Raw genomic sequence first — 231,973 nt, 5'->3', positions numbered from 1 at the left:
CTAAGAAACTTGAGAGTTCTAGTGCAGGATTTCCCAAGGTTAACATGAAGGTTGAGTCAGTAGTAAGGAAAGCAAATGCAATGATAGCATTCATTTTAAGAGGACTAGAAGATAAAAGTAAAAATGTAATACTAAGGCTTTATAAGGCATTTGTCAGACAGCTTTTGGAGTATTGTGAGGTGCTTTGGGTCCCTTATCTCAGAAAGGATTTGCTGACACTGGAGAGAGTCCAAAGGAGGTTTGTGAGAATAATTCCAGAAACAAAAGATTAATGTATGAGTGGCATTTGATGGCTCCGTTCTATACTCACTGGAGTTTAGAAGAATGAAGTTGGATCTTCTTGAAACCTATCGAATATTGAAAGGCCCAGAAAGAGTGGATGTGGAAAGGATGTTTCCAATAGAGGGAGAGTCTAGGAGCAGAGGGCACAGCCTCAGAGTGCGAGGAATTTCTGTAGTCAGTGACTGGCGAATCATTAGGTATATTTAAAGTGCAGTTTGATAGGCTCCCGATGAGTAAGGGTGTCAAACAGTATGGGGAGAAAGCAGGAGAATTGGGTTGAGAGGGATAATAAATCAGCCATGAATGAATGGTAGAGTAAACTCGATGGGCTGAATAGCCTAAATCTGCTCCTATATCTTATCACCCTCCCTGTTCTGATGAAGGTCTAGTATCTGAAATGTTAACTTTATTTCTTTTTCATAAATGCTGCCTGACCCTCTGAATGTTTCCAGCATTTTCAATTTTTATTTCAGATTTCCAGCATCTGCACTTTATTTTGATTTCTCTTTACTTGGAAAATTTGTATGTAACTGAATCGGAATCTGGTTTTATTATCACTGACATAAGGTGTGATTTTTTTTGTAGCACCAGTACAGTGCAAAACATAATTTTTATAAGTTACAAAAATAAAAAAAAACATGCAAAAGACAAATAATGATGTAGTGTTCAATGACTGTTCAGGATTCCCATATCTATGATAACCTGCTTCACAATAAACAACAGCTCTTAATTTTGTGTATTCACATCCAAATCAATTTATAATAAAGATCCCAACACCAACCCCTGCAGCACACCACTAGTCATTGGCCTCCAATTCTGAAAAATATCCTTCAATAACCACACTTTACTTCCTACCTCCAAGCCAATTTTGAATCTATGTAACCAGTTCTCCTTGGCTTCCATAGGACTTATTTCTCCAGACCAGCCTACCATGCAGAATTTTGTTAAAGGCCTTGAAGATGTCTAAATAGACAACATCCACCTCCCCACCTTCGTCTAGCTTTTTGGTTACCTCTTCAATAAACTCTGAAAGGCTTCCCACTCCCCAAGCTGACTCCTCCTAATCAGACTATACAATGCTGGTCGATCCTGTTTCTCAAAATTCCCTCCAGTAACTTCCCCACTACTGATGTCAAGCTGACTGGCCTCTAGCTCCCTGGCTTGGCCTTGTTACCCTTCTTAAACAATCGAACAACATTAGCCACTTTCCATTCTGTGGAACTTCACCATTGACTAATGATGAAGCAAATCTTTCTTCTGCAAGGGCCTTTCACAATTTCTCCTTGAATTATATTTTAAAAGTACATAACTTTAAATGTATCTGAAACATTAGGAACATGTAATGAACTATTAAACAAGAATGTTTAATAACTATATTTGTTTAAATTATAAAATACTTGGGAGTTGCACAAAGATCTCCAGCCTTCCATGGATTCAAAGTACTCAGTAAGTTTGGAGTTGGTGCCCCGACTGCATGCAACTGGGTCATATCTGGAGTTCCTAAATTCTTGTGTTGAGGATGAATGAAGAGCAGAACTAACACTGCGAAGGGAACCATCATTTCAGAATGATACAAGGGGGGAGCGAGGGAGGCATGTTTGCAAAGACATTGTGTAGGAGATTCTCGGAAGTGGTAAGGGAACCTCTGAATATGGATACTGGTGGAAGGAAAACTGGGAAAGGGTGAGAGCTGAATTGTGGGGAAAGGGACATACATGTTCAGAGTCCTTGTTAAGCACTCAGACGAGAGAGAGAGAAAAAAACATCGCCGAATGACAAAACCTTCAGAATAAATGCAATGGAGATACCGAGACTGGGGGAACAGGATAGCCTTCTGTGAAGTAAGGTAGAGGAACTATAGTAAAATGATATAGAAAAGATGATAGTTATAGTCTCGTATCTAAAGATACAGATGAAGTACAAGAACAACAAATAGAACAAGAAACAAGGTCCAGGTGTTCACCTCTTCTGCTGTACATCTGGATTCTGTGTGCTTCGTCATTATAGAGCCTCCATGTATAGTCACTGCTAACATGGGGTTACGAACACTTCTTTTTTAGGCTAGTTCTGGGCTCCTGCCTCATTTCTCTTCCATCTCTTTCAGAAGGGCACATAGCAAAACTTTTATGGGAGAACGGGGCTGATGAACTGACTGGCTTTGCAGGTTAGAAGGAAGTGACATGTGCAGAGAAGCAGGCTGAAGAACTTACAGACATTGAAAGTGTTATTTTTCTGTTCCTCCGATATTGGAAGGAGGAACACAGGATTTTTGATTGTTGATGGAAATCCTCAATCTCCATGTCACTTTATAAAACGTAGATGCACCAGCATCTTGTGCCTTAAGGTGCAGGTCTCCTGACCCCCTTGAGCCATTTAAATAACCATGGTGAAAAATATAAGGATTAAAGTTTGAAATATGTACTAGAGAGGGAGAAAAGAACAGTCAGGTTTAGAAAAGAAATATAGTAAGTATGAATTATCATCTCACCTTCATTTCTTTTAAGTAGGGAACTACTGAAGTTGCGACAGTTAGTAGGCATAGTAAAAAGTCAAAATTTCGTGGGGAAAACTGAATAACCATTTGAATGATGATTATGAATAATGTTCTTAGTGTCTCTGCAACTGGATCTTCAACTTCCTTATCAGGAAAGCACAACCAGTGCGATCTGGTAGTAACACCTTCTTCTTGCTGACAATCAACAAACTCTCAATCGGTGTCAGCAAGACCAAGGAGCTGATTGTGAACTTCAGGGAGGAGAAGTCGGGAGAACAAACACCAGATCTTATTAAGGCGTCTGTGGTGGAAAAGGCGAGCAGCTTCAAGTTCCTGGGTGTTAACAACTTGGGGGCCCAACACATTGATGCAACCGTGCAGAAGGCTTGCTAGCAGCTCTACTTTATTAAGAGTTTGAAGAGATTTGTTCTAAAGATGCTTGCAATTGTCTATAGATGCAAAATGGAGGGCATCACTGCCTCAAATGGAGACTCTAATGCATTGGATCAACAGTCTGCAGAAGGTTGTAGGCTCAACCTGCTCTATCACAAGCACAACCCTCTTCACCATTGAATATACCTTCAAGTGGAGGTGACTCAAAAAGGTGGCATCCATCACTAAAAACTCTCACCATCTGGGAGATAATCTCTTCTCATTGCTTCTGTTGGGGAGAAAGTTCAGGAAATACAGGAGCTGAAGACCCATACTCAGTGTTTTATGAACAGCTTCTTCCTCTCTGCTATCAAATTCCTGAATGGTCCATAAATCTATGAACACTACCTCTTAATTCCTTTCTTTCTTTCTTAAATATAAATATGGATGGAAAAAGCCCTTCTGACCCTTTGAACCGTGCTGTCTGCAAACCATCGATTTAAACCTAGCCTAATCATGGGACAATTTACCATGACTAATTAACCTACTACCTGCTACGTCTTTGGACTGTGGAAAGAAACACAAGTACCCGGACAGAACCCACGCATTCTGCAGGGAGGATGTACAAACTCATTACAGAGGACACTGAAATTGAATTCCGAACTCCAATGCCTCGAGCTGTAATAGCGTTACGCTAACTGCCCCACTGTAGCATCCACTGTTTTGCACTATTTATTTTGTAATTTAACTCATTGTTATGTCTTGCTGATTCTGATCTAGGCTTGTTCCATCTTGCGTGGCTGGTCTTTACATAAATATCCCCATCCATGCCCAAATATTTCTTAGTGTTTATTTACTTATTTAGAGCTACAGCACAGAACAGGCTCTGCCAGCCCCAACAAGCCACACTGCCCAGTAACCCACCTATTTAACCTTAGCATAATCATGGGACAAGTTACAACAACCGATTAACCTACTAGCTAGTACGTCATTGGACTGTGGGAGGAAACCAGAGCACCCAGAGGAAACCCCTGCGTTCCATGGCGAAGATGTACAGATTCCTAGAATTGAATCCCAAGTTGTAATAACACAGTGCTAACCGCTATGCTACTGTGGTGCCCCTAATAAACTGAGATTAAAAGTAAGGTTAGCACTTTGTATTGCAGGACAGGGTGTTTCAGAGGAGAGTTACAAGTTTTGATGCCAAAGCACTGAAAAATGAGCACAAATAGAGACAATGGGGTGACACCAGGGTGCAGTTGGTGCTGCCTCACAGGACAATCAACCCCAGTTCAATCCTGACCTCTGGTACTGTCGATGTGGAGTTTGCACATTCTTTCTTTAACCACGTGAGTTTCCTCTGGATATTCCAGTTTCCTCTTACAGTCCAAAAGCATGCGCTTGGTAAATTAATTGGCCACTGTAAATTACTCCACAGTGTGTAGATCAGTGGTAGAATCTGTAGGGAGAATAAAGTGGATTAAAGTAAAATCAATGTCTTATGGTCTTAATAGACTCAGTGAACCTGCTTTCTACATGGATAGAGGAGGTTTAGAGAGACATGGACCAAACACCAGCAGATGGGACCAGCTTGGCCAGGCATCTTGGTCGAAATGGACTAGTTGGGCTGAAGGGCCTGCTGTTCGACTCTATTTTCAGGCACATTGTGAAGGAAAGAGATGTTAAACGGAGAGATTTATGGGAGGAATTCCTTACTGGAGCTCCTTGGCGGACAGAGACAGTGCTGCCAGCGGTGGAGGGATTAAAGCTAGCAATGCTGGAGAGCCGAGAATTAGATCAGAGCAGCCTGCCCTGAGGCTGGGGCTGGAGTATATCATCAGCGAGGCACGGGGACACAAACACTGGTAGCGTCTGTGAAGTTCTGGCTGAGCTGAAGCAGAAGGAGCACAGCCAGGACGCTGACTGACCTTCCTTGCGAGTGTACTTAGCAGCGCGGCGCAGCGCCGCACCGCGCCGCTTCCTCCCAGCCTCACGTGCGGCCGCCTCACCTCCCAGCGGGGCTTTGTGTCCCTCTGCATTCGCCCTACCCCTGCCTGTCCGCGGCCTCGGGTCATAGCGGTCGCCGGGCGCAGGGTCGGGGCCGCTCACAACTCCTCCTCCACGGCAGGCCTCGGGCTTTCGGCGGGCTTGAGTAGCGGGCGGCTTCCCGGACGCTTGGAGGTGTCGGGATAGGAGCGCAGGTGGGAGGGGGTGTCCGCGGTGAGTACAGGCCGGCCGGAGGATGAGGCCAACGTGGTTCTGGGCAGGGAAAACGTGGGGAGGGGTATGGGAGACGGGAGAGGGGTAGTAGATGGTGGAGGGTGAGAGTGGGAGGCTGGCTGGGGTACCGTGGGGTAAAACCACAGGGAGAATAGGGAGTGAGTAAGTGGAGGGGAGAGTGTGTGGGGAGGGGTGGGGGGGAGTCAATAGTTGAAAGTAGCCGGGGGAATTGGATGCTGAAGAGGAAGTGTGGGAAAGAGAGAGAATGTGTGGGGGGGGGGGGGGTTAGGTAGGTGGTAGGGAAGGGTGAATAGGAAGCCTGAAACTGTTCAGCAAAAGTGGGGGATTATGTGGGAATTGAGGTGAAAGGTGAGAAGGAATTAGAGAGGGAAGATGTGGTGAATAATAGGAAATGAATTGTTGTGAGGGCAGGGAATTGGGAAGTTGGCTGAAGTGAGCCTCTGAGGGATTGTGACAGGAAGAGGCTTGTAGGGATTATAAAGATTAGGGAAGACAAAAGGGAGAGAAAATGAAGTGGTTTAAGAGGGACCATGAGGTTGTGAAAGAGGTGGGTAATGCCTGAGGTGGGGTGAAGCAGAGAGTGGAAATGGGTTAAAGAGCTTATGGTGAAGAGGGAGAGGAGGGTAAAATTAGTGAGGATATGTAAAGCAGAAGGATAGGGAATTGTGTTAGGGAGGAAGTCTGAATGGAGGAAAGGAACAGGGATGTGTGAGGGGAATGGAAAGTGGGCTGTTGGAAGGAAGGAGGAGTGCGAGGGCATCGGTGAGAGTAGGGAGCTCACGGGGAGAAAGTGGAAAGGAATGTGGAAATGGAGAGAGTTTGAAAAGGCAGGAAGGTGAAGTGGTTAATAGGAAGGGTGTGAGAAAGTAAGAGAGATTTTGAGGGGGTGAATATTGAGAGGAGTAATAAGAGAGGGAGTCTTTCAGAGGTGGGGAGAGTGAATGTGGTCAGTGGGAATGACAAGGGTGAGCATTAATGAGGAAAGTATATGAGACAGCCATGGGGGGAATATGAAAGTGAGAGAGAGGAAAGGGTATCGGAGAGGGATATCCTGGATCCATGTTGGCATGACTCTTTCACCTATTTCCTTCCAATAAATGTTCAATGATATTTTAAATATTCTTCACTGTATTATGACATGTCTTTAATCTTTTCAAGTTGAAGCATAAACTTGCCAAATCTGGTTTTCTACAGATAGCACCAATGTTAGTAACATCATATTTTTTATATATTAGTTACACGTGAATCTTTTCCCAGGAAACTGATATTCATATGAGGGGATTGTATACTAGTACATGAACTACCTGGGTGTGCACCTATTCTTAGAGCTCCAAGGGCTGAGCAAGATGTGTATTAGTGCTTTGGCCTCCTGACTTTATGGATGTGATCCTTGTTTGTCTTGGTTCTTGGTTCTTTAAGAAAGTTGACCTATGCTGGATGGTTTCTTTGGTGACTTTGACAATGTGCAGTGATTACCTTTGGAGTGATAAAACTTGATTCCTTTTTATGAAGAATATGTCAATTATATAAAAACAGCGTGGAGTGTGACACACTTCCCAATGGAATTTCTGCTATGTATGCAGCTGAAGCATCTTCCTTATGACTTTTTTGTCCTTGTGTCTAGAATCAGTCCTTAGCTTCCAAATTTCAGAGCTTACAATATAAAAGGGGGTTTGTGATTGTGGTATTGTGAATGCACACTGTCACTGTCTGCCTATTTATAGACAGCTGTGCATAACTTAGTGCCTGAATGTCTGATACAGACTTATGAAGAACATTCATAACACAGTGGATAATTGGAGCCAAGTGTCATAACAACTAATCACCTAGTTGTGGTAGTATGTTGTACACCTGCTGCTGCCATAGACTTGATGTCTTTGGAAACACATATTTATCAACAGACCAAATCTGTGAATGTGTATGCATGTCTGTGTTTTAATATTGTAAACAGGGAGCAGAGATACACGGTTACAAATTTAAGCCCCTTTCCAAAGCCCTTGAACACATTAATTTGATATGGGTCTCTATTGTGGACTGAGATTGGGAAGGGGACAAGGAAAGGGTAAATCATGGTTGGAGAAAGGGAGAGAAGAGGGAGTGGGAAGCACTAGAGAAACATTCTGTAATGATCAATAAACCCAATGTTTGAGATCTCAGACAATGTCTGGGGTCTCAGAGCTGGGTGTGTCTGCACCCGCACCACCTCCCCGTTCCTCACTCTCCTTCTCTGTCACCTGTTCCACACCCCTCCGGCGCTCCACCTTTGCTATTCCCAACATCTGTCGCTCCCACCAGATTTACAAACTCTCTCTCTGCACCACAATGAAAAATACAGTACTGTGCAAAAATCTTAAGCACCAGCAATATGTATGTGCTCAAGACTTTAACACAGTACTGTGGCGTGGTTGGCATCCAGCTGTCTTGAAGTTCAATGGGTGATGATCATCATAGTCACAACCCTGGGTGGAAGGTATGGAGATCCTGAGATGCCCAGTCGGCAAGATCCTCCTCTCGGGCTCACCAGTATAGTTCAAAAGAAAGCTTATGAAGCAATACGTTTGGCATCAGTTTGTCTGCAGAAGCGGCCAGGAGGATGTTCAATGACGTCCAGCCGCCTGAGGGGCTCCCCTCCAGATTTTCTGTCTGGGTTTACTCCTGTAGCCTTCATCTCTCCCGAGGCTGCCCACAAGGCAGTGGGGCTATTTACCCATAGCTGGGGATCTGGTAGACGAGCACCAGGGCGTGTCCACGTACTGGTGCTACGTGTGCAGGGGCCAGACCTCCTCCCCATCCTCTGTAGTTCAGCCTGAGTCCGAAAGGAGTTCAGTTTCCGTTTGTAGCCAGCGAGGATGCACTACATGAGGCTTGCTGTTGGAGAGGCTGTGTACTGGCAGGGAGAGACTTACACACTTGGCTCTCCTTTTTGCGAAACTGCTAGTCAGTGGTGGAAGCTGAAAGTGAGAGCGACAAGCACTAGTCACTACACTACCACACTAGACAAAAGGATACAGCAGGATATAGATCAGATGCAAACATTAACTGCTGTTCTCTCCATAAGTTCTGCCCTGAATTTCCATTTTTTCTTTACACTTGCATTTTCCCTTCTGTTAGGAAAATGTCAGACTCACCACTTCAAAATATCACTTTTGCCTGGCCTTTCATATAAGCTGATAATGTGAAACAGTCAGCAGGTTAGGCAGCATATGTAGAAATAAGAAACACTTAAAGATCAGGTCAAAGTTCTGGATGTCTTTCTGTTAATGGTTCTATGGATCTTCAGCAGGTAGTTCCCAGGTTATGGTAGTGTTCTGTTTCTGAGATCTGTTTGTAACCTGAATGATTGGTAAATTGGAAATGAACAACAGTGTGTGCGGCGTTGGGGGGTATGGTCACAGAAACAGAGTAAGCAGGCATGGGAATAGCTGCTGCCAACTGGTCTCATAGTCCCAGTGAGCAGACATCCCACCTCTCCCGGAAGTTCCGGGAGTCTCCTGCATATTGATAGCGGCTCCCTGATGCCTGCAAATTATATACAATATCCCAGAAATCAATTTTTTGCGAGAGAGAGAGAGAGAGAGAGCGAGAAAGAGCGAGCGCGCGCGCCATTGCAGAGTGTTCCAAAAAAAGAAAATATAAAATGTACGTCACCCAGACTACCCTAAAGTCTACCCCTGCCTAATAGGGGTCAAAAATAATGACAGTGTTGCTCACTACACTGTTTGCAACAGGGACTTTTCTGTTGCCCATGGTGGGTTAAGACTGTAAAAGACATGTTGTGGTGAGTTTAACAGGTGTCATTTGTTCATTAGCATAGCCAACATTATTTAAACTAGCTGGCTGGCTGCTAAGGAGCTACTCTATTGCAGACATCCCACCTCTCCTGTAGTCTCCTGCAAACTGATGGTGCTACCTCCCTGAAATGAGTTTTTGCAGGGTGGGATGTCTGCGGTGAATGAGCACGGGGAGTCCGCTCAGCACCGCCATCTCTGCTCAGCTGGATTGCTGAGGGTCAGGTGGGGGGGAGGCAGGGAGAAATCATAAGGAAATTCCCTGTTCCCACCCGACATAAACAGTCTGCAGCCTCTATCACAGTGGTTTCCAAAATGCTTGTACGGGTGTGTTTTTGTTGAGTGTCCATAACCCAGAGAGGACCTGCAACTATTTAGCGTTTTTTATTGGTGCTACCTTTATGCTGTTTTTCCAGAAATTTCTGTTTGTATTTCAGAATTCCAATGTACTTGATGTCCACTTCCCTGTATTGGCAGGCGTGTTCTTCGGTCTATACTGGCTGAAAATACAGAGATGTTGCAATAAAATTAGGTCAGCAGCTAATTTCACTTGAATAATACCATGCAACAGAAAGCAAAGTATCTTCGAAATGTTTATAATACCGGCATGAGATGCCTCAAAACAATTATCGCTCTGCCGAAAGATCTACAAAAAACGTGTATTTCCTTATCTGCTCCACCTGCTTTCGCTCCATCTCCCTTACTCTTCTCACGCACACCCTCAGCTTCTGCCCCAGTTTCTGTCTCAGCTCTGCATTATGTTGGCAATTAGCATCTCCTGTTTAGGCAAAAGTTAATTACCATTTAATTCAGGAGTGGTTTTCTCAGTGGGTGTTTCAGACTGTTTCTCTGATATCTCCATGATCTTCTTCTACAGCAGAAATTCAGGGGAAATTATAAAATATACAAACATATACTAGATAACTTCTACACTCTTGACCTAAATCTACCCTGTCTTAATAGAAAGGAAGTGAACTTGGGGCCTAGCATCTTGTGAGGAAGGGTGTAAGTGAATGGAGAGACTGGATAAGCTGAGGGCTTTTTTTTTCTTTAAAGCATAGGACGATGCAGGTTGACCTTATAAAGGTATATAACATCTAGAGGGTAATAGATAGGGTGAAAGAACACTGCCTTTTCCCCAGCAATGGGAGTCTAAAACCAGAGGGTATAGATTTAAGGTGAGAAGGGAAAAATTAAAGGGAAATTGAGGGGAAAGATTTTCACACAGAGGGTAATAGAACAAGCTGCCAGAGAAGCTGTAGAGGCAGGTGCAGTTATAATGTTCAAAAGGCATTTAGGCAGGTACATGGAAAGGAAAGGTTTAGAGAGGTATAGGACGGACACAGGCAAATGGGACTAGCTTGTGTAGGTAATCTCGTCGGCATGGATGAGTTGGGCTGTATTACTTGGTTACTCTTGTATTCAGTGAATACTGGAAGTCCTCAAAAAAGACACCACGTGACACTGGGTTCACTTGTCAGCTATGGCAAAACAGTAGCATCCTCACCTCTAAAGTGGCTTCCACTGAAGAGACGGGAGCACAAAATCCAAGCAATGCTCCTTTACGCGAGTAACAGTGCCAGGAAAAATCATTAGGCATATATGCCAGGCCTATATTTCATAACTTGGAGCTTCTGTCAATATTTTGATTGAATAAATGCTGTACCTTTCTGTGCCATCTACCCACCTACATTTTTGATCAGTTTATATTAGAAATCCAGCCTCATTCAGATTATTGGCCTGATATCCACAGCTCCCTAAAGATGGCAACACCAGTAGAGAGGATGGGAAGAAGATGTACAGCATACTTGGCTTCATTGGTCAGGTCATTAAACATAAAAGTCAGGATGTCACATTGCAGCTGTATAAAACTTCCCTTAGGCCACTTTTGGACTATCGTGTGCAATCTGGTCACTGTGTTACAGAAAGGATTTGGACGCTTTGGAAAGGGTGCAGAAGAGATTCAATAAGATATTGTCTGGATTAAAGAGAATTAGCTATAAGGAGAGGTTGGACAAAATTGGATTATTTTGTCAGTAGTGTCAGGGGCTGAGGGAGTGACCTGATAAAAGTTCATTAAATTATGCGAGGCATGGAAAGGGCAGATAGTTTTTTTTTCATCCACTGTGGTAATGTCAAATACTAGTGGGCATAGGGTTAAGGTGCAAGAGGGAGTTTAAAGGTGAATTATGAGGAAAGTTTTTTTTTGGTGTGGAGTGATAGGTGCCTGGATGTGCTGCAAGGGGAGGAGGTGGGAGCGGATGCAATAGCAATGTTTCAGAGCCATTTTGACAGCCATGTGAACAGGTTATGGAAGGATATACACCGTATGCAGGCAAATGAAATTAGTTTATATTACAGTGCTCAGCGCATTATGCTCTAACAGATATTGTGGACTAAAGGGTCTTACTGTGCTGTGTTGTATGTTCTACATTCATGACGTTCTGGTGCAGTGTTTATTCCACAATCAACCTTAGAATAGATTTTCTGGTCCTCTCCTTTATGTTTGTGGAATTTTTGTCTAAATTGATTTTTTATTTCCTATGTTTTATAAAAGAGGCTACACCTTCAAAATAGTATAATATGCTTTTGTAAAGGGCTTAGGAGCTTGGGAAAAGCGCTCTGTCAAAGTAAGTTTGCTTTTTCTTACTTGGCCATCTGAGAGCTGATGATTGTTATTGAAAGAATTACTGATGACCTCCTGTAAACCAATGCTGTTCCTTTGATTGATGAGTGACTTCATTTCTTCTGTGGTTCTTCCTTGGAACTCATATGTTTACAATATACTGCCACTAATAACCTAAAAGACTGAGTTTATCATTGCTGTCCCCAGCTTTCTCTAAAGATGGCAGGTATGAAAAGAAAAATCGAGGATAAAGATCCAGACTATGAAGATATCTCGGTCTGTCATCAGAACAAACGGTGCAAAGAGATTGAACATTCGGGTGAGTATTAGCCAACGTTTCATTTTGTGTGCGCAGAAGAGGAATATCCACGTTTTGATAAATTGGGTGCCTATTTTGAGTTTTTCAGTGGTGTGATTAGTAGTTGATTATTGCTTAGCATTCTTTATAAGTATTATATAGAGAATATATTTAAGACTATAAGATATAGGAGCAGAATTAGGCCATTTGGCCTGTCGAGTCTTGTCTGCCATTTCATCATGGCTGATCCATTCTTCCTCTTGACCTCAGTCTCCTGCCTCTCCCTCCCTATATCCCTTCGTGCCCTGACCAATCAGTAATCTATCAACCTCTGTCTTAAATATATGTAAAGGCCTGGCCTGTGGCAATGAATTTCATGGATTCACCACTCTCTGGCTGAAGAAATTCCTCCTCATTTCCATTCTAAAAGGGCGCCCCTGTATTCTGAGGCTGTGTCCCCTTCTGGTCTTAGACTTTTCCACCATAGGAAATGTCCACATCCACTCTATCAAGGCTTTGCAGCATTCGATGGGTGTCCATTAGGTCATCCCTCATTTTTCTGAATTCTAGTGAATACAGGCCCAGAGGCATCAAATGCTCTTCATATGACAAGCCATTCAATCCTGGAATCATATTTATGAACCTCCTTTGAAACCTCGCCAATTTCAGCACATCCTTTCTAAGATAAGGGGCCCAAAATTGCTCAGAATACTCCCAAGTGAGGCCTCACCAGTGCTTTATAAAGTTTCAACATTACATCCTTGCTTTTATATTCTAGTCTTCCTGAAAGGAATGCTCACATCGCATTTGCCTTCCTCACCATAAACTCAATCCGCAAATTAATCTTTACAGAATCCTGCACAAGGGCTTCCAAGTCCCTTTGCACTTAATATTTTTGTATTTTCTCTCTATTTAGAAAATAGTCAACCCTTTTATTTCTTCTACCCCAGTGCATGACCATATACTTCCCGACACTGTATTCCATCTGCCATTTCTTTGCCCAAAATCCTAATCTGTCTAAATCCTTCTCTGGCCTATCTGCTTCCTCAAAGCTACTTGCCCCGCCATCTATCTTCGTATTGTCTGCAAAATTTGCAAAACAGCCAACAATTCCACCATCTAAGTCATTGATATATATAATATAAAAAGAATCTGTCCTGACACAGACCCCTGTGGAGCTCCACTAGTCACTGGCAGCCAACCAGAAAAGGCTCCCTTTATTCCCACTCTTAGTTTTATGCTAATCAGACACTGCTTTGTCCATGTTAGAATCTTTCCTCCAATACCATGGGCTCATAGCTTGTTAAGCAGCCTCTATCCAGCTTGTTACTTGTTACAATTCTTTGAAGATGTTTGTCAGGCAAGATTTTCCCTTGAGGAAACCATGCTGATTACGGCCTATTTTATCATGTGCCTCCAAGTACCCTGAAACCATGTCCTTAATAATTGACTCCCAACATCTTCCCAATCACTGAGGTCAGACTAATAATGATAAATAATTTTCTTTCTTCTGCCTCTCTCCCTCCTTGAAGAGTGGAGTGACATTTACAATTTTCCAGTTGTCAAGAACCATTACAGAATCCAATGCTTCTTGAAAGATCATTATTAATGCCTCCACCATCTCTTCAGCCACCTCTTTCAGAACCCTGGGGTGTACACTATCTGGTCAATTGACTTATCTACCTTCAGACCTTTCAGTTTCCCAAGAACCTCCTTTTTGTTGTTTACGCGTTTGATGGTTTTGCTGTGTGGGATTTTTCTTTAAACAGGTTCTGTGGTGTTTGTTTTTCTCTTCCTTGTTACTACATTGAAATTACTATATTATTTTGTAACCTGTTCTCTGTGATGTCAGACTGTGGAACCATTAGTTCTTATTTCTGCGTGCTTGTTGTTTTGAAGGAAAATTCAATGATCTGAATTAGGAGCTTACAACACTGAAGGAACTCATTTGGTTGATGGTTTGCTAAAATGATCCAAAACTTAATACATATAGTCAAATTAAAGACTACTTTTGAGGCACTATCCGATTTAATTTTCCTAGATGAGCCCATTTCATCTTACCTAATATTTTGGAGCAAGTTCCAATAGCTTCTGAGCTTTTGTACCAACTTATGGGATCTTGAATCTTTGCTAGAACCTCTATCATTTTCAGAAAGTAGATATTGTAGTTGTTCATTGCTCCAAGAATGATCCAGCTATGGTTCAAGATAAGTTTAACATCTCTACTATTTAATTCTATCCATATACGCAATTCTTCAGGTTTTGAAAGGGTTTGCCACCATAGACACAATTTTCACTACAAGGAAAGATTAGAATTGGAGTTATAAGTATCATTGGATCCTGCTCAGCATTACCTTTACAAAGGGTTGATTTATTGCATCAGTTTTGTCCTGCAGTCAATGCTTACAGGTATGTACCTCTCTCCCATCTGCTCTTTTAAGAATATCTGCTCTGACTGCACTGTGCTGGATACTTGGTATGAACTGTGCCATGTGTTGCTGTTCCAGTAACAATGGAGCAGTGGTCCCATTGCCAATCGGCTCTGTGTGAAGTGAGCCAGGAAGGCAATGCATAGTGGCTCCAACCACAAACAAGAGAACATTTACAGATTTTGTAAATCTGAGCACCACAAATAAAATGCTGGAGGAACTCAGGAGGCCAGGCAGTATCTATGGAAAAAAGTACAGTTGATGTTTCAGGCCAAAACCGTTTGGCAGGACTTTTTTCCCGTAGATATTGCCTGGCCTGCTGAGTTCCTCCAGCATTTTGTGTGTGTTGAATGTATTGCGGCTGCCTGTGACAGTTGACGTTAAGTGGATTTGGATGTCAACTCTGCAGTGTACTTCTTTTATTCCAGTAATTCAGTCAGAGCAGTTGTAACACTTGGATTAGGTAGTGTTCTGGGTTTCGGTAACCCTGATCTAGGCAGGTAGTAGTGCGAGGTAAAACTCAGTTAGATTACTCTCTAGAAATGTCCCTTCCTCCATATCACTGCTGAAAACATGGAAAGGTGGTGTTCAGCAATAGTGGCTCTGCAATCAAATGACCTATGAAGACTGGTGCTATGAATCCTTCTTCCATCTCACACACCTTCCAAATTCAGCAACTCACCATCATCAGGTAGAAGTAAGTGAATGCTGTTGATGTTTAGCCTCAGTGATTTTACATCCTCTGCCTCCAGCTCTACATTTTAGTCTGTCGGTATTCCATTGTGTGCTGGATGCACTACTTCAGTTACAGAGAGGAAATGATTGTTTTACTGAAACTTTGACTGCTCATCTACTCAGTGGTGGTTGGAAGGAGAATGGATCTTTAACTAAATTAATTGACATCTGCACTTAGACGATATTCTACGTTCAGAATTCTTCTAAAAAACGAGTTGATATCATTGAGTTAGTTGTATATCGGCTTTCAGAAGGGATTGGCAGTGAGACAGGCATTAACCTAATACGAGGTGTTGCAATGAACCAAAAGTGCTGACTTTTTGCCTTCTTCAAAATGCAACAAATTAGGTAAACAAGACTACTAAATCCCTCCTACTTCTAAGAAGGACTTGCATTTTTGCAGCACCTTTCATGACCATAACTTGTCTCAATTTGCTTTACAGCATGTTAATTGTCTTTTGCAAATATTGGAAACATGGAAAATACTTTGTCTGCATCACATGAACAGCAGTGTGTTCGGACCAGATATTTAGTGATGTTCAAGGGATGTCTTTTAGACAAACACCAGTTTAAAAACTGCTGTGACATGTGCATCAGAGAGGTGAGGTCAGGTCGTCATTTTAACATTTCAGCAGGAAAAAATACAGTCTGCCCAGAACCCTGCACAATAGTTCAGGTACTGTCTCACTCATATCTTGTCCATCTGTAACATGAAGTTCCAACTCTTGTAGTTAGTACCCTGTCCAATGAAGGCAATTGTGCCAAATACCACCTTCACCACCGTATCTGCCTGTGTTATCACTTTTGAAGAATTAAGTACTTGTATCCTTAGGTTCCATTGTTATAATTTCAAGGCAGTGTTTTTCCCCTATAATATTTAGCAGGTCAAATGTCTTGGTACAGTTTTTGCATTTTTTTTTTCCCTTCAGTGTTGACTAATGGATGTTGGAAGACATTCTGTCGGATAATTTTTCTCTGAAAACTATAGATTGGCTCTCAGCCATGGAGCAAGGTAGAAGCCAATAGGAGAGTTGTTCCTGCTAGACAATTACTTGGAAACCAAAGGAAAACATGCTGACGACAGAAATCGGAAATGAAAAGCAAAAAACCCGAAATAAAAGCAAAGATGTTGGAATCATTCAGTAGGTCAGGCAATATCTGTGCAAAGAGAAACAGAACAGGTTTCTAGTCAAAGACCCCTCAGAACTGGGGAAAAGAGAAGACAAGTTCATTTCAGGAAGTGAGGAAGGAAATGGTTGGTGGTGAACAGCCTCCTTGGAATGCTGGGTGAGAAATGGAAGAAGTGCTTGGTGGCAGAAAGTTGGTGAAATTGGTGGCTATTGCATAGGATGGTTCTGCTAAGTACAGAGGCCTGGTGGAAAGTGAGGAATTCTTTTCTGGCACTATAATGCATGAAGGTACAAGAGGCTGCAGGTGCTGGAACAGGCAATATGCTGGATGAGCTCAGCAGGTCAGGCAGCATCTGTGGAGGTTGAGGGTGGGGGTAAGAAATAAGGAATTGTCAGCATTTTGGGTTCTGATGAATGGTTTCAACCCAAAGCATTAACAGTTCTTTTCTCCCACTGATGCTGCTTGACCCGCTGTTCCATCAGCAGACTTTGTTGCTTTGTAATCCAAGAAGAGGCAACTAAAACAAGTCTAAGAAAGGAAAAGATGAAATGTGAGTAAGACTAGCCAAGAGTATAAAAGAGCAAAAGGAAGGTGAGAGTTGATACTGGACCGCTGGAAAATGATACTGGTGAAATAGTAATGGAGGACAAGGAAATGGCAGATGAGCTTAATGGATACTTTGCATTATCTTTACTGTGGAGGTCATTAGCAGTGTGCAAGAGGCCCGTGAGTGCCATTGCTATTACAAAGGAAAAAGTACTAGGCAAACTCAAAGATCTTAAGGTGGACAAGTCACCTGGACCAGATGGACTACATCCCAGAATCCTGCGAGAGGTTCCTGAAGAGATAACGGATGCATTGGTCATGATCTTTCAGGAATCACTTGATTCTGGCGTGGTCCTGAGGGCTGGAAGATTGCAAATGTCACTCCACTCTTTAAGGAGGGAGGAAGGCCAGTCAGCCTAACCTCAATGGTTGGGAAAATGTTGGAGTCTATTATTAAGGATGAGGTTTTGAGGTACTAGGAGATTAATGATAAAATAAGTCAAAGTCAATATGGTTCCTGTAATGGGAAACCTTGCCTGACAAATCTGTTAGAGTTCTTTGAGGAAGTAACAAGCAGAGTGGACAAAGGATAGGCAGTGGATGTCATGTACTTGGATTTTCAGAAGGCATTTGATCAGGTGCCACGCATGAGGCTGCTGAACAAGATAAAATCCTAGGACATTACAGGAAAGATGCTGTCGTGGATAGCGGAATGGTTACAGGCAGGAGGCAGAGAGTGTGCCTTTTCTGGTTGGTTGCCAGTGACTAGTGATGTGCCTCAGGGGTCAGTATTGGGACCACTACTTTTCACATTGTTGTCAATGATTTAGATAATGGAACGGATGGCTTTGAGGCAAAGTTTGTGGATGATAGGAAAATAGGTGGAGGGGTGGGTAGTGCTGAGGAAGCAATGCAATTGTAGCATTTAGACAAATTGGAAGAATTTCAATATTGGGAATTGATATTCCCAATATTTCAGTATTAGGAATGATATGATAATGAATTTTGGTAAAAGGAATAATAATGCAGAATATTATCTAAATGGGGAGAAGTTTCAAACATCAGAGGTGCAGAGGAACTTAGGAGCCCTTGTGCAAGACTCCCAGAAGGTTACTTTACAGGTTGAGTCTGTGGTAAAGAAGGCAAATGCAATGTTAGCATTTTTTCGAGGAGAATAGAATATAGAAGCAAGGAGATAATACTGAACCTTTATAAGACACTAGTCAGGCCGCACTTGGAGAATTGTCAACAGTTTTGGGCCCCATATCTCAGAAAGGATGTGTTGTGATTGGAAAGAGTCCAGAGGAGGTTCACAAGGATGATTCTGGGAATGAAGGGGTTACCATATGAGGAGCGTTTGGCAGCTTTAAGCCTGTACTCACTGGAGTTTAGAAGAATGCGGGGGATCTCATTGAAACCTACTGAATGTTGAAAGGACCTAATAGGGTGGATGTGGAGAGCTGTTTCCTATGGTGGGAGTTTGCAGCATTGGAGGGCACAGCCTCAAATTTGAGGGCCAACCCTTTAGAACAGAGGTAAGGAAGATTTTTTTTTAGCCAGTGAGTAGTAAGTCTGTGGACCACGGTGGAGGCCAAGTCTGTGGGTATATTTATTGCGGGAGTTGATAGTTTCCTGATCGGACAGGGCGTGAAAGGATATGGCGAGAAGGCTGTATGGGGTTGAGTGCAATCCGGGATCAGCCATGATGGAATAGTGGAGCAGTCTCGATGGGCTGAATGGCTTAATTCTGCTCCTGTATCCTATGGTCTTATGGTAATACATGACCCTGTTTTCTGACTCAAGTTCTTCAAAAGAAATTGCAGGATAAAGTAAATCCAAAATATTACAGATACTGCAAACTTGAAATATAAAGTTGAAAGTATTTAGCAGGTTAGGCAGTATAAGTGGAAAGTGAGAAGGACTTAATGTTTTAGATAAAATACCTTTTGTCAGTTATGGGGGTGAGAGAATGTAAGTTGTGTTAAGTTTGAAGAGAATGTGAGGAAAGAATGGATAGGTCAAAGAGTGAGGCCAGGACTGCAGTGTTCATGAGTTATATAAATCCCAAGTTCATGGGATATTTAGAGGGTGAGGAGCTGTATGTGCATTGTAAATGGTGAGGTGATAATAGGACATTCCCAGGAGGTCAGAATGTGCAAACAGGAAGAAAATCTGTACCAGTGTTCCAGACAGATGACAAGCAGTGTACAATTCTGATATAGACAACACAAAATGAGTAACCTGCCTTTGGAGAAGTCAATATCAAGCTTGGAAGGCTGTGAAGTGTTCAAAACATCAAATTCACCTGGATGCATTGTATACTCATAGGCTTGGTATTGAGTCCTCCAATTTCTGACAAATCACTTTCTCTATTTTGGCCATTGGCCATTCTCCATTTTTGAATCTTATCTACCCTTGTCCATAATTATCTTGAAACTAGTGGGATTATGATCACTAGATCTAAAGTGTCCCCCTACACACATTGCTGGACATGTTCTGCTACTTGCAACACATTGCACTTCTTCATTTATATTATCATACCTGATAAATCCCTTTGGTAAATTGGTTTACTATTGTCACCTTGAAAAACTTTGTTTTGCATACCTTCTATACAGATCATGTCATCACGCCAGTGCCTTGAGATGGTACAATGGAAAACAAACATGATGCAGAATAAAGTGATGTCCTCTACAATTTATACAAGTGACAATTCCTTTGACCTATCCATTCCTTCCCTACCTTTCCTCCAACTGATTTTTCTGTCTTTCCAAGTGCTGACATTGAGTCTGTGACCTGAATTTTTGGCTCTGTTTTTCTTTGCACCGATGCTGCATGTGCTGCTGAGTGTTTCCAGCATTTCCTGATTTTACTGCAGGGAAAAGTAGCTGAGAATGTTCATTACAAAATTAACTATGCCACTAACCACAATAGTTGCTCCAGATTTTTGTTTTTGCTGAAACCCTGTTCAACAAGTTTTGGTTTTGAGTGCCATTGCGTGTGTTTCTAATGATGTACAGGCAGTCCCTGGGTTACGAGCGAGATCCATTCCTAGGTCTGTCTTTAAGTCGAATTTATAGGTAAGCCGGAACAGGTACATACGGTTCTTATTTAGCGTCAGTTAGTCAAATGTTTGTCTTAGTATATAGTATATATTTTACCTTTCTATGCATATAAAACAATTAAGAAACACTTCCAAATACACTAAAACATCTTAAACATAATGCAGTACATAATAGTAATGCGGTAATAATAAAAGTAACTACATATGGTACTGGAGGCTATGACTCCCTGATCCATTGGCTGAAATAGCGATGTGGTGTTGGGGGGGTAAAAATACGACCTTTACATTGGGGTGAAGGTCATCAAAAGTGCTTGGATGTCCGGGTGCGTTGTCAAGCACAAGGAGAATCTTGAAAGGAATTTTCTTGGCCAAGCAATAATGTTCAACAGCAGGGACAAAATGGTTCAAGAATCAATCTTCAAAGATGGCAATTGTAACCCAAGCCTTTGCATTTGCCTTCCAAGTAACGGGAAGAGATGTCTTAACGATACGGCAAAGTGCCCTCGGATTTAGGGAGCGATACACAAGCAAAGGCTTGAGCTTGAAATCCCCAGATGCGTTACCCCCAAGCAATAACATTAGCCTATCCTTCAATGCCTTCTTTCAGGCATTTTTTCCCAAAATAAGCCAGTCTTGTCTACATTAAATATTTGGTCTGACAAATAACCTTCCTCCTCAATAATTTTTTTCAACATTTCAGGAAAATCACTCGTAGCGCTTATATCGGCACTGGCTGCTTCACCTTGCACTTTAATATTATATAAATTTGCCCTCACTTTGAAACAATTGAACCAACCCCTATTCGCAACAAATTCTTCACCACAATCACCTTCACTTGCTGCACGTGCAACCTTTAAATCATTGAAAAGGCTTCGAGTCTTTTCTTGCACTAAAGTAAGGCTAATAGGCATATTACGTTGATTTTGATCATCTAACCAAATTATCAATAGCCTTTCCATTTCAATAATTAAACCATTGCGTCGCTTAGTAATAATGGTAGCTTTATTCGGGGCGGGGCCTTTCACATGCTCCATTATTCTCACTTTATCCTTTAAAATTGTTCCAATCATTGACCTAATGCTTTTCCAGTGACCAATGGCGTTTCACCTCTTTCTGATCGCATTATTATTTCCACTTTATTTTCAATCGTGATCGTTTTCCTTTTCTTTGATGCATCACCAGCACTTGCATCAGATTTACACTTTGGAGACATGGTTACAAGGGTACATAAGAGAAAAATTTAAACCAAATACAAAGTTACACACTCAACACAGTGTTAACGGCAACGTGATCCAAGTTAAAATGACAGACGGCGTGCTCCTTCCTTGAGCCGACGAACAACTGAAGTCGCGCAATGTTTTCAAAATTTTAATATAATAGGCTTTATGGCAGCCCGTAAGTATGAGTTGTCCGTAAGTCGGACGTTCTTCACCCAGGGACTTACTGTATTTCACAGCAGCAGTTTGTATACATTCAAATGAATAGAAAATTGTCTAGCTATAAGTCGGTGTTGGTTGAACTGAGTGCTTCAGGCAGTATTAATGGTGGGAAACAGCTGATGTTTTGGGTCAGGACCCTGCATCGGGATTATGAGGTAGAGGGAAGGAAACTGATATAAAGGTGAACTGGCTTGAGCTCGCAGGTGATACGTGGAGCCAATTGAGAAGGGAGATAACGTGCAGATGGAGCCAGGTAGGTGAGATGGGAGATTGGAGACAGAGACAAGTGATGAAAGGTGATAAATAGAAACAATGCAGCAGATATTGTAATTTGCTATATAAGGAAGGTCATGTGGAAAAAGATGAAGGGGATGTGGGGAGGGGAAAGATAGTCAAATGAATTCAGTTGTGGGAGAGGAAAGGAAAACCAGAAGGTGCAGTGTGTGGATGATAGGTAGATGGAATCAATTGTGGAAATAAAAAGCTTGATAGAAGTTGGATGATGCAATAAGAAAATGATTCAAGACACAAGAGTGAATCAATAACAGAATGGTTTAAAAAGAAAAATATCGTGTTTTGGAATGGCCAAATCGGAGTCCGTACCTTAACTCAATTGAGATGCTGTGGCATGACCCGAAGGGGGCTGTTAATGCAAGGAATCCCAGAAATGTTGATGAACAGAAACAGTTTTGTATGGAGGAATGGTCTGAATTCCTCTTCACTGTTGTGTAAGTCTGATCAGTAGGTACAGGAAACTTTTAGTGGAAATTATTGCTGCTAAAGGAGGTTCTACCAGTTATTAAATACAAGGGTTCACATACTTTTTCCAGCCTGGACTGTGAATGATTAAGCAGTGTATTCAATAAAGACATGAAAAGCACAATTGTTTGTGTGTTATTAGTTTATGCAGATTGTGTTTGTGTATTATTGTGACTTAGATAAAGATCAGACCATATTTTATGAGTAATTAATGCAGAGAACCAGGTAATTGCAAAGGGTTCACAAATTTTCTCTTGCAACTGTATATGTATGTGTGTGTGTGTGTGTGTGTGTGTGTGTGTGTAAAATTGCTGCTTATGAGCAGCTGTACATTAGAAGAGCACACCTGATTATCATCTCTTGTCCTGCCTTCACATACTTTGCAATAGCTATATTGACATATTTTTCAAACACCTGGACATAGGAGTGACACTTGAATTCCCGCTGTCTAATCCAAGAGCATGATAGTTCTTATATCTGTGTACCTTAATGGAATAGTGTTGAAGTTTGTCTTTAGAATACTTTCAGAAATAACATGATGATAGCAATACAGTTTTTCACATCAATAATTCTGCTCATGCATGCAAAGGTCGACAGGTACATAAGTTGAAATTAGAATAACAGGAATTGTTATCAGCTATACCCAATTAGAGGAATAAGTTTGAACTGTAGAACCATAGAACACTACAGCACAGAAACAGGCCTTTTGACCCTTTTTGGCTGTGCTGAACCATTTTTCTACCTACTCCCACTGACCTGCACCTCGACCATATTCCTCCATACACCTCTCATCCATGTACCTGTCCAAGTTTTTCTTAAATGTTAAAAGTGAGCCCACATTTACCACTTCATCTGGCAGCTCATTCCACACTCCCACCACTCTCTGTGTGAAGAAGCCCCCCCCAGTGTTCCCTTTAAACTTTTCCCCTTCACCCTTAACCCATGTCCTCTGGTTTTTTTCTCCCCTAGCCTCAGTAGAAAAAGCCTGCTTGCATTCACTCTATCTATACCCATCATAATTGTATATACCTCTATCAAATCGCCCCTCATTCTTCTCCGCTTCAGGGAATAAAGTCCTAACCTATTCAACCTTTCTCTGTAACTCAGTTTCTCAGGTCCCGGCAATATCCTCGTAAACCTTCTCTGTACTCTCTCAACCTTATTAATATCCTTCCTGTAATTTGGTGACCAAAACTGCACACAATACTCCAGATTTGACCTCACCAATGCCTTGTACAACCTCACCATAACATTCCAGCTCTTATACTCAATACTTTGATTAATAAAGGCCAATGTACCAAAAGCTCTCTTTATGACCCTATCTATCTGTGACACCACTTTTAAGGAATTTTGTATCTGTATTCCCAGATCCCTCTGTTCTACTGCATTCCTCAGTGCCCTACCATTTACCTTGTATGTTCTACCTTGGTTTGTCCTTCCAAAGTGCAATACCTCACACTTGACTGTAGTAAACTCCATCTGCCATTTTTCCAGCTGGTCCAAATCCCTCTGCAAGCTTTGAAAACCTTCCTCACTGTCCACTACACCTCCAGTTTTTGTATCATCAGCAAATTTGCTGATCCAATTTACCACATTATCATCAAGATCATTGATATAGATGACAAACAATGGACCCAGCACTGATCCCTGTGGCACACCACTAGTCACAGGCCTCCACTCAGAGAAGCAATCCTCTACTACTGCTCTCTGGCTTGTTCCATTGAGCCAATGCCTAATCCAATTTACCACCTCTCCATGTATACTTAGCGACTGAATCTTCCTAACTAACCTCCCATGCGGGACCTTGTCAAAGGCCTTACTGAAGTCCATGTAGACAACATCCACTGCCTTCCCTTCATCCACTTTCCTGGTAACTTCCTCAGAAAACTCTAAAAGATTGGTTAAACATGACCTACCATGCACAAAGCCCTGTTGACTCTCCCTAATAAGACCCTGTCTATCCAAATGCTTGTAGATCCTATCTCTTAGTACTCCTTCCAATAATTTACCTGCTACCAACGTCAAACTTACCGGCCTATAATTTCCCAGATCACTTTTAGATCCTTTTTTAAACAACGGAACAACATGAGCTATCCTCCAATCCTCCGGCACCTCACCTGTAGATACCGACATTTTAAACATGTCTGCCAGGGTCCCTGCAATTTCAACACGTCGCCTTCAAGGTCCGAGAGAATACCGTATCAGGTCCTGGGGGTTTATCTACTCTGATTTGCCTCAAGATAGCAAATACTACCTCCTCTTCAATCTGTATAGTTTCCATGACCTCACTACTTTTTTGCCTTATTTCCATAGACTCCATGCCAGTTTCCTTAGTAAATACAGATGCAAAAAAAAAACATTTATTTGATTGGCATGAAACTATTTGCTACATATCTGAATACTTTAATGAAAACTTTAGAGACACAAATTCTAAATAATTATTTCTGAAACTTACAAATGTAAAATAAATAACTAGAGAAGCTTTTATCTGTCGGTGTATTTATTGCAATCTTCAGCATTGAGTTGCATTACTACTTGTTTATTAAATCCACACCAGTGTATACCATGGAGAATTAATAATACAAGGTCTGTGTTCCGAATGGTTATAAAAGATCTCTATGTTGAAAACTACTGAGAAGTTATTGTGATTTCCAGGAGTTTCGTATCTCAAACAGTAACAAGCAAATGAAGAGGAAATCATTTGCTTGTATTGAATGAAGAATCTAGTTCAATGAATCACCTATCAGAGTCTGTGAATTCTTGTTAGGCAAAATTTCAGTGATTCTCACTGAGGTTTAATTAAGTCTTAAATTATTGCCATCATGTTTTTAGTAAATACGGGTACCACATGCTAACTTGCAACTTTTGTGAATATGTTTCTATGCATTCCCGTGTAATTGGGTGATCCCTTCCATTTTCTATGTAGCGCGTGAAGCCACTTTGCAAAAAATTGAAAGTATCATCAAGGAACAGTTTGCTGTGGAAATGAGGAACAAAGAGCATGAGATTGAAATTATTGATCAGGTAAAGGTATATTTTTGATCCAAATTGCTGCTGGAAGTAGGAAACGTGCATAACTTGTCCTTGAGAAATGATGTTTCTTCAATGCTTGAAGGATTCATATCATTTGTAGGTAAGACAATTTTTTAAACAATTGCTTATAATGTAATTGGTTCAATATTTGCTTGTTTATAAAGCGCCTAAGCGAGGCCAGAAGGATGATGGACAAGCTTCGTGCCTGTATTGTGGCCAATTACTATGCATCAGCTGTTCAGTCCAAGGTTACTGAGGTAAGGAGAAAGAACAGGTATTCTGCTTGATTGTATTTTAATTATGTTAGTATTGTCATATGCTTCTGACTTCACTTAGCAGCTGCATGATGACAGCTCCTAGTGGAATTATATAAAAATGGCTCATAATTGATGCAATATTCTGTGCATACAATCAGATAATCATAAACCAAAAATGTCATTGTTTTTAAATTTTGTTTTAGGGCCACTGGGAAAGGCTGGAAGATTATATGCTGGCGGTATTTATTTTGTAAGGCAGAATGTTAACTAATGGATTTGCTTACGTATTTTAAGAAAGGCATTCCAGCAAAGTTTCCATTTTAAGTGAAAATAAACAAAAAAACTAGCTGGAAATCTGAAATAAAAGTTGGAAATGGGCAATGTTTGTAGAGGGAGAAATAGATAATATTTCAAGTCTGGATCAGAAGGGTCTTGCACCAGATAAAGTATTCCAGACCGAAAACATTAAATGTTTCTCCTACTAAAGATGCTGCCTGACCTCCTATTTCTAACATTATCTATTTCTATATTCGCTTTAAGCTGTGGGCTGTAATGCCAGGGGCAAATCATTAGCATGTATGATGTAACATATCCTTTGGATTGTGCTATGAATTCAGTTAGGAGGCGGTAGGGACTGAGGGATCTAATTTCAATTTGTCTTCATATGTGCACTTGAAACTGAACAGCAGACAGTATTATACTTTTTTAAGGATGGCTGAGAAAGTTAAACAAGCTGAATGTACTCTACCTGATATGACAGGTTAAAATATTTAATTAGTAATAAATAAAAAAAAATACATTAGTGTAACATGTACATAGTTCAGAACAGAAACGGGCCCTTTATCTGACCATGGCCATGCCATCATTGAGTACTTAGCTATACTTACCTGATATACTAATATTTGCATATAGTCTAGTATACCTTGGCAATTCAAGTGCTCATCTTTCACTTAAATATTGTGAAAGTTATTTGCTCTTCAAGAAGTGCATTACAGCATGCAATGACCCTCTGAATATAAAAAAAAACTTAGATCCCCTTTAAGCATTTACTCCTCACCTTAGAAATGTGACCTCTGCTTTTAGACATATCTGTTCAAGGAAAAAGGTTTCCTACAATCTCACTAATAATTTTGTGCATCTCTCAGCCTCCCGTGTTCTAAGGAAAATAAACAGTCTGTGTACTTTACTAAAACCTCAGGCTTTGAGTTACAGAGTGACATTTAATTGACCTTTTCCTCTCTTTTGATACTTCCTTTTATCCTGAGCAGTAGAATTTGATCACGTACCTGGGGGTTCCTAGAAAATAAAAGAACACTTTCTCTTTGAAAAGACCCCACAGTCAAGATTGAATCAAAGCCACTTTAACAATTGTACCCAAATTTACTGTGTCACAGAATGTGTTTTCAAAAATTTGTCCAGGGTCTGTATAATTTCAGTTTCTTTAGAGTACAGTGTAAATACTTCCAATGTGTATGTTGTTATTGTGCTGAACTAACCTTTAGATGATCTCTAAATGTAGTACTGTATGTAACTCTTTAAATAACCTTAACTTTGTAGTGTAGCCAGCAAGTTAAGAGTTTGACATTCCAACATTTCTCTACTTTCTGAAGTAACACAAGAAAACAGTGTGTATCCTGATATATTCTCCGGTATATGCTGATAAGAGTTTAATTGTTAGACAGTACTAGCAGTAACAAAGGACAGAACAAAATGCAGGGGATTCCTTTAGAAAGTATTTATTCTGCTCTGTCACAAGAAAACTGCTTGGAGAAAGTACTCAAATTCAGGCACTCCTCTGCTTTCCAAGTGTTAGCTTTTTCTTACAATCCTTAAAATACAGTTTTGGCATGAAATAATCATTTACTTGGCTTTTACTTTCTTTCTCCAAATTTGTGTAGCTTTGACCCTTTGGTTAACTTAATTCTTAATTACACTCAACTTAAGAAATTTGCAACCTCCTGAGGCACTTTTGTTTAATTTGAGTCATACAGTAAAGAAATAGGCCTTAAGAACTTCCTGTCCATGCTGACCATCAAATGTCAACAAGTTTTCCAGATATAAAAAGCAGTACAATTCCTTTTCATTATGTGCTTTGGGTATTTTTGCAATGACCCTGTTTCTTTTGTGACTTGGCAACATGGTATTTTTGGCTAAGCCTTTGGGACAATTCATTCCTGTTGTCACAGAAAGATTGTGTGCAGGGTTTAGTTTTATTCTCTTAATGATATTACCTTGGCTAAAGTGGTCTGTTTATTTTAATCATTTTAGGGTCCAAGATCATATGATCCAACTGTTTTGAACCACCCTGTCATCAAGAAATTTTTAGAATCTCCTTCAAGATCATCCTCTCCAGCCAATCAACGCTCAGAAACTTCATCTGCCAACCAGTCGGAAACTGATTCGGTCACTCACCAAACTGATTCTTTTCTAGACAAAGAGAGTGAACAGGAGCAGCAAACTGCAGCAAATGAAGATATTCATCCCGATGGGTCTGAAAAAAGAGTAGGGAGAAAAAGTGGACAGGTATATTGCCAAGGAGCAAAGCATAGTGATAGTACTTCTATGGTAGTAAAGCATTGCTTATGAATTTTAAGATAACAATGTATTCATAGAAGATGATAAAGCCTCAGATGGTCCTGGTCTGGCAAAATGTGCCAGGTGTCCTCAGTCTTAACCAATGGAAATTGCATGTATTCTCTGTGTGCAAGATTGGCATCCTAATTCAGTAACTTGGCTTGTCCACAGATACACACACATCAAATGGTAATTTGAATGATCAGCTGAGTGGGCATCAGTACCTGGGAGATCATCAGAAAGCTAAAAAGCACAAACTGACAACAAAACAAAAATAAATCTAAATGCATTAAAAAAATTATATCCATATTGCAAAGTTGCAAAAATAATGGGCAGATATTCTCTAGGAAGTATTACTGTTCCTGAAAATAATCCTCCCAAGGGAATATAGAAATACAATACTTATAAAATTGAAACACAGAATATTTGTACAAAAATACAGGGTACTCTTCTGCCACTCTCTACTGTACATAATATTATGCCACTCCAGATTGGATACTGGTCAATATCAATATTTAAATTAAATGTAATGGTTAGTGTTTAATATCCAGATACAGAAGAGGTGTAAGTTAAGACTGATTGCAAGAACTAAGTGTGGAAGTGGCTGAATATTAGTGCCAGACTTAGGTTGCTGGGGAGATGATCCAACTTTGAGTTCTTAAGTTGAGTCAGAAATATCTTCTACTATTCTGTTACTTAAACACAATGAAGTCAAATGTTCTTTACTTTAAGCACATGGCACGCATGTGTTTGCCCACCTTACTGCACTGGGATGCAAAAAGAGTTAATTAGACTGGATATGAAAACTGGCAGATTAATCTCAGGTGAGTTGCTGGACTTTGTCACTAACCAAGTTGGAAGACGATGGGAATTGGATGGTTTTGCTAGAGACCTGCAGTCTTAGTAGGTTGGAAGAGACAGATGAATATGACAAGCCCATGAAGATTAGAGGATAATGTTACATAATGTTTTCTTTTCATTCCTAGGATACTTGTGGAGTCCCAACTCCACAGGAGATAGAACGACGTTGCGCTTACCTCACATCCAGTGATGACCCTTCACGCCTTTATGTAAAGAAGACAATTGTTGTTGGCAATGTTTCGAAGTATGTTGTGGGCTACTTTGGTGGGCTTCTCACCCTTAGGTGCTTAATTGTGCTTTCCTTTTATTGTTTCTTGGCCTTCTCTGCTCAGTTCCTTGGCTAATTTTCTTTTCCTTTATCAGAATCCTTTGGATAATTCTATTTTCTTTCTTAGTCAGACCTGTAACTACTTAGAATTTTGCTCATTTCATCCAAACATTCTGAAGTAAGTTGAGAGGGTTTGTTAGTGGGATCGATGTTACTGCTTTCCTTGGTTGACTCTTTTGAAACACTGCAGGTATATTCCCCCAGACAAGAGAGAAGAAAATGATCCGTCTACCCACAAATGGATGGTGTATGTGCGAGGTTCACGGAAAGAGCCCACGATTGACCATTTTGTGAAGAAGGTCTGGTTTTTCTTACACCCCAGCTACAAGCCGAATGATCTGGTGGAAGTTAGGTGAGGCTTTTTCTCCCATCTCAGGCATCACTTCTGCTAAAAGCTAATCAATCTGGTTGAGTATATTAAATCAGAAAGTCAAGGCAATGGCGCCAGGTGGTTAATCCCAAGCCATGAAATTTGAGTTGCATTCGTAACTTTAATCAAACGTTACCTTCCAGCTGAGGGCCAGCGTGGGTTAGAACCATAGCTTCCTCTACACTTCAACTATCCCTGTAGGTACAGGGTAAAGTGAACTGTCCACTGTCAAATCCAGGTCACGTTCCTTATGGACTCAAAACAGAATGAAGTTCCCTTTGCACTGTATACTGAAATAGACCCAGTTTATTTATGGCATGTATGAAGCAAATTTCCAGATATGTCTCCCCTCTTTTACTACTTGTCTCTTGGACAGCTGTTTTGGCTCTTAAAAAAGGATGTGCAGCATTACGCTGTGGCTCCAGGCTCTCAAAATAGTGGGGGAGTGCATCAAAATTCATCTGGCACTTTAAGCAACACACATAAAAGTTGCTGGTGAACGCAGCAGGCCAGGCACCATCTCTAGGAAGAGGTACAGTCGACGTTTCGGGCCGAGACCCTTCGTCAGGACTAACTGAAAGAAGAGCTAGTAAGAGATTTGAAAGTGGGAGGGGGAGGGGGAGATCCAAAATGATAAGAGAAGACAGGAGGAGGAGGGATGGAGCCAAGAGCTGAACAGTTGATTGGCAAAGGGGATATGAGAGGAACATGGGACAGGAGACCCAGGGAGAAAGAAAAGGGGGAGGGGTAAGACCAGAAGATGGGCAAGGGGTATAGTGAGAGAGACAGAGGGAGAAAAGGGAGAGAGAGAAAAAGAAAGTGTGTATATAAATAAATAAAAAAACAGATGGGGTACAAGGAGGAGGTGGGGCATTAGCGGAAGTTTGAGAAGTCACCGTTCACGCCATCAGGTTGGAGGCTACCCAGACGGAATATAAGGTGTTGTTCCTCCAACCTGAGTGTGGCTTCATCTTTACAGTAGAGGAGGGCGTGGATAGACATATGAGAATGGGAATGGGACGTGGAATTAAAATGTGTGGCCACTGGGAGATCCTGCTTCCTCTGGCGGACAGAGCGTAGGCGTTCAGCGAAACTATCTCCCAGTCTGCGTCGGGTCTCGCCAGTATATAGAAGGCTGCACTTCTGTGCGCTGAAATAGCGGTTTCTGTGTTCTATTACTCTGTAATATTTGATATTTGTGATAAAACACAGCTCTTCATTGCCAGTGAAGCACCCTTGACAGGTGTAGTTTTTGTTTTGTGTGCAAATAATGCATACTATTTATATTAAAACTCCAATAATCCACTGTCCGACGATCTGGCACTTTGCAGTGTTTTTAGTTGTGATTTTTTCCTTATTGAATGATCTTTCTCTTCTAATTTTTATCTTGTACTTAGTGAACCTCCATTCCACCTGACCAGGAGAGGCTGGGGTGAATTCCCTGTACGCATTCAGATCCACTTCAGGGACCTGCGGAACAAAAGAATAGACATAATTCACCATCTGAAGGTAGATGGTTTCTGACTGCCGCTGCTGTTCTTTTGTTTCACTTTTGTTAATTTGTGTTCAGCACACGATCCTGGAGAACTCGAGAGCTAGAAAAGTAGGATTAATATATAGTATGTGTAGTTGATAGTTGGCATAGACAACGTGTGCTGAAATAGTGGTTTCTGTGCTCTATTACTCTGTAATATTTGATATTTGTGATAAAACACAGCTCTTCATTGCCAGTGAAGCACCCTTGACAGGTGTGGTTTTTGTTTTGTGTGCAAATAATGCATACTATTTATATTAAAACTCCAATAATCCACTGTCCGACGATTCAGATTTCCTAATGCTTCGGTATCTGGTTCAGCAGGAGATGGGTTTCCTGTGCACTCCAAAACTCAGCTAGGTCCTGTTCTTCATGTTGTTCCAAAATTCAGTGGGGGCTTGTGTAACCACATTCTTCTGAGGCTCACTGGGGCCCTATTTCCACCCTCACCAACCCTCATTACCATCCCCACTAAGACTTAGTGGGGCATTCTTGAATTTACCAAGTTTACTCATTTATTATAGTACTGAATGATATATCTAAGTAAAAGTAAGTATTTTGGGGTATTTTTAGGTGCAACATCCACTAGTCCAAAAAATTTGTGAATTCTGCCACTACCGTAGCCCCAAAAGTGCCAGATTGTTGGAGTTTTACTAAGCTCTTATAAAGGTCATATAGCCAACATTTTTGGTTATTTACATCCAAGAATAAATTATAGCTAATTCATTGATGTTCTTCAATTTCTGATGTAGGAACATTTTTGCCTTCCTCAACAGAAATGGTAATGCCCCACCTGAAAGACAGCGGTGAAGTGCTCAGGTCCAGGAATTGAATTTGAACCATTACCTTTATTAAAGCCAAGATTTCTATAAATATAACCAACAAGCTGGATCTGTATCACTACAAGTCAAGTTGTCCACAGGATATATCAAGTTATCCAGAGTTATACATATTAGAGGCAAAATGGAGCTTTTACCATATCTCATTTATTTGATTTATGCCTCATCCATTGCAACATTTTAATTTCTAATGCCAACCATCACCTAAATGAGATTGCCAATTGGGATTTATTTTTATTGCATTACGATTACTATTTCAAACTTCTTTTACTGTCTCTCAGTATTGTGGTAATGACTTCTGATATACTTTGCTACTCATTAGATGGAAATTCTATCAACATTGCATCAGTCTATGTTCAAAGTTCAAAGTAAATTGTCACCATATACAACCCTGAAGTTTGTTTTTTTGCGGACATATTCAATAAATCCAATAACCACGATATAATAAATGAAAGACCGCACCAACTGGGCGTACAAGCAGTGTGCAAAGGACAGCAACCCGTGCAATTACAAAAGAAAATAAATAAGAAATAAATATTGAGAACATGAGATGAAAAGTCCTTGAAAGTGAGTCCATAGGTTGTGGGAATATTTCAGTGATGGGGCAATTGAAGTTGAGTGAAGTTATCCCTTTTGATTCAAGAACCTGATAGTTGAGGGGTAATAACTGTTTCTGAATCTGGAGGCATGAGTCCTGAGGCTCCTGTACCACCTTCCTGATGGCAGCAACAAGAAGATAGTTGGCAGTGGGGTTCCTTGATGATGAGTGCTGCTTTCTTGTATCAGCGCTCGGCTTAGATGTGTTCAATGGTGGGGAGGGCTTTATCTGTGATGGACGGGGCCATATCCACCACTTATAGTAGGATTTTCCATTCAAGGACATTGATGTTTCTATATCAGGCTATGATGCAGCCAGTCAATATACTCCCCACCACACATCTATGAAGTTTTGTCAAAGTTTTAGATGTCATGCCAAATCTCTGCAAACTCTCAAGGAAATAGAGGTACTGTCGTGCTTTCTTCCTGATTGCACTTGTGTGCTGGGCCCAGGGCAGGTCCTCTGAAATAATAACGCCGAGGAATTTAAAGTTGCTGACCCTCTCCATCTCTGATCCTCTGAGAAGAGGACTGGCTTACGGACCTCTGATTTCCTCCTCCTCAAGTCAAAGTCAGCTCCTTGGTCTTGCTAACATTGAGTAAGAGGTTATTGTTGTAGCACCTCTCAACCAGATTTTCAATCTCCCTCCTTTATGTTGATTCGTCACCATCTTTGATTCGGCCTACAGCAGTGCTACCATCAGCAAACTTGAATGTGGCATTGGAGCAGTGCCTAGCCGCAGAATCATAAATGTAACACAAGTAGAGCAGGGAGCTAAGCACACGGCCTTGTGGTGCACCTTGTATGTAGATATGAACTGAAATCCCAAGAGTGAAAAATCAGTGCTTAGGCAACTGTCATTCTTGGTTCCTTGATCATGTTTTCAAATTTAAATGTTCATATTGAGTCTGTAGCTCTTTCTGTATTTACTGATCCATGTTTGATATTTTTCTGCAGCTGGATAGAACCTACACGGGCTTGCAGACCCTTGGTGCGGAAACGGTATGCTTCTCTGTTTCTCTTTAACTGACTCATCTGTTTTCCTCTGCATTCTTCTTTCCCTTCCACCAGCTGCACCTTTCAGGTTTGAGAATATCGATTCCATTGAATCTAAATCCATAGGTGATAATGCATGTGATTATTGCTCGGGTATAAACCTGGAATATGAGTATGGGTTAGATCCTGAAGGTGTGGAAATTAGAGTCAAGACCCTGTCTGTATTTTATTGATGGAGATCCTTCTATGGGGGTCTTGAAAGGGATCCTTCTATATTTTCTACCTGGAGGTTTGCAACAATCCCACTTTTTCTATGGTTCACACTTTCTTTTATGTAATGTTAAACTTCTCATTTAACCAAAATATTATTGTGTAAGATAATTAGGTAAAGGTTCTTAGTGACACTCTACTGTTCATTTTAGTATTGCTGTCAATCATGGGAAAATCTTGGACAAATGTCTGCTTTAAAGCTGTGCCTAGTTGTGCCAGCTGATGATTTCATCCAGTAATGCCTCATAGATTTTCTAAATACAGCTTCCTTTAGTCCCATCCCAAATACCATTCTCTCTCCATGGCAGGTATCTGACACTGACCGATTGCAACAATTGGTGTCATGTCAGACTCTGAGCTGAGATTTTATTCATCATTTCCTTGCCAATCAACAAAGTTGCCTATTTCCTCTTCCGTAACTTTACCTTCTCTCAGTTTATCTGCAGCTGTCAGCCTTTATTTTATGTATATCTCTATTCATGATCTTTCCAACGAACTCTTGGCTCTCCTCCCAAGTTCTATCCAAACTTGATGTTCCTGTCATAACTGGCATGAAATCTTGTTCACCACCTCTGTTTACTGATCTATGTTTGTTCCATGCTAAGTACTACTTTGGATTTTGGATTTAAAATTTTCAAATGCTATCAAATTCCCTTCATGGGATTTCTCTCTCCATTTTGCCATGTCTCCTTGCACAGCTTGGAATTAGATAATTCTATGAAGTACCTTAGTGGGTTTCACTTTGTTAGATGGAGTAGGAAATGTTCCCTCAACAGAGGCATCTAAAACTATACGGCATAGGTTTGAAGTTGGGACTAAAAGAGTTATTGGTGGGAGGGGGAAGACTAAGAGTTATGGGGTCCTAAGGAAAACTTTTCTTACCCAGAGGGTGGTTGCACTTTGGAAGCCACCGCCTGATGAAGTGGTGGAGGTAGATTCACATAATCTCATAGTTAAAGAAGTATAGCATCTGTGTTTGAATCACCAATAGATAGGTGGCTACAGAGCAAGTGTTGGTAAATAGAATTGGTATGGAGCATGAACGTGATAAACCAAAGCTGTATAACTCCATAAATATTAATGCAGACTGTCGTGGTTGTATATCTTTGTTGGGATTGTGTTCTGTTCTGATGCTCAAACTAGAAAGATGAATTTTCCTAATGATTGATTTGGCACTGACAGTGCTCTGTGTGCATTTTCTCTGGAACAGGTGGTGGATGTTGAATTGCATCGCGACTCTCTCGGGGAGGACTATCTTTCCACAGCACTGCCTCCTAGTTCCACAGCAACACTGCTTTCTTCATCATCCTCCTCCTCCTCAACCTGCAGTAGGACACCCCGGTCTGTCACACCATCACAGTCTGCATCGTCTTCCACCCCCCCAATGACCTCTTCTGGAGGTGTGCATGGGCCTGTGGCTGTTCTGAATGCTTCTTCAGGAAAAGTGTCACACGATTCATTGGGCGGCACTGCTGAAAAAGGTGAGTTGTCTCTTGTATGACTAATAAACTGCACACATCCTGAAATAAAGCACACAGCCATACAAACAAATTCAAAACGAACCACAATTCTTCTGTTCAGTTATGTATCTTTTCATTGTATCTGCTTCCACAATTTCTTCCGGCAGCTCACTCTACATAATCACCACCCTCTGTGTGAAAAATGTGCCCCTCAGATCTTCGTTAAATTTCTTCCACTCTCACTTTAAACTATGCTCCCTGGTTTTAGATTCCCCATTGTATTGGAGTATTCAATTTATCCTATCTATGCCCTTCATAAATTTATAAACCTTTATGAGGTCACCATTCTGTCTCCTACATTCCAGTCGGAGACTAAACCAAGCCTATCCAAACTCTCCTTACAAATACACTCTTCCGTTCCAGGTAACACCCTGTTGAATTGCTTCTGCACTCTTCCTAAAACTACATGCACTGTATATGATAATGTGGCCTTACCAATGTTTTATATACCTGCACCTTAACATCTCAACTCCAGTGATACGTACTGGAGGAGCAGGATCAGGCCATTCGGCCCATCAAGTCTGCTCTGCCATTCCATCATGGCTGATTTAGAAACATAGAAAATAGGTGCAGGAGTAGGCCATTCAGCCCTTCGAGCCTGCATTGCCATTCATTATGATCATGGCTGATCATCCAACTCAGAACCCTGTACCTGCCTTCTCTCCATACCCCTGATCCCTTTAGCCACAAGGGTCATATCTAATTCCCTCTTAAGTATAGCCAGTGAACTGGCCCCAACTGTTTCCTGTGGCAGAGAATTCAACAGATTCACCACTCTCTATGTGAAGAAGTTTTTCCTAATCTCTGTCCTAAAGGACTTCCGCTTTATCCTCAAACTGTGACTACTCGTTCTGGACTTCCCCAACATCGGGAACAATCTTCCTGCATCTAGCCTGTCCAATCCCTGTAGAATTTTATATATTTCAATAAGATCCCCCCTCAATCTTCTAAATTCCAGAGAGTATAAGCCTAGTCGATCCAGTCTTTCTTCATATGAAAGTTCTACCATCCCAGGAATCAATCTGATGAACCTTCTTTGTACTCCCTCTATGGCAAGTATGTCTTTCCTCAGATTAGGGGACCAAAACTGCACACAATACTCCAGGTGTGGTCTCACCAAGGCCTTGTACAACTGCAGTGGTACCTCCCTGCTCCTGTACTCAAATCCTTTTGCTATGAATGCCAGCATACCATTCGCCTTTTTCACCACCTGCTATACCTCCATGCCCACTTTCAATGACTGGTGTACAATGACACCCAGGTCTCATTGCACCTCCCCTTTTCCTAATCGGCCACCATTCAGATAATAATCTGTTTTCCTGTTCTTGCCACCAAAGTAGATAACCTCACATTTATCCACATTAAATTGCATCTGCCATGAATTTGCCCACTCACCTAACCTATCCAAGTCACCCTGCATCCTCTTAGCATCCTCCTCACAGCTAACACTGCTGCCCAGCTTCGTGTCATCCGCAAACTTGGAGATACTGCACTTAATTCCCTAGTCTAAGTCATTAATATATATTGTAAACAACTGGGGTCCCAGCACTGAGCCTTGCGGTACCCCACTAGTCACTGCCTGCCATTCTGAAAAGGTCCCGTTTATTCCCACTCTTTGCTTCCTGCCTGCCAACCAATTCTCTATCCACATGAATACTATACCCCCAATACCGTGTGCTTTAAGTTTGCACAATAATCTCCTGTGTGGGACCTTGTCAAAAGCCTTTTGAAAATCCATATATATCACATCCACTGGTTCTCCCCTATCCACTCTATTAGTTACATCCTCAGAAAATTCTATGAGATTTTCCTTTCACAAGTAAATGCTGACTTTGTCCGATGAATTCACCGCTTTCCAAATGTGCTTTTATCACATCTTTGATAATTGACTCTAGCGTTTACTCCACCACCGATGTTAGGCCTACCAGTCTGTAATTCCCCGGTTTCTCTCTCCCTCCTTTTTTAAAAAGTGGGGTTACATTAGCCACCTCCAATCCTCAGGAACTAATCCAGAATCTAACGAGTTTTGAAAAATTATTACTAATGCATCCACTATTTCTTGGGCTACTTCCTTAAGCACTCTGGGATGCAGACCATCTGGCCTTGGGGATTTATCTGCCTTTAATCCCTTTACCTAACACCACTTCCCTACTAACATGTATTTCCCTCAGTTCCTCCATCTCACTAGACCCTCGGTCCCCTACTATTTCCGGAAGATTATTTATGTCCTTTTTTAAGTGAAGACAGAACCAAAGTAGTTATTCAATTGGTCTGTCATGTCCTTGTTCCCCATGATCAATTCACTTGTTTCTGACTGTAAGGGACCTACATTTGTCTTAACCAATCTTTTTCTTTTCACATACCTATAATAGCTTTTACAGTCAGTTTTTATGTTCCCTGCCAGCTTTCTCTCATAATCTTTTTTCCCTTTCCTAATTAAGCCCTTTGTCCTCCTCTGCTGAACTCTGAATTTCTCCCAGTCCTCAGTTGTGCTGCTTTTTCTGGCTAGTTTGTAAGTTTCTTCTTTGGAATTGATACTATCCCTAATTTCCCTTGTCAGCCATGGGTGCACTACCTTCCTTGGTTTATTCTTTTGCCAAACCGGGTTGAACAATTGTTGTAGTTCATCCATGCAATCTTTAAGTGATGACATAACCACTGTCAACCTTTAAGTATCATTTGCCAGTCTATCTTAGCTAATTCATGTCTCATACCTTCAAAGTTACCCTTCTTTAAGTTCAGAACCTTTGTTTCTGAATTAACTATGTCACTCTCCATCTTAATGAAGAATTCCACCATATTATGGTCACTCTTACCCAAGGGACCTTGCACGACAAAATTGCTAACTAACCCTTCCTCGTTGCTCAATACCCAGTCTAGAATGGCCTGCTGTCTAGTTGGTTCCTCGACAGGTTGGTTCAGAAAACCATCCCGCATACATTCCAAGAAATCCTCTTCCTCAGCACCCTTACCAATTTGGTTCACCCAATCTATATGTAGATTGAAGTCACCCATTATAACTGCTGTTCCTTTATTGCATGCATTTCTAATTTCCTGTTTAATGCCATCCCCAACCTCACTACTACTGTTAGGTGGCCTGTACACAATTCCCACCAGCATTTTCTGCCCCTTAGTGTTATGCAGCTCTACCCATATCGATTCCACATCCTCCTGGCTAATGTCCTTCCTTTCTATTGTGTTAATCTCCTCTCTAACCAGCAATGCTACCCCACCTTCTTTTCTTTCATGTCTATCCCTCCTGAATATCGAATACCTCTGAATGTTGAGCTCCCATTATTTACTACCCCTCTCACAAGCTCATTCTCCTGCCTTCTCCCCAGAACCTTTGACGCCATTACTAATAAAGAGCCTATCAACCTCCACTTTAAATATACCCAATGACTGGCCTCAATAGCTGTCTAAGGCTACGAATTCCACAGCTTCACCATCCTCCGACAAAAGGGATGTCCTTGTATTCTCAGACTGTGCCCTCTGGTTCTATACGCTCCCGATATAAGAAGCATTCTGTCCAAGCCCACTCTGTTCAGGCCTTTCAATATTTAGTAGGTTTTATTGAGATCCTTCCTCATTCTTCTAAACTCTAGCAAGTACAGTCACAGAGCCATCACGAGCGCCTCACATGTTAACCCTTTCTTTCCCAGGATCACTGTATTGGGCATGCATACAAAATGCTGCCTACCCTACCCATCTTTGTGTCAATTTTCAGGGACCTATTAACTTGTACTGCAAGGACTCACTGTACATCAACACACCTGAGGTCCCTGTATGTGTCCTGTTACTAATTGATGACACAGGGTGCATTACCTCACATTAATTTGGATTAAATTCCATCTGCCACTGATCTATTACCCTCTGCATCCTTTCATAACCTTCCTTACTCCCTACTACTTCACCAGTTTTGTGTCATTAGCAGATTTACCATTCAGTACTGTACACTTACATTCTTGTCCAAATCATTACATATGACAAACAAGTTCCAATACAGCGCAGTACTGGTTACAGACTTCAAGTTAGAAAAATGTTCCTTGACTACTACCCTCTGCCTCCTATTATCAAGCCACCTTTTGTATCCATTTTGACAACATTCTTTTGGTTCATGTGCCCTACCACTTGTGTAAAGCCCTATTAAAGTCCAAATAAACCACATTTACTACTGTCTTGATCAATTTTTTGTTTGTGTCCTCAAAAAACTCAAATTTGTGAGACATGGTTTCCCCTGCACAAAAGAATGTTGTTGCCCATTAAACAGTCCCTCGCTTTCCAAGTTAACATTATCCTGTCCCTTAGGATTTTTTTTCCAGTAGTTTTCCCTACGATTGATGTGAGTCAGAGAGAGATACAAGGAACCAGGCCAAATGAATACATGCCTGTCTACTCTTTAATTTTGTATTAACTCCATTTTCTATTAAAAACATAGAAACATAGAAAACATACAGCACAATACAGGCCCTTCAGCCCACAAAGCTGTGCTGAACATCTCCCTACCTTACAACTACCTAGGCGTTACCACAGCCCTCTATTTTTCTAATAGAGAAAATTTTGCCTGAGGAAATGCCTCTGACTACCCACACGATCAATGCCTCTCATTATCTTGTACACCTCTATCAAGTCACTTCTCATTCCCCTTCGCTCCAAGGAGAAAAGGCCAAGTTCACTCTACCTATTCTCATAAGGCATGCTCCCCAATCCAGGCAACGTCCTTGTAAATCTCCTCTGCACCCTTTCTATGGTTTCCACGTCCTTCCTATAGTGAGGCACAACAGAATTGAGCACAATACTCCAAGTGAGGTCTGACCAGGGTCCTATACAGCTGCAATATTACCTCTCAGCTCTTAATCTCAATCCCATGATTGATGAAGGCCCATGCACCGTATGCCTCCTTAACCACAGAGTCAACCTGTGTAACAGCTTTGAGTGTCCTATGGACTCGGACCCCAAGATCCCTCTGATCCTCCACACTGCCAAGAGCCTTACCATTAATACTACATTCTGCCATCATATTTGACCTACCAAAATGAACCACTTCACGCTTATCTGGGTTGAACTCCGTCTGCCACTTCTCAGCCCAGTTTTGCATGCTATCGATGTCCCGCTGTAACCTCTGACAGCCCTCCACACTATCCACAACACACCCAACCTTTGTGTCATCAGCAAATTTACTAACCCATCGCTCCACTTCCTCATCCAGGTCTTTTATAAAAATCACAAAGAGTAAGGGGTCCCACAACAGATCCCTGAGGCACACTGCTGGTCACCGGCCTCCATGCAGAATATGACCTGTCCACAACCACTCTTTGCCTCCTCTGGGCAAGCCAATTCTGGATCCACAAGGCAATGTCCCCTTGGATCCCGTGCCTCCTTACTTTTTCAATAAGAGTTGCATGGGGTACCTTATCAAATGCCTTGCTGAAATCCACATACACTACATCTACGGCTCTACCTTCATCAATGTGTTTAGTCACATCCTCAAAAAAATTTGGTCAGGCTAGAAAGGCACGGCCTGCCTTTGACAAAGCCATGCTGACTATTCTCCCACTTTCTCATCAACTCCATGTGGAATGCACCACTCACCTACATGCAGGGGTAATTTAGAATGTCTAAGTAACTTACCAACTCTCGTGTCTTTGGATGTGGGGTGGTGGGGGAGGGTTCAGTAAGGAGCACTCAGGAAACTCGTGTGATCGCAGAGAGAGCATGCAAACTCTGCAGAGACAGCACCCCAGGGCAGAATTGATCAGGGTCTGTGACATTGTGAGGTGGTAGCTCTACTAGCCTAACTGAATAAGGGAAATGAAAGACAGTATTCCAATATATTCATCAATGAACTGATAATCAGCATAACCAAGTAAGGAACAAGAAAGATCTGTGATGCACAACAGCTGGGGCTCCCTAAGTGTTGCCCTGATTTTGGCCTGGGTGCTCCTGAGGCACTGTACTTGTACTGCCCAGGGTGCTCTTGAGTTTTGGCCTAGCTGTTCTCTCAAAGTTCAGTTTACTGGAGAGTGTCAGTTAGTAAACTGCCCATTAACCAAACTTTGATATGGAATTATGGAATTGCATATACTGTAAACTCAAACCAGATGTGTTGCCACACATGTACATCTCCATTCCAAACCTGGTAAGTGAATGGAAATACACAGACACTGCAACACGCATGGAATCATGTACGTACAGACCCTGAAACAAGTAGAATGTCATATGTACATGTGTATATCCCAGAAATCAGGTCATACACATATATAAACTGCAAACAAGCCACTGATTCAAGTTCAGTGATAAACTGGAAATAGGGGCACATGGGCAGTTCAGTGATGCAGCTCCTAGAGCAGCTGCTCATGTTCCAGAGACCCTGGTTTGATCTTTACCTCCTGTGCTGTCTGTGGAGTCTGCACCTTCTCTCAGTTTCCTCCCGTTTTCCACAAACATGTAATCTGGTAGACTGAAAATTGCCCATAGTGCTTGGAAGATTGGTATAATCTGGAAGGGGTGAGGGTGGTATTGACAAGAATTTGAGGAGAATAGTATGCAGGTTTTCAGCATAATTGTATAAGGGCTAAGAGAGTTGTAAAAGAGCGCCTGAAGGCTTTGTGTGTCAATGCAAGGAGCATTCGTAATAAGGTGGATGAATTGAAAGTGCAGATTGTTATTAATGATTATGATATAGTTGGGATCACAGAGACATGGCTCCAGGGTGACCAGCGATGGGAGCTCAACGTTCAGGGATATTCAATATTCAGGAGGGATAGACATGAAGGAAGGGGAGGTGGGGTGGCGTTGCTGGTTAAAGAAGAGATTAACGCAATAGAAAGGAAGGACATAAACCGGGAAGATGTGGAATCGATATGGGTAGAGCTGCATAACACTAAGGGGCAGAAGACGCTGGTGGGAGTTGTGTACAGGCCACCTAACAGTAGTAGTGAGGTCGGAGATGGTATTAAACAGGAAATTAGAAATGTGTGCAATAAAAGAACAGCAGTTATAATGGGTGACTTCAATCTACATGTAGATTGGGTGAACCAAATTGGTAAAGGTGCTGAGGAAGAGGATTTCTTGGAATGTATGCGGGATGGTTTTTTGAACCAACATGTCGAGGAACCAACTAGAGAGCAGGTTATTCTGGACTGGGTTTTGAGCAATGAGGAAGGGTTAATTAGCAATCTTGTCGTGAGAGGCCCCTTGGGTAAGAGTGACCATAATATGGTGGAATTCTTCATTAAGATGGAGAGTGACATAGTTAATTCAGAAACAAAGGTTCTGAACTTAAAGAGGGGTAACTTTGAAGGTATGAGACGTGAGTTAGCTAAGATAGACTGGCAAATGACACTTAAAGGATTGACGGTGGATATGCAATGGCAAGCATTTAAAGGTTGCATGGATGAACTACAACAATTGTTCATCCCAGTTTGGCAAAAGAATAAATCAAGGAAGGTAGTGCACCCGTGGCTGACAAGAGAAATTAGGGATAGTATCAATTCCAAAGAAGAAGCATACAAATTAGCCAGAGAAAGTGGCTCACCTGAGGACTGGGAGAAATTCAGAGTTCAGCAGAGGAGGACAAAGGGCTTAATTAGGAAGGGGAAAAAAGATTATGAGAGAAAACTGGCAGGGAACATAAAAACGGACTGTAAAAGCTTTTATAGATATGTAAAAAGGAAAAGACTGGTAAAGACAAATGTAGGTCCCCTGCAGACAGAAACAGGTGAATTGATTATGGGGAGCAAGGACATGGCAGACCAATTGAATAATTACTTTGGTTCTGTCTTCACTATGGAGGACATAAATAATCTTCCAGAAATAGTAGGGGACAGAGGGTCCAGTGAGATGGAGGAACTGAGCGAAATACATGTTAGTAGGGAAGTGGTGTTAGGTAAATTGAAGGGATTGAAGGCAGATAAATCCCCAGGGCCAGATGGTCTGCATCCCAGAGTGCTTAAGGAAGTAGCCCAAGAAATAGTGGATGCATTAGTGATAATTTTTCAAAACTCGTTAGATTCTGGACTAGTTCCTGAGGATTGGAGGGTGGCTAATGTAACTCCACTTTTTAAAAAAGGAGGGAGAGAGAAACCGGGGAATTATAGACCGGTTAGCCTAACGTCGGTGGTGGGGAAACTGCTGGAGTCAGTTATCAAGGATGTGATAACAGCACATTTGGAAAGCGGTGAAATGATCGGACAAAGTAAGCATGGATTTGTGAAAGGAAAATCATGTCTGACGAATCTCATAGAATTTTTTGAGGATGTAACTAGTAGAGTGGATAGGTGAGAACCAGTGGATGTGGTATATTTGGATTTTCAGAAGGCTTTTGACAAGGTCCCATACAGGAGATTAGTGTGCACACTTAAAGCACACGGTATTGGGGGTAAGGTATTGGTGTGGGTGGAGAGTTGGTTAGCAGACAGGAAGCAAAGAGTAGGAATAAACGGGACCTTTTCAGAATGGCAGGCGGTGACTAGTGGGGTACCGCAAGGCTCAGTGCTGGGACCCCAGTTGTTTACAATATATATTAATGACTTGGATGAGGGAATTAAATGCAGCATCTCCAAGTTTGCGGATGACACGAAGCTGGGTGGCAGTGTTAGCTGTGAGGAGGATGCTAAGAGGATGCAGGGTGACTTGGATAGGTTGGGTGAGTGGGCAAATTCATGGCGGATGCAATTTAATGTGGATAAATGTGAAGTTATCCACTTTGGTGGCAAAAATAGGAAAACAGATTATTATCTGAATGGTGGCCGATTAGGAAAAGGGGAGGTGCAACGAGACCTGGGTGTCATTATACACCAGTCGTTGAAAGTGGGCATGCAGGTACAGCAGGCGGTGAAAAAGGCGAATGGTATGCTGGCATTTATAGCGAGAGGATTCGAGTACAGGAGCAGGGAGGTACTACTGCAGTTGTACAAGGCCTTGGTGAGACCACACCTGGAGTATTGTGTGCAGTTTTGGTCCCCTAATCTGAGGAAAGACATCCTTGCCATAGAGGGAGTACAAAGAAAGTTCAGCAGATTGATTCCTGGGATGGCAGGACTTTCATATGAAGAAAGACAGGATGAACTGGGCTTGTACTCGTTGGAATTTAGAAGATTGAGGGGGGATCTGATTGAAACGTATAAGATCCTAAAGGGATTGGACAGGCTAGATGCAGGAAGATTGTTCCCGATGTTGGGGAAGTCCAGAACGAGGGGCCACAGTTTGAGGATAGAGGGGAAGCCTTTTAGGACCGAGATTAAGAAAAACTTCTTCACACAGAGAGTGGTGAATCTGTGGAATTCTCTGCCACAGGAAACAGTTGAGGCCAGTTCATTGGCTATATTTAAGAGGGAGTTAGATATGGCCCTTGTGGCTACGGGGGTCAGGGGGTATGGAGGGAAGGCTGGGGCGGTGTTCTGAGTTGGATGATCAGCCATGATCATAATAAATAGCGGTGCAGGCTCGAAGGGCCGAATGGCCTACTCCTGCACCTATTTTCTATGTTTCTATGTTTCTATGTGTAAAAGTAGGTGGCTGATGTTTGGTGCGCATTCTGTAAGCTGGGAATCCCTTTTCTCTGCTGTGTTTTTCTCATGGACATTTTGGTACCCACTCAAACCAAATATTGAGATAGTTTACACAGTTTTAGATCAGACTGGGATACACAAATGGCATATGTGAGAGATAAAGAGACCTAACAGGTTGATCCACTGCTCCCAAGTGTATGCAAATTACGGAATCTCCTCTCTGGTGTTGTGTTACTTTTGGACATGGCTGTTGCCCAATTCCACTTGCTGCATTCAGTCTGTGGTTCCTTTGGAAGTAGGTTGGTTAAATACCAGAGGTAGAATGGAATTTCTAATCTAATTAAGATGTTTTTTTACTGTCTGAATTTATAAACTTTGATTCTGTGCCCAGATGGGAAAGTAGACACAAGGAAGAGCTGAGAGAAGGGTGCTGTTTGATACAAAAATTTTCCTTTTATAAGGGTGTTGACCTTCAGATCATTTGCAATTTTTACCTTCTGCTTTGGCCAGGATCCACTTCCGTGCAGGCTGAGATATTAAATTACGATTTTTTTTTGTTTAACGTACTCTGGATACAGGTTGCCCCGCTATCCGAAGATAGAGTGTTCCTGTGAAAACGTTGGTAAGCCGAAATAGTGTAAAGCGAAGAAGCAATTACCATGAATTTTTATGGGAAAAATTTTTGAGTGTTCCCAGACCCAAAAAAATAACCTACCAAATCATACCAAGTAGCACATAAAACCTAAAATAACACTAATGTATTGTGAAAGCAGGAATGATATGATAAATACACAGCCTATATAAAGTAGGAATACTTCTCTGCAATCATTGCAGCACGGTCAAGCGTAGCAAAAATCTCGCGGAAGCACTCTCTCCAGTAATCTTTAAGCTGTGAAGCTGCCATCGCCTCAAAAACCGATCAAACCACCCATGGCTACCTTTAAATTCCACTTTTGCAAAAATGTCTTTTATTTATATTGGAAAAAGTTTTGTGTGTTCCCAGACCTGAAAAATAACCTACCAAATCATACCAAATAACACACAAAAATACACAGCCTATATAAAGTAGAAGTAATGTATGTACAGTGTAGCTTTACTTATCGGAATTGGGAAGACAGCGAACACACCGATGATGGTGTGTTAGGCTGAGGTTGTGGTGGTGGAAGGTACAGGAGACTAGTCACTAATGTCTTCTATGTCTGCCTGCCTCGATGTCGAAGGTCAAGGTTCGTCGTCTGCTGTGGCTGATGTGGAAGGGGCTTGAAAAATGACATTATGCTTGACTGCTTAGCCTCAAGCATTTTTCTATCATACAGTTCTTTGTAAGCACTCAAACCATCCTGCAAATATGCCCTAAACCTACGTGCCCTTTCAAAATTAAAGTCATACTTTTCTGCAATAATTGCAGCGCTGTAAATCGCAGCGAAAATCTCACGCAAGTGCTTCACATTCAATTCCTGGACGACTTCACTTCCGGGCCGTTTGCTACTGCGTTTGGTTTGGATTCGTATCCTTTCCTCTTGCAATTGCATATCCGCTCTTCATCTGTCAGTTGTTAGTCATGGGATGCCAAAACCTCTTCAACATCATCTTCGTCAACTTCCACACACCCAGCCTCCTTAGCCAAAGTCACTATTGCCATATTTATTGTTGATGGTTCAAAGCCTTTAAAATCATGCACTGCTTCGGGACGCAGTTTCCTCCAAACGCTATTTCTCATCAAGACTGCTAGCCTATCGAAGGCATCTCCAAAGGTTGGCAATTGCCAATTTTAAATTGTATTCTTTCCAGATCTCTCACAAAGACGCTTCGGAGTTGCCCTCTCTGTCAATAGCATTTACAATAAAACACATCACATTTTGCGTATAGTAAGCCTTAATTGTGGCTATTAGGCCTGGGTCGCATGGCTGCAGTAACGATGTCGTATTCGGCAGTAAAAACGCAACACGAATGTTACCGCCATACTCAGTAATGGCAGGCAGATGAGCAGCACAATTATTGACAATCACAAGGCACCTATTATCGAGGTTATCTTCTCTACAGTATTTTTCAACAAAAGGACTAACGTATTCACTCATGTACTTAGAAAAAATCACTTAGGTATTCCAACCGCTTGGATGTGAACGGAACACAACAGAAAGTGTATTCTTATCAATGCCTTTAAGTGCCCTCGGATTTTCTGAATGGTACACTAGTAGAGGCTTAAGGACAGCATCACCAGTGACGTTAATAATAGGCGTTAGGGTAAACCTGTCCCTCGATGCCTTGTGTCCTTTAGCCTGCTTTTCTTCTATCGAAATAAATGTCTTGCTTGGCAATTTTTTCCAATAAATTGCAGTTTCATCACAGTTAAACACTTGCTTATACGAATAACCACGTTCTGTAATTATTTTCTTCAGTTCTGCTGGAAACTTTTCGGCAGCTTCAGTATCAGCTGAAGCACTCTCTCCATTAAACGTTAAACTATGAAGCTGCCCTTGCCTCAGAAACCGATCAAACCACCTGTGACTAGTTTTAAATTCCACTTTTGCAACACTTTCATCACCATCATCCAGTGCTTTCTGTTTCAGCTTATTAAAAAGACTGACTGATTTCTCCTTAAGTGTAAGATAACTTAACGGAACATCACTCTTTGTACACCTATCAATCCACTCAAGCAATAAACTTTCCATTTTATCCATTACTGGATGCCGACTAAAAGGGACTACTTTGCTACGAGCAGAACCAATAGTAATATTGGCAGCTTTCAAGATTCTTTCTCTCTGCCTGTAAATAGTGCAAATGGGGACGCAGGCAAGTTCGTTGCGTGGACAATGTCCTTACTTCATTGACCACGATCAAAACACTTAATTACGTCCAGTTTTATGCTAAGCGTAACACCCTTACAAGCTCTCTTAGGCTTTTCCGGTAACCTTAGAACTCATCTTGCTAATGGATGCACAAAATAAATCGAGATGAAGCACAGATGCTCACAGACATGTGTTTAAGCTATGGCGGCTAGAATGTAGTTCCGGGGGAGGAGCTTGGCTGCTCAGGGCGCGCGCTGCCTTTTTTCGTAAAAGTGAAGACACTCTTCGGTTAGCGAAAACAGGTAACCTAATGTAGGTCTTTCGTAACAGCAAGCTGTCATAAAACGAACGTTTGGAAAACGGGGGCCACCTGTAATAGACTTAAGTTCTTAGGAATAAGCCTTGGGGTAAAGATCAGAGAGTGATCTAATAGGTATCATTCTGATGATTAAAGGATTTGATTTATTTCTTCTAGGGAGAAGAAATATAACCTTAGAATTATGCTGTACATCTGTGCAGGACTTTGGGGAGTCCACACCAGCAGTCTGGGTCCCTGTAATTCACAAATGACATGCTTACCTTTGAAGGCAGTGCCGCAAAGTTATATTAGATTGATGTTGGAACAAAATGAGTTGTCTATTGCAATTGAAGAGGAGAGTCCTATATTCTCTGGACTCGTAAAAGACTGCAGAGGTTGGAATCTGGAACACAAACTAAAGGAACTCCTCAGGCAGCTTCAGTGGAGGGAAATGCAGAGTCTTGGTTTTGGTTCGAGGCTCTTCATTTGGAGTTCCTCCAGCATTTTGTTTGTTTTTGCTGTATATTCCCGGGAGTTGAGAAGAATGAAAGTTGATCATTAAATGAAACAGAGCTGAGTTTTATTCACCTGTGGTGTGGGTTTTTTGTAATCTCATTCCGTGTCAACAATTTTGTGTGAATTCAAAAGGTCAGAATTGTTTACAAATTGGCACTGAGAACATTCTGGAAAACAGTACAGTATGATGGGACAACGCTAATGTTGCCATTGTACAGTTCCAGCCACCTGGGTGGGATCCTACTTATTGTGTGGAGTTTGAACATTTTGTATGTTACCATGTGGGTTTCCTCCAACCACTCTGGTGTCCTCCCATATCCCAAAGACATACTGGTTGGTTGGTTAACTGATGTAAATTATCTCTGGTATAGATGGGTGGCAGGAAGAAGTTGATTGGAGAAAACAGGTTGCGGGAAAATAGTTGGTAGAATTGGAATGATGGGGATGCTTTGTGAACTTGATGGGCTGGATGTCGTCATCTTACGTTTGAAGAAAATAGAAGATTCTTAACACTCATTTCTCAAGAGGAAATGAAAATCGTTTACAGTTTTAAATTTTTTTTTCAGTTAAGTTGGAACTCCCTGTCAAAAATGAGGCGAGTTCCAGCGTTCACATGGGACATTCTTCCCTGGAACGCACACCAACCAGGCCAGTGGCCACCCAGAAGGTGACATTTGGGTCACATGGCAACTCAGCTTTCCAACCAATCACAGCCAGCTGCAAAATTGTTCCTCAAGAACAGCTTCCTAGTCCTGCCGATTCTCCAGGAAAGTCGTTCCAACCCATAACAATGAGCTGCAAAATTGTGTCAGGTATGCACGCTCCTAATATTGAAATGCTATATCTAAAAAAAATACTGGAAAAGTAAACCTGAGGCATAGCAAATGTGAGAAAATGTTTTCAGAGTAATCTGATTATAAATGAAAAATGTGGACAAGCTAGAGTTGCTTTGACCCTTTCATCAAAATTGAGTAAAGGAGAATATAGCTTTTTATGGAATTAAATGGAATGAGGAGGTGAAAGGGAATTAAGTAATTCTGTCGTATTTTCCCTCCCTGTCTTAACTACAATCCAAACAGCTGATTTGGACCATCAGTGGCTTCTGTATATAATTGTTTTAACTAAAACTGACAGGTAAAATGAATGAAATTATAATGGAAGAATGGAAATAACGGGTTGATTTGGTTGGAGTGGATACAAATGATATAAAGTATGGGACATTAAAAAGAATGGGGATGCTGGAAGGGAAGGAATGATTCTATGGGTGAAATAATAGACATAATGAAGATGAAATAGATAGGATATTATGGATATAAGTTGGAAATTATTTGGAATTGTTAATGAAACAATGGGAATGGAAGTGAGGACAGGAATGATTGTGAGGATGGAACAGTGGAAAGACTGGAAATATGTTTTTCAGGATAGAAATGTTGGGAAACTAATTGATGATGAGACTGAAATAATGGAAAAAATTAAAAGTTTCATCAGAAAAATGACTATATTTCAGGAAGGCAGCTCCCCAATGCCTACTGCAGGGAAATAAATATATCCACACCCCTAAACGTGAATACATTAAAAAATTAATAAGTCTGAGAATAATAATGAAAATAGGAAAATGGCAATAAGTAATGAATAAGAAAGAATGGAAAGATGGGAATGATCTATTATCATTTTCCATTATTTCAGGCAGTTCAGATTGTTTTAAAGCCAATTAAGTAACTTCATAAGTCATTGCAACAACCACTTTTCTCACAGCAATCTTGTACAAACATTATTATGATGATAATTTGGAATTGATCTAATTATATTGAATGTGAAAATGTTTTCAAATGCACTAGTTGTTTCATGCTACTGCAGGATCCCCGATCTCCACACCATGTCACTCTCCTTTGCCACGCACACCATCTTCAACTCCTGTCCACATGAAGCAAGGATCATCAGTCTCTGTCATTAGTAATCCCTACATTATCGTGGACAAGCCTGGACAAGTAATTGGAGTGCCAACATCAAATACAGGTATGGGCAATAATCACATGCACCAATGTTAGTATCATGTATTTTTCTGCGCCTCCATTCACTATTTCTATGTACCCAGTAAAATATACACATATGCATGATTGCATATGTACTGCTGTTAAGTGAAACATTCACTCTTATGACATAATGAAGAGAAAGTGAATAATAAAGCAGGTTTCCTATAGCCATGACCTGGGACTAGAATTGGGATAAATGAGTTTAATCAGTTTAATTAAATAAGATTTTCCTTGATCCAATAGTTCTCCAAATTCTGGCTCCATTTCAAGGATAAGAATGGAAAGATGGGAATGATCTTTTATCACTGCCTGTGGATTTCAAATCCTTTTCCTCAGGTTGGGATCAAGGTTAAAAAGAGGGATGGAGATGGGTGTCACTAAGCAGGTTATTGGTAAGTTACGGCACTGTCTAGTGAGAGAAGATTAAATCGACATAATTAGGTATTTTTTAAACTTAACTCTGTTTTTTCAGTCTGCAGCTTTAGTTTGGCTTGAGGCGTGGCTAATTCTAAAGAGCATTTTAAACCATAAGACCGTAAGACATAGGAGCAGAATTAGGCAATTTGGTCCATTGAATCTGCTCTGGCATTCAATCATGGTTGATCCTTTTTTCCCCTCCTCAGCCCCATTCCTCGGCCTTCTCTCCATAACCTTTGATGCTGTGTCAAATCAAGAACCTATCAATCTCTGCCTTAAATATACCCAAAGAGATTATCACATTAAGAATGTTACTATGACCTATTGTCTTAGTACAAGGATCTGTAACTCAAATGAAGTGGGCTTTTATTTTCAATTTCAGCCAAAGTACTCAAATTCAAGCTTCAAAGCACATATACCCTATTCCACTAACTGAGTAACTGAGTGGGGATCTGGTATTCCACATTGTTGACATTTTCTAGGTCAGTGCATTTTTGCAGAGAGCCAGATCTACAAAACAACTATTTCCAGGGGTCAGTGACCTGAAATATATTTTCTTTTGACAACATAACCAAATACATGTTTAAAGACAAGTTTGTTGCTCCATTCACAGCCTCTCACCACATGTTTGGTACATGGTTCCACTTTGTTAGTGTTCTCAGTATCTCCTGTAAGGAAATTTTGGAACTTTTTGACAGGCACGTTCATGGGCAGGTCTAAGCCAACCATCAGACAACTGGTAACTCTAAAGCAAATTTTTAAAAAAATTTTCACCACATTCCCAGCATCTATTCCTGATTCTATCACTCATAAGGGGCAATTTACAGTGACTAATTATTCTACCAACTACGTCTCTGAAATATGAGAGGAAATGAGGAGCACTGGAGCTCACCCTGCAGTTGCAGGGCGAATGTGCAAAGGCTATACTGCACCGGAGATCAGGATTAAATCGTGGTTGTTATAGTGTAAGGTAGCAGCTCTTCAAGCTGTGCCACTAACCACTTGATAGAATCAGAATGTTTGAGAATCCTTCAAGTTCCCACACCTGTGCCTGTCTAAAATGAGAATAAAATCTGGCTTTGTGACAGATGTCATTCTGAGGTGGCTTCCTTAACTCATATGTTTAGGTCCTGCCCTCTTTTGGAACAATTCTGGAAAGATATTTTTGATATTATCTCAACAGTTTTGTGTTTTGACTTACAACCCCATCCTATTACAGCAATTTTCATTTGCCAGTGACAGAACATAGATTTTTATCCTCTTCAGCCTGTCGGATGATCACATTTGTTACTTTGGTGGCCAGAAGATCCATTTTATTGAACTGGAAGGAGACCAACCCTCCTACCACATTTCAATGGTTTTCCCAAACTATATCATGTTTAAATTTAGAAAAAATCAGAAGTGACATTTTTGATCCTTTGGTTAAGTTTGAAGAGACTTGGAAACCATATATTCAACATTTTCATATGATGTAATTTGACCTTTCCGAATCCTTCTTATTAACTTAAGATATATGAATAAAGGAGCGGAGTTGACGACATTATTGAACGTATTCGATTTAAGATATTGGTCCAGCCTCGTTTCGTTTGCTTTTTTTTGGGTTTAGTATTTAGTTTTTTGTTTTTTTTTGGGGGGGGTGGTTTCTTTGTATTTTTTTTCCTTCTTATTTCTTTTTTCTCTATGATTAACTATATTAAGAGTTTGGAGGTCTATTACACTTGTATTATTTGAAATCTTTTTTGTACATGTTTATCAACAATAAGATTACTCCAATCTCTCTGTATCAATATTGTTATAATTTTGGAAAATTAATAAAAAGATTTAAAAAGAAAGAAAGGAAATCTGGCATGAAGGCCATCGGGGATGGTAATTCAAAGAACCTTAAAATCAAATGTGCTTGTATCAGCTTTTTAAAAGAGCTGTACATAGAACTAGCAAGAGACCAGGGCTAAATGCAATTCTAGATATAGATGGCTGTGTTTGGTAAGTTGTTGTTCGAAACATTTAACCCTTCCTGGGTGCATTTCATAATTCTATTGCTTGCTGCAAGAAGCAACATTGAGGAACGAAATACAGAGTTGCTGTAATCTGCCAAAAGACAGCACACTCAGGCATGTGAAGATAACAGAAATGTACTGCAAATATTGGTATTCTGGAGGGGTGGCAGGGAGAGCACAGTGATTTGAATCTTGATGATTTAACATAGATTACCTTATTAATTTAAAATGGTGAAATAGAGGTCAGCAAATATGCACTTTCAAAATAGGCAAGAGCAAAAAAAGAAAGCTATCTAAGAAAATATTTTTTGTAGGACTCTGACTCCTCAATATGCAAATAGGAAGATTTTACTGACTTTGTAGTAAAGTGCAATAATTAACTGACTCTGGTAGCCTCCCTACTTACAAATTCTTTAAAGCCACCAAGGAAAAAGTCTTACTTTTGACACGACATTTATTTGGCTTTGCACTGAAGTATGGGTCTTGGACTGTTTGTGGACCTCTGTTCAGAACGCTATTTGCTTGTGGTTATTGTTTGCATGATTTGATTTGTTTTTCTTTTTTTTCACTGCACATTGGGGTTTTTACTTGTCTTTTTCATGGGTTCTTTTGGGTTTCTTTGTTTCAGTGTTGCCTGTTAGGAGACAAACCTCAAGTTTGCATAATGTATACATACTTTTCAAAGTACATTTATTATCAACTTTGTCCAGTAGTTTATTTTCAAATTCAGGTTGATTTATTTATCTTTTTGTTTAAAGCAGGGAGTCCCACAGCCAAGCAGACAGGCACTTCACAAGGTGCACATTCACCCATCCCTAAAATCCATGGCAGCAGCTTCATTGCAACAGCTGTAAAGGTAAGTTTCTCTGCTGCCTTAAAAATGGCTTTGTTGAATTGCCAGGGTACGTTCTACTACATCCCATTCTAAGTCAACTCTTTCTGGAAGGAACAGTGATGTTGAAGGTTATGAGTACCAGAAATCAGTGTTTTTCTTGTCTGAGTTGGATACCAAAGCTAAAGATTTGCTTTGAGCAGTGTCTGTGGCTGATCAGTGACCAGTGAAGAAATCCTGATTATTTCATAAGGAGGCAGTAACCTTTATTGTTTCCTACTAGTGTTGTGTGGCCCATGCCTGCCCCAAAGTTGAATGGTTCTGATGACAATTGGAAACTATTACCAGTGATAGGCGGGCTAGCAACGAGAAAACACAGATTTAAAATAAATGGGAAAACAACACAGAGCAGTAGTTATTATTTTTCAAAACGTATGAAATTTATGATACAAAGCTTGGAAGCATTGTAGAAAAATCTTTATTTTAAATTTCAAAAAGGATTTGGATATGTATTTGATTTGCAGATCTATGAGGAGAGACCAATTGAAATGGACAGTACCTTACAGGATTAACTCAGGCATGGTATGCCAAATGTCTGCCTTCTGCATTGTATAATTCTATGACCTTAACAACAAAATGTAACCATATGTGATCATATCAATCTGTGCAAAATGCAAGTTCACAAACACGTTTAGAGAAATCTATATGCAGCTAAATGTGTTTGGGAAACCTCTGACTATATACAGTGAAATACCAATTATCCCACAACCATTCTTCAGAAATCTTGATGTCTCAGCATCTAGGTGATTTGTTCATCCAGACTGTGTGTGGTGGGCCCCAAGTCCATGGAGTATGTGGCCAGAGCCAGGGTGGAGGGGAAGGAGCTTTGACTCCAGGCTCCAGCCTGTGGGCCAGGTCTGTGACTAGAGCTGGGGGTGGGGTCTGGAATACCAGGATTCAGGAACGTGGGCAGGTTTGCAGCTGGAACTGGATCTGGAGAGGTGCCTCTAAGCTCACTCGGTTCACTGAAATATCCATTATACTTCTGTGTAATGCATAGAAAAATGTGAAATAAGAGTTTGTTTGGATATTAAAAGGAGTGATATATAATAGTCTGGAAATTCTGCTGGCCCGGTAGTATCAGAGTCCAAAGGTTTTGGATTATTGGGAGTGTTACTGTACTTTCTTGGAGATATAAGTTAGGTTAACTGTCAAAGATTGCTATCTTGTATCTGTACTGGAGATTCCTGTTTCAGAAACAAGGTACTCTTACTAATTATAAATGATACTTGAATCTGAGGTGACATGTTTTCTTTCTATTTCTATATAATATTTAAAAAGGCAAAAGAGGAGGTAAGAAACAGCTGTGGCAAGTAAACTGCAGAAAGAGAATTTACATTAAAAAGTTCATTTATTATCAAAGTATACAACTCTGAAATTCTTCAACTCTCTGGGTAGCCATGAAGCCAAGAAAGATTATCAACCCCTAACCACATCCCCATACAAAAAAACACAGAATATAAAAACTACAAGACGGAACAAAAGAGTCTATAGTCCAAAGTCCAAATCTAAAACGCAGAAAACACTCTCAGCAGTGGCAGGCTCTCCCCTCTCCAGTACAGGACAACCGATCAAAAGACAAACAGCCAGCGCTCACCCTCTGCACTTGTTTTGATGTTTCAATCTCCCTTGTCACTTTAATTGACAAATGATGGGAGCTTTAATCGGCAAAATGGAGCCACAAATTGGCTTGTGTATGCTGCCTTTGCCTCCAGGAATCCTCAGAGACTGCAAGTGTGAGAACACTGAAACAATCTCCAAACTTCTGCACTCGCCTTGATGTTTCAATCACCCTTACTGCTTTAACCGGTGAAAAGGGGTCAAACATCGGCTCACGCGCTATTCTGCAGACTTCTCGCCACGAGGTTTGCTCACACTGCCTTCTTTCTGGAATCCTCTCAGAGACTGCAAAGCGCTAAAGCACCCAAACGATCTCCAAACTGCAAAATACAGGCTTCAGCGGTTCCAGAATCACATTCAAAATGAGAAACAAACGTAAAAGGCATAAAAGAAGTGGAAAAGATGATTTCATGATCTATCCAGAAGATGCCGACCAAAGAAATGTAGCATGCAGGCACCACTTGATCAGTCACTAGTACATTTCATATCTTAAGAACTTCCCTACAGGGGAGTTACTTTTGAAGTGGCAAAATATTTCAGAAACACAATCTAGAACATTTTGAAAATACTCAGCAAGTTAGGCGTTATCTGTGAGAGGGAAACAGTTAATATTTCATCAGAACGTGGAAAAATTGCAAATTAAGATGCAAATAGAACGAAAAGAGAGAAGGAGAAAGGCTTGTAAAGAAAGATTGATAGAATTAAATCTTTTTAGCCTAAGTAGACGTAAAAGAGATGGAGACATGGTAGAAGTATTCAAAATCATTAAGGGGATAGTACGGTGGATACCAGTTGCTACTTCAAAATTTATCAATCATCAAGTTCACGGTGCCGTAGGTGGAGACTGGTTAAAGGGAGATATCAGACTAACATCAGGTAGCATTTCTTTACACAGTGAGTTGTGGACAAACATGGAACAAACTACCTAGTTGTGTAGTTGAGAGTAGTATTTTAGAGATTTTCAAATCACTGGATAGTTATGTGACTAGGAATTTGGCAAGCTTTGTTGGGCCAAATGGCCCGCTCTTATCAAAAACTTTCTAATGTAAAGAGGTGGAATATAGGGGAGATTAAATGGCAATTCATTTCAATGTGAGAATGGAGAAAGGAAGGCAATATAGTGTTGGGCTGGAGGAGGTATAAGTGAATCAGTATCATGCGTGTTTAGAAACAGAAGATACTGCAAGCACTCACTGTCTGAAATTGTTGAACTCACTGAATCTGAGATGATATAATATGCCTTGTCAGAAGATGAAGTTCTGTTCCTCAGCACACAACGTGCTATGGGTGGGAATAAACAGTTGACATTTTGGGCCAAGACCCTTCATGTCATGATGAAGAGCCTCAGGTCAAAACATCAACTGTTTATTCCGATGCAGAGATGCTGTCTGACCTGCTGAGCTCCTCCAGCATATTGTGTGCGTGTGTCTGTTGCTCTAGATTTCCAGCATCTGCAGTACCTTTTGTGTCTTATGTCCCCACTTCCACTTTCAGCTTCACCAATACAGTGCACGACACGGAGGACAGAGAAGGGGTAAAAATCAGAAATCTGAAAATACTAGATACCTAAAATAAGAACTGAAGATGCTGGAAACACTCAGCAAGTCAGGCAGCATCTGTTGAAAAAAAGAGAAACCAAGTTGATGTTTCTGTGAAAGAGTTCGAATGATAAATTCCTATTTCTGATGAGGAATATCATCAAGTCAAGCACAAGCACAAGCAGCAGAAGGAATGTCTAATAATGCAATCATACTACTCACATACCTAACAAGCTCTACCTGTCTCAACTATCAATCACACATGGGATGCATTAGTCACTTTAGAATCCACAGAACTATAGTAGAAGCAAGTTATCTTTAACCCAGAGCTATTATTCAGGAAAATCATTTCATAAGACATAGGAGCATAATTGGGCCATTTGGCCCATGAATCTGCTCTGCCATTCAATCACTGCTGATACTTTTTTTTTCTCCTCCTCAACCCCAGTTCTTGGCCTTCTCCCCGTAACCTTTGATGCCATGTCCAATCAAGAACCTATCAATCTCTGCCTTAAATACACCCAACGACTTTGCCTCCACAGCTGCATGTGGCAATAAATTCCACAAATTCACCAACCTTTGGCTAAAGAAATTTCTCTGCATTTCTGTTTTGAAAGGGCGCCCGTGTGCCCTCTTGTCTTAGACTCTCCCACCATGGGAAACATCTTTTTCACATTACTCTGTCTAGGCCTTTCAACATTTGAAAGGTTTCAATGAGATCCCCTCCACCCCATCCTTCTGAATTCCAGCGAGTACAGACCCAGAACCATCAAACGTTCCTCGTATGATAACCCTTTCATTCCTGGAATCATCCTTGTGAACCTCCTCTCAACCCTCTCCAATGCCAGCACATCTTTTCTAAGACAAAGAGCCCAAAACTGCTTGCAGTACTCAAGGTGAGGCCTCACCAGTGCCTTATAAAGCCTCAACATCACATTCTTGCTCTTGTATTATAGACCTCTTAAAATGAATGCTAACGTGGCATTTGCCTTCCTCACCACCGACTTGACCTGCAAGTTAACCTTTAGGGTGTTCTGCACAAGGACTGCCAAGTACCTTTGCATCTCTGATTTTTGGATTTTCTTCCCGTTTAGAAAATAGGCCACACATTTCCACTACCAAAGTGCATGACCATGCATTTTCCAACATTGTATTTCATTTGTTACTTTCTTGTCCATTCTTCTAATCTGTGTAAGTAATTCTGCATCCTACCTGTTTCCTCAACACTACCTACCCCTCCACCAGTCTTCGTATCATCTGCAAGAAATTTCCAGTAATTTGACATATTTCAGATTTCCCATCTTTAATATCTTGAAATTTTTGTATGACTTTTTGAATTGAGTGCTCTTCAAGGGGTTTAGAACATAGAAACCTGTAGCACATTACAGGCCGTTCGGCTCACAATGTTGTGCTGACCATGTAACCTACTCTAGAAACTGCCTAGAATTTCCCTACCACATAGCCCTCTATTTTTCTGAGCTCCACGTACCTATCTAAGGGTCTCTTAAAAGACCCTGTTGTATCTGCCTCCACCACCGTTGCCAGCAGTGTATTCCACGCACCCACCACTCTGTAAAAGAAAAAACACAACTTACCTCTGACATCCCCCTTGTCCCTACATCCGAGCACCTTAAAACTATACCCCCTCATGTTAGCCATTTCAGCCCTGGGAAAAAGCCTCTAGCTACCCACACGATCAATGCTTCTCATCATCTTATACACCCAGGTCACCTCTCACCCTCCCTCTCTCCAAGGAGAAAAGGCCAAGTTCACTCACCCTATACTCTTAAGCCATGCTCTCCAATCCAGGCAACATCCTTCTAAACCTTCTGTGCATTCTGTCCATATTATCCACATGCTTCCTGTAGTGAGCGGACCAGAAATGAACACAATGGTCTGAGTGGCATCTAACTAAGAACTTATATAGCTTTAACATTACTTCATGGCTCTTGAACTCGTCCCATGGTTGATGAAGACCATCACACCATACGCCTTCTTAACAGCACTGTCAATCTGCGCAGCAGCTTTGAGTGTCCTGTGGACACAGACTCCAAGATCTTGCTGATCTTCCATACTGCCAGAAGTCTTACCATTAATGAGGGAGTTAGATATGGCCCTTGTGGCTAAAGGGATGAGAGGGTATGGAAGGAAGGCTGGTACAGGGTTCTGAATTGGATGATCAGCCATGATCATACTGAATGGCGGTGCAGGCTCGAAGGGCCGAATGTCCTACTCCTGCACCTATTTTCTATGTTTCTATGTCTATGTTTCTATTATATTCTGTTTTCAAATTTGACCTACTGAAATGTACCACTTCACACTTATCTGGGTTGAACTCCATCTGCCACTTCTCAGCCCAGTTCTGCATCCTATCTATGTCCGGCTGTAACCTCTGACAACCCTCCAGACTATCCACAACACCCCCAGCTTTTGTGTTATCAGCAACTTACTAGCCCACCCTTCTACTTCCTCATCCAGGTCATTTATAAAAATCACAAAGAGGAGGTGTCCCAGAACTGATCCCGGCAAAACACTACTGGTCACCGACTTCCATGCAGAATACAAACCATCTGCAACCACCCTTTGCCTTCTGTGGGTAAGCCAGTTCTGGATCCACAAAGCAAGGTCTCCTTTGATCCCATGCTTCATTACTTTCTGAATGAGCCTTGAATGGGGAATCTAATCAATTGCCTTACTGAAATCCATATACAATACATCCACTGCTCTACCTTCATCAAGGTGTTTTGTTACATCAAGAAATTCAATTAGGCTCGTAAGGCACGACCTGCCCTTGACAAAGCTATGCTGATTATCCCTAGTCAGATTATATCTCCAAATGCTCGTAAATCCTGCCTCTCAGGATCCTCTCCAACAACTTGCCCGCCACTGAAGTAAGACTCACTGGTCTATAATTTTCTGGGTTATCTCTATGCTGTTTCTTGAACAAGGAAACAACATTTACAACCTTCCAATCATCTGGTACTTCTGTCGTCTCTATTGATAATGCAAAGATCATTGCCAGAGGCTCAGCAATCTCCTCCCTTGCTTCCCACAGTAACCTGGGGTATATCTCGTCCAGTCCCGGCGACTTATCTAACTTAGTACCTTTCAACAGCTCCAGCACATTCTCTTTCTTAATGTCTATACTGTACTCTCAAGCGTTTCAGTCCGCTAAGTTACCCCCACAATTGTCAAGATCCTTTTCACTGGTGAGTACTGAGTTCATCTGTCTGTTTATGATACTCCTTTCATTAAAATAGACACATCTCAAACCATCCAGCTGAGTGCACCTTTGCTCTATCATCTGCCTATCCTTCCTCACAAACTCCCTACAAGCTGTGTCTACTTGTTCACCAACCACCCCATCCTCTGCCCCTTCACTTCAGTCCCTACCCCCCTGCAAATCTAGTTGAAACCCACCCTAATAGCATTAGTAAACCTTCCTCCCAAGATATTGGTTCCTCTCCAGTTCAGGTGGAACCCGTCCCACTTGTACAGGTTCACCCCTTCCCCAGAAAAGGTCCCAGTGATCCAAGAACTTGAAATGCTGCCCCCTGCATATCTCCTCAGCCACTCATTCATCTGCGCTACCTTCCTGTTCTGACCTTCACTAGCTCGTGGCACTGGGAGTAATCTGGAGATTACCACCTTGGAAGTCCTGCTCTTCAGCCACCTTCCTAACTCCCTCAACTTGCCGGGCAGGAGCTCTACCCCTCTCCTGCCTATGTCATTGATACCAACATGTACCACAACCTCTGGCCGCTCACCCTCCCCTGCAAGAATATTCTGCAACCGCTCAGAGACATCCTGGACCCTAACACCTGGGAGGCAACACATTATCCTGGCATCTCTTTTGCAGCCGCAGAATCTCCTATCTGTCTCCCTAACTATTGAGTCTCCTATGACTGTTGCTCCACCTGACTTCACCCTACACATCTGACGCTCTGGTCTGGCTGCTGCTGCCTTGCCCAGATAGGTCATCCCCCACAGCAGTATCCAAAGGGGTATACCTGTTGCTGAGGAGAATGGCCACAGGGGGACCCTGCACTGATTTCTTTCTCCCTTTACCTCTCTCGGTGTTCACCCATCCACTCCCCAAATTCTGCACTCTGGGTGTAACCACCTGCCCAAAATCATATCTATCATTGCTGTGCCTCCCGGATGATACTAGGTTCATCCAACTCCAGCTCTGGCTCCTTAATGCGGTCTTTTATGAGCTGGAGTTGGCTGCACTTCTGGCAGGTGTAGTCATCAGGGAGACTATTAAGTTTCATGAATTCCCACATCCTACAGGAGGAGCATTCCACTGTCATATCTGCCATCCTGCCTGCAGTGTACAATGGACAACCAAGACCAAATCTTCTGAACTGTTATTTTGGCCTTAACCTCTTCTGGTCGAAGCCTCCTAAGTCAAAGCCTGACGCACCTACTCTCACAATGGCCGCCCCACTTGTCCTTTCTGTACTTTTATGAACTTCGCATTGTGCCCTGTTCCCGCTGCTGATTGTGCCTCCGGAATGTCCGAACGCCCACGAAGCTCTCCTTTCATACAAGCTTTGCCGACCTGCAAGTAACCTCCTCGAAGTCCTGTGCTCCCGCTGCTGATGGGCCTCTGGGATTAATGAAATAAAGTAGGCGTTAATCTTAAATCCTTTGATTGATGTAAATGACAGAATATTTCAAATATTTAATTGATTATAAAAACAGGAGAGTTCTCCTACTGTGCTCAACAATATTCCTGCATTATAACAAATATATTTAAGAAGTACTTAATTGGTTGGAATGTACTTGGAGGCACCTGAGAGTGTGAATATCATAATTTAAATGTATTTGGCAACATTTCTCAACCCAGGTTACTAAAACATTAGTTATTACTCACCATGCATAAGTTAGACACTGTATTTTCCATTTTTAAGTATTTACCTTGCAAAATTAGTAATCGATTATGAAGTACTTTGGATTGTTTCATGCTTTAAGTTTCTTGTTTAAAAGTAATTTGTTCCTGATTTGTTACAAAATACCACTTGACCATTCTCTGTGGTTTAACCCAACAGAAACTAACATAATCGAGGCAATAATCAGTGTCTGGGAATACATCCAATCACTAATTCACTCAGCTTTACATGAGTGTTAATCTCATTGCCCCACATGTCACTCAGGAATTTCATCTAATTTACAGCGCACATTACTGATGAATGTGATTTCAAATTCCCCTATAATGTAGAATTTAGACCACCAAATGAGTTGGTTGCGTTAACATTATTCAGTGTTGACTTCTTTATATTGTCAAGAAAGAAGAAGGAATAAATTTGGTTTTGCCTGGTGTGGAGGCTTCAAAGCATAGGCTCCATCATGGCAGTAGCTACCCCAACATCGAGGACATCTTCAAAAGGCAGCAATCCATCTTTAATACCCTCACCACCTTCTCATTACTACCATCAGAAAGGAGTACCACAGGAGCCTGAAGATGCACACTTGACGTTTTAGGAACAAGTTCTTCCACTCAGCAATCAGATTTCCGAATGATCCCTGAGCACTGCACCACTATTTTGCTCCTTTTTTTCACTATTTATATATATGTTTTTTCTTATTGTAACATATAGTAATTTTTTTATGTATTGCACTGCTGCCACAAACAACTAATTTCACATCAAGTCAGTGATAATAAAATTGAGTCTTATTCTGCTAGTAATTTTTAATATTGGTTTCATTCCTGCAAGTTTCTGTACAAACTAACAGCAAGCAAATTAGAAGTATAAAAAAAGACTATAAAATATCATATGTAGAAAGATTGCGAAGTCCAGGGCTTCACAATCAAGTATCTTAAGAGAAACTGAGTAACCAGGGAAGGAGTCAGTCCCCTTAGAGACCATAAGTGTGCTTGAATCTGGGCAATGTCCTATGCGAATACTTCTCACTTCTATTGCCTGAGAGAGAGTTCAGGGCAAAAGCTGATGATGTTCTAATGCATCAGCAGTAGAAAAATGCCAGATGTCTTGGGAATCATAAAGGTGATTAAATCCCAGGCCTGCTATGCAGGCAAGGAAAAAGATTGCTGAGGCCCTTACAATTTAATTTTACATCCCTGTTAGTAATGGGTACAATATCAGACGACTGGAGGATAGCAATCTTTATTTAACAGCAACTTGAATAAAGTAGATAATTATAGGTCAGTCAGTCTCATTAGTGTAGGCAACTTTTGGTAAGGCTTTTTGACGAGACCCAGTGTGGGAGACTGATTCAGAGGTCAGAACCCATGGGGTCCAGGGCAAATTCTATTAGTCAAATAATTTGACTAATAGGTAAACCATAGAAACTACAGCACAGAAACAGGCCTTTTGGCCCTTCTTGGCTGTGCCGAACCATTTTCTGCCTAGTCCCACTGACCTGCACACGGACCATATCCCTCCATACACCTCCCATCCATGTATCTGTCCAATCTATTCTTAAATGTTAAAAAAGAACCCGCATTTACCACCTCGTCTGGCAGCACATTCCATGCTCCCACCACTCTCTGTGTGAAGAAGCCCCCCCTAATGTTCCCTTTAAACTTTTCCCCCCTCACCCTAAACCCATGTCCTCTGGTTTTTTTCTCCCCTTGCCTCAGTGGAAAAAGCCTGCTTGCATTCACTCTATCTATACCCATCATAATTTTATATACCTCCATCAAATCTCCCCTTATTCTTCTACGCTCCAGGGAATAAAGTCCCAACCTATTCAACCTTTCTCTGTAACTGAGTTTCTCAAGTCCCGGCAGGTAGTGGAGGATTGCTTTTCTGATTATAAATCTGTGAACTGTGCTGTACCAGAGGATTGTCACTGAGACCCTTGATGTTTTGTGATGCACATTAATGACTTGGATGTGAAGGGACAAGGTATGACAATAAGTTTTTACTGATAATGTGAAAATTGATGTAGGTAATGAGGAAGGTTGTTTAAGGCAACAGCATAATATAGGTCACAGTCAGGCAGAGCAATAGTAAATGGAATTTAATTCTGATAGGTACAAGCTGATCCATTTTGGGAAGGCAAACAAGGATAAGATGTGCACAATAAATCGTCGGGCCCCAGGGAGTCTTGATAAATATAGGGACCTTGAGATCCAAGTCCATAGGTGCCTGAAAGTTTCCAATTGTGTTTAAGGTGGTCAAGGAAGCATATGGGATACTTGTCTTCATCAGTTGTAGTATAGAATACAAGAGATGAAATGCCGTGTTACAGATTTATAAAATAATGGTAACACCATTGCTGGAATAACGTGTGCCGGTCTGGTCATCACTCTGTAGGAAAGATGCGGTTGTGCTGGAGAGGGTGCAAGGGAGATTCACCAACATGTTACCTGGATGGAGCGTTATGGTTACAATGAGGGAGTGGATTGGCTGGGTTTGCTTTCCTTAGAGTGGAAGAGGATGAGATCTGACCTGATAGGTGTTATGTAGTGAATAGGTAGGGTAGATGGTAACAAATCTCTATCACATGGGGTGGGGCCCTATCATTTATTCTGTATTCCTACCCTTGATTGCCTTCCCAAAATATATCACTCAACATGGGACAAGAGGGCATGGGATTAAAGTGAGAGGTAGGAAGTTTAGAGACGATCTGAGGAAGAACCTCTTTCTCAGAGGTGATTGGAGTTTGGATTGCTGAGGAGATCTCACAACATTTAAGAAGCATCTGGAAAGAGCTGTGGCCCTAATGTGGGCAAATAGGGTTTGGGTACAACAGGCAACATGGACTTGGTGGGCTGATTGGCCTGCTTCTTTGCTGTAGGTCTGTATGGTTTGTTTTATATATACCTGTTAATATCTGAAAACATCTCAAGATAGTATAATCAGGTAGAAAATGGATGCTATGTTGAAGAGTATGTGCAGTTTTAGATTGGATCTTTAAAGGATAAAAGAGAAATGTTCTAGGAATTTTGTAAAGGGATCTAAAACTTCCTGCTTGATATGGCCAGCAATGTGTATGGAGCCATGGTGGCTACATAGAGGGATGATAATGTCCAGTACCAATGACAGATATGATAAGTGAATGGGGGAGTAGAAGGAAGTGTAGGGACAAGGTCATTCATGGAAATTATAAACTGAAAGTATAAAGGGACTGTAAGCACAGGCTGTTGAACACAGGAGTGAACGTTGAGTGGGAGTAGAGGGAAGGGTCACAGCAGTTGAATTTTAGATGGCCTGAAGCTTACAGATGTGCAACTTGTTAAAGTGAGTTGAAAGACTTGAATGTGGAGCTGATTCAGGCGTGACAAAATAAATTTTTGTTGCAATTGTTTTAGCCAATATATTTATACAGTCTAACAAATTCTATCAACACACACAAAATGCTGGAGGAATTCAGCAGTCCGGACAGCATCTATGGAAAAAGTACAGTTGGCACATATGGTTGGTTACAGGTCATGCCTGTAGGGAGTTTGTATGTTCTCCCCATGACTGAGTGGGTTTCCTCTGGGTACTGTGGTTTCCACCCACAGTCCCAAGATCTATCAGGTGTTGCTGGGCAGTCTGGCTCAAAGGGCCTGGAGAACCTATTCTGTACTATATCTCAATCAATCAATCAATAAATACATATATAAATAAATTAATACATACTTTGGATATGTTATCCTTTTCTCTTTCCCTCAGTCTTAAAGGTGGAACCTGCCTGTTGAGTAGCTCTGGCTTTTATTTTAAATTTCCAGTTTATTATGCTTTTAGATTACTATTTAAAATAGTGATAATTCTCACCACAATAAATTGTTACTGGTCACCATATAGTTGAATGCCTATTATTGTTACTTGTAAGCCACAGGCTGTCGCCCAAAGCTAATGATGACAACCAATAAGTTATTGGTGTTGCTTGAATTTAAATTTGTTATGTCTGTATCTGTGGGCACTGGCCCATCTCTTAACACGGTGTGACTGGGCTGCATTTTTGTTTGCTTCGTTTGCATAAAGAATTAAGTGTTTGCAGTGAGTTGTTTCTAGATTGAATTTACATTTTTTTTCAGCAGGAAGATGCGCTTTTTGCAGCTATGCCACCTTTGTGTCCCATTGGAAGTCATCCCAAGGTCCAGAGCCCTAAACCTGCGACTGGGGGTCTTGGTGCCTTCACCAAGGTAAGAGTTGTTTTGTGGAACCTGTAATTTAAAATCTTGTTTTTTCTTTACAACTCTTTTTAACGTGGATGTTAGTCCTTTGAATGCAGTCTCAGACTTGCTATGTTTTTTAATTAGATGACTGACCACAGATCTCGTGAACTTGGTTGGGGCACGGATGATTTGTCATATAGTCACTTTCTGTTCGTTGGCAATCCAAAAGGGAGAAAATCAGAGAGTATCCATTGCAGGACATTCACTAGATATCTGTCAGCCAAACAGCCTGGGTCATTGGCTTAGACTCGTGTTACTTTTGCCCAAGCCTTGGCCCAAGTCAGGTTACATGACACAGCTTGCAATTAATAATAATCTAGGCCGAATCACAGTTATCAGAAGTCTTCGTCGTGTGTCGTTTAAGCAACGAAATAAAGTAAGAGAGCTTTTTTTTAATTAAAACAAAATTCAAAATCGTTCACCTTCACCTTGCCTGCCAGAGCAACCTCGTACCTCTTTTAGCCTCCCTGATTTTCCTCAAAAGTCTTTTGTATTTCTTAAACTCAATTGTTCCTTGCCACTTGTGCCTGCTGTGCACTTTCTTCTTCTAAACCAAGGCCTTAGTATCCCTTGAAAACCAAGATTCCCCTAAGCCAGTTAGTCTTGGCTTTTATTCTAACAAGAACATATAAACTCTGTACTCTCCGTGTTTTATTTACCAAACATCCCTTTGCCAGAAAACAACTTATCCTAGTACACATCTGCCAGATCCTTTTTGATACCATTAAAATCAGGCTTTCCCTAATTTAGAATCTCAACATGAAGATCAGTCCTATCCTTCTCCATAATTATCTTGAAATTAATGGACATGATCATTAGATCCAAAGTGTACCCTACACACACTTCTTTCATCTACCTTGTCTTGTTCTGTAATAAGAGATCCAGTATCACGTTCTCTCTGAAGGTGTCCTCTAAATATTCAATAGGGAATCCCATTATCATGTTCAACATTTTCTTATTTCTCAGTTCCACTCATGTAACCTCTGTAGACAAGGCATCCAGTCTGTCCTGCCTGAACATTGCTGTGACACTGGTGAAAATCTTAAATAATCTAATTCTGTTAACTATCTTAAGTTAAAAGCAATGACATTGTACTGTGAAGACACGTAGTCCTCTTTTATTGTCATTTAGTATGTATGCATTAAGAAATGATACAATATTTCCTCCGGTGTGATATCACAAAACACAGGATAGACCAAGACTGAAAAAACTGACAAAACCACATAATTATAGCATATAGTTACAACAGTGCAACAATACCATAACTTGATGAAGAAGTCCATGAGCACAGTAAAAGTTCAAAGTCTCTCAAATGTCCCACATCCCACGCAGACGGGAGAAGGCAGAACTCTCCCTGCCATGCCGACCACAGTCCGACTCTGAGTCATCCGAAAACTTTGAGCTCTGATCAGCTCTCCGGCACTGAGTACTGAGCACCATCTCTGTCAGAACGATTCGACCTCAACCTCGGTCGCCAACAGCAGGCAAAGCCGGGAATTTTGAGGCCTACCCTCCGAAAGATTCCCGACCACGCAGTAATGACAGCAGCAAACGAGCGTTTCAGAAATTCCTCCAGTTGTTCCTCTGTGCTTTCACGTCCATTCTCCATCAAATCAGAATTGTCCACAGAGTGTAGGATAAAATGTTTCCTCATTCAACATTGCCTCTTTTTTTTTTGCATACAGAAAATTTTAGCATATAATGTAAGTTATCTGTCATCTTACAATCTTACACTCCTGTAGTGATTACATCCAAATAAATAGACTTGAATATTACCATTTTTCAAGATAGCGATGCTGTGTGATTGGGTTAGCAGTGAAGTTGATGAATATCAGGCAGAGCATTTTTAGATATTATCAGACTCTCTGTTTGCATGTGAATATTGTTCTATTTTAGTACAGACCTCTGTGTTATCTAGGCCTTACTATAAAACAATGCATACTGCTTCTCATAAGCTTAAGAGGTTCTACAAATGCTGAAAATCCAGAGCAAACACACACAAAATGGTGGAGGAACTCAGCAAATCAGGCAGCATCTATGGAGACAAATAATAAGAGTTGACTTTTCAGGCTGAGACCCTTCATCAGAACTGAAAAGGGCGGGGAAAGAAGCCAGAGTAAGAAAGTGGGTGGGGGGTACAAGATGTTGAGTGATAGGTGAAACCAGGTAAGGTGGGTGGAAGTAGGGGTGATGGAGAGCTGGAGGTGTGAAGTAGAAGAGGTAAAGAGCTGAAGAATACAGAACCTAATAGAACAGGTGAGTGGACCTTGGGGGTGATGGGCAAGAGATGAGAAGAAAAGGGGTAAGAAGAGAGCCAGAAAGGGGAATGGAAAAAGAGAGAAAGGGGTTGAAATTACTGGAAGTTCAAGAAATCATCGTTCATGCTGTCAGGTTGGAAGCTACTCACACAGAAAATGAGGTGTTGCTCCTCCAACCTGAGAGTGATTTCTTCGTGGCAGTAAAGGAAGCCTTAGACCTACATGTTGGAATGAGAATGGGAAGAAAAATTAAAATGGGTGGCCATGAGAAGACACCTTTCGTAGCAGACGGTGGTCAGAATAGGGAAGTGGCCCGAACAGTCCTTGCGGGTGAAGCGGCACTTTACCTGCAAGTCCATTGGAGCTGTCTACTGTATTCTGTGCTCCTGGTGCAGCCAACTCTACAGCATTGTGACCCAATGTAGACTGGGAGACCGCTTTGTTGAGCAACTTAGTTCTGTCAGCTTCAAGAAGCAGATTGACTTCAAGAATCACAGTTAAATACAGTGTTGACTTTTTCCATTGATTTACTTCAAATTTACTCATGGTCCTTCATTGTGCACACAGTTTAAAAGTTGCCCTGAGGTAGGTGTTTCCATCTCACGTTCGTAATGTAACTGTTTTGTCTGTGTTTGGGGTTGAGGTGCAAATTGTATGGTCTGGAACTGAATACTTCTGGCAAGAGCCAGAATGTGTAACAATAAACAGGGGTTTTTTGAGTTTTGGCTGATTAGCGCTGTCAGTAAAACCTTGTATCACTGTGGATGAATTATGGTAAGCTTCAGACAATGGTAATTGGCCTGTTTTTTTGTGGACAGGGCATTCTTAGACATTTGTCCACTTATGAAGCTCTGTCTAGGCCACTTTTCCTCATCTCAAAAATATTATGGTGATAGTGACTGATAATAGAGACAACTTGAAATCACTTTCTCCTTTCTCTCGAGGCTATTTTCAGTAGTGTAGTTAGTTCTATTTATGCCAGTTATTTGATGGAAGCAATTGTGTTGAAATCAGTTTGGAAACAGTGAACCTTTAACCTGTTTTGCTTGTTAAATATATTTTCCATGGGGGTGACTCACCCCCTAACATTTGAGGGCTTTGTTATAATTTGCAAAGCACTAGCTGTGAATGTGATCAGATGTTCTTAACTTGCCTGGATCAAGACAAACATCCTGGGTGATTGGTACTCCAACACAACAAGAAGCATTTATTCTTTCTACCACTTGCACACTGTGACTGCATGATGTAACATTGATCTCATCTATAGCAGTTAGCTTCCTTGGCTGCTCTGAACACACCTGCCAAACCTGCAACCTCTACCATCGAGATAAGGTCTTAAGGTTCATTGAAGCACCTTAACCTGCAGGTTACGCACCCTCATAATCTGGAAAATTGTCATTATGTTTCATTCATGCTGGGTTTATATTCTGAAATTCCTTCAACAACTCTGAGGAAGTATCTTAGATTTATAGAGCTATGCAGCACGGCAACGAACCCTTTGGCCCAATTTGTTTATGCCTACTGCGAAGCTTTCTGGCTAAGACAACCGGAAGAGCTATAACACTTCAAGAAAAGGAACCTCACTATCATCTTCTCAGAGGCATTTGGGACTGGACATTTAATTTAGAAGGCGCGTATAAGTTGAAATTACTAAGAGATGCAGAAATCTGGGTGCTGGAAAAATGGGATAGAATTCACCAAAGATAGATTATCTGAAATTATTAAACTTAGTGTTTAGCGGAAGACTGCAATGTGCTAAGTCTGAGCATTGGTTGCTATTCCTTGAATAAATGTTGAGATTCATTGGAACAGCATTGGGGCTAAAGACAGAACAGTCGTGGTAGTCCACTCATTTGTTACTCAAGCCATCCTTGTTGTTTTCTGTGCCCCTCATCTCTTAAATTTCTGCAGATTTCTAACGTTTGTAATTTTGCTACATTAATGGTTTATGATTCCTGAGTCATGAGCTACAAGGAAATAATTTTAAAGGAAGAATAAAAAGATTAAATGAGCTAGTTTACACCTGTTTCCTTTTTATTTAACTTAAAAGCGCACATTGCTGGAAAATCATATAACACTGGTGGTGAGAGATACAGAACAAATATTTAAAGTCAGTTACCCTTTGTCAGATTATTAACTGTCTGGACATCTAATGTAGAAGATCTCATATTACATCTTGCACCTCCCCCTATCCCTCTCATTCCCCCTCGCCCTCTTATTCTCCCTCTCTCTCATTTCTACAAATTGTTTCATGTATTAAAACAGTGACCACACTTAAAAGGTTTTTAATTGGCTGTGAAGCAAATTGAGATGTTCTACAGCAATGAAGGGTGCTATATAAGTGCAAATACTTCTGTCTTGCTATAGAGCATAGAACATAGTGCTCTAGAGCATAGTACAGACCCTTCGGCTCACAGTTGTGCTGATTTTTTAACCTATTAGTCTAATCCTTCCCTCCTATATCGTCCTCCATTTTGCTATCATCCATGTGTCTATCTAATGTATCTGCCTTTACCACCACCCTGGACAATGCGTTCCATGCACCCACCACTCTGTGAGTGGGGGAAAAAACTTAACCTCTGATATCCCCCATATACTTTCCCCATTCACCTTAATATTCTGGCCCTTGTATTAGCCATTTCCATCCTGGGAAAAACTCTGTCTGCCCATTCAATCTATGCCTCTTAATATCTTCACAAATGAAGGATCATTCCTCCACCAATATTCTTGAACTTTCTCACCTTCAGGCATCACAAAGTGATTTGATGTGAACATCAGCTTATTGGTTGGTAGGAGCAGCTTTGTAGGACTAAATGGTCTACTTTTATTCACATTTGTTAAATGCTGTGAGAGAAGATGGTACTAGTAACCTCTAGGATCCACATTCCAGACACGCATCTTTCCTAGGATGAGGGGTGGTCATCTGTTAGATCGGAACTTGGATATTAATTCCATGTCAAGAGCATACAATTGCAAACATCCTCCTCCCCCTCCCCCCCTTAAGATAATCAGTCTTGCATTTTCCCAAAGCTAGGATTGAAACTGGGGGAATACTATGAGAAGGGTCAAGGGAGGTAGGATGGAGTAAGGCTGCTCTAATTTGCTTTAATATTGCCACTAAGACGAACATTGACAGAGCTTTTGCACAAGAAAATGAACGCCGTGTGTGGCGATGTGGGAGTTTACAAGTGTTGCCTTGTTTTATCCATGCCCTTGCATGGGGTTGACCTCAGCTGTGCAATGCTGCAGAGAAACATAATAAAACAATCACCTCATTCACACAATATCACTCTGAATTAATTGTAGCTACATACCTGAATAATGTCCTTTTTACTGGCCTCTCGGAAGAATGGATGGCATGAACTGAGTAATGAATAAATTTGTAGTAATATAAACATGGCTAAAGAAAGAATGAAAGGACCGTTAGCTTGCAGCTTGGAAAGTGGCACTTCTGAATGAGTGAAGGGTGGAGGTACTCTGAACCTTGGTGTGATTGCCTCTCATTCCTCTTTCTGCTGACCTACAATTTCCATCTGGTCCAGAAACATTTTAAATACTGTCTTGCACCCCTCTTCCACTCTCACTCCCACCTGAGAGCTCTGTCTCCATAATCCTCTTAGTTCTTATACTTCACCAGGATTCCTGATCTTAATCAGTCCACCAAAAGCACTTTTTTTCCTCTCCCTCTGTTTATTTTCTACACACTGTAATTCCATTACTCAACCTTACCACCTCTGTTCAACTTCAGATTGTATATTAAAAACTTCTGTTCACCTCAGTATCTCATTTTGCCTGGCAGTTCTCCTGTAATCCTCCACTATTTAAATGTTTGTTTTTGTATTATGAGGTAGTGAATATCTCATGATGGAATAATGAATAAGGCGACACTTTTGTCTGGATGATATTGGTTCATAGGGTGTAGTGATGTTTAAACATAGGAGCTATTCAAGGTACTGCAACGAATTTGCGATAAAACGAAAATAAGGAATACACGACATGCTTAACAGCAGCTTTAAAGTGCAATAACCAATTCATTTTTCAATTCTATTGCTTTACTGAGAACTCTGTAGAAAAAAGTGTAGATACCTCAATTGATGTACATCTTCAACCCCCTCTGAATTCATTAAGTTGAATACAAGTGCTTTTTTTTTGTATTTTCCTCCTCCTCCCTCAATGTTAAGAATTTCCAAATGTAGAAACTGGTCATTTGGTGTAACGCATCTATGATGTATACGAAATGGAGATAGACTAGATCAGTTGGTCCATCGAGATTGCTCTGCCTCTCGTCAAGATCGTGACTAAACACCTTTTCCCTCCACTGTCCTGAATCCCATAATTGGGGTGGCACGGTTGTATAGTGGTTAGCACAGCATTTTTACAGTACCAGTGACCCAGGTTCAATTGCACCACTGTTTGTCCATTCTGTCTGTGACCGCTCCTGTTTCCTCCCATATTCCAAAGACATACAGATTAGTAGATTAATTGGTCGCAAGGGTGTAATTGGGCAGTGCGAGCTCTTTGGGTTTGAAGAGCCTGTTACCATTCTGTATCTCTAAATAAATAAATAGCCAAAAACCTATCAGTCTCTGCTTTAAATGAATTTAATAACTGACCTTCCACACTTTCAAAGATGGACTACGCTCTACATGAAGTTTTTTTCTTATCTCAGAAGTACATGACTGATAAGCGCTTATTATGAGACTATGATACTTTATTCTAAATAGTTACTTACTCTTGGGCCAGGTGAAATATTCTCCCTGCATTCAGCCTTTTGTGTCATGTGAGCTCTGTTAGTTTTATTTAATGAGATCTGTTTTTTGCCATCTGTGGAGCCAGTCTGGTGATTATTTTGCTGTACTTCCTCTTTGTTAAGTAATTCCTTTTTTTTTGGGAGGTAAGACAACCAACGCTTTGCGCAACATTTCCAAATGTGATCTAATTACAACACTATATAATTATATTGAGTCATCTTAACTCCTGTAGAAGCATAAGAGCAGGAAATAGGTTATTCAGCCCATCAGGTATGCTCTGTTACTCAATAAAATAATTGCCAGTCTTCTAACTCAACACCACATTACCACTCCCTCCCTAAAATGTTAATTTACTCTGTCTTAAAATTTAACCCTTCTCCATGGTAAAGAATTGCATTGGTTCATAACCCTCTAGGTGAAGAATTATTTTCTTTTAGTGAAGAAATAAGGTCATACAGTACAGAAACCGTTGTTGTGGCGGTCTCCTTCCTTGCTGACCCTCTGTATAATCCCATTTGCCAGAACCTCAGTGCCATGGTGACGAAAGGTTGTCAATTTCATGAGACTGTATGCCTCTATCACCTTCTCAATCTGTCTTACATGTCTTACCCTAAGTGAGACTCTAGCTCCATTTGGAAGGGTTGGTTAGTAAATTTGCAGATGGCACAGAGGTTGGTGTTATGGACAGCGTAGAAGGTCTTCATAGGATTCAGTGGGATATAAACAGAACACGGAGCTGGGCAGAGAAGTGGAGTTCAATCCGAAAAAGTGTGAAGTGTTACAATTTGAAGGATTGAACTTGAAGGTAGAGTAAGGGTCAATGGCAGGATTCATAGCAGTGTGGAGGAACATAGAGATCTTAGAGACCAAGTCCATAGCTCCCTCAAAGTTGCTGCACATGTTGATAGGATGGTTAAGAAGGCATATGACATGCTGACCTTCATTAGTCAGGGAATTGAGTTCAAGAGCCATGAGGTAATGTTGCAGCTTTATAAAACACTGGTTAGACCAAACTTAGAGTATTGTGTTCAGTTCTGGTCATCTCATTATAGGAAGTCAGTGGAAGTTTTAGGAAAGTATAGAGGAGATTTACCTGGATGCTACCCCTATTAGAGAATATGTCACAAGGAAAGATTAAGCAAGTTAGAGCCTTTCTCTTTGGAGCAAAGGAGAATGAGAGTTGTATAAGATTGTGAGAGACATGGATGGAGTGGACAAGCAGCATCTTTTCCCCAGAATGGTAATGGCCAATGTCACAGAACATTAATTAAAGGTGAGTGGAAGAAAGATGTCCTTTTACACAGTAGTAGGTGCATGGAACACACTGCCAGGAATAATGGTACAATAGGGATATATAAGAGTCTCTTAGATAGACACATGGATGCCAGAAAAATAGAGGGTTATGGGTGTGTAGGTGGATTAGATTGATCATAGAGTAGTTTTATGGTCAGCATAACGTTGTGGGCTGAAGAACCTATAATATGCTGTACATGTTCCATGTTCTAGACTCCTCCTCACCCAGAAAAGTATCTTCACCACTTGAAACCTGTTGAGGCCTTTCTGAATTGTGTACTCTTCAATGAGATTTCCTCTCATTTTTTCTAAACTCCGGTAAGTATGGGCCTAGTTCACCTGGTCTATCCCCATATGGCCATTCCAGTCTGGTGTTTTTTTTGTTACACCCTCCCTATAACAAGTTTATGATAAGGATATCAAACTACACACAATTCTCTGGGTATGGTCCAACTGATGTCCTGATAATTCCAGTAAGATATTCTTTCTCCTTTGCTTAAATCTTCTTGCAATGAAGACATACATTTATTTCAAACTTCTAGCATCTGTAGCTGTTCTGATTTTCAAATCAGTGGCTGCCTTATCTTACTGCTACTGCATAATTGTTTTCAGTGACTGGTGTGCAAGGGTGCCCACTTCCATTCATATGTCAATATTTCCCAATCTATCACTAAACTCAATCCTTCCTACTGGTGTGGAAAAACTCACATAATATTTTGTTCCCACTTGCTCACTTCATGCGGACTTTCTGTAATGAAATCTAAATCATCTTGAAGCATTATTTTCAGTTACAGCTCACAGTTCAATTTGGTTTTGTATCATTAGTAAACTTGGAAATATGATACTTGATCCCCTCACATCAGTCCTTGTTGACTTTGTCTAATCCCGTTGATATTGTATGCTGTCAGTCAAAGCTTCCTTAAATAAAGACTGACGTACCATTTGCCTATCTCATTACTTGCTGCACCAGAATGTTGGCTTTCAGTGAATTGTGATATAAATGCACAGCTGTACCTTTAAGCATCAGCAATTCACAACAATTTAGAAAATACTCTTTTTTTTCTGGTGCACCAAGATGGATTTTCTCATGATCTTGTACCCACGATTTTCTTTTCCACTGACTCAACTTGCTTTTATTCCTGTGAGGACTTTTTATATTCTTCTTCCTTACTAAAATTCTATCTAGTCTTGTCTTGTATTCTTAGCAAACTTTAAAATATGATAGTTGATTTAAATCATCATAAATTGAGAATGCCAATCCCTGGAATAATCCCTTGTTATAGCGTGCTGACCTCAGAAAGATTTGCTTTTGTTCATTAACCAATTCTCAATTCATAATAGTATAGTATCACTAGCTCTATTTGCTCTAACCTTGTTAACCCACCTCCTCCATTGGATCTTATTTACAGCCTTCTCAAAATCAAAGCACACTTTGAAGTATTTGTACTCCAGATGTTCCTCCTAACATTATTCTTCCACTAAATATGAATATCAGTTTAATCTTTCACTTCTTTCAGCAAATGGAGGGAGACTGAAAATCTGGCTAAGTGGTGCCATAGCAACAACCTTTCACTCAATGTCAGCAAGACCAAGGAGCTGATTATTGACTTCAGGAGGAGGAAACCAATCATCCTCAGGGGATCAGAAGTGCTGAGGGTTAGCAACTTTAAGATCCTCAGTATTATCATTTCAGAGGATCTGTCCTGGGCTCAGCACGCAAGTGCGATTACAGAGAAAGCATGGCAACACCTCTGCTTCCTTAGGAGTTTGCAAAGATTTAGCATGACATCTAAAACTTTGACAAACTTCTATGGATGTGTGGTGCGGAGTATATTGATTGATTGCACCATGGCCTGATATGGAAACATTAATGTTCTTGAATGAAAATCCTACAAAAAGGAGTAGATATGGCCCAGATCATGATGAGTAATGCCCTCCCCACCTTTGAGCACGTCTACATGGAACGTTGTCACAGGAAAGCAGTACCTGTCATAAAGGACTCCCAGCACCCGGGCCAGTAAGGGATTTGAAAGTTTTGCTAGCTCTTCCTTCAGTTAGTCCTGACGAAGAGTCTCGGCCCAAAACGTCAACTGTACCTCTTCCTAGAGATGCTGCCTCGTCTGCTGCATTCACCAGCAACTTTGATGTGTGTTCCTCCTGTAATCTAATGTGTGTAAACATTTTCAAACAAAGATCAAATGTTATCATTCAAATAAGGACCATTGGCTGGTGTTTTTCTTCCTTAGTTGTAATAGCCAGTTGCAGACCAAGGATTCAACCTGGAATATTCTCACCTGCGTGGTTTATTAGAATCCTGAAGTGATACTTTCTCCAACAAAGACAATCAAAAATGGCAATATTCATGTAATGAAATCATGACTGGTTGTATGCAGCAATTAAGGTTATTTAATATAAGACTTGGAGAAGTTCAGCACAGGTTTAGGTCCTTTGGTCAACTTGAGAACTATGTAAACAAAATGTGCCAATATGTCCAACCCAAGAAATGCAGTTACAATATTACATAGGTATGCCATTTGTCTTCATGTATCTAGTTTCTGGTTCAATGAACTAAGAGTTTAGTTCACCATCCTAACCCGAAGGCTGAAGTTCGAAACTACATATTGCTATTTTATGTTAGAATGATACAATTTTAGAAATGGAAGCAAATAATTTTGGAACAATATAAATGTTCTTTCATGCTTTAGGACATGTACTTCAACTGAAACTTTCAAACTTTGGTTTTCTTGACTAACTGTTTTGAGAGACATGATATAAAGTAGACAAATAGAGGTACCAATCAGATATTGACTGGAAGATGAGACTGCGGAAACTAAATGAATTGGTATGTCCTTGTACTTACAAGTCCATCCCTGGTTACGTCAGGGTTCCATTCATGTGACCTGTAATTACCTGAACAGTTCACTGCTTGGAAATGCAGCCTGGTATCAGATGGCTGCAGCAGCCAGACAGTTGAAACCACTGGTTTTCCATATGTTTGCTCAGTTGTGCATTTATAACCTGAAGATCATCCATGTACAACTATTGCAGCTTCAATGTCAAACTAACAGAGGTGAAGTACAAGATAGGTGAAAATATTAAGGAATTAGAGTGTGTCTTGGGATTTCACCCATCTCTCAGTGACTTTAGTGAGATCCAAAAAAAAAGCACAGAGCTATACACATCAAAGTTGCTGGTGAACGCAGCAGGCCAGGCAGCATCTCTAGGAAGAGGTGCAGTCGACGTTTCAGGCCGAGGCCCTTCGTCAGGACTAACTGAAGGAAGAGTGAGTAAGGGATTTGAAAGTTGGAGGGGGAGGGGGAGGGGGAGATCCAAAATGATAGGAGAAGACAGGAGGGGGAGGGATGGAGCCAAGAGCTGGACAGGTGATTGGCAAAAGGGGATACGAGAGGATCATGGGACAGGAGGTCTGGGAAGAAAGACAAGGGAGGGGGGACCCAGAGGATGGGCAAGAGGTATATTCAGAGGGACAGAGGGAGAAAAAGGAGAGTGAGCTATACGTTCATTTATCCAGCCATTTCTCTGAAGCTGCAGTGTCAGATTACCTTTGTGTTTGTTCCTCTTAATGTATCCAAGCGATAATTTATATCACTGTACATGCAGAGAAAATATAACACTTAATGGTGAACTTGCATATTTATATTTGAAAACAAGTGGAAACAAAGCTGTGGGGGCAATTTGTAAATTTGGAATTATGACCCCTCCACCTTCTGATGGGATTTAGTAGTGGAACTTTGAACACAGTTTCATAAACACAAAACTTGTAGGTTCATTGTCACTGGTGAGTAAGAGACAGTCGTAGCTTGGGTCCATCTGAATTCTCCTTGCTTCATCTTTGATGTGAAGGAAGTAGGTGGAGCTGAAGGAAAAGCTGTTGACAGTGGGATTAAGCACAGGAGATCTTGCAGATGCTGGAAATCCAGAGCAACTCACACAAAATGCTAGTGGAAATCACCAGGTCAGCCAACGCCTATGAAAATGAATAGACAGTTGACGTTTTGGGCTGAGACCCTTCATCAGGATTGGAAACGAAAGGGGAGGATGCCAAGCAAAAGGTGGGGGGGAGAGGAAGGAGGACAAGCTAGAAGGTGATAGGGGAAGCCAGGTGGATGGAAAAAGTAAGGGCTGGAGAAGAGGGAATTTGATAGGAGAGGAGAGTGGACCATGGGAGAAAGGGAAAAAGGAGGGGCACCGGGGGTGGTGATAGACAGGTGAACAGATGAAGCAAGAGGCCACAGTGGAGAATGGAAGAAGAGGGAAGGAGGAAGGGAAAAGAAAAAAAATTACTGGAATAAGAAATCGTTGTTCATGCCATGAGGTTGGAGGCTACCAAAACGGAATATGAAGTGTTGCTCCTCCACTCCATATATCCCTGCAAGTGAGTGTTGCTTGGATTTCCAGCATCTGCAGTATTTCTCTTGTTTGTGAAATGCTACACTTGTCCATTCACCTTCTCCCTCACTTCAATTCAGGGCCCCTAACAGTCCTTCCAGGTGAGGCAACACTTCATCTGCAAATCTTTTGGGGTTGTCTTTTGTATCCGGAGTTCCCAATGCTGTCTCTTGTACATTGGTGAAAACACAAAGTAAGTTGGGGGACCACTTTGTTGAGCACCTCCATCCATCCACTAAAAGCAGAATTTACCAGTGGTTAACCATTTTTATTCCTATCCCTATTCTTGTTCTGACATGTCAGACCATGACCTCCTCTTCTGCCATTCTCAGATTGGAGGAGCAATCCCTTGTGTTCTTTCTAGGTAGCCTCCAACCTGATGGCATTAACATCGATTTCTCCTTCCGGTATTGTTTTTTCTTTTTTCCCCTCCCTTTCCCTTGTCTTCCATTTGCCCTCTAGCCTCTTACCTCTCCTCACCTGCCTATCAGCTCCCTGATGTCCCTCCTCTTTTCCTTTCTCCCATGGTCCTATCAGATTCCTTCTTCTCCTCCAGCCCTTTCCCTTTCTTACCCACCTGGCTTCACTTATCACCTTCTAACTTGCCCTCCTTCCCCTCCCCAACCTTTTATTCTGGTGCCTTCCCCCTTCCTTTCCAGTCCTGAAGAAGAATCTCAGCCCAAAATTTTTCCAGTTGATATTAAGATAAGACCATAAGATATAGGAGGAGAAGTAGGCCATTCGGCCCATCGTTTTTGCTCTGCCATTCAATCATGGGCTGATCCAATTCTTCCAGTCATCCCTACTCCCCTGCCTTCTCCCCATGCCCTCTGATGCCCTGGCTAATCAAGAACCTATCTCTCTCTGCCTTAAATGCACCCAATGACTTGGCCTCCACAGCCGCTCGTAGCAATAAATTCCACAGATTTACCACCCTCTGACTAAAGTAATTTCTCCGCACCTCTGTTCTAAATGGAGGTCCTTCAATCCTAAAGTCGTGCCCTCTTGTCCTAGATTCCCCTACCATGGGAAATAACTTTGCCATATCTGATCTGTTCAGGCCTTTTAACATTCAGAATGTCTCTCTGAGATCTCCCGTCATTCTCTCAAACTCCAGGGAATGCAGCTGAAAAGCTGCCAGACGTTCCTCATACGGTAGCCCTTTCATTCCTGGAATCATTCTCATGAATCTTTTCTGAACCCTCTCTAATGTCAGTATATCCTGTCTAAAATAAGGAGCCAAAAATTGCACACAGTACTCCAAGTGTGGTCTTATGCGTGCCTTATAGAGCCTCAACATCACATCCCTGCTGTTATACGAATGCCAACATTGTATTCGCCTTCTTCACCAGCGATTCATCCTGGAGGTTAACCTTTAGGGTATCCTGCAGAAGGACTTCCAAGTCCCTTTGCATCTCTGCATTTTGAATTATCTCCCCATCTAAATAATGGTCTGCCCATTTCTTCCACCAAAGTGCATGACCGTACACTTTCTAAAATTGTATTTCATTTGCCACTTTTTTGCCCATTCCCCTAAACTATTAAGTCTCTCTGTAGGCTCTCTGTTTCCTTAACACTACCCGCACCTCCACCTATCTTTGTATCATCGGCAAATTTAGCCACACATCCATTAATCCCATAGTCCAAATCATTGACAAACATTATAAAAAGCAGTGGTTCCAACACCGATCCCTATGGAACTCCACTGGTAACCGGCAGCCAGCCAGATGGACTTTGAAGCCAAATGCCCTGTTTCTTGTAATAAATAATATTTACTATGTAATAAATAATATTTACTATTATGTAACCCTGTAATCCACTTGGTTCTCTAGGTGGTCCCATTATTTCATTTATTTACTGATCCCATAATTTTTCAGACCTAAATACTCTGCCTCCTTCCCACTTGAACTGAGAATAGAGTCATCTATAAAGCTCTATTTGTTTGCTATTTTGTACTCACTAAAATTATCTGTTAGCATGTACATGATTTGCTGCTCTTTTTAAATTCTCTGTCCATCTGTATTGCATAGTAAGTCAAAATTAGCAGCAGCCAAAAGTTTTGGGTGCTGTTTTTTCACTAAACTAAAAGTTATACGCTATCTCTAACTCCTCTCTACAAATGCCAGATTCTGAACAGCTCACCCCAAAATATCCATCTGAACTTTTCGTGCAACAATATCTTGCTTCACCTAGGTGCCTACTTTTTGGGATGAAACAGATCAGTGAGAATTGGGAGATACTGCTGCTGAGCCTGATGATTAAAGTATGGATTAGCTTCTGCTCAGAATTGGAAAGCATGGCAGATTCTAATCCTGGGCACCAGGCCAGATTTATTCGTGTTTATTTTATGTTCTCAGTTGACATTACCCAACTCATCTCATGCTAAGACTCAAACCACAGGACTTAGGCATGCATGGCTCACCACCAACCTGAAGCAATGGATATGAATATAACAGATAACTTGTATCTTGTGTTCTAGACATTTGGGGATATATAATGTGGGAGAAAGGTGCTGCAAAGATTAGATGATGACCATGATGCTTTGATACTTCTGATATTATTTAAATAGAAAATTCAAAAAGATAGTAACTCATTAAAATGAGTCACCCGATATTGGCATGAAAAAGCACATATTTTGCAAGGTGTGAACGAGTGGGGACTTGTTCCAGTTCAACATGGAAACCCAAATTTTATATAGAAAGATCTTATTGCTTATATATTTGAGTTGATTGTTCAGGGCTCGCATTTCTACTGTATCTCTCAATCTCGGGGCTTTCCTAAAATGATTTAGTGACGGCAAAGTATTTTCTGTTGCAACCTAGGGAATATGGCAGACATTTCACACACACTAAAAAGCTACAAATGCCACTGTTAATGATCTTTGCTACTATCTAAATACATCTCTACCATTGTTCAATGGAACCATGAAGATACTTTCTAGATAAATAAAACCAGTACACTTTCAGATTTTCTTTGAAGGATGGCCTTAAGAGTTATGTTTAAAGTCTCATCAGGTAAAGTTATCAGTGAAGAAAGCAACAAACTTGGTGCTACTCTGAAGTATCAGTCTGGATTGCATGTATGTTGAATGGCAGCTCATGTCATCAAGATGTTCCTTTGAGCAATAGCAGAGGTATATTTGTATTGTGTTGTTTGTTTTCGTTAAACAATGAGTAATCGTTGATCATCCTTTAACAATGAGAAAATGGGGATGTGTATCTTTATTTGTATTATTATGATATACACCTCTCTCGCTTTGTGATTAAAGGGTAATCCAATGATTATGTCACCATAACACGGCTAGGAGAGTTGCTGCCTCAAGGACCCAGAGATCCGGGCTGCGTGTCTTCCATGTGGATTCCGCATACTCTCTGTTTCCTCTGGGCATTCTGCTTTCAACCTACATTCCAGAAACGTGGGTTAGTAGATTAACTGGCCAATATGAATGGCCTTTAGTATGTGGGTGAAGAGTAAAATCTGGGGAAGAGTTGATTGAAATGTGGGAAAAATAAAAATGGGATTAAAGTAGGATTGGTATAAATGGATGTTTGCTGTCAGTGAAGACTGTTGATTTTCACTTCTGTATATCTATGAATCTACAGAGAGTCGCAGGAATATAATCTTAGCTATCTTATTCTGTAGTGAGAGGGCGGGATTTATTATTTCAGTTTTTCTCATCCACTTTACCACTTTCCTTTGCCCAGTTTATTCTTCCTTTTCCTCCTCTTCTTCTTAAGGTCCTTTTCTGTTTTATGAAAGAAATGTGGGAACATAGGCAGGTGAGATGGTGGCTGTTGGGGAGGGGTGGGTAGTCTGTGAGATGGTCCACACACTGCTTACGCAGGGTTTCTGTGTGCTTCGGTGCATGGATGCAGTGTTTTAAATCCCATCCCAAATGCTCCTTCTCCACTTTGAGCAATGATGTGCCAGCGATTGTGGAAAGGGTCTCTGGGTGACACAGAGCAGACTTTTGTTCAATCCAAACCTTGGTATCTGTGTGGACTGTGAGCATTTAAGATCATTCTGTGACTACATTGGTTCTTCTCATGTGCCAAGCATGTGCTGGATTTGTAGGTTGTGTGGCAACTGTAAATTTGCCCAGATGTAGGCAGGAGCACTAGTGGGAGGGCAGTGGTGGAAGATAATAGTAATGGGATATGAGAGAAATAATGGGATTACTGTAGGGCTATTGCATGTGACTGTTTGATGATCAGAGCGGACTTGATGAGCTGAAAGGCTTGTTCCCATTCTGATTGACTCCATACATCCTGAAATCTGTTATCCAATCTGTCTGCTTTTCTCTTCCAAGGTCTGGTTTGGGAGTATAGTGTTGGGCATGGAGTTGATGTAGCCTGCCCTACATACAGGACAACGAGCAACTCGGACCTCAGTGTTGGGAATATAATGACTGGGAGAAGAGTCAGACATTAGGTCTGCTTGCCATTCCAGTGAATTTGAAAGATTTTGTAGAGATTGTGTAGGCTATCAGTGTGTGACTCCTCTTTATATACTTCAGTGAACAAAACAATATCATTAAGATCTATTGCACAGAAGCAGGTGCATGTCTACGGTAGGCATCAAAAACATATCTATACTAATTCCATTTACCAGTACTTGGTCAGTGGACTACTCAGCCTTGTCTATTCTAATGCTCATCTGGATGGTTCCTAAGTGTTATAGAACATAGAATAGTACAACGCAGTACAGGCCCTTCGGCCCACAATGTTGTGCCGACCCTTAAACCCTACCTCCCATGTAACCCCCCCACCTTAAATTCCATCATATACCTGTCTAGTAGTCCCTTAAATTTCACTACTGTATCTGCCTCTACCACTGATTCAGGCAGTGCATTCCACACACCAACCACTCTCTCAGTAAAAAAAACCTTCCTCTAATATCCCCCTTGAACTTCCCACCCCTTACCTTAAAGCCATGTCCTCTTGTATTGAGCAGTGGTGCCCTGGGGAAGAGGTGCTGGCTGTCCACTCTGTCTATTCCTTTTAATACCTTATATACCTCTATCATGTCTCCTCTCATCCTCCTTCTCTGCAAAGAGGAAAGCCCTAGCTCTCTTAATCTCTGATCATAATGCGTACTCTCTAAACCAGGCAGCATCCTGATAAATCTCCTCTGTACCCTTTCCAGTGTTTCCACATCCTTCCTATAGTGAGGCAACCAGATATATTATAGCATCTTCCTTCATCACCACCTCAGGCTGTACGTTCCAGATTTCAACCATCCTCTGGGTAAAAAAAAAAAATCTTCCTTTGATGCCTAATCATCTTATTATCTTAAAGCTGTATCTTACATGGGGAGATGTTTCTTACTATTGACCTTAGCTTCTTGCTACCTACCCTGTTCCAGGATATCTTGGAGCTTAATTTCCAAGCATGTGCAGATGCAAATGTAGTTTGCCTACTATAGTTTAGCCACTTAGCTTTGCTTGTCCATAGTCCTGGACAAGTTGTACGACTTACATAAGTTCTGAATGTCAGTTCTATTCCCACTGGAAGGTTGCTGGTGGTGATGCCTAACATTATGACAAAAGAGACCGATAGAAGTATTTGAGTATTCTTGATCGACACTAATCATCACTGAGAACAGTTCTGCTGTAGATCCAATGGTTAATATCATGGCTTGTGTGCTTGGAGTAAAGGTAAGACGGAGATGAATTTTTGCAACCAGTCATATTTGAGGAATGTGTACCACAGTCCTTTGCAACTAATGGATTCAAAGGCTTTGAGTAGGTTGGAAGCGCTGCATTTTTAAAAAAAAGTTATCATGTGGTGAAGATTATGTCCATTGTGCCTCTGGAAGGAAGGTGTCCGCATGACATGCATGTCTTCTTCAACACTGTAAAAGTCATCTACAGTCCCAGTGCCCAAGGCCATATCGTTAGGGACAGGATGGCAGTCAATGCCGCTGGAAGAAATACTTCCAAGACCTTTCAACCACAACTCAGTCCTTGATATAAATGCACTTGACTACATCCCACAGCAGCATCTGGTCCAACCTTGCTACCATTGAATACTTGTACATGGAGCATTGCCACAAGAAAGTAGCATCCATCATAAGATCATAAGACATAGGAGCAGATTTAGCCCAATCAGCCCGTTTGAGTCTGCTTCATCAATTCATTATGGCTGATTTATTATCCCTCTCAAGCCCATTCTCCTGCATTCTCCCCATAACTTTTGATGCCTTTACTAATCAAGAACCTATTATCCTTCATTTTAAATATACCCAATAACTTTGCCTCCATAGCCAAATGTGGCAATGGATTCCATAGATTCACCACCCTCCGGCTAAAGAAATTCCTCCTCATCACTGTTCTGAAGGGACATCCTGGACGTCCTTACTCTGGGGCTGTGCCCTCTGGTCCTAGACTTCCCCACTATAGGAAACATCCTCTCCACATACACTCTATCTAGGCCTTTCAATATTCAATTGGTTTCAATTCGATCACTCCTCAGTTTTTTAAACTCCAGCAAGTACAGGCCCAGAGCCACCAAATGCTGCTTATACGTTACTTTAAGGGACCAAAAACTATTCAGAATACTGAAAGTGCAGTTTGACCAATGCCTTATAAACACTCAGCATTACATCATTGCTTTTATATTCTAGTCTTCTTGAAATTAGTGCTAACATTGCATTTGCCTTCCTTACCACCATTAACCTTGTATTTTGCCTTAAAATTTGACCTTCCAAAGTGAATTACAGTTTTGCGCTCCATCTTCTCAGCCCAGTTCAGCATTCTATCAATATCCTGTTGTAACCCTCGAGAAACCTACACTGACCACAGCACTATCAACCTTTGTGTCATCTGCAAACTTACGAACCTACCCTTCCACGTCCTCGAATAAGTCGTTAATAAAAATCACAAAGAACAGGGGTCCCAGAAGAGACCCTTGTGGAGCTCCACTGGGGAAGGGTATGTTCTTGGAGGCAGTAGAGTGACTGTGAGCCGACTCTGAGATACCGATTGCTAGACATAGCAAGAATAAAGGTTGTTTATCACCGAGCTTTCCAAATGACTGTTAAAGCTCTTGAGAATCAGCACCTTAAATGCCAATTGTTTAAAACCCGACAGTGTCATGAGCCAAAGGGCCTGTACTGTGCTCTACTGTTTTATGTTCTAAATATTAGCTTAAATTATCTACCATTTCATAGAAACATAGAAAATAGGTGCAGGAGTAGGCCATTCGGCCCTTCGAGCCTGCACCGCCATTTATTATGATCATGGCTGATCATCCAACTCAGAACCCCGCCCCAGCCTTCCCTCCATACCCCCTGACCCCCGTAGCCACAAGGGCCATATCTAACTCCCTCTTAAATATAGCCAATGAACTGGCCTCAACTGTTTCCTGTGGCAGAGAATTCCACAGATTCACCACTCTCTGTGTGAAGAAGTTTTTCCTAATCTCGGTCCTAAAAGGCTTTCCCTCTATCCTCAAACTGTGGCCCCTCGTTCTGGACTTCCCCAACATCGGGAACAATCTTCCTGCATCTAGCCTGTCCAATCCCTTTAGGATCTTATACGTTTCAATCAGATCCCCCCTCAATCTTCTAAATTCCAACGAGTACAAGCCCAGTTCATCCAGTCTTTCTTCATATGAAAGTCCTGCCATCAAGTTTCTTCCTATCAATTTCTGATATCCTACAGAAGTCCCATACCTTCTTTTGTTTTGTATATCCATGGAGGTTCTTGTTGTTTGCTTTCTTATTACTTGCCAGATTTTTCTCATACAATAAGGTCTTTTGCTCTGGTTTCCTAAAGTTGGTCTACCAGTTTATTTCACTTTATATATTCAGTTTTGTTTTAATATTTTCCTTGACCTCCTTTGTTAACCATACATGGGTCATTTTTTTCAATAAATATCTCTTTCTAATTGGGATAAATTTCTGCAGTGCATTATAAAATGGCTGCTTAAGTATAAGGCACTGCTCAATCTTTTCCTATTTCCCTATTCACAATAGCCAAATCTTCTAATTTTGCAACTGCTCATTAAAGTTGAAGGCACTGGTTTTGGACTCATGGTATTCATTATAGTGATTGCGTTCTATCATGTTGTGATTTTTGCCACTAAAGGATCCTTAATTAATTATTAATGTTACTTATTACGTGAGAATGAATGTAGAATAGCCTGTTTCTATTCTCATTGATCCATCGGCTGTCTATTATTTAACAGATGAACCACAGAAGTTGAATTGATTTTGGCTTATATTGAACATTAGTCTCAACAGTTAGGAGTGATTCCTGATACTTTAACATTGTGATTGAATGCAAAGTCTACAGGCTACGCTGGTGAAAAACTCACACACTTGTAAAGCTTGAATGCTTCTCAGGAAGATATTTTCAATGGTGAAAGTACATTCCTCAATTTGCTTTTTCTTGCTGTGGTGTGATGTAGTACTTCACAATAAAGGGTTTTGTGTCTTTTCTAGGTTATCATCAAACAAGAGCAAGAAGCAGTGGCACAGCAGTCGGGGGTCACAACTGGGCCCACACAGCAGGCTGTGCAGCAGTTTGTAACTGTGAAAGGTGGCCAGGTGATTGCTGTCTCCCCACAGAAACACAGCAGCAGCATTGGAGCAGGAGCCACCCAGACTAAGGTATGTCCTTGGAGGCAGCGGAGTGGCTGTGAGCTGACTCTGTGATAACGATTGCTAGACATGGCAAGAATAAAGGTTGTTTATCACTGAGCTATCCAAATGAGTGTTAAAGCTCTTGAGAATTAGCTCCATCAGTGCCAATTGTGTACAAATGCCTATTATTTAGAGCAAAATAATATTCCTTGCACACACACTGAGCTTGGAATATTATTTTGTTCTGAACAATAGGCATTTGTAAATGCGAACAGTAATAAAACAGTAGCATCAGCATTCATTTGGGTAGATACACACCATTCAGCCATTGCCTTTCACCTCACCACACTCAAAAACTCTTCCATTTTCGTTTATCTGTATTTGCAGTCTTTTCAGAATGACCTGTAGTTGTGGCTAAGGGTAATTATTAGTAAGACACTTAAAAGTTGCTGGTGAACGCAGCTGGCCAGGCAGCATCTCTAGGAAGAGGTACAATCGACGTTTTGGGCCGAGACCCTTCGTCAGGGGCTGAAACATCGACTGTACCTCTTCCTAGAGATGCTGCCTGGCCTGCTGCGTTCACCAGCAATTTTTAAGTGTGTTGCTTAAAATTCCAGCATCTGCAGATTTCCTCGTTTTTGCATAATTATTAGTAGTTTGTTTGTTGAAGACCGTTTGATTGTGATCTAATGTACCCCATGCATTTCTTCAGATCCCGGTTTCCACTCCGGAGTGCAATCTAATGATTTTCCCACACTTTATTAAAACTCGTGGTGAAGATAAGATCAAACTCAGTTGTGACATGTCCTATAGTCAATGGCCTTGTTGATATTTTCTGTTATATAAATGACATCCATGACTCTCTATCAGGAATGACCACTTTACATAGGTAGGCACACAAGAAAATAGGAGCAGGAGGAAGCTACCCTGCCATTTAATATGATCATGGTTGATTTACACTGGCCTCACTCCTCTTGTGCTATTATGCCCCTCTGTTCCTTGATCTATCTTATATTTCTCCAACTTCTGATGATCCTGCTTTCATTGCCAGCGGCAAAGAATACCAGGGTCACCTCTCTGGAAGAGGAAATATCTACATGTATAGTTTTAACTATGTCCCTTTGTTTGAGATTCCCCCAACTATTGAAAATGTCCCAACATCTACCCAGTCACACTCACTTTGGTTAGGATGTGTTTAAATTAGGTCACTTTTCATTTTCTAAACTCAATAACACAGATCCAAGCAAATCGGCCTCTCTTAGTAGCACAACTCTCACAATTGGAGAATCTCCTCTTCATAGCTGTATATTTTTAGTTACGTGAACACCGAATGTGTACAGTATTCTGGGTATGATAAGAACTCCCTGGTTTTAAACTGCAACCACTTTACAGTGAAGGCCAAAATGTTATTGCATTACTCCATTTGCCAGTTTTTTACCGACTATCTATCTATATCCTGTTGGAGAATTACAGTATCATTGCCCTTTCACCTATTTTCATATCATCAGCAATGATGACAACAATAATATGCAAATTTGGAAACCTTACACACTGTTTCTTCCTGCAGGTCATTAATATAATTGGTGAACAATTGCAGGCCAAAAACTGATGCTTCAGCACTCCACTGGTTACATCCTTCCATTTTAAAATGACCCATTTATTCCAAATCGCTGTTCTCTATGAGATAGCCAATTTTCAGCTGCTTCCTCCAATACTATGGGCTGTTAGCTGATGTGTTAGCCTTTGATATGGCACCTTGTCAAATGCCTTTTGGAAATGCAAACACAGGTTCTTCCGATCAAATTTCCCAAAGAATCCTGACAAATTTGTCAAACGTAGTTTACCTTTCAAAAGCCATGTTGACTAGGTTTAGTTATATTCAGTTTTCTTAAATATTTAGCTGTTTGCTCTTTGGTCATTGACTAGATGAACTTAAGCAATACACACAAAATGCAGGTCAAAGAACAAAGCAGCAGTATTCGCTGTTACCAATGATGACGTCACTCCTTTATTAACATGAGAATTTGAGATTTTTTCACTTTTAGAAACTCATTATAAAATCAGAGAAATTTTTATTACCAGGTTAAATTAACTGAGTCCTGAAGAACGGTCTCGGCCCAAAACGTCAACTGTTTATTCACTTCCATAGACGGTGCCTGGCCTGCTGAGTTCCTCCAGCATTTTGTGTGTATTGCTTAAGTTCATCTAGTCCTGGTTTGGAAGGGCCACAATTCAGTCAGTGGCTCCTGTGATGAGTGGTACATTTAATTTAGTTGTTTTCTTTTACATTTTATACACATACTCTTTAGTTATTTTTCCACTATAAGTTTTCATTGCAGAATAGTATCATTTGGTTTAGGAATGGTTGGAATAGTAGAGAGCTATATACCCCTTTGAGTCTACTCTGCAACTCAATTTGTATCAGTTAATTTACACTTAAACAACAATAGTCTTTGGACCCCACCCTTGATGCCTTTGCCTAGCAAGAATCTATACAGAATTTGAACATCCAATTGTGCTTCAGCATCTTTAGTTCCTTGATTGAAAAGACTTACAGATTTCAAAGAAAATTATGTACAAATTAAACAACAGGGAAGAGCCCTTTCAACGTACCTGTTCCATACCAGTATTTAAGCCCCATATGAGCCTTCCCACAGCCCTTCATTTAGCTTTAGGGTCATTGAAAAGTATAGCACAGAAACAGGCTCTTCGACCCACCTAATCCATGCAGAACCACTTAAGCTGCCTACTCCCATCGACCTGTACCGAGACCATAGCCCTCCATACCCCTACTATCCACGTACCTACCCAAACTTCACTTAAGTGTTGAAATTGAGCTCACTTGTGCTGGCAGCTCATTCCACACTCTTGCAACCCTCTGAGCAAAGAAGTTTCTGCTCATGTTTCCCTTAAAGTTTTCACAATTTCATCCTTAACCCATAACCTCTGGTTGGAGTCCCTCCCAACTTCAGTGGAAAAAGCCTGCTTGCATTTACCCTATCTATACTCCTCATAATTTTGTATTTCTCTATCAAATCTCTTCTCAATCTTCTATATTCTAAGTCCTAACCTATTCAATATTATAACTCAGGTCCTCCAGACCCGGCAACATCCTTGTAAATTTTCTCTGTATGCTTTCAACCTTACTTATATCTTTCCAAAAGATGACCAAAACAGCACACAATTCTCCAAATTATGCCTCAACAATGTCTTATACAACTTTAACATAACATCCCACCTCCTGTACTCAATACTTTGTCTTATGAAGGCCAATGTGCCAAAAGCTTTGTTTACAACTCTACCTACCTGTGATGCCACTTTCATAGAACTATGGACTTGTAATCCCAGTTCTCTTTGTTCTACCACACTCTTCAATGATCTACCGTTCACTGTGTAAGACCTACTCTGGTAGATGCAACACCTCGGACTTGTCTGCATTAATTTGCATTTGCCAGTTTTCACCCCATTTTTCCAGCTGATCCAGATCCCTCTGCAAGCCATGATAGCCTTCCTTGCTGTCCACTACACCCCCAATCTTGGTGCCATCTACAAATCTGCTGATCCAGTTAACCACTTTACCATCCAGATCATTGATATAGATGATAAACCACAAAGGACCCTGCGCCGATCCCTGTGGCACACTAGTCACAGCCCTCCAGTTAGAGGAACAACCATCTACTAGCACTCTCTGTCTTCTATGTCTAATCCAGTTTGCTACCACATCTTGAATGCTGAACAACTGAACCTTCTTGACCAACCTCCCATGTGGGACCTTGTCAAATGCCTTGCTAAAGTCCATGTAGACAACATCCACTGCCTTGCCTTCATCCACTTTCCTGGTAACTTCCTCAAAAAAAAATATAAGATTGGTTAGACATAACCTACCATACACAAAGCCATGCTGGCTACCCTTAATCAGTTTGTGTCTATCTAAATAGTGTATGTACTTAGAATAACGTCCAATAACTTAACTACAACTGATGTCAGACTCACTGGCCTATAACTTCCTGCTTTATGTTAGAGCTTTTCTTAAACAGTGGAACAACATTGACTATCTTTCAAGCCTCTGGTACCTCTCCTGTCACTAAGGATGATTTAAGTATCTCTGCCAGGTTCCCTGGCAATTTCTACACTTACCTCCCCTGGGTTCCAATTGAAAACCTTGTCAGGCACTGGGGATTTATCCACCCTGATCTGCTTCAGGGCAGTAAATACTTCGTCCTCTGTAATCTGTATGAGGTCCATGAAGTTGATGCTGCTTTGCCTCACTTCTGTAGACCCTGTGTCTGTTTCTTGAGTAAATACACATGCAAAAAATGTATTTAAGATCTCTCCTATTGATGTGTCCAGAAGCATCAATAGATGTATGTACACAGTGGTTCCACGCATAGATTACTGTTCTAATCTTCCAGAGGAAGATTTTGTTCCTTGCAATCCTTTTGCTCTTAGCATATCTGTAGAATCCCATCCTTCACTTTGTCTGCTAGGGCAACTGCATGCCTTCTTTTAGCCCTCCTGATTTCTTTCTTAAGTGATTCTTGCATTTCTTATACTCCATAAGCACCTTATTTGTTTCTACCTGCCTATACCTGCTATGCATCAACTTTTTCTTCTAACCAGCCTCAATATCTCTTGAAAACAAAGGTTCCTATACTTGTTATCTTTACCTTTTATTCTGATAGGCATATATAAGCTCGGTACTCTTAAAATATCACTTTTGAAGGCCTTCCACTTACCAAGTACACCTTTGCCAGCAGCCTGTTCAAACCCACACTTGCCAGATCATTTCTGATACCATCAGAATTAGCCTTTCTCCAATTTAGAATCTTAACCAGACTTATCTCTTTGCATATTTACTGAGAAACTAGCAGCATTGTGAACACTAGGCATCTGTCCATCTGCCACAACTAATCCACTTGTTAACACTCTTTGGGACAGAGAATATTTTAATTGGATTTATTAGTTATTGCTATTATGGTAGATTTTCGTTTTTGTGTGGTTGCAAATGGTGTATGTAACTGAGAGTGTCTGTTGCTCACCCACAGGTGGTTGGGATTCCAGTAGGTTCAACTTTGCAGCCAGTGGTGAAGCAGGCAGTGGCACTGAGTGGTGGCCAGATAATTGTTGCCAAACCGGGCACCACTGTTGCTCGGGCAGTTGGACAGAAACAGATTGTGGCCCAAGGTGTGGCAAAGGCTGTAGTGAGCGGAACAAGTGGAACCATCGTTGCTCAGCCTGCACAAGCAGTCAGCAAAGCTCAAAGTTCATCTGTTATCCAGAAATCAGGATCACAAAGCTCAGGTAAGGAGAGAACCCCCGCTTTGCTGCTTAAATGGCGAGTGTCAAAATGGATTTTAAATCAGCCCTCCTTTCTGATTGGGTAACTGTGACTTCCAGAATAAGAGCAGTTCTGACAGATTATTATTGTTACAGGAGTAGGCCTGAGAATCAAGATTATTTCCGCTGTCTATTAACTGTATTTCTATTCAATTTGAGTTAAGGTACAATGACTACAATGTGCAGAGGAATTCTTTTCACTACGTACCTGAGTGCTCTCATTTACAATTTCATGGAAACTTGCATTAGTATGGACTTCGACATCAGCTTTCAAATCTTTACAGATACTTTCTTTGCTGTGATACTCTTGTTTTTTTTTAAACTGGACATTTAAAAATAAAAAATGTGAAGCTATACATCAGATTTTGAATTTGTTAGTATCAAGCAGGTGATGTTGATTCAATTAAGGAATGTAATAATTGTGATTCTGGTCTACATCAAATGCAACTACTTCTGGGGAGATGCTGCTCCACCTTGAAATAAAACTTGAATTCTGCATGGAAGGTCACAGTTTGGGTCTTTTGTGCATGTTTGGGCCATTGATGGCTGCATACTGGTGATTGAAATGTATTTATTATCATGAAAATGTTAGACTTTATTGTTGGTACCAAAAGAGGAGGTTTGCAAAAATTGCAATTCAGTTTGACCTTGAATAAATCTATCAGCTAATACAATTGGCACTAGCCATAGGAACATTATGCAAGAAGAGGCGGTATAAGAGAGGATTGCAAGATTCTGAGGAGAGAATGAGGAGTGGGATTTAAGTAGAAAGCTTTCAGAGAGCCAAATGGCCGCCACCTTTTAAAGTACGATCCTCTAAAATGGTGGACAAAACTGTGTAAACTTTGTCTCAAATATACAAGTTAATGCAAAACTATTCTATAGGCATGGGAACAGGAAACAGGTTGTACAGGGAATGCTGGGACTGAACAGAGGCCAGAATGGAAATATACTCAAGGAGGCTGAATTATTAAATTAATATTTCATATCACCCTGCACTAAGGTAGGATGTGCTGCTGGATTCCCAGCAAAAGAACATGTAATTCACATTGTTGATGGACTAAAAATCGATAGAAGTTTACTGCACTTAAGTTAGATAAATAACTTAGTCTTGTGTTGAATATATCCCAGGTTCCTAATGAGAATGAGGGAGGAAATTGAAGAGACCCTGGCCATAATGTTCTAAATGTATTAGAGTTAAGGGGGGGGATCCCTTTTGAGAAAAGGTGTAGGAATAAGATGACTGAGATTTGAGGAGGAAAATATGGTATATGGTACAGATGGGCTTCCAAAAAGATACTTGATAACGTGCCGTGTAGGAAGCTTATCATCAGGTTTGAAGCCATGGCTGCAGCTGCATGAGCAACAATCGAATAAACGTCAGGAACAGAAAATAATCATGAAAAGTTGTTTTTCTGACTGTTGGAAGGTCCTTTACGGTTAGGACTGGGATCAGAACTCCTTTGTAATTCATATTAATGGATTATACTTGGATAGACAGACATAATGTCCAAGCTTTCAGATGACATGAAATTTGGAGTTAGTGAACTGCGAGGGGGACATCAGGGAGACGTGAACAGATGGATGCATAGGTGACATACTATGGAGGAGGAGTCTAGAATGTTGAAGAAAAAGAAGTGATAATATAAACCATAGGGCAGAATTTTCAAACAAGCACAAGTACGTACATAGTCTGTTGAAATGGCACGATAGGTTGAGAAAACGGTTAAGTACAACATGCAAGAATCTGGTTTTTAAAAAAAGAAGGCACAGAGTAGAAGAACTAGTGGTGAACCTCCCCAAAGTATCTGTTTGACCACAACTAGACTATTTCGTATAGTTCTGGGATTCACACTTTAATAAAGTTCCAATGGTTTGAGCGATGGTGCAGAAGAGGTTTATTTAGATCATTCCAGGGCTTCAGTTTCGTAGATAGATTGTACTGGCAGTGGTTCATGGAACAAAGAAGGTTTCAAAGGGGTCTGATAAAGGTATAAATAGAGATGGATAGAAGGAAAATATTGTCATTGGCAGAAGGGTTGACAAGAGAACTGAAAGTGATATGAGGATTGATTATTTAATGCAGTCAACAGTTACAGTCTGGAGTGCACTGCCCGGAGAAGTAGTGGAGGTTACCTTAATTGTTGTACTGAGAAGAGATCTGGGAAAGAAATAATTTGTTTGGAATGTGGGGAGAGGGTTAGAGAGAGGCTCCAGATGAATTGTTCTACATTGAAGCCAGTATAAATTTCTTCCTGTAATCATTCTGTGAAATGCAAATTATTTTAGGCAAGACGTTCTCCACAACCTTAGCATCCAAATGAATCAATTTACTGCCTAAGGAACAGTAGGCATATCTGCTATTGTAAATACTAGAAAAACTTTGGAAGATCACAGTCCATTGCTGCATTTTATGAAGTGTTCACTTTTAAAGTGCAATCCAAAAAATCCCTGATGTGCGGAAGTTTGGAACTTCAGCATTTCTGCTAGAGTCCTGAACTTCACTCAGATATGGAGGTTTCATGTAAAACTGATAGCATTTCTATAAAGATTAAAGATGAAGATTTACTTTATTTGTTATATGTACATTGAACATACTGTGAAATCCATCGTTTGCATCATTGACCATCTCACTCTGAGGATTTGCTGGGGACAGTCTACAAGTATTGCTATACTTCCAGTGCCATGCTGACAAGTTACTAATGGAAATCTGTACATCTTCGGAATGTGAGAGGAAACTGGATCACCTGAAGGAAACCCACATAGTCATGGGGAGAATATGGATATGCACTCATCTAAAGTTCATGACAATCGTGGTTTATTCATTCAGATCCTCTGATAAATCCTTGATCATGGCCTAGTCCACCAACTCGAAACAATCCCATAGCCACTCTTCTGCCTCCCATGACCGCCACCTTGTTGACCTTAACTCTGATACCTTGCTCTTTAGTCTATGCAGGTAGGAAGGGAATAGCCAGATGATCATATTTCCTGAAATTAGGTTGAGGGATGAAATGGTAGGCATTCTTGATGGTAGTGTGGCAGTGGTCGAGTGTGTTGAGTCCTCTGGTGTTGCAGGTGATGTGCTGATGGTAGTTGGGTGAAGATTTCTTCATGCTAGCTTGATTGAAGTCCCTGGCACATCCTCGCTGGGGACTTCCATCCCATATGATGGACCTGTTCAAGCCTTATCCCTGAAGTAGCTGAATAAAGCTTTGACCATTGTTAAAGCTATATTTTCAAGGTTTAGCTGGCTGTTACCTTTGCTCACCTTTGTTTTAACATGGTCATATATAACACAGATAAGGATACCACTCTATAAAACTGTGCAAATGCTATCCAGGTAAAGATAAAAATGGCTTCAGAAACCATTGGTAATCAGGAAATTTGAATAATCCACAATTATATTTAAGTTGCTCTGACTTTTAGTGCTGCTCCAACAGTGCCCAATATAAACTCAGGGAACAGCTTCTCATCTTCCAATGTGGCAAACTAAGGGGCAACTCTTTCATACAGAAGGTAATGGGTATATAGAGTGAACTGCCAAAGGAAGCTGTAGAGCTAGGTACAATTATAATGTTTAAAGGACAACCACATAGATAGAAAAACATTTGGAGGTATATGGGGCAAATGAAAGCAAATTGATTAGCTCAGATTGACATCATGGTTGACATGGATACATTTGGCCGGAGGATCTGTTTCTCCACGAGGTAACTGTATGACTCTGTAATTCAACAATTTCATACAACCAGCCTAACCAGATTATGCTGTCATTTGGCAGATACTGATGCAATGTCATCAGCCTGTGATGCTAAATGGGTTTTCTCTCTCCACAAGTGCTGCCTGATCTGTTGAGCAGTTCCACAATTCTCTGTTTATATTTTGGCATCTGCAGTATTTGGAATTTCATAACTTACATTTTTTAAAAATCTTTACACAGATTTCTGTTATCTCCTTACATTTACATCTCCTGAGATGGACTCATTTCTGATTAACAGGCCCTTATCCTTGCTTAGCAGGCGGCATCCCTATAAGTGCCTTGTAGTTTTTCTTATCTCCATTCTATTGTAGATAATCTCTTTATTTTAAGTTGCAGTGAAAGAGTGGAGGGAGCATATCTGATTTCTCATTTTTTATAGTTCTGCCAAAGTTTCTTTGATATGAAACATGTAATAAGAACAAAAAAGAATGTAAATAATCTGCGTCAAGCAGTGTCAGTGGAGAGAGAAATTCCACATTCGTAGCTTTTCATCTGAATTGTAATGCATTATAAATTTGTTTCCCTCTCTACATATAGTGCCTGGTCAGCTGAATAGTTCCATTTTGTTTTTACTTCAGGTTGCCAGCATCTGTGTTTATTTTTCCATTCTGATTTTCATTCTTATATGCCTGTTCCTAGAATTGTTTGTTGACATTCTCATCACTATACATCAAAGCACATAGCCACAGAACAGCATTTCTAAAAATTATACCCCTCGAGTGGTTTTGATTGGAGCCAGCTCCATATTACTCAGAATTTTCTTGATAATGTGGTCAACCTCATTAATCCTTTGTCAGAGAGGAAAGTGGAAATTAGCTTCTCCTATGAGAGTGTCCCTGATTTAAAAAAAACTGAGCTATACTAGATACTGGATGAAGCTAAGATGGTATTTGTAATTATGTGCATGGGCTGAGGTTAAGCACAAGATGTGGAGCTTTTAAGGGAGCTGCCACAAAACTCCTGGGCAGTACGGTAGCGTAGTGGTTAGCGCAACACTTTACAGTACAGGCGACCTGGGATCAGTTCTCACCGCTACCTGTTAGGAGTTTGTGTATTCTGCCCATGACCGCTCTGAGTGCTCCAGTTTTCTCCCACAGTCCAAAGACGGTTGATAGATTAATTGGTCATTGTAAGTTGTCCTGTGATTAGGCAAGGATTAAATAGGGGTTACTGGGCGGGCAACTCGAAGGGCCAGAAGGGCCTATCCTGCACTGTATCCCAATAAATAAATAAATTCCATTGTTTTGGCAGTCAGCACTTCCTAGAGCAGTTGCAAAAATGTACAAATTTTAGCAAGTTCTCTGTGTCATTTTGTTCCTCTCTGTGGACATGAATGTATTAACTTTAGTCAGTTATAATTCCAGATATCACAGCTGCTCATTGCTGGGGCAAGTGCTCACTGAATGTTAAGCTGCTCTTCTATCTCAGAAGACATCATATGCATTCTCATTCATCCTCTTGATTCCTCACTCTGTTGGTATTGGAATTGGTTTATATTGTCATATGTGCCATATAAAATATACCATAAATAGTAAATTTGTAGGGTCAAGAGTCCATCTGGTTGTACTACGGAACCCTTCACTACTCTTAGAACAATGTGGTGGAAGCTATCCTTGAGTTGGTGGTATGTTCTCTCAAAGAGAAGAGAGAATGTTCAGAGTGGGTGAGGTCTTAGATTAGTGTGAAGTATGGACAAGTAATTCTTCATGTATCTGCAAATGTATATATGTATATTATTTATTTATTATTGCACTGTACTATTGCTGCAAAACTGCAAATTTCACAACACATGTCAGTGATTTAAAAAGTATGATTTCGGCACTCATGGAGTCCGTAAAGATGAGGCTAGTTTCTGTGACGTGCTGAGCTGTGTCAACAACTCTCTGCAGTTCTTTGTGGTCATGAGCAGAGCAATTCCCATACCAAGCCATGATGGCATCCAGATAAGATGCCTTGTATAGTGCATTGATAAAAATTGGTTAGTTGCTGGGGACATACCAAATTATTTTTAACTTCTTGAGGAAGTAGAGGCATTGGTGAGCGTTCTTGGCTGTGATGTCAACATAGACCAAGACTGACTATTGGTGATGTTCACTTCTAGGAACTTGAAACTTTCAATCCTTTCAGCCTCAGCCTTTGATGTGGACAGGAGCTCGCGCATTACCGCTCTTCATGAAGTCAATGATTATCTCTTTTGGTTTGCTGACATTGAGGAAAATGTTGTTGTCATGATACCATGCTCTCTACCTCCTTTCCTGTACTCCGACTCATCTTTATTTGAGATACGGCCCATTATGGTGGTATCATCTGCAAACTTGCAGATGTTATCTTGCCCCAACCTGCAGGTACAAAGACTTTGCAACAAATTGAATTATGTTTACTTAACGCTACTAATATGGGAATACAGGGTCAAGGAGCTCTCTATAGCTGTTCCAATTTAGATCTTGGGCCCAGGGCTCAGTGCCACATTGGATGAGACATGTAATTGCTGAACTGACATTGTAGTAGAAGAGTTGGAAAGTTCCTTTTTGATCACTATTAAGGTTGTATATTGCAGTTATTACTTAAGGCATATGCAGTTTCCTAGGGTTGATTCTTTGTAATGATAAATATCACACTGAAAGAGAGTGAATTGTGATCATTCATTCGATGTTGTCGATATTGCTGTTGTCTCCCTTGCTTGCTTGGCCTCATTTCTAATACAGCCAATTGCTTTGCTGCATTACCCGTGGGAAAATGTTATCCCACCAGGGAGAAGATTATATGAGCTGTAATTAGTGATTTAAGTGGTTAAATCTCTTCACTTGCACTGACTACAAATAAATAAATATTTTACTGGTAAATCTAGTATGAGAACTGGCTTAACCTGAATAGTATTATTACCAGGAAGTATTTTAATTTTAGGCAATGTAATCTATGATCATGCAGTGTAATGTCAGTATTTACATCATATTCAGAAAATGGTACAAAGACCTTCCAGAGAACTGAGATAATGTTCAGAAAATGGTGTCCCTTTAGTATTGTGATTTTATTTTTAAATTTTAAATGGCAGATGACATTTGAAAGTTGAAAGGTTGTTTACCTCTCATATTACATTTGTTGTTGTGAAGTCATCATGCCACTGACAGCGGTCTCACAGGAAGTGTGTTATTGCTGCAATACTGCAATTTTTGTTCTTAGTTTAAAAACATCTAAATGAAACAGCAATTTACTGAAATCAGTGCAGTCATGGTCACAGCTGCAGTCTGTTTTTAACTCTTTGTGAACTTGGTGTTGCACCTGCATAATTAACCAGTTACAAGCTGTCAGCTTTGGTTCTTTGATAGTCCATGAGGCAAGATCGTTCCAACACAACAGCTACTGCACCTCCAAGTGCTGTGCAGCTCTTTGCATCCAGAAGTGACCATTGGGGGCAGTCATCCTCTAGTGAATACTTTGGGGTGCTCGCCGAGTAAAATCAACTTTCTAAAGTCTCCTTAGTAGGTCATGTTGTTTCTCCTCACCGCACATTGGGCGGCAACCTTAGCATTTTGTCTTTTTTTTAATGAGACCAAGTTGCTAGCTTAACACTCAACCCAGCACAAATGGAAAGCACGTAAGGAGCCAGTAGGGTTCAAACCTGTAACTACTCACCTCGAAGTCTGGTGCGGATGCCACTACACCACCAGCTGGCTTTGGTAGGTCATGTGGTTGAATGTTCTATCGATTTTTCTACTTTCTTTCTTTCTTCCATTCACTAGAATTAACACACGTGTCTGAGAGAGCAGGCTGCTGTTCAAAGATTTTCTTATGTACCTACAGTGTCCAGAGAACTGCCTGCACCAGTGACTTGACCAGTGGGCTCATGTATTGACCATGATCATGGTCTCTTTGTACCAGTAGTGATCAGTGGGCTCTGTATGCTAATAGTTTAACAGATGGATCCTCTGCATCAAAATTGAACAATAAGCTGCCTCTATCAAGCATTTGCCTAGGAGTCGGTCTGCTTTTGGTAACCAGTTAAAGGCTGGTGTCATTGGTGACTAACCTGCAGGCTCTCTGTATCAATAGTTTGTCATGACAAATGTTAAAAGCAGTATAACTATGTCTAGAGACGTTCAAATTCATTGTTGATGGAATCATACAGCATGGAAGTAGGCCCTTTGGCTGTTGCTAATTAACTGCAGCACATGATAGAACACACCATACGTTGCCTAACAACAATATTACTTTATTTACTATTAGTCATGCAACTTTGAGATTTATTACATAGGAATAATAAGACCCATTAGGACTTTAATTTCACAACTGTTTTAATTACTTTCATAGCTTCCAAAACACACTACCTACATTCAGATATTACACACTCCTGCTAACGTGGCAGGGTTTGATCTCACCCAGTTCTTCTTTGTTCCCTGATTTAGGGTTTCTTCAGCAGTTGGTCTCTGAAGTCATTGCTGCTTGTCATAGATTTTTATAGCATGAAAACAGGCCCTTCCGACCAGCTGGTCCCTGCTGTTCAACATGTCCTATGCAAGTTAGCAGCATTTGCTAGGATTTAGCCCATAACCTCCAAAACTTTTCCAATCCATGTACCTGTCCAACTGTCATTTAAAAGTTGTTATTTAATCTGCATCAGCCATTTCCTCTGGCAGCTCATTATAAATTGTATGAAGAGATTACCCCTCAAGTTCCTGATAAATCTTTCCCTTCTCACCTTAAACCATGTCCTGAAGTTCTTGATTATCCAAAAAGTAAAGCAACTTTTCATACACTTCTTTACATACCTTCCAAATATTCCCTCAGCTACAAATATACTCCTTCGGACACTGTTGGTGGGAACAGCCTATAAGTGCACAGCAGTGCCAGCGGACTGGCCATTGGCACTGTGGCTGGCTCTGAGGCTCTGCCAGGAGGGGTAAAGTCAGACAGGGTAATGGTGATAGGAGACTCAATAGGAGACTCACTGTTGCTGGGTCTGAGGCTCTGCTGGGAGGGGTAAAGTCAGACAGGGTAATGGTGATAGACTCAATAGGAGACTCACTGTGGCTGGCTCTGAGGCTCTGCTGGGAGGAGTAAAATCAGACAGGGTAATGGTGATAGGAGACTCACTGTTGCTGGGTCTGAGGCTCTGCTGGGAGGGGTAAAGTCAGACAGGGTAATGGTGATAGGAGACTCAATAGGAGACTCACTGTTGCTGGCTCTGAGGCTCTGCTGGGAGGGGTAAAGTCAGACAAGGTAATGGTGATAGGAGGTTCAATAGTTAGAGGAATGAGAAGACAGGATGGTATGTTGCATCTCAGTTGCTAGGGTCCGGGATGTCTCAGAGTGGCGGCAGAAAATTCTCAGTTGGGAGTGTGAGCAGTCAGAGGTCATGGTGTACATAGCATTAAATGACATGGGTAGAAAGGGGGAAGAGGTCCTGCACAGTGAGTATAAGAAGTTAGAAAAGAGGCTGAAGAGAATGATCTCCAAGGTAGTGATCGCTGGATTACTTCTAGTACTTAGTGCTAGTCAGGGCAGGAATAGGATGATAGTACAGATGAATAAACGGCTGAGGGAGTAATGCAGGGGGCAGGGTTTAAAATTTCCGGATCATTTGGATTTCTTCCAGGGAAGGTATGACTTGTACTTGAGGAATGACAGACAGATGATAGAGCAAAATTGCAGTCAGTGGGATGATTTGAAGTGTAACATGTGGCCAAAATTGAAAAGTATGATGATGAATGCAGTACTGATGATGTTATATTTGAATGCATGCAGTATACAGAATATGGTAGATAATCTTGTAGCGCAGTTAGGATTTTCAGGTATAACGTTGTGGGCATCACTAAGTTGTGGATGGGATATTAACTTTCAAGGATACTCAATGTATCAAAAGGACAGGCAGGTAAGGCAGAAGGGGTGGGAGAAAATGAAATCAAATCCTTCGGAAGAGGTGACATAGGATCAGAAGATGTAAAATCCTTGTGAATAGATTTAAGAAACTGCAAGGGTAAAAATATCCTGAAGGGAATAATATACAGGCATCCAAATAGTAGCCAGGATGTGGCATTTAAATTACAATGGGAGGCGGAAAAGGTATGTAAGAAGGGCAATGTTACAATAGTCACCGGGGATTTCAATATGAAGATAGATTGGGAAAACAGGTTGGTGCTGGATCCCAGAAGAGGGAATTTGTAGAGTGCCTGCAAGATAGCTTGTGGTTGGGCCCAGTATGGGAAAGGCATTTTTGGATTGGGGGGAATTCACTTTGATTAAGGAGCTTAAGGTGAAGGAACCCTCTGGAGACAGTGATCATAATATGATAGAATTCACCCTGCACTTTGAGAGGGAGAAGATAGAGTCAGATGTATCAATTTTATAGTGGAGTAAAATTAATTATAGTGGCATCAGAGAGGAGCTGACCAAAGTTGATTGGAAGGGGATATGAGCAGTGATGATGGCAGAACAGTAATGGCTGGAGTTTCTGTGGGGAATTCAGAAGGTGCGGGATAGATACTGTACATCCCAAAGATGAAGAAGTATTTTAAAGGGAGAATGAGGCAATCATGGGTGACAAGGGAAGGCAAATACAGCATAAAAGCAAAAGAGAGTGCATATAATAAAGCAAAAATTACTGGGAAGTTAGGATTAGGAAGCTTTTAAAAACCAACAGAAGTCAACTAGAAAAAGCTGTAAGGAGGGAAAAGATGAAATATGAAGATAAGCTAGCCAATAATATAAAAGACGATACCAGAAGTTTTTTATATATATTGTATGACATGTAAAAGAGAGACGAGTGGATATCAGACCGCTGGACAATGATGCTAGAGAGATAGTAATGGGTGACAAAGAAATAATAGATGAGCTTAATAAGTATTTGTGTTAGTCCTCGCTGTGGAAGACACCAGCAGTATGCTAAAAATTTGAGAATGTCAAGGAGCAGAAGGAAATGTAGTTGCTATTATTTAGGAGAAGGTGCTTGGGAAAGGGAAACATCTGAAGGTAGACAGGTCAGCTGGACCAGTGGACTACACCTTGTGTTCTGAAAGAGATAGCTGAAGAGATTGTGGAGGTATTCATTATGATTGTTCAAGAATCACTAGATTCTGGAATGGAGGACTGGAAAATTGTAAATGTCACACCACTCTTTAAGAAGGGAGGGAAGCAGAAGAAAGGAAATTATAGTCCAGTTAGCCTGACTTCAGTGGTTGGAAAGATGTTGGAGTCCATTATTAAGGATGATGTTTTTGGATACTTGGAGATACATGATAAAGGAGGCTAAAGTCAGCATGGTTTCCTCAGCAGAAAATCTTGCCTGACAATCTGTTGGAATTCTTTGAGTAATTAACAGACAGTATAGACAAAGGAGAGTCGATGAATGTTGATTACTTTGATTTTCAGGAGGCTTTTGACAAGTTGCCACACATGAGGCTGCTTAACAAGATGAGATCCCATGGATCCATAGGAAAGACAACAGCATGGATAGAAGATTGGTACACTGGCAGCTGCCGAAAAGTGGAAATAAAGGGGTCCTATTCTGGTTGGCTGGTGATGACAAGTGGTGTTCCGCAGGGGTTGGTATTGGGACTACTACTTTTCCCATTATCTGTCAACAACTTAGATGACGGATTTGACAGCTTTGTTGCTAAGTTTGCAGATGATACAAAGATAGGTGGAGAGGCAGGTAGTATTGAGGGAAGCGTGGAGTCTGCAGAAGGACTTAAACAGATTGAGAGAATGGCCAAAGGAGTCACGGATAGTGCATAACGAAGGTTAGTGTATGGTCATGCACTTTGGTAGAAGGAATAAGGATGTAGAGGATACAATATTTTCTAAATGAGGAGAATGTTCAAAAATCAGCAATGCAAAGGGATCTGGGAATCCTCATGCAGGATTCCCTAAAGGTTAACTCACAGGACGAGTCAATGGTAAGAAGGCAAATAGAAACATAGAAAATAGGTGCAGGAGTAGGCCATTCGGCCCTTCGAGCCTGCACCGCCATTTATTATGATCATGGCTGATCATCCAACTCAGAACCCTGCCCCAGCCTTCCCTCTACACCCCCTGATCCCCGTAGCCACAAGGGCCATATCTAACTCCCTCTTAAATATAGCCAATGGACTGGCCTCAACTGTTTCCTGTGGCAGAGAATTCCACAGATTCACCACTCTCTGTGTGAAGAAGTTTTTCCTAATCTCGGTCCTAAAAGGCTTCCCCTTTATCCTCAAACTGTGACCCCTCGTTCTGGACTTCCCCAACATCGGGAACAATCTTCCTGCATCTAGCCTGTCCAATCCCTTTAGGATCTTATACGTTTCAATCAGATCCCCCCTCAATCTTCTAAATTCCAACGAGTACAAGCCCAGTTCATCCTGTCTTTCTTCATATGAAAGTCCTGCCATCCCAGGAATCAATCTGGTGAACCTTCTTTGTACTCCCTCTATGGCAAGGATGTCTTTCCTCAGATTAGGGGACCAAAACTGCACACAATACTCCAGGTGTGGTCTCACCAAGGCCTTGTACAACTGCAGTAGTACCTCCCTGCTCCTGTACTCGAATCCTCTCGCTATAAATGCCAGCATACCATTCACCTTTTTCACCGCCTGCTGTACCTGCGTGCCCACTTTCAATGACTGGTGTATAATGACACCCAGATCTCATTGCACCTCCCCTTTTCCTGATCGGCCTCCATTCAGATAATAATCTGTTTTCCTATTTTTGCCACCAAAGTGGATAACTTCACATTTATCCACATTAAATTGCATCTGCCATGAATTTGCACACTCACCCAACCTATCCAAGTCTCTCTGCATCCTCTTAGCATCCTCCTCACAGCTAACACTGCCACCCAGCTTCGTGTCATCCGCAAACTTGGAGATGCTGCATTTAATTCCCTCATCCAAGTTATTAATATATATTGTAAACAACTGGGGTCCCAGCACTGAGCCTTGCGGTACCCCACTAGTCACTGCCTGCCATTCTGAAAAGGTCCCGTTTATTCCCACTCTTTGCTTCCTGTCTGCTAACCAATTCTCTATCCACATCAATACCTTACCCCCAATACCGTGTGCTTTAAATTTGCACACTAATCTCCTGTGTGGGACCTTGTCAAAAGCCTTTTGAAAATCCAAATATACCACATCCACTGGTTCTCCCCTATCCACTCTACTAGTTACATCCTCAAAAAATTCTATGAGATTCGTCAGACATGATTTTCCTTTCACAAATCCATGCTGACTTTGTCCAATGATTTCACTGCTTTCCAAATGTGCTGTTATCACATCTTTGATAACTGACTCCAGCAGTTTCCCCACCACCGACGTTAGGCTAACCGGTCTATAATTCCCCGGTTTCTCTCTCCCTCCTTTTTTAAAAAGTGGGGTTACATTAGCCACCCTCCAATCCTCAGGAACTAGTCCAGAATCTAACGAGTTTTGAAAAATTATCACTAAATGCATCCACTATTTCTTGGGCTACTTCCTTAAGCACTCTGGGATGCAGACCATCTGGCCCTGGGGATTTATCTGCCTTTAATCCCTTCAATTTACCTAACACCACTTCCCTACTAACATGTATTTCGCGCAGTTCCCCCATTTCACTGGACCCTCTGTCCCCTACTATTTCTGGAAGATTATTTATGTCCTCCTTAGTGAAGACAGAACCAAAGTAATTATTCATTTGGTCTGCCATGTCCTTGCTCCCCATAATCAATTCACCTGTTTCTGTCTGTAGGGGACCTACATTTGTCTTTACCAGTCTTTTCCTTTTTACATATCTATAAAAGCTTTTACAGTCAGTTTTTATGTTCCCCGCCAGTTTTCTCTCATAATCTTTTTTCCCCTTCCTAATTAAGCCCTTTGTCCTCCTCTGCTGAACTCTGAATTTCTCCCAGTCCTCAGATGAGCCACTTTTTCTGGCTAATTTGTATGCTGCTTCTTTGGAATTGATACTATCCCTAATTTCTCTTGTCAGCCATGGGTGCACTACCTTCCTTGATTTATTCTTTTTCCAAACTGGGATGAACAATTGTTGAAGTTCATCCATGCAATCTTTAAATGCTTGCCATTGCATATCCACCGTCAATCCTTTAAGTGTCATTTGCCAGTCTATTTTAGCTAATTCACGTCTCGTACCTTCAAAGTTACCCCTCTTTAAGTTCAGAACCTTTGTTTCTGAATTAACTATGTCACTCTCCATCTTAATGAAGAATTCCACCATATTATGGTCACTCTTACCCAAGGGGCCTCTCACGACAAGATTGCTAATTAACCCTTCCTCATTGCTCAAAACCCAGTCCAGAATAGCCTGCTCTCTAGTTGGTTCCTCGACATGTTGGTTCAAAAAACCATCCCGCATACATTCCAAGAAATCCTCTTCCTCAGCACCTTTACCAATTTGGTTCACCCGATCTACATGTAGATTGAAGTCACCCATTATAACTGCTGTTCCTTTATTGCACACATTTCTAATTTCCTGTTTAATACCATCTCCGACCTCACTACTACTGTTAGGTGGCTTGTACACAACTCCCACCAGCGCCTTCTGCCCCTTAGTGTTACGCAGCTCTACCCATATCGATTCCACATCTTCCCGGCTTATGTCCTTCCTTTCTATTGCGTTAATCTCTTCTTTAACCAGCAACGCCACCCCACCTCCTTTTCTTTCATGTCTGTCCCTCCTGAATATTGAATATCCCTGAAATGCAATGTTAGCTGTCATTTTGGGAGTATTGGAATATAAGACATGATGCTGAGGCTTTATAAGGGATCGGTCAGTCTTGGAGTATTGTAAGCAGTTATGTTCCCTTTTGTCTCAGAAAAGATGTGCTGGCATTGGAGAGGGTTCATGAGAATAATTCTGGGAATGGAAGGGTTTATGTATGAGGAGCGTATGATGGCTCTGGGCCTGTGCTCGCATTAGATTAGGACAATGATGGGAAATCTTATTGAAACCTATCAAATATTGAAAGGCTTAGATAGAGTGATGTGGAAAGGATGTTTCCTATTGTGGGTGAGTCTATGACCAGAGGGCACAGCCTCAGAGCATTGTGACATCCATTTAGAACAAAGATGAGGAATTTCTTCAGTGAATCTGTGGAATTCATTGCTACTAATGGCCGTGGAGGCTAAGCCATTGAAGGTTGACAGGTTCTTGATTAGTTAGGGTGTAAAAAGTTGTGGGGAAAAGGCAGGAGAGTGGGTTTGAGAAGGATAATAAATCAGCATGTTGGAATGACAGAGCAGACACAATGGGTCAATCGACAGACGTTCTCTCACTGTGCTTCCTTTGCTCTAGATTTCCAGTGTCTCTTTCTAGTCAGCAGTGTCCTCCCAGAGCCTAATGGGATACTTGACATTTCTGTGTTTACTACAAGTCCAATGTATCCGCACTGAACAATGTGCTCACATTTGTCCATTCTTTGGTCTACAGCCCTCTTATATATGTTTCCGGAAAGAGAAGAGTTGGCCTGTGGATAAGGGAAGATGATTCCCTGGCTTTTTCTGTTCTGATATTCATTGAATTGGACTTGACTTTTCTTAAGTCAAAGACAATTACCACTTTTGATAAAATGAACAGTTCAAAACTGATTTTAGACATTAAATATTTAGAGTCCAGTAAGCCAGTTAAATCTCTACAGGCCATCATAAGTAGTTATCTGACACATATGGATATGGCAATAGTCAACAGATATTTATTTAGTTGTCCTTTAAAGTGTCGAGCAACTGTCTGAGCATCCAGTTCTTTTGTACTGTTGATACCTGTTATTTCTGTTAAAACTCTTTGTTTGTTATTTTGAGATAATTTAAAGGTCATGAAACATTCAGCTCCTGCAGAATAATGCTGTAAACATAGCCGGTTTGGAACTGGTTATACTGGTGGTGTTGGCACAGTGCCAGTCACAAGATCACATGGCTTTAAAATCAAGTTCAGAGTCAGATGAACCTGCAAAGATTGTGATTTGCGTTAACTAATAGCACCATCTGGTGAAGAAAGCCCTTCATTTTTATGTACAATAAAACTCTGTTAATCCAATACACTTTGTTGGTGCTTGACTGCCAGATTTTATGGACTATTGGATGTTCCAATACCACTATCCCAACACACTTGTAAGTCACTCTTTTTTTTTGGATATACAAGGGATACTATAATTCATTAGTACAGTGGAAGGAAATTCACAACTCACTTCATTTACCTTGGAGCAGCTCACAGTGTTTTCCATCGCCACTCGAAGTCAGACAATAGTACAACAAACAGTAGTACAATAATCTTTCCAGTAAACCTAATCAGTTTCACGGGAGTGAGGAAAATGGAATTCTTTTTGAAATTCTAGGAAAGAAAGGAAGTGAGGAACTGGCATGCATCAAGGAAACATAAGAACCGAGGCTCACCGAGTTCCGAGAAATGTAGGAAGTAGGTCCTGGTGATTTGAAAGGGACAGGAGGAAATGAAATCTTAGTGTGCTTAAAAGGAGAGCTAGAAATAGGGCGCAGATGAATTTCAAGCACAGGAATATTTACCTGGCAAGAAATATGCCAAACTTTCAGGATTTCTAAATAATCAAATAATAACTTACCAGATTTTAATGTATATGGTTTTAGTGAATATACATTATACGATCTGTTTGATGTGTGAGAGAGTTAATGTGCAAATGAAGAACTAAAAATCTGTTACTCATAGGTCTGAGGCCAGCTCGTATTTTTATTAATGAAATGAATGGTTATAGGTTTGCTTACATATAAATAAAGGAAGGTGCTGGAGCCAATATTATTGTTACACATGGGAAAATATTGACATTACTATTTATCTGTTGATTAGCAGCCACAGTATATTGTTCATACTCTTAAGCTCTTCCTCTGAGCTCTTGGCCCCAACTGCCAGGTTGTTCTGACTTTGTCTTCTCACAGATTGCACCTGCAACACTATGAATTATTTTGTGATCAGTCAGCTGAAAATGAAAAATTACTGAACAGGACGGACTTTCCTTTGGTCTGCGCTGTTGGAAGCACCAGGTCTGCGGAAATATGTAACACATTGCCTTGATGCTAGAATAGAATGTTTTTGTCTGTTTAAACAAATCTTGCCCCTGATGGTTCTCAGGTGAGATCAATAGCTTCGATTCAAATATCAGTCCACTTTTCGCTTGGAATGTGTAGCCATAGCTGTGTTTCCTGAGCTGTTCCCAAAGACCATAAGGGGATCAGTATTTAGTCCTGCATTGGAAGGATATGTTAGATAAGTTGTACAAGGGATATTGTAATTTATTAGTACAGTGGAAGGAAATTCACAACTCACTTCATTTACATTGGAGCAGCTCACATTGTTTCCCATCGCTATGCTAAGTCAGGCAATTGTATAATCACAAGAAAATCAGCACAAGCTGGAAATCCAAATAACACATACAATGCTGGAGGAACTCAGCAAGCCAAGCAGCTATGGAAAAGAGTAAACAGTCGATATTTCGAGCTGAGACCCTTCAACAGCACTGGAGAAAAGGATGATTCAGAGCAAGAAGGTTGGGGTAGGGGAGGAAGAAGTACAAGGTTGTAGGTGATAGGGAGGGGGAGGGGTGAAAGAGATAAAGGGCTAGAGAAAGAAGTATCTGCCAGGTGAGGGTAGAAAGTAATGGAAGAAAGGGGAGTGGGAGGAGCACAGAGGGAGGTGAAGTGCAGGTAAGGGGATAAAGTGAGAGAGGAAAAAGGAAACGGTAAAGAAGGGGGCATATTAATCTTTTGGATTAGCCTCCCATGAGGAACTTTGTAAAATCCACGTAGACAACATCCACTGCCCTACTCTCATCATTGTCATCATAATGGTTATAGAGGACTCAAAGATGGTGGTCAAGGGCCGAGCGACCTCATCTCTTGCCTCCTTCAATAACCTGAGGCCACCTTGATATTCATTATGAGGCCCAACAGTTTCTCCTCCTTGATTTTTAAATGCCCTAACGTACTGTGTTTATCCATATCTGTTTCCTTGGTAAATACTGAAGCAAAGTACTCATTAAGTACCTCACTCACATTCTCATCAACCAGCAAATGTTTATCCCTTCATCCTTGAGTGGTCCACACTCTCCCTAGTTATCCTCTTACCCTTGGTGTATGTATAGAATGCCTTGGGGTTCACCTTAATTCTACTTGCCAAGGACTTTTCATGGCCCCTCATGGCTTTCCTAACTCATTTTGTTCTCTTCTGGCTTCTTTATATTAATGTGCTTAGTTTGTTTCTAACTTCTGAAGCTTTACATACTTCTCTTTTTTCTTCTTGACTAAATTCACCACCTCTCTGGACATTCAAGGTTCTCTTACCTTTCCAGCCCCTTCCTTCCTTCTACAGGAACATACAGTGGCATGCAAAAGTTTGGGCACCCCAGTCAAAATTTCTGTTACTGTGAATAGCTCAGCGAGTAAAAGATAAACTGATTTCCAAAAGGCATAAGGTTAAAGATGACACATTTCTTTAATATTTTAAGCAAGAAAACTTTTTTACTTCCATCCTTTACAGTTTCAAAATAACAAAAAAGGAATAGGGCTCGAAGCACAAGTTTGGGCACCCTGCATGGTCAGTACTTAGTAACACCCCCTTTGGCAAATATCGCAGCTTACAAACACTTTTTGTAGCCAGCTAAGAGTCTTTCAATTCTTGCTTGGGGGATCTTCGCCCATTCTTCCTTGCAAAGGCATCTAGTTCTGTGAGATTCTTGGGCCATCTTGCATGCACTGCTCTTTTGAGGTCTATCCACAGATTTTCGATGATGTTTAGGTCAGGGGACTGTGAGGGCCATGGCAAGATCTTCAGCTTGTGCCTCTTGAGGTAGTCCATTGTGGATTTTGAGGTGTGTTTAGGATCATTATCCTGTTGTAGAAGCCATCCTCTTTTCATCTTCAGCTTTTTTATAGACGTTGTGATGTTTGCTTCCAGAATTTGCTGGTATTTAATTGAATTCATTCTTCCCTCTACCAGTAAATGTTCCCCGTGCCACTGGCTGCAACACAAGCCCAAAGCATGATCGATCCACCCCCATGCTTAACAGTTGGAGAGGTGTTCTTTTCAAGAAATTCTGCTCCCTTTTTTCTCCAAACATACCTTTGCTCATTGTGGCCAAAAAGTTCTATTTTAACTTCATCAGTCCACAGGACTTGTTTCCAAAGTGCATCAAGCTTGTTTAGATGTTCCTTTGAACCTTTTGAATAGAACTTTTTGGCTCTCCCCCACAACTCTCCCACAAGGACCATACTTATCCTTATCTGTAGGTATCCTGAAAGTTAAGGAGTTGTAGTCACTGATCACCTACTGAAACGTCAAGTCACCTGCCCAGGCTCATTACCCAACACCAAATCCAGTATGGCCTCTCCTCTCGTTAGACCATCCACATATTGATTTAAGAAACCCTCTGGATAGCCTTAACAAATTCTGCCCACCTAAACCTCGTGCACTAAGAAGATCCCAGTTTGTATTAGGGAAGTTGAAATTTCCCATGACAACAGCATTTTTACACACTTCCATAATGTGATTACATATCTGTTCCTCAATGCCTGGGTGGCTATTAGGGGGTGTGTAGTACAGTCCCATCAGTATGTTGCACCCTTCCTCCTTTTGAGTTCCATCCAAATGAACTGCTCCATTATGTCTCCTCTGAGTGCAGCTGTGATATTGTTCCTGATTAGTAAAGCAACTCCACTCTCTCTTTTACCTGGTATATTAATCACCCATTCCTGCCCCTCTGGCAGCCAAGTTTCAGTAATGGCTACAACATCATAATTCCATGTACTGATCTATGCTATAAGTTCATCACCCTTACCCATAATACTCCTGCTACACCTTCTGCATCCTCTCCAAAACCTTGACATCCTTCCTTTAATGAGATAACCAGAAGTGCATGCAATACTCCAGATGTGGTCTGACTCAAGTTTTATAAACTTGCAACGTAATTTCCTGATTTTTAAACTCAGTACCTTGACTAATAAAGGCAAATATGACATATGCCTTCTTAACCACCCTATCAACTTGTGTAGCTACTTGGAACCCCAGGATCACTCTGCTCATCATCATTATTAAAGGTCTTGCCATTAACAGTGTACTGTCTCTTTACATTTGAACTATCTAGTGCAACACTTCACATTTGGGTGGATTAGCTCCTTTTGCCATTTCACCACCCATATCTTCAACCAATCTATATTTTGCTGTATTCTTCACCTATCTTCTATGCTATCCATAACAGCACCAATCTTCATATTATCTGCAAACTTACTAACTCACCCATCTATATTTCCCTCCACATCATTTATATACATCACAAACAGCAGATGTTCCAGTACAGATCCCTGCAGAACACCATTAATCACAGACCTCCAGCTAGGATAAGTTCCTTCGGCCAATTCAGCATGGATCCTGTACATTTTAACAGTCGTGCAGTGCTAGCCAGAGCACGTCCGGCACATCTTTGAGAAAATAGCAGAAATAAACAAGCTAACTAATTAGGTGCCACCCAGGGTGCTTTGAGTATCTCAGAAACTGCTGATCTCCTGCGACTTTTATGCAGAACAGACTCTGGAGTTTATAAAGAGTGGTGCCAAAAACAAAAAGACATCCAGCGAGTGGCTGTTCTGTGAGCGAAAACATTTTATTAAATCCACTCGCTGGATGTTTTTTTGTTTTTGGCACCATTCTTGGTAAACTCCAGAGTCTGTTGTGCGTAAAAATCCCACAAGATCAGCAGTTTCTGAGATACTCAAATCACCCTGAGCGGCACCTAATTAATTAGCTTGTATATTTCTGCCTTTTTCTTAAAGATGTGCCAGACGTGCTCTGGTGCGCTCTGGCTAGCACTGCACCACTGCATCTTAATCTTCTGGATGAGCCTCCCATGAAGGACCTTGTCAAATGCCTTGTTAAAATCCACGTAGACTCCACCTTCATTAACTACTTTCATCAATCACCCGCGCCACCTCTTCAAAATACTCAGTCAAGTTAGTAAAACACAACTTGATCTGCACAAAACCATGCTGGGCCCTACTTAGGCCATGGTTTTCCACACGCTCATAAATCCTATCCCTAAGCATTCTCTCCAGTAACTTCCCTATCACTGATATGAGACTCGCCAGTTTATAGGTTCCAAAATTATCCCAGAATAATGGAATAGTATTAGCTACTCACCAGTTCTTCAGCTCCTCAGCTATGAGTGGATACAAAAATATTGGTCAAGGCCCCAGCAATCTCATCTCTCGCCTCTCTCAATAACCTTGGGTATATCCCATCAGGCCCTGGGGACTTATCCACCTTAATACTCTTTAACAGACATAGCACCATCTCCTGTACCTCGAAATGTCTTAGCATATCAATATGCTCATCACTGATCTCTCAATCCTCCATATCATTCTCATTGGTAAATACTGACGTAAAGTGATCATTTAGGACCTCACTCATATCTTCTGCATCCAAGCAAATGATCGCCTCCCCCTTTTATCCTGAGTGGTTCTACCCTCTCCCTCATTATCCTCTTGCTCTTAATGTATGCATAGAGTACCATGAGAGTGTCTCTAATCCTTCTTGCCAAGAACTTTTCATAGCCCCTCTTAACTATCCTAATTCCCTCCTTGAGTTCTTTTATGGCTTCCTTATAATCCTTAAGGGGTCTGTTTGATTCTAGCTTCCTAAGCTTTATGTACTTTTTGATCAAATTCATTACCTCTTTCAACCTCCAAAGTTCTCTTACCTTGCCATCGTTGTCGTTCCTTCTGACTGGAACATACCTGTCTTGTATTCTGTGTAATTGGTCTTTAAACACCATCCACACTTTCCGAAAGGCGGTCACTTGGCCAGGCTCATCACCCAACACCAAGTCCAGTACCACCCCTCTTCTTGTTGCACCTGTATATTGATTTAAGAAACCCTCCCAGATGCACCTAACACAGTCCTGCCCCAGCTAAACCTCTGGCCCTCGGAAGGTCCCAGTTTATATTAGGAAAGTTGAACTCCCCCATGATAACAGTGCTATTGCTTTTACACCTGTCCTTAATCTGCCTCATTGTTCCAGTGGCCATTGGGGCGGGGGGGGGGGGTCTGTAGTACAGTTCAATCAGATTGATTGCACCCTTCCTATTTTTGAGTTCCACCCATAATGACTCAGTGGATGAGCCCTCCATTTTCTCTCCTCTGAGTGCAGCTGTGATACTGTCCCTGATTGGTAGTACAATTCCTTCCCCTCCTCTTTTACCATAAGACCATAAGACAAAGGAGCAGAAGTAGGCCATTCAGCCCATCGAGTCTGCTCCGCCATCTTATCATGAGCTGATCCATTTTATCCTATTTAGTCCCACTGCCCCGCCTTCTCACCATAACCTTTGATGCCCTGGCTACTCAGATACCTATCAATCTCTGCCTTAAATACATCCAATGACTTGGCCTCCACTGCTGCCCGTGGCAACAAATTCCATAGATTCACCACCCTCTGACTAAAAAAAATTTCTTTGCATTTCTGTTCTGAAAGGGCGCCCTTCAATCCTGAAGTCATGCCCTCTCGTACTAGACTCCCCCATCATGGGAAACAACTTTGCCACATCCACTCTGTCCATGCCTTTTAACATTCAAAATGTTTCTATGAGGTCTTCCCTCATTCTTCTAAACTCCAAGGAATACAGTCCAAGAGCGGACAAACGTTCCTCATATGTTAACCCTCTCATTCCCGGAATCATTCTAGTGAATCTTCTCTGTGCCCTCTCCAACATCAGCACATCCTTTCTTAAATAAGGAGACCAAAACTGCCCACAGTACTCCAAGTGAGGTCTCACCAGTGCCTTATAGAGCCTCAACATCACATCCCTGCTCCTATACTCTATTCCTCTAGAAATGAATGCCAACATTGCATTCGCCTTCTTCACTACTGACTCAACCTGGAGGTTAACTTTAAGGGAATCCTGTACGAGGACTCCCAAGTCCCGTTGCATCTCAGAACTTTGAATTCTTTCCCCATTTAAATAATAGTCTGCCCGTTTATTTTTTCTGCCAAAGTGCATAACCATACACTTTCCAACATTGTACTTCATTTGCCACTTCTCTGCCCATTCTTCCAATCTATCTAAGTCTCTCTGCAGACTCTCCGTTTCCTCAGCACTACCGGCCCCTCCACCTATCTTCGTATCGTCAGCAAACTTAGCCACAAAGCCATCTATTCCATAATCCAAATCGTTGATGTACAATGTAAAAAGAAGCGGCCCCAACACGGACCCCTGTGGAACACCACTGGTAACCGGCAGCCAACCAGAATAGGATCTCTTTATTCCCACTCTCTGTTTCCTGCCAATCAGCCAACGCTCTATCCACGTATGTGACTTTCCTGTAATTCCATGGGCTCTTATCTTGTTAAGTAGCCTCATGTGTGGCACCTTGTCAACGGCCTTCTGAAAATCCAAATATACAACATCCACTGCATCTCCCTTGTCTAGCCTACTGGTAATTTCCTCAAAAAATTGTAATAGGTTTGTCAGGCAGGATTTTCCTTTAAGGAATCCATGCTGAGTTCTGCCTATCTTGTCATATGCCTCCAGGTACTCTGTAACCTCATCCTTGACAATCGACTCCAACAACTTCCCAACCACCGACGTCAAGCTAACAGGTGTAATATTTCCTTTTTGCTTCCTTGCCCCCTTCTTAAATAGTGGAGTGACATTTGCAATCTTCCAGTCTTCCGGAACCATGCCAGAATCTATCGACTTTTGAAAGATCATCGCTAATGCCTCCGCAATCTCCACAGCTACTTCCTTCAGAACACGAGGGTGCATTCCATCTGGTCCAGGAGATTTATTGACCTTTAGCCTATTCAGCTTCCTGAGTACTTTCTCTGTCGTAATTGTGACTGCGCACACTTCTCTTCCCTGCCATCCTTGAGTGTCCGGTATCCTGCTGTCTTCCTCAGTGAAGACTGATGCAAAATACTTGTTCAGTTCCTCTGCCATCTCCTCATCTCCCATTACAATTTCTCCAGTATCATTTTCTATCGGTCCTATATCTACTCTCACCTGTCTTTTACTCTTTATATACTTGAAAAAGCTTTTAGTATCCTCTTTGATATTATTTGCTAGTTTCCTTTCATAGTTAATCTTTTCTCTCTTAATGACCTTCTTGGTTTCCTTTTGTAAGGTTTTAAAAACTTCCTAATCCTCTGTCTTCCCACTAATTTTTGCTTCCTTGTATGCCCTCTCCTTTGCTTTAACTTTGACTTTGACTTCTTGTCAACCACGGTTGCATCCTTTTTCCACTTGAAAATTTCTTCTTTTTTGGAATATACCTGTCTTGCACATTCCTCACTTCTCGCATAAACTCCAGCCACCGCTGCTCTGCCGTCTTTCCCGCCAGTGTCTCTTTCCAGTCAACTTTGGCCAGTTCCTCTCTCATGCCACTGTAATTTCCTTTACTCCACTGGAACACCGACACATCAGATTTCGGCTTCTCTTTTTCTAATTTCACAGTGAACTCAATCATGTTATGATCACTGTCTCCTAAGGGTTCCTTCACCTCAATCTCTCCAGTCACCTCCGGTTCATTACACAATACCCATTCCAGTACAGCCGATCCCCTAGTGGGCTCAACAACAAGCTGTTCTAAAAAGCCATCTCGCAGACATTCTACAAATTCTCTCTCTTGAGATCCAGTGCCAACCTAATTTTTCCAATCTACTCGCATGTTAAAATCCCCCACAATTATCATAACACTGCCCTTCTGACAAGCCTTTTCTATTTCCAGTTGTAATTTGTAGTCCACATCACTGCAGCTGTTTGGAGGCCTATAAATAACTGCCATCAGGGTCCTTTTACCCCTGCTATTCCTTAGCTCAACCCATAAAGATTCTGCACCTTCCGATCCTATATCACCTCTTTCTAATGATTTAATATCATTTCTTACCAATAAAGCCACGCCTCCCCCTCTGCCTACCTTCCTATCCTTCCGATACACCGTGTATCCTTGGACGTTCAGCTCCCAGAGACATGCATCCTTTAGCCAGGTCTCAGTGATGGCCACAATATCATACCTGCCAATCTGTGGCTGTACAACAAGATCATCCACCTTATTCCTTATGCTGCGTGCATTTAAGTACAACACCTTAAGACCACTATTTGATACTTTTTGCTTTGATTTCACTGCAACTTTATTGCACTGCAGCTCATCCCAATAGCTACACATTTGCCCCATCACCTGCCTGTCTTTCCTGACATCTTTACTGCTCACTATCTTAAATTTATTTCTGTTCTCCCCTTCCTCCGCTCTTATCATTCCGGTTCCCATCCCCCTGCCAAATTAGTTTAAACCCTCCCTAACAGCTCTATTAAACTTTCCCGCCAGGTTATTGGTCCCCTTCGGTATTGGTACCTCCCTGTCTATCTTTACTAAAACATCAAATCCCTGGGACATTAAGTACCAATTTCTGTTCCTCACTCAACCAAGTCTCTGTAATAGCCACAACATCATAGTTCCATGTTCTAAGTTCATCACCCTTACCCATAATACTCCCAGCATTAAAATACACACACTTCAGCAATCCTTACCATTATGCCTATTACTTTGCTCCTGCTAGTAGATGTTTTACTGGCCCTGACATCTACCTTCCTTTCATGCCACCACTTTCTGACCTGGCACTCTGGTTCTCACCCCATTGCTGAACTAGTTTAACCTCTCCTCAGGCAGCACTAGTGAATATCCCAGCCAGCATATTGGTTCCCCTCCAGTTCAGGTGCAACTCATCCCTCTTGTACAGGTGACATCTGACCCAGAAAAAGTTCCAATAATCCAAGAACCTGAAACTCCCTGCACCAGTTCCTCAGCCACTCATTCATCTGTACTATCATCCTGTTCCTGCACTGACTAGCATGTAGCACCCAGGGATTACAACCTTGGAGGTTTTGGTATTCAACCCCTTTGCTAACTCCCTGTACTCACTGTGCAGGACCTCTTCCACCTTTCTACATATGTCATTAGTGCTAATGTGCACCAGGACTTTTGGCTGCTTACCCTCCTTGAGAAAAGTCTGCAGCTGCTCTGAGACTGCAGAGTGCTCTGTTAATGACTGGCCTGTTATTTCCTAGCTTACTCTTGCTACTCTTCTTAACTAAAAGCACCACATTTGTTGACCTCCAGGCATTTGGTACTGCATCTTTGATCAGCAAAGGTTTAAATGTTTCTGTCATACAATTGAAGTGAGAAGTTTACATATACCTTAGCCAAATACATTTAAACTCAGTCTTTCACAATTCCTGACATTTAATCCTAGAAAACATTCCCTGTCTTAGGTCAATTAGGATCACTACTTTATTTTAAGAATGTGAAATGTCAGAATAATAGCAGAGAGAATGATTTATTTCAGCTTTTATTTCTTTCATCACTTCCCCAGTGGGTCAGAAGTTTGCATACACTTTGTTAGTATTTGGTAGCACTGCTTTTAAATTGTTTAATTTGGGCCAAACGTTTTGGGTAACTTTCACAAGCTTCTCACAGTAAGTTGCTGGAATTTTGGTCCATTCCTCCAGATAGAACTGGTGTAACTGAGTCAAGTTTGTAGACCTCCTTGCTCGCACACACTTTTTCAGTTCTGCCCACAAATTTTCTATCGGATTGAGGTCAGAAAATGATGTCAAGTCTGGTTCATCCTTGGGAGCAATTTCCAAACGGCTGAAGGTACCACATTCACCTGTACAAACAATAGTACGCAAATATAAAAACACCATGGGACCACGCAGCCGACATACCGCTCAAGAAGGAGATGTATTCTGTCTCCTAGAGATGAACGTACTTTTGCACGAAAAGTGCAAATCAATCCCAGAACAACAGCAAAGGGCTTTGTGAAGATACTGGAGGAAACATGTAGACAAGTATCTATATCTACAGTAAAACGAGTCCTATATCGACATAACCTGAAAGGCTGCTCAGCAAGGAAGAAGCCACTGCTCCAAAACCACCATAAAAAAGCCAGACTATAGTTTGCAAGTGCGCGTGGGGACAAATATCTTACTTTTTGGAGAAACGTCCTCTGGTCTGATGAAACAAAAATTGAACTGTTCGGCCATAATGACCATTGTTATGTTTGGAGGAAAAAGAGTGAGGCTTGCAAGCCAGACAACACCATCCCAACCGTGAAGCATGGGGGTGGCAGCATCATGTTGTGGGGGGTGCTTTGCTGCAGGAGGGACTGGTGCACTTCACAAAATAGATGGCATCATGAGGAAAAAAAATATGTGGATATATTGAAGCAACATCTCAAGACATCAGCCAGGAAGTTAAAGCTCGGTTGCAAATGGTCTTCCAAATGGACAATGACCTCAAGCATTCCTCCAAAATTGTGGCAAAATTGCTTAAGGACAACAAAGTCAAGGTATTGGAGTGGCCATCACAAAGCACTGACCTCAGTCTGATAGAAAATTTGTGGGCAGAACTGAAAAAGAGTGTGCGAGCAAGGAAGCCTGCAAACCTGACTCAGTTACATCAGTTCTGTCTGGAGGAATGGAACGAAATTCCAGCAACTTACTGTGAGAAGCTTGTGGAAGGCTACCCAAAACGTTTGACCCAAATTAAACAATTTAAGAGCAATGCTACCAAATACTAACAAAGTGTATGCAAACTTCTGACCCACTGGGAAAGTGATGAAAGAAATAAAAGCTGAAATAAATCATTCTCTCTACTATTATTCTGACATTTCACATTCTTAAAATAAAGTAGTGATCCTAACCGATCTAAGACAGGGAATGTTTTCTAGGATTCGATGTCAGGAATTGTGAAGAACTGAGTTTAAATGTATTTGGCTAAGGTGTATGTAACTTCTGACTTCAACTGTACATAGACTGCAAGCAGCAACCTGAAGACAAATCAAGTCTTAAAAGTAAAATAGTGAGCTAATGTGGGCTAATGTGTTCCTGTAAAGGTAAAAGGCAAAGATGGCAACTCCAGGGAATCTGGATGTCAAGGGATGTCATGGATTTTTTTTTAGAGCTAGAAAGGAACCATATGGAGTATAGAATCCTGAAAATGGGGAGTTCCTTCAGAAGTAAACAGTGTGTATGGATGCCTCAGAAAGAAATTAGGAGGGCAAAGAGGAACAACAGAATATTATTGGCAGATGAGATTATGGAAAACCCCAGGGCATTTTATAAGTAAATAAAGAGCAAGAAGGGGCCTAGTAGAGACCAGAGAGCAAATCTATCATGGAATCAGAAGTTGTGGGCAAGGTTCTAGATGAAACCATTTCATCTGTATTGAACAAGGACAGAGTTTCCCAACCTTTTTTAACGACATGAACCAATACCATTAAGCAAGGGGTTTGTGGAACCCCTGAACTAGGAGAAGGGCATTGTAGTTGGAGATGTCAGTAGGGGAAGAAATTCTGCAGCGCTTAAGATTAAAATTAGTGTGTATAAAGATGAATAAATCCCCAGGCTCTGATGAGATATATCCCTGGATGCCGTGGGAGGCAAGGAAAGAGGTTGCAGGAATTTCAGAATTTTAGATATGTTTGAAGTCATCCATTCCCCAATTCAAAGTTCAGCTCCTACCAAATGCTGTTCAGTCACTTGAGTTGTATTGATAGGATATACAGTATGTTAGCTTATTGTCCTGCTGATAAAAGCAACGTGCTGCTCCCTGTTCACAGAGCAGAGGCACGAGGAATGAAGATCTGTAGCTCAAGCAAGACATGTTGAATATGTGATGTCCAGCAGGTGGCAATGTAGTAAAATGAAAGCTGAAATTTAAACAGCAGCCGGAGAAAAACACTCCAATATCATGTAGAATTACACAGCTGCTATGTAATATGCTGTGTGCCAAACTTTTTTCATGTGCAGTAAATCTTACAGGATCTTCCTGCAGCTGTTTGTAAGAACTTCGTACGTTCTCCCTGTGGCTGCATGGGTTTCCTCCGAGTGCAGGTGCTCCAATTTTATCCCGCATTTCAAAGACGTATGGATGAGGAGGTTAAATGATCACATAGGTGTAGTTGGTCAGCATAGGTGTGTTGGGCCAGAAGGGCCTGTTTCTGTACTGTATCTATAAATAAGTAAATATAAAAAATAAATCTGCTATCCAACTGTTCAGAAATCCTTTTGGTTTGATATGATGTTCAACAATCGATGTTTCTACCATTTTTTTTGATCTCAGTAGGGCCTCCATTTCCCACAATCGCCTTAAATTTACTATGGTTCTTTATACTTAAGCTCAACAGGGCTCTGTTTCCTTTGCTCCCTTTAAATTCACCATGGTCCTGTTTTCCAAAAATTATTCTGTTCATTAGAATTGTTATAAATTTTATTATAACCGTCTTAAAAATGTGAATTAAAGGCAAGATTGAGTATAGTGGGAATAATATCCAAAGACTTTGTCCCTGTCAGTAGAGAGGCAACAGTTATAAGTGCAAAAATTTCATCACTTACTTCAGATGAAATGGCTGTGATTATTTGCTGTTCCATCCACGTTGCACAGAATACAAGAATAAAGAGGAAGAAATGGCATATGGCAAAGTACTTGCTTAGAATACGATCTCTTCATTTGACCAGCTCTGCTTTGCTTTGACCATGACAGTTCTGATATAAGAAACATTATTGAGAACCAGTTATGCTTGAACAATATTCAATACAATGAAGAGTCTTGGAGCAGGTGAATTCAGATCAGTTCTGCCATTCAATTTAATCATCTCTGATTTATTGTTGTTTTTCTTTTCCTCACCTTGTTGTGCATCAGGCAGCAACCTTACAGTTCCTTTAGCATTTATCTGTTTCTTACGAGGCCAAGCTGCTAACTCGACACTCAACCCAGGATGGATGGACAGCATGCAAGGAGCTGGCCGGATTCAAACCTGGGACTGCTCGACTCGAAGTCTGGTGTGGGTGCCACTATACCACCAGCTAGCTTCTGATCTGCGACCTCACTCTGATATTCCCCATAATTAATTCTTTTGGTTAACAGTAATTTATCAATCTGATTTAAATTTAATGATTGACCAGAAGTGGTTGTCATTGGCAGATGAGAATTCCAAATCTATACCCCTGAAAGTCCTGGAGCTAGGCTCAATAGGCAGTAGTGGTTTCTCTTTGAGCAACCAAAAGACCTAACCACAGCCACCACTTGATTGCACTGCAGCAAAGTATGTGGATGCTGGATTGGCCTCTACAGCCATTTGAGGATCCACAAATAGGCAGCTCCTTAGAAGAACACCATATTCGACTCAAGTGATTGCACCACTACTAGTTTCTCTTTATCCTTCCAATTAATTTCTTTTCAAGTCTTAGAAACTTTGATCAAACGAGACATATAAATTTCAGAGAATACTAGCCCAGTTTGTATACTATTTCCTTGTAATTTACCCCATAGAGTACAGGTATGGGAGGCAAGATCTCAGAGTAGTTCAGTCTAGTTTGGTTGGGGCATAAACTTTGTATTTTAGTCCCCTGTATGTAAAAGTACAGTATTATACTAAACCTTTTTATTGTTTTTTGCACCTGCCTGACACTTTAATCTTTTTATCTAGAACCCTATCTGTTGTACTGCATTGATATGTTCATTATAGATACAAAGTGAATGAACTCTCACATTGAAATGCATTTGCCATATTTTCTTTCATTTTCTCAGTCTTTTGATAACACCCTGTAATTTAATGCTTCTATTACAAAAACACAAATCTTGGTCGTCAGCAAATACGAACATGTGGTTCTCTATCGCTGCATTTAAGACTTTAATAACTAGTTGCAGCAACCCCAGTACATCTGTGAAATGCCATAAACAGACCTTGCCAATACTTTGTTATCCCAACATTCTTATTTCCTGTTGCTCCTAGCCAGATCACTAATTTGCCTTCAATTTCATGAACTACTTTTACTTAACATTAATTTAATGAGGCTTTATCAAATTATTTCTGACTGTCCATTTAACAACAAACCTTCATATTTCCTTGACCGTTACTTTCCTCATCTCAAAATAATTCAACCAACTTTGAGGCAAGACTTTCCTTTCTCATGTTGGCTGCCTTTAATTATGGAGGTTTTTAAATTGTTCGGTCAATGCATATTTAATCCTTGATTTCACTGATTTCAGCAGGAGTTATAGACTCTGTAGTTGCCCTTTCATCTATCTTAAATAATTGAGTGATATGCAACTTTCAAATTAAAAGGAATGGAAGATTACTTTGATCTTAAGTCAAGTGCAATTATTCCACCAGTTCCTTTCAATATTCCTGACTTGAGGACCATCTAATCCTGGAGCTTCCCATTTCTCAGTACTTTTATTTGCCATTAGTTATGATGGATCTCAGTATTCAGAGATTATTGACCACTATTTAACATCCTTTTAACCATCTTTTTTTGTTACATAATTGCCAATTGTGATAATTTTTACATCATTACATAAAACTTATTGTAAGTTTCCTTTCATATTTCCTTTGTAATTGGCACTTATAACTTTATGCCACCAGTCATTATTTGTATGTCTCCCAATTGTAAGGATCTGTATGTTTTTTTTAATGTACTTTCAGTTTTAAGTTGTTTCTTGCTTCCTTTGTCACAGTGGTAGGTTGCATTTTTGGCAAGTAGAACTCATTTACCTTAATACAAACTGTATTTCCAATCTTGATGAAGGGTATTGGCCCGAAATGTTGGGTTTTTATTCTTTTCCTTAGGCACTCTGACCTGCTCAATTCCTCCAGCATTTTTGGATGTGTTACTCTGGATTTCCAGCACCTACAAAATTTAGTGTTCAGGTTAAATTCTGATTTCTTACTTCGTAACAAATTTGTTCCATTTATTTTGAATTAAGTTGTCTCATCCTTAGGGAAGCTACCTTGTTGAAAATTAGTATCTTAGTAGAAGTACAATGTCTCTCCCATTCAATCACCACATTAGTCTCAGCAAGCTTATAATGTTCTCAGATAAATGCTCAGACACTTTCAAAGTCTCAATTAAATCTGCTCATTACAGGTCCTCCCCAGATCAGAAATGCCCAACTCTACAGCCCATGTATGTGACAGAACATTTGGGGGATGGATAGATTTGTTAGTTGCTGCAGGGTTGCAGGCATCTTCTCCTCTCTGGGAACTCAGATCAGCATGACACTTCCAAATTGCAAACTACAGTGGATCCCGGTTAATTGTGCCATCAGTTAATCTGTTTATTTGGAACAAATTTTAAAGAATAAAAACTAAATTGCAAAAATGGCTGTGATTCCTTTTATTTAATCGGGACACCATGCTGCAAGAGACTGTTCCCTACAGTTTCTAACTCACTTCAGTCGTGTACACCTGCGTGGCCATTAGACACTACTCCATGCTCAGAGCGGTCAGTTGTTAAATAGTGTCAGTTGCATGTGTTTGTGTTCAAAAAGCAGTGACTTTGTCACTGATAGTTGGCAGGAAATAAGCAGAAAAACAACTTGGAACTGTTTTGCTCACAGTGGTTTCAAACATTCAGGTTTGATGTTGCCAGAAATGTCTGGGAATGAAAATGAAGTAATTTCACTACTTCAACAAGTCAGGAATTATGAAGAATTTGAAAGTATTGACAATCTTCTTGAATGTTGCAATAAAAATGAAGATTTGGATGATGCAATTGTCTAAAGCATTGTATGAAGGCAGTCCATTATCTGCACTAGGTGTCTACGCAGATTTTGTTCATTTACGGTCAATCATAAGAACGCAGCAGACAAATTCCTCCATCTATCACTGTTAGGAGCTAATACACAGTTTTATTGTACTATAGAGGCATTGTAGTATTGTAATTTGTTCTGTATTTCATTTAAATACATAAATTGTTACTCCTACTGTATTTACATTATGAAAGAGTTTGAAGGAACAGGATTCATTAAGTCTGATGTGATCTGACTCCTTATTTGCAATAGGACATTTTGTTGTCATAAACTATGTTGGACATATTTGAACTGTTCGTTTCTTTTCTGACACAAAATAAATTAGTTTATTCTTTCATTAAGTTAAAATGCCATTGCCTTATCAGCATGGCAGTTACTGCACAGCTATGACAGGGGATTCTACGAACAGCTTCTAATATTTTCATTTTCTTTCTTTTATTTTTTATCTATGTAAGTCTTTATTGCCTAATCAACAGGTCAAATTAAGCCCCTGCAATATTCCTTGCCTAACTGTGAATGGTGGTGTGCAATTGAAAAGTTAATGGAAAAAAGCTCAGCAAATATTCTTATTAATAATGAAGGTAGGGCAACTCTATGGCTGAAGCACTCAAAACTGAATCCAACCAGAAACATTATATAGATGATCGATTTTGATCCTGTCCTGAGATTTTCCCTATCAGAGAACCCAATCTACAGCCAATTTGATTCACTCCAAGTAATGTCAAGAAAAAGCTGAGAGCATTGGATATTGAGTAATCCATTGCACTGGAGACCTGTCCTTAACACTGGCGTCTACCGGGTCTTGTGGAAGATTGCCCTGGCATATCCTGTACAGAAAAATAAAGACATATCCAGTCTGGCTAATTAGCATTCAATTAGTCTAAACACCATTATCATCTGAAGTTATTGCTAGTAATTCTATTGAAGAGAACACATTCATCAATATTCATTATATTCTTTTTACAACAATACTGAACTTTCCATTACCTGATAAACTCTCCACAATAGCTCTAGCAAACCTGCCCAAAAGGGATGTCTTCCTAGTCTGTTGAGATGCAGCCTGATTGCCCTGCTTCCCACCATTGCCATCGCTAGATCTGGCCTAAATGTCCCAAGGTTTAAGCGCACTGTCCTCCATTACCCCTGCAGCCACACTTTCATTTGAATTATAACGCAAACAACAGGAATTCTGCAGATGCTGGGAATTCAAGTAACACACATAAAAGTTGCTGTTGAACGCAGCAGGCCAGGCAGCATCTCTAGGAAGAGGTGCAGTCAACGTTTCAGGCCGAGACCCTGACGAAGTCCTGACGAAGGGTCTCGGCCTGAAACATCGACTGCACCTCTTCCTAGAGATGCTGTCTGGCCTGCTGCGTTCACCAGCAACTTTTATGTGTGTTATTTCATTTGAATTATCATTGTTTCTGTACCCACTGCTATATAGGACAAGCAATAATCTTGTGATTGCTATTTTTTTGAGATCCTGCCTTATCATTTGCCTATCTCATAAAATTTGTTTACTAGACCTCATCTTTCTTTCTAACTATGGTGTACTACCCATGTGGACCAAAACCTCTGGTTTCTTTCTCTCTCCTTCTAAAAATATCCTGGAGCATGGCATCAGAGGGGCAACATTCCTTTTTGGAGTCTTACCCACGACCATAGAATTTGTGTTTTCCCCTAACTTTCACTCTCGTGACCTCTTTACTTCTTCCCCATACAGCTGCAGCCATGATATCTGTATGAGAAAGAAAGTAAATTGGAGATTGTCGGTGGTTGCTGGCATCATTTAGCCATAGAGTGCTGAGAAGATAATATGCAACAGTCACAGAAAATTAAAAGCTCTTTATTTTGCGTTCATTAAGATTAGTAGATATTGACAGTGGTTCAGTTTGTCTAATCTAAGCTTTATTGAAATGAATATTGTTTATCTAGTTTATCTGCTGATATTATTATCTGCAACACAGAGCAGGTACAACATATAATGAGCATGATCATGAGCCTTATTACAAATGCAGGGGAAACCGATACAGTATGATAACCAGCCAACACGTGGCCTGAAAAGCAGTTGGAAAGTCCCATCTCAGGTTCATGAATAAAAGGCATATAATTGACAAAAGTTTCATAAATAGAAAACTGAAATAAGATTTTACTGTACAAGATAGTCTAAGAAGCCACTGATACTTGGGTGAGATAGTTTGAATAGGAAGTATGTGAGTGAGGTAGTGACAGCAATCTTATTAAAATATTAGAATGTCAATATGGAAAAGAAATATAATCCCTTTGTTTTGAGAATATTTAATATTTTGCCATACCAAGTCGATTTATGTAGAGATGATTTTTGTTCTCATTCATTCAGGGAGAGATTATTAACATACGGAGAGAGCCTTGGAGCTTCATTTGGTATTCCGTACACACTTATTGAGAAGTTTCATAATAAGAACCTTATCCATTACATTAAAGAAACATAGAAACATAGAAAATAGGTGCAGGAGTGGGCCATTCGGCCCTTCGAGATGCACCGCCATCAGTATGATCATGGCTGATCATCCAACTCAGAACCCTGTACCAGCCTTCCCTCCATACCCCCTGATCCCTTTAGCCACAATGGCCATATCTAACTCCCTCTTAAATATAGCCAATGAACCGGCCTCAACTGTTTCCTGTGGCACAGAATTCCACAGATTCACCACTCTCTGTGTGAAGAAGTTTTTCCTAATCTCGGTCCTAAAGGGCTTCCCCTTTATCCTCAAACTATGACCCCTCGTTCTGGACTTCCCCAACATCGGGAACAATCTTCCTGCATCTAGCCTGTCCAACCCCTTTAGGATTTTATACGTTTCAATCAGATCCCCCCTCAATCTTCTAAATTCAAGCGAGTATAAACCTAGCCAATCCAGTCTTTCATCATATGAAAGTCCTGCCATCCCAGGAATCAATCTGGTGAACCTTCTTTGTACTCCCTCTATGGCAAGGATGTCTTTCCTCAGATTAGGGGACCAAAAGAAAGTGTTCTTTACGACTGCCTGTAGAGTGTCAATAGGAACATTTTACAATCTGAAGCTGTTTAAGTCTTTCAGTTATTTATGCAGTGTATTTGATTTTTTTCAGTGAGGTCTATTTATATTTAAATATAATTAAACCCAATTCTCTGATGCATCAACATCATATCAATCAGCATAAAGATAGACTGTATATGAAGTACAGACATTTCTGATGATACTTTCTGTTCTTTAGTTATGGCCACGCTGCAGCTTCCAGCAACCAACTTGGCCAACCTGGCCAATCTGCCCCCAGGGACCAAACTCTACCTAACGACCAACAGCAAGAACCCCTCGGGCAAAGGCAAGCTGTTATTGATACCCCAAGGAGCGATTCTGCGGGCTGCCAATCCAGCAGGTAAGATGTCAACGCAGACTATTTCTTTGTTATGTTTTCATCAAACTCCAAAGTAGAATTGCACCACCCACCTGGACGTTCATTTGGCCTTTTCTATACCTCTCATGGTTATACATACCTTTATAAGATCATCCTCACCCTATCACCATCCTATCCAACTTGTAACTTAAGCTGCCCAGTTCTGACAGCATCCTTACACCTTTCCTTCCCAGTTTAATGACATCTTTCCTATAGTTAGGTGACCAGAACTGCACACAGTACTCCAGGTGTTATCGCACCAAAGTCTTGTACAGATGTCACATGATAAAGTACAGCTCTTGTACTTAATCCCCTTACCGATGAAGTCAAGCATGCAAAATGCCCGTTTCATCACCCTGTCTACTTGTGTTGCTATTTTCACAGAACTCTGTATGTATGCCACTTGGTCTGTCTATTTTGCGGAATCTCCAACACCCCACTACTATGTCAATCCTGCCCTGATTCAACTTCCCAAACTGTAACAGTCTGCACTAGACCAATTTAAATTACATCTGTCATTTCCACTTAATCTAGTCCCTGTAGTAATCTTAGATAACCTTATTCTCAAGGCCCTGATAAACATGTGACAGAGTGAGAAATCATTTGAATTTTAGGAGAGTTGGACAGATATTTATATATTAAGGGTTTCTTAGAACCAAATTGTATTACCTGGAACTGTGCAACTCCTTAATGGAAATAAAGTGTTGCTAATTTTTTATCCCATGCCATTCCACCCCCCCCCCGCCCCACTCCGTAATCTACTGACCTGATATTAAGCAGTGGACAAGAAAGATAAATGCAATGAAAAAATTTATTTGGCTGATTCAAGTTTAGAGGGTTAGCATCAATAAATGTTGTTCCTGAAGAGCAGCTGCTACAGAAATTAGAAATGAGTGATATGCTCCAAATTGGCCAAACCAAGGACAGATATCTGCTCTCTTAGGAGATGTTTGGGGTCATAATTAACTACAGTGCACTTTCTGCACAGGTGTGTATTCTGTATTGTGCCACAAGTCACAGGGTTATTAACACTGACATGTGAGGTTGGTTATTCTTAACTGGCTATGCTCACAATATGACCTCAAGGTTTTGGCAACTCCTGCACCATGTTATCTCATCTCAACCCACATTGTCACATAGATTGTCACCAGATCTCATCTACATTCCAGACCAACTTGCCAAGTTCACCTCCCTATATCCGAATTCTAATCCTTGCATCCCAATCCCATCACTCCACATTCATTCATCTCATCTTTTCACTCTCCATTTTACCGTCTTCAAACATTTCAGCTTTTCACATCCCAACCCCCAGCTCACCACTCCCTGCATCTTCATCCCAACACAACCTCCAAACATCCTACCCCACATCTTCAAACATGTTACATCCCCGGTTTCACATCTGCAGTTAACTTTGTGCCACTAATCAATGAGCCAAATCCTTTTCACTTAATTCCTTGCAAATTGAAGTCTTAATCTCCCAGTTCCTAAGATATACTCCAGTTAACCAGTTGAATGAATATTTCTCTTGTTTCTGACAAGCTGGTAGTTGCCATCAATGCATCATTTGGTTCTAATTGGGTTCAAACCATAGAGATTAAAATTCACTATTATTCTCTCAATTCACACATAAAGGCAGCATTTCTGTTGCATCAAATTCAAACGGCTTTATTGCAGCTCCCCAGTTCGCATAGTTGTATTGCATAGTTTTATTTAGCTTTGTAAATCTGCCATGTCCAGTGCTGCGTGTGGAAAAAACAAGAACATTTACAGAAGAGCATAGCAGAATGGGTGGCCCCTCAAACCTTCCCCATCATTCAATATAATCATGGCAGCTCTGTCCCCAGCCTCGTCTCCTCTTCTGTACCAGTTCCAATGGCCCTCAATTTTCCAGTCTTTCAAAAATGTACCTACCTCCTATAAAATACTTCTAATGATCCAGCTTCCACAACCTTGTGGGGAAGAGAATTCCAGAGATGCACCACTCTCTGTGAGAAGAAATTTCTCCACACCTCCTTTCTAAATTGCCCTCTTGTAAGCTGTGTGCTCTCATCTGAGGTTTTCCCACAGGTGAAAACATCTCAACACCTACTCTGTCATTTCCCCCCGCCCCACTCGGATTATCTATGTATCAATAAGGTCTTCCCTCTTCTTTTAAACTTCAAAGACCATGGCCCCCCTTCCCTTTGTTTAGCCTCTCTTGCTAAGGCATTTTCTTCACCTCAGGAATTAGCCTGATGAATCTCCTTTGGACTGCTTCCAATGCCACTATATTTATTTCAGCTAAGGAGACCAAAGCTATGTACATTATTCCAGGTAAGGCTTCACTAATACCATGTGCAATTGTAACAAAAATTGTGGATTCCCTTATTGTGTTGGGTCCATGACCTCGCCATATGAGTGTTTGGATTAGGGTACCGCTTTGATGAGCACTTTCTCTCTGTCTGCTGCAAAAGGGAAGATTTTCCCATTTCAATTCGTCTTGCCATTCCCATTCTGATGTACTGTATCTGTCTATGGCCTCCTCTACTGCCTCATTGAGGCCAAACTCAGGTCAGAGGAGCAACACCTCGAATTCCATCTGGGTCGCATCCATCCTGATGGCATGAACATCAATTTTTCTAACTTCAAGTAATCAACACCCCCCCCCCCCCCCCCACTTTTTCCATTCTCCATTCTGGTTCTCTTCTCTCTTCTTCTCTCTCCATTCTGGTTCCTCTTCTCCTTGCCTGCTCTTAACTCAGTCTGGTTCCCCTCCTCCTTCACTTTTTCCAAGGTCCATTGTCCTCTCCTGGGATTCCTCCTCCTTCAGTCCTTTACTTCTTACACCTATTACCTCACAGCTACTTACATCAACTCCCCACTGCCCCACTCACCCACTTCCCCCTCACCTGGTCTCACCTATCACCTGCCAGCTTGCTGAGTTCCTCCATCATGTAGTGTGTGTTGCTCCCAACTTTCCTGTATCTTGGATTTCCTCACTCTGGTTTGTCCAGCCCTCCTGTACAGACAAAACCCTGCTGTTAACTGAAAAATGCATTTGGAAGTAATCCTCTGAGTGGGGATTTGTGGAAGATGCAATCTGGAATGAATGATTTCAGTGCTAAAATTTCGTAAGATGTCCCTTTAAATGACTTATCTCAGTGAATATAACAGCTGTGCTGATCTTTAGTCTGACACAACAAATAGATGTCAAGCAGACCTTATCATTTATCTTTGCTGCCCACATAATTACCTGTAAATCTGAGCAGTTTTTCTGCTGAATTTGGTTAACCATGTGGCATTGTTTGTTTAACAGGACATCAGGTTCAGGGGACATCACCGAACACAACTGGTAGCATTCAGGGCACTGTGGTTGGTGGGTTGCCACAGCAACTGGGCTACACCTCATATATCCTCAAGCAGACGCCGCAGGTTAGTCCCAGGAAACTGCCTCCCATCAGCATCCACTTGTGTTGTTGAAGTCCACTGTGGAAGAAACTAGAGGCACAGTCCTGAAGAAGGGTCTTGGCCCAGAATGTCAACTGTTCATTTTCATGAATGTAGTCTGACCTGCTGAATTTCTCCATCATTTTGTGTGTGCTGCAGAGCGCTTTAGGTTTATTAGGGCTGTGGTTGGCTAGCCTCGGAGCAGGAGAATGCCGTTCAGTCCTTAGAACTTATATGATTGACTGGATGAACCAAATGCTTGATTCGATGCTGCTTAAATGTTGTCAGTGAGCGTAAAGTGTAAGGAGAATGAAATAATTGTTACTCCTGATCTGATGCAGCACAAAAAACACAAGATAATGAACCACATTAATAAAAAAACAATAAATATAAGCACATATGGACATATGAATAGCTTATTTACATAGATTGCTTGTAAGTCTATAAAGTGACTCTGGGCACAGGAGCGTGTACATAGATTACAGGAAATGATAAAGTAGTGGTGTTTGGGGATGTGGAGGGGTGTCTTAATGAGAGGAGATTTTGATCAGCCTTGCTGCTTGGGGAAGTAAATACTTCTGAGTCTGGTGACCTGGTGTGGATGCTATGTAGCCTCCTCCCTGATAGGAGCGGGACAAACGGTCCATGAGCAGGGTGGGTGGGATCCTTCTTGATGTTACTGGTTCTGATGTTACAGGGTGTCAAGGCCTGTGAAACAAAAACAAGTGAATAAAGTTGAAGTACCGATCAATCAGAATATAATCGAATGGCAAACAAGAGAAAATCTGCAAATACTGGAAATCCAAGCAACACACACAAAATGCTGGAGGAACGCAGCAGGCCAGGCAGCATCTATGGAAAAAAATACAGTCGACGTTTTGAGCTGAGACCCCTTCAATAATCTGTGGACGTGTGTCCTGCTGAAGGGTCTCGTTCTGAAACATCGACTGTACTTTTTTACATAGCTGCTGCCTGGCCTGCTGAGTTCCTCCAGCATTTTGTGTGTTTTGCTCTAACTGAATGGCAGACTAACTTCAGGGAGCTGAGGGGTCTACGCGAGCAGATATACCATACCAGTCTTCAACTGGAATAAAGCAGAGACCGTGTTCTGTGAAAAACCATAACCATAGAAACCATAGAAACTACAGCACAGAAACAGGCCTTTTGGCCCTTCTTGGCTGTGCCGAACCATTTTCTGCCTAGTCCCACTGACCTGCACACGGACCATATCCCTCCATACACCTCCTATCCATGTATCTGTCCAATTTATTCTTAAGTGTTAAAAAAGAACCTGCATTTACCACCTCGTCTGGCAGCTCATTCCATACTCCCACCACTCTCTGTGTGAAGAAGCCCCCCCCCAATGTTCCCTTTAAACTTTTCCCCCCTCACCCTTAACCCATGTCCTCTGCTTTTTTTCTCCCCTTTCCTCAGTGGAAAAAGCCTGCTTGCATTCACTCTATCTATACTCATCATAATTTTATGTGCCTGTATCAAATCTCCCCTCATTCTTCTACACTCCAGGGAATGAAGTCCTAACCTATTCAACCTTTCTCTGTAACTCAGTTTCTCAAGTCCCGGCAACATCCTTGTAAACCTTCTCTGCACTCTTTCAACCATATTAATATCCTTCCTGTAATTTGGTGACCAAAACTGAACACAATACTCCAGATTCGGCCTCATACAACTTCATCATAACATTGCAGCTCTTATACTCAATACTTTGATTAATAAAGGCCAATGTACCAAAAGCTCTCCTTACGACCCTATCTACCTGTGACGCCATTTTTAGGGAATCTTGTATCTGTATTCCCAGATCCCTCTGTTCTACTGCACTCCTCAGTGCCTTACCATTTACCCTGTATGTTCTACCTTGGTCTGTCCTTCCAAAGTGCAATACCTCACACTTGACTGCATTAAACTCCATCTGCCATCTTTCAGCCCATTTTTCCAGCTGGTCCAAATCCCTCTGCAAGCTTTGAAAACCTTCCTCACTGTCCACTACACCTCCAATCTTTGTATCATCAGCAAATTTGCTGATCCAATTTACCACATTATCATCCAGATCATTGATATAGATGACAAATAACAATGGACCCAGCACTGATCCCTGTGGCACACCACTAGTCACAGGCCTCCACTCTGAGAAACAATCCTCTACTACTACTCTTTGGCTTCTTCCATTGAGCCAATGTCTGGTCCAATTTACCACCTCTCCATGTATACCTAGTGACTGAATTTTCCTGACTAACCTCCCATGTGGGACCTTGTCAAAGGCCTTACTGAAGTCCATGTAGACAACATCCACTGCCTTCCCTTCATCCACTTTCCTGGTAACCTCCTCGAAAAGCTCCAATAGATTGGTCAAACATGACCTACCACACATCAAGCCATGCTGACTCTCCCTAATAAGTCCCTGTCTATCCAAATGCTTGTAGATTCTGTCTCTTAGTACTCCCTCCAGTAACTTACCCACTACCGACGTCAAACTTACCGGCCTATAATTTCCCAGATTACTTTTCGATCATTTTTTAACAGCGGAACAACAAAACAATGAAGGGAAAGGAGAGATATGGATGATGCACAGGAGATGGATATTTAGTATAAGTTGCCATCAAAATTTGACGCAACATTGTGGGCCGAATGGCCTGTCCTGTGCTGTACCGTTCTTTGTTCTATAAGCCACTGATTTCCAGAAGCTTAAATTCATACTCTTGAAATGTCAGGTAGTTTTTAGGTAGAATTATAAAAATATATATTCATATGTGAAATGCTTCATTTGAAATTATGTCTGCTCAAAGGTCAGCTTTCATTCACATGCAATGTGAGAAGTAAGTGTCTGCAGCATTGGCCTTACATGAAAAGGCAGGTGGAATGAAACAACACAGAAAACAGGCCCATCCTGCCTGTGATTGTTCTTTAAAAGAGCTACCTGATTAAAACAAACTTCATAATAGCCTGGGAATTTTTTTTCATTTTGAAAGTTACCATTAAATTTGCTTGCACCTCCTTTTCATACAATCATAATTTTCTCAGTGAAAAATAAAATCAAATCTTCAGGTCTCTGCATTTTTCTTTTACCATTTATTTTAGATTATTCCCTCTGCCAGTGGAAAATGTCTCCTATCATGATTTTAAACACTTGTTTAAATCTTCTTGTAACCAACTCTATTCCAAGAACTCCCCTGAAATGACTGTATTCATATATTCTCTTGGCCATCCTGTAAATGAATCTTCTCTTATCCTGTAAGTGTGAAAATTTAAGCCCAATTCTGGTTTTTTTTCATCTTGTTAGAAGCTGAATTCCTCACCTTCAAATTGTTTGTGCTGATTGCAGCTTTTCTACTTCTAGGGCACATTTTTGGTGGGCCAGTCGGTTCCTCAAGCCTCTGTGAAACATGGACCCGGTATAACAGCGCAAGGACCGCCTTCCACAAGTTCCCACCAGCAATCGATTAGAGTATCCACTGCCCAAAAAGCTGTATTTGCACAGGTAAATGCTGCCCTCTGGCAAATCAACAAGACTGAGGTTTTCTAAATCATACCTGAATCCTTGCTTGAGATACAAGAACATTTATAGTTGGAGGACTGAATTGATCTGGGAATTATCCTTAAGGGGAAAAATTTCCCCAAGAGTGAGGCGTAAAATGGAATGAAAGAAATGTAGGGAAAACTTACGGCATATGTGTGAAAGGCAAAGCATGTTTTATGGCCTATCTGTAAAGATAGACACACAAAAAATTGTGAGGGGTCCTGGTTGCAAAATGTGGAGAGGAAGTTTCTTCTTTTGGAACACTCTAGAATGATTGATCATTGTTTAAAATCAAAAGGTCATCTGTTTAAGGTAGCGATAAGGCAGAATTCTTTCTCAATGAGGTTTGTGCACCTTTGTAACTCTCCTCTTTAGAAGAGGGTGATAAAAGCATAATCCTTATATGACCACCACCCACTTTGTCTTTCTCTTACCTGTACCCTCAATACCCTCAATATTTAAAAAAAAACCCAACCCCTTAATCAATGGCTCTCTATGTTCCTCCTCCACCTCAAGATGAAAAACAGCCCTTCTCATTGTCAGTGCTTCTGATTGAGGACCTCCCGACCTTTGAACATGTTACAGGGTCATCTCTACAGCTGGCTGGGTTGCCTTTCCTGATGTCCATGAACAGAACTTATGGCTCCCCAGAGCCAGATTCCTTTCCCCTTTAACTTCGAAAAGCAGGCTTCCTGAATCATTGCTCTCCATGGCTGGCCTAATTTCTAGACGCTCATTAATGTGATTAGCTCCTGTGAACCTCATTGCTCCACCCAAGTTTAGCTGGCCTGTGGCTAAATCCCTGAGACTGTTCTTCTAAGAAATGCACCAGATAGTATAATTTCAGTTGTTGATCACAAATGAATTTTGATGGGGTGGGTTAGCAAAGAAAGCACTTGCTGCTTCTCTGCATTAATGCATTTGTGTGCATCCTGAAGTGCACTGTAATTTCTCGGCCATAGAAATTTGATAGAGAATTATTGTTGTCATAGTCATTGAAGTGCTAAGTCAGTCACATTTTCTCTCTTCCAATGTGAAAGTAGCTGGTCACTATATAGCTTCTTCCACCCTCTCCACCTCTTTCAAGTCTGTGTGGGGAACTGAACATGGTTTAGTATGCCTGGCTGTCCCATTTGAGCATTAGGTTCGAAAAGATTATTGACCTGAAACATTAATCCTGTTTCTTTCTCCACAGAGGCTGCCTGTCCTGTTTGGTATTACCAGAATTTACATTTTTTATTTCAAAAGTTTCTGCAGTTTTTTTTAAACAGTCGAGCAAGATGATGTTTGGGATAGTGATTTTTGTCCCAACAAAGTGAAATTTGTGTCCAGCAAAGCCAATAGAGTTGATGACAAAGTGTCAAGCCTCAAGCATAAATGAGGTTATGTAATATAGTTTGCCTTCACAGAGTGAAGCAATCTGAATATTTTTTTGCCTCTTGTCCAAGTGTGCATTATTATCATCCCAGTTAAATAGTTATTATTTTTGGCTAATTTGCCTCATCTTGTTTTTGTCCAACCTTTTTTTCCACTTCTAATAGTTCAAAGTAAATTATCAAAGTATATATATGTCACCATATGCAACCCTGAGATTCATTTTCTTGCAGGCATACATAGTAAATCCAAAAAACACTATAGAATCAGTGAAAGACTGCACCCAACAGGATGGACAAACAACCAATATGCAAAAGACAACAAATTATGCAAATAAAATAAAGGAAAAAAATTAATAAATGAATATCAAGAACATGAGATGAAGAGTCCTTGAAAGTGAATCCATAGGTTGTGGGAACAGTGAAGGGGTGAGTAAAGTTATACCCTGTTGTTCAAGAACATGATAGTTGAGGAGTAATAACTGTCCCTGAACATGGTGATGTGAGTCCTGAGACTCCTGTACCTTCCTCCTGATGGCAGCAGCGAGAAGAGAGCATAACCTGTGTTGTGGGGGTCCTTGATGATGGATGCTGCTTTCCTGTGACAACGCTCCATGTAGATGTGCTCAATGGTTGGGCAGGCTTTACCTGTGATGGACTGGGCCGTATCCGCTACTTTTTTAAGAATTTCCGTTCAAGGACATTGGTATTTCCATATCAGGCCGCGATGCAACCAGTTAATATACTCTCCACCACATAACTATAGAGTTTTGTCAAAGTTTTGGGTGTCATGCCAAATCTTCACAAAGTTCTAATGAAGTCGAGGCACTGCCATGCTTTCTTCACAATGGCACTTGCATGCTGGACCCAGGACAGATCCTCTGAAATGATAACATCATGGAACTTAAAGTTGCTGAGTTGCTGACCCTCTCCACCTCTGATCCCCGATGAGGGATTCATGGGCCTTCAGTTTCTTCCTCCTGAAGTCAATAATCACACGCTTGGTCTTGCTGACGTTGTTGTGGCACCACTCAACCAGATTTTCAATCTCCCTCCTATATGCTGACTGATGACCACCTTTGATTTGGCCTATGACAGTGGTGTCGTCAGTAAACTTGAATATGGTGTTGGAGCTTTGCTTAATATAAAGTGAGTAGATACGGGGGCTAATCACATAACCTTTTCATTCACCTGTGCTGATGGAGATCGTGAAGGAGGTGTTGCTAATCCAAACTGATTAGGGCCTGCAAGTGAGGAAATTGAGGGTCCAATTGCACAAGGAGGTACTGAGGCCAAGGCCATCAAGTTTTAGTTTTGATAATATTGAATGCTGAGCTGTAGTCAAAAAAGTGCATCCTGATGTATACAACTTTGCTGTCCAGATGTTCCAGAGTTGGGTGAAGAACCAATGAGATGGCAGCCACTGTGGCCACTCACTGTGGTTATTTACCCCACGCTTTTCTGCATGAATGCTTTCCATCTCATAAGTGCCTCAGGAATGTTGCCTGTCGTTAATTAATTGTTACAGCTGGCCTCATGTTTGTAAACATGGCAACTCCAGTGTTCCTTCACTGAGATCAGGTTCATTTTTATAGAAAAATGTTTGCAACTTATTACTTTAGGGTGCTATTTCCTTTTAGTCTGTCGTATTCTTTCGCTCCTCTTTGTATAGATTCTTGCCACGGGGGCAGTTGTAGTTTCTATCTGTGGGGATCATGGATCACCCAGAGGGTGAGATCAACAATTTTATTGCTTCCAAGGCAGTGTCAATGTGGCGCTGAGCTCTGGTCTCCGTCGAGCTTGTGGCTCAGACTTAGTACTTTTTTTAAGTTTGTAGGGATCGTGTTGGGGATAGAGAGGGGAATTAAGGTTTAGGAACAGGAATGTGGAGGAGTTAGAAATCAGATTAGGATTTAAAGGAGTTAAATGTTAGGCAGGAGTCTAGGCCTGCGCTCTGGGTTCGAAGGACAGCAATGTGGATGTGTCATGAAGGATGTTGTGCTGGCAAGTGCTGTTGATGACTACCAGTGAAGATTAGGGCTAGTGATGCCCTCCTCCCATCTCCCCCCCACCCCCAGGTCATCGAGTCCTTCCCAAGTCGTCAGGTCCCAGATTGGACAGCAATGCAAGCAAGAGGCACCATGGCTGGTGACTCCCCCTCCCCACTGCCCCAGGGTATATGAGTTGGAATCCCATCATCGAAGATCAAAGCCTGAAGGTCGTTTGGAAGTCAAAGCCCAATGGCTGAAGCTGTGAGTATCAGAATCCACAGGGAAGTCGGAGGCCAGTTGTCTGTGAGTCCATTGGAAGCCTGGGGTTGGAGGATTCCCTGTGTGAGTGGGTGGGTGGGTGGAAGCAAGGAAAGGGTTTCTTTTGTGTTAATCACAAACGCAAGAAAGTCTGCAGATGCTGGAAATCCAAAGCAACACACATGAAATGCTAGAGGGACTCGACAGACCAGGCAGCATCTATGGAACAGAATAAACAGGTGACATTTCGGGCTGAGACCCTTCATCAGGACTTTGTTTTGTTGCTTTTTGTGTTTTGCTGAACATTGTGGGCATGCTATGTTGGCACTGAAATGTGTGGCGACACTCGGCGGTTATCCCGAGTACGTCCTTAGGTTGTGTTGGTTGTTAACACAAATTACGCATTTCACTGTATGTTTTGTATGTGTGATAAGTAAATAAACAAATCATTGATGAGGATATAGAGCAGTTATGCCCAAGTCATTATGCTTCATGCAACTTGGGGGAAGAAGATATACTAGAGGAACAAAATGGCAGTAAGAATCTCTCACTGTATATATTAAATGTTACTTGACACTAAACCAACAATAAAAGCCCTCCTTTTGCATGCAGGTCATCCCCAGTGCCCAGGCATCCCCTCTGCCCTCAGCTGCTGTTTCCTCACTCGTTCATTCTCCCTCGCCTGATGGAGCCACAAGGCAACTATCTGTAACTTCCTCCCTCTCACAGCCTGGCACCACCACCTTGAGGGTGACTGGAGGGGTCATCACGACAGCCAGCCTATCATCGTCAGCCTCAGGAACAGCAACAGCCACCATGGGGACTGTGGCTCAGCAGGTAATAAGAGGATGAGGGCTGAGCAGAGCAGACAAAGAATGACGGCGCAGTAATTGTACATTTGAAGCTAAGAAACAAATCTCTTTGAAATCATGTTCTCGGTATTTTATTTGCACAGTATGTCTTCCTTTGCACCTTGGTTTTTGTCAGATTTTGTTGTAATTTATAGTTTTTCATAAAATTTTATTGTATTTTGTTTTCTGTAAATGCCTGCAAGAAAATAAATCTCAAGCTAGTATTTAGTAACATGCATATTTGAAAGAGAATCTAATGCTTTCGCAGCGTACATGATGTTCAAACACTTCTCGAGCTGCCAGCTGGGTGCAGGTGTTGATGGGTTAAAATCGACACCTATACCTGGCTGGAAGCCCAAGAAGAGTTTTGCATCATATGCTTATTTGATGATAAATTTACTTTGAACTTTTGAACCTTAAGCTTTTAACTCTTTTAAGAATGATGTGATCAGATTTAAGAGTATGTCTTGCAGGACCTCTCTGGTCTTGAATCTGAACAATTAGTCGAAAAGCAGTATGACACTACTAATTCTTTATCTTTTTCATCAGTCTGAGTTGACAAGCTCTAGCACCCCTGCACCCTCCACAGTGCCTGTCATCAAAGTCTCAGGTCAGCAACCATCCCTCCTTGTATCGCCAGTTCAGCTTGCCACTAGCCAGTCAGCTCGCAGGATCTCTGTTGGCTCTCAGGCAGTACCAATGGTGCCTTCTCTGCACAGTGGTGAAGGGTCCAGCAAGGTCAGCAATTCAGGAGCAGCCAGTGCGGTTTCCTTTGAGTGCAGTTCCTCTGTTGGGATGAACACTGTAAGTGGAAAAGCCATTGAGCCACCATCAGGTAAGATAACAGTGTATAACTTTTCTATGTGAGCTAAACCTTCTATCCACTTCATCCTGCGAAAAACATCTCAATTGCCATGTCTTCCTCTGCAACATTTACAGAAGGACAGTACTGAAAGGTCTGTCTCTTCTTTTGAGGTATACAAATTATGAGAAGCATAGATAGGATAAATAATGAGCAACTTTTTTCCTATAGTAGAGATGTCTGCAACCAGAGGGCAAAGGTTTAAGCTAAAGAGTCGGAGATGTTAGGAACGATTTATTCACTCATACATGACTGAAATCCGGAAGCCATTGCCTGAGGGATGGTACAGGCAGGTATACTCACAGTATTTAAAAGGTAATTAGATAAACACTTAAAATTCAATGGGATAGAAAGTTACAAGCAAAGTGCTGGAAAATTGTATTAGCATAGATGGGTAACCATCAGCTCGGACATGGTGGGCTAAATTTCCATTCCTTTTGATCATGACTCAGAAATTGTGAAAATCAGCACTTATAGCAGAGGAGGGAAGAAAAATAATTGGTCACTTTCCTTTGTAAAATTACATCTTTTGGAGGATTATATTATTGTTATTGTAGAATACACCTTCTGGTGCTACTTGGACACGTCTTTAGTGATGAACCCGGCGTCTTAGGGTGTTTCGGGTCTTTAGTCATCAGACAACCTCGACCGGGCGACCCAGCCAGGGGTGATCAGCCCCCAACTTGTGTCCAAGTGGCGCACTAATCCACAGATCTACAGCCACCGCTAGGCCTTTTCAGCTGCCTCCAGAATGTTCTTGGTGGCTCTTCTGCACTGCAGTTCTTTAACTCCAAGGAGTTTTAGAGTCCACTGTAATGAATGGCCAACAAAGCCCTGGCACCCAACTTCGACTGGCTCACAGCGAAAACAAAATAAACAAAAATGGCACCAGAGAAGGGAGACTTTTTGTGTCTTAGGGAATCGTCAAGCATTCCCATTTACAGTTATGTCTGCAGTCACAGAGACTGCAGTAAGTAACATTGTTTCAAAACATTTCAGTGAACCAGCAAAGTTCAGACCTGGCACAGTCCGGACTCCAGGCTACCCACAGAGTGAGTGCATCAGCTGGAACCTCAGGGGAGGTCTCCATTGTCTCAGGAAACAGGGCTGCCAGGGAGGGCTCCAGGTAAAATGGAAACACAGGGCCCTAAGGTCCCTCCTCTTTACCATCCACTGGCTAATGTACAGTCTGGAAAAAAAAAAGATTGTAGTACTGAAAGGACATCAGAAACTGTTGTGTACTCTGCTTCACAGAGACATGGCTCATCTCCAGCACTCTGGACACAGTGCTATAGCCTGAACGTCACACCATCCAGTACAAGGTCTAGATTACAGCATAAGAGAAAGAAAGAGATGGGGGTGTTTGCTTAATGGGTAACTCACCATGGTACACAGGCGTGGTGGTTCTGTCTCAGTCCTTTTTGCCTGACCCGGAAAATCTGGTGGTCAAGTGCTGTCCATTCTACCTGCCGAGGAAGTTCTCCATAATCATCCTGGGAACGGTGTACATTCCACTCCAGCAAACGTTAATCTGTTACTGCAAGAACTGAACACCACGATCACTGCCATTGGACAGTCCACCCTGATACCTCCCCAGACTTCAACCAGGCTAACCTGAAGAATTTTCTGACCATATACTACAACATGTAACACACACAAAATACTGGAGGAACTCAGCAGGCCAGAGAGCTCCTATGGAAAAGAGTAAACAGTAAACTACCAAGATGAAACCTGTAGAACAAGAGAAGCCAATACACTCGATCTCTGGGTTACACCAGCATCAAGAACGTTTATTGTGCCATCCTGTGCCTGCACTTCGGCAAGTCAAATCATCTGGTTATACTTCTACGCTCAGCATATTGGCAGAGACTGAGGACTCCAGTACAAGTGATAAAGTTGGTGAAGGTATGGTGAAGGGAGATGGAAAACTGTTTACAGGACTGCTTTCAATCAATGGACTTGACCGTATTCAGGGATTCATCTGTGGATCTGAATGAGTATGCCACAAGTGTCACTGACTTCTTCAAGACCTGTGTGCCCAAGTTTGTCCCTTTGAGAAAATACCAAGTCTTCCTAAAAGAGAAACCCTGGATGAACCAGAAGATCCGTTGTCTCTTGAGGGCTAGATCTGTGGTATTCAGTACCAGCAATCCAGAACCCTACGTCGTCCAGATATAAATTATGGAAGGACATTGTGAGCAAAAAGGTAACTGAATGAAGCTAAAGACTGAATTGGATACACGACAGTAGTAGCAGGGTTTGTACACATTTACTTCCTCTAAGGTGAAACCTAACAGGATAAATGGCAGTGATCTTCACTCCCTAATGAGATCAGTGCCTTTTATGAGGGCTTTGAAGGGGGGAATAACACTACACCTGTGTGAAACTCTGCAGCCCTGTGATCTCTGTGTTGGAGGCCAACCTCTGAACATTCTTCTAAAGGGAGAAGCCTCGCAATGCATCAGGCCCCGATGTTGTACCTGGCTGAGTACTAAAGACCGGTGCCAACCAAATGGCTGTAGTAGTCAAGGATATCTTCAATCTCACTGCTGTAGTCTGAGGTGGCCACTTGACTCGAGGGAAGTAATTATTCTGTACACTAAAAGAGCAGGATGAGCTGTCTCAATTACTGTTGCCTGTAGCTCAAACATCTATTGTAATAAAGTGCTTCAAGAGGTTGGTTATAGCTAGAACCAATTCCTGTCTTAGCAAGGACCTGGACCTGCTACAATTTGCCTATTGCCATTACACAATCTCATTGGCTCTCCAATCTGTGTAATTGTGTTCAGTTCTGATTGATTCATTATAGGAAAGATGTTTAAAGTAAGCTTTCTGAACTTCATAGATAATAAAGTTTTTTTGTATTTTTTAAATTGTATTTCATTCTCCATCTTGACTACTGTCTGACCATTTCTTCACCATGCCCAGCCATCTTCAGTTACATCATCATGGACGTTTCCACAATCAAAAAGTTGGAGATTTAATCATATATGATTTTCCATAATGTTCAGTTCCATTCACAATTCCTTGTACTGTAAAGAAATCTGGTTACAATAATAGCAGGCCAACATTCAAATATGAGCTCGTAGTTGGCAAGTCACATTTGCAACACCAAGTATAAAGCAATGCCATTTCCCAACAAGAGAGAGCCTAACAATGTGCCCTTGGTTATCACCAGTATTTTTGATGCAAAATCCCACACCATCAAAGTCCTCTGGTCACTTTAAACTTGACCAGCAATGTCATTTCTATGACTAAAAGAGTGGGCAGAATTTATGTATTTTACATCCCAAGCCTTTCAACGGCAGGAATCAGCAATGTAAGACTGCTCTTTGCTTAATGATTTGAGGGCAGCTTGAAAGTTCTTAAAAAGGTTAGCGCCTTCCAAGGCAAAACTGCCCTTATGATTGATACCAAATCCAGCACCTCCTTCCACATTGTACCATCTCCAGAACACTCTACAGAAATCCATCAAGGTTTTTTCAAAAACTGCTGACAAACCTCCGACCCTTTCCATTCAACAAGAAAAGACCAGTTGTGTGTGGAAACACCATTCCCTGCAAATTTGTTTCCAAGTTCTGTATCATTCAGTTTAGAAACAAACCACCATTATGTCATTTTCATTTTGTCAAAATCCTGAAGCTCTTAAACTAACAGCACTGTGGTTCTGTGTCTACCAGAAGGGATTCAATGATTCTAAAGAGTACTAGAGATGAGGGTAGGTAATAAATGTTGTCTTTGCCAGGGATGACCTCTTGTGGAGATGGTTTTGGGGTTTGGTGTGAAGATCCAGTGTGATCTTCACTTCCTGACTTTAATCCAGTTGAAATGTTGGTGGCTGGATAAGGGAAATAAGTTATGATTTTTATTGTCATGGAACTCTAACTCCTTTCATCAGAAGTCAATTCAGTCATTCAATATTTTTACCAGCAACAGAGTTCGTTCCTTCACCCACTCCCATGATGGGAAAAATGTAGAAATGTTCCCCACCCCACAAAAAATTAGTGCCCTCACTCAGTATATTTTCCTTCTACTGAAGTTGATGCTTTCATTTAGTATTTCCATGTTCCCATGCTTTTCTCTACCCCCTCCCCCACCACCACCACTTAATGTTTCCATTCATTTCTCAATGTTTCCTTCTGTCGTGGATTTAGGAGCCCATAAAGTCAAAAAAAAAAATTCTGCAACGTCAAAATGGGCCCTTTAATTCAACCCATTCATGCTGACCATGATGTTTATCTCCATAGATCCTATTTTCCCCACATTAGGTCCACAACTGGAGTATTGCATTAATTTTTGTTCACCACAGTTTCAGAAGGATGGCAAGTAGAGCACAGGAGAGATTAAACCATTCTGGAGATGAAGGATTTCCACTATAAGGATAACTGGAGAAGCTTGTGAATGTCAAGCAGATTTTAAGATTATCAATATCATATTGGTCTCCATTCCTGCAGGAAATATCTTGAAATATTTTTCTTAGCCATAAGTTTGGTTAATCATCATATCAAAATGTTCAGAAGGCAGTGAAGTATTGAGAATGCATTTAAGAATTGTTGTATTACTAACTTGAGCATCAAATATTAAGTGTAAATATAAAAAAAAAGCAAACAAAAATAGGACTGTTTGCTGACTGATAGCCAAGCAGTGTAATGTCTGTGTGTTATTCTTGCATTTTTGTACAGTCAAGACAGAACCTGGGTCTTCAGGAACTTGTTTCAGCCCCACGATTTGCACAGCTGGCACCGTGAAGGTGGAACGAGCAGTATTGCTTGGGGCATCTGAAATGATTGAGTAAGACCAGAGCTTAATTCTGACTTAAAAATTTTTTTTCTATGGATATCACCTAGTTCATTAAATTTTAGCAGTGAGTACTGTACATGTTAGGTATTGAATAAGGCTCCTACTATATTGCCCATCAAACACTCGCTCGTTAGATTCAGGGTGATGCTCCATCCACTTATAAGGCATGCTCTGGCCTCTACAGAATGAGCTGAGTTATATTTGATATTTATGTCTGCTGCATTGGAATCCTGGTAATTCTTCTTTGGTCACCCAAAGAAGGTGTGTATCTTGAAATGCAGGGAATGTATGTATGAAGTATAGCACAGTCAAATAGCTTTGCAGCAACCAGTGCTTAGCTTCACAGAGAGCAGATGAGAAAGGTAGTGTAGCAGTTAGCGCAACACCATTACAGTTTGGGGTGTTAGAGTTCAGAGTCCCGATGTCCTCCTGTGGAATGCGTGGGTTCCTCCGTGTGCTCCTGTTTCCTGTCAGAGTCCAAAGACATGCTGGTTAGTAGGTTAATTGGTCATTGTAAATTGTCCCATGATTAGGCTAGGGTTGAATTGGGGGATTGCTGCGCAGCTTGAAGGTCCAGAAGGGCCTATTTCGCGCTGTATCTAAACAAATAAAAATAAAATAGATGACTTCTATTGCAAGCAGTCCTTTGTAACAGCAGTCCACAGGCAGTCCCCTTCTAGTGCCAGCAATCCCCTGTAACAGCAGTCCACAGGCAGTCCCCTGTAACAGCAGTCTACAGGCAGTCCCCTTCTAGTGCTGGCAATCCCCTGTAACAGCAGTCCATGGACAGTCCCTTGTAATAGCAGTCCACAGGCAATCCCCTGTAGCAGCAGTCCATGGACAGTCCCCTATAATAGCAGTCCACAGGCAGTCCCCTTCTCGTACAGGCAGTCCCCTGTAACACCAGATGAAAAATAGAGAGGAAAGAGATAAAGAGATCCTGCTAATAATTTATGTTGCAGTATTAAAGCTTCAACTGGAAAATGTTAGTTGACATAACATCTTTCTTCTGTACCATCAATTCAGGCACATGTCAGAATGGAAATATGCCTATAAGTAAAGATAGGTGTTTGCTGGGTGTTGGAGTTAGCATTTTTTAGAGATTCAAAACATAACCAGTATCTCATCCCTTGCTGTCTTTAGCCTTGAATACATTGAGAATATGCATCAGCTACTCTCTGCCATCTTGAAGAAGTTACCCCTGATCACGCCCAAGAAAAGTGAGTAAAGCTCTTTGATTTTCATTTCAAACACTAATGTTGAATGCAGTGATACCATTTCACAAACTCTGAATGTGGGCAGCATCTGTAGGAAGAGAAACGGATTCAAGACCCAGCTTGACCAGTTGCCAGAAATTTCTGTTTATATTTCAGATAACTAGAATCTGTAGTTATTTTACGAAAATCAAGAGAGGCGTTAGACAAGGGTGTGTTTTCTCCCCTGATTTATTTAATGTGTACTGTGAAGCAATATTACGAAAGATCAGAGACATCTTGGGAATCAAAGTTGGCGGTGAAAACATCAATAATTTTAGGTATGCAGATAACACTGTGTTAATTGCAAGTACGGAGGAAGAACTACAAAACTTAATTTATATAATTGTTGAAGAAAGTGCAAAAATGTGTCTATCTATCAATTGTTGCAAGAAGACAGAATGTATGGTGATATCCAAAAAGAAGGATAATCCTATCTGCAGGCTGAGAATAAACGGGGAAGACGTACAACAGGTACTGAACTTTTGCTACTTAGGAAGCTGGGTGACATCAGATGGCAGGTGCGACTTAGGCATCAAAAGAAGAATAGGGATGGCAAAAGACACCTTTACGAGAATGAAGAGTATACTGACCAATACTAAACTAGGCATGACAACCCGCTTCAGAGTACTGAAATGTTACGTTTATCCAGTTTTATGGCTCAGAATGTTGGACAATATCTAGTAACATGAGGAAACGAATTGAAGTAGCAAAGATGTGGTTTTTGAGGAGGATGCAAAGAGTATCATGGACGAAACAAATATCTAATGAGGATGTCATGAACAGAGCAAACACAAAAAGAGAAATAATGTATGAGATCATGAAAAGGCAACGTAACTTCATTGGACATGTGATTAGGAAAGAGGAGTTAGAATGCATGGTAATTATGGGAAAGATTGAAGGGAAGAAAGCAAGAGGAAGACAAAGACAAATGATGATGGAGACAGCAGCCAGAGAATTGGAAATGAATACCAATGAATTGATCCACTTGACCTGAAACAGGAGTGTGTGGGCCATAGCAGTCAAAGCTCAAACTGGGCATGGCACCTGACGATGATAAGCATCTGCAGATTTGTTTTAATTTTCAATGAGCTTTTTGTTAAACAAAGCTAATTTACATCAGACTATTTATGTACTAAGTGTATTGGGTTGAGGTAAATTTGGGCCAGGTATACAGGAAAAGATCTCCCTCTTTGGTGTAGATTATACTTTGACGGGGTGTATGGTTCGAGCTGGGTCTTGAATTTGTTTCTGTTCCTCCAGATGCTGCCTACGTTCAGGGTTTGTGAAAAGGTAGCTTAAATGAAAGCAGTGGTACAATAGGGTTGATAATAATCTAGGAAATGCCAGTTCAAATTTCATTCTGGCAGTATGAAAATTTGAATGAAGAAGTAAAAGTTGTCATAAAGCTACCAGATTCTGTGAATTAGAAAAAGAACCAAATGATTTAAGATTGGAAGCTGTCACCTTCCCCATTCTGTAACCCTAGACCAATATAGCTGACCACCTGCTTCCTAAAATGACCTAATAAATTACTCTGCGTATCAAGCTGTGCAATCGTGGCAGCTTGAGAAGACCAAAGCTTTACCTTTACAGAGCCAATTAGGGATGGGTGCATTCTCTCCAATTTGAAGTGATGGGCATGTGATGTAGTTAGATGATGCACCAATCACTTTAATACTCTGTTCATTTTGTTTATTTCTTGACTTTGTTTATAATTTTCTAGTTGATGTGATGTGTTAACCACTCTCTGCTGTCTCATCACCTCATTTCTCTAACATCTGTGGATAGCCAGTAGTGATTGTACAGCAGGTGCAGGTATTGATCAGTAAACTTTCTCCAACAGCTGAGGACTCTCATCCCTTCTGTGCCATTTCTCTGGAACAGTATTACAGCTGGAATATTGGGAAGAGGAGAGCTGCAGAGGTAAGGTCCAACTCATGGTGTTCATGAGTCCCGTTCAAATTTCAGTCCAATGCATTTTGCCTTAAGTTAAAGCAAATCAGCAGGATTGCCCCCCCACCCCCCCCCGCCCCGACTGCTGCTCATTGACCCATGATGAAAATTAGTAGAGGATTTTGAAAGCATAACCAAAATTAGCTTTAATTTGCTAGCAATGTATTTATATAAAGCAATTAGCCCTTGCTTAGTGCCCTGTTGTAGCTGAGACTATTATGAGTGGGGAGTAGTAGATTTGGTTTGACAGGAGCTGTACAAGATGATACAAGGGCCACTTGTCAGTTTGTGTTACAGGGTGTGCCCAAATGCTGCGTGATGTGGGGACTCTATCTTGCACTGTCCTCTTTTTTTGAGTAAAAATTAAAATTGCTGAAAATACTCATTAGGTCAAGCAGCATTTGTGGAGAGAGAAACAAGTTGATGCCCTTCAGCAAAAATGGCCCGAATTGATTCAAAATCAAAACAAAACAATTGCTGCCAGCCTGCAAACCCACAGAGTTGTCATACTTGTGTGACACAGCCACAGCTCCAATGAGTCGAATTCCTTATTCTGATCCTTCATTAGCAATAGCAAACATATAATTAAGCATTATTGAGGGTTATCTCAGCGGTCGGCAAAGATATGACCTCTGCAGTTCCATGCTTTAAACTGCCATGAAATAAGCATGAGTACATAACTTATTCCCTTACCATAATAAATGCTCAGCACAGAATACAAACCAAATAGAGAACAGATATATGGCTCCTACACCTTATAATTGTTTAAAAAAAACAGTAGGCAAAAATAAATGTGGGCCTCATAAAGATGATGACGGGAGTAATTTTAATGGAGTGTAAGGAAAAGCCTAAGGCGTCTTTTTTTTTCTGTTTATCGATTACACAAAGAAATCTGGATGTCCTTGTTCATGGAGTATGTAAGGTAAGCACATAGATGGGAAGCAGTGAGAAAGACAATGGATATGTTGGCATTTATAGCAAGAAATTGGAGTACAAAAGGGAAGTGATGATGAGATTGTTCATGAGTTTGGAAAAGCTTCATTTGAAGCATTGATTGCAATTTTGTTCTCAGTACCCATAAGTGTACTTGCTTTGGAGTCTGTTCAATATAGATTGATCTCAGAGGAGATGGATTTCTTATGAGAATAGGGTGAGTAAGACTGACACTTTCCTTGCCGGAATTTGAAAGAATGAAAGGTGAGTACAACAATCTTGGGTGTGTTTGCCAAGTTGAATGGTGAAATGAGGTGCCTCTGGCTGGAAGTTCTGACGCCAGAGTTGTAGTCTCAACAGAGGGTGTCACTAAACTTAACTCATGAGAAATTTATTTAAGCAGTAGGTTGAAATTCTTGAAATTGAAACCTCAGAAGGCTTTAAATCCTGTAACTGAGCCTAAAACTGGGGGATTTTTGTTTATCAAGCAATTGGGAGTATATGATGATTGGCAGTTAAGTGGACCTGAATCACAGAGAGTACAGAGTTATTCTGAATGGTGAAGCAGACTTGAGGTTTCTTCCTTGTTCCATTTCTTGGGCCGTACAAGTAGAGTTCCAGATGTAGTCAGACCAAGGCTTTTCCAAACTGAAGCCACACTTTATTCAACCGTCCACTTCAGATGAAAGCCAGGAGTTATTTTGGCCTTTTTGACTGCCTCATTCTGAGGATAATTTCACTAATTTATTATTTTACACTTGTTTTAGGGGTGTTTTGTAAAGAAGACAACTTTACATTTTTCTGCCACCTTTTCTCTCCTAGTGGCAGCGTGCAGTAGCTGTGAGAAAGGTTCTGCAGGAGGTGTTGGAAAAATGTCCGCGGTTTAGCAGCGCAGAAGCCATGAAGACCAAACAGATAGTGCGCTGGTGCCGCCATCGTGGGTACACACCCCCTGATCCAGAGACATCTGTCGAAGAGGAACTGATGGAAGATATACTGACGCAAATAGATAATGAGCCAGGTAAGCCAACCAAAAGACCAAGCAATAACTCGATTATGGTTAGAAAGATGAAGCAACCAAATTAACCTGTCAAGTTCTGTGGAGACCTGTGGAGAAAGGCTGAAATCCCCTTCAAGTTAAAAATGAAGAGGGAAAAATTAGGGCAATTCTTCCGACAAATGGTAGGTTCAGTGGACTTCATTTGACCTAAAATAGTGAAGACAAGAGTTTGTTTAGCTGCAAGATGGGGTGGACACATATCCTATTTCATAGGAGGGAGGCTCATCACCCTGTGCTTGCTGCTTACCTTGTATCTCTTTACCACATGCAAGCTGAAAGTCACACTGCAGGTGAATTTTGTGCTACCGTTGGCATCATTTGTGGAAATGTTAGGCTAAAAAAGTAACTAGTGCTGAACAGAACTGTGCAGAATATCAGGGAATGATTTTTTTTTCCTCAGTGCTGCAGCCCTAAGTTAAGTGTGTAAAGTTGCTCTTTCCCAAGTTGGGCCAATTTTCCTCTGCAGAGCACAATACTTTCATAGTTGTGTGAAAGCATTTCTAGGCCTATGTGTTCTGTGCACAGGAAGCACCTTGTACACCTATACGGCAGATATATCTGAACAGTGTACCATCTTTCCATGTCTGGAGTGGAGGTTTCTCTCATACCCTGTGTACTCTGTGGGCATGTGCCTTCTCTGGTGCCCTATGCAAAGTAGAGACTACTCTTTCCATATGCCCTACAGTGAAGGTTTTTTTCATCTTTACTCTGGACAGTGGAGGTTCTTCTAGTGCTATGTACAATGGAGACTTGATTTGTAGAAATTCCTCCTCCTGTACCTTACAGTGAGGCTTCTCTTTTCCCTGTATCCAATATTTACGAAGTCTTTATCAACAAATTACCCAAAAAGTGGCATCAGCCCTTCTGCCTGAATTGATATCAGTTCCATATTCACCCATTATCCGATGCTCTTTGAGCATTCTGTTTGGTTGAAAAGAATTAGTGTCTTTTTGTTAGCGAGTGTTTCTAAATATTACAACTGACATTAATACCCCGGCAGCTGTTCTATAGGCCATTTTAACAGTTTGTAAAATTACAGACTTCATCATAGTCTGTCATGGTATCCTTGCCTGCCTAGTGGTTTTATTGCAGGGTTAAGTTGCTAGGGTAACATTAGATCAACATTTAAAAGTCATCTGGAATACATAAATGTTTGTCTAAAGTATTATCAGACACAAGTCACTCTGGGGAACAAGTTGTCACTGGTTAGCTTGACCCCTTACATTTACGTACTAAATTGTCAATACTTACAGATAGTTGGGGGATTTGGATTCTATACCCTGCATTAAAAAGTAAAACATTTTGGCATTGAATTGGAAGTTTCTTCTCTGGAGAGAATGTTGTTTATAACATTTTCCCTGTATTTATAGTTTAGTCATTTACTAGGTCCTTTTTTGTACTAGAATCTCACTGTGCTCAGGAAGCAACACCAAAAGGGGTCATTGTAACATTACTCGAGCACTGCTCTGACACTAACTCCTGTCCTCCCCATTGGCGCAGTCATTCAGAACTTGGAGCTCTAGACCACAGATGAGTCTGAATCATTACTGGGGACTGGCAACAACTACCCCCATCTGGAGGAACCCAGATCGATTGAAGCTGATGGATGTCATTGTGTCCTCTCTGTGGGCATACAAGCACTACCAGGCCTGAGATTTCTCTCTGTGTGGTCGCTAGCCATGAACTCCACATCACTGAGCAATGTATTTCAATGCTGAGTGACCACCTCAGTTACCTGTTCTCCAGTATCAGCCCCTTCACTCTGCCTTGATAGTACACTCAGCCGCAAGGCAGTGAGATCACTATTTCATTCCTGTGGGAATGCCTGCGGAAGACAAGGTTTTACATCAGGTTCCTGGCACAGAAGCATGACGTCTGAGCAGATGTCACTTTTAAAGTACTGTGTGGCATGCACGTTTGGACTCCAGATTCAGGAACACTATAATGAATCTGATTACTGTAGTACAATGCTAAGTAGGGCACCAGGATTCAAACTTACGGCTACTGAAAACTTTGTGATGTTATTTACAGGACTCATTATTTTCAGACTCTTGGAACCATTTAGATGTTTATCTTTGTATTTCAGAATGTCCTGCCACATATACTGGGGCTAGTGAACTCTGCCAGAGGCTCATGGAAGTAGAGAGTATTCTGAAAACCGAATCTGAGAGTGACGAAGAGGTGGACATCATTAACACCATTGAACCCTCCAAAGTGAAGGTCAAGAAAGAGCTGGAGGATGTTGACGAAGAGGTCAAATTCTACATGGGCACAATGCCAGCTTTGGAGTATGCCAGAGACACGGCTCAGCAGGTAACCAGTCTGTAGTCGATCCTTGTCTGTTTGCATTTGACAAAGTCTGGATCCCTAATTCCATAAAATGTGCATGAGTACTTCGTGCTTCCTAACTGAGTCCTCCTCATTCTTCTGGTGAATTTTTCTGCACTAGCTTACCTCTATTTGTTCCTAGTGAAATTGTCATTGTACTTTTTGGAGCCTGTCCCGACATTCATGGAAGATCCTTGTTCTAATATTTTGCATCCAGGTTTTCTTCATATCACCTGATACTTATGTTCATCAAATGTTAACTGAACACCAATAGCTGTTTCTGGAGGTGTAGTGAATTTACTCCACAGAAGAATCTCCCGACACTTCCTGAAAGACCTGACCATAATTTTTCGAGTACTCCCACCATATTCCTTGATGCTCAGAAAATGAAAGTAGTTTCTCTCTATACTCTATAAGACATATTGTTGGACTTGTGACCAGGGCAGTTGATCTGGAAGTGAGAGTGCAGTGGCTTTGAATTAAATTAATTAAGTAAAACTGGAATTCAAAAGCCTGGGATTAGCAAGGGTGAGTATGAAACTATCAGTTTGTTATAAAATTCCATCAGATTCACCAAGTCACTGTTTCTACCCAGTCTGGTCTGTCTATGACTCTAGATCTGTCAGCCTAGTCTGTAGAGCCTGAGGACACCACAGTTCAAGCGATCATTGGAGATGGGCAAAAAATACTAGTCATAGTAGTAAAATCTATCGCATCTCCGTGTGTGTTTTTAAAGTGGGATCACAGGCTATATGGTGGGATGGTTGAGGAACAGTGGAAGACTTTCAAGGAAATTTTTCATGGTGCTCAACAGAAGAATATTCCAGTTAAAAGCAAGGACAGTAAGGATGGGGAGAGCCAGCCTTGGATAACTAAGGAAATAAAAGAAGGCATCAAACTAGAAGCTTGTGCATACAAAGTTACCAAGAGTTGTGTGAAACTGAAAGATTAGGAAAACTTTAAAAAGCAACAAAGAACCACTAACCACTAAAATATAAAAACAGATCATAAAGTTTTTATAATTATAATAAGCGGAAGAAGGTGGCTAAAGTAAATATAGGTCCCTTGGAGAATGAGAAGGGGGAATAGGGAATTAATATTGGGTAATAAGGAAATGGCAGAGGCTTTGAATGACTATTATGTGTCGGCCTTCATGGTGGGGGACTCATCTTAACATGCGAAGGAGAGATGTTATGGATGCAGTGGGAGGTGAGGACTTCAATACAATAGCTATCACTAAAGAGGTAGTGCTGAGTAAACTTGTGGGCCTGAAGGTAGATAAGTCCCCTGGTCCTGATAGAATGCATCCCAGGGTATGGAAAGAAATAGCATAAGTTATTGTAGAAGCTTTGGTGATAATTTACCAAAATTCTCTGGACTCCAAGCAAATCCTGGCAGATTGGAAGACGGCAAATGTCACGCCACTGTTCAAAAAAGGATGTAGGCAAAAGGCAGCTAACTATAGGCCAATTAGTTTAACATCTATAGTTGGGAAAATGCTTGAAACTATCATTAAAGAAGAAATGGCGAGGCATCTGGAAAGAAATGGATCCATCAGGCAGATGCAGCATGGATTCAGCAAAGGCAGGTCCTGTTTGACAAACTTACTGGAGTTCTCTGAGGATATAACAAGTGCAGTTGATAGAGGGGAACAGATGAATGTTATTTACATGGATTTCCAGAAGGCGTTTGATAAGGTGCCACATAAAAGGCTTATCCATAAGATAAGGATGCATAGAGTTGGGGTTGATATATCAGCACGGATAGAGGATTGATTATCTCATAGAAAGCAGCGAGTTGGGATACATGGGTGTTACCCTGGTTGGCAATCAGTGGTGAGCAGTGTGGCACAGGGGTTAGTGCTGGGCCCGCAACTGTTCACGATATACATTAACGATCTGGAAGAGGGGACAGAGTATAATGTATCTAAGTTTGCTGATGATACTAAATTAAGTGGAATATGCAGATTGTGCAGAAGATATGGAAAGTCTGCAGAGAGACATAGGTTAAGTGAGTGGGCTAGGGTCTGGTTGATGGAGTACAATGTTGGTAAATGCGAGGTCGTCCACTTTGAAAGGAAAAATGAAAGAGCAGGTTGTTATTTAAATAGTAAAAAATTGCAGCATGCTGCTGTGCAGAGGGACTTGGGACTGCTTGTGCACGAATCACAAAAGGCTGGTTTGCAGGTGCAACAGGTTATCAAGAAGACAAATGGAATGTTGGCTTTCATTGCTAGAGGGATTGAAGAGCAGGGAGGTTATGCGCAACTGTACAGGGCCATACTTAAAAGTATCTCCTTATTCGAGGAAGGATATACTGTTTTTGGAGGTGGTGCAGAGAAGGTTCACCAGGTTGATTCCAGAGATGAGGGGCTTAGACCTTGAGGAGAGATTGAGTCGCCTGGGACTATTCTTGCTGGAATTCAGAACAATGAGAGGAGATCGTATAGAAACATATAAAATTACGAAAGGAATAGATAAGTTAGAGGCAAGGAAGTTGTTTCCACTGGTAGTTGAGACTAGAATTAGGGGACATAGCCTCAAAGTTCGGGGGAGTAGATTGAGAATGGAGTTGAGGAGGAACTGCTTTTCCCAGAGAGTGGTGTATCTGTGGAACTCTGCCCAATGAAGCAGTGGAGGGTACCTCAGTAAAAATATTTAAGACAAGGTTGGATAGATTTTTGCATAGTAGGAGAATTAAGGGTTATGGGAAAAAGGCAAGTAGGCAGAGATGAGTCCATGGCCAGGTCAGCCATGACCTCATTGAATAGTGGAGCAGGCTCGATGGACCAGATAGCCTACTCCTGCTCCTATTTCTTATGTTCTTAAGTGGGTTGTAATTCCTCTGATTACCCTTTTTGCTAATTGAAAAAAACGTATAATTTTCTTAGCTTTTTCCTGCTTCTTTCCAACTTTGCAACTCTAACCACTTGCTTTGTCACTTTTTGTTGTTTGTCATTCAGAATCTGGGTCTTGTTTCTTGAATTGTCTGTGTGATTGTAACTGTAGTGGTGCAGTGGAATGTGTTATTTATTTAATACATTCCACTGTTTCATTACAGTTTTTTCCATTTTATTATGGATAGTTTCTGTCTCAATGTAAGGTGCACAGCCAGACTCAAAAGTAGCCATTTCTCATTTTACCTTTTAATCATAACATTGGGATAAATCTGTTAATGTTATTAGATCTAGCTCATAACTTCATATTAGATATTTAATTGACTTCTCCCCTGTTGCTTCCAGGATATGTTGTTGAAAATTTTCCTATCTACACTTAGGAAATAAACCTGTGAGACATGATCTAGCGTGGAAGTTAATATTCTTCACTTAAACGTAGTACATGAATATCCAATTTTATGCTTTCTACTACTTCACTGCTGCCACAAGGTATCTGCTCAAAATCACCACAAGACTTAAATCCCTTTCTGCTTCTACTTTCTACTTATCTCTTGCTATATTTTCTGTAATCAATGACACACTTCAGTCAAGCTCGTGAGGCACAACCTACCTGACTGATGCTGACTATCCCTAATCAGCCTATGCTTTTCCAAATGCTCATAAATCCTGTCCCTAAGAATCCTCTCCAATAGTTTGCCCACTGCTGACATAAGATTCACTGCTCTATAATTCCTAGGGTTACTCTGATTACCTTTCTTGAACTAAAGAGTTACATTTGCCTCCCTCCAATTCTCTGGCACTACTATGATCAGTGGAGATGCAAAGATGCAACAATCTCTTCACTCACTTCCCGGTAAATTGGAGTATATACCGTTCAATTAGGATTTATCTATCCTAATGTTTTTTTTTAAAGTTCCAGTGCATACTCTTTCTTAACATTGACGTATTCTAGTTCTTCGGCCTGATTTACTCTGTCCTCGCATTAGTCAAGGATCCTCTTTATGTTGAATACTGAAGCAAAGTATTTACTATGGACCTTTCCTACCTCCTCTTACTCCAGGCATATTTTATCTTTGATCATTCTTACTCTCACTCTGTTCTTCATCCTGTTCTTGATGTACAGGTACACCTTGGGGTTTTCCTTAATCCTACCCGCCAATGCCTTCACATGTACCCTTCTAGCTCTTTTAAGTCCATCCTTAAGCTACTTCCTGGCTGTCTGATTCTTGCTTCCTAAACCTTACATGTGCTTCATTAATCTTCTTGACTGGATGTTTCAGATCTTTTCTCAACCATGGTCCCTTCACCCTACTATCCTTTCTCTGCCTCAATGAGAAAAACCTATTCAGAACCCCAGGCAAGTGGTCCCTAATGAACCAACACATTTCCATTGTGCATTTTCCCATACATCTGTTCCCTATTTATGCTCCCAACTTCCTGTCTGATAGCATCACAATTCCTCCTCTCCCGTTTAAATACTTTCCGTACCATCTGCTCCTATCCCTGCCCAAGGTTATGGTAAAGATCCGGGAGTTGTGATCACCATCTCTGAAATGCTCTCCCACTGAGAGGTCTGACACCTGACTTGACTCATTGCCTCTTCTCTGGTTGCCCTGTCTACATATTGTGTCAGGAATCCTTCCTGGACACACCTATCAAATTTCACCGCATCTAAACCTTTGCACGGAGAAGTTTCCAATCAATGTTAGGGAAGTTGAAGTCACCCATGACAAAACCCTGTCATTTATGCACCTTTCCAAAATCTGCCTCCTGATCTGCTCTTCAGCATCTCAGTTGCTATTGGGGGGTTCTAGAGAATACTCCTAATAGACTGATTGCTCCCTTCCTGTTTCTGACTTCCACCCACACTGATACAGTAGACAATTGCTCCACAATGTGTTCTCTTTCTGCAGCTGTGATACTATCCCTAATTAGCAATGTCACTTCCCCACCTCTTGCCTCCCTCCCTGTCCCTTTTAAAACACATAAAATCCCAGAATATCCATTTGCCATTCCTGCCCTTGTAACAATCAAGTGTCTGTAATAGCCACAATGTCATAGTTCCATGTACCGATTCATGCTCTGTTCATCACCTTTGTTTCTAATGCTACTGGAAATTAAAATAGAAACATTTCAACCCATTCAACTGATTGCCATTATGCCTTGTCCACTTCCTAACTTTTTTCACAGTCTTTCTAAATGCTGCATCTACTTTCACACAAATTGCCCCAACCTCTGATCTATTACTCTGGTTCCCATCCCTTACCAAACTAATTTAAGCCTTCCCCAACAGCTCCAGCAAGCCTGCCCCCAAGGACATTTTCACCAAGTTCAGGTGTAATCTGTCCTTTTTGTACAGGCTATACTCTCTCCAGAAGGGATCCCAATAATCCACAAATCAGAAACCCTATCCCCATACCAGTTCTTCAGCCACACATTCAATTGCCAAATTACCTTATTCTTACCCTAACTGGCACATGGTGCAGGCAGCAATTTACTACCAGAGATTGTTACCCTTCCTCCTTTTCAGCTTCCTTCCTAGCTCCCCATATTCTTTCTTCAGAACTTCAATCCTTTTCCTAGTTATGTAGTTGGTACCAATATGTACCATGATTTCTGGCTGCTCACCGTCCCCCTTAAGAATGCTGAAGACCTGATCTGAGACATCCCTGACGCTGGCACCTGGGATGCAACATACCATGCAGGTGTCCCTTTCACGTCTACAAAATCTCTTAGCTGTTCCCTGAACTATTGATTCCTCCATCACCAGCACTCTCCTCTCTCTCCCTTCCCTTCTGAGCCACAGGGCCAGACTCAGTGTCGGAGACCTGATTGCTGTGGCTTTCCTCGGGTCGGTCACCAGCCCCAACAGCAACCAAAGTGGTATTTCTGATATTGAGGGGAATGTTCATAGGGGTATTCTGCACGATCTTCCTGTTCCATTTCCTTCCCTGCAATCACCCAGCAACCTGCCTCCTGCAACCTAGATGTGACTACCTCTCTACGTATCACCTTGTCATTCTCTCAAATGAGCCAAACATTCAAAGTTCAAAGTAAATGTATTATCAAAGTACGTATATATTACCTTATACAGGTTGAGCACCCCTTATCTGAAAATCCAAATTCTGAAATTCTTTTGAGTGCTGATATGACGCCACAAATGGAGGTTCCACAAGGCATTGGGAAGGTTCTCAGGCAATGCACAGCTCTCTGCACACCACACCACATACGCTGAGAAGTAACTTCACATACCCTGAGTGGGGCCCTGTTGGCACCAGTTTGTTTTCAGCAGTCATCATAGCCAGACCTTTGTATATTTATCACAGTGATTTCCATGTGTTTTGTGCTTATTCTCTGCTCTGTGCTGTGGAGCTATTGTTGAAAATGTCAAAGACCTGCAGTTACCCCTGTGGGTAATAGTGAAAAGAAAGAGGAAGCTTTTATGTTTATCATAGCACAAAGCCAAGTTGTTGGAAAAACCTGACAGCAGTGTAAGTGTGAAGCATCTGACAGAGAAGCAACCACCATCTATGACCTGTTAAAGTTCTATGCTGAAAATAATGAATTGAAGTTAACAAAAAATAGAAAAACAATGCATAAAGTGAAAAACAAAGGTCTCAATTGTATATTGAAAGAATGGATTTGTTAGCTTGTGAGTGAACATACAGTGGCATACAGAAGTTTGGGCACCCATGGTCAAAATTTCTGTGACTGTGAATAGTTAAGTGAGTAGAAGATGAACTGATCTCCAAAAGTCATAAAGTTAAAGATGGAACATTCTTTTCAACATTTTAAGCAAGATTAGTATATTTGTTTTGTACAATTTTAGAGTGAAAAAAAGGAAAGGAGCACCACACAAAAGTTTGGGAACCCCAAGAGATTTGAGCTCTCAGATAACTTTTACCAAGGTCTCAGACCTTAATTAGCTTGTTAGGGCTATGGCTTGTTCACAATCATTGTTTGGAAAGGCAAAGTGATGCAAATTTCAAAGCCCTGACTCCTCAAACTTTGTCCCAACAATTAGCAGCCATGGGGTCCTCTTAGCAGCTGCCTTGCACTCTGAAAATTAAAATAAATGATGTCCACAAAGCAGGAGAAGGCTATAAGAAGATAGCAAAGCGTTTTCATGTAGCCGTTTCCTCAGTTCATAATGTAGTTAAGAAATGGCAGTTAACAGGAACAATGGAGATCAAGCTGAGGTCTGGAAGACCAAGTAAACTTTCTGAAAGAACTGCTCATAGGATTGCTGGAAAGGCAAATCAATATCCCCGTCTGACTGCAAAAGTCCTTCAGGAAGGTTTAGCAGACTCTGGAGTGGTGGTGCACTGTTCTACTGTGCAGCGACACCTGAACAAATATGACCTTCATGGAAGAGTCATCAGAAGGAAACCTTTCCTGCATCCTCACCACAAAGTTCAGCGTCAGAAGTTTGCAAAGGAACATCTAAACAAGCCTGATGCGTTTTGGAAACAAGTCCTGTGGACTGATGAAGTTAAAATAGAACTTTTTGGCCGCAATAAGCAAAGGTATGTTTGGAGAAAAAAGGATGCAGAATTTCATGAAAAGAACACCTCTCCAACTGTTAATCACGGGGGTGGATCGATCATGCTTTGGGCTTGTGTTGCAGCTAGTGGCACGGGGAACATTCCACTGGTAGAGGGAAGAATCAATTCAATTAAATACCAGCAATTTCTGGAAGCAAACATCACAGCGTCTGTAAAAAAGCTGAAAATGAAAAGATGATGGCTTCTACAACAGGATAATGATCCTAAACACACCTCAAGATCCACAATGGACTACCTCAAGAGGCGCAAGCTGAAGGTTTTACCATGGCCCTCACAGTCCCTTGACCTAAATATCATCGAAAATCTGTGGATAGACCTCAAAAGAACAGTGCATTCAAGACAGCCCAAGAATCTCACAGAACTAGAAGCTTTTTGCAAGGAAGAATGGGCGAAAATCCCCCAAAAAAGATTTGAAGGACTCTTAGCTGGCTGCAGAAAGCGTTTACAAGCTGTGATACTTGCCAACGGGGGTGTTAGTAAGTACTGACCATTCAGGGTGCCCTTTTCCTTTTTTGTTATTTTGAAACTGTAAAAGATGGAAATAAAAAAATAATCTTGCTTAAAATATTAAAGAAATGTGTCATCTTTAACTTTATGCCTTTTGGAAATCAGTTCATCTTTTACTCGCTTAGCTATTCACAGTAACAGAAATTTTGACCGGGGTGCCCAAACTTTTGCATGCCACTGTATGTTGCTTAACAGTATGCTGATCAGAGATGAAACAGATATATCACAATGAACTGAACATTGAAGATAATTGTGTGTATTCAGCAAGTTGGTTGCAGAAATTTAAGAAAAGGCCACAGTATTAAATTTTTAAAGATTTGTGGTGATCAAGGGTCTGCTGTTCATGAAACAGCAGAGAAATTCATAGATGAGTTTATCAAGATCGTTGCTGATGAGGGTACTGAGGTAGTGAGGTTGATCGAGGTAGTAATAGCTCACTTTTCTGATGGTTCAAGGTACACATTATTGCTTCATGCACAAAATTATTAAAAATATTATATAAAACTACAGGGTATATGTATAAGCTGTATATGTAATGTAAATAGATTTTGTGTTTAGACTTGGGTCCCATCCCCAAGATAACTTATTACATAGATGAAAATATTCCAAAATCCAAAACTCTTCGGGCTTCAGTCACTTCAGGTGACGGGTGCTCAACCTGACTAGCCTGAGATTCATTCTCATGCAGGCATTCACAATAGGACAAATAAATAGGATTAATGAAAAGCTACACACAAAGACTGACAAACAATCATTGTGCTTAAAGAAGACAAACAATCATTGTGCTTAAAGAAGACAAACTACAAATATCAAAAACAATAAATAAATAATATTGAGAACATGAGTTGTACAGTCCTTGGAGGTGAGTCCATAGGTTGTGGGAATCAGAGGTGAGTGAAGTTATCCATGCTGGTTCAGGAACCTGGGTGATAACTGTTCCTGAACCTGGTGCTGTGGGAATCAGATTCTGAAACACATTTAATATCACTGGCATTTGTAGTGAAATTTGTTGTTTTGTGGCAACAGTACATTGCAATACACAATAAAGCGATAATTTAGAATAAAAATATTTTAAAAGAAATAAGTAAGTTGTGTAAAAAAGAAAGCAATAAAAAGTGAGGTAGTGTACATGGATTTATCGTGCATTCAGGAATCTGATGGCAGAGGGGACAAAACTTTTCTTAAACTGTTGATTGTGTGTCTTCAGGCTCCTGTACCTCTTCCTTGATGGTAGCAACAAGAAGGGGGGCATGTCCTGGGTGATGGGGGTCCTCAACGATGGATGCTGTCTTTTTGAGGCATTGCTTTTTGAAGACGTCCTTGATGCTTGGGAATCTAGTGTCCATGATGGAGCTGACTGAGTTTGCAGCTTTCTGTAGCAGGACCTAAGACTCTTGTACCTCCTTACCAATGACAGCAGAGTAAGGGGAACATGACCTAGATGGTGGGAGTTCTTGATGACAGATGCTCCTTTCTTGTGGCAGTGCTCCTTGTAGACACACTTAATGGTAGTGAGGGTTTTGCCTGTGATGGACTGGGCTGTATCCCCCACTTTTGTAGGCTTTTTCGTTCCTGGGCAATGGTATTTCCAAAGCAGGCCTTGATGTAACCAGTCAGGATACTCTCCACTGTGTATCTATAGAAGTTTGTCAAACTTTGATATGTTATCTTTAGTCTGCATAAACTTCTAAGAAAATAGAGATGTTGTAGTGCCTTCTTTGTAATTGCAATGTGCTGATCCCAGGACACATCCCTTGAAATGATAACATCAGGGACGTTAAAATTACTAACCCTCTCCACCTTCGATCCCCTAATGAGGACTGGCTCATGGACCTCTAGTTTCTTCTTCATTTGGTCAATAATCAGCTGTTAGGTTTTGCTGATGTTGAGTGAGAGATGGTTGTTTTGGCTCTATTCAACCAGATTTTCAGTCTTCCTCCTGTATGCTGATTCGTCACCACCTTGGAGTCGACCAGCAACAGTATGGCTTTGGAGCAGAGCAGAGGGCGAAGCACACAGTCTTGTGTTGTACCTGTGGTAATGAGGAATGTGAAGGAGATACTTTGCCAATCCATTCTGACTGGGGTCTGCAAGTGAGGAAATCAGTGATCCAGTTGCACAAGGATTTATCAAGGCCTAGGTCTTAAAGCTTAGTGATTAGTTTCAAGGGGATGATAGTGTTAAATGCTGAACTGTAATCAATGAAGTGCAGCCTGAGGCATGCATATTCACTGTCCAGATGTTCCCGAGCTGAGTGAGGAGCCAATGAAATAACATCTCCTGTGGACCTGTTGTTATGGTAGGCAAATTAGAGCGGATTGAAATCTCTCCTCAGGTAGGAATTGATACACTTCGTGACCAACCTCTCAAGCACTTCATCACAGTGGATATAAGTGCTACTGAACAATAGTCATTAAGGCAATTTACCATGTTCTTCCTGGGCACTGGTATGATTGAAACTTCTTTGAAGTAGGTGGGTACCTCAGACTTCTGAAACGACAGGTTAAAAAAGTCAGTACAGGTCAGCCAGTTAATTAAAACAGGTCTTCAGTACTCAGCTAAGTAAACCATCTGGGCTAGATGCTTCCTGTGGGTTCACCCTTCAGAAGGATGCTCTCACGTAGGCCTGGGAGACTAAAATCACAGAAGCCATGATAGTTCATGAAGATGCCTGCATGTTCTGTTGATCAAAGCAACCACAAAAGGCATTGAGTTCATTGGGAGCAAAACTATGTTGTCACAGATGTTACTTGATTTTGCTTTGTAGGAGGTGATGTGCTTCAAGCCCTGCCACAGCTGTTTAGCATCCTTCAAGATTCAAGTTTGGTTTGGAATTGCCACTTCACATGTAAGATGGCTTTTCTAAGATCATTTCCTCTCAGAGTAAATTTACTTTGAACTCGGAAGGTCATCCAGTTCTAGCTGCAGTTCCTTAACACGGTTTATAAGGAACTACACCCAGATGCACTTCTCACGAATGTAGCAGTGAGAAAGACTGGATGTGTTCCAGATCTCCCACATCTTGCATGAGGATCATATCACAGACCTGGAATCCGCTCTCACCACTCTAGCTAACCACTAATAAAGAAAGAAAGAGAAACCCGACAGAAACCACAACCTAGCCTAAGCAAAGCCTCAGTTCCCCACTCTAACTCTGTCCGGCTCCTACACTGGCTGCTGGCTTAAACCCAACTTGTTATTTTTTTGGCCCCTTCCAAATGCCTAATGCCCAGACAATCTCAAGCTCTACCGAATGTCCTTACAGGACCCCCTTGCTTTTTAAATCTGGAACTACATTCCACAAGTAACTATTACTGCAATCCCAAGCTCCTCTTACCCAACTTTCTTTCATCCTCAATTCCACATATTATCGTAGAGTGACCAAGTGCTGAAACGGACAAGTCTGCACTGATCATTGAGTACCCATTGACACTAACCCTATTTTGTTCTAACAGTGCCAGAAACCTTTACCAAATTCCACCACATACACTAGGGCCGTTCACAGTGGTCAATTAACTTACCAACTTGTATATTTCTGGGATATTCGAGGAAACCAGAGCACTTGGCGTGGAATCCACGTGGCCACAGCAAGAATATGCAGTCATAACCCAGACAGCACCGAAAGTCACTGGAGCTGGGAGACAATAGCTCTATCAGCTGCACTGTTCCTTAAGATAATTTGTATGAGACTCATAAGTAATCTAGAGATGATAATCTGTGTGATTGAGTTCTTTAAATTAATTATATGGTACAGAGAAATAAAACAAGTTTGGAAATGATCAAATTACATCAAATGAAAATGCTGAATAAATGGCCTCCAAATTTTTTCAAACTTAATAGAAGGGTCATAAACTGCACTTCTAATTTTCTCCAGATTCAGACACACCATAGTTTGTGAAAACCAATGAAATACTGTAGGAGGGTTGATCTCTTTCCAATTCAACAAAATGGACCTTCTAGCTATTAAAATAAGAAATGCAATCATCCTTTGTGATGAAGAGGTTAAATTATTTGAGTCTATCATTGGTAGTCCAAAGATAGCAGTAATTGGATGAGGTTGTAAGTCTATATTTAGGACCGTTGAAATAATATCAAAAATATCTTTCCAATATTTCTCCAACAAGGGACATGACCAAAGCATGTGAGTCATGTACTGTTGTTGGAGGGGAATGGAATCGTCGACGCTGAGGTTTTCTTCTTTTCCATTTTTAAGTTGTTAGTTTTGCCCAAGTCTTTTAGTTTAGTTTAGTTGTTTTTTTTTCTTTTGGGATGGGTTTTTTTTTCTCTTTTTCTTTCTTTTTTCTTTTTTTTTTGCTTTATATTATCCGTGATCAGTTCTACATGTATGGGAGTTTTGGTAATTTCCACTATTTGGTTTTGCAATTACTCTTTTTTTAAATGTAACAATACATCTCATATTATCTGTATTATTGCTATGTTTTGTTTCTATATTTTGAAATTAATAAAAAGATTGAAAAAGAGAAAAAAAAATAATTATATGGACTGGCAGTTTCCAACTGGCCCTCATTTCCCTCAGACTAGCATCAATGAAGCAACATAACAAATAAGATTTGTCCCTTGGCCCTACTGTCACAGTATTATGAGCCCCCTTGCTCCATCCTGCTTAGGTTCAGTATCTACAAAGATCTCATTATGTACTCACTAGTACACACCAACCTCATTTTAATCTATACTGTCATAAGTGACCAACTCTGAAGCAGACTCTCCAAGGTCTCCTATTCCGTGTTATGTGTCAGAATATGTCAGACTCACATACAACACGTTGTCAGTGAGCTGGACAGCTTCCAGACAAAGCTGTTAACTGCAGACTTATTCCACTGCGACAGTCTCACTGCTTATAAATTCCCACGTTCTACCACTCAGATACACTGTCTGCATTTGCTATAGGTTAAGTTATAATATTTATATTTTTAAAATTAAGTCTGATAAAAGTATGTTTTAAAATTAAACTAATATAGGTTAAACATTGAAACAACAGGCAAAATTTTAAAATATAATTCCAAATTGCCTCATTGAACCACTAGGTTTCATACAACCCCTTCCAGGTGGTGCCGCCGTGTTCTCCGATTCTTGGTTATTCCGTTGTTGTCAGTATAACATTTTTCTCTGAACTATTATCTTTGCACTTTTCTGTTATTTTCCAACTATCACATTATTTATTGTTATTACTGTTATGTGCACTGTTTACTTTATGAGCTGCATATGAGCAAGGAATTTCATTGCACCTTGCTGTGTATGACAGTAAATTAAACTGAATCTTAAACCAGTGCATTCTGATGACAAATTCAGAGATCTCGTTTCATCAATAAACCCAGTTCCCCTTCCGAAAAATACTGTATCAGATTGTGTTTATTGACACTTTCAGTGTGTCGGCAGAAGCTGTTTGCTTCATGCCATTCCGTTCATGGAGTTCCCAGTTTCATCATTTGTGCTAGTCAATTTCCTTGCACATCAGTCACCCTTTCTTCTTGTGAATTTCCTCAAGCTAACTGCACCCTTTCCACTGGAGAATATCACTGCACATCTGTCACCCTTTCTGCTTATTGTGCCCATTTTTGCTGGTGGATTTGCCTCCACTAAATCTCCTCCAATCTGTACTTTGAGCTGTTTAATATCCCTGCAGTGACTGTTCTCCTTTCTCCTGCTGAATTTCACTGCACTGGATGTCATGGTTCTGCTGGTAGATTCCCCTACACTGACTGTACCTCTGTGTGAATATATTTATGTGCATATTTGTCCTCTTCCAACTGCTGGATATCTCTGCTGTGAGTATTGCCTCTTCTGGTTCACTTTCCTGCAAGTCAGTCCCTCCTGGTTCTGACAAATTTCCTTACATTGACTGTCTCTGTTGCTGCTGGAATTTCCCAGAAGTGACTGCCACTCTTCCTGCTGCTGAATTTCTCTGCATTGACTGTCGCCATTGTACTGTTGAGTTTCCTTACACTGACTACTTTTCTATCCTGTGGCAGATCGGTGTTGCCATTAAACCTTTGGAATTGGAGAGCCACGTCTTCGCCCCTGTGATTGAAGATATGATTATAAAGGTAAAGTCAGGATGAACCCAACTACATTTTCAATGTTGGTACAGAAAAGAGAAACACTAAAGTGATTACGTAATATTATGATTAATGAGCAATGCTGATGTCCTGATGAAAGGTCTTGGCCTGAAACGTCAACTGTTTATTCCCATTCAGAGATGCTGTCTGACCTGCTGAGCTCCTCCAGCACATTGTGTGTATTGCTCTAGATTTCCAGCATCTGCAGTACCTCCTGTGCCTGTGATAATGATTAATGAGCACTGCAGGTTGTAAATTTCAGTACTTGGATGCTAACAAACTGAGCAGTCTACAGACAATGGCAATGTGAAATACCTTGTCACTAAAACCAATGTCCTAGAGGGAGCGTTTGCTACTGTTGTTCAGGAGGATTTTAACTAATGTGGCAGGGGGTTGGGAACAAGTGCAGAGAGACAGAGGGGTGTAAAATGAGGGTAGAAGCAAAAAGTAGTAAGGTGAAAAGTAAAAGTGGCTGGCAGGCAGGCAAATCCAGGGCAAAAATCAAAAAGGGCCACTTTTGAACATAATTGTATAAGGGCTAAGAGTGTTGTAATAACAAGCCTGAAGGCTTTGTGTGTCAATGCAAGGAGCATTCGTAACGAGGTGGATGAATTGAATGTGCAGATAGTTATTAATGAATATGATATAGTTGGGATCACAGAGACATGGCTCCAGGGTGACCAAGGATGGGAGCTCAACATTCAGGGATATTCAATATTCAGGAGGGATAGACATGAAAGAAAAGGAGGTGGGGTAGCGTTGCTGGTTAGAGAGGAGACTAACGCAATAGAAAGAAAGGACATTAGCCTGGAGGATATGGAATCGATATGGGTAGAGCTGCATAACACTAAGGGGCAGAAAATGCTGGTGGGAGTTGTGTACAGGCCACCTAACAGTAGTAGTGAGGTTGGGGATGGCATTAAACAGGAAATTAGAAATGCATGCAATAAAGGAACAGCAATTATAATGGGTGACTTCAATCTACATAGATTGGGTGAACCAAATTGGTAAGGGTACTGAGGAAGAGGATTTCTTGGAATGTATGCGGGATGGTTTTCTGAACCAACATGTTGAGGAACCAACTAGACAGCAGGCCATTCTAGACTGGGTATTGAGCAACGAGGAAGGGTTAGTTAGCAATCTTGTCGTGCGAGGCCCCTTGGGTAACAGTGACCATAATATGGTAGAATTCTTCATTAAGATGGAGAGTGACATAGTTAATTCAGAAACAAAGGTTCTGAACTTAAAGAAGGGTAACTTTGAAGGTATGAGATGTCAGTTAGCTAAGATAGACTGGCAAATGATACTTAAAGGGTTGACGGTGGATATGCAGTGGCAGGCATTTAAAGATTGCATGGATGAACTACAACAATTGTTTATCCAGTTTGGCAAAAGAATAAACCAGGGAAGGTAGTGCACCCATGGCTGACAAGGGAAATTAGGGATAGTATCAATTCCAAAGAAGAAACATACAAATTAGCCAGAAAAAGCAGCACATCTGAGGACTGGGAGAAATTCAGAGTCCAGCAGAGGAGGACAAAGGACTTAACTAGGAAAGGGAAAAAAGATTATGAGAGAAAGCAGGCAGGGAACATAAAAACTGACTGTAAAAGCTTTTATAGATATGTGAAAAGAAAAAGACTGGTTAAGACAAGTGTTGGTCCCTTACAGTCAGAAACAGGTGAATTGATCATGGGGAACAAGGACATGGCAGACCAATTGAATAACTACTTTGGTTCTGTCTTCACTAAGGAGGACATAAATAATCTTCCGGAAATAGTAGGGGACCAAGGGGCTAGTGAGATGGAGGAACTGAGGGAAATGCATGTTAGTAGGGAAGTGGTGTTAGATAAATTGAAGGGATTAAAGGCAGATAAATCCCCAGGGCCGGATGGTCTGCATCCCAGAGTGCTTAAGGAAGTAGCCCAAGAGATAGTGGATGCATTAGTGATAATTTTTCAAAACTCTTTAGATTCTGGATTAGTTCCTGAGGATTGGAGGGTGGCTAATGTAACCCCGCTTTTTAAAAAAGGAGTGAGAGTGAAACTGGGGAATTATAGATCGGTTAGCTTGACATCGGTGGTGGGGAAAATGCTAGAGTCAGTTATCAAAGATGTGATAACAGCACATTTGGAAAGCGGTGAAATCATCGGACAAAATCAGCATAGATTTGTGAAAGGAAAATCATGTCTGACGAATCTTACAGAATTTTTTGAGGATGTAACTAGGCACCCAGCAGGACTAAGACAAAACCTGTCATAGGGCGGATGAACTCTTTGTGAGTCAACGGCCACCTACTGTCTGTGTGAGGAGTGGCGCGCCACACAGTCTTTCATTTTGCGCCTTGTAAGGCATTATGATGACAGACAACCCAACAAACCCTATACTTCCAGAGCTGGGAGTGCTTAGGAACTCTGCGGAACGCCCAGACCCTGGTCTAGACAGGCAGTATGAAGATGCAACCTCAAACCCCACGGGGAGGGTTGAATCGGACAAGGGGGCCGAGTGATCTGTGCCTCTTTTGCGTTGTAAGGTAAAAACGATCATCTCAACCTTCAACGCAAACACCATCTACCTCTTGCCTCGATGCACAGAGTTGGCATCACAGACAAGCAGATACGAGATCTCCATCCTGGGATCCAAGAACACCGTCATGTACACCCTGACGAAGAGATAAGGTTCACATAGGTAGAGGGGATGCACCTCATCACCTCGTCCGCATGGAGAGAGCCGACCATGATGTCAGCACAAGGTGGAGTAGGGCTGATGTTGAACCGCATGGCGAAGGAGGCACTGAGGGGCGTAGTCTCAATCAGTGACAGAATCCTTACTGCGGAATTCGACGGAAACCCGACGATCTCTGTCATCATCTGTTGCTCCCTGCACAACTGCAGCAAGGAGAAGGAGGTGGAGGCCTTCTACAGTAAACTTCATGAAGCTTGTCACTTCAATACCGGCACATAACTTCCTGGCTGTGCTCGGCGATTTTAATGCCCACGTCGGACTGGAAGATGTTCCATACTCATACCAAGACTTTACCAGCAGAAATGGACAATATCTAGTTGATTTCATCTAGGAACACAGTCTTATTGCCGCCAACACACAATTCAAGAAGCGAGCTGGTAAACTGTGGACATATGAAAACAGAGCCTCCATGTACAGGAAACAGCTCGATTACATCCTCGTAAGAACAAAATGGCGAAATTGTGTGATCAACACAGAAGCCTACAGCACCTTCAACTCGGTCAGTTCTGATTACAGAGTAGTGTCAATGCAAGTGAGACTGAGCCTGCAGCAACTCAAAGCCACAGGTCCCAAGGAGAAGATAGACTGGAAGGCATTCTCCTCACAACCTGTTCTTCAAGCTCAGTACACAGTGGAGGTGAGAAATCGCTTCGGCCCACTGGAAAGTGGGGAGGAAGAGACTGCCACCAACCACTATCAATGGCTCATGGAAGCACACACAGATGCAACAAAGAGTTTGCTTACAGTGAAGCGAATCAAGAAGAGTCGGATCTCGAAACACCCTGACGTCGTCTCAGCAAGAAGTGTGGTCAATGCTTGTCATGCCGAACTTAGAAGGAGCGAAACAGAAGAGCTAAGAGACAAGTTCAAGATAGCAAAGAAGAATCTCTTTGCCACCTATGACCGACTGAAGGAAGAGGAACTAGCTGAGAGGATTAGAGAGATAGAAGCTGCTAATGAAGACATGCAGCATGGAGAAGCATAGCGCCTAGTCAATGAGATCAGTAGATGGAAGAAGTCCCCATTAGGTCAAATAAGTGGTTAAACAGCAGAGGGCCGTATCCTGACATGGTTTACTCACTTTAAGAACCTGCTGGGAAGCCCTCCAACGATCATGGAAGAAGAAGAGGACATACCCACGATACTAATACAAGTTGACATCGATGATGGCCCATTCACCATTGAGGAACTGAAGAAGGCCAAATATGCACTCAAACAGGGCAGGAGCGCTGGACCAGATGGGATACCGCCAAATGTCCTGAAGATCTGCGACCTGGACAACATCTTGCTGGACATGTGTAATACGGCACTGATGAAAGGCGACAAACCAGAACAGTGGTCACTCTCAAACATTATCCCAGTCCCCAAGTCTGGATCCCTCACAAAGACAGATAACTACTGCGGTATCAGCTTGACCTGCATCTTAGCCAAGGTATACAATCGGATGATCTTGAACAGGATTCGCACCGCCATTGACCCTAAGCTAAGATTCAGTCAGAATGGTTTTCGGCAGAAGTGCACAACAGTAATGCAAATACTTGCTCTCCGTAGGATCATCGAGGAAGTCAAGAGGAACAACCTACCAACCGTGCTTACTTACATCGATTTTTGCAAAGCTTTTGACTCCATTCACCGAGGTAAAATGCTGAAGATGCTGAAAGCTTACGGAGTGCCAGACCATCCACTGAGAGCGATAGAGTCCAGCTATACCAAAATCATGGCGAAAGCTGTATCACCAGACAGAGAAACAGCAGTGTTCGAGCTCCTAGCTGGTGTGCTGCAAGGAGACACTCTGGCACCCTACATCTTTATAATCGTCCTTGATTACACTCTGCGTCAAGCTACCAAAGATCGTGACAAGCTTGGTTTTACCATAAAACCAGGGTGAACCAAAAGGGTCAGACCAGTTACGCTCACAGATCTCGATTTTGCAGATGACATAGTCCTGCTCTCTGATCAGATGGAGGAAGCACAGCAGCTACTGACAAAAGTAGAATTAGAATGCAATAAAGTTGGACTTCACCTAAACACTAAAAAGACAGAGTACATGCCGTTTAACTGCGACGAAGGTACTCTCAAGACCGTAGAGAATGATACCATTAAGAAAGTCTTTGACTACAATTACCTCGGGTCAAGAATGATGAGTTCGGAGAAGGACATAAAGATACGGAAGGCGATGGCGTGGAGGGCTATGAACGACATGAAGGAAATCTGGAAGGCGAACCTGAACAGAAGGCTTAAAAAGAGGATTTTCATAGCAGTCATAGAGTCCATTCTCACGTACGGATGCGAGACGTGAACACTCACCAAGATGATGCAAAAGTCTCTAGATGGTTGCTATACATGAATGCTCCAGATGGCTATTGATGTGAGCTGGCAACAGCACATGACAAACTTTGAGCTCTATAACAACCTACCGATGCTCTCCACTACAATCGAGGCGAGAAGACTGCAACTAGCGGGGCACTGTCTACGCCACCCTGAGCTACCTGCCAGCCTAGTCATCATATGGGAACCCAAGCACGGGAGGATGAACCCTGGGTGCACTCCCAAGACTATGGTCAACACGCTCCTAGAAGACAGCGGCGCGGCTAATGTAGATGAACTGAACACACTGATGAGGGAGAGGGAGAAGTGGAGAGTCCATCATCGTGCTGGAGGCCGGCCCCCTAGGCCTCAGTTGACGTAGTAGTAACTAGTAGAGTGGATAAGGGAGAACCAGTGGATGTGATATATTTGGATTTTCAAAAGGCTTTAGACAAGGTCCCACACAGGAGATTAGTGTGCAAACTTAAAGCACACGGTATTGGGGGTATGGTATTGATGCGGATAGAGAATTGGTTGGCAGACAGGAAGCAAAGAGTGGGAATAAACGGGACCTTTTCAGAATGGCAGGCAGTGACTAGTGGGGTACCGCAAGGCTCGGTGCTGGGACCCCAGTTGTTTACAATATATATTAATGATTTAGACGAAGGAATTAAATGCAGCATCTCCAGGTTTGCGCATGACACGAAGCTGGGTGGCAGTGTTAGCTGTGAGGAGGATGCTAAGAGGATGCAGGGTGACTTGGATAGGTTAGGTGAGTGGACAAATTCATGGCAGATGCAATTTAATGTGGATAAATATGAGGTTATCCACTTTGGTGGCAAGAACAGGAAAACATTATTATCTGAATGGTGGCCGATTAGGAAAAGGGGAGGTGCAACGAGACCTGGGTGTCATTGTACACCAGTCATTGAAAGTGGGCATGCAGGTACAGCAGGCAGTGAAAAAGGCGAATGGTATACTGGCATTCATAGCAAGAGGATTTGAGTACAGGAGCAGGGAGGTTCTACTGCAGTTGTACAAGGCCTTGGTGAGACCGCACCTGGAGTATTGTGTGCAGTTTTGGTCCCCTAATCTGAGCAAAGACATTCTTGCCATAGAGGGAGTACAAAGAAGGTTCACGAGATTGATTCCTGGGATGGCAGGACTTTCATATGATGAAAGACTGGATCGACTAGGCTTATACTCACTGGAATTTAGAAGATTGAGGAGGGTTCTTATTAAAACATATAAAATTCTAAAGGGATTGGACAGGCTAGATGCAGGAAGATTGTTCCCGATGTTGGGGAAGTCCAGAACGAGGGGTCACAGTTTAAGGATAAAGGGGAAGCCTTTTAGGACCGAGATGAGGAAAAACTTCTTCACACAGAGAGTGGTGAATCTGTGGAATTCTCTGCCACAGGATACAATTGAGCCCTGTTCATTGGCTATATTTAAGAGGGAGTTCGATATGGCCCTTGTGGCTAAAGGGATCAGGGGGTATGGAGAGAAGGCTGGTACAGGGTTCTGAGTTGGATGATCAGCCATGATCATACTGAGTGGCGGTGCAGGCTCGAAGGGCCGAGTGGCCTACTCCTACACCTATTTTCTATGTTTCTATGTAAAACAGTTATGCCCAACCCTATGAGATGAAACATCATCAAAAAAACTGCCATTTTCTCCCGTGTATTGGCTTTGAGTTTGGTTCTTCTGTTAGTGGGAACTTCAGTCTCTGTAGTGGAGAGCAGGATACAGAATGAAAGGGCTGGCAGAAGCTGCAGCCTTTAGCAAAGTAATATCCTTATCTGATATTGATCTGTCTCATCCTTGTTTCTAGGCCACTGAACAGTTTGTAAGTGACATTCTTCGAGAGTCCTTGGGAATTGCATACCAGAATACTCCTCATAACAGGTACAGTTCTGCCTTATTTCTAACTGATTGAGGGGTAATAGGTTTGACACCCATTGTAGCCAAGGACATGGATGAATGAGCAGGACTTGGTGGAGTGTAAAGTTTTCAGCTGATGTTAGCCAAGTAGGAGGTTGGGGTTGGGGTTGGAGCATGGTAACTGAAGGGTGATGAGATTTCAAAAGCAACAGCTATCTGGACTATTCCTCTTCTCACCCTGTCTCTTGCAAAAATGCCATCCCGTTCTCGCAATTCCTCCATCTCCGCCGCATCTGCTCTCAGGATGAGGCTTTTCATTCCAGGACGAGGGAGATGTCCTCCTTTTTTAAAGAAAGGGGCTTCCCTTCCTCCACCATCAACTCTGCTCTCAAACGCATCTCCCCCATTTCACGCACATCTGCTCTCACTCCATCCTCCCGCCACCCCACTAGGAATAGGGTTCCCCTGGTCCTCACCTACCACCCCACCAGCCTCCGGGTCCAATGTATTATTCTCCGTAACTTCCGCCACCTCCAACGGGATCCCAGCACTAAGCACGTCTTTCCCTCCCCCGCCCCCCGCTTTCCGCAGGGATCGCTTCCTACGCGACTCCCTTGTCCATTTGTCCCCCCCCCCCCATCTCCCTCCTGGCACTTATCCTTGTAAGCGGAACAAGTGCTACACATGCCCTTACACTTCCTCCCTTACCACCATTCAGGGCCCCAGACAGTCCTTCCAGGTGAGGTGACACTTCACCTGTGAGTCGGCTGGGGTGATATACTGTGTCCGGTGCTCCCGATGTGGCCTTCTATATATTGGCGAAACCCGACGCAGACTGGGAGACCGTTTTGCTGAACACCTACGCTCTGTCCGCCAGAGAAAGCAGGATCTCCCAGTGGCCACACATTTTAATTCCACATCCCATTCCCATTCTGACATGTCTATCCACGGCCTCCTCTACTGTCAAGATGAAGCCACATTCAGGTTGGAGGAACAACACCTTATATTCCGTCTGGGTAGCCTCCAACCTGATGGCATGAACATTGACTTCTCTAACTTCCGCTAATGCCCCACCTCCCCTCGTACCCCATCCGCTATTTATTTTTATACACACATTCTTTCTCTCACTCTCCTTTTTCTCCCTCTGTCCCTCTGACTATACCCCTTGCCCATTCTCTGGGTTCCCCCCCCCCCCACCTTTCCTTCTCCCTAGGCCTCCTGTCCCATGATCCTCTCATATTCCCTTTGCCAATCACCTGTCCAGCTCTTGGCTGCATCCCTCCCCCTCCTGTCTTCTGTCATTTTGGAACTCCCCCTCCCCCTCCAACTTTCAAATCTTTTACTAACTCTTCCTTCAGTTAGTCCTGATGAAGGGTCTCGACCTGAAACGTCGACTGTACCTCTTCCTAGAGATGCTGCCTGGCCTGCTGCGTTCACCAGCAACTTTGATGTGTGTTGGTTGATATGCAGTTGGTGGATGTTGCTGACGTTTTTATTTTGAGGTATTTGTGTTTATATATTCAACTCTTAAGACTAGAATTTGACATGGTTAGAAACTGCTTCAGCTTTCACTAGTGCTGGGGATGATGGACTCACGATTTGTGAGTGAAATCTGTAGCTGAAGTTAAAATTATTTGCCTTTCGACTTCCCAATATTTAACCCAAGGAAATTATATTCCATCTTCAAATGACTCCTAAAGCCAGCAGTTTAACTACTTAGAGATAAGAGGATTGTGAGGGAGATAACAGAGTTGAAGGTTACAGGCAGTTCCTGCAAACTGTTTGTAACCTGATCTGCTTGCAAGTCAGAAATGAACAAAATCAGCGTGTGGGAGAGGATCACAGCAGCAGTGAGACAGGAGACTGAAAAGATACACAAAGAGCAGCCGTCAGTTGGCCTTACTTACACAGTGAGTGAGTAAGTAATTCTGCTCAGCTTGACCCAGCTCCCGACTCTTGTGGCTCAAGGGAAGCAGAAGTGGTGGTAGGGGAATAAGGTACAGGGACATGTCCTGTAGCCACCTGATGGAAAACACTTGCCGCCAACCGGCAAATCTATGCCATACATCCCACTGGCATTCATTCATGTGTACGGGGTGTCCATAAGTTAGGTATTCCCAGCCTGGCCCAAGTCTGCAGTGTACAGATCAGGAAGAGGGCAGGAAAAAGCATGGAAGTTTGGAAGACTCAGTAAGTAATGATGCCAGTGTGCAAAGAGAAAGCTATGGAGGTACAGGGTACTGTATCTGTGATTCAGGGTGAACCCACTGGGAATAGTGCCCCTCAGTTGCAACTCAAGTGTAAGAGGAAGATGACGCAGTCAGTTGTACCAAAGTTGAAAAGAAGATGAGCTTCCGAAGTAGAAACAGATGTTTTCCTTGCCATGGAAGAAATCCTTTTGTTTTAAAGGTTAATTTTGAAATTAGTTCCATCACTCTTCCAGGAGTTCAGTGTAATCTAGTTAGAGGATTGGTAACGCTGACCTCAGTCTTCATATTTCTTCCTATTTCTCCATTGAAGCAGTGTTGTCTGAAAGTCTGTGTCAGTTTTGAATGCATTTTAAGAACTCAAGCATCCACAACTTCTTGGGTTAAAGAATTCAGAGATTCACATCCTTCTGTGAGCAGAAGTTCCTTCTCATCTCAATCTTGTTGGTAACCCTTTACCCTGGAACTGTAGTCCCTTGTTCTACATTCTTTCACCAGAGAATCATCCTCAGAGAATCTGCATTGAAGTGAGATCAGAAAGGGTTAAAGATCAGTGTCCCATAGGATGTTAGCCTCAGCACTGCTACTTCCCTGGCTGTCCACTGCACACTAATGCTGAGCCAGTGTCTGAGATTTCCAACTGCACAGAAATAAACAAATGCAATTGAGTTAATATAGGCAAACCACGTGAGATCAGTCACGTGTTCCAGTTGTTCAGTGTGAATTACAAAAGAGTTGGGGCACAAGGAAAGGATTGAAAGATCAAGGGTCGTGCACCATTACCACCATCAGGGAGGCGGCACAGGAGCCTGAAGACCCGTGCTGAACATTTTAGCTACAGCTTCTGAATACAATAAATTTTTATTGTAATTTATAGTAATTGTTTTATATTTTGCTCTATTCTGCTGCCACAGAACTACAAAGTTCAAGACGTATGCCAGTGATAATAAACTTGATTCTGATTCTGATGTGCTGAAGTATAGTGAAGTACAGGTACAATGAAAAATGTATTTACAGCAGTATTATAGACAAGTAGATTCAGTCACACACAGAACATAAGTTATACAACTCAGTGAAGCAATGCATCATATTAGTGCAACAAACGCACAATCAGAGACAAGTCATAGTTAGCAAACCAGCTTTTCAGCCAAGAGGCAAAGAGACCTGGGAGAGATGAGGTTTTTTTACATAATGAATTATTATGATTTGCACTACCTTTCTGGAAGAATGTGGAACTGATCTTAAATAGTGGTCTTCAAATCAGAATTGTCTTTAAAGAGTCATCGACAAGGGAATCAATAGAACAAAGTTAGTTAAACAAATTTGCTTTACTTTATTGTCACCAAACAATTGATACTAGAGCGTACAATCATCACAGTAATATTTGATTCTGTGCTTCGCAAATAGATCTACCAAAGAAACAGCACATATGATAAGTTGAGTGGTCTCTGAGCTGTCTGGTTTGGAAATGGTGAATCTTCTGTTTCTGTTTGATTCAGGGCACCAAAAGAGCTAAGTTTAACCAACGTGCACCAAGCTATCTGCAACATTTCTGTCTGCGACTTTCTCACCAACAAGTACATGGGCGTCCTGAGAAGTGAACAGACTCCGCAGCAAGAGCGATGAAAAGCCTCAAGTCCCCCACCACTCCATTGCTGTTCCTGCTTTCAGATGGACCTGTGAATGTCCCCACATCAATGCACCCTTTCCTCCTCCTACCCTGCCAAGAGTGGGAGAGAGTGTCACTGTGCTGCTTCGGAATACAAGCTTTTCACACTCAACAAAGCTTCTGGGTCAAACAACGTTGGGTGAAACTAGTGCTTGTTGTAGAAGATGGGATGCAATATGGGAGGGGGTGGACTCATTGCTTTTGTTGATTGAACACCTGGAAAAAGACTTTAAAGGGCAATACCACTAGTGACATGTCTTTTGTTGGCCTTACCATTGGTCTGATGAGTGAAAGAAAATAAGAACAGAGTTGCAGTCTGTACTTGTTATGCCATGCAGGAGGACCTAAGGAAAAGCTGTCTCTGTGTTCAGGGAATGTACCCGATGAGCCAGATCGCCATGGCTTGTTATTTTATTACAATAAAAAAATCACAAAATGGTACTGGCACAGATTTAAAGTCACATCTTTTATTGAGCAAGTTAAAAAACCCTTTGGTGGCTGAGGTACAACAATCTCACCGCAGAACTCTTTCACCTGCCTGCTCTTGAATCTCAAGTGTGGGCCGGATCTTACCTTCAGCACATCAGCATTCATATAACATATTGAGCTGACTAATGGGAGTTGGGCTCTGCCTTTGGCCCTCAGTTTTTGGCCAAAGACACTTGTTGCTGTGACTTAGTTAAAGAGCAGCATTGTGCAGTGCAGCCGGTTTGGCTCATTTACAAAACAGATTCTCCTGTCTGTGTGCTGGTCTGAATCTGAATGGTTAAAACCATTGCTGGATAAGAATGCTGTTGTTTTGGCATTGCTGGAAAATAATATGTTTATTCTATCCTCTTTCTGAAACCAGAGGTAGTAACTTAAATATTCAGTCGAATAAAAAGACTTGAATCCAGTTTAAAATAAATGCGTTTTGGCTATCTGTGGGGCATAGAATATTTTTGAGGTAATATCATGAGACTTGATGAATTGTTTTTTCCTCTCTCCAGGAGCTACTCTATAATATTGTTCTAAGTTTACATGTATAATTCTGATTATGGTCCCAAGCTTGAGATATGCATTCCTCTGAGGTAAAGTAGAAATCTCATGAAGAAAGATAAAATTCTTGTTAGCTTATGGAAAAGACCCAAAACAGCTCTCATCAGCAGACCTGTTCAATTGTGACTATTTACCTTCCAGTGAAACCTTTCCTCCAGTTGTTGTGTCAGTAATTAGAGGACTAAGATTACCATTAAAAGAACGTTTGGGGCAAAAATTTGCAATCCTTTGTAGAAGTTACAATAAGTTTAGCTATTGGATTAAATGGAGAAGCAGACTCAAATGGCCTCTGCCCATTTCCAATTTCTATTTTCTTATGTTAGTACAGGCTGTCCCCAGGTAATGAATGGGTTCCATTTTTATAGATATCCATAGCTCAAATTTGTCTGTAGGTAAAAAAAATGCATGAAAACCATTCGAGATGGTAACCATATCTCCACAGAATTGTAATAAATGGCATGAAAAGTATTGATAAGAAAGAACAATTACTAAAAGCTTGGGGGGGGGTGAGGAAACTAGTTCTACCATTTGTAAGAACAGACACATATGTATGTAATAATGTTATGGGAGTTCATTTGTTTGTAGGAGTGTTCATAAGACAGACATTTGTAACCCTTGGTGGAAACACTGTTATTTAATAGTGGGAGAACTAGAGAAGATTTTTTTAGTGCTAAGGTCTTGCACTTGTACAGTTCCTTCCCCCACCTTTTCGGTCCCAGATCCCTTTACAACATTATTCATTCTGGATGTTGTAGTACTGTAGGAAATATGTCATGTAATCTACTCATAGCATTTCCTCGGTGGCTGCACTGGACTACTTGTGTCTGTGATGACCCAGAACTTTGTAATTTTAGATGACAATTCCATCAATTGGGCTATGGCTGATATCGAATTAAAATCAGTGACTGGTGAAATAGCTGAACACGGTTTTACTCTGTATCTGAGACCAGGGATTGGGTCACCTTCTAACCATGTTCTGCAGGGTATTCCCTAGTTCATTATTTACTTCACTGGCTTGGGAAGATACATACTGTCAATACAATACACTTGCATTGCTTATCAAATTGATGACAAGCATGTTAGGATCAATGTCAAACATTACACTCACCCATGAATGTCATTTCCCATATTTAATTTCCTATGTGAAACAATGACGATGTTTCATTGACTGCAAAGCAGATTAAGTGGTTCTGAATTGTGAAGAAAAATTTCAGGATGCATCATAGATGAGTGCCCTTCAGTGGCCACATATATATTTCAACAGAAAATGGATACCGGGGCAATTGGCCTCCATCTTAGTCCATGGCTGTGGGGAAAAAAACCGGATAAGTATCTCAGCACTATTTATGACCTGTATGATAGCAGACATGTTCAACACCATTTTGCTAACTAAAGCTTTGTTGTTTGCCAATTAAAGCGATGAGGGAGATTGATATGTCAAGGGAAATGCGGAAAGTGAGCGTTGGCTGTCTGCCTTTTGATCACTGGCGGGATCACTCTGCTATAGAGGGAGGAAACTGCACTATGATTGCTGGGGGATCGCTCTGCTGCCGGAGAGGGAAAGGCATGCTGCCGTGATCAGAGAATGTTACCCAGGTTTTCTGCGTTTTGGATATGGACTTGGGACTATAGACATTTTTCGATCTTAGTATTTTATATTCTGTTTTTTTTTCTCCCAATTTTTCTCAATTTTCTTGTGTGTGGGGGAGGGGGATTGGGGATCTGTGCCTGTTCTGATTTTGTGGAGGGAGGAGGTATTAGGGGGGTTTGATGATTCTGATTCTGATTCTGTTCTTTCATGGTTTCGTGGCTATCTGGAGGAGAAGAATTTCAGAGTTGTATACTTTGACAACAAAATGAACCTTTGAACCTTTTTTTCTCTTCCAAGGACTAATAAAAGGAAGTATTCAAAAGAATAATTAAAGATATTCCTACTAATTAACAATCATAAGATGAAATGGGTTGTGCTGGATGGTTGCATTAAATTTTACAGTATAACTCTGAGCTTACATCTTGAAAAATAGCACTAAAACTTCCATCCTATGGAATAACAGAGATTCTGTCCCTAACACTGATCTTCCTTCCAATGTTGCTCCTATGTAGCAACACTAAACTTTTGAATAATGCAGCTTCCTTCTGTTTCCTTTTAAGCTTTCCAGATGGGAATACCGAGCTTCCTTTATGTAGAGAAACACTTAGCCTTCTTCATATGGAGATGCACTGACCTATTTCCTATGGTGTAACACTTTACTGAGCTTTATTTTTAGAACCTCCCTTGCCTCAATTGTGTGAAGAAATACATAGTCTCCTTCTCATGGTGTAACATACCTTGGTGTCACATTGGAATAACGTTGCCACATACAAAGTAGTGGAGGAACTCAGCAGGCCAGGCAGCATCTATCAGTCCTGGTGAAGGGTCCTGGCCCGAAACATTGACTGTTTACTCGTTTCCATAGATGCTGAGTTCCTCGAACATTTTGTGTTTGTTTTTTGGATTTCCAGCATCTGCAGGTTTTCTCATGTTTGGAATAACATCAAGCCATCTTCCTGCTGGATTGACACTGAAGCTCTTATGGATGACATACTGAGCATCCTTTCCAAGGAGTAACATTGAGCTTCCCACCTAAGGAGCAACACTGAAAATTTTATGAATGGCTCCAGAGTGTGGCCCAAGATCCCACGGGAGCTTAAGAGGAGACAGCGAGGCTGCAGGGCCATTGCGAAGGTTAAGGCTAAGTGGTGGAAATATAAACCTTCTATTCCTGCGATTGTCATGGGGAACATGAGGCCCTTGGGGAAATGAGATGGGGGAGCTCAGTGTACTGATTAGGTCCCTGAGGGAATACCAGGAGTGCAGTGTTTTGTGCTTTACTGAGTCCTGGCTGCACACAAATTTTCTGGACCATTGTGCTACCATACCTGGCTTCAAGACCATTCGAGCAGACAGATGTTACACTGAGCGGTAAGAAGAAGGGAGGGATTGCAGTGTTTGTGAATGAAAGATAGTGTAATCCCAGACATGTCACTGTAAAGGAATGTTTACAGTATGTAGCCTGGACATCAAGCTCTTAGCTGTTGGGATACGACCATATTATTTGTCTCGGGAATTCTCAACTGCCGTTTTAGTTGCTATTTACATTCAACCATTGGCTGATGCGAATGCAGCGTGCGACACTATTTTTTCGACCGTCGCTAGAATACAAACTCAATATCCCAATGCTTCTGTGGCTGATATTGGGGATTTTAATCATGTTTCTCTCAAGGCAACAATACCAACTTCTTATCAATATGTCAGCTGCCCTACATGGGACAAAAGAACACTGGGCCTTCTGTATGTGAATGTACATACAGTGCTGCTGCCCTTCCCCTACTTGGCAGATCTAATCACATCCTAGCCTGCTAACACCCAGGTACGTGCCTCTTGTCCAGCGGCAGCCTGAATCAACATGGATTGTAAGGAGGTGGACTCAGGATATTAACGAGGTACTACAGGAATGCTTTGAAAGGATGGACTGGGATGTGTTATGTCAGCCACACAGGGAGGACATTAACAAAACTACTGATTGTATCACAGACTATATCAAATTGTGTGAGAACACTATCTTGCCAGCCAATCCTGTATGCTGCTTCCCCAGCAACAAGCGCCGGATCTCCAGTATACTGAAAGAACTTCCGAATATGAAGAAGAAAGCTTCAGGTCTGGAGATAGACAAGTACTGAGGTGAGCACGGAGTGAACTGAGGGTAAGGCTGTGAGGAAGTGCAAAGAATCCTACAAGAAGAAACTGGAGTACAAGCTCCAGCAGAACAGCATAAGGTATGTGTGGTCAGGCGTGAAGCAGATCACTGGCTTCAAGGTTAAGGAAAGGAAGATCGAGGGCTGTCTGGATAGGGCTAACAAATTGAACTTGTTTTTCAACAGGTTCAACTTGGGACCTCCTGCCGACCCCTTCCCCACTTGTCCAAACGACACACCCTCCTTGCCCCCGAAGCCTTCTCTCTCCACCCCTCCCTCCTCTGGATTACTAACTACCTGACAGATAGATCCCAGTTTGCACAGCTGATAGTTCTCTGTCTGAGATGGTGGTGCGTGGCACTGGACTGCCACAAGGGACTGTCCTGTCTCTGTTTCTGTTCACACTGTTCAGTACGTCTGAGTCTTGTCACTTGCAGAAGTTCTCTGGTAACTTTGCGGTGGTTGGGTGTATCAGAGATGGGCAGGAGTCAGAGTACAGAGGACTGGTGAACAAGTCTATGAAGTGGTACGGGAGGAACCACCTGCTCCTGAATGTGGTCAAAACCAGGGAGATGGTGATTGATTTTAGGAGGAAGAGTCCTGTATACATTCTGGGTGAAGAAGTTGCGGTGGTGAAGGAGTACAAATATTTGGGAGTTGGCCTTGACAACAGACTTGACTGGATGTGCAGCAGGATGTTGGAGATCTTTTACCAATCTGTTGCAGTCTTTGTGGATTTATGTTGGGAGAGCAGCATTGATGCTGGAGATGCAAAAAGACTAAATAAACTCTTCAAAAGGCCGGATCTGTCTTTGGTTACAACTCAGACTATTTTGAGTTAGTGGTCGAGAGGAGGTCACTAAACAAACTTATCCATTATGGACAATCAGGTACATCCTCGCCATGACCTACTGAATAAGCAGCGGAGCACCTTTCAAACAGACTCATTCAGCTTCACCGTCACAAGGATCGTTACAGAAAATCTTTCCTACCAAATGCAATAAGCATAGATAACAGTTCATCTCTGTGTGACAGGAGAATACACATCATAGTACAATAGTCTCTGTTTTATTATTTTGTACATTATTATTGCACATTGATAAACTATTGTGTACATTATTATGTACTTTATTAGTTATTACTGTTGCTAAGTGTGTTTTTAAATGGTGCTGCTATAATAAAACAATTTCCCACTCGGAATCAATAAAGTATTTATTATTATTAGAAACATAGAAAACCTACAGCACAATACAGGCCCTTCAGCCCTCAAAGTTGTGCCAAACATGTCCCTACCTTAGAAATTACTAGGCTTACCCATAGCCCTCTATTTTTCTAAGCTCCATGTACCTATCCAAAAGTCTCTTAACAGACTCTATCGTATCTGCCTCCACCACCGTTGCCAGCAGCCCATTCCACGCACTCACCACTCTGAGTAAAAAAAAGCTTACCCCTGACATGTCCCCTGTACCTACTCCCCAACACCTCAAACCTGTGTCCTCTTGTGGCAACCATTTCAGCCCTGGGAAAACACCTCTGACTATACACACGATCAATGCCTCTCATCATCTTATACAGCTCTATCAGGTCACCTCTCATCCTCCGTCGCTCCAAGGAGAAAAGGCTGAGTTCACTCAACCTATTCTCATAAGACATGCTCCCCAATCCAGGCAACATCCTTGTAAATCTCCTCTATGCCCATTCTATGGCTTCCACATCCTTCCTGTAGTGAGGTGACCAGAACTAAGCACAGTACTCCAAGTGGGGTCTGACCAGGGTCCTATATAGCTGCAATATTACCTTTCGGCTCCTAAATTAAATTCCACGATTGATGAAGGCCAATACACCGTATGCCTTCTTCACCGCAGAGTCAACCTGCACAGCTGCTTTGAGCATCCTATGGACTCGGACCCCAAGATCCCTCTGATCCTCCACACTTCAAAGAGTCTTACCATTAATACTATATTCTGCCGTCATATTTGACCTACCAAAATGAACCACTTAACTGGGTTAAACTCCATCTGCCACTTTTCAGCCCAGTTTTGCATCTTATCAATGTCCCGCTGTAACCTCTGTCAGCCCTCCACACTATCCACAACACCATCAACCTTTGTGTCATCAGCAAACTTCTTAACCCATCCCTCCACTTCCTCATCCAGGTCATTTATAAAAATCACGAAGAGCAAGGGTTCCAGAACAGATCCCTGAGGCACACCACTGGTCACCAACCTCCATGCAGAATATGACCTGTCTACAACCACTCTTTGCCTTCTGTGGGCAAGCCAAGTCTGGATCCACAAAGCAATGTCCCCTTGGATCCCATGCCTCCTTACTTTCTCAATAAGCCTTGCAGTGATGGTAAAAAATGAAGGAGATGGCAGTTGAATGCGTGGCTGAGGAGTTGGTGCAGGGAGCAGGGTTTTAGATTTTTGGATCATTGGGATCTCTTCTGGGGAAGGTGGGACCACACAGATTGGGTGGGTTGCACCTGAACTCGAGGGGGAGCAATATTCTTGCAGGTAGGTTTGCTAGCATGGTTCGGGAGGGTTTAAACTAATTTGCAAGGGGGATGAGACCCGGAGCGATAGAGCAGTGAAAGAAGTGCATGGAGTAAAGCCAGATCTAACATATAGAGAGGCTTTGAGGAAAGAGAAGCAGAACAAATGGTGTAAAGGTAGTAAGGTAGAAGGGCTGAAGTGCGCGTACCTCAATGCAAGAAGCATCAGGAACAAAGGTGATGAACTGAGAGCTTGGATACATACATGGAATTATGATGTAGTGGCCATTACAGAGACTTGGCTGGCACCAAGGCAGGAATGGGTTCTCAATATTCCTGGATTTCAGTGTTTTAAAAGGGATAGAGAGGGTGGAAAAAGGGGAGGAGAGGTGGCATTACTGGTCAGGGATACTATTACAGTTACAGAAAGGGTGGGTAATGTAGCAGGATCCTCTTTTGAGTCAGTATGGGTGGAAATCAGGAACAGAAAGGGAGCAGTTACTCTTTTGGGGGTATTCTATAGGCCCCCTGGTAGCAGCAGAGATACAGAGGAGCAGATTGGGAGGCAGATTTTGGAAAGGTGCAAAAGTAACAGGGTTGTTATCATGGGTGACTTTAACTTCCTTAATATTGATTGGTACCTGATTAGTTCCAAGGGTTTAGATGGGGAAGAGTTTGTTAAGTGTGTCCAGGATGGATTCCTGTCACAGTACGTGGACAGGCCGACCAGGGGGAATGCCATACTAGATCCAGTACTAGGTAATGAACCGGGTCAGGTCACAGATCTCTCAGTGGGTGAGCATCTGGGGGACAGTGACCACCGCTCCCTGGCCTTTAGCATTATCATGGAAAAGGATAGAATCAGAGAGGACAGGAAAATTTTTAATTGGGGAAAAGCAAATTATGAGGCTATAAGGCTAGAACTTGCGGGTGTGAATTGGGATGAGGTTTTTGTAGGGAAATTTACTATGGACATGTGGTCGATGTTTAGAGATCTCTTGCGGGATGTTAGGGATAAATTTGTCCCAGTGAGGAAGATAAAGAACGGCAGGGTGAAGGAACCATGGGAAATCTAGTCAGGTGGAAGAAGGCAGCAAATCCCCTCTGTTGCAGTTTTAGATGTTCTTTATCATTTAAATGTGTCTCCTACAATAAGGCTACGTCCACCCTTTCCTTTTTCAGGTTTAGTAGGGTTTTCTTTCTCTTGATTGGTGAATGACTCCCCTTAATGTTCCAAGTGCACAGTTTTAATATATTACTGGTCATAACCCTTTATAACAAACATGTCACTCTGGAGGAGAAGAACCCCAACTTAAGATCAGCTGAGCAGCAATAAGTGAATTAAAAAAGCCACAAAAAACAAAGCACCAACAGTGCTGAGCAAGAGGACTTACCCCACACTTAAAGAGGATATCTGAACCTTCTAGCACCCCATATTCTGCCCCATCGCCAATAAGGCATTTAACATAGTCAAAAATGAAAACAGGGCATAATTTATCAATATACCGATTTGCTACCGTCATGTTTAAACTCCTTCAGGCTGGAGCGGCACCACTAATTTAAACAAATAATGAAACTATATTAATCAAAACAAATACAAGTGAGGTGGAAAATCTAGTCAGGCAGAAGAAGGCAGCATACATGAGGTTTAGGAAGCAAGGATCAGATGGGTCTATTGAGGAATATAGAGAAACAAGAAAGGAGCTTAAGAAGGGGCTGAGAAGAGCAAGAAGGGGGCATGAGAAGGCCTTGGCGAGTAGGGTAAAGGAAAACCCCAAGGCATTCTTCAATTATGTGAAGAAAAAAAAAAGATGACAGGAGTGAAGGTAGGACCAATCAGAGATAAAGGTGGGAAGATGTGCTTTGAGGCTGTGGAAGTGAGCGAGGTCCTCAATGAATACTTCTCTTCCGTATTCACCAATGAGAGGGAACTTGATGATGGTGAGGACAATATAAGTGAAGTTGACGTTCTGGAGCATGTTGATATTAAGGGAGAGGAGGTGTTGGAGTTGTTAAAATACATTAGGACGGATAAGTCCCCGGGGCCTGATGGAATATTCCCCAGGCTGCTCCACAAGGTGAGGGAAGAGATTGCTGAGCCTCTGGCTAGGATCTTTATGTCCTTGTTGTCCACGGGAATGGTACCAGAGGACTGGAGGGAGGCGAATGTTGTCCCCTTGTTCAAAAAAGGTAGTAGGGATAGTCCAGGTAATTATAGACCAGTGAGCCTTATGTCTGTGGTGGGAAAGCTGTTGGAAAAGATTCTTAGAGATAGGATCTCTGGGCACTTAGAGAATCATGGTCTGATCAGGGACAGTCAGCATGACTTTGCGAAGGGCAGATCGTGCCTAACAAGCCTGATAGAGTTCTTTGAGGAGGTGACCAGGCATATAGATGAGGGTAGTGCAGTGGATGTGATCTATATGGATTTTAGTAAGGCATTTGACAAGGTTCCACATGGTAGGCTTATTCAGAAAGTCAGAAGGCATGGGATCCAGAGAAGTTTGGCCAGGTGGATTCAGAATTAGTCATAGTCATAGTCATACTTTATTGATCCCAGGGGAAAATGGTTTTAGTTACAGTTGCACCATAAATAATAAATAGTAATAGAACCATAAATAGTTGAATAGTAATATGTAAATTATGCCAGTAAATTATGAAATAAGTCCAGGACCAGCCTATTGGCTCAGGGTGTCTGACCCTCCAAGGGGAGGAGTTGTAAAGTTTGATGGCCACAGGCAGGAACGACTTCCTATGACGCTCTGTGTTGCATCTCGGTGGAATGTGTCTCTGTCTGAATGTACTCCTGTGCCCACCCAGTACATTATGTAGTGGATGGGAGACATTGACCAAGATGGCATGCAACTTAGACAGCATCCTCTTTTCAGACACCACTGTCAGAGAGTCCAGTTCCATCCCCACAACATCACTGGCCTTACGAATGAGTTTGTTGATTCTGTTGGTGTCTGCTACCCTCAGCCTGCTGCCCCAGCACAGAACAGCAAACATGATAGCACTGGCCACTACAGACTCGTAAAATATCCTCAGCATCGTCCGGCAGATGTTAAAGGACCTCAGCCCCTCCTCAGGAAATAGAGATGGCTCTGACCCTTCTTGTAGACAGCCTCGGTGTTCTTTGATCAGTCCAGTTCATTGTCAATTCATTTATTGTCAATTGGCTTGCCTGCTGTAGGCAGAGGGTCGTGGTGGAGGGAGTACATTCAGATTGGAGGATTGTGACTAGTGGTGTCCCACAAGGATCTGTTCTGGGACCTCTAGATTTCATGATTTTTATTAACGATCTGGATGTGGGGGTAGAAGGGTGGGTTGGCAAGTTTGCAAACGACACAAAGGTTGATGGTGTTGTAGATAGTGTAGAGGATTGTTGAAGATTGCAGAGAGACATTGATAGAATGCAGAAGTAGGCTGAGAAGTGGCAGATGGAGTTCAGCCCGGAGAAGTGTGAGGTGGTACACTTTGGAAGGACAAACTCCAAGGCAGAGTACAAAGTAAATGGCAGGATACTTGGTAGTGTGGAGGAGCAGAGGGATCTGGGGGTACATGTCCACAGATTCCTGAAAGTTGCCTCACAGGTGGATAGGGTAGTTAAGAAAGCTTATGGGGTGTTAGCTTTCATAAGTCGATGGATAGAGTTTAAGAGTCGCAATGTAATGATGCAGCTCTATAAACCTCTGGTTAGGCCACACTTGGAGTACTGTGCCCAGTTCTGGTCGCCTCACTATAGGAAGGATGTGGAAGCATTGGAAAGGGTACAGAGGAGATTTGCCAGGATGCTGCCTGGTTTAGAGAGTATGCATTATGATCAGAGATTAAGGGAGCTAGGGCTTTACTCTTTGGAGAGAAGGAGGATGAGAGGAGACATGATAGAGGTGTGCAAGATAATAAGGGGAATAGGTAGAGTGGATATCCAGCGCCTCTTCCCCAGGGCACCACTGCTCAATACAAGAGGATATGGATTTAAGGTAAGGGGTGGGAAGTTCAAGGGGGATATTAGAGGAAGGTTTTTTACTCAGAGAGTGGTTGGTGCGTGGAATGCACTGCCTGAGTCAGTGGTGGAGGCAGATACAGTAGTGAAGTTTAAGAGACTACTAGACAGGTATATGGAGGAATTTAAGGTGGGGACTTATATGGGAGGCAGGGTTTGAGGATCGGCACAACATTGTGGGCCAAAGGGCCTGTACTGTGCTGTACTATTCTATGTTCTATGGGGTACGTTATCAAATGCCTTGCTGAAATCTATATACACTACACATACTGGCTCTTCCTTTATTAATGTGTTTAGTCACATCCTCAAAAAATTCAATCAGGCTCGTAAGGTATGACCTGCCCTTGACAAAGCCATGCTGACTATTCCTAATCATATTATACCTCTCCAAATGTTCATAAATCCTGCCTCTCAGGATCTTCTCCATCAACTTACCAACCGGTGAGGTAAGACTCACTGGTCTGTAATTTCCTGGGCTATCTCTACTCCCTTTCTTGAATAAAGGAACAATATCCGCAACCCTCCAATACTCCTGAACCTCTCCCGGCCCCATTGATGATGCAAGGATCATTGCCAGAGGCTCAGCAATCTCCTCCCTCACCTCCCACAGTAGCCTGGGGTACATCACATCCGGTCCCAGTGACTTATCCAACTTGATGCTTTCCAAAGGCTCCAGCACATCCTCTTTCTTAATATCTACATGCTCAAGCTTTTCAGTCTGCTGCAAGTCATCACTACAATCACCAAGATCCTTTTCCACAGTGAATACTGAAGTAAAGTATTCATTAAGTACCTCTGCTATTTCCTCTGGTTGCATACACACTTTCCCACTGGCACACTTGATAGGTCCTATCTTTTCATGTCTTATCCTCTTGCTCTTCACATACTTGTAGAATACCTTGGGGTTTTCTTTAATCCTGCCCGCCAAGGCCTTCTCATGGCCCCTTCTGGCTCTCCTAATTTCCTTTTTAAGCTCCTTCCTATTAGCCTTATAATCTTCTAGATCTCTAACATTACTCAGCTCTCTGAACCTTTGTAAGCTTTTCTTTTCTTCTTGACTAGATTTATTACAGTCTTTGTACACCACAGTTCCTTTACCCTTCCATAACTTCCCTGTCTCATTGGAATGTATCTACGCAGAATTCCACACAAATATCCCCTGAACATTTGCTACATTTCTTCCGTACTTTTCCCTGAGAACATCTGTTTCCAATTTACGCTTCCAATTTCCTGCCTGATAGCCTCATAATTCCCCTTACTCCAATTAAACGCTTTTCTAACTTGTCTGTTCCTATCTCTCTCCAATGCTATTGCAAAGGAGATAGAATTATGATCACTATCTCCAAAATGCTTGTACTGCCACGATTGCTTCATCTTTTCCGGTCAATTCCATGTTTTATTCCTCTGTCATATTTTAAGCAATTGGATTCAATTACTATACCCTTCATTTGGAATTATAAAGCCATTAGAATTCCTAAAAAACACTTGTCAAAGCCCAAGGAAGCAGGTGGTTTTGCCCTACCGAACATTAATATGTATTACGGGCTGCCCATCTATCAATTCTTGCATGGTGGAAAAAAGGCCCACCCTCTACCTCAGACTTGTGCCCAGCATGGTTACTCATAGAGTGAGTGCTTTGTAAGAAGACTTTCTTACCAGCTCTCCTTAATAGCCCCACTGCAGTTAATGAGTCACATTCTAGTAACAGCTTCATGGTTGGCAGCACTATAAGAATTTGGAAGCAGATTCAACTACACATAAGGCCCCAAAAACTTATATTGAAACTCTGATCTGTGACAATCATTCCTTTTTGTCTGGCCTGAATGATACTGTTTTTTCCACCTGGAAACAGAGGGGCATCTGTAGTATAGGTGACCTATATATTAATGGAAACTTTGCCTCATTAGCGCAGTTACAAGCAGTTTACAATATCCCTGCATCTAGTTTTTTTAGATATTTACAAATATGAGATTGTTAGGAAATATATACCTAACTTCGAGGTTTTAGACAAACATCAGTCCCTGGAGGCAATAAATAAATTTGATCCTGTTACTCATAGTGTGGTATCCTATTCCTATCAGATCCTACATAATGGAGCTCGGGTGAATACTGCAGGTCTGAAACAGGCATGGGTGGATGAACTGGGTATAGAACTGACAGAGGAGGTCTGGGATGAGTGTTTAAAGAGTATACATGATTGTTCGGTCAACGTCAGACACAGACTTATACAGTTTAAAACATTACATAGACTCCAATATTCCAAAGAAAAGTTGCACAATTTCTACCCTGATGTTTCGCCAGTTTGTAATAGATGTAAATCTGTGAACAGTAACTTGTTACATTCATTCTGGTCATGTTGTAAGCTTTATGCATACTGGAAAAGTATTTTTCACTGTTTCTCTGAGGCTTTTGGGAAGCGGTGGGAACCAGACCCGCTCATAGCCATCCTTGGAGCAACAAGTTCCCTATCTTCAGCCAATATGTATGAAGAAGTGACTGTACTGTTTGGAATGGGGATTGCTAAAAAGTTAATCCTGCAAATGTGGAAAATGGACTCTGTGCCTACGTACGATCTGTGGCTGAGAGAACTGGCAAATACTTTACATTTGGAGAGACTGAGACTATGTAGTGAGGACAGAGGGGACATCTTTGAAAGGATATGCGGCCCTGTATTAGCTTTCTTACGGGGTGAGGACTGAGGTTTTTTGGTGCGGTGCACCTCTGCTGTGTATGTCTACTTTTGCCTTTATATTTTTCTCTCTTTTGCTGCTCAATATTTAACTTCATTTTGCTATGGTTGTGGTTTTTGTGGATGTGCTGTTTTTTTTGTTCATTTGTTTGTTAGTCATAAATAAAAAATGTAAAAATTAAAAAAAAAAGAAACCTTCCTGAACACACCTAACAAACTCCACCCCATCTAAACCCTTTGCTCTAGGGAGATGCCAATCGATATTTGGGAAATTAAACTCTCCCATCACGACAACTCTGTAATTATTACACCTTTCCAGGATCTGTTTCCCTATCTGCTCCTCGATATCCCTGTTACTATTGGGTGGTCTATAAAAAACACCCAGTAGAGTTATTGACCCCTTCCTGTTCCTAACCTCCACCCACAGAGACTCCGTAGACAATTCCTCCATGGCGTCCACCTTTTCTGCAGCCGTGACACTATCTCTGATCAACCGTGCCACGCCCCCACCTCTTTTGCTTCTCTCCCTGTCCTTTCTGAAACATCTAAAACCCGGCACTTGAAGTAACCATTCCTGTCCCTGATCCATCCAAGCCTCTGTAATGGCCACCACATCAGATCTCCAAGTACTGATCCACACTCTAAGCTCATCCGCTTTGTTCACAACACTCCTTGCGTTTAAATAGACACATCTCAAACCTTCGGTCTGAGCGCGTCCCTTCTCCATCACTTGCCTATCCTCCCTTTCACACTTTCTACAAGCTTTCTCTATTTGTGAGCCAACCTTCTCTTCCCCAGCCACTTCAGTTCAGTTCCCACAATTCTAGTTTAAACTCTCCCCAGTAGCTTTAGCAAACCTCCCCGCCAGGATATTGGTCCCCCTGGGATTCAAGTGCAACCTGTCCTTTTTGTACAGGTCACACATGCCCCAAAAGAGGTCCCAATGATTCGGAAATCTGAATCCCTGCTCCAATCCCTCAGCCACGCATTTATCCTCCACCTCATTCTATTCCTATCCTCACTGTCGCGTGGCACAGGCAGTAATCCTGAGATAACTACCTTTGCGGTTCTGCTTTTCAACTTCCTTCCTATCTCCCCGTAATCTTTTTTCAGGACCTCTTCCCTTTCCTACCTATGTCATTGGTACCAATATGTACCACGACCCCTGGCTTTTCTCCCTCCCACTTCAGGATATCTTGGACGCGATCTGAAACATCCTGGACCCTGGCACCTGGGAGGAAAAATACCATCCGCGTTTGTTTCCTGCGTCCTGTCTGACCCCCTAACTATAGAGTCCCCTATCACTACTGCCTTCCTCTTCCTTTCCCTACCCTTCTGAGCCACAGGGCCAGACTCTGTGCCAGAGGCAAGGCCACTGTCGCTTCCCCCAGGTAGGCTGTCCCCCACCCCCCCCCCAGCAGTACTCAAACAGGAGTACTTACTGTCAAGGGGTACAGCCACAGGGATTACAACAACCGAACGTAGTAGGATTCCACAAATTCCAGTGACTGACTGGATAATCTGTTTTAACAATGTCGGTAGAGGGAAAAGCATTGGCTAGAGAGCCAGGAAATTTAGCCATGGCATCATTGGATCTTAAATGTTTATTGGAGAGGACGGACAAGGGCTCCATTATTGAAAGGAAAACATCCGTCAGTCAAGCACTATTATCAGCACTGTGTTGGTAATGTCAGACCAGGCTCTGTAGGTCATGCGACCATAACTTGACCCAGAAACAAAGGTGTTACTTATTGAAACAAAGCTGATTCCTGATGAATTTACTAGTCATATACAAGAGGAAGATAGTCAAAAGCACACAATCTCACCTTGGCTAAAATTATTTTCTTAAATAAAGGGAGAAGTGCTGGGGAAGTAAAGTGGTTTGGGGAAGAATGTTTAGGGCTTTTGTCAGTAGAAATCAGTGAAGAGCAAGAGGTCAGAATCAGAGGAGCACTAACATCTCAATGGATTATAGAGATGGGAAGGAATCAAACCATGGGGCATTTGAAAACAAAAATGAGAATTGTAAATCTTGAGGCTCTGTTTAACTGCGAGCAAATGTAGGTCAAAATGCCAGGGGTGTTGTGTTAGAATACGTGCTGTGGAGGTTTGAATGTCCTTAAGTTTACAGAGATTGGAATGAGGAATAAAAGCATGGGGGTTCAATTTGATATCTGAGCACTTAATCTTATTTTCATATGTGGAGCAAAAGGTCCACAGCAGATGCTATCTCACTGGCTCTTCACTCAACCCTATAGCATCTGGTCAGCAAAGAGGCATACATCAGGATGTTCTTTATTGACTACAGCTCAGCTTTGAATATTATCATCCCCTCAAAACTAATCAATAACCTTCAAGACCTTGACCTCAATACCTCCTTATGGAATTGGATCCTCCATTTCCTCACTTGCAGACCCCAGTCAGTTTGGATTGGCAACAACATGTCCATGGTCTCCATCAGCAGGTGCACCTCATGGCTGTCTGCTCAGTCCCCTCCTCTACTCACTCTATACTTCTGGCTATGTGGCTGAGCATAGCTCCAATGCCACAGTTCCCACTGCTACCTGTAAGCAGTTTGTACTGCGTGGGTTTCCCCCGGGTGCTCCAGTCCTCCCGCAGTCCAAAGACATACCAGTTGGTAGGTTTAATTGGTCATTCTAAATTGTCCCATGATGAGGCTAGGATTAAATTGGGGAATTGCTGGGCAGAGCAGCTCGAAGGGCCGAAAGGGCCTATTCCTCACTGTATCTCAATAAGTAAATAAATATCAGGTTTGTGATAGACTGAAACAAAGTTGGTGACAAATCAGCATGTAGGAGGGAGATTGAAAATATGGCTGAGTGGTGCCAATAACAACAACCTCTTACTCAATGGCAGCAAGACTAAAGAGCTGATTATTGACTTCAGGGGAGGGAAACCAGAGTTCCATGAGCCTGTCCTCATTAGAGGTGGAGAGGGTCAGAAACTAAATTCCTCGGTATTATTATTGCACCGGTAGACCTGTCCTGGGCCAAGCACATAAGTGCAATTATGCAAAAGCACAGCAGTGCCTTTACTTAGGGGTTTGCAAAGATTCAGCATGACATCTAAAACTTTGAGAAACTTCTATAGATGTGGAGAGTATATTGATTGGCTTTTCCTGGTATGGAAACACTAGTGCCCTTGAATGGAAAATTCTACAAAATTAGTGGATACAGCCCAGTCTATCACGAATAAAGCCCTCCGCACCATTAAGCACATCTACACAAAACACTGTTGCAGGCAAGCAGCATCCATCATAAGGGACCCCCACCATCCAGGACATGCTGCCATCAAGAAGGTTCGGGAGTCTCAGGACCCACACCAGCGGGTTCAGGAACAGTTATTACCCCTCAACCATCAGGCTCTTAAACCAGAGGGGTTTGAAATGTTCCCACAACCTATGAACTCACTTTTGACTCACTTTTAAGGACTCTTCATCTCAGGTTGTCAATAGTTATTGCTTATTTATTTATTATTATTTCTTCCTTTTTGCATTTGCAGTTTGTTTACTTTTGTACATTGGTTGTTTGCCCAAGCTGCTGTGAACTTTTATTGACTCTATTATGGATTTATTGAGTACACTTAAAAGAAAATGAATCGCAGAGTTTTATATGGTGACATATGTGTACTTTGAACTTTTAAACATTATAAATATTACAATTATAAGTCAACACAATTATTTGTTTATAATACTTTAGTAAAATGGAGATGAGACTGGATGACCTCAAATTTAATATTATTTCATTTGTGTAAATGGTGTGGCCATGTCCTTAACTTTCTTTTTGAGTTGTAATGCAGTAATGTATATTTAGACGTGATTCTTTAGCACAAATTCTGCTTTATTAGGGCACCTATCACAGTCACTGCAGCAAGCTGACCTGGTTAAAGATGATTGGTGGTTGCAAAGATGAAAGAGATGATGTTCGACTGCAGTGCAGTTGATGCTGAGTGGGTCCCTTGTGTTGCTAAGATACATCCCAGTCTGCAGCACACACTCACCATTGTCAGATTTCCAGTGAGGAAGAGGGGGGAGACACGCTGCTAAATGGGTCTCATTGTTTAACCTAGGATTAGAAAGATCATGATTACACTGAGGTTGAGAATGAAACTGCAGGATTTTGGGGTAGGAGTGTCTAGAGCAGCTTTCTTCCAGATGGATCTGACCATTCCAGCTCAGGGCCCTTCACTCAGCCGGCAGGTTAAATTTGTTGTTTCATTTATTTAAAAGGACAGGTAACAGGTTAGCTAGTAAATATTCAGCTCTGGTGTTCTTCAATGAGGATGCTGGGATTTTTAGAATCGAACTTCCACCCAATTCCTGCCTGTTATCTCTCTCAGGTACCTGTCTTAGGTTAAACTCTTATACTTTATACTTTATTGTCGCCAAACAATTGATACTAGAACGTACAATCGTCACAGCGATATTTGATTCTGTGCTTCCCACCCCCTGGATTACAAATCCATAGTAAATATTAAGCATTTAAATTATAAATCATAAATAGAAAATAGAAAAATGGAAAGTAAGGTAGTGCAAAAAAACCGAGAGGCAGGACCGGATATTTGGAGGGTACGGCCCAGATGCGGGTCAGGATCCGTTCAGCAGTCTTATCACAGTTGGAAAGAAGCTGTTCCCAAATCTGGGCGTACGAGTCTTCAAGCTCCTGAGCCTTCTCCCGGAGGGAAGAGGGACGAAAAGTGTGTCGGCTGGGTGGGTCGTGTCCTTGATTACCCTGACAGCACTGCTCCGACAGCGGGCGGTGTAAAGTGAGTCCGAGGATGGAAGATTGGTTTGTGTGATGTGCTGCGCAGTGTTCATGATCTTCTGCAACTTCTTTCGGTCTTGGACAGGACAACTTCCATACCAGGTTGTGATGCACCCTAAAAGAATGCTTTCTATGGTGCATCTATAAAAATTAGTGAGGGTTTTAGGGGACAGGCCAAATTTCTTTAGTTTTCTCAGGAAGTAAAGGCGCTGATGGGCCTTCTTGGCAGTGCACTCTGCTTGGTTGGACCAAGTCAGGTCATTTGTGATATTGACCCCGAGGAACTTAAAGCGTTTGACCTGTTCCACTTGCGCACCACCGATGTAAATTGAGTCATGCGGTTCGCCACTCCTTCTGAAGTCAACAACCAATTCCTTCGTCTTGCTGATGTTGAGGGATAGGTTAACGTCTTCGCACCATGCCACCAGGTTCTTAATTTCCTCTCTGTACTCAAACTCATCACTACCTGAGACACGGCCTACAATTGTTGTGTCATCAGCAAACTTATATATTGAGTTCGATGGAAACTTGGCTACACGATCATGGGTGTACAGTGAGTAAAGCAGGGGGCTGAGTACACAGCCTTGTGGGGCACCAGTGCTCAGAGTGATTGTAGAGGAGAGCTTGTCCCCTATTTTTACAGCCTGCGTCCTGTCTGTGAGGAAGTTGAAGATCCAGCTGCAGAACTGAGTGCTAAGGCCCAGGTTCCGGAGCTTAGGAATCAGTTTATTTGGAATGATGGTGTTAAAGGCAGAGCTGTAGTCAATGAAAAGGAGCCTTACGTATGCGTCTTTATTCTCCAGGTGTTCTAAGGAGGATTATAGGGCCAGAGGGATAGCATCTGCCGTTGACCTGTTGCTCCAGTAGGTGAATTGCAAAGCGTCGAGGTTGACTGGTAGGCTGTGGTTGATGTGTGCCATAACCAATCTCTCAAAGCACTTCATAGCAATTGATGTCAGATCCACAGGTCGATAGTCATTCAGGCATGCCACCTTGCTCTTCTTCGGCACTGGGATTATCATTGCCTTTTTAAACACGAGGGGATCTTAGACTGAAGCAAGGAGCAGTTGAAGATGTCAGCAAACACTCCAGCTAGCTCGCTTGCACAGGCCCAGAGAACCCGTCCTGGGACGCCATCTGGGCCCGTCGCCTTCCTTGGATTTATCTTGAGGAAGACCCTTCTAACGTCCTCCTCGGTGACGATGAATCTCGATGCCACCAGATCTGGTTCATCCAGAGGGAGCCAGAAGCTCCTCTTCTGTTCGAATCTTGCATAGAATACGTTAACTTTCTCAGGAAGAGAAACACCACAATTATTGATATTCCCAGCTTTTTCTTTGCACCCAGTGATCTCATTTAGACCCTGCCATAGTCTACTGGCATCCCTCTGGTTAGCCTGGGCTTCCAACTTGGCTCGATATTGCCTCTTGGTGACCTTAATGGCTTTCCAGAGTTCACGCCTGGATTCCGTGTAGCGACTGTGAGACTGTGTAGCGAACTCCGGAGACTGTGAACTTGCGATATCCACAATCTCAGAGTTTTCCAAAGCAGCTTACAGCCCAAAATGTTATAATGCAGGGAAGTGCAGCCACCAACTTACACAATCAGCACATTGGCGACTGCATTGGTGCTGCTTCCTGTACCCAAGCTGAGCTCATCAATTTCATCAAATTGAATCCAACTTCCACCCTGTCCTTAAATTCACTGGAGCTGTCTCTAGTGCCTTTCTTCCCTTTTTAGATCTTTCTGTCTCCATCTCTGGAGACAGATTGTCTACTGATTTTTTTTTTTTGTAAACCTACTGATTCTCACAACTAACTTGGCTATTTGTAAATTTGTAAAACAAAAATTGAAAAAATACCATTCCCTTTACTCAGTTCTTCCATCTCTGCTGTATCTATTCTCAGGATGAGGTTATCTGTTCCAGAACATCTAAGATGTTCTCCTTCAAAGAATGGTGTTTCCCTTCCTCTACCATTCATGCTGCCTTCATTCACATCTCATCCATTTCACAAACAATTGTCCTCACCCAATCTTAAAAAGCATAGAGTTCCTCTTGTCCTTACCTACCACCTGATGAGCCTCCGCATCCAGCACATCATTGCCCAAAACTTCCACAATCTCCACTAAACACATCTTTAACTTCCCCACCCCACTCCCCACTTTCCACAGGGATCACTCTCTCAGTGATTTCCTTGTCTATTTATCCCTCTCCATTGACCTCCCTTCTGGCACTTATCCATGCAAATAGCACAAATGCCACACATTTTAGCATAGTCCATTCTCCTCAGCTATCAGATTGGTTCTTCAGCCCTTTACCTTTTCTACTTATCACCTCTCAGCTTCTCACTTCATCCCACCCACCGACCTACCTTCCCCCTGACCTGGCTTCATCTATGACCTGCCAGTTTGTACCCCTTCCACCCCACCACTTCACTTTCTTATTCTGGCTTCATCCAGTTTCCTTTCCAGTCCTGATAGAGGGTCTCGGCCTGAAACGTCAACAGTTTATTCCCCTCCATCGACGCTGCTCAGCCCGCTGAGTCCCCCCTGCATTTTGTGTGTGTTGGGAGTCAACTACAGTCCTTTTCATAGTGATAGCAATCAAGAGATCTTTTACTAGGAATGAATGTTCAGACAAAAGACTGTCTCTCTGACAATGCAGCACACCCTCAGTGCTTCATTGGAGTAGCAGCTGAGATATGGTGCTCAGGTCTCTAGAGCAAGACTTGCCCATTGAGGCCGAGTGAAACCTATCCCAAACAGGGATTCTCAATGTGGATGAATGTGAATAAAAATTCATGTTAGACGGCGCCAATGCATGTTGCTGGTGTAAAGCCCTCACTGGAAACCTGCCACAACTGGTTGCCTAGTTGCTCATACATCTACACCAGGTTTCAATCAAGTCCCTGTCTTGTTTATTGCTAGTGACAACTGGTTAATGGTGAGTAGTGAACAACTGGTAATAAGGAAAGTGTTACTAATTGCTATAATACTGAACCAAAACCATGCTTTTATTCCCTCTACACTCGATAGTATTGCAAAGGTTCAAAAGTTCATTTAGCATCAAAGCATATATCCATATACCACTCTGAAATTTGTATTTCTCTAGATAGTCATGAAATGAAGAAAACAACATGAAAAGTCGTTCAGAGAGAAACATCAAAACCCACCCCCCATACAAAAACAAAGGGCATCCTGATCATCAACCCCACCCCTCCAAAACTCCAACCCCCGCACAAAAACTGACAGAATATCAACCCCCAAAACCCTCCCCTCACACAACAAAATGGAATAGGAACTGGTGATTTAAAAAAAATGCAGAATATAAAAACTGTAAGTCTGAAAATGTCCGTTGTCCATAAACACATAGTCCAATCCATAAATGTAGAAGCAGGATACCATCCTACGGTATCACCAATGATCATCGAAAGAGAGGGACACCAGGAGGCAGAGAGGCCTACCCGCCTGCCACAGCGAGCCACACAGTGACAGGCCAGTCACAGACTCCCTCTCCGGCAGCCATCAAGAGGCAGGCAGTTGGCACTGAAACTCACACTCTTCTGCATTCCCCTCAATGTCTCAGTCCTCCTCGATGCTTAATGGATGCTTTAACCGGTGAAATGGAGTCAAACATCGGCTCGCTCCCCACCTTGCAGTTCCTTCACATCGAGGCAGTCAGAGTGCACGCCTGCCTCCCAGAACCTTCTTGGAGCCAGCAAAGCACCGGGTCACTCAAACGATCTCCAAACTGTACATTGCAGGCTCCACACTGTGTTTTACGAATGTCCTATGTGTGCTTGTTATCTTGTATGTGTGAGAACTAGGCCGCAAGCCCCAGTGCTGCCTGTGTACAGCCGCCAGGGACGAGAGGCATTGGAGTTGGTGCATTCCACCAGGGGCAGTGTGACATGATGTCCACACTGGAGTTGGTGCTGCTCCCAGTGTTCACTTGGCAGAAGACAAGTATTGTGCTCACCTGCAGATTTCAGCGACATTTATTGAGTGGCTGTATCTTTCTATCCTATCCTGGTGTGTGTGCTTTGTGCTGTGTGTGACCATCAGTAATGTGTTTCGCACCTTGGCCCTGGGGTAACTCTGTCTCATTTGACTGTATTCACGAATGGTTGAATGACAATTAAATATGAATTGAATTGAACTTTGTTTCTGTCATCTGACTTGCATATGGTTACACCCATGTAAAGTTAATCAGTTTCACCTTTTCAGCCACACTTTGTGAATATGCTCCTAAATTAGAGAAAATGCTTAGATCTTTACTGCTTCCCTTTACAGTAGACCCTTCCAGTAACTCTCAGTAGTGCACCGATGAAAGATTGTGCTTGCATCTTCACAAAAATAAGGTAATGAAAGTCTGGAGCACCTAGTTGCCCTGTTATTGTGCCCTTTGCCTCGGAAAACTCCAGGATCACTTTCCCAACATGCCCTGCTGTTTCAACAACTCCTAATTTTTTTTCTGTAAGCCTTTCAGAGTTGTGTACTCTCATTTACCTGGCCATATTATGTGCTTTCCTCAGGACTGAGTTACAATGCCAAACCTGTTTCTTAGATTGTATTAGATTAACTAAAGTAACAAATATTTTATGACATGCTATTCCCACTGGCATTACATTGGCTAAACGGGGAGAAAACTATCCACAAGGATCCAAGACCATCAATGGGCTGTGAAGCGGCGTGACCAACTCTCCCTCGTCTCTACCCATGAAGATCAAGAGGGACACAACTTTGACTGGGTGTCTGTGAAAGTCATGGTGCAAGCGAACACACCAAAAGAATTCCTAGAAGTGCGGGTTTCTGCGAACAGTTCTGTAAACAAATGCGTAGACCTCAATCCTGTTTATGAGCCAATGAGGGCAAAATTGCTGACCACAGCATACAAAGTTGGCCACACAGCGACGAAGTTACCTCCCCACATCACAACTGAGTTCCCGAAATGACGTCCAATCAGTTGATTGAAAAGTATATAAAAGCCAAGCATCTGGAGGGCACACCAAAATTAACAGTGCGCTGGCAATGGCTCCTTGCATGGTGATGAAATGTTTGCAAGTAGATTACCAAGATTGGAAAACAACTCAACCCAAGCAGTACACAACACTTCGAATATGTTATAACCAAAACTTATTACAAGTTTAGCATGACTTTCTAATTCTCCCTCTCAGGAAATAAACTCCAGTATTTGCCCTGCTCTTAGTTTGAAGGACATATTAATCTGCATTGGTACTCTTGGGGACTTGTTTATTTTTACTTTACAATATCTTCTGTTCCTATGATGGGTTTCTTTGCATGGGAGAAGTACATGTATAAAACTGCATTATCCATGAAACATTCATAATCATTTGGTCCCCTAATCTGAGGAAAGACATCCTTGCCATAGAGGGAGTACAGAGAAGGTTCACCAGATTGATTCCTGGGATGGCAGGACTTTCATATGAAGAAAGACTGGATGAACTGGGCTTGTACTCGTTGGAATTTAGAAGATTGAGGGGGGATCTGATTGAAACGTATAAGATCCTAAAGGGATTGGACAGGCTAGATGCAGGAAGATTGTTCCCGATGTTGGGGAAGTCCAGAACGAGGGGCCACAGTTTGAGGATAGAGGGGAAGCCTTTTAGGACAGAGATTAGGAAAAACTTCTTCACACAGAGAGTGGTGAATCTGTGGAATTCTCTGCCACAGGTAACAGTTGAGGCCAGTTCATTGGCTATATTTAAGAGGGAGTTAGATATGGCCCTTGTGGCTACGGGGGTCAGGGGGTATGGAGGGAAGGCTGGGGCGGTGTTCTGAGTTGGATGATCAGCCATGATCATAATAAATAGCGGTGCAGGCTCGAAGGGCTGAATGGCCTACTCCTGCACCTATTTTCTATGTTTCTATGTTTCTATATCCTTTGTATTAAATATTATAAGTGCTTGTGAACCTCCTTTGGCCTTCCTTATTGCAGATGTTGAAATTCTGAAATAAAACAAATGTAACAGAAAATACTTGGGAGGCAGTATCTGTGGAGAGAGAAACAGAAAATTTAAATAAGACATTCCCATTCTCAGTTGTCCTTGCACAATATTATGTTAGCTATGCATAATGATAATCGTGGCACTTTAACCTGGCGGCTGGTATAACCCTGCTACTGCACCATCAACCCAGATTCAATGCCACCACTGTAAGGAGTTTGTATGTTCTTCCCGAGACCAGGTGGGTTTCAGGTGCTCCAGTCTCACCCTACATTCCAAACGTGTACGGGGTAGAAGGTTAATTGGTCATGTGGGTGTATTAAATACAATTAAAAGCTCATTCTCTGTCTGACTACTTGTACTACATTGTCCAGGACGACATCATCTTATTCCAGCAGTGCATAAATGTGCAGCTTAGAAACAAGTTAAACACTTCTCCGTATCTTTTGGACTGCACCCACACACCCCAGTTCTCCCTCTCCCTCATCCTGCCCCATCACCTCTACAGCTTCCTGAAAAATTTTAATAGCTGCTCTGTGTTTAAAAGCGATAATATTTTTCTAAGTCCCATTGGAATTCGTGTTGTCCCAAGCCTTGTGGGCCTTTTTCTGGCCAGGTTTACTACTCATGACAACCTTGGCTGATGGAAACAGACAGATGTTATTTCTTTGGAAGGTCTGAATTAAAGCTTATACCTGTACATAAATCTCCAAGTTGTCAGATAACAATCTCATTAATATTCAATACAGGTCATCTAATAAAGCTATAATTGTTCAGTCCATCTCCAATACTCAGTACATCATTTTCACCTTTGGTCAAAGTTTTATTTTAACCTCTTCTACGCCTGTGCCAGAAACCAACACCCCCCCCCACCCGCAACTCCCATTGTCACCTGTCCCCAAAGACCCTCTTTGCCCAGCCCTGAATTTCTCTAATTGCCTGACTTAAAACACACTTTTGTTAAAATGTTTCAAAGCTTCACTGTTGGGCGGTATTATCTGAGTGGTGTGTAATTATATCCCCGTATGTAATAGTTTGATAATTGTAGGGCTTTAGGAAAGAATTAAATTAAGATTAATGACCATGTTTCACTAGACAATTAATTGTATTAAAATTATTAGGCCAGGAGATGCTAGTTACATCAATGCTGCTGCAGACTCTTGCTGGAAGTATTCCCTCCGACAGTGTTGCTGGGTAATCCCTACCCGTCATTGGCACTTTTAAAATGGCAAGCTTGCATCATTCTAGCCACCAGATCTACAGCTGTTTCACTAGTGAGGAAGCGACAAGGAAAATCAGCAATCAGCAGAGCCAAATTTCCACCACTACCACTGGCACATCCCAAATGCAATGCGCTAGTGCGGTTGCAGATGGGCTATCTGACAGCTGATGCCACTCAGCTGGTCAGTCACATCTCCACACCTTCATTTTTCCAAGAGGAATTCATAGTCATAGTCATACTTTATTGATCCCGGGGGAAATTGGTTTTCGTTACAGTTGCACCATAAATAATAAATAGTAATAGAACCATAAATAGTTAAATAGTAATATGTAAATTATGCCAGTAAATTATGAAATAAGTCCAGGACCAGCCTATTGGCTCAGGGTGTCTGACCCTCCAAGGGAGGAGTTGTAAAGTTTGATGGCCACAGGCAGGAATGACTTCCTATGACGCTCTGTGTTGCATCTCGGTGGAATGAGTCTCTGGCTGAATGTACTCCTGTGCCCACCCAGTACATTATGTAGTGGATGGGAGACATTGACATTGCAAGCACATGTACTGTCATCTGCCAGTCAGGTAATCAAGAATCCATGACACCAGGGAAGCATCCACCTGCATCGCTGTCAGCTTCTCCCTCAGCAGAGCAGATGGATGGTGTTCAATGCACCAGAGAAGTCAAAAAACATGACCCTCACAGTGCTGGCTGGCTTGTCCAGGTGGGCTATAATTCAAAGAAGGAACATGGGATGATTTTTTTTCTTTTGTCAGTCACAGCTCCATGGCCAGCCTCCCCACTGATCTCAAACCGAGGCTAATGGCTGGATGGCTACACTTGGTTTGGCCCGGACATTTATACCCTGGATAACAAAAGCAAACACAAAAAGCTGGAAGAACCTTATAACCCGAAGAATACCAGGTATGTGGAGCACTGAACTAAATGATGAACCAAACCGGACTTTACAAAGAAACATGTTGTCATCTGTACGGGTCAACGGGTCAAAGTTAGTAAAAATACTCTAATGGAATATTTGGATAAATTGGTGATGTTGGCTGAAGACTGCTTCTCTTAAACTCTGTTAAATTAGTCTTGTAGATTAATATGCAAACACTAAAAGACAGCACTGGAGGTCAAGACCAAATCTGGGTCACTGGAGCTGTCAGGAGCAACTCTATAAGCTGGGCCACTTTGCCGGCCTTTGTTAGTGATTATTCCAGAATTATAACATTATAATAATGGATTAACTAAAATGAGAACCAGTCTTCAGTAGCCTGTGCTCATTGCAACTTTTAACTATGCCTGCCTGTTTGTCGGCTATGTGGAACAGTCTATGTATGTTCTAGGCCTATACTGGTGTCCATTCTGCACTTTTCCTACATTATATCAACGACTGCATTGGTGCTGCTTCTTGCACCTATACTTTGCCTCCAACTTCCACCCTGCCCTCAAATTCACCTGGTCCATTTCCGACACCCCACTTCCCTTTCTTGATCTCACTGTGTCTCCGATGTCTATTACAAACCCACAAACTCTCACAGCTACCTGGACTACACCCCATCCTACCTTGCTACTTGTAAAAACGCCATCCAATTCTCTCAATTCTGTCTGTGCTGCATCTGTTCTCAGGATGAGGCTTTTCATTCCAGAACGAAGGAGATGTCCTCGGTTTTCAAAGAAAGGGGCTTCCCTTCCTCCATCATCAACCCTGCCCTCAACAGCATCTCTTCTATTTCACACATGTCTGCTCTTACTCCATCCTCACGCCACCCTACCAGGGATAGGGTTCCTCTTGTCCTCACCTACCACCCCACCAGCCTCCGCGTCCAGCACAATTCTCCAAAACTTCCACCATCTCAAATGGGATCCCACCACCAAGCACATCTTTCCCTCCCTCTTCACTTTTAGCTTTCCACAGGGAATGCTCCCTATGTGACTCCCTTCTCCATTCGTTCCTCCCCACTGACCTCCCTCCTGGTACTTATCCTTGCAAACGGAACAAGTGCTACCCCTGCCCCTACACCTCCTCCCTCACTACCATTCAAGGCCCTAAAAGTCCTTCCAGGTGAGGCAATACTACACTTGCGAGTCTGTTGCAGTCATTTACTGTATCTGATGCTCCCAGTGTGGCCTCGGTGTATCATAGAAACATAGAAAACCTACAACACAATACAGGCCCTTCGGCCCACAATGCTGTGCTGAACATATCCTTACCTTAGAAGTTACAAGGCTTACCTATAGCCCTCTATTTTTCTAAGCTCTATGTACCTGTCCAGGAGTCCCTTAAAAGGCCCTCTAGTATCCGCCTCCACGACCATTGCTGGCAGCTCATTCCACGCACTCACCTCTCTCTGCGTAAAAAAATTTACCCCTGACATCTCCTCTGTACCTACTTCCAAGCACCTTAAAACTGTGCCCTCTTGTGTTAGCGATTTCAGCCTCAGGAAAAAGCCTCTGACTATCCACACAATCAATGTCTCTCATCATCTGATACACCCCTATCAGGTCACCTCTCATCCTCTGTCATTCCAAGGAGAAAAGGCCAAGTTCACTGAACCTATTCTCATAAGGCATGCTCCCCAATCCAGGCAACATCCTTGTAGATGTCCTCTGCACCTTTTCTATAGTTTCCACATCCTTCCTCTAGTGAGGCGACCAGAACTAAGCACAGTACTCCAAGTGGGGTCTGACCAAGGTCCTATATAGCTGTAATATTACCTCTCGGCTCCTAAACTCAATCCCATGGTTGATGAAGGCCAATACACAATATGGCACCTTAACCATACAGTCAACCTGCTTTGAGTGTCCTATGGAGTCGGACCCCAAGATTTCTCTGATTCTCTACACTGCCAAGAGTCTTACCATTAATACTATATTCTGCCATCATATTTGACCTACTAAAATGAACCACCTCACACTTATCTGGGTTGAACTCCATCTGCCACTTCTCAGCCCAGTTTTGCATCCTATCAAAATTCTGCTGTAACCTCTGACAGCCCTCCACACTATCCACAACACCCCCAACCTTTGTGTCATCAGCAAATTTACTAACCTATCCCTCTACTTCCTCATCCAGGTCATTTATAAAAATCACAAAGAGTAGGGGTCCCAGAACAGATCCCTGAGGCACACCCACTGGTCACTGACCTCCATGCAGAATATGACGTGTCTACAACCACTCTTTGCCTTCTGTGGGCAAGCCAATTCTGGATCCACAAAGCAAAGTCCCCTTGGATCCCATGCCTCCTTACTTTCTCAATAAGCCTTCTATGGGGTACCTTGTCAAATGCCTTGCTGAAATCCATATACACTACATCTACTGCTCTACCCTCAGCAATGTGTTTAGTCACATCCTCAAAATATTCAATCATGCTTACAAGGCACAACCTGCTTTTGACAAAACCATGCTGACCATTCCGAATCATATTATGCCTCTCCAAATGTTCATAAATCCTGCCTCTCAGGAACTTCTCCATCAACTTACCAACCACTGAAGTAAGACTCACTGGTCTATAATTTCCTGGGCTATCTCTACTTCCTTTCTTGATTAAGGGAAACAACATCCACAACCCTCTAATCCTCCAGAACCTCTCCCGTCCCCATTGATGATGCAAAGATCATCACCAGAGGCTCAGCAATCTCCTCCCTCACCTCCCACAGTAGCCTGGGCTACATCACATCCAGTCCTGCTGACTGATCCAACTTAATGCTTTTCAAAAGCTCCAACACATCCTCTTTAATATCTACATGCTCAAGCTTTTCAGTCCACTGTAAATCATCCCTACATTCACCAAGATCCTTTTCTGTGGTGAATACTGAAGCAAAGTACTCATTAAGTACTTCTGCTATCTCCTCTGGTTCCATACACACTTTTCCACTGTCACACTTGATTGGTCCTATTCTGTCACGTCTTATCCTCTTGCTCTTCACATACTTGTAGAATGCCTTGGGGTTTTCCTTAATCCTGTCTGCCAAGGCCTTCTCATGGCCCATTCTGGCTCTCCTAATTTCATTCTTAAGCTCCTTCCTGCTAGCCTTATAATCTTATAGATCTCCATCATTACCTAGTTTTTTGAACCTTTTGTAAGCTTTTCTTTTCTCCTTGACTAAATTTACAACAGCCTTTGTATACCACAGTTCCTGTACCCTACCATCCTTTCCCTGTCTCATTGGAACATATCTACGCAGAATTCCATGCAAATATCCCCTCAACATTTGCCACATTTCATCCATACATTTTCCTGAGCACACCTGTTTCCAATTTATGCTTTTAAGTTCCTGCCTGATAGCCTCATATTTCCCCTTACTCCAATTAAACACTTTCCTAACTTGTCTGTTCCTATCCCTCTCCAATGCTATGGTAAAGGAGATAGAATTGTGATCACTATCTCTAAAATGCTCTCCACTGGGAGACCCGACACCTGACCAGGTTCATTTCCCAATATCAGATCAAGTACAGCCTCTCCTCTTGTAGGCTTATCTACAAACGTTTGTACATATTGTGTCAGGAAACCTTCCTGAACACACCTAACAAACTCCACGCCATCTAAACCCCTTGCTCTAGGGAGATGTCAATCAATATTTGGGAAATTAAAACCTCCCACCGCAACAACTCTGTTATTATTACACCATGCCTCCCTATCTGCTCCTCGATGTCCCTGTTACTATCAGTGAGACCTGACGTAGATTGGGAAACCACTTAGCCAAGCATCTACGCTCTTTCTGCCAGAACAAGCGAGATGTCGCAGTGACCACCTATTTTAATTCCACTTCCCATTCCCATTCCGATATGTCCATCTATGGCCTCCTCCACTGTCATGATGAGGCCACACTTGGGTTAGAGGGACAACACCTTATGTTCCATTTGGGTAGCCTCCAACCTGATAATATGAACATTGATTACTCAGACATCTGGTAAAGCACCCTACCCCGTCACCATTTCCCATCGTCTTTTCCATCTCTCACATTTCCCTGCCCGCTCCTCACCTTCCCCTTGTGCTCCCTCTTTTTCTTTCTTCTATGGCCTTCTGTCTCTTTCACCAGTCAACTTCCCAGCTCTTTAATTCATCCCTCCCCCTCCCAGTTTCACCTATTGCCTTGTGTTTCTCTCTATCCCCTCCCGCCACCTTTTAAATCTACCCCTCAGCTTTTCTCCCCCAGTACAGCCGAAGGGTTTCGATCCAAAATGTCGACTGTAATCTTTTCCATGGATGCTGCCTGGCCTGCTAAGTTCCTCCAGCATTTTGTGTGTATTGTTCCAACCGATACCCGTGATTAGAGAAAACAACCATTCTGATTCTGTCCCACTGAGATTACATAGGGAAAGACAACAGATAAATGTAGAGCAACACAGACGAACTCAGCGGGTCAGGCAGTATCTGTGGAAAGGAAAAAACAGTGAACATTTCAGACCCTAGACACTAATATTTTTGGCTAGTTGGGATGTGCTACCACTGTAAACATGTAATTCTGTAAACTTACCTGATTATACTCCAAATGTTGAAGTGGGTGATTATAGCAATTGAAGCTGTAATTAATTGGCCATTGTTATCTGTGTGTTGAAGTAGTATAAAACGCTCCCCTGAACACACACACACACTCTCTCTCTCTCCCTCCCCCCAGAGGTCTGCTGTGTGACAAAGACACTTTGTATTCTTCAGTTACAGCTTCTGTGTGGCTCAGTTTTAGACTGTTATAATAGCACAGCCTGTAGTGCTGACTCCATTTCAAGCACCTTTCATTTCTGGGAGTCAGTGTCATAGAATCATACAGCGTAAAACCAGACTTTCCAGCCCACTGGATCGATGCCAACTGGTTCAACAAGATTAGGATGCGAAAGGAAGACTGTGCCAAATCACCTTGCAGCCAAATGAGTGCTTTCAAAGTGGAGTCAAACGTGTTAGGAGAGGAAAATAGCTCAGCTTGTTTGAGAATGCCAAGGTCCCATAGCCTGGTGTAGGGTGCCAACATTATTCTGTTTACATATACAAAATAACCTGATAATTTAAAACTGAGCTCTGTACTAGCACCTTCCTATTCCCATTTAAATTTGATGGGTTCAGGTTGGCTAGATAAAAGATAATGAAGTAGAGTTGTACAGCTTCAAAACGAGCCCTTGACCCAACCGAATCGACGCCAACCACCAAGCCTCCATCAAACCCTGAATCAGGGCTGTCGGACACCTTGAGGTCTATAAGGAATCATGGTACTCCTGATCGCGAGGGTAATATGGATAGAAGTGGCTATACAGCTCCAGGAACCTGGTTCAGTAATGATCTTGGGTGCTGGATGGAGTGTCTGTTCTCTCTCTGGTGACTGTATTTCCCCTGGATGTTCTGCTTTCCACCCACATCCCAAAAACAATCTAGTAGGTTGCTTGGTTACTGTAAATTATTCCTTAGTGCAGATTCCTTAATGCCAAAAGAATTAAAGAGGAGGTGATGAGAGTTTGAGAGAGAATGTTTCAACTTTAGGGTTGTTCATAATTTTTGCCTGATGATATGCTGACATCAAACAATAGAAATAACATGACTTGTGAAGGCAATGTTGAATTGAATGTTCTACATTAAACACATTTTTGGGCAAAACATGCTGGCATTCAGTAAAATTCAAGAACCAGGGAAAAGAGATGCAAAATAACCAGCTGACAGCATAACTTCCTTACAGTCTGTTTCAATAATTTAATGTTATTCTGCATAGTGTACCAGCCTGACAGATGTATTGATTACATTGAAATCTGTCTAGTTCATTAGGAAGACATTACTCAGTACAAATTGATTCTGTATTTTAATTGCGTGTCACTCAAAACCTCTTGGTTCTCCCTTTCCAATGAGATGCAACAGAAACATGTCATTCAAAGATAGCTGAGAGCTTGGCTCTTGTCTGATGTTAAATCCTTCCTATCACGGGACACCTTAGCTCACCAGACTCCATTCTTTCACTGAGATCCTGTCTGTGATGCCGACAGATCCTGCTTTATCAAAACAGCAGTGTCGAGCTCCAGGCTAACAACATGTGCCCTTTCAGCCACTGCAATTTAAGGCACCGAACAGCACGACATCTTAGATGCAATAGTAGCTTTCCCTTGACAGTCCATATTCCTCTGGTTACTTTCATGCATTTTTAGGATGTGAAAGGAAAACTGTGCCAAATAACTCTGCAGCCAATTAAGTGCTTTCAAAGTGGAGTCAAACATGTTATGGAGAGGGGAAAAAAATCACCTCGTTTGTGAATACCAGGCTGGTATAGGGTAATGAACAAAGACTCCATTCTAGTGATAATAATTAAGGATAATTATTGCACAGAAAAACTGAGAAAATTACTAAGGGAGGACATGTAAAATTAACTCAATCAACAGTATCTTCAATTTTTCTTTGATATAATCTGTGCGCCATCGAGGCACAGTTCAGTTCTTTTACTGCAGCCCTGTGGCTACACAGTGGTGTGCACACGAGCGTCGGGGCGAATTAGCTGAATTATCCTTTCTCAGTCTCCATCTCTAGAATCTCTGGCACAACCCAATGAACAGCCACCCAGCAGCATCTCAGGAGACAGTTCCTATAACCATCTCCTCCCCGCTCCTTTAGCACTGACCCATACTTCCAATACACAAGCAGGCATCTAGCATTTAATCCTGAAGAAGGGTCTCAGCCCGAAATGTCGACTGCTTATTCTTTTCCACGGATGTTGCCTGGTCTGCTGAGTTCCTCCAGCACTATTCGTGTGTTCCTTTGGGTTTCCAGCACCTGCAGATTTTCTCCTGTTTGAGTCAGCTGGACTACCCACTGTCCTGAAATTGTCTGCCAATCCTGTGCAGTGTGATCCCTACCCATCTTCCAATGTACTAAAGTCATCAGCACGAGATTGAAAAGGTCGGGGGCAAGAGATCGGCTGGTTCAGCTCATTGCTCTGTGAGGTGTACTAGTGTCTGTGCTGAACTCAAACCGTGACCCACAACTAATAGGGTACAGAATCGGCTGCAATGATGAGCGACTTCATGGCCTGGACTCACATTCATGAACTTCGGTCATTTGCATCCTTTGCTGTTTGCACGATTTGTTTTTTCTCCTGCCATGCATGTTGGGTGCTTGATGGTCTTCTTTCCTTAATGGGTCCTTTGCTTTGTGGCTGCTTGTAAAGAGACAAGACTCAATGTTGTATGTAGTATATGTACTTCATTAACAAATGTACTTTGACTTCTCAGCCTCTATCACCATGATGAATCATCTGTCATACAGTATCCCAATAACATTGCCCAGTATCTGAACCTGCCCTTGCCTCTCCCTCCTGTGTATCTGAAGTTATAGAACAGAACATAGAAACATAGAAAACCTACAGCACAATACAGGCCCTTCAGCCCACAAAGTTGTGCCAAACATGTCCCTACCTTAAAAATTACTAGGCTTACCTATAGCCCTCTATTTTGCTAAGCTCCATGTACCTATCTATAAGTGACCCTATCATATCCACCTCCACCACCGTTGCTGGCAGCCCATTCCACGCACTCACCACTCTCTGAGTAAAAAACATACCCCTGACGTCTCCTCTGTACCTTCTCCCTAGCACCTTAAACCTGTGTCCTCTTGTGGCAACCATTTCAGCCCTGGGAAAAAGCCTCTGACTCTCCACATGATCAACACCTCTCATCATCTTATACACCTCTATCAGGTCACCTCTCATCCTCCGTCGCTCCATGGAGAAAAGGCTGAGTTCACTCAACCTATTCTCATAAGGCATGCTCCCCAATCCAGGCAACATGCTTGTAAATCTCCTCTACACCCTTTCTATGGTTTCTACGTCCTTCCTGTAGTGAGGCGACCAGAACTGAGCAGAGTACTCCAAGTGCAGCCTGACCAGGGTCCTATATAGCTGCAACATTACCTCTCGGCTCCTAAATTCAATTCCACGATTGATGAAGACCAATACACCGTATGCCTTCTTAACCACAGTTAACCTGCGCAGCTGCTTTGAGTGTCCTATAGACTCAGACCCCAAGATCCCTCTGATCCTCCACACTGCCAAGAGTCTTACCATTAATACTATATTCTGCCATCATGTTTGACCTACCAAAATGAACCACTTCACACTTATCTGGGTTGAACTCCATCTGCCACTTTTCAGCCCAGTTTTGCATACTATCAATGTCCCGCTGTAATTTCTGACAGCCCTCCACACTATCCACAATACCTTTAACCTTTGTGTCATCAGCAAACTTACTAACCCATCCCTCCACTTCCTCATCCAGGTCATTTATAAAAATCACAAAGAGTAAGGGTCCCAAATCAAATCCCTGAGGCACTCCACTGGTCACTGACCTACATGCAGAATATGACCCATCTACAACCACTCTTTCTCTTCAGTGGCCAAGCCAGGTCATGGATCCACAAAGCAATGTCCCTTTGGATCCCATGCCTCCTTACTTTCTCAATAAGCCTTGCATGGGGTACCTTATCAAATGCCTTGCTGAAATCCATATTCACAACATCTACTACTCTTCCTTCATCTCCACCTCATCTAAATCCCTTGCTCTAGGGAGATTCCAATTGATATCTGGGAAATTAAAATCTCCCATCACGACAACTCTGCTCTCCATTATCCTCACCCATTCCACTAACATCTGGCATCATCCCTTCCCACCCGCCATTATCCAAGGCATCATCGGTTTTCCAGTCTCCTTGCACCACCGTCCTCTTCAGCAACAACTCACCCCACCCAAACCACCTATGCGCTCTGTATTTCAGGGGTAATCTGTAGTCCATTATTAAACCTCTGTTCTCAACATCTGCCAAAACACCACAGGTACTTGGAGACAAACAAGCTTTTAAAGCTTACTTTGACATGGTATTCCAATTACAAGAGCCACTTATCTTCCAGGATCTTGCATAATAAGAAACAATATTCTTCGGTGCAGTCTTTATATTGAATGCTTTGAAGCAGTATCCCAGATGCCTTCTTGCTTCTCGGGCATTATCTAGTTTTGGGCTCTGCTACCAATGTTTTAAGTAAAATTATTCTGCTATGTATTAACATGGTGCACCTGTTGATAGATAGGTAGATATACTTTATTGATCCAGAGGGAAATTTGGTTTCGTTACAGCCGCACCAACCAAGAATAGAGCATAAATATAGCAATACAAAAAACCACAACAATCAAACAACAAAATGAAAACTATGCCAGATGGAAAATAAGTCCAGGACCAGTCTATTGGCTCAGGGTGTCTGACCCTCCACGGGAGGAGCTGCACGTTCAATGGCCACAGGCAGGAACAACCTCCCATGCTGCCCAGTGTTGTATCTCGGTGGAATGTGGCCGAAGTCCAACAGTAAAAAGTTCAATATCCGGTCTACAAACACGTTCCTCGATCGTAATATAACCTGGATTGCACCATCTGTTGTTAACCAGAACAGTAAGCACCAAACTCCTTTACGCTTACCACTCTCAGTGCACTTCCGGTCAGCCGGAACGGTCTGGAAGCCATCCATGGAGAAGTTTTGATCGGATATGTCCTCGTGCAGCCCTGTTCCAGTGAAACACATAACACTGCACTCCCGAAATGTTCTCTGATGCCTGGCTAGCGCTGTGAACTCGTCCATTTTATTACCCACCGAACTCCTCTTCTCCATAAGTCTCTGTTCTCTCGACCCGGTCCTCCTTCCTTGACTTTGTGATCCCCCTTTGCATTCTCTGTGTGTTTTCCTCCAGATTTCAGCAGGGGTGTCCGCTGCTCTGCTCGCTAAACCAGCTGGTCCCTGGAATGAATAATGCGACCATGCTTCTGTCCCGTGTGTCGGGATGTAACTATTTCCAGCGCTAAAAACCCAAATAAAACTCTCACTACCAGCATGATACACAGTACCTTCTGTTTACTGACGGCATTACGAAGTTTCTTTTACTGATGTTGCATTCTGTTGAGAGTGACTGCCTATTGCTGGTGCATTGTGCTGTTAGTTCACTAGGAGAGAGCATTTGCTCTTTTATAATTGATGTATTGCCCTGATTGTTAATGGTCAGAGTGCATTATGTTGTTATTTTATTGTATTTACATTGTGTGTCTCTGCCTTGTTAATTCTTTAAGGTTGTCATAGCAGGGGCTGGGGGTGATGGGTAGTAGGGACAAGCTCCCACTGCCTTTTAACTGCTCCCAATGGTATGCTTCACAAATAGCCTCTGATAACCAAGTCCAGCTCATGGCCTTCACCTGTGGCTTAGCTACCAAGCCTGGCAGATCTGTTTCTACTGACAGGAGAAAAAGCAAAAGTGGGTTATTGGTGCCTTAAAACCAGTTGTTTTGGGCAGATGAGGCTCGTTAGCCATGGTTGGCACCTCATCTAGGAGAAGAAAAGCTCAGATTTCTGGATCATTGCAATCTCTTCTGAGGAAGATATGACCTATACAAAAGGAACACCACAAAATGCTGGAGGAACTCAGCAGGTCAGGCAGCATCTGTGGAAAAGAGTGGAGTTGGCACTTCAGGCCAAGACCCTTCATCAGGGCTAGAGAAAGAAATGATGAAGAGTCAGAGTGAGAAGGTGGGGGAAGGCAGGGGAGGAAGAAACACAAGGTGATCGGTGAAACTGGGAGGGGGAGGGGTGAAGTAAAGAGCTGGGAAGTTCATTGGTGGAAGTTTATCTTTTCCTCAGATGCTGCCTGGCCTGCTGAGTTCCTCTAACATTTTGTGTGTGTCGCTTGGATTTCCAGCATCAGCAGATTTTCTCTTGTCTGTGACCTGTACAAAAGGGACTGGTTACCCCTGAACCCAAGGGGCACCAATATCCTGCGGTGAGGTTTGCTAGAGCTGCGGGAGAGGGCTTAAACGAATTTAGCAGAGGGATGGGAACTGGAGTGATAGGGCTGAGGATGGGGGAGTTGGTTTACAGTGCGTAGTGAGGCTGTCAGGAAGGATAGGCAGATAATAGGGCAACATTTCAGTCAGTGGGATGAGCTGCAGTGTAAAAGAGGGACGAAATTCTAGAAGGGTGATGGATGCAGGACCGGAAAATCTTACACTTGAATGGAGACACTATATGGAATAAAATAGATGATCTTGTAGTGCAGTTAATGACTGGTAGGAATGAAGTTGTGGGCATCACTGGGCCGTGGTTGAAAGAAGATTATAGTTGGGAGCTTACCATCTAAGGATAAACATTGTATCAAAAGGTAGGCAGAGGGGGTGGCGTGGCTCTGCTGGGAAAAATGCAATCAAATCCTAAGAAAGAGGATCAGGAGATGCAGAAGCCTTGTGGGTAAAGTTAAGAAACTGCAAGGGTAAAAAGACCCTGATGGGAGTTATATACAGACCCCTGAACAGTAGCCAGGATGTGGACTACAAATTACAATGGGAGATAGAAAAGGCGTGGCAAAAAGGCAATGTTACGGTCGTCATGGGGGATTTCAATATGCAGGTAAATTGGGAAAATCAAGTTGGTGCTGCATCCCAGGAGAGAATTTGAAAGATGCCTATTGGATGCCTTTTTAGAGTAGCTTGTGGTTGAGCCCACTGGGGGATCAGCTGTTCTGGACTGGCTGTTGTGTAATGAACTGTGATCATAATATGATAGAATTCACTCTGCAATTTGAGAGGGAGAAGATAAAATCCTTTACCACCATACCAAGCAGTGCACTCCAGACATCAGCCACCCACTGAGTGAAAAAAAAATTACCCTCACATCTCCTTTGAACCTACCCCCTCTCACCCTCTGGTATTAGACACGTCTGCCCTGGGGAACAGATGCACAATGTCTACTCTTATGAATGCCTCACATAATCTATCAGATCTACCCTCAGCCTCAACCACTCCACAAAAAAAAACAACCCAAGCTTTTCCAGCCTCTCATGATAGCACATGCCCTCTAAACCAGGCAGCATCCTGGTAAACCCCTTCTGCACTCTTTCAAAGCTTTAACATCCTTCCTATAGTGGGGTGACTAGAACTGTGTGCAGTACTCCAGATGTGGCCTAACCTGAGTTTTATAAAGTTGCAACATAACCTCCTGACTTTGAACTCAGTGCCTCGACTCACAAAGGCAAGCCTTCCATAAGCCTTCTGAACCACCCTATCAACCTGTGTACCACTTTCCAGGAGCTATGAACTTGGACCCCAAGATCTCTCTGCTCAGCAACACGGTTAAGGATCTTGCCCTTAACAGTGTACTGTCTCCTGACAATCGTCCTACTGAGATGCAACACATCACATTTATCTGGCTTAAGCTCCACCTGCCATTTCTCCGTCCATATCCGCAATTGATCTATATTGTGCTGTATTCTTTGCCAATCTTCTACACTATCCAGAAGTCCACCAATCTTGGTATGAACAAACTTACTAACCCACTCACCTACATTTTCATCCAGGTCATTTATATACATCACAAACAGCAGAGGTCCCAGTACAGATCCTTGTGTAACAACAATAATTACAGAGCTCCATCTCAAATAAGTTCCTTCAATCACTACCATCTTCTATGGGCAATCCAGTTCTGAATCCAAGCAGCATATTTGCCATGGACCCCATGAATCCTAATGAGCCTCCTATGGGGGACTTTGTCAAATGCTTCACTAAAATCCATGTAGACACCATCCACTTTCTTCGCCTCATCAATCAATCAATCTCTCATCACCTTGTCAAAAAACTCAACCAAGTTGGTAAGACACGACTAGTCCCACAGAAAGCCATGCTGTCTCTCACTAATTAGGCCACAGGTTTCCCAATGCTCATGTACTCTACCCCTAAGAATTTCCTCCAGCAATTTCCCTACAACTGATGAGAGACTCGCCAGTCTATAGTTCCCATGTTTTTACCTTGTTCTTTTCTTAAATAGAGGTCCCCCGGGACCTCACCTGTCCCTAGAGAGGACACAAAGATACTGGTCAAAACCCCAGCAATCTCATCTCTTGCCTCCTTCAATAACCTGGGGTAAATCCCATCAGGACATGGGGACTTAGCCACTTCAATGCTAATTAAGAGGAAGTGTTTGTCCTCCTTCTTGACTTCTAAATGTCCTGATGTATTTATACACTCAGCACTGATCTCCTGGTCCTCATATCCTTTTCCTTGGCAAGTACTAAAGCAAAGTACATCACTCACATTTTCCGCATCAAAGCAAATCTTCCCTGCGTTACCCTCCCTCTCCCTAGTTATCCTCTTGCTCTTGATGTATGTATAGAATGCTTAGTCCTACTTGCCAAGGACTTTTCATGGCCCCTCATGGCTTTCCTAATTCCCTTCTTTAGCTCTTTTCTGGCTTTTTTTAAATACTCATTTGGCCTATTGGATCCAAGCTTCCGAAGCTTTACACAAGGAATTCTGCAGATGCTGGAAATTCAAGCAACACTCATCAGAGTTGCTGGTGAACGCAGCAGGCCAGGCAGCATCTGTAGGAAGACATACAATCGACGTTTCGGGCCGAGGCCATTCGTCAGGACTAACTGAAGGAAGAGCTAGTAAGAGATTTGAAAGTGGGAGGGGGAGGGGGAGATCCAAAATGATAGGAGAAGACAGGAGGGGGAGGAATGGAGCCAAGAGCACCTACTGAACACCTACGTTCTGTCTGCCAGAGAAAGCAGGATCTCCCAGTGGCCACACATTTTAATTCCTCGTCTCATTCTCATTCTGATATGTCTATCCACGGCCTCCTCTACTGTAAAGATGAAGCCACACTCAGGTTGGAGGAATAACACCTTATATTCCGTCTAGGTAGCCTCCAACCTGATAGCATGAACATTGACTTCTCAATCTTCCGCTAATGCCCCACCTCCCCCTCGTACCCCATCCGTTATTTATTTATATACACACATTCTTTCTCTCTCTCAACACACAGCAAAGTTGCTGGTGAACGCAGCAGGCCAGGCAGCATCTCTAGGAAGAGATACAGTTGACATTTCAGGCCGAGACCCTTCATCAGGACTCAAAGGTCCTGACGAAGGGTCTTGGCCTGAAATGTCGACTGTACCTCTTCCTAGAGATGCTGCCTGGCCTGCTGTGTTCACCAGCAACTTTGATGTGTGTTGCTTGAATTTCCAGCATCTGCAGAATTCCTGTTGTTTGCATTTTTCTTTCTCTCTCTCTCCTTTTCCTCCCTCTGACTATCCCCCTTGCCCATCCTCTGCGTTCCCTTCCCCCTTTTCCTTCTCCCTGGGCCTCCTGTCCCATGATCCTCTCATATCCCTTTTACCAATCAACTGTTCAGCTCTTGGCTCCATCCCTCCCCCTCCTGTCTTCTCCTATCGTTTGGAATCTCCCCCTCCCCCTCTCAAATCTCTTACTAGCTCTTCCTTCAGTTAGTCCTGACGAAGGGTCTCGGCCCAAAACGTCAACTGTACCTCTTCCTAGAGATGCTGCCTGGCCTGCTGCGTTCACCAGCAACTTTGATGTGTGTTGTTCTGAAGCTTTATGTACTTCTCCTTTTTATTCTTGAACATTCATCACCTCCCTGGACATCCAAGATTCTCTCATTTTCTATCCCTGTCCTTCATCTTAAACAGGAATATACCTTTCCTGTGCAATTGATACTTAAACACCCTCCACATATCCACTGTGGACCTGCCAGAAAAAAAGTGTTCCCAATTAACTCTTCTTGGTTCCTACCTAATGCCCTTATAATTTGTCCTATTCTAATTTAAAACTCTCTGCAAGGACCTCATCTACACTTATCTACAACTATTCTGAAAGATAAGGAGTTGTGGTCACTGTTCCCTAACTATTCATTCACTGAAAGTTCAGTCACTTGGCCAGGCTCGTTACCCAACACTAAGTCCAGTACACTCCCTTCTCTTGTTGGACCTTGTACATATTGATTTAAGAAACCCTCCTGCATACACTTCGGGTAGATAGAGCTCATCAGCTTGGGAAGGCAGTCCATCTAAGAGAGGGAAAAGTTTGATTTCGAACCTCTGCTGCCTTGCGGCCATACCCACTGATGGAAAAGGCTTCGGGAGTAAACCCTGAGGACAAATCCGGAGCTGGAGTCCCTAAGGCAGTCCTTTCAACCTCACTCTGGCAACTCCTGCAATGTCACTGGTGCCAAGCTGTATCAGCCCTTACCCTTCCCTTGGACAGCATCGGTGGCGTGGAGAGGGGAGACTTGCTGCTTGGGCAACTGCGAGACTAATGGATGCCATCCATCCCGGATACACTTAAATTCTGCCCCATCTAAACCCCATGCACTAAAGTCCCAGGATTAGAAAATTAGGAAAGTTGAAATCCCCCATGACAACAACTATTATTTTTACATATTTCCTTAATCTGATTACACTTCTGTTCCTCAATGTCCCAGTGGCTATTAGGGGGTCTGTAGTACAGTCAAAGCTCAGAATGGGCATGGCACCTGACGATAATAATGATGATGATGAGTACAATTCCACCAGTGTAATTACACCCTTCCTATACTTGAGTTCCACCCAAATGGATTCAGTGTCTGACCCCTCCATTATGTCTCCTCTGAGTGCAGGTGGATACAGTCCCTGGTTGGTAGTGCAACTCTGCCCCTACTCCCTTTTACCTCCTCCTCTATCTTTTCTAAAATTTTGAAAACCTGGTACATTAATCACCCATTCCTGCCCCTCTCTCAGCCAAGTTTCAGTCATGGCTGTAACCTCGTAGTTTCATGTATTGATCCATGCTCTAAATTCATCACCTTTATCCATAATAACAGGGAACAAGGAAATGGCGGACAGACTTAATAAGTATCAGTCTGCACAGTGGAAGATGCTAGAAGTGTGCCTGCCAATTTTTGCAGATGATACGAAGCTAGGTGGAGGAGCAAGTAGTGTTGAGGAAGCAGGGAGTCTGCAGAATGTCTTGAACAGATTAGGAGAATGGGCAAAGAAGTGGCAAATGGAATATAGTGCCAGGAAGTGTATGGTCATACACTTTGGTAGAAGGAATAAAAGCGTGGACCAATTCAAAAATCCGAAGTGCAAAGGGACTTGGGAACCTTCATGCAGGATTTCCTAAAGGTTGATTTGCAGTTTGAGTTGATGCTGAGGAAGGTAAATGCAATGATAGCATTCATTTTGACAGGACTGGAATATAAAAGCAAGGATGTAATGCTGAGGCCTTACAAGACACTGTTCACTGGGAGTAGCACAAGTAGCTTTGGGCACTTTATCTAAGAAAAGATGCGCTGGCATTGGAGAGGATCCAGAGGAGGTTAGGGTTATGAATAGAGAGAACTCCATTTAGACTAGAGATGAGGATGAATTTATTTAGCCAGATAGTGGTGAATTTGTGGAATTCATTGCCATGGACAGCTGTGGAGATCGAGTCTTTATGTACATCTAAAGTGGAGGTTGATAGGTTCTTGATTAGTCAGGGCATCAAAGGTTACAGGGAGAAGGCAGGCAAACGGATCAGAGGGATGGAATGGTGGGGGAGACTCGATGGGCCAAATGGCCTAATTTTGCTCCTGTGTCTTGTGGTTTTTGATCCTGGTTCTTGAATCTTTCACTGTTGCTCAAGTACCCAAAACTTGGTGACTAGTTTTTCTACAAGATCCTCCATTACCCATGTCATCCACTCTGTTGCCTTGCTGTGTTTTCAATGTCTTCATTTGTATAAAAGCCGCAGTCAGTTTGGAGGAACAACACCTTATATTCCGTCTGGGTAGCCTCCAACCTGATGGCATGAACATTGACTTCTCAAACTTCCACTAATGCCCCACCTCCCCCTCGTACCCCATCCGTTATTTATTTATATACACACATTCTTTTTCTCTCTCCTTTTGCTCCCTCTGTCCCTCTGCCTATACCCCTTGCCCATCTTCTGCGTTTACCCCCCCCTTCCCCTTTTCCTTCTCCCTGGGCCTCCTGTCCCATGATCCTCTCATATCCCTTTTGCCAATCACCTGTCCAGCTCTTGGCTCCATCCCTCCCCCTCCTGTCTTCTCCTATCATTTTGGATCTCCCCCTCCCACTTTCAAATCTCTTACTAGCTCTTCCTTCAGTTAGTCCTGATGAAGGGTCTCGGCCCAAAACGTCGACTGTACCTCTTCCTAGAGATGCTGCCTGGCCTGCTGCATTCACCAGCAACTTTGATGTGTGTTATTTGTATAAAAGCAAGCACTTGTAATTGTCCATTCAGTGTGGAACAAAAACAGGTCTTTTAAACCAAGAATTACTGTCTACGTGCAATCCATATATTTCAGTATGAGCGGAACAGTAACCCCAATGTTTTCACATCAGATATTCACAGAATTGCACTTTCAGCTGGAAAATGGATTTTAATCAGGATGAAAACCAATTTTTTTTTTTATTATCCCCTCATCCTGGGACCAAAAAGCACTCTGACCTTCCAGAGATTAAAAGACCTCACCAAATCAGACTGAACAATTTAAATGAATGGAGCTGAACAGGCAGAGATTGCGTTCCCATCTGCTGTGGTTTTATCTTGATTGTGGATTTTTTTTTCTGGTAATCTTTGAATTGCAATGTTTTGGATTAAAAGTTCAAATCGCTGAGGTTTTCAGAGGCATCACTGGCTCTGGTAACAATGGCAACTGGTAACAACAGTTCGTCTCCCTGCTCAAATTAGAGGATGCATACAATGTTATTAAACTCCTAAATCAAAAGATAAATACAATTGTAGTACAAGAACAAAAACTTTCTTCTCAAAGATTGCAATCAAGCTGCTCAAGCCAGCTTCAACAGTACCTGCTCAAGGCAGTTAGAGATGGCTGATAAATATCATCCTTCCCAGTGATACTTGCATCCTATAAAATTAATTTTTAAAACCATTCACGGCCACTGTGTTACCTAGCAACAACGTACAGCTATCCATTATCCAGTCTAGGGAATGTCAGCAGTGATGAAAACCTGAATGGACACTGCTTTATTTGGACCACTGCACAAAGTTGCAGTTCACATGTTCACACAATGCACTTTGATGGCACTATGGCACTGAGATGACATGATCAATAACCTCTTGCCTATGCCTGCTCAGAATTCAGCAGAAGTAGCTAATGTATTGGAAAATCCAGGGCAAATACAAAATAACTTGCTAATACAGCTCAGGGCCTTCCGGAGTTTGCAGTTCAATTGTGGTGCTGTTCTCTGTACATCCTCCCTGTGGAACATGTGGGTTTGCCCTGGGTCCCCTGGTTTCCTCACACGGTCCAAAGATGTATCGGGTGGGTTAATTGGTCATTGTGAGTTGTCTCATGATTAGGTTAGCATTAATTGGGTTTGTTGGGGGTTGCTGGGGCAGTGTGGCCAGAAGGGTTTTGAAGTCAAGTCAAGTTTATTGTCATTTCGACCATAAGCTGCTAGTACAGTACACAGTAAAAACAAAACAACGTTCCTCCAGGACCATGGTGCTACATGAAACAACAAAAAACTACACTAGACTACGTAAAACAACATAAAAACTGCACTAGACTACAGACCTGCACAGGACTACATAAAGTTCACAAAATAGTGCAGGGCAGTACAATAATTAATAAACAAGACAATAGGCACAGTAGAGGACAAATTACAATATAAATGATGTAGATGTCAGTCTAGACTCTGAGTATTCAGGAGTCTGATGGCTTGAGGGAAGAAACTGTTGCACAGTCTGGTTGTGAGAGCCCGAACGCTTCAGTACCTTTTGCTAGATAGCAGGAGGGAGAAGAGTTTGTGTGAGGGGTGCGTGGGGTCCTTCACAATACCGTTAGCTTTGCGGGTGCAGCATGTGGTGTAAATGTTTGTAATAGCGGGAAGAGAGACCCCGATGATCTTCTCAGCTGACCTCACTATCTGCTGCAGGGTCTTGCGATACGAGACAGTGCAATCTCTGAACTAGGCCGTGATGCAGCTGCTCAGGATGTTCTCAGTACAACCTCTGTAGAATGTGGTGAGGATGGGGGGTGGGGAGGTGGACTTTATAAATAAATCAATAAAAAGACAGACAAACTCTTGTAACTTGGTCAGCAAAGGCCATTAAAAAATTAGGAATTTGATTATCGAATTGTCTGATTGAATTCATTGCAATTGGTAGCAAAGGCACAGAGAGGACAATATGTTTGAGTCAACCTGGTAGATATTTGGATTGAACACTGGCCGCCCTCTGAGGAGGAAACTATAAAGATTTGGAAACCTCCACATAGGGAAATTTTTCTTCATCGCAATGTTAATTGATTGGGTGTGTCTTCTAAGTTGATCCCCACTATTTTATTCTCTTCGGTTAGAAGGAACAGCCCTTTGCCATCTGTCCTTTCCTCCCTTTCAATTCCATGCCTATGTACTTGCGTAGAAAGTTATGTATCTAATATCCAAAGGCAAAATATGGAAGATTCTAGAAATGTTAATTAAATTTTTAAAAATGCTGGATACACTCAGGTCAGGCAACATCTGTGGAGAAAGAAACAGATAACATTTTCAGTTGATGACTTTTCTTTAGTTCCGCTTGAAATGTCAACACTATATTTATAAAATCTTCCATTTCTGAAAAGTGCTTGATCTGAAGGATCAACTTTTTATTTTTAAACCTTCTCAGATGCTGCCTGATCTGCTAAATATTTCCAAAATTCTTGTTAATGTTTCTAGTTGTATGCATCAACAGTGTGCTATGTTTTAAGCCAATTCCTTAACTTTGTTTGGAAGCCAATCTAAATATTTGTAGTATTCAAATATAACAAACTTTGGTTTCTCCATTTCTCTGTACCGCAACCCTTTCTCTAACTTCTCCCATATCTGATGAAAGATAATTGATCTGAAAAGTTAATTCTATTTCTCACTCTGCAGCAGCTGCCTGATCTGCTAAATACTTTCAACATTTTCAGCTTTCTTGAATTAAGAATAAAACCTCTAACTCAGCTAAACACCAGGGCACTGATGTACAGATGCAATGATTCTTGTCTGCTCATTTGTGTGTGCATTTCTTTCAAATAATAAAATGGTGATCTTAATCTGTAGTGCTCTGTGACTGTAGAGGTGTTCTGACAGAAGAGAAAATCGTTCATTTTTAGCAGCTACAGAATTCAGAACTATTTGGCCCAAACAGTCCACGATAATGAAATAAGCTCTGCTTGAAACTCACTCATCTTGCCACTTGATGATAACATTACATGCCCTTTGCTAATGGTATATTAGGCTACCTGAAATATACCAACAGTGTTTTTGATATAAATCTCTCAATGACAATAAAAAAAGTTATTTTCTGAGATAGCAAAATGTACTGTCTCACTGCTTTAGGTAATTAGGCCCAATCTATGCAGATCAAGTTGCCGAACTGAGTTAGTCCCATATCTTGCTAAACTTTTCCTATCTGTTACTGCCCAAATGTATTTTAAATATCATAATTGTACCTACTCTACCATTTCCTCTGGCAGCTTGTTACATGTATGAAAATAGTTGCACCTTAGGTCCCTTTTAAATTCTTCTCCATAAGATGTAGGAGCAGAATTAGGCCATTTGGCCCTTCGGCCCTTCAAGTCTGTTCTGCCATTTCATCATGGCTGTTTGATCCATTTCCCTCTCAGCCCTAATCTCCTGCCTTCTCCCTGTGTCACTTCATGCCCTGACCAATCAAGAATCTATCAACCTCTGCCTGACATATACACACACCAAATGACTTGTCCTCCACAGCTGCCTGTAGCAACGAATTCCACAGATTCACCACCCTCTGGCTAAAGAAATTCCTCATCTGTTCTAAATGGACATCCCTCTATTCTGAGGCAGTGTCCTCTGGTTTTGGACTCCCCCATCCTCTCCACACCCACTCTCTCAAGGCCCTTCAACATTCGATAGATTTTAATGAGATCTCCCTTCATTCTTCTGAATTCCAGTGAGCACGGGCCCAGGGTCATAAGTCTTTCAATCCGAGAATCATTTTTGTGAACCTCCTTTGAACCCTCTGCAATGTAATTACATCCTTTCTTCTCTCACTTTAAACCTGTGTCCTTTGTACTTTCCTACCATGGGGAAAAGACCGGCTATTCACCTCATCTATGCCTCTCATGATTTTACAAATCTCTACAAGGTCACTAATGTTACATAGATGGCCATTAATTTTACATTTGTCTAGAAAATGAAACCATTAAACTCTTACCTTTATCTTTAGTTGCTCCTGATACCTTTAAGAAAAGGAGACCAGGAATTTATGGTTTGCACTGACAGGTAACAGTCTTGTTCCTCAGATAGGACAGATGATTACTTCTTCCTTCCTCACTGCACACACTGCATCACAATTCATTGGAGAATTTTTCTGACATGAGAGTTTTGTTTTCTTTAGAGCAAAAGCTGAAAGGGAAACCTGATATAAAGTTGTAATAAATTGGCAGGGGGATGGGAACCTGAGTGATAGGGCTGGGGATGGTATACAAGATGATGTATTGTGTGGTGAGGAAGTACAGGCAGGTATTTGGGAAAAATTGTAGACAGTGGGATGAGTTGAAGTGTAACAAGGGGACAACATTCGAAAAGGGTGACAAAACCGGACTGAAGGTGTCCTATCTGAAAGCGTGCAGTATACGGAATAAGGTCTTGTACAGATAATACAGATCTTGCAGCACTGCTAGAGATCGGCAGGGATGATGTTGAAAGCATCACTGAGTCATGGCTGAATGAAAATCATAGTTGGGAGCTTAATGTCCAAGGATACACATTGTATTGAAAGGACTGGCAGATAAGCAAAGAGGATGGGTGGCTCTGTTGGTAAAAAATGAAATCAAATCCTTAGATAGAGGTGAAATATGATTGGAAGGTGTAGAACTTTTGTAGGTAGAGTTAAACTGTAAGACCATGATGGGAATTATATACAGGCCTCCAAAAATTGCCAGGATGTGGGGTATAAATTACAATGGGAGGGGAAAAAAAGGCAATTAATAAGGGAAATGTTACAATAGTCACCTAGGATTTCAATATACAGGCAAATTAGGAAAATGAGGTTTGAACTGGATCCCAAGAGAGGGAGTTCCTAGAATGCCCACAAGATGGCTTTTTAGAGCAGCTTGTGGTTAAGCCCAATAGATTAGATTATGAGGACATGCAGTCCTCTTATTGTCATTTAGTAATACATGCATTAAGAAATGATACAATATTCTTCCGGTGTGATATCACAGAAATACAGGACAGACCAATAGGGGAAAGAATTCTGGAGTGAGCATTATGTAATGAACCAGATCTGATTAGGGATCTTAAGGTAAAGGAACCCTTAGGGAGTCAGTGATCATTACATGATAGAAAGTCAGATGTATCAGTATTCCAGTGGGAATTACAGAGACATGGGAGAAGAGCTGGTCAAAGTCGATTGGAACAGGACACCTGCAGGGATGATGGCAGACCAGCAGTGGCTGGAATTTCTGGGGGCAATTCAGAAGGCAGAGGATACATCCCAAGAATGAAGTATTCTAAAGGGAGGCTGTGGCAAATGTGGTTGTCAAGGCAAGTTAGAGGATTGGGAATATTTTAAAAATCAACAGAAGGCAACTAAAAAGGCCATAAGGAGAGAAAAGATGAAATATGAAGGTAAGCTAGCCAATATTAAAGAGGATATCAAAAGTTTTGTTATATACAGTATAAAGAATAAATGAGTGGTGAGAGTGGATATCGAACCATTGGAAAATTACACTGAGGTGGTAGTAATAGGAGACAGGAAAAAGTCAAACTAACTTTTGCATCCTCACTCTGGATGACACTAGCCAGAACTTCGATAATGTCAAGGAGCAGATGTGAGTTTTGGTGCGATTACTAAGGAGAAAGTGTTTGGGAAGATGAAAGGTCTGAAGGTAGATTAATCACCTGGACCAGATGGACTACACCCCAGGCTTCTGAAAGTGTTAGCTGAAGAGATTGTGGAGGCAGTAGTATCATTTGATTCTGGAATGGAAAATTGCAAATGTCACTCCACTCTTTAAGAAGGAAGGAAGGCAAAAGAAAGGAAATTATAGACCCGTTAGCAGACTTAGTGGTTGGGAGGATGTTGGAGCCCGTTATTAAGGATAAGGTTTCCGGGTACTTAGAAGAACATGACAAAGTAGGCTAAAGCCAGCATGGTTTCCTAAAGGAAAAATCTGTGTGCTCAGTCCACTGCTGTTCACTCTGCTGGCCCACGACTGTGCTGCAACACACAGCTCGATCCACATCATCAAGTTCGCCGATGACACAACCATGGTGGGTCTCATCAGCAAGAACGACGAGTCAGCATACAGAGAGGAGGTGCTGTGGCTAACAGACTGGTGCAGAGCCAACAACCTGTCTCTGAGTGTGAACAAAACAAAAGAGATGGTTGTTGACTTCAGGAGGACACGGAGCGACCACTCTCCACAGAACATCGACGGCTCCTCCATTGAGATCATTAAGAGCACCAAATATCTTGGTGTTCACCAGGCAGAGAATCTCACCTGGTCCCTCAACACCAGCTCCATAGCCAAGAAAGCCCAGCAGCATCTCTACTTTCTGCGAAGGCTGAGAAAAGTCCATCTCCCACCCCCCATCCTCACCACATTCTACAGAGGATGTATCGAGAGCATCCTGAGCAGCTGCATCACTGCCTGGTTCGGGAATTGCACCGTCTCAGATCACAAGACCCTGCAGCGGATAGTGAGGTCAGCTGAGAAGATCATCGGGGTCTCTCCTCCCGCTATTACAGACATTTACACCACACGCTGCACCAGAAAAGCTAACAGTATTGTGAAGGACCCCATGCATCCCTCACACAAACTCTTCTCCCTCCTGCCATCTGGCAAAAGGTACCGAAGCATTTGGGCTGTCACGACCAGACCGTGCAACAGTTTCTTCCCCCAAGCCATCAGACTCCTCAATACTCAGAGTCTAGACTGACATCTACATCATTTATTATTATATTGTAATTTGTCCTCTATTGTGCCTATTATCTTGTTTATTAATTATTGTACTGCCCTGCACTGTTTTGTGCACTTTATGTAGTCCTGTGCAGGTCTGTAGTCTAATGCAGTTTTTAAATGTTTTACGTAGTCTAGTGTAGCCTTGTGTTGTCTCACATAGTCTACTGTAGTTTTGTGTTGTTTCATGTAGCACCATGGTCCTGGAGGAACGTTGTTTTGTTTTTACTGTGTACTGTACCAGCAGCTTATGGTTGAAATGACAATAAACTTGACTTGTTGGAATTCTTTGAGGAAATATCGGGCAGGATAAACAAAGGAAAGTCAGTGGATGTTGTTTACTTGGATTTTCAGAAGGCCTTTGACAAGATGCCACACACAAGGCTGCTGAACAAAATAAGAACCCATGGTATTACTGGAACGATAGCACCATGGATAGACAATTGGCTGACTGTCAGGAAGCAGAGTCAGAATAAAGGGGGCCTGTTCTGGTTGGCTGCATGTGACTAATGGTGTTCTGTAGGGGTCATTGTTGGGACTGCTTATTTTTTTTTTTACACTAGGCATCAATGACTTGGATGACTGAGTTGATGACTTTGTGGCCAGTTTTCAGGTGATACAAAAATAGGTGGAGGGGCAGGTAATGTTGAGGTAGCAGGGAGTCTGCAGAAGGACTTGGCTAGATTGGGAGAATGGGCATAGAAGTGGCAGATGGAGTATAGTGTAGGAAAGTGTACAGCCATGCACTTTGGTAGAAGACATAAAGGCATAGACTTTTTTTTCCCCCTAAGTGTGGAGAAAATTCAGAAATCAGAGGTGCAAAGGGACTTGGGAGTCCTTGTGCAGGATACCCTAAATGTTTCCTTGCAGGCTGAGTAGGTGGTGAGGAAGGCAAATGCAATGTTAGCATTCATTTCAAGAAGTCTAGAATACAAGAGCAAGGATGTGATGCTGAGGCTTTATAAGGCATTGGTCAGTCCACACCTGGAGTATTGCGAGCAGTTTTAGGCCTCGTATCTAAGAAAAGATGTACTGGCTTGGAGAGGGTCCAGCGGAGGTTTACGAGAATGATCCTTGGGATTGAAAGGCTTATGAGGAGCGTTTGATGGCTCTGGGCCTGTACTCACAGGAATTCAGAAGAATAAGGGGTGACCTAATTGAAACCTATTGAATGTTGAAAGGGCTCGAAAGAGTGGATGTGGAAAGGAGGTTTCTATGTGGGTGAGCCTTGGTGCAGAGGGCACAGCCTCAGAATACGGTTGTGATCATTTCGAACAAAGATAAGGAGGAATGTATTTGGCCAGAGGGTGGTGAATCCGGAATTCATTGCCACAGGTGGCTTTGGAGGCTAAGCCAGAGTACATTTGAAGCGAAGGTTGATAGGTTCTTGGTTAGTCAGGACGACAAAGGTAATGGGGAGAAGGCAGGGGAATGGGTTGAGAGGGATAATAAATCAGACATGATGGAATGGAGGAGCATTCTGAATGCGCCTAATGGCTTAATTCTGCTCCCAAGTCTTATGGTATTATGAGCGGCCGCATAATAGTGAAAAGCATTGCCCCATAATGGAGACTAGCTTAAAGCAGGTTTAAGTCAATTAAAAAAAAAAGAAAAGCTTACAAAAGGTTCAAAAAAAAAAAAAAAAAAACTAGGTAATGATAGAGATCAAGAAGATTATAAGGCTAGCAGGACAGAGCTTAAGAATGAAATTAGGAGCGCCAGAAGGGGCCATGAGAAGGCCTTGCCAAGCAGGATTAAGGAAAACACCAAGGCATTCCGCAAGTATGTGAAGAGCATGAGGATAAGACGTGAGAGAATAGGACCAATCAAGTGTGACAGTAGGAAAGTGTGCATGGAACTGGAGGTGAAAGCAGAGATACTTAATGAATACTTAGCTTCAGTACTCACTATGGAAAAGGATCTTGCAATTGTAGGGATGACTCACTGCAGATTGAAAAGGTTGAGTATATAGACATCAAGAGGATGTGCTGGAGTTTTTAGAAAGCATCAAGTTGGATAAGTCTCCGGGACTGGACGACATGTACCCTAGGCTACTACGGGAGGTGAGGGAGGAGATTGCTGAGCCTCTGGCAATAATCTTTGTATCATCAATGGGGACGGGAAAGATTCTGGAGGATTGGAGGTTGACAGATGTTGTTCCCTTATTCAAGCAAGGGAGTAGAAATAGCCCAGGAAATTATACACAAGTGAGTCTTACTTCAGTGGTTGGTAAATTGATGGAAAAGATCCTGAGAAGCGGAATTTATGAACATTTGGAGAGGCATATGATTAGGGATAGTCAGCATAGTTTTGTCAAAGGCCGGTTACCTTACAAGCCTGATTGAATTTTTTGAGGATGTAACTAAACACATTGATGAAGGTAGAGTCATAGATGTAGTGTTAAATGGATTTCAGCAAGGCATTTGATAAGATACCCCATGCAAGGCTTATTGAGAAAGTAAGGATGCATGGGATCCAAGGGGACATTCCTTTTGTGGATCCAGAATTGGCTTGCTCACAGAAGGCAAAGAATGGTTGTAGGCAGGTCATATTCTGCATGGAGGTTAGTGACCAGTGGTGTGCCTCAGGGATCTGTTCTGGGACCCCTACTCTTCGTGATTTTTATAACTGACTAGGATAAGTAAGTGGAGGGATAGGTAAGTAAATTTGTTGATGACACAAAGGTTGGGTGTGTTGTGGAGAGTGTGGATGGCTGTCAGAGGTTACAGCGGGACATCGATAGGATGCAAAACTGGGCTGAGAAGTGGCAGATGGAGTTCAACCCAGATAAGTGGTTCATTTTGGTAGGTCAAATATGATGGCAGAATATAATATTAATGGTAAGACTCTTGGCAGTGTGGAGAATCAGAGGGATCTTGGGGTCTGATTCTATAGGACACTCAAAGCTGCTGCGTAGGTTGACTCTGTGGTTAAGACGACATACATTGCATTGGCCTTCATCAACTGTGGGATTGAGTTCAAGAGCCGAGAGGTAATATTGCAGCTATATAGGTCCCTAATGAGACCCCACTTGGAGTCCTGTGCTCAGTTCTGGTCATCTCACTACAGGAAGGATGTGGAAACTATAGAAAGGGTGCAGAGGAGATTTACAAGGATGTTGCCTGGATTGGGGAGCATGCCTTATGAGAATAGGTTGAGTGAACTCGGCCTTTTCTCCTTGGAGCAGCGGAGGATGAGAGGTGACCTGATAGAGCTGGATAAAATGATGAGAGACATTGATCTTGTGGAAAGTCAGAGGCTTTTTCCCAGGGTTAAAATGGCT

The 231,973-nt window shown here is 41.9% G+C and overlaps 1 protein-coding gene across 4 annotated transcripts; it reads left to right on the top strand.

Moving 5' to 3' along the window:
* Positions 1-4,924: 4,924 nt before the first annotated feature.
* On the top strand, positions 4,925-178,431 carry yeats2 (YEATS domain containing 2). Of its 4 annotated transcripts, none has more exons than XM_072255691.1 (30): positions 4,925-5,368; positions 9,615-9,709; positions 12,011-12,122; positions 25,128-25,225; positions 25,399-25,491; positions 27,760-28,014; positions 29,052-29,170; positions 29,445-29,606; positions 31,022-31,133; positions 33,553-33,597; positions 35,072-35,342; positions 49,063-49,308; positions 50,354-50,512; positions 53,705-53,799; positions 65,989-66,096; positions 87,287-87,454; positions 92,473-92,728; positions 128,331-128,492; positions 131,806-131,921; positions 135,289-135,429; positions 139,703-139,927; positions 140,491-140,776; positions 145,486-145,594; positions 146,747-146,823; positions 148,703-148,782; positions 150,568-150,766; positions 152,892-153,118; positions 167,092-167,166; positions 174,065-174,138; positions 177,821-178,431. In XM_072255691.1, the coding sequence occupies exons 3-30, from the start codon at positions 12,023-12,025 to the stop codon at positions 177,945-177,947; spliced, it is 4,185 nt and encodes a 1,394-aa protein (XP_072111792.1). In that variant the 5' UTR covers positions 4,925-5,368; positions 9,615-9,709; positions 12,011-12,022; the 3' UTR covers positions 177,948-178,431. The 4 variants fall into 4 exon arrangements, with proteins under 4 accessions (XP_072111792.1, XP_072111793.1, XP_072111790.1 ...); XM_072255692.1 differs by having other exon boundaries at positions 53,702-53,799; positions 65,992-66,096; XM_072255689.1 differs by having other exon boundaries at positions 53,702-53,799.
* The last annotated feature ends 53,542 nt before the right edge of the window (positions 178,432-231,973 follow it).

The sequence above is a fragment of the Mobula birostris genome, chromosome 4 (genome assembly GCF_030028105.1).
Source record: "Mobula birostris isolate sMobBir1 chromosome 4, sMobBir1.hap1, whole genome shotgun sequence".
Classification (NCBI taxonomy): Eukaryota; Metazoa; Chordata; class Chondrichthyes; order Myliobatiformes; family Myliobatidae; genus Mobula; species Mobula birostris.
Note: the sequence above shows the minus strand (reverse complement) of the source record. Positions and strands in the feature narration are given on the sequence as shown.

Coding starts and splice junctions, on each gene's coding strand:
- yeats2 (XM_072255690.1), top strand. CDS start 12,023: ATGGCAGGTATGAAAAGAAAAATCGAGGATAAAGATCCAGACTATGAA. Junction 139,928..140,490: donor TGGGGACTGTGGCTCAGCAG/GTAATAAGAGGA, acceptor CTTTTTCATCAG/TCTGAGTTGACAAGCTCTAG. Junction 167,167..174,064: donor TTGAAGATATGATTATAAAG/GTAAAGTCAGGA, acceptor CCTTGTTTCTAG/GCCACTGAACAGTTTGTAAG.